Source organism: Muntiacus reevesi, chromosome X (assembly GCF_963930625.1).
Source record: "Muntiacus reevesi chromosome X, mMunRee1.1, whole genome shotgun sequence".
NCBI classification, from domain to species: domain Eukaryota; kingdom Metazoa; phylum Chordata; class Mammalia; order Artiodactyla; family Cervidae; genus Muntiacus; species Muntiacus reevesi.
In genome coordinates, this window is record NC_089271.1 from 11,675,095 (window position 1) to 11,963,452 (window position 288,358).

At 42.5% G+C, this 288,358-nt stretch overlaps 2 protein-coding genes across 6 annotated transcripts; both read right to left on the reverse strand.

The window, feature by feature from the left end:
- Positions 1 to 4,678: 4,678 nt before the first annotated feature.
- On the reverse strand, positions 4,679 to 160,102 carry GPM6B (glycoprotein M6B). Of its 5 annotated transcripts, none has more exons than XM_065915871.1 (8): positions 47,465 to 47,542; positions 38,795 to 38,914; positions 16,413 to 16,599; positions 14,593 to 14,749; positions 13,365 to 13,536; positions 10,199 to 10,272; positions 9,266 to 9,331; positions 4,679 to 6,737 (listed from the first exon to the last, which is right to left on the reverse strand). In XM_065915871.1, the coding sequence occupies exons 1-8, from the start codon at positions 47,523 to 47,525 to the stop codon at positions 6,588 to 6,590; spliced, it is 987 nt and encodes a 328-aa protein (XP_065771943.1). In that variant the 5' UTR covers positions 47,526 to 47,542; the 3' UTR covers positions 4,679 to 6,587. The 5 variants fall into 5 exon arrangements, with proteins under 5 accessions (XP_065771943.1, XP_065771942.1, XP_065771939.1 ...); XM_065915870.1 differs by lacking the exons at positions 4,679 to 6,737; positions 47,465 to 47,542 and adding exons at positions 7,143 to 8,270; positions 159,875 to 160,102; XM_065915867.1 differs by lacking the exon at positions 4,679 to 6,737 and adding an exon at positions 7,143 to 8,270.
- Positions 160,103 to 220,715: 60,613 nt separating this feature from the next.
- Positions 220,716 to 237,001, reverse strand: GEMIN8 (gem nuclear organelle associated protein 8). Its single transcript, XM_065915599.1, has 4 exons — positions 236,846 to 237,001; positions 230,263 to 230,308; positions 229,259 to 229,676; positions 220,716 to 221,262 (listed from the first exon to the last, which is right to left on the reverse strand). Exons 2-4 carry the CDS (start codon positions 230,272 to 230,274, stop codon positions 221,003 to 221,005), a joined length of 690 nt encoding a protein of 229 aa, XP_065771671.1. The 5' UTR covers positions 230,275 to 230,308; positions 236,846 to 237,001; the 3' UTR covers positions 220,716 to 221,002.
- Positions 237,002 to 288,358: the final 51,357 nt, after the last annotated feature.

The window sequence follows — 288,358 nt, forward strand, 5'->3', positions numbered from 1 at the left end:
TTCCTTTGGTTTTTCTTCTTGTTTTGTGATTTGATGGTTTTCTGTTATGTTATACATAGATTTATCTTTTGTGTATCTTCTATAGCTTTTCACTTTGCTGTTACCCTGGGGATTACATAAAACATATTTATAACAGTTTAACCTGATAACAACTTAATTTTGAACATATACAAAGGCTGTACATTTATAGACTTCTTGCCATTTCGTATTTGATGTCACAATTTATATCTTTTTACATCATGTATCCACTGACAAATTATAGTTATTTTCAATCCTTTTGTCTTTTAATTTTTATGCTAGAGTTTCAAGGGATTTACCTACCACCGTTACAACATTAGAGTATTTTGACTTTATATTTACCAGTGAGTTTTGTACTTTGATAGGTTTTCTGTCACTAATTAGCATCTTTTCATTTTAGCTTGAAGAACTTCTTTTAACATTTCTTGTAAGACTGCTCTGGTGGTGGTGAACTCTCTCTAGCTTTTGCTTGTTGGGAAATCTCTCTCAACTTTAGTTGTGAGGCACAGCTTAATTGGGTATAGTATCCTTGCTTGGAAGTTTTTCTCTTTGAACAGTTTGAATACATCATTTCAATATCCTCTGGCTTGCACAGTTTCTGCTGATAGTCTCCCAGGTATTCCCTTATATGTAACAAGTTGTTTTTCTCTTGGTGTTTTTCAGATTGTTTCCTAGTCTTTAGCTTTTGAAGATTCAAAATTAATGTATCTCAGGGACTTCTCTGGAAATTCAGAGGTTAAGACTTCACACTTCCACTGCAGGTTCAGTCCCTGGTCAGCCAAACAAACAAAATATTGTTTCAGTGTTTATCTCTTTGGATTCTTTTTTTTTTTGGAACTCTGTGGACTTTGTGGATCTGAATATTTCTTTCCCCATATTAGGGAAGTTTTCAGCCATTATTTGTTTCAGTAAGTTTTCTGCCCTTTTCTTGTCTCCTTCATTGACCTCTATAATGTGTATAGTTGGTTTACCTGATGATGTCCTTTAAGTCCCTTAAATTATCTTAATTCTTTTTCATTTTTTTTCTATTTGTTCCTCTAACTGGATAAATTCCAGTGACTGTCTTCAAATTTGCTTACCCATTTGTTTAGTCTGCTGTTGAACCCATCTGTTGACTTTTTCAGTTATTCTTCAACTATGTGATTTGTTTGGTGCTTTTAGATATATTATTTTAAATTCTCACTTTGTTCATGCATTGTTATCCTAATCTCGGTGAGCATCTGCATGACTGTTACTTTGAACTCTCAGGTGAGTCACTCATTTCCCTTTCATTAAAGTCTATTTCTGGGTTTTATTCATTTGGAATATAGTGTATTTCTTCTTCATTTTCCTTGTCTGTGTTGGTTTCTGTACTTTAGATAAAACAGCCACCTCTCCCAGTCTCAACAGAATGGTCTCTGTGGGAGATGAACTTTGTCATTCAGCCCAGCCCAAGCTTTTGGTTGCTTCTCAAACCTTCATGATAGTCCAAGCTAACCTTCTTTGTTCTTGGTGTTTCTTAGTAGTTGAGGGTGTTGTCAGGACTGGTCAGTGTTGCAGTGGGGAAGAGCACAGTCAGCACGTAGATGCAGGGTGATTGGGAAACTGACCCCTCAGATGGCAGGTGGGAAAGTGAGCAGTTAGGTCCGATCCTGGGAGCTAGTGGTTTTTGCCTGCTCCCTCTGCACTTGGCCTGGGTGCATAGCTGCGGGGGTACTTGTACTCCAGTGCCTGGTAAGAACTGCTGCTACGTCCTGTAGGCCTTGTGAATGCCAGTCCTGGTGGCTCTCAGAGCCAGATAGTCTTCAGATCTGCCCCCTGGGTGGCAGGTGCTGATGCTAGAACACAGATCAGTGTACCAGCTCCTCCCTGGAGACATGGGTGATTGGAGCAGGCAGAGCATGGATGCAGTGGCTTTCTTGGTCCCTGGGGAGGACGGCAGTTCCCTGTGTGCTAAATTAGAAGCCTGACTCTAGGCAGCCTTTTAATATATGTAAATAGACCCTTTTCAGGGAAAGACTTTGAGTTGGTGAGTCCTCTCGAGCTGGGTAAGAACTGGCTGTGAGAGTCTTGTGGGTTTCTTGGACACCACAAAACACCTTAAAACAAGGTGTTTGGGGCATGGTCTGTTCCGAAAGTGAAAATCATAAAAAGGGGAGGTGCTAGATGTGGGGTCTGAACCGTTTGCTCCTCAAAGTGAATTGTGGAGGTGGGAGTGTCCACCAGATTGTGTGGTGGTGTGCCAGAGTTAGGGTTCCTGGTAAGTCTTATGTCTGAGCCTTTCCTGTCCATTTCAATGTGGGTATTTTCTTGTCTGCTCAATGTGTGAGAGTAGCCCAGCTAGTTTTTTCTTTTAGAAAAACCTGCTCAGCGTGCAGTGGTCTGTGCCATATGTCCATGGGAGGAGGGGAAGTTCAGGAGCCTCCTATAGCATGGTCTTAGTCCTAAACCCTCAGATAACTTTTAACACTTCCTAGTATTACTTTTCCCCTCCTCTATCTTCAAAGCCCTTGTGTAAATCATTTATTGTGTTGTTTCAGTTTTCTAGCTTGGGGATTGTTAGCTTTTTTTTTTTTCCCCCTCTGTCAGTCAACTTAAGTTCTAAACAGTATTCTTATTACTCCAGATGAGGTTAGGGTCTGTTTCAAGAGCAGTCAGTCATCTGTTTATGCAGCACAGCAGGTGGTCACATCATCCGCCATGCATGTGAATACAGCCTGTGAAATGTGACGTGCTCCCTGCAGGCTGCCTGCTCCTGCCTCCCCAAGACCCCCCCAAATGGAGTCTGTTCAAATCCTCTCCAGGTGGGTAAGTATATCAGTATAGATAGCAAACAGGAAGATGGAGGGGTGGTTTAGAAAAAGTGTTTTTTTAACCAAACCTGACTGACCTCTCTTTGTATTTTTTTCCTCAAAATTTTCTGTTGTTTTACTCATCCTAACACTCACTTTGAAAAAGTTACCTTAAGTAAAATCTGTAATTTTTCACACACTGCCAAGAACAAAGTAACCCTGCACTGGCTAGCAGAAGCTGTCACCATTTAGGACAAGACAGTATTCACAAAGCATACTGCCTGGCAAAAACAACTACAATATTGTAAAGTAATTAGCCTCCAACTAATAAAAATAAATGAAAAAAAAAACTTGAAACAGGCAGACCTCCTTCTATTGTGCTCTGCTTTATTGCATGTCACAGATACTAAGATTTTTATGATTTTAAGGTCTGTGGCAACCCGAACAAATCTGTTGGTGCTGTTTTTCCAACAGCATTTGCCCAGCTTGTGTCTGTGTCACATTTTGGTAATTCTAACAGTATTTCAAACCATCTGCTAGCACAAAGATGACAGCTCACTGAAAGCTCAGATGATGGATAGTGTTTTCTGCAGTGAAGTACCCTTTAATTAAGGTATATATGTTGTTTATTTTTTAAGATGTAATGTTATTGCATATGTTAATAGACTGTGGTATAGAACACCTATATTCACTGGGAAGTCCAAAAATTCGTGTTAGTCTTTATTGTACCATTTGCTGTATCGCAGTGGTATGGAACCAAACCTGCAGTGTCTCTGAGGTCTGCCTGGATTAGGAAGTATTAGAAAGCCCTAAAAGGACTGTTTCAATGTAGAGTATTTTGCTTGTTGTTTATTAAATGAATAGGTGAGTCCCATATAATTTTGACTTGATTTTCATTCCTTAGAAGTTAATTTTCACAATGTGTAACTAGAAAAAGGGAAAACTCTCTTACTTCTAAACCTCTAGAGGTTCCTACATTTTGTGGCAGGATTTCTGTCAGTATTTTAGATAGTACCTGTGATCTGATGTAATTAAGAAATAACTGCACACAACACTCCATAAACAGAAAGTGTTAAGCTGTGTGACCAACAGCATGGTAATTGGACTGCTGGTGTTCTCCTGCTGTGCATGAGGAAAGGCTGATAATCGAGAGGCAGTGCTTCCTTTAGAAATAACAATAGGGCCAAAAGCCAGTCCTTACTCAGAAAGGTCAGATATAGACAATCCACATGTACAATCATGCTGACAGGTAAGTAGTTGAAAGAAATTATAAAATGAAGTCCTAAGTAAGAAACCTAGCTCTGCGGCTTAGTTTTGTAATTGAAATATAGTTGATTTACAGTATTGTGTTAGTGATGTATACAAAAGTGATTCAGTTATGCGTGTGTGTGTGTGTGTGTGTATATATATATATATACACACACACACACTTTTTCAGACTTTTTTTCCCCTTATAGTTTATTACAAAATAGTGATTATAGTTCCCTGTGCACTATACAATAGGACCCTGTTGAATAGACTGGTATCTTCAGTTGGTAAAACAGCCAGTGTTACGCGGACCTTTATGAAGGTTCCTCACTGTTCCCTCTGTCTCCAAACAGAAAGCTTTGTATTAATCCCATAAATTAGTACATAATTTTTCTGACTAGCTTCATACCTAAGTGTTAGTGGCAATTGATGTAACATACCGCCCAGTGTGTTACAGTGTTTTCTCAAATTGCTCTTGCTTTAAAAGAGGCTTCTGTCAGAAATGAAACACATGGCACTTGGAAACTTGATTTCCATACAAATGTAGAATCTTGATTATGCATACTGTTTAAAAATGACACCATACCGAGGACAGAGAAAGAGTATATATGTATGGTAAAAAGGCAAGTGAATGAAGCTATAATTTTTATTTCATTTCTCTTAATACATCCACAGCTATTTCCACCTAAATAGATCTTTAAAATAAGCATACACAGGTATTGACTATTATCTACAAATATTTATTGTAACACTTGAATAGAACTACAGGAAGCCCTTGGCACTGATAGAAAATATTGATTCACTGTTAGGTTACAAAAATTTATACATAGCAAAATTTAATGCTCTTTACATAAAAAATATTAGACTACTTAAACAAAACTTTCAAAAATTCCTGGTAAGAGCTACCAGAATTAGAAAAGTAAAATTAGGCTTTAGACACTGCCTCTTCTAGAACACTGGACTCAAACAGCACCTCCACTGCTGGAAAAAATATTTAGGTCTGTCATGCAACAGGAAAACGAAACACCAAGCTATTCTGGAACAACTGTTCTACACAGAAGAGATCGTCTCCCGATTTAGAAAAAGAAAAAATAGTCAAGATCCAAATAGGCATTTTTAGGCATTAACAACAACACCAACAAAAAGAATCCAAATGAAATATTATACTTGCTGTTCAATTTTAATAGCATCTGATAAAGGTATGCTTCCTTTCATTTTAACACATTTCTGCACGTGGATATGTTTAAAATCCAGGAAACAGCCAAACCACAAGTTAATTCTTAACATGAATATACATAGTTAACCCTATTATATTATGCAGCCCCCTTTAAAAGCACTGATGCACCCAACAGTTATATGTATCATTTCATAAAGAACAACACAAAGTTTACCATCACTAATATCCAATACCTATAGTCACTTAATGTTCTGAAACACAATGATTTAGAAGGCAAGTTTCTTTTGAAGATGGCTTAAACTCAAGCATTTGGGTTTTTTTTTTCCTTTTCCTGAACATTGAACTTTCTTATTCCAGGAAACTTAAGATTTAGATAAGAAAAAGTGAAATAAATATCAAACCTAATTGAAATTACTTCAGTATTCAAGTCTATAAAAGTAGGAGGTCTGTGGTCTGTTGGTAATTAGGTTTTGGATAGTTGGTATGAAACTGTAAACTTGCTATTCAGACCACATAAAAATGGTTTTGAGTGGTGGTCATTTTAATAAGGTAACACTTCTTCATTAAGAAAAACATCTGTGAAGCAAAATTCTTTGAAGGATTTGGGGTTGCCTATTGTAAGTTCTTAGAAATTGAAAACAAATACTCATTAAGGCAAAGCTGACATTTATTTAAAAGAAATCTATTACAAAATTGATTTTGGATAGCTTGTCAGTCTGAATCTAGCTTCATCCATGGTAGGTAATGCAGAATTATTATAGTGGGCTCAGTTTAGCATTCTTGAGGGAAAAAAAAAAAAACTATTTCTGATTGGACCAGGAAATTAGTATGTTCTGGACTTAGAGGGGTGGGGAGGTCAGCTTATATTTTTCTTACAAGGGTCAACTCTAAGAATCATTTTATCTTTGAGCCAAAGTTTCATACATGTCAGCTGTCAGAAATGGAATGTCACAGCAATTTCATTTTAGTTCCTATTTAGATGTGTTTGAGGACAGATGGCAGAAGTGAATGTGTGGTCATACTGCCTGATGCTGGTATGGCATGGTCCTTATCAAGGGGTATCATGTATTTTCACAGCCTGTCTTGGTAGGATTGTGAACATGCCAAAAATTTCAAAAGGATAAATATTCATTTTGTTGAAGTGTTGCCTTTTAAAATGGCTCCCATGAAACCTCCAATATCTGTTGTAAAGAAAGAGAGTTACCTACTGGAAGGTTTTCCTAGAAATACATCCCAGCAGCTTGAGACAGACAGTGAAGTGTTTGGACTTCTACGTGAGTTTGTTTGGTGGGGTACACATCTGTACTGCAGAGCAGCTGTCTGATGATTTGTCAGAGCTGTAAATTCGTTGGCTGAGACCCTCTGGCAAACATTTATGTGTAAGAATTGAGTTGTTCTTTTGACCGAGACTGGATATCTTGCAGTTCCTGTTCTTCCTTTGCTTTGATATCTTGGTAAGCCTGCATTTTGCTTGCATCCTTTAAGTAAGCCCAGTTAGAAGACAGTATCATGAGGAAGTGGATCTGGAAAAGAAGGGTGAGCATGATGGCTAGTGAGCATGTGAGAAGGCAAAGCGAGCTGTGAAGGCAGATTAGACACTGTGCTGTAAAAATGGAGAGGGTTATTCCGGATTAATACTCATTCTGCTATCAGGCATCGGAGACTGAGTGCAAGCTCTGCTAGGACGCTTCATATTAAAAGGGTGAAAAAAGTTAGTAAACAAACATAATGAACCAGGAGAAAATGGCCCAAGTTACTGTTAAGAAAAGGCAAAAATGTAATACGACAGGGTGCTTTTTACCATTTTAAGAGTCACTTTAAAAACAAAGGCAAAAGTTCAGAAACACACTGTATGGTTATTTTGGAATGAGTGTCGTGCAAAGATCTTTCCTATCTGTGGACAAAAATCAATTTCCCCAAAGGCCTGAAAGTGTGAACGGTGTTTATTTTGAGTAAATAATATAAAACTACATATTTAACATGGAAAAATTAAGTGAATGCCAAAACCAAAATTAAGAACTATCAGCAAAGCATGCAGACTCCGTGTTAACAAACTTTTAGTAGTGAAACTAGTTTTCGTGTATAACTGCCATGATTTCATTTCACAAAACGTCAAAATCGTTATGATCATTCTTTACAGTTTGATGTGGCAAGTGCTTCTTTCCCGCTTATTTTCCTCATCTTTCCTGCAAAATCTATATATCAAGTTCCTTATATTTCCTTCTCAACATATTGGAGACTTTCAGATCCAAGCACAATTACTTTCCCCATTAGAATCTTACGTGCAGTTTGAGAAGTGGCTATGAGGAATCAGTTACTACTCACCCCAATCCAACACTGTGAGGTTATCCATTCTGTGGGCTCTGAAACGACTGATGGTGTTGTGTAAAAATAAAACTACATATAAATATTTTTTGGGAGATAACAAGTGAGCTCTTCAAATTTTCGTCAGCTTGTTTGAGGGGCATTTATTTGGTAGTGAGCCCTAAAAATACTGTAATTAGATTTAAAATATATTTGTGAAATATTTTCCAGACAGAGTCTGAGAAGACCAAATCCAGATGAAAACGGTTCTCTTCCAATTCATCTTCAGCGCTTGTGTTCATTACTGAAATGGGTTATCAAGCAAGCAAAAATAATGGAAAACACAGGTATTCCAGTTTTAATACTTCACTTAGAGATACTGCTCAGAGTTTTAAGTTCAAAGAAATTGTTTTTCAGTGGCTGCTCACCAATGTCAGTAAATAACTGAATCCTTTCCACAAAGTGGAAATAGCCAGATCTCATCATCATTTCAGAGTTCATGTACGGTAAGTCATTTGATTAATCTACCATGCAAAATGAGTTGACTAAAGCGATTTACAAATTACTGTAACAAAACTGCAGAAGCCTAGGCTCTGCTTTAGTCTGGGGGTCAGTGATACTTCACGCTACGGAATATAGCTCTCTAAAGCTCCTTATTGGCCTTATGCAACTTAGAACTTAGTGCAGCAATCTTCCCGACTCTTAAACTTCAAAACCGCATAGTTATATGTAGTAGCCATCATGTAGATCAGCTGGTGGAAGAGAACAGAACAGGACAGTAAGATACAGGTAGTGCGGGCCGCTGCTCTGACACTTCTAAACTTGGCCGGGGATGGGAGCCAGCTCAGAGCCTAGGGTGTTTCTTTTTTGCCATTTGCAAGCCCATTATATCTCTCTCACTCAAGCTTCTGGAGTCACATATATGATATAAGTCATCAGCCCAGAGAACAGGTCCCCACCCTGAGGGAACAGAGGGTTGCCTCCATGTGGGGAGGGATGACATCAAGGTTAGACAAACTCTGAAGGACTCACTTCCTCATTTCTCAGCACTTGAGGCTCTCCCTCATTCTACCCACCTTAGATCTCTGGACACCACAAGCCATGCCCTCCCAAGTTTTCGGTCCACATGGATACACACAGACACACACTTGTGCGGTGGCATCTTCCGTATTTATGAATCTGTCGTTGTGCTAAAACTTCCCTAACTCTCCAGTCAGCACTCACGGCCATGCGGACACACAGAATGCCAGAAAGCCAACACACCCAAGGCAACACTCTGCCTTCCTGTGGCAGCTATAAACAAGTGTCCTTTTCATCATGTCTTTGGTGCCCTGGTTTCTGCAATTTTGTGACCTCACTCTTTCTGTGGTCCCTCATGAGAGTGCTAAAGGGTTGTCTAGAGTTCCTAAGTGCAGGGAGACTGTGAGGGGCCTGATGGAGAAAATACATGTGTTCAGCAAGCTCCAGTCAGGCCTGAGGCACACTGCTGCTGGCCGTGGGTACACTGTTCGTGAATCAGCAATATATACCCCACAAGATGCCTTTAAAAGGAGGCAAAAGGGTTCTTCCCACCAAATCTGAATCTCATCACCTACCATGAATGCCAAGACCAGCATCATCCTTCCTGCAAGCTAGACACGGGGTACGTTTACACAGGGGCACCTGAACCGAGGCCGAGTCCCAGGTGTGTTGGCTGGAAGGGAAATCTGTTAGGACAGTGCCTGCAGGGTACAGGGCCAGCACTCACCAGGGCAATGACGGTGGCGCCAGCTCCGGCACAGGCCACGATGAACAGGTGATAGGACATGTAGAACTAGGAGAGAACCGGGCACCGAGGTGAGCATTCTGCGGGGGAGTGATGGCCTCCTCTATTCTGGGTGCGCTCCCTTTGCCTCTGTGGGGCTGATTTCTGAAGACCGGGCACATGCTGGGCTTACCTGGGGAGCTTTCAGAACTTGGCAAGAGACTGTACCCCAGGCCAATTACATGGGAGTAGCTGGGGCTGCTCCCCACGAACAGGGTATTATCCTGCTCCTGCATGCCTGCCACCTGCGGCCCAGATCATGGATGTGCATGCCCAGCAGCCAGGTAGGTGGGCCCTGATTATTGTGGTTGCTCCTTACTTCCAAAACCATGTCAGGATCATCTTAAATGCAAGCTCCCACCAGTGCATTTGAGAATCTGCTTTTATATACAGTTATAAGCCAATGCCTGAAGACACTTCTAGGGCAGAGAGATCTTTCAACTATAGTGTGTCAGGATTTACTGCCAAGTAAGGATGAACAAGCAATAGTAGCAACCCAGTCTTTAGACAAAAGACTAAGTTGTCAATGTATAAAAATTCAGTTGTATACAAATTGAGGGCAGTCCTCTCTGGGAAAATTTACATTGGTCCTGTGACAAATGTTCTACTTTGAAAAATGATCTGAAGATGAAAGAGAAGACTCGAGATATATTCAGATTGGGCAGGATTGGGATCACTCGCCAAATATCGCCAAAAGAGAAAGCTGTCTGATGGCGCAGGACCATCACTCTGGATTCAGCCATGGGACAGGGCCGTTGTCTAGGTGGAAAATGGTGGCTCAGAGCCCTCTCGTGGTCATTCTCCCTAGGAGCACCCTCTGTCTCAGCCTGAAGTGCCCAGTGGTCGTCTAGGACCAGCTGAGGGGCTGGGGCCTACCTCGTTGGTGTTGCAGATGTTTTCCAGGGCCGAGCCACATATTCTTCCTGGGAAAGCATTCCAAGGGATGATTCCTAGAAAGTGAATCCCAGCAGGTTAGTGATTAGCACAAACGCCAGTGTCCCTGCTTGCACTGGGCCCCTCCACTTTCAGAGGCAGTTACAACACAATCACGTGCTATGCTCTTCATCAGCAGTTGATGTATCTGCCCTCTGTAGCAGAAACTTTCTGGAATAATAAAAAGTCCTATTTGGACAACAGGGCAAGAGCAAAGGCAACTAGTCCATAAGAGAATTAGACAAATTATACTTTGGTTAGTTGAGCTGATATTCATGAACTCGAGTTCAACAGCTGCAGGACAACCCCCCCCCCCACCGCCCTTATAAAGCATTTCCTCCTGAAGCCAAACACATCTCGCCCTGAACTTCATGGTCTGCGTCCTTGCACCTCAAGCTCTTTCACCATGGTTGGCCCTGACTCCGTTCTGAAAGGGAGAGGCTATGCTCAGAAAGGTTCGTAGCAATTTGACAGAGGAATTTGTTTATATTCTGTAATTCCATTTTTTATGTCTTTGCTTTTCTGTTCCTTTTTGTTGTGTTTTACAAGTATCTCAGAACTACTGGATTCAAAGTCCAATTGGAAGCTTGGAAAACCACTGTACTTCCCCAGAGAGTGAGGCCAGCTCAGCCTGTGGTGTCTTTGCTATATCCAACTCCCCTCTGTGGTCACCTCGTCCACATGGCAGCTGCTGCTTTTTCTGCCATTAATGCCTCGATGTGCCCTTAAATATGAAACACACCTCAAGTTCTCTTATCTCCCAGGAGGTCAGAAAGGAAGATACTTAAAAACTATTCCTTCTACCTTTGTTATGGACCAGTAGTAAGTCTTTGTTTCAGGAGAATGGGAAATGATGAAACCACTGATTTCAAGAACAGAAGATTTTTTAAAATGATTACTGATGACCAGACATTTGTAGTGGATGCTGAAGAATAGAGAAATGATACATGCACCTAGATATTCATTTACAAATATTTTAAAAATCAACTTGAGTCTCTGTTTTCCATCTATCCTAAAGAACAGTGTGGTTGAACCTTTGGCTCTATGAGAGGAGATGAGTGCAAGGGGCATTTTAGGTTAAATTTTGTATTATGGTTCAAGGTAAGATGCTGAGGATAAGCCAGACAGGAAGAAAGCTCTTCTAGAAAAGCTCTGAAAGAACAATTATTTCCTCTTCAATTCTAATGGAAAACTTTTCCCCCTAGTTGATCCTGCCAAGAACAGGATTTCCACCATCCTGGACAAAAGTACTACTGAAACTGCCTTTTCTCACTCACGAGGGATGTCTGGTTTACAGTGATGGACAGGAGGTGCCATGGCCCTTTCAGTGGCCTCTCAAGATGAACTGAACTTAGGTAAAGTGCCCACTCAGGAAGATAAGTTTGAATAGGTATCCAGCGCTCAGCTTTGTTAGAGTCCCTTTGGATGACTTTAAAATATGCCCGGATTTTAATAGCCAGGACATGGAAGCAACCTAGATGCCCATCAGCAGACGAATGGATAAGGAAGCTATGGTACATATACACCATGGAATATTACTCAGCCATTAAAAAGAATTCATTTGAATCAGTTCTAATGAGATGGATGAAACTGGAGCCCATTATACAGAGTGAAGTAAACCAGAAAGATAAAGACCAATACAGTATACTAACGCATATATATGGAATTTAGAAAGATGGTAATGATAACCCTATATGCAAAACAGGAAAAGAGACACAGATATACAGAACAGACTTTTGGACTCTGGGAGAAGGCGAGGGTGGGATGTTTCGAGAGAACAGCATCGAAACGTGTATGTTATCTGTGGTGAAACAGATCACCAGCCCAGGTTGGATGCATGAGACAAGTGCTTGGGCCTGGTGCACTGGGAAGACCCAGAGGGATCAGATAGAGAGGGAGGTGGGAGGGGGGATCGGGATGGGGAATACACGTAAATCCATGGCTGATTCATGTCAATGTATGACAAAAACCACTATAATATTGTAAAGTAATTAGCCTCCAACTAATAAATGGAAAAAAAAATATGCCCGAATTTTATGTTGTCATTGAGTCTCCAGAGCCACATCTCCTCTCCTGAATCTTCAAAGTCTCCACTCACATCCTGAGTCTCCAGAATCTCATCTCCTGAGTGCCCAGAGTCTTGTCTACAGTCTCCTCTCAAGACTAGCCTAGGTCTTCTCTCCTCCTGAGTCTTATCTCCAGAGTCTCCTGAGTGTTCAGGGTCTAACCTCCAGTCTCATCTCCTAAGTCTCCTCTCCCAAATCTCCTAACCCTCTTCTCCTCTCCTGAGTCTCCGTTCTCGATCTCCTGAGACACCAGGGTCTCATCTACTGAGTCTCGTCTGCTGAGTATCCTAGGTGTCCTTTCCTGAGTGTGCTATCCCGAGTCAATAGTGTATCCTGTCCAGGGTCTCGTCTCCCGAGTCTCCTGTCTCTCAGGCTCATGAGTAGCCTAAATCTCCTCTCATGAGTCTCCTCTTCACAGTCTCCTGTTCTGAGACCCCGGGCTCTTGTCTCCTGAATCACTTGGGTCTCGTCTCCTGAGTCTCCTCTCCACGGTCTCTCCTCCTGAGACTTCAGGATCTTGTCTCCTGAGTCTCCTGACTCTCTGCTCCTGAGTAGCTTAACTCTCACCTCTTCTCCTGAGTCTCCTAAGTCTCTTCTCCTGAGTCTGCTATCCAGGGTCTCGTCTTGACTGAGTCTCCAGAGTCTCATCTCCTGAGTCTGCACTGTGTTGTCTCCCAAGTCTCCTAACTGTCCTGTCCTCAGTAGCCTAAATCTCATCCCATCTCCTTAGTCTTCTAAGTCTCCTCTCCTGAGTCTACTGTCCAGTGTCTAATCTCCTGAGTCTCTGGGGTCTCATCTCCCGAGTCTCCTATCCCAAATCTCCAGAGTCTCCAGTCGTGGGTCTCATCTCCCAAGTCTCCTGAGTTCCTCTCCTGAGTCTCTGGGGTCTCATCCCTTGATCTCCAGAGTCTTGTTTCTTCAGTCTTCTCTGCTTTCCTCTGCTCTCCTCCATCCTAGTGATTATTAGGATTATTATTATTACAACCCTGTAATAATTTAGGCCCGCATACACACATAGAACACAAACGAATCACAGGAAGTACCATATTGCCGGATGTCCACACAGATCTGCTCCACTCCTGCTGTCCCGTTGGTTTGGGGGGACTTGATGACCTCACAAGTGGACCATATGTTGTAGAACATGAACACTGGCACCGCCGAGAAACCAAACACACCCAGCCAGGCCACTCCCAACACATAGGTGAGGAAGACAAACTAGGACAAGAAGGAGAAAGAATCTTCACCAACCAGTACAATCCCTGGGAGGAATAATAATATATTTCTCCTAATACTGAACTTGCTAGATGCAGTCACTGGACCACAGCAGATACAAAGGAAGTTTTGGAACTTTGCAGTTCCCTATTTAGTAAGGACGTGAGTAGCCAGGGCAGGCTGTCCCTTTTCCAAGGTCACTGAGCTATCTGGGACAGGGCCTCCTTCAGCTGTGCCTTGTAAATATCAGTTCCACACTTACCAAGGTGTGTGGATGTTCTCACAGGCCACTGCATTAGAACTCTGTTCCAAATTGCCTTTATTCTATGTAATAGATGGGCTGTGGAACAGCCATCACTATAGGAAGCTCTTTCTGGAAAAGAACCTGGGTAGTTTCATGATCCTGTGAAATTACTAAAAAGCATTAGATGCACCTTTACTACATTTACAATAGCCATGAACACAAGCTTTGTGCACAGTAAACCTGATCAAATGCTCATTTCCCTCTAGTCTTGCTTGGTTTTACATCTGTAAGAGTCCTCACCTCAGGACAGCAGAGAGCTCAGATGGTGTCCTCAGCCCTGCAGCCTGGGTGTTTATCTTCCTCCTCCCATGACTTTTGGCCTCCATGTGAGTGCATCTCTCTCAACTCCCCAGCTGTTTTCTTCACATCTGACCAGTTTTCAAATGCCAGACCCACACATCCAGCTGCTTGGCATAGGCCATTATAAACCCCACTTCAACGTGCCCCCAGCTCCAACTCCAAAAATGCCTCCTTCCCACCTCTCCCTCCACCCCTGAGTCTCCTTTTGTGATAGAACACTTCCTGACCCTGTCTCTTACCGAGCCCCTTTTAAGCTCTGTCCTCCACTAGGCCAGAGGTCAGCAAATAGTGCTCGTGAAAGGCCAGAGAAGGTCAGGCTCCACTGGGTTACAGATACGCCTCAGCTTTGCTGAGTGAATGCAATCACAGACCACATGTCAGCAAAGGGAAGTGGGTGCCAAAAACCATACCAGACAGAAAAAACTTGAATTTTGTATCATTTCATGCATACTCACCATCCCGCTGATGCACCGGCCACAGGCTGTTGTTTTAAACTCCCCATGCAGTTCTTTCACTGCACTTGTGGTGTAGAAGCCTTCTGCCAGCAGAATGATCCCATACAAGAAGAAAAAGGATGCAATTCCGTAGATGACATACTGCATCAGTTGAATTCTGTGAAAAGAAAAAGATCCCAAGTGGTTATGTTCGCAGCCTGGTGAACAGACGATTTTGGCCTCTGGAGGGAGGCTGTAAGGGTAGGTGACATCCTGTGACAGCCAGCCCACTGATGGCTTCGGTGGGGGTGCCGCAGACAGGCACCCCTGCCCAGACCACAGCACCCTGGGCCCTTCTTCCCAGGGGTGGGCAACTTCCCAGATGAGGGAGATGTTTCCTTTGGATGGGGCCCAATGGACTTTTAGTACTTACTAGATGATAACTCCTTTGCATGTAAGTAAATGCAGAGATTGACGAGTTACAGCCACTCATCCAGGACACACATACAGCCAGCATTTCAACTTGGGTCCAATGGATGGCCTGTTCCTTCCACCACATCAGAATGTCTCCCAATCAGGCTTTGTGCTTAATCGTTTTCTGCTAAAACCCCTAAGTAAGCATTCATGGCCTCTCTATGGAGTAACCTGGGCAAACGCTTTCTGCACAAGACACTTGTGATAATGTATCAGGTAGGTTTAAGATACAAAAAGTTAATTCACATCTAATTTTGTCCTATGAAAGACAACAGAAATGCAGATGACAACCTCTGGCTGCCCAGTGGAACCACCTGGTGAGTTAGAGACTATGGGTACCTGGGTCCTATCCCCAGAGATTATGACTCAATTAGTCTGGGGTGAAACACAGACCTGGGGATTTTTTTTAAAAACATTCTTCCAAGTTTGAAAGCCACTTATCAACATCACCAGCTAATTAAGCTACCATGCTTTCCCGAGGCTCAGTCACGGTAAATATTTATTGGTTGTTTTTGTACCCAGTTGGCACTCATTGAATCCCTTGACCTGCTTGATCCTCCTCACAGTCTCCCCAAATGCTGATTTCTTTGAATCACTTCACAAATAAATTTCCCAAGGGCTCTTCCAACATGCTTCCCTTATTATTTCATAAAAATTCATTCCTGCCTTTCTCAAAGGTCTGGTAGAAAAGTATCTCCCAATCACAAGGCACCTAAAGATTGTCAAACTTTGGGAGTAAGAAAGGAAAAAGCAAACAGTCAGAGGCAGGGGAAGATACACAAAGACATCAATACACTGCTGCCGGGCAGGCACGCTTATGAGAATCCATGCACAGGAGTTGGACACTCAAGAGGGCTCTAGGATAGCAGGGCTGAGGCCATACCCCTAAAAATCCCCCTTTTCTGAACTGGAGGATCCCCGGGGATTTTTCCTCTGCTTGAAGAATGAACGTCCAGGTCCTACTCCTGTAGACTTCGGGTGGGGCTGTCCTTGATAGGCTCCTACCAGGCCAGGGCTGGCCATTTTCTCTGACAGAATCAGAGGGCATCTGTTAATAGGGGACCGTGATAACTCTCTTGGTGAGAGGATGGGCAGTGTTGCCACCATCCCCCTTGGCCACCCGCGTGTTGTGTCTTATGTGTGCACCGTCCCATTCCCCAGGCGCGGTCCTATCCCAGGTCTCCAACACCCACTGCACTCCTGGCCGTTTCTTTTCCCTTCTTTCCTGGCCCTTTTCCTGTCTGCCCCTGGGGAGCGTGAATGAAAGGCCTCCATATTCTCCCAGGGGCACCCACGGCAGTCTTTCCGCAACCCTCCTGGGGCGGTGGCACTTTAAATCTACTTCTAAAAGGAAGGAGGCAACTTACACCTCACTCAGCAGGGCATGGTCGCTGGTGTTGGTGGAGAAGTGCTGCTCCAGGATCGCCACGGTGCCTGCCAGAGCCACGTGGCCACAGCCGCAGAACAGGGCGACCCCCGAGAAGCAGAGGATGGTGGCCACCAGCGAGGCGTAGGGAACTCCGCCCAGACACTTGATGCAGCATTCAAAGCAGCCTGGACCCAGGGGAGAGAAAACACGGCTGGTAAGGGTAAAACGCCTACAACTGACTTCATGAAGACAGCGCATTAACAGAAAAGGTCGACTCTTCCCTCTGCCCCGCATGCTCTTTGGGTAACAGCTCAACATCGCAGGGGCCAGGGGGAGCTGTCCTCATCTCATTCTGTGGGTGAGGACCTGGGGACTTCAAGGGGAAACACAGCTTAATTTGCTCGGGGTGTGTGGCAGAGCAGCTAAGTGACAAATGGTTATGGAGAAAGGCACAACTCTACCGCTTCCTGATTGACTGAGGATTGAGGTTAGGGGACCCCTGCACAAGCGACAATGAGAATCAATCACCCCACTAACAGTGCCAGAATTGCAGTGAGGCTGCAGTTCTATGAAGACAAGTGACCATCAAGTTCCCCCTAGCTTCACTCTTACGGGGTTTCAGGTAGCTATTTCTCTATTTTCGCAGCAGCCAATGGCTTTCCCTGGCCTCTGACCTCCTGGGCAACCAGAAGAGTCAAATACAGTAATTACACTATTGCTGTGATCAGAAAAATATCAAGGGAATCATTCTGGAAAGGGGGTGGGCATATGGGTCCCTAGAAGTACCAAGCCACCCAGATCCACTCAAATGGGCCCACTCAAGTTTCATTCATGTCAATATCAGAAATCAGCTCAGCTTTTAAATAAAAATGTTCCCCCAGAGTCAGGCAGCACAAGCAATTTAATCATACTTGTCCCCCGAACCCACCTCCTCAGCTTCCACCTGCCCCCACCCAACGCACATGTTGAGAGTAAGAACCCAGAACTGGTGGGTGACGTTTAAGTACTTGGAGAGGGAAAAGGAACAGGGTTGGGGTGGGAGGGGACAAAATGAGCATCCATGAAGTGAAATGAAGGAGAGAGTCACAGTTCACGCTTCATTCTTGAGAGAAATAAAACTCATTCATTTTTCAAATCAACTTTGACTTGAGATGTCCATAAAGACCTCCCCGGGGACTGAGTCAGGTGACATTTTCAGTTCGGAGACATTTTACGTTTCAGTGAAGCGGTGCAGGCCTCAGGATAATGTCGGTCCCTCTCCTGACCTCCCGTCCCTGTTTATACTATCCAGACCCTTAACTAAATGGCTTGTCAGGGAAATCGAACTCTGAATGCATTACGATGTTTAACAGCAATCAAGAGCAGTTCATGACTTCAGGGCAAGCACATTAAGGTGGCTAAATTTCTTTCCCCCAAACGGCCTTTACAGTAGACAGGGAATGACTACCCAGCATGAAGCACTGGGGCTAGGCCTTTCCATTTTGATGATCATTCCATGCTCAACTAGCGTGTGCTTAAACCTACCCTAGGAGATAACCCCATCTCTCTCTCCAGTTCACTGGAAAACAAAAATGCCAGGCCCTCATAAGAGAGTGTTCTTCCTTTCATTTCAAAAGATGACCAGCTATTTTCGAGACCAACCTCCCTGGAATGGATTGATGAAACCACCCAAAATGGGACCCAGTACACAATATAGTTCAAGTCCACTAGCAAGTCAGTACCTTAAAGAGATTTGGATATGTGATATTTGTGAACACAGATGATAGAGGTCAATCTCATTTTGTCCTATGACCTCCTAGCGGGCTGAAGTGAGGAAAGAGGAATGCAACTAAAAGTCCAAATCTCCAGGCTCCCAAACCAACAGCAACTAAAATTCCTGGCCTTGATGTATGTGTTGCATCATACGAGAGAGAAAATAGACCTCTTTTCTCTTGTGTTGTATCATCCCCACTTCTCCTATTCTCAGGCTCCACGATGAAGTTAGGCACAAGATGAATGCTTCCATGGCTAACAAAGTTATCTCTGGTCCTTATTGGTTAGAGATGTGTGGCCTTGAGACTGTGCTGGCCAAGATGGTGGCCACTGGGCACATGTGGCCATTTAAATTACTCAAAATCAAAGCTTCAGCTCTTCCTTTGCAGAAAGTCACATCTCACATGCTCAAGAGCCACATGGGCTGGTGGCTACCATCTTGGACAGAACAGATACAGGAGATTCTCTCGCTGGAGAACACTGCTGTTGTGGAAGATCAATTTTGACGTGCCACATACTCACTTTCTTGTGACATGAGTTAGGTTCTGAGTTTTACTTTGGATTTCATTCAGTCCTTTTTGAAGATCTAGGGGGTGATAAGCACTGTGGTTGGCACTGGAAATACAAACATAAAATAAGATGTCTTCCTTCCTTGCCTTCAAGGAGATCACTTAGATGAGTAACAATTTCTATGGCACACTGTGATGACTACCAAGACAGAGGCTGCTGGAGGACCAGTGGATGGTTGGGTGGAGGAGAAGGATACAGAAGGACAGGAGGAAATATAATTCAAACTGGAGAGGGATCCTGAAAGGCTTTCTACAGTAAAACCTAAGGCGCTGAATACGTGAACAGCTGACATGGGGACACTGATACATAGTCTGATAAAATTTGAAGAAATCTGCATATTACTGTTGTACATTATCTTACTAAGCCTACATCCTTTCTCATCATCTGGGGTTAGGGTTAGGTGTTATAGTGCAGTACACGCACCCTTTAACAAGAGAACTCAACCTTCCAAATCCATGGTTGCAACTTCAAAACAGTCTTTCCTCCAAATGGGCTAGAGCTGTTTGCTTCTTTCAAAGGAAATGCCACAACTGTTCCGTGGCTCGAAAAAGACAAGGGGGGTCAGAACGATGATGCTCTTCAGTCCCCAGTTTACCACTAGATCAAGGCTAACATTTTCCTCCAATTTGTCTCTCTCATGGACTCCACACATTCTCATGCTGTGGGTCTAGTTCTAGAACAGCAGGGGAAACCAGAGACTCAAAACTTTCGGGATCACTTCAATGAAGCATACTCACTCAGCAGAAGCCAATGCTCTTAGGGTTTTGGTGGGTTTTATTTACAAACATAGAACTCTGGCTCCTGTAGAAGTCTCCATATTGGTCAGGGTTGTTGCATGTGCACACCTAAAACTTTTACGAACCCTGCTGGCCACCAGGAGCCGAAGCCTGTGAAATACATCCTGGGGAAAAATTATAGGAAATAATAGAACTGGATACAGACCAATTACCCACCAGGCTAAAACTGCGTTTCTGGTGGATATCCAACCAGCTGTGAATGGATTGCTCCCCACTGTACATTTTCTGTCAGTCTAGAAGCCATCTCTCCCTATACTGTGTAACATATCTTTAAACACTGAGTAATTTGGTCATATGCCACACACTTATCCCAGAGGAACCAAGAGTGCTGCAAAAATCTGGCAAGAAAAAGCTAAATATGTTTCTAAAACATGATATCAATACTGTTAGTGTCCTCACATTAAGAGCATTTCTGACTTATGGGTACATGTGTGGCAGAGGTAGGGGGTGGAGGCCATGGTGATGCTGTGCGCTCAGGTTGGTCTCACAGGAGTACACCAGCACAGCCCCATGGGGTCCTGGGCTTACTATAATGCTCCGCTACTGCCATCTTGACATTCTTACTACTTTCTGCACAAGGGTGTCTGAATTTTCAATTTTGCACTTGGCCTACAAATTATGGAGCCAGTCCTGTGTGTACTTATGTGAGAGGAGACAGTAGGGGTTCTTCCTACTTTATATGCCCACTGTGGCATGCTTTTATTTCAGTGTCAGATAGAAACACAGCCTTGAAAGGCAGACGTCACCTTGCCTACCTATCACGTTGTCCTGAGCACAGCAACCGTCTCATGAGGTCAAATGCCCAGCATGTGGGAGAATTACTGGCTTCCCCTTTGCTCTGAGAGGGAGTAGGAATCACCCACTGTACTAACCCCAACAGAGCCAACGCTCCAGGTTCTGCTAAACCAGGGATCTGCAAACTAGAGCCTGTGGTTTTGTCAATAGAGTTTTATTGGAACACAGCTTACACCCCTTCATTGACAAATCACTGGCGGCTATTTCTACTCTACCAAGGCTATTTCTACTCTGGGTAGCTGTGACACAGAGTGTGTGGCTTACAAAGCCTGAAACAGTTACTTTTTCCAGGAAAAGTTTGCAGACCCCTATCTGGAGGCAGACATGCAGACTGTGGTCTGAAGACCAGGAGCACCAGCATCACCTGTGAACATGGGAAAGATGCAGAGTCTCGGGTCCCACCCTGGAACAACTGCATCAGAAAATCAGTGGTGCGGTGGGGTAGCCTGGCATCTGGGCTTTCAGACAAGTCCCACAGAGGCTCAAATCTGAGAACCACAGTCCTAACGAATTGCACCAGCTCTTCATGGTGGCAGCCTCACCAGCTTTCTTTTATTACCAGCCAAACTCCGTGATGATAAACACCAAACACCACGAAACGATTCCCGGTTTCTGGCCAAGCTGGAGTATCAGGGAGCTAGTTTATCCTCTGGCCTGAAACCACAACCAAACTGAACGAAACCTGCGCAATGATGGTCTTCAAGGTATTAGACAGCAGGCTGTGAAGGACCACCCCTGGCAAATGAGTCAATGATTAAGTTCTCAACAGAACCAAAGAATCCATGTGAAATGCCCTGGGACATATTTCAAAGACGCAGTTGGCATGGGGTCACCTGAAGGTGCAGCTCAGCTCTCACTGGAACAAGAGAAGCTCTTCCCCATAACCTTGCTGTTATCATCATCTCGGGTACTGGGGTTTCTTAAAGACCTTATTGAATGGAAGCTGTCAATTAGGCAGGGTAGTAACAGATATGGGTGTGGACAAGAGTACTGGGAGGGAGGGCACAGCTGTCCATTTATTCCATCTCATTCCATTAGCACGTTCAATGCTCACCCAAGTGTCTCTGAGGTCCCACGTACTGGGCTGGACACTGGGGACTCGACAGCGAGCTAAGATAGGCGAGCTACATGCTAATGCAATTTATAGCCCGGGGAAAAACAGACATTATCCAAATGGTGTGGGGCTCAGAAGTGCTAGGAAACAGCAGGGACTTACTCAGGCTTTTGGAGGGTGACCGGGGACAGCCTCCACAGCTTAGACATGAAGGGTGAGTTTGAGCTGAGGGATGGTTAGGAAGGGTGTTCCAGCAAACAGAAACTGCGTGAACAAAAGCCCTGGGGGGGAAAGGGAAGATGATGCCAGAACAGAGAGAGTACGGGAGGAGGGTGGGGCGAGGAAGGCAGGAGGGGTCTAGGGGAGCTGGATGCACTGGAGGCTTTCCAGGCCACTCAAAGGGATCTGGACTTTAGCCTCAGAATCACATGACACCACCAAACCTTTTTGATCCTGGGGAACAGACCGGGGCTGCGAAAGATTCTTCTGGCAGATGTGACAGAACAAAGTGGCCCTGGAGATGAATAGGAGCTCGCTGCAATGGTGCAGGCAAAAGAGGACAGGTGCTTGGACCAGGGCAAAGGCAGCAGAAGTGGAAGAAAGGGGTGCGTCGGAGAGACGTTTGAGATGGCAAATGGGCACAACTTGATGTGAACTCAAAGGAGGGGTTGGGGATGGGTGCTGAGTACCAACAGTGACTCCTCCATTTCTGCACATGGAACCCCATGGTGCTGTGCTGTTCCTTGAGCTGGGGTTGACTCAGGAGGGCTAGGCTTTGAGGACAAAGATGCCGAGTTTAACCCTCCTACACTGTTGGTGGGAAAGTAAATTAGTGCAGCCACTAGGGAGAACAGTGTGGTGGTTCCTCAAGAAACTAAACCATATGATCCAGCAATCCCACTCCTGGACATATACCCAAACAAAACTCTAATCTAGAAAGATAACATGCTTCTCTATGTTCATAGCAGCACTGTTTACAATAGCCAAGACATGGAAACAACCTTAATGTCCATCGACAGAGGAATGGACAAAGAAAATATGGTTCATGTATACAATGGAATACTACTCAGCCATGAAAAAGGATGAAATAATGCCATTTGAAGCAACATGAATGCAACTGGAACTTATCATACTAAGTGAAGTAAGTTTGAAAGAGAAAGACAAATACAATATTACTTATATGTGAAGCTAAAATATGGCACAAAATGAATCTGTCTATGAAACAGAAACAGACTCATGGACATAGATGTCAGACTTGTGGTTGCCAAGGGGAAGAGGCATCGGGGAGGGAAGGACTGGAAGTGAGAGACTAGCAGATGTAAACTAGTATGTATAGGATGGGTAAACAACACGGTTCTACTGTATAGCACAGGGAACTATATTCAATATCCTGTGATAAATCATAAAGAAAAAGAATCTTAAAAAAAGAATGTCTATATGTATATAACTGAGTCAGATTTGTAGTTAAATGGGCACAGATTTTCCTGCATGAAATATGGAAATCCATGAGATATGGATTCACTTACATGACTATCCAGTCTTCTTAATTATGTGTGCTTGCATGCTAAGTCGCTTCAGTCATTTCCGATTCTTTTGCAACCCCATGGACCGTAGCCCACCAGGCTCCTCTGTCCATGGGATTCTCCAGGCAAGAATACTGGAGTGGGTTGCCACGCCCTCCTCCAGGGGATCTTCCCGTCCCAGGGATCGAACCCGCATTTCTCATGTCTCCTGCATTAGCAGACAGGTTCTTTACCACTGCACCACCTGGGAAGTCCCTGTATTTCAATTTAAAAAATTGTTTTAAAAGATGTTGAGTTCAGTTTTAGACGTGCTGACTTAGAGGTGACCAGATGCCATCTGAAGGGAGAGATTCCAGGGGGTGATCAGACACATGGGTCTGTAGCTCAGAAGAGCTGATGCTGGATGCTGTCAGCTTCTGGATCGCAGTGAAAACTTTCAGAGGTCAAGGAAAGACATGGGAGCGTTGAGCAGTTCCAAGTGCTTTAGACCCTTTCTTTTGCCAGGCATGGTCCTCGGACAAGCAGCAAGAGCTTCAGCAGGGAGCTTGGGGGAAATGCAGTCTCGGGCCCCACCCCAGACCAGTCGAGTTGGTGGGATCTGCATGAGAACAAGCCCCCAGGAGTGCACGTGGAAGTCTGAGAAGCCCACTGCCAGTCACCAGTCCTATCTGTCCAGTCCCAGGTGTGGAGCCCCGAGTCTCTGTGAAGTACCCGCTTTTGTGTGCAGCCGTGTTTGGTGTTTTTTCCAAAGAGGAGGCCTGCTGGGCTTGGCCCTAACTCCAGTCACTTGCAAATCAAATGGCAAGTTCCAGGGGCCACAACGAAGAAAAACACAGTGTTCCAAGCTGTTCAGCCGCCTTGAAAAGAGTGCCACTAGAGTGTTTCTTCTGAGCCAAGCAAGCACTGTTAAGCTCAGATTTTTCACAACAAAGATGCTTTAGTGTCATACCACTGACAGGGTCTGAGAACACAGACCTATCCCCCCCACCTCCCCCGTTCAGACAAAGGACCTGGGCTTTGGGCTGTCCCCAGCAGGAGAAGTCACAGGCCAGGCTGATGTCTTTTTTTTTTTTTTTAAAGAGGGAGGTGGTGCCGAGTATCAGCAGAGCACCACGCCATGCAAAGTGGGTGCCAGCTAAGCAAGAGCAATGCTTTTCTTGGATATTCCCATAAATCCACATGCTGAGTTTTCCCAAGCTTCAAACTAGCAATGACAACGCTGGTGAACATGAACCAGAAAAGGGTAAAGAAAGCATTTTTTTGATGACTGTGAACAACTCGTGGAAAAAACAAATCACTGCTAGGCTTTCTAGCGCATTTTACTAGTAATTCTCAGTGCCTCTCACCTGGCACCCTGAACCTCCATTAGGTCAGTCAGGTCTTCAGCCTTCATTCAGCCAGTCTCTGCAGCTAAAGAGAATTTTCGGTTTTGATTCGCACAAAAACTCCAGTGTGCGTTAGTCTAAGATGGTTTAAATATAAACCGCACAGTAGGGAGAAAAAAAACAGGCCTCAATGCCTCTCCCTCTCAATGGCCATTTGTCTCCGGCATCTCTAGAACCTTTTGTGCAGAACAACAGAAGAAAACTGGCTTTGTCCTCGGGCTTGCGGATGCCCGTTGCCATGGCTGGGAGCTCACAACGGCCCAGTCATTTGCCCCAAGTTGTCTGTGATCCTGGCTGCAGCTCTCATGCTGGCTCCCAGGAGGGCCGGCAGCAACAAGGGCTCAGATTCTTCCCCAGGGAATGAATGTCACACACACACCCTCAACTCACGACCCTTCTTGCCACTTTACTAACTCCTAATAATCCATCAAATTAAAAAGAAAAGAAGTAACCAAGGTTTGCAACTTTCAAACAACCAGCAGGAAAATGGAAGCAGAGACAATCCTTAGTTAAGAGACATAAGATCGGATGGCAGGGCACCAAGGTCTCCCTGACTTAGTTCTCCACAGGGAGTGAGTGTGCCCACGTTGGGGACATGGGGTGACATCTGAAGATACCTGGGGTTGTCAGGACTGGTGGAGGGGATACTCCTGGCTCTAGTAGGTGGAAGCCGGGGATGCTGTTCAATATCTTACAGGGCACAGGAGAGCCCCGCCAACAATTACACAACCCTAATGTCTGCAGCACCAAGGAGGAAGAGTCCTGAGAGTGCGTGCACACACGTGCTCCACAATGTTCACATCCCTGGTTTTCACCCGGGGACGATTCTGCCCCCAGGGGAGGTGTGGAAACACTGCGTCATCACAGCTGGGCAGGCGCTACTGGCAGGTAGCCGGTAGAAGTCAGCAATGCTGCTCAGCACTCCACAGTGTATAGGATGGTCCCCACCCCAAACACAACAAAGAATGAGGTGACACCAAGGGTCAAGGATGAGAAACCCCGCTCTCAGGCTACCATATACCATCCTGGTCTGAGACACCAGCATGACCGCCAAATTCTACAATTAAAAAGAAGCAAAAGAGCTGAAAATAACCTTACTTTGTTTAAAAAATATTACAGAAAAGAAGTTCACAAATTTTGCTGCCCAAGAGAATTACCTGGAGCGCATGGGAAAGCCCTGATGTCCAGACTTTACCCCAGACCAAATTAAATTGCAATTTCTGCAGGTGGGATTTAGGAATTAGAGGTTTTGCTTCCCTCCCCCCCCCAGGTGACCTTAAGTTGGAGAACATGTGTTCTAGAGCAGACATCAGCCAACTGTGGCCTATGGGCTCAACTGGGTTCTCCACAGGGCCTGCGAACTCAGCATGCTTTTTTACATTTCGAAATGATTGTGAAAAAAACCCAAACTCAAAGAATAATCCTGCTTCGTGACACAAGTATATGGAATTCAAAGTTCTGTGTCCAGAAATAAAGTTTGACTGGAACACGGCCGAGCTCAATCCTTTCTGTACTGTATGTGGGTATTTTCAAGCTGCAAAGGCAGAGCTGAGTAGTTGCCAGATATTTACCATCTGGCCTTTTATAGGAAAAGTTTGCAGCTTGCCCTTCAAGAGCACTGGTTCTCCACCTTTCATGTACACATCAATTTCCGGGGGAAACTCCTTACAATGCAGGGTCTCTTTAGGCAAGTCTGGGCCATCGCTCCTCACTGAACCTCCTCACTGAACCACAAGGGCAGAAAAGATGGGCTCTCCAAGGGGGTGGGTGCAGCCTTGAGAGACCCCAAGACTCCGGAGGTGCAGGAGGCCCAAACTGTCTTCATGATAGCACTAGACAGTACCGACTTTTCCCCACTGTGTTGACATTTCCACAGGAAACTGCTGATGGCTATAGCACAAATCAGGCAGTGGCACCAAAGTGAAGGAATCAGCAGTTCATTCCTCACCACCACACACTCACAGGGAAAAAACAAGAGAGTTTCACTTTGATGTGGTTAAAAAAAATTTATCAACTGCAATAAATCTACATACCCTTTTGAAGATTCTGTATAATGAAATGAGGACACATCCAGGACTTCTGTAGCATGACAGAGCACGATGCCAAGTTCAAGTGCGACTGAGTTTCAAGCTGAACTAGCATCTTGTTTTCTGGCAGACAGCTGTTTTTTTCTTTAAAGAATGACTAACACACTATAGTTATTAAGACTTGGGAAGAAGACAGATGGCCAACAGGCATATGAAACAATGCTCAACATCACTCACTAAACATCAGGGAAATGCAAATTAAGACCACAATGAGATATCACCTCATACCTGTCAGAATACTATCCAAAAGACAACAAATAACAAGTATTGGCAAAGGTGTGGAGGAAAGGGAACCCCTGTGGGCCGTTGTTCTCCATAGTGGCTGCACCAATTTACATTCCCACCAACAGTGTTTTCATGTTCTCTGGATAAATACCCAAAAGTAAAACAGCTTTGGTTATATTGGTAATACTATTCTTAATTTCTGAGTAATCTCCACACTAATTTGAAAAGATATATGCACCTCTGTCCACTGCAACATTATTTATAATAGCCAAGACATGGAAACAATCTATGCCCACTGATGGATAAATGGATAAAGATGATATAAAAACTACCATGCATGCGTGCACGCTAAGTTACATCAGTTGTGTCCGACTCTTTGTGACCCTATGGACTGTAGCTCACCAGGTTCCTCTGTCCATGGGATTCTCCAGGCATGGATATTGGAGTGGGTTTCCATTTCCCCTGGTTTGATCCTGAACCCACATCTCTTATGTCTCCTGCCTTGGCAGGCAGGATTTTTACTACTAGCACCACCTGGGAAGCTCAAGAACTACCATATGATCCAGCAATCCCATGCCTGAGCATATATCCTGAGAAAACTGTAATTTGAAAAGACACATGCAACCCAATGTTCACTGCAGCACTATTTACAATAACCAAGGAAGGGAAGCAACTTCAATGCCCGTCAGCAGACGAATGGGTAAAGAAGATGTCGTCGTTCAGTTGCTAAGTCATGTCTGACTGTTTGCAACCCCACAGACTGCAGTACACCAGGCTTCCCTGTCCTTCACTATCTTGCAGAGTTTGCGCAAATTCATGTCCACTTAGTGGTACATATATACAATGGAATACTACTCAGCCATTAGAAAGAATGAAATAATGCCATCTGTAGCAACATGGATGGACCTAGACATTATCATACTGAGTTAAGTCAGACAGAGGAGGACAAACATTGTTTATCACTTATAAGCAGAACCTAATTTTAAAAAATGATACAAATGAACTTATTTACAATACAGAAACAGACTCACAGATTTCAAAAACAAACTTATGCTTACCAAAGGGGAAATACGTGGGGGAGGGATAAAATAGGAGCTTAGGGTTAACATATACACACTACTATATATAAAATGGAAAACTAATAATGACCTACTGCACAGCATAGGGAACTGTACTCAATATTCTGTAATAACCTATATGGGGGGAAAAATGTGAAAAAGAATGAGTATATGTATAACTGAATCACTCTGCTGTACACCAGAAACTAACACATTATAAACCAACTATACTTCAATAATTTTTTAAAAAAAGATGATATGATATATATCTTATGTGTATGTCTCACATACACACACAATGAAATACTACTCAGCTATAAAAAAGAACAAATTCTTGCCATTTGCAACAAACCTTGAGGGCATTACGCTATATAGGTTAAGTCAGGTGGAGAAAGACAAATAGCATATAATTTCACTCATATGTATAATCTTAAAAAAAAACAAAAAACAATTCACAGATACAGAGAACAGATTAGTAGTTACCAGAGAGGAAGGGGGTCGGGAGTTGGGTGAAATGCGTGAAGGGGGGGTCAACTGTTAGTCTGGTGATGGATGGTAACTAGATTTTGTGGTAGTGATCACTCTGCAGTGTACACAGATGTTGTATACAGATGCTGAATTACAATACTATACCTGAAACATGATACACACACAGACACACAGCCTTGGTTATCTGGCACAAATTTTCTTTAAAATGATGTAAATGACCTTGTCAACTTCACGACAGTATCTGTTGCCAATCAATTTTGGAAAACTTGCACCTGTGAAAGGCCCAGCTTCCCAGTACTTAGAAGACTTCTTAATGAAATCAGTGGTGATGTTAATGAAATGTGACTTTTGGGATATGGTATAATAAAATGTGTCAATACTTGGAAGATTTGTACCAGCCAGAGAACCGGTATTTTCTAAGTGACCATTGAAGGATGTTACAAAATCATTCTCCAATACAGACCAATCAGACTGCAAGGGAGAGCAATAGATTTTAATGGAATGGAGTAGAAAAAGTTCACTAAAACAGTTTCAGATTCCACATTATCAATAATCTTTAAGAAATCACCACTTGCTGGATTTTGGTGTATTATCAAGGAAGAGTTCCACAAATACATGAAAAGGCCATTAAAATATTCCTCCCTTCTCCAACCACCTATCTGTGACAGACTGAGTTTTCTTCATACACTTCAGCAGAAACTAGATGCTCCAAGATGCCTGTGAGTGAATGCAGAGGCAGATGTAAAGATAATAGCTGTTGAATATTAAGCCAGATATTACAGAGATTTGAGAAAATGTAAAACAGTGCTACCCTTCTCACTCAAGCTTTGCCTTGTTTGGGAAGAGTTATCTTTCTCAAACACTATTTTTGTTACCAGGTAATGGGTTTATTAGTAATATTTTAAATAAATAAGTTCATTATTTTTTAAAGGATAAAATGTAATCTATTTCTGAGGTCAAATACTAATAACCTATAAAAATAAATTATATAACTTTTAACTTCTATGATGAAAATATTACTTAAGTAATATCTTAGTTATAATTTCTAATACAAAAATACCTAGAGATATAACCCACATGAGCAAAAGCTTTCAGGGAGGGTCTTCAATTATTTTTATTTTTTTTTATTTATTATTTTTTTTTATTTTTAAGAGAGTAAAGGGACTTAGCAGCCCAAAGACTGTAAACCCCAAATGGTAAACTGGTATATACCATTAAGAAGGTATCATGAAAAAAAAAAAAAAAAAGAAGGTATCATGAAGTCAGTGGACATGGGAGCTTCCTGTTAAAGACCTAAGTAAGAAAACACCCACAAAGATAGGTTGCTTCCCAGTTCTTTTATGACCTTCTTAGAGTCATTGACATACAAGTCCAACTGTATAATGCCAAGAAAACTGAAACTATTTTTAATGATATAAAGAGAATTGTTTTTTGGGATATCCTTCTAAAATCTGGTCCTAAAATCTGTGAAATCAAAAATTTTCATTTTTGTGGCATGTTGTGAAACATCTCAAAATTGATGAGCCTCTCACATTTGCAATATGGCTTGGGCAGTAGAAGATAAGCAATCATAGAAAAGGAAAGCTATGTTCATACAGTGAGAGTAAATAAAATTAAGACACAGATGCTTGTTGGTCCTGTCCTTCACCTTCTGTGGGGACTGGCTTTGGTTTTCCTAAAGACCATGTGTGTGCTCTTAGCCTAGTTAAGTGGGGAGCAAAGAACCAAGGAAATCTAGGCAAGCTGGGGATGCGTGTGTGCTTGCTCAGTTGTGTCAGACTCTTTGGAAAGCTAGCTCTAAATCTAAATGACAGAGGTTTTAAAAGCACGGAGATCTGTAGGGTGTTCAGGAAATTTGAGGTGCCCCTGCAATACTAAGCTTTAGCAACACTCAACCTCCTCAACCATCTAGGTTACAGTGTCTACGTGTTGTTGGATTGCACTGAGTTCAGTGAGTGTCTATTGAATTGCTGCTATGTGCAAGGCACCGTGCTGGGAGCTGCAGGGGTTTGGTTTGCTTTGGAGTGGGGTGAGGGACACGAACACAGCAGAAATATTCAAGTAGAATGAAGAGCGAAGTGACTCAGGGACATGGGGAGGGAGGTAGAGACATCTCCTTGGCTTAGTGTGGGGAGCTTAGGAAGGGGCGTGTGGGTGGCAGTGGTGTAGACAGGCCTTTAAGAACAGAAGGATCCTGTGGTTAGGACAGACTGACAAGCATGAGTGAAGAACAGGATTGATGTGGTTAGGCGCCAGTAGGGAAAGTTGAGGGCGTGCGGTGGAGTTTGTCAAGGGCATTGGGACAGTGTCAGGAGACAAGCTGGAGAGGCAGGCAGGGCCCTCCTGCAGGGAGGCCTCTGAGCCAGCCTGCAGCCCTGGGTGCTTCATTTTGCAGGCTGTAAGGAGAGAGGGAAGGTTTGTGAACAGGCGAGTGACATGATCTGAGGTGTGCTTTTAAGAGACTAATCTGGTGCTAGCGTGTAGGCTGAATTGCAGTGGGTGCAAACTAAACTCTTCCACTGTGGGTGGTAGCAGAATGGGTCTTTTTGAGTTTTATTCAAAGGGTGCAGGGTGTATTCAGTGAAGGAAGGAAGGGTAAAAATCAGACAAAGTTTGGAGCTGTGAAGCAGTCAAAGTCACACAGCATTTTACAGGCATGGCTCTGTGAGAAAACACGAGAGAATATATGTGAACAAATTTTCTTAGGGGCCATTCCAGAAAATATCAACTCACCCAGAGACAAAGGACGTGTCAGTGGTTGTGTGGGAAGAAAGGGCTTACAGAGGGATCTGGGGGATTGGCAGACATGTCACCATCTTGCTTGTGATGCTCATTTCATGGGCACATACGAATGTCAGAGCTGATCCAACAGGTCACTTTACATGTATGCAGGTTGTGCATATCAACTGTAACTCAAAAAGTTTTTTAAAATTACCTTCTTTTTCTTTTCCTTTTCAAGATATGCTTTTTAAGTTCAATTTTTACAAAAGATGCTAGTAATGGTAAAAGGTTACAAGTCCCTTTTGGAAACTAAGGATTGGCAGCAAAAGTCAGGAGCCTTATCAACTATATCAACCTGGGTGGTATGGGCTGGAGGGGGCTGGGAAGATATCCTACAGCTACAGAACCTAAGGGCTAGTTGGTAACAGGAAAGTGTAGAGGCTACTGTCATTAAGGAAAGAAGCCAGTGCTTTAAGGAGACACATGATGCATTTCCATTTTGAAACGTTTATACAGCTTGCAACAGGTAGCCTTTTAAGACACCCCCGATGGTCCTCACCTCCTGATATTCATACGCTCCCCCAGAGTGTGGGCTAAACCTACTGACTAGCTTCCCTGTTAGGTTTCAAAAAACTGACTTCCATCTTCCTAGCACTCTCTATCTTGCTGGCACACTCCATCACCCACTCTGTCTGATGAAGTCAGCCGCCATGTCATGAGGGAGATATGGGAAAGTCTACATGGCAAAGAATCAAGGGAGGTCTCGGGCCAAGAGCTAGTGAGTAGCTGAGGCCCTCAGTTCCACAGCCTTTGAGGAACTGAGTTCTGACAACAACCACAAAAAATGATCTGGGAAGTGGATTCTTCCATGGTTGAGCCTTCAGATGAGACTACAGCCCTGGCCAATGCTTTCAGTCACAGCCTTGTTAGAGACTCACAGACAGCTAAGCAGAGTCCAGATTCCTGACCTACAGAAATTGAGATGATATACGTTGTTGTTCCTGACTATTGAGTGTAAGATTAATCTGTCATACAACAATAGATAACTAATACACAGCTTCAGCTCTGGTATATGCCTGCAGCTCTACAACAGAATCTTTAAAGCATTTTTTAAAAAATGCAATGACACAAAGATGCAATGACAATCTTAAAACATCAAGAGAAGTTTGCTTCAAATTCACTGTCTGCTAGGGATGAGGTGATTTGGCTTTGGGCATCTTGATAGAAAAATGTATATAAGTTGCCTTTCAATTTCAAGCTTATGCTGCCCTTCAGAAAGGTATTTTGACCTGAAACAATACTTTACCAAAGATGTTATCATGAGGAACTATTTTCTCCATTAAGATTTTGATCCTCCACATATACAGTAGTGGTGGTCAAACTTCAGTGTGGCTCTGAATTGCCTGGGGAGCTTATCAAAACATACCAAATTCCTGGAACCCACCCCGAAGGGGGAATCTGGGAATCTGAATGTTTAACCAGCATCCTTGGTGATTCTTTTACCTAACATAGAAAATAAAACTCGCTAAAGTACAACAAATGGAGTAATAGATGAAAACAGCCCATGGTATCTATTTAACAGGACTTGGTTTATTGTGGGAACACTCAGAAAAGGGCTTGTAAGAGGCCAAAGGGGCTGCGCTTCCAGAAAGAGCCCAGGGACCCTCTGAAGAAGGACTGATCTTTAGTCTAAAGCTTGTGAACAACTGGTACCCCAGGGAACAAGGATTCTGGAGCCTGGAGAGAAGAAGGTGAGGGGTCTTGGATGGAGATTTTAGGAAACTGAGTGACTAGCAAAATGTTTAGGTCTTGCCTACCATATGTGACTGGATTTATAACGAGTGCTAAGAATACAATTACTCTAAGTCAGGGGTTGGCTTCTTTTTTATGGAAAGGGCCAGATAGTAACTCTTTTTGGCTTTGCAGAGCATATGGCTAAAACCACTCAATTTTGCTGTTTTTGCAGGAAAGCAGCCACAGACAATCTGTAAATGAATGGCCATAGCTGGTGCTAATAAAACTTCATTCACCAAAACACAGTTGTGATTTTTATGTGGTGAAACACAGTTGTGATCAACAGCCTGGTCTAAGCCAAGTCCTCACAGTTGTCTTAAGACCACAGAAAAGACCTGTTTTGCTCCTACTGGCCTGACATTTCACCACTAGTTACTCCTTGGGGTGAAAGCACTGACTCTGGAAGTTCCTAGATAAAACGCAAGCTGCTCTCCAAAGTCTCATCCAACCTAGATGACTCAGACTTCCAGAGCTTTCTGCTTCCCAGTGCGCAAGTCATTTTACGAAAGCTTTTGATAGATCTAGAAACACATGGGTAGGGGTATATGTGTGACCTATTTGTGAGTGAACAGGACCCCCAAAAGGACACAGCTTGGGAAGGTAGGAAGACTAACCTCTAAAAGCAGACTTGAGCTGCTTCCCAATGTCTCCAGTTAGCTCTCTGTGGGGCAGGCAAAAGAGTTCAAGACAAAATTAATTTTAATTAACTCAAACTGAAAACATACAACACAGGGGGGTATTATAAAGGTAACGAAGATCAGATGTCACTGTTTCTAAGAGACTATAAATTGCTGCTTTGAATAATCCAAGTCAGTTTCTCTAAAACCAGATGCTGTACCTGACCAAAAGGCCCAGATAGAAACTCAGTTCTGGCTGATCTGCCTTTCATCTCTGCTTTCTTTGTCTGCTCTGAGCTAAGGAATAGACACAAGACCAAAAGGCAAAGGGAGTTCTGTATGTCACAGATACAGTGGCAGCCACCGCTACATAATTGAGTGCTAAGCATATACCAACAGTATAGCTGATAAAAAGTTGAACATTTGTAAATGAAAAACTCTATGTGGTGTTTGAAAAGAACAGCATGTATATTATCTATGGTGAAACAGATCACTAGCCCAGGTGAGATGCATGAGATGAGTGCTCGGGCCTGGTGTACTGGGAGGACCCTGAGGAGTCGGGTGGAGAGGGAGGTGGGAGGGGGGATCGGGATGGGGAATACGTGTAACTCAATGGCTGATTCATGTCAATGTATGACAAAACCCACTGAAATGTTGTGAAGTAATTAGCCTCCAACTAATAAAATAAAATTAAAAAAAAAAAAAGAAAAACTCTGTATATGACTGACATAATAGCCTTTGGTAAATAAGTTATAAAATAGTTACCTGCCCTATACTGGCACATTTTTGGGTGAAAACTGCAGGTAATATGAAAATGGAATAAATAATCCACAGCAGAAAACAAAATGCAAAGAACTCTTTAAAAACTCAGAAGTATTATGGCATGAACCTGGGCTAGAACATTGTTGTACTGTGTCCATTGTTCACCTGCATTTAACCTGAAACAACTTCAATCATAGGCAGCCATCAGACATACACACTGGGGGCTTCCCCTGGCCACAGCGTTACTAAACCGAGAATGCTTCTCCAGCCAGACTCCGGGGAACAGTTGCCCTGCCCAACAACCCATACAACACCATCAGATCCCGGGCTATAGTCCACAGACGACCAGCGACAGAGACCAAAGATGCACACAGAGAGATTATGGGTTCCCCACCTTGAAATACAGCTCAAGTGTTTTCAGAAAAGGCCTTAAAAGTACAGGTTAGGAAAGTGTGACAAGACAGTCTAACACCAAATCCAATAGCATTTTCCGGGACTCTCATATCCCAAGTGTCACTCTATAGAGTGGATCCACGACAGAGAAATCCCAGACTAGGGGGCCAGAGGGAGAAAGGCTGGGAATCTCAAGGGGCCTGCCTTCTCAGGTCACACCTGGGCAGATAGGAGGAGCCCAGCAGTGTGACCTGATGCACAGTACTGAGCAAGCAGGAATGTTGGTATTTAGCGAAGTGTTGAGCAGGAAGCCCCCGTGTTGGGATTTCCATGGCTGCTCAGTAATCTTGGCCATGGAAATCCCAACACGGGGGCTTCCTGCTCAACACTCGGCCAAATACCAACGTTGCTCATGCTCTCCCCACACCTTTGGTTCTAGTCCATATGTGACAGGGTGATCTCTTTGAACTTCTGGAATTATCTACAGCCATCTGAGTCCAAGCATCAGGGCCATTAGGATTTGTGAGCTGGCCAGAAGGGGCTTCCCTGCTGGCTCATTGGTAAAGAACCAGCCTGCCAATGCAGGAGACGTGGGTTCAATCCCTGGGTCGGGAAGATCCCCTGAAGGAGGGCATGGCAACCCACTCCAGTATTCTTGCCTGGGAAATCCCATGGACAGAGGAGCCTGGAGGGTTATAGTTCATAGGGTTGCAAAAGACTTGGACATGACTTAGTGACTCATCCATGACAATAACAGGAGGGGAACTGGTAACTGCTGAAGGGAGTGGCTTTTGTACCCCTTACCTGGTAGACTGAACACGGAACTACACAGATTTACCAGTGTCTGAATAGTCATTCTTGGTCTTTTAGCTTACAGCTGTATTAGGTGACAGCAACTTACATGTCACTGGATTATATTCAAGAAGATGACGAGGGGCATTTGAGAACTTCTCCCAACTCCTATCAACTGCTTTCTTCTCGCTTTCTCCAGAAGGAGACAAGCTGGTCCCATTTTCACTGCCCCATCCTCCACTCTCATTCACCACGATTTTAAACAAAGAAATAAGAGGAGGCACATTTTCAGACAAGTAGCTAAGAGAATCCAAGGTCACCGGCCTTTCAAACTCACCAGGACTCAGTGCATTAACGACTGGCAATTCTTACACCTACCTCCCCATAAAGAGAGACAGAAAGGAGAATGGACACTTGAAGCAATTCTCTTCCATCTTTTTGAAACACAGTGATTTCTCAAACTTTTGAGGGTAAATCCACGTCTTCAATTCCTTCCTCTGTCTTCTCCATTCTTGCTTTTGGACCTTGCTCTCAATTAGTGCTTCTCGAACTGCATTATGCCCAGGAATCATCTGGAAATTTCTGAAAATGCAGACTCAGATTCAGCAGGCCTCAGGTTGGACCTGAGACTGCATTTGTAACAAGCTTCCAGGGCATGCTGATCCTGCTGGCCCATGGACTGCACATGGAAGAGAGGATCTGAATTCTCTCTGATGACACTGACTGAAGCCCTTGTGACAACCTGTAGTCGCCTGAACCATGCCCTACACGCTAAGCACAATATTCCATCGAACACAACTGAAGCCCAAAGGGCTCCTCATTTCCCAAGTGCCACTGCCTCAGGCCTAGGTCCCCAAGGCAGTGTCACCTGAGGTGGCCCTTGTGGCCACCCACCCTTTGATTTCCTGGAGGCCCAAAGAAGATGTGAATGCCACCTGGTTAAAGAAGTTAAACAATTTAAAAGGAAGAAAGAAGTACAGATGGTGAAGGATTCACTAGCCAAGTGCTAAAAATGTAACTCCACAGAGAAGTTTCACCCAAAAAGGAAGATGGGAAATGACTGAGGCAAAGGAAACTGGAAGCACCTTGACGTCCCTCATGGGGAGTAAGCAGTTTGGGGAGAGGAGGTCTCTGCCACAATGCCTGCATTTTCCTTTGGCAAAGATCTACCCATTGGCGTGGACCAAAACCTCTTCCCACTGTCTGTCCCCCACTGGAAAGAAACTGAGAATTCTGCAAAGGGGGAAAATAAAAGACACAAGAGCCATATGGAATCGTCTATTTTTTCCCTCACACCATCTGGTTTGGGATCTAAGCACAGAATGACAACCGTGCCGATTGAGGAGACAGCAAAATCTCTGGGCCACTGGGAAGACGACACCATGGCTAGGTTCAGTCCCTCCCTCTGGAGATTTTCTTTCTCCCCCTCCGACAAGAACTTGCTTGATCCTGGAATTCTCACCTGAAACATCACCAGCAATGTGATTAACTATTAGCGTTCTACAGTTTCTCATCATACCACTCCAGAATCCCCAAACCTCTGAAAACTAAGGTTGGTTTCTTTTGGGGGGTGGGGTGGGGGTGGAGTTCATCTGGCAGCCAAACTTGTTCTGCTCTGAATTCCCTTGATATCCAAAACTGACCTTGAATGGCCCAGAGGCTGTTCGCAGATGTCATTGACCTGAGTCCAGCACTCCAGAAAGATCCATGTGTTGCACTTGAGGGGCACACCCGGACCTTGCTGGGGACATGGCAAGTGCACACAGTATGTGTGCCACATCACTTTTCAAAAGCCCCAGCTCTTCTGAATTCTTAACTAAATTAAGAATTTAGCCCCAACCGTTACAGACAACATGGAGAGCTTCTTGTCATGTTAACAAGTACTGCCCGTTCTCTTTCCCTCCCTGCCATTCAATTGTACATATTTTCCTTTTCAGGGCGGGGAGCAGGGGAGGCTTTTGAGCTAAGTTTACATAGAAAATTCACCTTTTTAAGTGTACGATCCAGTCTGGTTTTGAGTCAATTTACAGCGTGGTGTAACCATCACCACAATCTAATTTGAAAACAGCTCCATCACTCCATAAAGGATCCTTGTACCCTCAGCAGCCACTCCCCAATGGTGCCTCCCCCAGTCTCCAGCAAGCACTCAGCTATTTTCTGTCTCTCTGGATTTGCCAGTTCTGGACATTTCATGTCAGTGGAACCCTGCAGTATTTGCTCTCATGTGTCATCTTTGACTCAGCATCCTGTTTCTGAGACCCATCTGTGTCGCAGTGTGTAGTATGCACCCTTCATTCCTTCTCATCGCCACACAGTATTCCACTGTATGGATATATCATGCCTAAAGGCAATTTTTAAAAATCAAGCTTCTAGAACCTTCCATCCTTCAAAGGCTCCAAGAGAACAAATGTCTGGTTGCATTTCTTGCTCATCTCTTCAAGCCGGCACTACACAGGCACACAGAGCTGGTGCCTAGCGGCCAGAGATGGAGTGAAGGAATTTGTCACTCAAGGCAGAGAATTAAATCCAAAGACAGATTTCGTGTTAATTAACCTGAAGCCACAATTCAGGTTTTAAGGGAAAAAAGTTTTAATTATTAAGTGAATGACGGGTGCCATGACTTTGTAACTCAGTGTAGGTCTTACATTGTACCTCCAGATCGCTCTTTCTAGACTTTTCGGTTCTATGCTGTCATTTCTGATTTATTCTTGCAGAAGTTAAGACATTTTGGATGAATGACGCTATGGGTTCACACAGAATTCCAGCAATAACTTGAAGCCTGGTGTGTTTCTCTGACCCACCACCATCCATTTCTAGTCCCATTTTAAGTAACTTAAAACCACTGAGTCTTAGCTCTGTGTGGACTTCAGGGATGTGGAGGGTAGGTGTGCATATGGCTCAGGTTTCTCCCCTTCCAGGTCCCCAGAAGGGCTGATACACAGTTCACTCCGACTCAGCACTTAGATGTTTTGAGAGGCCAGTGTTCCTTTGAACAAGGAGGCTAGAGATTGGACCCCATGGACCTACCCAATGGGGTCAAGTACCCAAGTATATGATCCTCATTTCATGGGCTCTGAGTTTTCCTTCTCAAAGGTAACAGACTGATGTAAATCAGAGGGCTGAAGAGCCATGTGGCCAGAGAGATGTTTGGGGCCACTGACAGCACTCTCAGAGCCCAGGCTCCTCAAATGTCCCAGCTCAGTTCTTGGACCCATGATAGGCACGCGTGACTGCCCCACCCCATTGGTGGTTCAAATATTAGACATTTCATGCTTAACCCCAAGGTACATCTCATTGTACCTTGCTCCCTTTGAGAAGAAGAGATGAGGAGGAAAAGAAAACAGGGAGGAGGGAGAAGAAAGAGGGGAAAGATGGGGTGGAATGGAGAGGAAGAGAGAAAAAGATGATGAAAACAATTTTAAAGGGCCACTTCCACCCCAGCCCCTGTGAACAAATGAATGCATCAAGCAAAACAGAAAATAGCACCAAACCAAAAGAGCTATCACAAATCATATTAAAGATAACAGTTGAGTTGCTATGCGAATGCACCCCGAGGCTGTATTTACCTGGACTGCTCAAGGGGTTAGCCCTGTCCCCCAGGGTTGGCACGGGACGGTACTGGTGGTTCTTTGAGCCTGGGTACATCCAGTGGTACCTGCCAATTTCCATTTCAGCTCTGCTGTTCACTGCCAATTTCAGGTGGCAAAGAGTCAGTGTCTCTATCTCCAGCAAAGATTCTACATCAGCATTTTAATGTATTCTTTTACCATATAATTACAGGAAACGACGAATACACAAAATACGCTATTGAACTGCAACCTTTCAGTACCATCTTATCAACTCGGCATGATACGCTGAGAACATTAGCGTCTCCTCCTCCATTTTTGAATTTAAGTTGACAAAAAAAAAAATCACCAATATTTTCTTTCTCTATTTTCTCCATCTCCTCCCAATCCTCCTAACCCCTTCGAATGCTCATGTTGGGCAGACACCGTTGATAAGGAAAAGCTGGCTTCTCACCATTGTATTTTTTTTCTTTCTGTTCAGTTTACTTTCAGACCCACAGAGCACAATCACTCTTGTAGCTACATAAGTGAATGTGAATCCAGGCTTGCTGTAATGGTAGCTAGTTCCAGCCAATAACCCCATGGTCTGCTGAATCTTAGGTGACACTCCTGTCCTCCCAATGACATCGGCAGTATTCTCTGTCACCTCATCTAAGCTCAGGACTTCAGAGTCTAGAAAGTTCCACATTAAATCTTGTTCCAGTGATCTCCCAGTGTCTTGACAGAGAAAGGGCTGTGGGCATTGGGCTTGAAGCACTGCTTCCTCACACACAAGGTGACAAGTGGCCTCCTGGGGACTCAAGTAGGTCCCAACTGGTAATCTGACTATATCTCCTACTTCTTAGGGAAGTGGACAGAAAACTATCTACCAACTTGCCTGACACAGAATCAGATGCTGGTAACTGTTAGCTGAATTACAACCTTGAAATCTCAAGAGACCATAAGGTCACTACGGCCAGTTTCTAGCTGAGAATCCTATCAAACCTAATGATGGGTTACGGCTTCCGGGGTGCCACAAATATTTAAGGATTAAACAAATGGTGCTGACATTGATGTGGGGGAATTATTCCATCAGAAGAGCACATTATAATGCCCCATCGGGCATCTTAGACCACTGAGGATAAGGACTAAGTAAACCATCACATGGTAAGGCAAAAGAGCGAATGCCCTGAGCAGATCCACTGAACACCTCCCCAGCCATTATGAAACCCAACTTCGCTCTCCACAGTCTCTGAAAACTCTCGTGGTGTTTCCACTTGGGAAGTGGAGACCTATGTTTCTAGGTGGTGTTTTAGGGCAAATTTCTTTGGTTCTGTGATAAAGTAATGTTTTTTAGAGACATTTAAGGAGAGTTAAAGGCTTTTAAAGACATTTGAAAGGGGAAAAAGGATGTAAGGACAAGATCAGAACCGCATAATGGAAGTGCTGGGTACCACACAAAGCATGTTACACCTGTTTCCTCAGGAATTTTTTTTTTTAATGCAAAGTGTTAAAGTTTTTTTTTTTTTTAACTATGTGTAACACAGGCAAAACTACTTAAGTCAATACATTTTTAAGGAATGTCACATGCTCTGATTCTGCCAATCACTTTAGTCCTTCCAAGGTTTGAGTCGTAAGTTTCAAGACAGTCCTTTCAAAAAGAATTTATGCTCAGTCCATGATTGTTATTCCAGTCAGTACACAATTTCTTTAGTTGGGTTTCTTTGATCGCCAATAGAATATTGCACACACTTCAAAGTTTCCCACCTGGAATCATGGGGATCTGATTTCCTCAGGCAATTTATTTTAGGACCTTGTTTAGGGTCAGAGGAGATGGATCTGCCTTGGCTGTGAAATGTAGATGGCCTCTACACATGTATTAGGTTTAAATTAGATACCTTCCTAAGTGATTACAGCTTAGAACATTTGGGATATGCCAATACATAAGATAAAAACAGTCTGACTGTTACCATTACCTCAATCATTTAAGATCAAGGTATTTGTCACATCCATCCTAAGAAGGAGGTACTATTATTCCTCTAGCTTTACAAATGAAGAAGCTAGGGGCAACTGAGAGTTAAGTTATTTGCCCAAGATCACACAGCTGGAGGGGAGGAGCCTGTGCGTAAATGTGGGTGATGTGACTCCACAAGGTAGGTTATCCAACTGTGGCCTGTGCTGTCACTGTTTCTACTCTTTCGCTGAGGTCTGTCTGGAGGTAAGCTGTGCTTCTGTGCATCAAGATGTGTTTCAGATCCCAAGCTCCTGATGCTATTTCAGGGTTCTTAAAAGGTCTGAACTCTCAGCCTTTCCTGCATTTAGAGTTTTGGTTTACTCTTCAGGGGAGTTTCTCTCACACCATGGGTCGTGCTATATTCTCCAAAAGCAGGGGCCAGTGGAAAGAACCAGGAGATCAAGTCATACTCCTGTTTAAAGTGGCTATAAGCCCTCTATGTCAGCCTCAAGCATGAGGATTCCCAGTAGCTAGACCACTTCTATCTGAAAAGTTTTCATCCTCCTTTCAAAACATTTCTCTCTCCAAGTCCAACACACAGCAGGTGCCCAATCCATGTCTGCCAGATAAATAGCTGACTGAATGCAAGAGAATATCCTGGGACCCTGTGGCTCAAGCAATGGGTCTCTAGGTCCCCAACCCCACCCCCAACCACACTGACCTCACCCAAGGCAGGGTAGGCAATTCAGGAAATGTCTGTCAACAACTCATTCCTTCTCTGCTCTCATCTCCTCATGTGGGCAGTCAGGCACAGGCTGCTTGGCAATGACAATGAAAAACCATGCACTGCCCAACACCAATGTGTTTTCTGAGTAAAGCCTGGCGGCCATGCCCAAGACACTCAGTTCAGCATTCTTCCTCTTCCTGTAGGTGTGGAGATGGGGTCAGTTAAGTGGGTGACAAGGCCTCTGGACAACAATTCATCTTTCCACTTGAAAGGAAAGAAAACCCTCTATTTTGTATCTCTGAACCAAACTTAAAGACAGTAAGTATCAAATTATATAATTTCAAAGAACATAGGATATGTTTTGTTTAAAAGAACAGGGGCCCAAAACCTAAAAGGGAGTCACGTGATCATGAGGGGAAGCCTCAACTTGAGGAGTGTTTTAAAATGGCGTCCTTTCAGGACTGCCAGTTGTCAAGAAGTGGGGAAAACGTACAGATACAGGAAGATTTTGGCTTCTGCTCCTCAGTGGGAAGACTGCAAATGCTCCACGTAGAGAGCAGAAGGGAGACATGGGCAGGAGACCACTGGATATTCTCGAGAAAGCACAGAATACTATGACATCTCAGAAATGGTCTTGGTCAAGAAGTTTGATTGTGTTTTTCCATAAGAAGGAACTGAAAAATCCCAATGAACTTCTTGGCCAACTGCATGCTATTTATGGTTGAGACTGAGGTGAGACACAGAACTGAATGGTCATCACCAAAGATGGGCATGACACAAACGATAGGGGGGTTGACGAAAGGAAATAAAAATAATGCTGTGGACACTTTCTCCCCATTGACTCAGATGCTGTGATTTAGGGATGAGGCTGAATAACTAAGCTGCAGGCTGGTGTGCTTTCTGCCATCTAGGAAATTATCACTGGAAGCAACTAAATAACAAAGATTGAGCTTCCTAAAAAAAATAAAGAAATAAACCATACTCACTGGGCCAGGTCTCTGGAAGCTATATCTGTCATCCTCTATACTCAAGTAGGATTTAAAATATTAAAGAATGCTATAACAACACTATAGGATATAGTAGGGGTCAGCCAGTGATGGCCACCTGGTCTTGCAAATGAAGTTTTACTGCAACACAGCCACACCTATGCACTTATCCACTCTCTATGGCTGTTTCACGCTACCTGGAAGCGTTGAGGAATTACAACCCTGTGTGGCCCACTGGGCCTAAATATTTACTCTCAGGCCCATTAAAGATCAAGTGCACTGATCCCTGATCTCAAAGATAGTCAGTAAGGAGTGAACAGACAAAAAAAATTAATGCAATTCATCAAATGAGTCTACAAAATAGGAAAATATTTTATTTTCTCTATTATACTTTCTCTGGGCTGGCCAAGGATCAAAATTCTCCTCTTGGGCATCATCATCTGAGATTTAATCTGCCACCAGTCAGCAAGAGTATTGTTAAAAGCAAGATTATACTCTACAGAATGGTTCCCACGATGAGTTGGCACCTTCTGCTCCTATGACATGAGCTGACAGGGCAGAAGAAGGGTGATGCTTCAAAGGGGAACATTATTAAGTGGATAAAGAAACGAACCACAGAATGCACAACCAGGTGCATTTGTGAAGGTGGGAGCATAGCCTCCCTCTCTTAAAAGTCACCTTCTTCCTCCGCCCCACAGCCATCCTCATTCCTGGCCAACCATCTCACATGGATGAACACTGGGTCTCAAGGAGAAACAAGCAAGGGAGTATCTCAGAACAGGCCAATTTATCACCAGTCCCAGTGAGGGGAAACTTACGTCATGGCGCCACTGGTTACAACATGTGTTCTCAGATACAGCAAAGCTAACAAGTCACATTATGAAGACTGTTTACATTGGCGTGTACTCCCAAATAACAGAGAGAGATGATGTTTTTTAACATTACAATCGGAATTCAAGATTTCCGCTCATTTCCAAGGAAGATAAATCTCCATCTCCAGAAATGAGTTTGAATTATTTGTCTAATGAATGAGCAAGGCCAAATCTTTAAAAGGAAATGATCGTATCAAAGGAAGAGAGGTACCAACTGGCTTGTCGCAATCTTCTCCACATTTAAATTTTCTAAAAAAAAATAAATAAAAGCAAGCTGTATCATACCTACCACATATGGCCAGCACCATCTGGCCAGCCCTGTTTTTCTCTACAGTCTCAGCCCCAGATACCCTCTCTTCAAATATCCTCCTTGGCAGATCGTCATAGGAAGAAAACTGCACCTACAACTTTCTCCGTACCATATGTACGTAATCAAGTCAGAAAACGTTAATAAAAATCTCAACATCAAATAATTCCCAGATCACCAGGGTGAGTGTAACATGTTAAATGTGTCCCTCTGGGTTTTTAGCCTATGGGTCAGATATTCTAGAGGAGTGTTTTCTTTCCCAAACAAAAACAATACAAATAAAATTTTTTGGCCAAAAGTGCACATCTTTCACTCAATTTTTTTAAAAAATAAAAACCTAAGAAATTATATCTATTTGATTAAAAATTTAAATGGATGTGTTCATTTTATAATTATATCAACCATTCACATTCATTTCTTATGTTGACTACAGCCTGCAATTTATTTTAAATTACACATCATTCCTGATTTTCTACATTTTTCTTTTTATGTGCTTAGAAATTTGACACCTGGAGTTCTGAAATGTAGCTGAGCAATGATTCAGAGGAGCTTAACTAGCCTGACTACAATTGCTTCAGTAGACTCCAATTTCCTACATGTAATAAAAAATAATTTTCCTAACAGATACTTAGGGTTTTTTTTTTCCATCCAATAGAGCAAGTGATTCAATTGTTTTTCTGCCCCTAGATTACACCCTCCCAGTGAGTCTAGATGCATTAGTTTTTCACAAATGAATTGACATCAAGTAATACTCCACAGAAATAAATAGAAACCTCACTCTCATCTCTTTATTATTGAGTCTCATGATCTAGTAGCTTTTATTCTGTCTTATTCATTTCCTCCACTTATTTCATTTCAGTGAATCTGCGTACTGAATCCTCAACACTTTGATTTAATTTAATGCTTCCGATTTAAAAACTGTCATTGGTAATAATTTGGCTTTTTTTTTTACATCTTTCTGAGAAAACCTCTTGCTTTCTGTAAAAATTCCTGAGTAAAGGCTAAATTACTTCTTGTGAATTTCAAGCATCCAGTAGGTTTCTGTGACAAAAGTTTGGAGACTGTTTCAAAGCACATATGCTTTCTTTTTTTTTTTTAAGGACTTGGAATATGTTTGTTTACAATAGGAACAAAGTCATTCTGATTGAGTTTGAAGAAACAGCTTTCATTGTCCTGCTAAAACTCTGAGAAGTGACACTGTCTGGAAAAGCTGAGGTCAGTTTATAATAAATATTTAGTAAACATAATTAATAATTATCTGAAGCCATTAATCCACAAGCTACTGGGTTTTAGCCACTGGGCAATAATACTCCAAATTCAGAGATAAGTATCGCCCGTACCACCAACTATGAAAACAACTGGGGAAGGAATAGGAGGGGGAAGAAAACATGTGCATAAAACACTCTGTGGGAAGTGACAAAATGTAGAGGATTCAATTTACTAAAATAAATCCTTTGGTGGCAGGCTTAAAGGAAACCACCACCACCCCACCCCACCCCACCCCCCAGATCCACCTGCTCAAGAATTATATAATGCATTCTCTGTGTCAAACTTGTAAATGTTAATTTCAATCAAGTGAACACTGATTTTATAAATTTAAAATTCAATCTGAAGGAATCCTGGAGTGGCAAGCATGTCCAAACATGTTTATCATTTATGCCCCTGTGTGTGCCTTCGACGACAATGGGAGAGCAAACTGGGCACACTATAAAGACACACTCGTGGAAGCTCTGACCCTGCCTGGCTGGCAGATGAACTTGTTCATTTAAACCAAGCTCAGCAGGTAGGCTGCCATCCAGATCAACACTCCCAGTGGGTTAAGGGCAAGTGCGACCCCTGTTGCTGTGGTCAAAATCCAATCCCGGGCCCGTGTTCTTACTCGAGTATAAACTATACATGTGACCATATCTTGCAGTAACTTGGTACTTCTGGACTGCTCAACAGCTAGTGTTTATCCATTTTGGTAATTTTTAAAGTTCCTCCAGAAATTCTCTTTTGCTTCTAATTTTGTCTCTGAAACCCTTGCTAATGAGTTTTCATATACAGACTGCCAGGGATGGAGTAGCAGCTGTAGATTTTCGGTATTAAATAATAAATATTTAATGGTTATGAATTAATAGCACTCCAGAAGATAAACAATGGTGAGAACCAGAGTCTGGTAGTAAGGATTCTACACTGGTTTTATGCCCTGTTCTTGCTTCTGTGGAGACCAAAAGTGGTTCCAGCTGTATATTAATACAAAATGTGTTGTAAGTATCTATTTTTGGGGAAAATTGCTACAACTGTGATTGGCTTCTTCACAACAATGCTGTTATTGCATGATTACATCGCCCAAGCTTTCTCTCTAATTGTCATGGAAATCAATCTTTCAACTTTTATCTCAGTTCCTCAGCTTTACAAATATTCCCGCGAGTTTCCCTTACCGCTATTTGGCCATTCATATAAATGAACAAATGTATACATACAAGAAAAGGCAGGGGGATATAGGGGCTGGCTTTTGCTGTTGTTTGGGGTGGGGGGGCGGTAGGTTTGCCGCAGCGATTAAGCTCAACTATCAATTGTAGAAATCTAAATGCTATGTACTTAATTCCACCGAATTATCCATTTAAAAATGGTTCAAAAGGCACATTTTGTTCTCTGCATATTTTATCATACCTTGAAAAGCAATTAATTTTAAAAGTGAGATTGCTCAGTTTAGGGGAGAATGTTATTCAAGGACTGTTCTACCCAAGCATGCTAGCACAGTGAAATTCTTGAAATTGCTGTTTTTGCGGATGCAAAATGGTTGACTGTCAGGAATTTCAGACGGATCAACCTACATAGTCTTACGTAAAACATACCTGTACCTCTATCTGGGAGACTGACTACTGTTTAGTGACTATTAGTGGATGTCAGGGTCAGGAGAAATAACCCTAGCATGGGGAGCTTTTGCTATAAGAGCCACTGCGGGTACCGAACGTGTTCTGGTGCCTTTAGGACAGTAACTTTGGGTGAAGGAGGTAAATTACAATGCAGTGAGATGCTCTTCACCTCGCAGGGCCTGAGCTGCTTCTGTGAGGTAGTGAACCTGAACCAGTCATTATCTAGGAAAAGAGAGATTAATGTTAGCCTCTATTTTCTGCCATCTTCCTACCGCAAAACACTGACTTCTCCCCACAAAAGTCAAGATCAGGATGTGTTCTCAGACGCCCTTTGAAGAACAGGACCTGTGAAGCTTTTCCTGTTGGAGATCTCCAAGTCAGAAACAGCAAAACACCAACCCCCCCAACCTTCTTCCATCAGTACTAGCCCACAGAGCTGATGTTTTCTCTCTCAAGCTCCAACTGTAAATGGTTATTACACATCAGAGTTAGGGTCTGATACACAGAAATAGCAATCGTATTAAATACAAAAATTAGAGCATGTCCAAAATCACTACAGCATCAGCAGAACCAAAGCGTATTTTAATACGCGTGTCCCTCCAGCTTCCCCTCCGCATTACTAAAAGACAATGCATTCCATGTCCCCGGAATATAACTTGCAGAGCCTAGGATCTCACTTAGGGTTCATTATAGTAATTACAACAGACAGTTTCCCCAACCCAGCTTCCCAAGGTGACAGATTGTGGACCTCCTTCCGTGCAATACCACGTTTGGGAGAAAGATTTGGACTGAAAAGAGGCTGCTCTCTATTCATTTAACACCAGCCTCTAGGACAAAACCACCCCAAGAGCCAGACCAGGCCATCCGGATGGTTTCAGAGCTGATTTTTTTTTTACACCAGACACAAATCCGGCTACCCCCTAACCCCCACCGCCCACCCCCAGTGAAAAGCTTTAAACAGGCTCTTGTCAGAGCCCAGGGTACCTTTTCTTTCTTGGCTCTGTTCAGTATTTTCCTCCGCTGCAGTTTCCATGGCTGGCTTCATACCATCCACCAAAAATGCTTTGCCCGCTCCCCCCCGACACCCACGTCTCCCCCTCCTCTTCCTTTTCTTTTGCTCTCCCCTCCGGTTCTTATTTACACCCGGGTGATGGAGAGCTTCGGTTCTTCACTCCAGAAGATTACAGTCCCTTCCAAGATGCAAAAGTCTCCGGCGGCGTCAATCCCCCTCCGCCTACTGGTCCAGAAAGGCAGCTGCCAAGGGGCCGGCAGCCATACGTCACGGAGGATCCCGGTTATAACACCGCCACCCCTGCCCGCCGCTGCCCGAGTCCCCGATGCGGCTCCCGGGGTGGGGGGCCCCGAACCCCACAGACCGCGCTGCGCCTCTGGCTCGCCTGCCTACACGCGCGCTCCGGCTCCCTCCTTCCTCCTCGCCAACTGCACCCGATGAATGCTAATTAATTCTCCCAGGAAAGAATAGATTTGTGACATCAGAGCAGGGGCTGAGAGAGAGACGAGAGCCCCCTCCCACCACGTGACTCGGCACTCCGCCGGCCCCTGTGCGTTTCTGCAGAAAGCCGTTTCTTCCCACAAGGGAACTCTCGCCTTCCCCTGGGACCCCTGGACGCAGCATCAGTTTGTTTTATTTCCTTTACCCCTGACCCTAGACCCTAGGATCTAGTTAAAGGACTTGCCCGGGGTCTCCGTTTTTTCTTTCTTTAATATGTGTTTTTCCAGAAAAAGACAGAATGCCATATGACATCACTTATATGTGGAATGTAAAAAACAAACAAAAAAATGATACCAGTTAACATGTACAAAAGGAGACCCACGGGCGGACAGAAGAAAGCAAACTTACTGTTACCAAAGGCGAAAGGGGAGGGAAGGGGTAAATTAGGAGTTAGATTATACACACTACCATATAGGAAACAGATAAACAACAAGACCTTACTTGCTAGCACATGGAACTATACTCAATATCTTGGAAGAATCTCCAATGGAAAGGAATCAGAAAAAGAACAGATATGCAATATGAATATCTTCTGAATTCCTGTTCTATACACCTGAAACTATTAACAACACTGTAAATCAACCACACTTCAATTTTTTAAAATGTGTCTTTCACACAACCTCTAGCAAGCTAGCTAGATTGACTTGAACATATCAAAGAGGGGAGGAAAAGGACCGAAAGAGGAGGAGAGCCCAAACACCGATTTAACAACAGCAGTATAGCAATTCAGCCCCAGAATCCTTTTCCTGATCTATAGCTAACATATGAGATAGTAAGAGAAACTTCAGCTGAAACCTATTTCATAAAATAGTATCCATCTTTATTTTTAAAGGAGCATAACATGCTACAAGTATATCTGGCTGACAGTTTGCTGACTCCTTGGTTGAAAAATTAAACTAGAGGGGTTTTTCCTCTTGGATGTGGTTATTTCTGTATGGAGCCTTAGTCCTTAGAATCCCGCATTCAGAGTCAAAAGGCTGTTTTCAAGAGCGTTCTATTTGTTCAGCAGAAAGGCTATTTTAAAAACAATGATTGTGACTACTGCTCTCACAAGTTTCCTTGCATCCTCAGATACTATTGGACCAATGTTCTCAACCCATCTAAGCATATATATCAGAGTTATAAGCTATATGGTTCCAAACATCAGTAATTTCTGCACCATTTTTAACATTTGTTTGACCTGCTCACCTTGACTGCTCCTACTCAAAAGATTTAGAGAAATTCAGTGTAACACCCTTGAGGTCCATCCATGGACGTTAAGTGAAGTGAGTCAGACTGAGAAAGACAGATACTGTATCATCTGATTTCCCTTATATGTGGAATCCAACAAACAAACCAAACCAAATAAGCAAAATCCAGACTCACAGATACAGAGACAAGACTGGTGGCTTCCAGAGGGGAGAGGGGTGTGGAGAGGAGGGAGAAACGGGTAAAGGAGATTAAGATGTAAACATTTCCAGTTATAACAATGAGTGAATCATGGGGATGTAACGTACAGTATGGGAAATACAGTCAATAATTTTGTATTAACTTTGTAAGGTGACAGACAGCAACTAGACATATTATGGTGAGCATTTTGCCATGTATGCAAACATTGAATCACTATGCTGTACACCTAAAATTAACATAATATTGTATGTCAGTTGTACCTCATTTAAAAAAAATTTCTAGAAATTCCAGTCAAATACAGCCATGACCACTGATAAGTACAGGGTGAAGGGTTTCCTGATTCAGACAGTCTGCTAGTTGTTTGGGTGTGAACACATCTCAGAAGCAAACATAAAGACAAGTAGGAGGCCACCATCTCCTAAAAAATCCTCTCCCAAGTTTTGAAGGTCTGTTGCTCAACACTTAAAAAAAGGTATAAGATCCTGAATCAAAATCCTCTAACAACCTGAGCTTTTAATGCATTCATGTGAGATAATCCCTGAAGACTTCTACATTCAATGCCTCTGGCCCGGTTGAACCAGAAAAGATTTTAAAAACCAGTTTAGCTTGTTTCAACATTTTTCATTTTGTACATCTCATTTTCCACTTTCAGCCTTGTTTTCGGAGACCATGCCCACAATCAACTAGCCCCTTGAATTCTGGCCCCAGCCAACTTTATTGTCTCATGGTGGGGGGATTGAGAAGCATGGCAGCCTAAGATTTCAGACTCGCAAAAAGAAACACGGATGTGATATAACCTGACAATGTGTCCACATAGGATGGTCTGCAAACATTTTTAAAAGATGGCTTAGGTGTATTCAGAGGGGAAGATGCCAAATGTTCTTTCGTGACAGGCTTGTTCTCCCTCAGCAGTTCAAGAGAGAATTAATACCAAAACAAAATTCAATTCAGCACAAAAGGGCACAATTGTGATTAGCTACATTATTGGGTTTTATTAAAAAAGTGCAATCATTCAATCAAAAGCAAAATCAGTCAGTTATAGAAATGGCAGAATAGAATAATTTGGGGGAGAGTTATTACTTAAGAAGAGCATTTTAAAATGTTGGTGGAAGTGGGCAGGCAGAATATAAAAGACATTCTAAATTTAGGGGCCACTCTAGTTCTGTATCAGAGTCACAGAAATCATAACCATTGGACAAAATATTTACAAATTCTCTGGTTGATGGTCTGATCTCTTTTTTACCTTGAAAAACTACAAATAGACTATGCATCGCTTCTGCCTTATTCACAACTTTGTCATTTTCTTTTCATGAGACAATGAGTATGAAAATTCTAGAAGTTACCATTGCACCACTTTCTAAGCAGCCTCAAATCCTCACTGGTGTTTGTGACAAACCATGTGAATCAGAAGAAACATAACAGAAAAGTTGTTCATAGCCAAAAAGAAAGTGGAGTATACATTGAGAACTTTTCTGAGGTTCACATCCATTTTTGGCCAGAAAAAATGGACTATGTAGAATGAATAGGATGCAAAATATCTCCAAGAGCTGAAAATTATTCTGAGCCCCATGCTTTAAGGCATTCTGGTGGAAGGTACAAATATTTCTGAAAGCAAAGCCAAAACAGGAATAACAAGTATTGACAGCAACTGGATACAGTAGATTGAACCATACAAGCTTCCTGATATTGACTAAAAGAACAGGAGTTTCTCATGGTTCAACCAGGTACACTGTAGGCTAATGGAATACAGAGAACCCTTCTAATCCAGGGGAATCCAATCTGACACAAGTACTATGGTATCCCAGCAAAGGAGAGGAGGGCAAGGGGGGCGGGGAAGAGAGCGGGGAAAAGCTTCACAGAACAGAGTTGGCTACTGCAATAAGGTTAAAAACCTACAGAGTTGTTGTGTTAGTCAGTCAGTTGTGTCCGACTCTTTGCGACCCCATGGACTGTAACCCACCAGGCTCCTCTGTCCATGGAATTCTCCAGGCAAGAATAATGGAGTGGGTGGCCATCTCCTCCTCCAGGGTATCAACCCAACCCAGGGATCGAACCTGGGTCTCCTGTATTGCAGGCAGATTCTTTACCATTTGAGCCACCAGGAATTCCCAGCCTGCAAGGTAGGTGGGCAAAAGACCAAGAGCAGGGAAGGGTGGGGCAGGGATAGTTCAGTCCAGGAAACGGTGAAAAGCATACACAAGGAGCAAGGGTATTTTCAAAGTGTTGAGGAGATGATTTTCTTGACAGAGGGGCCAGCACATAGAGTGTGGTAGTGGGGAGGGAAATGAGGCAGCTGAACCAGCAGAGTGGGATCCAGGGAGATTGAACATCTGCTAATCCTGGAGGCAGTGGGTAGAGATGGAAGGCTTGAGAGTAGATCTAACCCATGAGTTCTGAAGGTCGCCCTGTTGGCAGTGGGAATGACAGCATGGCACAGGGCAAACCTAGAGGCTGCCAAACTCATTCGGAGTATCCTGATGGGGTACAGGTGAGAGAAGGGGAGTGTGAATGAGGGCATGAGGAGGAAGGCAAGGACCCTGCTGACACCTGATTGGATCAGGGGAGTGGAAACAGACAAGGTGGGAAGGGAAGTCTGGAGTCTCTAGCTTGGGGGAGTGAGAAGCTGGCCATGCTGTGAACCACATGGGGAAATGAAGGAGGAGGCAGAGGTTTGGCACGAGAGCTGAGTCTGTGTGGTTTCAGGGGTCCCCAGATGGCCTCCAGGAGGAAATCAGAAACGTGGCTCTGATGGACTGGGGGCTCCCAGAGACGAGGATCTAGGAGTCTGTGGTCTAGAGGGACTCTTGGGAATGGACAAAGTCCATCTGTGCTCAAATGTACCTTCACAGGGGACCCTCCCTGACTCTCTTGCCTAAAAGAGGAGCCCTGACAGACTCAGTCCCATAACCTTGGTTGTTCACTGTGACTTTAACCACAATCCACCACTGATCTAGCTATTCGCTCATCCATTTATTGCCTCTCTTCCTTTAGAATATAAACCCTTTGTGGACAGACATTTTTGTCTCTTTGTCCTCTGTTGTATTACCGGCTCCTAGAACAGTCCTCAACTGTAGGTCTTCAAAGAACATACTTTAAATGAACAGCAAACAAATGACTGGGGAGAGATTATAGGGTCCAGCGACACTGAGATTTGAATTTTAAGGAACACTGACTTTACCAAGTGTGAAACAGATCACCAGCCCAGGTTGGATGCATGAGACAAGTGCTCAGGGCTGGTGCACTGGGAAGACCCAGAGGGATGGGATGGGGAGGGAGGCGGGAGGGGGAATCGGGATGGGGAACACATGTAAATCCATGGCTGATTCATGTCAATGTATGGCAAAAACCACTACAATTTTGTAAAGTAATTAGCCTCCAACTAATAAAAATAAATAGAAAAAAAATAAAGTGACTAAATATAAAGGTTAAGGAAACACTTGAAAGGGAGGTCAAAGAGACCAAGAAGGAAAAAATCAGAAAAGCCAGGAAATAAGGCCAAAGTGGGCTGATGGGATGAGAAAAAGCTCCCATGAAGGGCATCAAGCTAACAGTGTCAGACAGAGTTGAATAGTACAGGAGGAGCAAGAAAGATGCCAAGGGGCAAGCAGAGTGCGCCCTTTACCACCACACAGCCAGGAAACTTCCATGAGAAGGGTTTTGGTGGGATGATGGCAATTCCCAGGTCTAAGCACAACTCTCACTCAAGATGCAAGGCTCCCGTGGTCCAGCTGAAATTGTAATCTCGTAATAGGACTGTGTGCCCAGGCTTGTTTCTCCAGGTCCAGTATTCCACTTGTCAAGCCCATTTTGATTTTTCTTCTATGATCTATTCCATTAAGAATGATCTTCCCTGGCTTACTTTGTCTCTAACCATTCTGGTCACGTGTGTGTGTAGAGATGGGGGTGGACTTCCCCACACCACCAAGGAGATTCACCTCAAGCATGACATGCATTGGAGAAGGAAATGGCAACCCACTCCAGTGTTCTTGCCTGGAGAATCCCAGGGACGGGGGAGCCTGGGGGGCTGCCGTCTATGGGGCCGCACAGAGTCGGACACCCAGGACCCAGCACCGAACCCCAGAGGTTAAGGGTTCAGCTCCCCCTGCCCACCCACTTTAGACAACAATCCCATGGAACGAAGAAGAGGAAGCAGGGGCAGCCAGCTCTCTGAAGAAACATGAGGGGAGGGTGAGAGAAAGATGCAGGCAGATGAAGGGGGAGAAACACCCTGAGGAAGAGAATCCCTGAAGGCTGAAAAGATAGGGGGTTGAACGAGACTTAAGGAGAATCAAGTGAAGGTGGAGAAACGACGGATGGAGGTCACAAGAGAGGCGGAGGAGGATGGAACACTGCTCCCTCTGACGTGGGAGTGAGCAAAGAGGAAGTGGAGGGAACAGTTTCTCTAAGACTGAGGGCACTTTGTCTTAGAAGAGGTGGTGGTGGTGATAGGGAGGTTACAAAGGCACCCCCGTTAGGCCCCGAGAAGGGCCCACTTGTTACGTGCTTTAGTTCACATCACAGCCTTAGGAGGGAGGGATCATTGGCCCCTTCTTCTAGGATGTCATCCATAACGATGGATGATGGGTTGATGAACAATGGATGATGAACGAAGGTATGATGGGTTTGGTCTCAGTCAGAGAAACATCATGCTCTGAGTGCAGATGGCTTGGGGTCCTGAATGGGGCTGAGACTTTAGGAGATCCACAGCCAGAAACTGAACTAGGAAGACAAACAATATTCTCTCTGGGGTTCTCATCATGCCGGAAAGAAAAGGACCCCAACACCGTGGAACCATGCTGAAAACCAAACCATACACAAGGACGAGATGATGGGCTTTTCAACCGGTTTCAATGAAAAAAGGGCAAGTTTCTCCTTTTTCCTGTGTACACAAGGCATACATGAGGAGACAAGGCAGCTGATCTCCTGACAATATGCTTCCTGATTAATTATCACATCCCGTGGGGAGCTGAGTCTCCTCATTAAGAGTGGCATACCATCAATGGGCTCTCCCTGGGAGGGCCCCCAATTAACTCGTCCGCCAAGCATGGACCAGCCAATATGAACAAGGGCAGGTCTCCCAAGCCCTTCTGGTAACTGCTGACCTGCAACTATTGAGATCACACTTGTGGGATCAATGGAGCTATTCCTTCTCTGTTAGCTAGAGACCCCTGGGGTGAGGGTGTCCTCTTTCCCAGCGGGAGGTGGTAGCTCAACCTCAAAGCTGGGTGGGTCGGGGGTGCTCTGAGGGGGATTTTTCTCTACATTATCTGCCAAAATCCCTCCCACGCTGCCTCCTCAGCTCTTCCCCTTTTCCTGGAAGGCACAGCTCAAAGCCCCCTCCTCCAGAAAGGCCTCCTGGGTTCAGTCTACCCACTTCCTCTTCCTCCCATTCTTCCCTCGAACCATCCCTCTCTCAGTTATAAATGCAGCCTCTCTGAAGGGCAGCAATTTCCACTGGAAAGACACATCACCTCCCTTTACCCACCTCCAACACCAGTGGGAAGGAAGCCGAACATTTCCAAATTCAAAATGAAATCTGAAAACACTGAAGCTTCTTCTCAACAGAAGAATTTGGCAAATTATGGGATGAGCCTGTCAGGGTAGGGAAAAAGCTGATGGGAACCCTTAAAACTTAAGAACTCTGGGAGCATGAAGGAAAACTTATTCTTGTCCAGTTGTTGTATACACTCCTCTGCAGTGATTAGCAAGTCATCATAAAAGACTGGAAGCACCAGTTACCAGGATCACTGGGCCAGTTCCCTTTAAAAGCTACAATGAAAGAGTTGGGTGGATGTGGAACCAAAGTAGCACCGTGCCCAGAAGGCCCACCATACCCCCCTTCTCCCGGAGATGTGATACCAGCTGAAAAGGGGTGGAAAGTGTCCAGAACTCAGGGATTGGGAAGTCTCCTCTGTACCAACATTGCTGCTGGAACTTGAACCCACGCTCTTTCATTCTGGACTTCATGATGGCATTGGGAGGCGGGCATAATTACTCCCCCTACCTGGACAGAGGGACCCAGATCAAAGGAAGCCAACAGGACTCAGTCAAGGTCACAGAGCTGGTCAGAGGCCGTGCTGGACACTGACTCAGGCCATTGGATGCCAAAGCTGGAAACTCAAGGGTCAGGCAGCCACGATGGTGACTAGGTGACCATCTGTGTCACCTTGGAGAATCCGGGTCACTGCCCAAGATGCACTCAGGATGCCCACCACCCCTTCAAGGCCAGCTCCACCAGGTACCAACCTTGGTGAAGCCATGTGACCTCAGCTTTGTCATCTGTTAAAAGGGCCAGTAGAGACCTGCCTTCCTCAGGCTACTGTGAGGGCGATGAAGCCCTGCCCTTAGAGACTCAGTACAAAGCGTCCTATGGGGTACTCACGAAAGGCTAGGGAGGGGGGATCAGGATGGGGAACACATGTAAACCCTTGGCTGATTCATGTCAATGTATGGCAAAAACCACTACAATATTGTAAAGTAATTAGCCTCCAACTAATAAATATATATATATAAAAAAAGAAAGGGTAGGATTTCTGTCTTCTGGGTTCTCATGCTCACACCACAATCATACAGGTTCAAGAAGAAGGGAGAGAGGAAGAGGAAGAGATAGTGATTCTGCAACCTTTCAGACCTTTCCCTTTCCCTGAGGGGTTCACTTCTGTGCCCATCTGGCCTGAATGAACTTCGAAGGGCACTCTGCATCCCCACACCCACCCCAGACCTCCCTGCAGAGGTACAGCTTGGATGCGACCTATGTGAATAAGCTATAAACGAATCAATGGATCTGAGATAAACAAGGCAACGGGATTAAAAAACAATATGCCTCCAAGGGCACTTGTTAGTACAGTGTCCAAATTGGTTTCTAGAATCTAGAAGATGTTGCTAATACCTGGGTGTGGGTGTGTGTGTGTTAGTCGCTCAGTCGTGTCCAACTCTTTGCAACCTCATGGACTGTAGCCCAGACTCCTCTGTTCATGCGATTTCCCAGGCAAGAATACTGGAGTGGGTTGCCACTCCCTTCTCCAGGGGATCTTCCCAAACCAGGATTGAACCTGGGTCTCCTGCATTGCAGGATTCCTTACCATCTGAGCCACCAGGGAAGCCCCAATACCTAGGTACTCAAGACCAAATTAGATTTGCCCCTGATGCTTGTTTAAAAAAAAAATCACATAGAGCCCACCATCAGAAGGGCCTCAAGATTGGTTTCATACACTGATGTTAATGTCTTGAAATTCTTAATAACTTATCTGTGAACTTTTGTTCTGCAAGTGAAATCTGATGGGACAATGGCGCATGCGTGTGAGCAGGGGACCCCTGGGCTTCTTGCCCCCTATTTGCATACAGCGCTCACAGTGCCCCATGCACAATAAGCCGGTGGGCCCACGAGGCAGGGAAAGAGTCGCTGACAGGACAAGGTGAGGATGTACTGTCTACCACTGAGTGCGCACTGGCTCCGTCCCATGCCAGTGATGGCAACTTGGGCAGTGCACACCCGAGCCTCCACTCCCTCATCTATAAGAAGACTGGACAAGATGCTTTGCAAAGCCAGTCCTGGCTCGAAGGTCCACTGAGCTTGAAATGACTGGTTTGGCAGCGTGGTTACAAAAAATAAAAGACATCAGATAAAAGGTTTTGCACCGCCCCCTGCCCCAACCTCCATCGCTGTTCCTGTGGACCTAAGTTGTCCTCTTCCTGTGAAAGTCATGTTTCACCTGCTCTAAGTGACGTGTCAACACCCTGCGATGGATTCTGCTGGGTTCCTGGCATTCTCTGGAACAAGATGACAACACCTCTTCCTTTGGAAGTATGTGGTGCAATTCAGTTTTTCTCAGCTTTGCCCTGACTGACCTGGAGCTTCTTGAAGCAGTTCTACTAAACTTACCTTCATGGGAGAAGGCGAGGGTGGGATGATCTGAGAGAATAGCATTGAAACATGTATATTATCAAGTGTGAAACAGATCACCAGTCCAGGTTGGATGCATGAGACAAGTGCTCAGGGCTGGTGCACTGGCATGACCCAAAGGGATGGGATGGGGAGGGAGGTGGGAGGGGGGTTCAGGATGGGGAACACATGTAAATCCATGGTTGATTCATGTCAATGTATGGCAAAAACCACTACAATATTGTAAAGTAATTAGCCTCCAACTAATAAAAATAATTGGGGAAAAAAACTTACCTTCATAGTGCTGACAGCACAAAGACAATGGACACCAACAGAACCATTACAAAAATTTTTCATAATGAAAATTCTAGACCTTGTTACCCACTTGGAAATATGTTTTTGAAGCAAAATGAATAAAACATGGTGCTTTCCAATAGAATATACCAACACTGAAGGTCATGTTCTAATGTTTGGGGGTTTTCCACACAGAAATCTGGTAGAAGGAAAGTTTTAGTTGAGGTTTGATTAAGATCTCTTCGTGGGTCAGGGATTTTAATTTTTAGTACAAATGAAATATACATTTGCTTACTTTTGACAATTAAAAACTAGGTTACTGAGAGGCTAAGATGGAATGACTACAGTATCTGTCGGCCCATGAACTCCCAGTGTGGACTGAGGTGGACTGGGCAAGCATGTGGCTGTCATCTGCTCCTACTGTCAACATGACCTTCCTGAAACCACCTACTCAGAGGAAGGATAATGAACAGTGCAGACAGTCAGTCTCACACGGAGTGATTCTGATAAACACACCAAGTCTAAAAACCACTGATTTACAGGAGAGCATGATTATCTAACATGTAGCTTGACAGAACATTTGCGCTTTACCAATACTTAGCTTGACAGAGTACATGACATCTCCTTTGGGCTGTTAGAGTGCCTATTCCTGCTAGTTCAGGGAAACACCCAGGATTCATAGATACATCATTCAAGTGCCCTCAGATGAAAGTCCACAGAGAAATCAGTCCCTTGGTGGATCAGCAGATGGATGGTCCAGGGCTGGTATAAAATATAAATTGCACAAAATTGTGAGCTATGTCATTTGGTCAACTGCTGTTAAGAACCTACACTAAAAGAGAACCCAAACGACATACTTCAAAATATACCACATTTATTCAAATGCAATCTTTTATTCACTTGCCTCTTCTGTTTCTTTTCTGGGATGGAAATGAGGAGAAGTAGGATGAAGTCATTTAAGGCCCTGTACTGCACTAAAATAATCTGTGGGCTTTTTGCTTTTGCAGGCGGCTCGACCCCTGGGTGGGAAGATCCCCTGGAGGAGAAAATGGCAACCCACTCTCGTATTCTTGCCTGGAGAATCCCATGGACAGAGGACCCTGGCAGGCTGCAGTCTATGGGGTCACAAAGAGTTGGACATGACTGAGTAACTAACACTTTCACTTTGCCTTTGCAAGTTGGAAACCACTGGGACAACTTGAAATAGCTGTCCCTGCCAGGTCAGACAGAAAATATCCTAGAGCACTGAAAAGGTGGCCAACACAGATTACATCTTAGCCATCGCACTGAAATCTATCAAACTATTTGATGTCATGAATTACTTCTGACGCAATTACTTCTCCTTGGGGAATCTAAAGATTCAGAGCATCTCAGAGGAAAAGGGAAAATGTGAGGAACAACCTCTCTGTATGGGTCCTGAAAGGTGGTGATTGCATAGCAGCTATAGAAAATCACCATGAAACCAGAGAAATGCTGGAAATTGAGGCAAAAATTGCCCTAAACTTCAAAAGCAGACAGAACAGAGTTCTCTCTGATCACTGGAAAAACTTGAGATTCTTCAACAGATGACTCAGGAATACTCCTAACAGGAAACTGTGATGTTCAGAAGGCGGCCCAGGTTTCCTGAGGTGCAAGTGATACCAAACTAACCTATGCTTTTTTGTAATTTGAATATTTAATTTTTGGATTTGACATGGTTAAATGCCAGTCACTGAGGAAAAAGCCTGCTGTCTCCCATGAACATTCTGTGAATCAATTTTAGTCAAATTCTGTTCTTACATCTTCAACATTATTCATTCACCTAATCAGCATCTTGGTCGCCAAGACAGCGCCAGCTGGAGTCACGGACCGGTTTCCCAGAGACTATTACCTCTGTTTCCTTCCAAGCTGACACCCAGCACTTCTGAAAAGTCTGGATACTGCTGAGATTTGCCCAGCAGACGACAAGCACTAACTGGCAGAATTCACCTCTTCAGATGGGTTAGTATTTATTCTAAATGGAGGCTTCACTATTTTTACACCAATGGCATTCTGTATTGCTAAAAGGAATCTTTGTTTGTTTGTTTGTTTTTAAAGAAAGACTAAGGCAGGTGACTGTCATCATCTACTCTGATCTCACAAGCCATTTGATAAAACCCTTCCTGGGTTTTGGGGGATAAGATGGTGGAAGGCTGGCAACACGCCAGTGCGCTTCAAAACACTGTGCTCGTCCTGCGCTTTTAATCAACATTTCAGGTCACTTAATCATACACTCAAGCAGAATCAGAATGGGCTAATGTGCTTTCAAAGTGGTTACTGAATGATGGATGTCAATTCACAGAGGAAGGTTTCCAGGGCTGTGTCACTGGGCTCTGTCCTTGGTCTGGGGTGGGGGACACAACAATGTCACTTTACCACCGAGGCCACTTAAGAGGACGCCCAGGAGTCAAACAACGAAACTACAATGAGAAGAGAAGTGTTCAACCCTTGCCTGATTTTCTGGCCCTGCTCAAAATAAACATTCCATGCACACAGAATTCTAAGCAGGAGGAAAATTTTAAAACCATCGCTCGCTTTTCCGGTGTGTAATCAGGAAAGACTGGACTAAAGACTCAGGTCTCTTGACTCTTAGCCAAACACGCTCTTGTTTTTGTGAGATGTGTAGTTATCAAAGTAAATATTCCATTAGGCCCAGACCCAAATGCCAGATCTGCAATGTGCACACTGGATGGAGGCAATTCCTAAAATATACATCATACCTTTACAAAAACACGTTTGTGTATTTTACAAAACACCTCTTAAGAGTAAATCGTATTGGGCCAAGACAGAGTATAAGGGAGGAGACAACATAAATCTTTGCAAATCAATGCTTGTTAATGTCAATTTATCTTTTTAATGAAAAGCCACGGATAAACCATGCCATTGGGTTAAGTATCTAATGCATGCTGTAGGGTTTGCACAAGAGCTGGGAGCACTCAATAAGAAGTAGCTGTTATGATGAATAGGCAGTTTATGCTTTCACGCGAAGGCAATAAAGCTCTAGGATGGTGTTTGTCAAGCAGCCCCAGCCCAAGTGTAATGGATGGATAACGGTCACCACCTTCCACCCACTCCCAGGGGGCCAACCTAGGATTCTGGGTAATTACCCACTCCCAACCTGAGATCCCACTTAGGAAAGGAGATCAAAGTGCGAGGGAGTGACGGCAGTATATGACAAGAAAAGACGATACATTTATAAAAAGAATAAGGCAATCAGTGCACATCCTCATGCTTGATCATTAGTAACAAATTAGAACTTCTCACCAATAATTGGAGCACATGAGTGTGACGTGTTCCCCAGCTGAGAATTTTCGGATGCTTCAAGGGAATATGAAATGCCTCTAAAGCACCTAAAACAAGCAAGCATTAAAAAGAATCCAAGCTCTTGCTGGTGTTACACTGCCAAAGAAGAAACGCCCACCAGTGTTTGCAGTAACAGAAAAATAAGCGCATTCTTGATTTGGGCAAATTCTATAAATCCCCAAAGGAAATATAAGTTTGCAGCTTTTTTTAAAGTGTCTGATCCCAGGGGTTGCTATATAAAGGATAAATTGAACATGGCACAGTGAAAGTCACATGTATTTAGAGAATTTAAACGTTTTTAGTTCTAAGTGGCCATCCTAATAATTAGCTTGCTTAAAATGTCAAAAATCTTTCTTGAGGGAGTGGCTGTGTGAATTTTTCTGCTGTTCTGTCAGTTTCAAGGCTAAAAGTGACAGGTAATTTGTCATGTTCATGCTAAATAGTTGATCAGTCGATATGTTAATTTTACTGTGTATTTACTCCTTTTAAAAAAGTAATTTGATTATTTTTCACTAATTACTGCTAACTCCAGTGGAAGTATTTAAAGGAAATGAGATATAGATTTCAAAGTCGTTAACCCCATGTTTATTTTCATATATTCAGTGGGGGCAAAGATAGGAAAAGTCTGTGAAAGTGCTGCATTCAATATGCCAGCAAATTTGGAAAACTCAGCAGTGGCCACAGGACTGGAAAAGGTCAGTATTCATTCCAATCCCAAAGAAAGACAATGCCAAAGAATGTTCAAACTACTGCACAATTGCACCCATCTCACACACTAGTAAAGTAATGCTCAAAATTCTCCAAGCCAGGCTTCAACAATATGTGAACCAGGAACTTCCAGATGTTCAAGCTGGTTTTAGAAAAGGCAGAGGAACCAGAGATCAAATTGCCAACATCTGCTGGATCATTAAAAAAGCAAGACAGTTCCAGAAAAACATCTATTTCTGCTTTATTGACTATGCCAAAGCCTTTGACTCTGTCGATCACAATAAATTGTGGGAAATTCTGAAAGAGATGGGAATACTAGACCACCTGACCTGTCTCTTAAGAAATCTGTATGCAGGTCAGGAAGCAACAGTTAGAACTGGACATGGAACAACAGACTGGTTCCAAATAGGAAAAGGAGTATGTCAAGGCTGTATATTGTCACCCAGCTTATTTAACTTATATGCAAAGTACATCATGATAAACACTGGGCTGGATGAAGCACAAGCTGGAATCAAGATTGCTGGGAGAAATATCAATAACCTCAGATATGCAGATGACACCACCCTTATGGAAGAAAGTGAAGAACTAAAGAACCTCTTGATGAAAGTGAAAGAGGAGAGTGAAAAAGTTGACTTAAAGCTTAACATTCAGAAAACAAAGATCATGGCATCTGGTCCTATCACTTCATGGGAAACAGATGGGGAAACAGTGGCTGACTTTATTTTTTTGGGCTCCAAAATCACTGCGGATGGTGACTGCAGCCATGAAATTAATAGATGCTTACTCCTTGGAAAGAAAGTTATGACCAACCTAGATAGCATATTAAAAAGCAGAGTCATTACTTTGCTAACTAAGGTCCATCTGGTCAAGGCTATGGTTTTTTCCAGTGGTCATGTATGGATGTGAGAGCTGGACTATAAAGAAAGCTGAGTGCCGAAGAATTGATACTTTTGAACTGTGGTGTTGGAGAAGACTCTTCAGAGTCCCTTGGACTGCAAGGAGATCCAACCAGTCCATCCTAAAGGAAATCAGTCTTGGGTTTTCATTGGTAGGACTGATGTTGAAGCTGAAACTCTTAATACTTTGGCCACCTGATGTGGAGAGCTGACTCATTTGAAAAGACCCTGACTCTGGGAAAGATTGAAGGTAGGAGGAGAAGGGGATGACAGAGGATGAGATGGTTGGATGGCATCACTGACTCAATGGACATGAGTTTGAGTAAACTCTGGGAGCTGGTGATGGACAGGGAGGCCTGGCGTGCTGTAGTCCATGGGGTCACAAAGAGTTGGACATGACTGAGCGACTGAACTGAACTAAAAGACAGGAATGATTTCAGAGCTTAAATTGTTATCATGAAAAATGATTATTTTTATATCATTGTGAATAAAAAGCAGTAAGCCTTTGCCTGAAGGAGTAACTTTTTAAATTTATTTTTTAATTGAAGGATAATTGCTTTACAGTGTCGGTTTGATTTCTGCCATACCTCAACATGAAGCAGCCATAGGTGTACATATGTCCCTTCCCTCTTGAACCTCCCTCCCACCTCCTACCCCATCCCATTCCTCTAGGTTGTTACAGAGCCCCAGTTTGAGTTCCCTGAGTCATACATCAAATTCCCACTATCTATTTTACATGAAGTGGTAACTTTTAAAGTTTGCAGCAGCCAGAACATTTCCATTCCCTTCTCTTTGCCCTCCTCTTCCTCGCTCATCAAAAATCCAGACATCTTGAGACATCTCACCGTTTTGATTAAAAATACATTAGGGCTCACAGCAGGAAATACACAGACAGCATCGACGGTCCATTCTTTCGTTTTTAAATACTTGCAATTTAGTGCTAACAACACTGAAAACCAGTTCTAAAACTTTTCACTCAGCGACTCATTTGTTCACTTAACACATGTATCATGTGCCTGGGATTGTGCCAGGCACTGTGGCTTCTCATTCCAGGAGTGACAGGGCTCTTGGGAACATAGGAACACATGGTCACTTCTGATTCAGCAAATATTGACCGCCTCCCCCACCACAACCCATCCAGTCATGTGGGAGCACTGTCATGGCAGCTGGAATCACAGGCTATCTGCCTGGGTCCACTTCTGATTCATTCCCTGGAGCAGGTCCACTGTCTGGTCCAGGGCAACTGATTTATGAATGCTGCTCACTGATCACCGGGTGGGATCTGGTACCTGGCTGCCCTGAACTCGCCTGGCCCAGAGCCCATGGGAGGACATGGGGGAACCACGAGCAGGAAAAGGCTGATTTCAGTGAGGTGGGAGCATGGGTGGCAAGGAAGGCTTCAGAGAAGAAGCCCCCATCTGATCGGGAACCCGAGGCGTAACGAGTAGGCGTTTTCTCTCTGCAATACTTTTAGTTGTGCCACAGTCCTAGAACCCACGGTGAAAACTAGGAGTTTAAGAATTTCTCCAGCTCAACATCGGGAGCAAGTTTACTCAACTCCTCTGGGTCTCAGATCCCCACCTGTAGAGCCGCCTTAAAAGGGACTGGGAAGATGAAAGAGAATGCGGCCAAGTGGTAAGACCAGCTCCTGGCTACAGTATTAAGTGTTAAATGGATGTCAGTGGAGGTCGAAGCTAATCATGTACACACACCTTTTTTAAAGCCGTGACCATATGACACTTCCTAGATCACAGCATTGTGATCTGCAGTCTGCCGGAGCCACTGAGAACTCCATGAGGGTTCCTCGCATCACTGAGTTTCAAATCAGAGGCAAAAAGTCAGGCGTTCATGGTTTGCTGAGCTCCTGCTTTCCTTCAACCTTTACATGTTTATGGTGAAACGCCTAAGTTCATGATCATTGCTAGAGGTGAAAAGCACTCTGCAAGACATATACTAGCTTCAGCTCCTAAGGAGGCGAACAGAGCCACGGCTCACAAGCGTGCTCAAGCTGAGTTAGAAGCACATGCAAAATGTTACTCAGAATAATGTGGCTCTTAAACACTGATTTTATGCCACCTGTTGAGGTTTAAAAAACGTACAAAGGAAGCACGGTAAACCATTTGTGATCTGAGAGCGTCTGAATTTATTGGACTAGTGACCCGTAAATCACTAAAATAGGTGGTTGATCTGTTTTTTCACTCTGAGATCCTTAGCCAGCTATGACTCGACTCAGAAAAAAAGATGAATGGAAGCTGTTTGTAGGCTGTGATTTTAATGGTAAAGCACACTCACCATACCAGCAGACAGAACCCACCAAAGGGAGGACTCCCGACCTTAATTTCAGGAAGAAGCAAACCTACAGTCTTCTTCATTTAATATGTGTGTGCATCCAGGTACATGAACTACTTCTTTGTAGGGATGAATGATGGAATTCCGACCCTAGTTTCCATCCAGTGAAGTTCCTCTGAGTAACTTCTCATTTTTACAGTGCAAAGATTTCTCATGTTTCAGTTTTTCAGAATTTATAAGGAAGAGAAACAAAGATTTTTTAAAAAAGAAATCCACCCCCCACCACCCCCCAACCCACACTGCACAGCGTGATGGATCTTACTTCTGCAACCAGGGATTGAACTCATGCCCCCTGCAGTAGAAGCACAGAGTCTTAACCACTGAACTGCCAGGAAGTCCCAACGCTTAACATTTTTTTTTTAAAGGTACATTTAGAAACCATTGCAATAAAGGCATCCTCTATTTTTGTTTCCCACATAAAGGATACAACCATCCATATCTACCAGTCACTCAACACAAACCTAGAATTCAATTAAGATTTGTTCTCTGACTTCAAAACATGGTATAAAAACCATAGAACTATATATATACAGGATACACTACAGGTATAAGTGACAAGTATATAAACTGCCTCCAATGAGTCGTGTGAAATTTCAATCTGGAAGCACTTTTGCAAGTCCTAATGGCTGTCTGGTAATGCCTGCGTTATTCTTCAGTTATAAACTTCACACGTTTAAAAAACTAACTGCGCTCAAATGTGTCCACAAGGAATTAAATCAGTGCACTTCCCTGCATAAAAATCAGCCAGTCAGAGCAGAAAGGAAGATGTGTTTTTCCTGTTGTGAAAGGAAACACTGCATATCCAAAACTGTCATCTCATTGTACAGAGACCCGGGCTCAATGTGCCACCTATAAATCAAAGTTCAAGGCCTCAGAATTGAGGTACACCTCAATTGATCCAAGAGGCAAGCCAAGTGTTTAGGGGAAGACACAACAGAAATCGACCTGACCCAAATGGTGGTAGGCTGTGATCAGACCAGCTTTGAAAGCGCCAAGTTATCTAGATCAACTCTTCAATCACGGCCTGGGCATAATCAAAGTTTTGCTGCCATTTCAAAATACCCATTCCTTTTTTTTTTTTTTTTCTTGGCTATGGTGTGTCTAAGGAGGTGGATGGTCCCCCCTCCTCCAGTTTCTTGCATTTCATAATTTTCAGCGTACAGCCTCCCTGTGGGGTACATCGTGGGGTTAGGAGGATCAAGGGCAAGCGGACCCAGTGGGACCCACTCACCCAGGGGGCGTCACGGGTGAGTGGAGTGGCCGCTGGTTCAGCCCCTTTCTCTGGGCACAATAAGAGCCCTCCCGCCTTCTCTTCTCTTTATCATCAGTCATATCTCAGCTATGACAGGCTCAAAAAAGACTCCAAGGGGAACTGTGCCTCAAATTAGCATATTTCTCCCCTCCACACAATAGAGTCTTTTAAGCTGCAGCTTTTTAAAAAGCAGGGGAGTGAGGAGGAGGGGAAAAGCCAGGCTGCTCTTAGCAACAGTGTCTGAATGTAGTCATGGCCCTCCCTCAAAGCGGCTGGCATGTTTTTCCATCTTCTTAAAGCCAGCCTCCTCTCCACGGGCCTCAAAACTTGTTAGAAAATACCTACTGGGCCACAGAGTAATCTGCATTTGCCCTCTTACTGAATTGCAATTCAACTCCTTGATTACAAAATAATAGTTTATCAACCCCCAAAACTCTTCTTGCAATGTGGCCACGGAGCATGGCATCTCCATTCCTCACAGAGAAACTAACAATGTGAAGAGATCGGGTTATTGGAAATACTTATGGAAGGGCGGGGGAATCCTCTGTGGGGACACCCTTGCCATGTGTATTTATACATTTCCAATCCCCATTAACATAAAGGAGGAAAAAAGACAGAAAGGCATCGCAGATGCTCCAACTGCCCTAGACTTGATGCTGTCCATTGCAGTCCCCATCACCTTTGTCTGGGCTAACAGGGACTCTCAAAGCTGCAACAGGCGCTGGCTGGCCAACCAGACTAGGACGTCTGAAAAGTCATAAAAGCATCAATCTAGTAAATTTCAAAGCAGCCACTAAAAAGTCATTCTCCAAAAGACAGAGTCTCAACTCAATTGGGAGAAATGAAGATTTCTCTGGCTCTGAATGAATTCTCTGCAAGGGCTCAGAGCGCTTTAACAGTAACCCAGCAGCATCAGGGATAACTTGAAAGGATGCCCTTCCTCCCGCAAGCTCCACTTCCTTCCCTATGGCCAAGTGGGTGGTTTTTCAAGGCCTCCCAAGGGGAGACTCGGAGCATTCGAGCTCTCCCCAGGGTCAGGATGGAGCCAGGCACCAGCTTGGGCTAAGCTGGCTCCAGAGGGCAGCCCTCCTGCCAAAAAACACGACATCAGGCCATCTGCTCTGCCTCCTAGCCACGCCCCACAGAGTTGCAGTCCTCTCCTGCCTTTCCAAGATGCCTCAACACGACTTCTGCCCCAAGCCCACGCCCCTCCCCACCGCCACGCAGGACCACAGTACACCCCCAGTCACTGATCCTGACAGCCTGTTTTCTCTTACTGACCCCCCAAACCCTCAACTCCCACCTCCATCTCACTGTCTCATCTTCAGCACAGGCCCCAGCCCCTTGTTCTCTGCTAACTGATGCTCCACTGGCCTAGGGGTTTCTCAGTTTGGCTCTTTCCTAGTACCAGGTCCCCAAACCCAATTTAAAACTCAGTGTTCAAAACAACAGCTTAATTCTCTGCAGTCCGAGCTATGGACCGAATGCAGTCGAGTCAAAATTCTGGCAAGCCTTTTGCTAGCTGTCAGTGAGCAAATGCTCGAGCTCTTACGGAAAGGCAAAGAAATGAGGACAGCCAAAATCATTCTGAAAACCAAGAACAGTCAGAGGACTTGCATTACCCAATTTCAAGACGTATTATAAAGCAACATCAATCAAGGCTGAGTGCTTTTGACAAAAGGGCAAACGCACAGCTCAATGGAACAGAATAGAGAGCCAGAGCCACACAAATATAGTCAACTGACTTTCGCCAAAGGTAACTTGATGAGAAAGGTTACTCTTTTCAACATATGGTGTGGGGAACAACTGGATGTCCAGAGGCCAAAGCATGAACGTAGACACATACCTCGAACAAAAAATGAACTCCAAATGGATCACAGGACAAAATGCAAAATTATAAAACTTGTAGAGGAAACTATAGGAGAAAATCTGCACAACTGGAGTTAGGGGGATGTGTGTTTAGAGATACGGGCTTCCCAGGTGGCGCTAGTGGTAAAGAACCCACCTGCTAATGCAGGAGATGTAAGAGACCTGGGTTCGATCCCTGGGTTGGGAAGATCCCTGGAGGAGGGCATGACAACCCACTCCAGTATTCTTGCCTGGAGAATCCCACGGACAGAGGAGCCTGGCGGGCTACAGTCCACAGAGTCACAAAGAGTCAGACATGACTGAAGTGACTTAGCATGCATGCGTGTTTAGGGACAGAACCCAAAAGCACGATCCATGAGTGAGACAGTGTCAAGGTAGACTTCAAAGAGAAATTAAGAAAGCAGGTTCTCCTTGGTTTAAACATTTTTAAAGACATTTGCTCCATCAGAGCGAACGAGTTTATGGGAAAGACTTCCTCCTGAAGGACACCACCCCAGGGCTGGAGTCCTGCCCACCGAGGGGAGTACATGGTTGAGCACCACACCACCCACCCCACAGACATGGCCGGGGCGTCCTCTGTGACTCTCCATAACGTGAGCTGCCTGAGTCTCTGAAGCCCTGGCACTTCCTCTTCCACTGTGAGCCACACTAATGCTGTCAGTGTGATCTCCCCACCCAGCCGAGAACTCCAGGGGTTGGGGCTACGTCTGAGGTTTCCTAGTGGCCCTCGTCCACCAGGGCCTCACTCGGTGCCTGGGACATACTAGGCACATAGTATTTTTTTAAAAACTCACAACACTGACAAACATTCAAACAACAGCCATTATGGAGAACAGTATGGAAGGTCCTTAAAAAACTAAAAATAGAGCTACCACATGATCCTGCAATCCCCCTCCTGGGCATATGTCCAGAGAAAACCATAATTCAAGGAGATACATGCACCCAATGTTCATAGCAGCACTACTCTTAAGAGCCAAGACATGGAAGCAATCTAAATGTCCCTCAACAGTGGAATGGATAAAGAAGTGGTACGCATATACAACGGAATATTACTCAGCCATCAAAAGGAATGAAATTATGCCACTTGCAGCAACACGAAGAGACATGGATGTGATCAAAGTCAGTGAGGTAAGTCAGATAGAGAGAGACATATCATATAAAACCATTAAGAGCTGGAGTTTACAATGATACCAATAGACTCATTTACAAAAGAGAAACAGACTCACAGCCTTAGAAAAGAAACTTAAGGTGATCAAAGGGGATGGGGGTGGGGGAGGATGGATAAATTAGGAGCTCTATATTAACATATACACACTAAGATATGTTATATATATATATATAAGACCTACTGTTTAGCACAGGTTGCTCTACTTCACACGCTGTAATAACCTACCTGGGAACAGAAACGAAAAGAGAATAAATATATGTATTTCTCTGTGTGTGTGTGATTCAACTCTTTCCTGACCCCTTTATCCAATCTCTCCTGACCTCAGACTTGGACAATAGTAATGGTTGTCCACCTGGTTATCAACCTCTATAATCTCCCATCTCAAGTCCCAGATCAAGGCTTCCATTCATAATGAACACTTTCACTGAGGTGTTCCCACAGTCTACAGTGGGACCCCTGCCTACTAGAATAGAGGTCTCAAGCACCCACATGGATCACCCTCCTCCAAGCCAAATCACCCATGCTCGCCCACCAGGTTCCACTTGGCTCCCCACATGTACCTTCTTGCCTCAGCTTCTTGGACCAGTTTCCTCTTCATGTTTCCCCCTCCTCATCCACTTGTTCTAACTCTACTCATCTTCAAGGTGTAACTCAAAGGCTCCAGTTTGTAGGGAACCCTCCTAATGGTTCAGTTCTCACCACGTCTCAGTGTCTGACCCCCCAATTGACCACATTATAACAATTATCTTCTCCAAAGTGTCCATCTGCTATTTTACAAAAAGGCTTTGACTGCTGATGGGAGAGAGATCACACAAGTTATTTCTCTAGTGCCTCGCCAAAGCAGAACTTAGGTTGAGAAAAATGCAGTCACATTCAATGAAAACCCACCGATTTTTCAAAGAATAATTTCTAGGATCCTGGCTATGCTTATGTCCAGTGGCTTTTAAAATAACAGTATAATTTTTCTGTCTTAAAGAAATAAAAATGGACCACAAAGGAACCCCACTTTTAAAAAATTAGTAAGTTAACAGCCCTTCACTGCCAGAGAGGGAATACTTGGCAAAGTATATTTTTAAGTGTAAATTTACATATCAAATATATCATATTGGTAGGGCTCAATCTCTAGAAACACCAAGCGGTTTTAATTTTCTGCCTCCAGTTTGTATGGCCCAGGGGCTCAGAATGACCTCGATGTTGAACGGGAGGCACATCCGTCTGCCAGCAGTAATTGTTTTATTGACCTGATTAAAGAACAACTATTTCCATGGTCAAAGAGATCTAGCCAAACACATCAGCCTGAGGCACACAATGGCAGTAATTAGAGATGTATATTTCTCTAATTAAAATATGAGTCAATGGGCAGAACATAAAATGATGGATTACTAACATTTACTCAACATATTTCTTTCACTGGTTAAAATGTATGATTAGGCCAAAATCCATGTTTAAAACAGGCAGCTTAATTGAGATATTATTGCCATACCATGTAATTCACCCACTTGAAAAGTACACAATTCAACAGATTTGTGATTCTCTCTCCCTTTCTACTTGCTTCAATTCTATGGCTACAACTGTCACCACGATCTAGTTTTGAAAATGTTGGTCACCCCTAAAATAAACTCTAATCACACTGGCAGTCAGTCCCCTTTCCTCCCAGCCTTACCCCATTCACCAACTCTGGCTCTAAGCAATCTCCAATGTACCTTTTCTATCTATAAATTTGCCTGTTCTGGACTTAGGGCATATGGTCCTTTGTAACTCGCTTCTTCCTTTCTTTTTATTGGAAGAAAGTAGATTTACAATGTTGTTGTTTCGGGTATACAGATTCAGGTGATTCAGATACATATATGTGTGTGTATACACACACACACACACACACACACACATACATATATTCTTTTTCAGATTATTTTCTCTTATAGATTATTACAAAATATTGAGTATAGTTCCCTGTGCTATACAGTAGGTCCTTGTTGGCTATCAATTTCATATATGTTTTTATGTTAATATGTGTTTATGTTAATCCATATGTGTTTATGTTAATCCTAAATGCTTAATTTATCCCTTCCTCACCTTTCCCTATCCTCACCTTTCCCCATGGTAACCATAAGTTTGTTTTCTATGTATGTGAGTCTGTTTCTGTTTCGTAAGTAAGTCCATTTGTATCATTTTTTAAGATTTCACATATAAGCAATATCATATGATATTTGTCTTTCTCTGACTCACTTCACTTAGTATGATAATCTCTAGGTCTATCTATGTTGCTGCAAATGGCATTATTTCATTCTTTTTTATGGCTGAGTAATATTCCGCTGTGTGTGTGTGTGTGTGTGTGTGTGTGTGTGTACACACCACGTTTTCTTTATCCACTCATCTGTCAATGGACATTTAGGTTGCTTCCATGTAATATTCCGCTCTGTGTGTGTGTGTGTGTGTGTGTGTGTGTGTGTGTGTGCACATCATGTTTTCTTTATCCACTCATCTGTCAATGGACATTTAGGTTGCTTCCATGTCTTGGCTACTGTGAATAGTGCTGCAACAAACATTGGGGTGCAAATATCATTTCAAATTATAGGGCATATATACAGAGAAAACCGTAGCTGGTTTCTTTTACTTAGCATAATGTTTTCAGGGGTCATCCATGTTGTAGTATGTATCAGTGTTTCATTATTTTAATTGATGAGTAATATTCAACAATATTATATATACATTTTGTTTATCCATTCATCAACTTATGAATATTTTGGTTGTTTCTACTTTTTGGCTATTATACCTACACTGCTATAAACATTCATGTACAAGTTTTTCTGTGGATATCAGTTTTCATTTCTCTGGGGTATAAACCTAAGCATGGAATTGCTGGGTCATATGGTAACTCTATGTTTAAGCATTTGAGGAACTGCAAGACTGTTTTCTGAAGCAGCAGCACCATTTTACATCTCTACCTACAAGGTATGACGGTTCCATTGTTTCCCTGCCCTCACCAATACTTGCTATTGTCTGTCTTTTTTTTCATTTCAGCCATCCTACTGGGTGTGAAGTGGTACCTCACTGTGGTTTCAATTTGCATTTCCACAATGGCTAATGATACTGAACATCTTCTCATGTGGGTATCATCTGTTTTATCTTTTTTTGGAGAAATAACTCTTTTTTTTTTTTTTTTAATTTTTTTATTTTTCAGTGGGTTTTGTCATACATTGATGTGAATCAGCCATAGAGTTACACGAATTCCCCATCCCGGTCTCCCATCCCACCTCCCTCTCCACCCGATTCCTCTGGATCTTCCCAGCCCAACAGGCCCGAGCACTTGACTCATGCCTCCCACCTGGGCTGGTGGTCTGTTTCACCACAGATAATATACATGCTTTTCTTTCGAAACATCCCACCCTCCCCTTCTCCCACAGAGTTCAAAAGTCTGTTCTGTACTTCTGCGTCTCTTCTTCTGCCCTGCATATAGTTGTTTCAGGCTCTCTTTTTATTATTGAGCTGTAAGACTTTAAAATATATATATATTCTGGACACAAGTCCCTTAGATACATGATTTTCCAATATTTTCTTCCATTCTGTCAGTTATCTTTTCATTTTTTTGATGGTATTCTTCACAGTACAAACGTTTTAAATTTTGGTAACATACAATTTATTTTTTTCTTTTATTACTCATACTTTTGGTGTTCCACCTAAGAAATCAAAGTCATTAAGATTTACTCCCACATTTTCTAGCTTTTCTGTTTTAGCTTTTATATTTAGCCTATGATCCATGTTGAGTTAGAGTTTGTGAATGATGTAGGGGTCAAACTTCACTTTTGCAAGTAGATATCTAGTTGTCCTAGTACCATGTTTCCACAGTTGTTTTAGTACCTTAGTCGATCTAGGCTGCCATAACAAACTACTATAAACTGGTTGGCTTAAATAACAAGCATTTATTTCTCACAGTTTCAGAGGCTAGGAAGTCCAACATCATGGTGTGAGCAGATTCCATGTCTGGTGAGGTTCCATTTCCTGGTTCATGAATGACCAACTCCTCCCTGTGTCCCCATAAGGTGGAAAGGGTGAGGGAGCTCTCTGGGGCTTCTTTTTCATAAGAGCACTAATTCCATTCATGGGGGCTCCACCCTTATGACGTAATCACCTTCCAAAGGCCCCACCTCCAAATAGCATCACTTTGGGGATTAGGCTGCAACATATGAATGGAAGGCAAGGCAAGCACAAACATTCAGCCTACAGCAATACCCTTGTCAAAAATAAATTGACCACAAGTGCAAGAATTACTTTTGGACTCTCAATTCTATTCTATTGATCTATATGTCTATTCTTATGCCAGTCTCACACTGCCTTGATTTAGCTGTGCAGTTTTGGCTATTTGCAGGTTCCAAAAAGCTAAAAATGTAAATAAATGCAAATGTTGGTTATATGAAAAGTGACTGGAAAGACTTCATCTCACATTTGGACTGATTGATGTTCATTAGATGGCAAAAACTTTTAGTGCCTTAATCTTCTGACAGTTAAAAGGTACTCTGATTACATATATATCCTAGGAAAGTCAAACACTCCATCCAACAATTTCATCAGCTTAGTATATCCAGAATTATTTGAGCAAACAGCATCAACATTATTATTCCAGCTGGATACTGTATGATGACTGCCAAACCTTGAACACAAAGAGACTCAGAGTCTGAGGAACTGGAGAATGTCATTCTCCAGGTCAATGCTGGAATCTGGAAGGAGTTTCAAACTTAGGTAAGACAAAATATTTCCTGGTGTGGTCCACAGCATTTTCCAGTTGTCTACAGCTCCAGGTGACTTCCCCCACCCCAAGAACCTACCAACAGACTCCAACATGGTATCTGAGCTCTCTAGGGCTTACAGCTCTCTAACCATTCTTTACCATTGACTATCCTCTGAACTAAAATCAGATAACAGGAGAGACAACTCATCATCTTTATCATAAAGTCAGACCAGGGAAGCTAGGCTGTATTTTGCCTTACTTATTCAGGTTATCTTCTAACATTGGCCAGAATGCCTTCTTTTCTACAGTGCAAATTTAAGCGGTTGAAAAGCTTCCAGCTTGTTCAGTGTTTATTTAGGATAGACTGCCATTTTCCCACTCACAGAATTTCTGTGCATTTGTATGAAATGGCCTTCAATCCCAGCTATTCCAACCACCTATTCCAAAAACAAAAGGCTTCTCTTATGTGTCTGCAAACATTCTTACACACACAGAGAAGATAGATTTGATTTTTTCCATGAGAGAGGAAACTGACAGTAAAAATCCTCTCTCCTGAAATACATGTTTTTTGTATTTATATTCAACTAAAAGTTAGCTTTCAGCTTACCACTAGTTCTGTATTTCTAAATCGAGGTTTAGGATTTTGCTTAAGTGGTGGAATGCATTCCTAATGCTTCAGCTTCTTAAGACTAAGGACCTAACTAGAGAAAAAAAAATTATGAGAGACATTTTTGGGAAAACTGATAAAATTTAATAAAGGTCTATAGACTAGATGATTAAAAAAGAGACTCAGGACCATCAGCAACTTGGCAAGGAAACTTTCTTTAGCATGTGTTGAATTTTCAGTTCCCTGTTCTGTAAGGGGGACACATCCACACAGAACCCAGGCAACCTTCACATCAACAGCTCTCAACACGGGTTTTCTTAGAAATATCCCCCTGTTCATGCAGGAGGTTGTATCCTTCTGAAGATTCCTTCCCAGCCATGAATGGGCACCATGTCTGAAGCGGTAGGTTCTTTGTCTTGGAGAGAATGGATGGGGAGTCCTACTCCCCAGAGAAGAACACCCAAAATCCTGCCCTCCACCCTCCACTCTTTCTCCCTTCCTCACTTTTCATCTTTCCCTTCCATCACCAGTTGCCTGCCTCCTCCTAGTATCTAAACCTCTGGGTTTTCCATCTGAGCCCCTTAGCTTTTCCACACTTGCATTTCCTCCACAGAATTCAGAATTTTCATGCATCTCTCTATGGCATCTCCCAATCACCCCAGTCTTTCTAACTTCATTCATCTGATTCTGATCTGTGTTCTGAGACATGACTCTCAGGAAACTTGAGCCAAAAAACACTCTTCCAATATCCACGACTTCCGAAGTCCGTCTTACACTGTGGAGGCTCATATTTCTGTTTTCTTATTCCACATAGTAAAAGGTAAAGAAACTGACTCTGACCAACCAGAGCAAATCCTGACTTCTTCCCTTTCCTCACCACCCTTTTTTCTTAAAAAGTTAATTTTTAAAATTGAAGTATAATTGATTTACAGTGTTGTGTTAGTTTCAGTTGTACAGCAAAGTGACTCAGTTTTTATATACACACACACACACATACATACACACACACACACACACACACACTTTTTCAGCTTCCTTTCAATTATAGGTTATTACAAGATATTGAGTATAGTTCCCTGGGCTGTACAGTAGGATCTTGTTGTTTATCTATTTTATATATATATTTGTGTATACATACTCCCAAATTCCTATTACTCCCAAATTCCTGGTTTATCCCTCTTATCTCTTTTAATAAACTAACTTTTTCTTCTTTAACCATCTTTCCTAGTACTGACTCACACTTTTTTAGGCAAATGTCAGTAATGTGGTGGGTCACCAAAGCACATAGTAATCATGTACAGTAAGGGTGAGCACTTGCTTGGAACTACACCTGTGAGATGACTCCTAATGGACAAAGACAGGCAGATGACCTTGGTGTTGTGTTAATACGTCTGTCTGCACCGAGTGTTTTCCCCCAGCATTTGTCATGTTTCCATATGTTAAATATATAAACATGGTACTTAAAGTCCTAAATCAGTAATAATATAAAAATGAGACTTATGAAATGATTTGAGCTGAGAGAAAAATACCGCCTTATGTGTCTGCAAACATTCTTACACACAACTTGCTGTCCAATTTCTGAGTGTTGAAAAGAGAAATTTGGCAGAAAATCAGTTAAGAGAGCAGTAAGGCAATTTTTTTTAAATGCAAACAATTTTTAATATAATTAAGTATTCAGAGGTCAAATTTTAACATTTACTAATGAGCTTCTCTCTCCAAGTCTACTTTAAACAAACAAGGATGCTTTTTTTTAAATGGATTCACTGTATTATTTCCAAAGGCATAAATATCTTATCTAAACTCCAACACAACATTAATCCCACTATCAATCCTAAACTTTTGCAGAGTTTGAATGCATGAAGTATGATTCTCTTCAGTCGTGTTTCTCACCATCACTCAGGCCCTCACAATATCCATTCCTTTATAGAAAATGAAAGCGTTTGCTAATCCATTAGCCACTCAGCTATAAGTGGATTAATACTGGTGCATTAGAAAATGGCTCCTATATATCACATCAAGTGAGTGATTCCAATATTGAACTTAATAATAAAGCCAAAAAGGCTCTCCAAATTACAGCTCTAATACTTGCTTAATAGAAAGGTTCTTTTTCAAGCAACTGTATGAATACTGTGATTTAAATACTGCTTTTTTAAATTTTCTGTTATTTCTTTAATCATATTTGTTTCAAGACATGGACAATGGTGAAGCAGAGGATAAACACCTACATTTTCTTTCTATATTCTAAGCCTGGAACCACATGAATATTCAATGGCCATTACAAAGATATTCAGGGGCCTACCAAAAGATGAACTAAGAGTTTCAAACACTTTTTTCCTGTTTACTCCGACAACTGCCCCATATCACAAATGTTTTCACCTGACAAAACTAAATGCAAGGATGAAATATCACTTCACTTCAATAAACTAGAATGGCCATACTCAAAATGATAATAACAAGTGTTGGTGAGGATAAGGAGAAACCGGAACCTTGATACATGGCCTGCTGGCAAGAATATAAATGGTTCAGCCACTCTGGGAAACAACACAAAAATCTCTCGACAAGTTAAACAGGGTTATTCACATGACAATCTCACTCCTAGGTATATGCCCAAGAAAAACTCATACATGAAAAAGCAGCATTAGTTATAATCGCCAAAAAGTAAAAACAATCCAAGTGTCCATTGACTGGTAAATAAACAAAATGTGGTCCATACAGGGATGAATACTACTTGGCAATAAAAACAAAGTAATGATACATTCTTCAGTGTGTATGAACCTCAAAAACATTATGTTCAGTGAAAAAGCCAGACATAAAAGAATTCATATTATTAAGCCCATTTATATAAAATGTTCAGAAAAGGGAAACAGAAAATTGATTAGTGGTTCCCCAGGGACCGGATATGGGAAAAGGGATGAATGGATTTTATGGGGTGATGGAAACGTTCTAAAACTGGGTTGTGGTGGTGGCTGTACCACTCAGCAAATTTACTACACTAAGAGTATTTAAATGTCTTTAAAACTGGTGAACTCGATGGTGTGTAAATTATGTAATCCGATTGTTTAAAAAAACAGATGTGGAAGAAATAGTCAGGAAGCAGGTACAGCAATTCAGGTCAGATATGATCATGGCCTGGACAAGCAGGAATGAAATTAAGAAGGTGGTGCCGGCTCATTAAAAGAATCTGAGAAGACAGAACTGTGGGGATCCCCATGATTCCTGTCCTTACCCTCTTTTGGCATTCTGTGGACTCATAAGATGCTCTCAGATAAGCTAACCAGCTAGCTGGAAACTCTCCAACTAGAGGCCAGAAGTGGATGTGGCTACTGGTGAAGTCTGGCTCAGAAGGGTGAGTTCTGATTGGTCGGCTGCTTGCCTTGAACCACTTCCCATGATTTGAACCCCAATGGAGCACTCCAGGCGCGGCTGCCAGAAAATGTGCCCGGCATGACAAAATCATCTCCTAACAAACTTACTATTTATGTCAAGCTGCTTCTTTGAGAAAATGACCCCATTCTTTCATTCTATAGAACTACAAAGAGCTAAAAAGGAACCGAGGGCTGGTGCTGGCTTCATAGATTTTCATGAAAGAAAGACTGTACTAGCTCAGGGAGCATGCACTCTATGGAATGAATTTCTTTTGGTTTACAACTGCTGAGATAGAAATAGACAGATTCCTTAACAGGAACTTTCTCTCTGTAGTAGGTATTTTCTAATCATTCTATGAAAGCACACATTTTCTAATGCAGGCTACCTATGCACCTTTAAAAGAAATCCCCAAACTAAATTCTTTACAGCTTAATAGTAGAAAGACTTCTAAGAGGTTGCCTGCTAAAGCTTCTAATCTTTACTATTATAAACAGTGCTGCAATGAACATTGGGAAAGTCAATCTTTAATTGAAATGTAATCTACACAAATAAAATGCACAAATGAGACACATACATCTCACTCCATTTTCACAAAATGGATATAACCGTGTAACCAGATGCCAGATTTTTAAAAATATCTCTATGAGCACCCAAGATCCCCTCCTTCCTGTGCCCCTCAAAGCTAGCCACAACCCCAACTTTTAACACCACTGATATGTTTGTTCAGCTTTGATTCTCATATAAATGGAACCACATGGAATGTTCTCTCCTAATTGGCTTCTTTCATTTAATAGCTTGCTTGTGAGATACATCTACACTGCTGTGCACTGTGGTATATAGTTAACTTACTCTCACTGCTGTATTGAAATTCACTGTGTGAATATGCTACAGTTTATTCATCCTGTCTACTGTTGAAGGACGTTTGGAGTGTTGGGGCTATTATGAAGAGCTCAGCATATTCATTTTCCAAAAGCTGATATTTTTTTAAAAAATTGATCAATAATAGGCATACACCAGGTACACAAATCCTAAGTATATAACTTAATGGATTTTACACACACACACAACCCAAGGGGAAGACATGGAATACTTTCATCAACCTCAAAGGCTGCCTGAGACTGCTTCAACTTGAAATCACTTCCAAGAGATAAGCTACCAGCCCTCTTTAAACCCACTGCACATGCTTCACTGAGGTAGTGCAGTGAATAAGATCAAGCCACGGGTTTGACTCAAGGCTCTGTCATTTGCCTGTGCCCCTACAAGTCACTCTCAGCTTCTGTTTCATCACCTGCAAATGAGGAGATGGAGCTAGTTGGGGCCCCAGGGCTCCACAAAGTTGCAAAAGTCTGCACATCAAATAAACCCACAGCCTTCCCTGCCTGTCCCTGGTTCCTGAACCCAAATTCTTTTTGCTCTTTTGTCTGAGAGTTGACTCCCTGAGGACAAGGAGCAGTTAATCACCGTTTCCCACTGATTAACTCTAGAGGTTCTTATGTATCATCATCAAACCATGCTTCAGCCTCCTTCTCCTTGTGTTGAGTAATTACAGCTCTTTGATTCTGCCCACACTGGCTCTTCTCCAAGTCTTTGTGGCTCTCCTTGGAACATTTTCTAATTCTCCACATGCCTCCAGAAACAAAAGTTCCCCAACAGGATACAATATTTTAGGAACGTGGACCAAATCGATGGAGGAGACCAAAGCCTGGATCATGAATCCACCCTCCAGAGCCTACCTCTTCAGCACAACCACATTTTCACCAGATACCAAGATGACCCAATGGATACTGAAGTGTGGAGAGGAAAGGGTGCTCTATTTAAAAGTAAATATTGAACAGACATGATTTACTTGCTCAAGTGTTCAGAGAATCACTCTTTGTGTCAAAGTTAGGCTGAGGATCACTCTAAATTTTAAATGGTTGTTTCAACTGATTTTTTTTAAACTTTTTAAGATTTATTTTTTCACTTTTTTTAAAATTTATTTTTTGGCTCTGCAGCATGCAGGATCTTAGTTCTCCAACCAGAGCTTGAACCCATGCCCCTAGCAGTGGAAGCATGAGTCCTAACTACTAGACCAGCGGGGAAGTTTCCCAATTGCTTTTTCTTTTTTAATTTCCAATTGCTTGTTAAGCATAAAAAGAAGGCAGTCTGTTAATATCAAGATGTATCTTCATAAAAGCAATAGAAGTTATGAATATTAGTTGACATGGTTCAAATAAAGACATCTTCACAGATATTCAAGAAAAGTATAGGTAACCCTTTCCTAAAAGGTCATAAAATTAATGTACATCCATGTTTACTAAATAATTAGCCTCTATTTTATAAACCATAGAAATCACAATTCTCAGATCAGTGTATCAGAACAAGAAGGCTTCTGAATTCTTGTAAGAGTACAAGAATCTGTATTTTGATTTAGAATCACACAGTGCAGTGTGAAAGACTTTATTTAGACTATTTATGACATAATATATGTTAATTAATAAAATTGAATGGTTTTTAACATAGTAAAAAAAAAAAAGTTAATCTTGAGAAGAGATGATTTACTGGTTTTTAACCCTGCTATAATACATGAGGAACAGATTGTTGGGCTTAAAACAAAATGAATTTCTTCTCTTATAGTTCTAGAGGCCAGAAGTTCAAAATCAGTTTTACCAGGTTAAGTCAAACTGTTGGAAGGGCTGCTTCCTTCTGAAGGCTCTAGGGAGAGAATTTCCTGATTTTCTTCAGCTTCCAGGGCCCATTTGTACTCTTTTGGGTGGTGGCTTCTTCATCTTCAATGTGAGGAATAGAACATCTTCCAGTCCTGTCCCTCTCATCTTGACTGCCATCCTCACATCTCCTCTTGAGTCTCTGGCCACAGACCAGAGATGGAATCACAAGGACTACTGTGATTCCATTGAGCCACCTGAGTAATCCCTCCATCCCAAGATTCTCAATTACATCTGCCTTCTCTTCTGTCATATAAGGCAATACATTCGCAGGTTCCAGGGATTACGACCTGGATGTGGGGAGCTGGGAGGGGGTGGGCATTATTCAGCATATCGCAAATGATGGGAAAGAGAAATGGGACAGAAAGAGGCAATGATTGTTAGCCAGCATCACTTATCAATGATCATTTATATGGGTAAAAGAATAAAAATGTCAAACAAAAACAGAGAAAGCTTCCTCGCACCATATAACTTTGTATCTCCAACATACAGCCATCAAGGACCCGCAGTTTTAAGCCCACAAAGTCTGAACTTTTCTCCCAAATAGAATCAGAGCACGTCAGACTTGGGAGAATCCTTGAGAGTAAAATGCTTCAACTTTGGTATAGTACAAAGAAAACCGAGGCGTTGGCCAACTAGTGCCCTCCAGCCAGAGACGATTATGGGAACCATGTTTTAAACAACCCAAAGCTATCTCTTTTTAATATTTTAAGAAAGGCTGGGCTGTTGTTGACCAGAACCTAAGTGATCTTTTGCTAACAGCATAGTATCTAAAATGGAAATTGCCTAAATTCACTAGTTTAATCAGCATAGAGGTAGGCTCTAGGATACACAAAAACTCAAAATTCCCAGCTCTTCCCAGAGCTCACACTAATGGGGAGACAAACAAGGAAGAGAGGTTTTATGTTGGAAGCATACAGTACTGGGGAACAATACTATGAGAAGGATTAGTTCATGATTTCATTCATCCACCACTCTGCCTGCCTTCCACAGGCCTGAAGCATGGAGGACCCAACTGGCACTGCACACGTTGACAGCTCCAGTGCTGTGCGCTATCTCAAAGCAGTTGTTGAATCAAGAGGGAGCCCCCTTCCTTGAAAGTCTGAAAGCACCCCATTTTGTGTCATAGGTGATGACATCTGTGCTGTGAAAACTCCTGCCACTGCTTCAGCTCTCCGGGAAACTACACAAAAATTACCCACCTTTTCCTCTTTCAGCTTAAGTATTTGTGACTTTCCATCCCCCTCAAGAGGAATTTCTTTTTTCTTTTTTGTTCTTTCAACACCTTCCTATCCACCTCTCGATTCTTCTGTTTGCTCCCCTCTCTCGAGTTCATGATTATTTAAGATTACCAACATCAGTTCAGTTCAGTAGCTCAGTTGTGTCCGACACTTTGCCACCCCATGGACTGCAGCATGCCAGGCTTCCCTGTCCATCACCAACTTCTGGAGCTTGCTCAAACTCATGTCCATCGAGTCAGTGATGCCATCCAACCATCTCATCCTCTGTCGTCCCCTTCTCCTCCCGCCTTCAATCTTTCCCAGCATCAGGGTCTTTTCCAATGAGTTAGTACTTCGCGTCAGGTGGCCAAAGTACTGGAGCTTCAGCCTCAGCATCAGTCCTTTCGATGAATATTCAGGACTGATTTGCTTTAGGATGGACTGGTTGGATCTCCACCATCAGTAGTGTACTATACACACAGACACTGGGGTATCACTGGGGGGGGGGAGACCCGGCCTGTATAGCATTTGTCCTTGTCCCTGGTGTAAATACATGGCCAACTGTAAGCTACCAATGTGATGTCACTGAACTTGGAGTTGAGGGGGGGCCACTCATACTCAGAGCAGGAACCAGTACTTGCCACTCTAGGCAGCCAGGCCACTGGGCAATCAGGAACCCTCACTGCTGGCTCCCCCACCCCCGTCCCCTGCATCATAGCTGTGAAGCTGACAGACCTCAGAGTCAGTCTGGGTCTTCCCAATATGCTCCAGTCTGGCCAGTTTCAAGTATATACTGTGACCTCCATACCGTTCTCCAAATTATTTCCAGCATAGTCTATCCAACCCTTTCAAGTCTTATCTCTGGCAGGGGGCTTCTGTGGCTACTGCTATCTCCACTAAACTGTCTCCCCTCTTGCTGATCCATCCCATTACTTATCTGCACTGCACACCTTGAATTCTTCTCGCTCATGGGATTTCTTGATGGTTTCATGGACATGAATTTTCTGGAACTTTCCTACCATTTCTGCAAAATAAAGACTAGCATCGGTTCCTTTGGTGGTATCCTGTGTCTCCTTCACAACAGACAGGTGTATGGTAAGCACCCAATGGCACCTGCTTTATTTCTCCTTGGAAATAATCTAAATAGTCCTCCAAACTGGATCTGTATTAAAAACCCATTCAGCCTGGTTCTAAAATATAAAACAATCTAGTATCATGTATGTGCGTGCTCAGTCATTCAGCTGTGTCCGACTCTTTGCAGCCCCATGGACTGTAGCCCACCAGGCTCCTCTCTCCATGGAATTCTCCAGGCAAGAGTACTGGAGTGGGTTGCCATTCCCTTCTCTAGAGGATGTTCCTGATCCAGGGATCGAACCCACATCTCCTACATGGCAGGTAGATTCTTTACCAACTGAGCCACCCCGGAAGTCCTATAATATCATCCAGTCTTACAATTTGCAGCTAGTGTGCTTTTTAGCTTTGAGGTATAACTTCCATATGTTAACTTCACCTATTTTTTTCCGTGTGCAGTCTGCTGAAATTTAGTAACTGTGGGCTGCTGCATAATGACCACAATCAAGACACAGAACAGCTGCTGCTTTGCAAAGTTTCCTGGTACCCTTCTGCAGCTGATCGTCTCTGACCACTGGCAACCATAGATATACCTTTTTTAACACCAACAACATTTTGTATTGGGTATAGCCAATTAACAATGTTGTGGTAGTTTCAGGTGAACAGCAAAGGGACTCAGCCATACATAAACATGCATCCATTCTCCCCCGAACTGCCCTCCCACCCATGCTGACACATAACATCAAGCAGAGTCACAGATGTACTTTTTATTGCTATAGTGTGGCTTTTCCAGAATGTCATGTCTATGAAATTATACAGTATGTTTGCATTTGTCTTTTTTCACTGGACATAATGCTCGAGACTCTTCCCTATTGCCGTGTTATATCCATATGGCTTCACAAGTGGCTCAGCGGTAAAGATCCCGCCTGCCAATCCAGGAGAATCAGACTGGATCCCTGGGTCGGGAAGATCCCCTAGAGCAGGAAACGGCAACCTACTCCAGTATTCTTGCCCAAAGAATCCCATGGACAGAGGAGCCTGGCGGATTACAGTCCACAGAGTCGCAAAGAGTTGGACACAACTGAGCATGCGCACATCCACATCCACAGGTCTGTCCTTTTTGTTGCTGAGTACTGTTCCATGGTATGGATACACCACAGTGTTGGTGTTTTTTTTTCTTAATCCAATTACCATTTGAAGGACATCTGAGTTGTTTCCAGTTTGGGGCTACTGTGAATAATGCCACTATGAACAGTCACTTGTATGTCTCTGTATCTTTTCATTGCTAATTTATTTACCTCATTTGAGTTTCTTACATATCAGGCATAATTATAGATGTATTATGGCTACCACCTCATTTAATGGTAATATCAACCCCAAGGGATGGGTACTTCAGGGTTCATTTAAAAAACAATTGTATAATATTAAAAAAAAAAAAAAAAACAATTGTAAAGTTGCACACGTGCAAACACAGCTAGGAAGTGGAGGAGTCAGAATTTGAACACTGCTATCCCATACAGTTTTCATAGAGCAATAATACATATAAAGTACTTAGAAGAGTAACCGTTCAATAACTGTTAGCTATCATAACTACTACACTCTGCCACATATGGCCCTACCACGCAGAGGAGTCATTAGTGTTTGAAACTAAAGCTATGCAGCTACTGAAATAAATGAACAATGCACCTCGCCAATGTATGCCCGTCAGTTGCATTGTCCCTGTTCTTGGCTCACCTCTCTTTTCTTCCCCATCCTCCATTTCGGTCCCAGATGTAAAAAGAAATCCATGTTTCATCACCTCAGCAACTGGTATCACATCACAGCAATAACTGAAACCTCATTCCATGCCAATGTGTGCTTAAGACAAATAATTCACAGTGAGTTGAAAGTAAAGCTCTGTTAGTGGGCCAGGTGACTTCTACATAGGAAGGAATTAGAAGACTAGGAAATCCTCACTAGAATTTTTTCTTACCTCACCCATCTCTTTCTTTTCCCTCCCCTAAGTTGTTTCAGTTTTATGGACTTTAAGAACAGAGTACAAAAATGTCACATAAAACTTTGGTGGGAAGAGTAAAATATGACTGCCATTTGAAATATACAAGAATCTTTTAACACTCTGGTATAGTGAAAGATTTACTATAAAAGATGGCTCCCGTGTGGAGTCCAACTAAGGCAAAGCACTTGTTACCATTCCAGAAGAAGCTTTTTAAATAAAAAACGATAGTCACATAAGCTAAGCTCTGGTGAAAACCCTGCAGGGAGCTTTCCCAGTATTTTTGCTCCTGATGTGGTAATTATCCACTCTCATCCTTTTGATGCTGTCAAGGAACCATTTTGGCAACTGCAAGATTTTTCCCATGTGAATATGAGACAATTAACACAGCCAAACCCTGAACATATTTATGTCTGCTTTCAAATAAGGAGCGTTTTTTCCCCATACTCTTTGTTTAAAAATAATTCAGATAAAAATTCAACTGTTGATCTTTTTTTTTTTGCTATTTTGGTTCTCATCACTTTTTTGGGGCAGTCGCATTGATATGTTTTGGTATTTAAAAAGTCAATAATGAACACTGGGCTTTCAAATCGATTCTCAGGACTCAATGCTGTACTTACATACGAAAAACCAGTTTTAGGCTCCTGGTTGTCCTGTTTGTTAACTGTAAAAGTGACCTCAACAGATTCAATTAACAAAATACATGTGGATGGTAACAAAATTCAAAACAAATAAGGGGATACAGGAAAAGTAAATCCTTCAGCATGGGCTTCATGGAAGCCATGAATTACTGCGAAACCATAGGCAAACACTACATTCATTTGTAGAGAAACTTGTGCTGTGTTTAGTCGCTCAGTCGTGTCCGACTCTTTGTGACCCCGTGGACTGTAGCCCGCCAGGCTCCTCTGTCCATGGGGATTCTCCAGGCAAGAATACTGGAGTGGGTTGTCATTCCCTTCTCCAAGAGAAACTTTTAAGGGAGAGGGAATTTATAAGTTTTCAACAGATTTTTATGTGGTCTACAACCCAGAAATGGTGAGAACCAAGAGACTGGCTCACCTTGCTTAGTACAGCTCAGTAGGGTCGAATTTGGGGGAGGGGTATGTGTACGTGTGTGTGTGTGTGTGTGTAGTAGGTCTCGGTCCTTGGAAGTGCCAAAAGGAAACTTTTGTTTGCCTTCGGCTGTGGCTCCCCCTTTCTAGGGAAAGGGTGGTCAAGATCCAGGTTGAAGGAAAAGGGAGATAATGGGGGAAACCCTGGCACTTGTCCCTCCTCCACTGAGGTCACATGACATCATGGGAGAGGCTACAGTAGGTCTCACAGGGCCCTCTGGAGTCAGTGAGTGTTTCTTCTGATGAAGACAGCAGAGGCCGCAGCAATCTTGGCCTCTGGGACTCCTTAGAAACCCTCCCCTGGTTTCTGCTTTCAGTCCCCAACACCATTTTCCTAACATTAAATGCTAACTGCAGCACAGCAGGCAATGGTTTAGTTGCTAAGTTGTATCTGACTCTCTGCGACCCCTGGACTGTAGCCTGCCAGGCTCCTCTATCCATGGGATTTTCCAGGCAAGAATACTGGCGTCGGTTGCTATTCCCTTCTCCAGGGGAGATTTCAGGAATCCAACCTGGGTCTCCTGCATTTGCAGGACGATTCTTTACCACTGAGCCAATAGCAGGCAGGTACAACACAAATAATATGAAGCAACAGTAATAAATAGAAGTACATTGTAGAGCTTTTGGAAAATACCCAATGAGCCAAGTATCAAGAATGTTATTTCAAAGAGCTTTCTCATGTCTGACTTCAATCATGAATGTCAAGTTTCAAAATTGGTATGACCACAGAAAGCCATCTAGCCTTGAAGCCATCTCCCCTCTCTCACACCCTCAAGCCCACCAATGTGTTGCATGTTGGATATGCAGCAAGCAGAAGCTTTACAAACAGCATCCTTGTCAGCTCTGCTGGGATGACAAGAAGATTGTGCACATTTTTAACCTATCGCATAAAGAGTTTCACCACACCATCCTCCAGGGGCAATCTTCTAAAAACGAACAGCAAAAGATTGAGAAAAGTTTACACCGTTTTACAACATCTCATTTCTGGATAAGAACAAATGTCCTGGCCCCATGCTACATCCATCTGAAATAAAAGTTTAGTGCACCCCACTCTGCTTGTTCATGTCACAGTAACTTCTTTCACCTCCTATGAAAGTGGTAGATTACAATCCCACAATGCATGGTGGTTTCAAAAAAAAAAAGACAGACTCAGTGGAAACTTTGCTTGAAGACACCAGGCATCAGCCCCAGAAAAAACCACAGAAGCTGTAGCACCGCAAGCAAAAATAGGCTTGTAGTAGTTACTCAGACGCCAAGCTGTCAATTGTGTGACCTCTTTCCACGCTGGCCGCTTCCCAGGGCTCATTATGAAGAAGGTTGTTCTTTCTCTTTCCCCAATGAATGCAGCTTTTGAACGGACTTTGCTAGTTACGTTTGGTCCCAGCACCGACGGATTATTTTAATCGTCATCTCCTAGTGGGAAACTTGCTCAGTTTTTTCCCAGAGAAAGAGCTGCCTTGTGATAATTACAGTGGTTTTCAAAATGCCAGGATGTGTGGTGTTTTGAAAAGGAATGAGAAGAGTCTTTGGCAGAACAACACAGAAATAATTTCCCTTTAGTCCATCCTTGTCCCACTTCATAAGTTTGTTGTGAAGTGGTGAGAGAAACCAGAAAGAAAGACTCAACGTTGCAGTTTTATCTTTAGGATCATATGTGGTAACCAAATCAGTAATTTTCCCCAAGCAATTCTTCCTGGGACTGCCTTTCATTATATGCAGATTTGATAACAAGTGACAGCAGCATGTGGCCCACTTATTTCTGGAAAGTGGGGTGAGGTTAGTGGAGGCAAGAGAAAAAGTTGCCAACACAGTATCAATAAAGTTATATTTAAAAGGTCATCTGTTGCCCGGCTCTCTACTCTTGACTTCATAGTACAAGGAACACAGCAAGTCAGCAAGAGGCTTGACAAATCTGAAAGAAATCAATGTTGACCCTTGACCTTCTGCCAGCTCTCCAAGGACATGCCGGGTAATGTAAACACATCACTGAACCAGATCTGCACAGCATCTTATTCAGCAAAAAAGCAGAGGAGCTGATAAATTCTAGATCACCTTCCTTAGCAACGCTGCTAATTTCCTCCTAGAGAAAGTCAACCAGGGGGCTGCTCTACTAGACTGATGCCAACCCCCTTGGGAACTAAGTGGGAATCTTGGGAGCTAAGAAGGGAATCTTGGGAGGATGGGGCTACACTTTCTCACAATTAGGGGGGCAGCCTAGGGGGCCCAGGGAAGGGAGAGGTTCCTGCCTTTTGGTTTTCCAAAGGTTCAGAAAATGGTCAATTTGACTCCAGAGTCCAGAGTTTTCAAAGGAAGACAGTTTTAGAGACAATCGCAGAAATTATATTCTGGTAATATACTCATCAACCAGCCCCAAAAGATGTGAAACAGGAACAAATGAGCTGAAATGGTTTATGGGAATCTCCCTCCCCAGGCTATGTCTATGAAACACAGAGAAGGGTCTGGATGAAAGAATGAACAAGGCCTTTGGAGGAGAAAGTCAGAAAGGTGAGCCTCAGAGCATTGAAGTACGGGTGATGAAACACAGCAAAGGCCATGTGGTGTACAGGCCAGGAGGTGCCTACTTTGCAATGAAGAGCAGAAAAGGGAAAAGTCACTCAACCCTACATGTCACCACATATAAGTTCAGTTCCATTTCCTCACAAGTGAATTCTAAGAAATTCCTCAGAATTCCTCAAAGGCAGCTAGTGAGGACTCCAGGTTACCAGGGATTGTAAAAATCAAATATGCACGAGGGCACCATGTAAACGATGAAGTGGGTCCTGACACCATGATAAAAAAGAGCAAAGAGGTCATGTGCTAAACTTGTGGGCCAATGTTTCAATTCCAACAGGTACAAGAAAAACCTGATTATCTCCTCAACTTCATTTTGCTTCTGATTTCTTGGCCAAGAACAATGACCTTCAGCCAGGAAAAGAGTAGGAGATACTCCTAGAGAGAGAGAACCGAGGACCCAAATCGATTAGAAGATTTTCTAAAGGAATTTAAGCATTATAGTGAAGACAAATCTCATGCCAGGTTCTTAAGAGACCTGAAGAAAAAAAAGCTAAACCCTCCTCTGTCACAGGGTTTCCCAGGTGACACTAGTGGTAAAGAACCTGCCTGCCAATGCAGGAGACATAAGAGATGTGGGTTCGATCTCTAGGTTGGGAAGATTCCCTGGAGAAAGGCATGTCAACCCATTCCAGTATTCTTGCCTGGAGAATTCCATGGACAGAGGAGCTTGGAGGACTACAGTCCACAGGGTCGCAGAGTCAGACACGTCTGAAGTAACATAGGACACACCTCTGTCATACCAATAGTTGAGGATACTGGTAACTTTCCAAAGAGAAAAAGAAGATGCATGGCTTTAAAACCATGGATTGCTGAATTTGATATACATCCTAGTCAAGAGTCTAGAATAGATTATTAAAGAAGGTCCTGAGTACACTTAAGAGAGGATGCAGGGATTATCAGATGTAAGGTTAGCCTGTTTTCCTGTTTTGTCTTTTTTTTCTGAGTTAATTAGATTATTAGAGAGGGAATTTTCCAGGCACAAAGTCACTGGATATGGTGAGGCACTTGGTAAAGGCCTTTCAGACTGCCAGTGTTCACAAGAAAGATCGATTCGGAAGAAGTGCTCTTTAGTGACGCTGATGTTTCAACAGACCTCAGGCTGTGCCTAGCCATGGGGATGAAGTACCAGCTGCCCGGCAGCCTCCACTGGTTGGCATGGTGTGGGGCTGACCCGTTTGCTACCAAAGCCTGCTCCTCCAAGGCTCAACAAACCTACTGACACCCACTGGGTAAGGTCAGTAGGTGACAGGAAATCAGGCAGTGAGGCCAACCCACACCCTTTTGTCACAATGACAAAAATCATCAGAAGCCAAAAGGAACTTGACAAAATGAGAATCTGAAAACGCTATGCTGTAGGGACAGATGTCATCTCCTAAATTTACGTCTTAGGAACCAAATCCATGATTTCAAGACATGGGTGAGAAGCGGTGGCCAGGGGTCAGGCTCATTCATCACCAACACATCAAAAGGGACTGAAGGGCTTTGGGGACATAAACGTCAACTTGAGCCCAATGCCATGTTCACCCAAAAAGGTCAATTAGCGCCTATGCTAAATGACCAAAATTATGACAGCAAAACAACATCTATTGCTTGGGGTCCAGTTCTGAATACTATACTTCTAGGGTAACTATAAGTAGTACAGTAAGTGGGTGGGTGGAAGGGCTGGTGGGAAGAACAGAAATTATGCTCCCAAGTAACAAGCACAGCACATCATTTTGAACTCTTAGATTCTATGAAATGTCTCCATTTCAAATCTAGGTATGAAATCAGACTACTAAGGAAGATTCAAGTTGGGCACAAAGTTTTCCAGAAAGTGAAAAGTTCTTCCGAGACACTGAAATTATATATATATATATATATATATATATATATATATATATATATATAGAGAGAGAGAGAGAGAGAGAGAGAGAGAGAGAGAGAGAGAGAGGGTACAGGTACCCCTAAAAAAGTTATTTAAATGATGGGAGGAAATGCTTTGTATTAAAAATAACTTTTAGAGAGCAACCCTTGACAACTGTTGGATTTCAAAAGTAAAAAAGTCAGTCGACACCTCGGCAAAGAGTAAGTTGACCGTTTACTCAGTTTCTGAGTTTGGAAGGTAATCTTCACAACTGAATTGAAATCGGATGCAAAACCAGTCTTGGGTTTTTCTTGCATTCCCTTTTTCACCCTAACTCTGGCTAATGGAACATGAATTAGATATGCAAATCAGCTCTCGCTAAAAGTGAAATACAGGATCTTAGTCATCTCTTCTTAGATAAAATTGTCTATTGTTGGTTATTAACCAGCCTACATATAAAAGAGTAACTTTTAAAATGAGATGGTTGCATAAGAGTTTTCCTTCACCCCTTGGGTCAAATGAGGGGAAATTCCATGGCACAGGAAAAAAATGTATGCTGTTTTCACAGAAAAGATTTTGTTTCCACAAAGTTTGGCAACAGCATTTTTGGACAACTAATATCTTTCTTTTCTCACACTTATTCAATAAAATGTTTCACAGCGAAGCTCCTTGAAGCGGTGACTGTTGATTTGGACATAACGTGACACACAGTTTTTTTTTCTTTTTGGGATCCTGGGTTCACTGCTTGCCTTAATTCAAAAGACGTTCTCAAGTGGTTAAGATAAGTAATCAACCCTGCATGGGACACTCTGGAGATGCTACAGACTCTTTATCCCAAGAGTTACCTCCTGGAGCAACAGATGCACAGAATGTAGAAGGATCTGGAGCAATTCTATAATTCTCTGGGATTTGACCAAAAGCCATCAGGGCAATCTCCAGACTATATTCAGTTCAGTTCAGTCACTCAGTCGTGTCCAACTCTGTGACCCCATGAATCACAGCACACCAGGCCTCCCTGTCCATCACAAACTCCCGGAGTTTACTCAAACTCATGTCCATCGAGTCGGTGATGCCATCCAGCCATCTCATCCTCTGTCGTCCCCTTCTCCTCCTGACCCCAATCCCTCCCAGCATCAGGGTCTTTTCCAATGAGTCAACTCTTCGCATGAGGTGGCCAAAGTATTGGAGTTTCAGCTTCAACATCAGTCCCTCCAATGAACACCCAGGACTGATCTCCTTTAGGATGGACTGGTTGGATCTCCATGCTCTCCAAGGGACTCTCAAGAGTCTTCTCCAATACCATAGTTCAAAAGCATCAATTTTTCGGCGCTCAGCTTTCTTCACAGTCCAACTCTCACATCCATACATGACTACTAGAAAGACCATAGCCTTGACTAGACAGGTCTTTGTTGGCAAAATGATGTCTCTGCTTTTTAATATGCTATCTAGGTTGGTCATAATTTTCCTTCCAAGGAGTAAGCATCTTTTAATTTCATGGCTGCAATCACCATCTGCAGTGATTTTGGAGCCCAAGAAAATAAAGTCTAACACTGTTTCCACTGTCTCCCCATCTATTTCCCATGAAGTAATGGGATCAGATGCCATGATCTTAGTTTTCTGAATGTTGAGCTTTAAGCCAACTTTTTCACTCTCCTCTTTCACTTTCATCAAGAGGCTTTTTAGTTCCTCTTCACTTTCTGCCATAAGGGTGGTGTCATCTGCATATCTGAGTTTATTGATATTTCTCCCAGCAATCTTGATTCCAGCTTGTGCTTCTTCCAGCCCAGCATTTCTCATGAGGTACTCTGCATGTAAGTTATATAAGCAGGGTGACAATATATAGCCTTGACATACTCCTTTTCCAGGGACGGCGGCTGAGAGGAGTAACCCCACCTCCAAGGAGCGGCTGCTGCGCAGGCACAGGAGGGCCGAGAGGAGCTACTCCACGTTCAAGGTCAGGAGGGGCGGCTGTGAGGAGATACCCCTCATCCAAGGTAAGGAGCAGTGGCTGCGGTTTGCTGGAGCAGCTATAAAGAGATACCCCACGTCCAAGGTAAGAGAAACCCAAGTAAGACGGTAGGTGTTGCAAGAGGGCATCAGAGGGCAGACACACTAAAACCAGACCATATTAGCAGTCCCATCAACTTATGAAAGGGTACACGAAATGTGATATATGTCCACACAACGGAATATTACTGGGCCATAAAAAGGAATGAAGTATTGATACAGGCTACAACACAGGTGAATCTCGAAAACATTATGCAAGTGAAAGAAGTGACACCCAAAGGATCACATATGATACCATTTAAAATAAATGTCCAGAGGCTTCCCTGGTGGCTCAGTGGTAAAGAATTCATCAGACAATGCAGGAGGCAGGTGTTTGACCTCTGGTCTGGGGAGATCCCACACGCCATGGAACAACCAAGCCCACAGCTACTGAGCCTTTGCTCGAGAGCCCAGGAACTGTGACTACTGAGCCCCTGAGCCCCAGTTACTGAAGCCCACTCGCTCAGATGACAGAGGATGAGGTGGTTGGATGGCATCACTGATGCAATGGACATGAGTTTGAGTAGGCTCCAGGAGTTGGTGATGGACAGGGAAGCCTGGCGTGCTGCAGTCCATGGGGTCGCAAAGAGTCGGACATGACTGAGCGACTGAACTGAACTTAACTCACTCTAGAGCCCGTGCTCTGCAATAAGAGAAGCCACCAGTGATAAGCCCATGCACCATAACTAGAGGAGCCCCCGCTCACTTCAATTAGAGAAAAGCCCAAGCAGCAAGAACCCAGCATAGCATAAAGAAAAATTCTAAAACAATTTAAAAAATGCCCAGAATAAGGCATGAACGGAAAATGACCTATAGGGAAAGAAATGATGAAAATGAGGGGCCATCCCTGTGTCATCTGTGATTATGCAGTTGGGTTTCTACGTTGAACTAATTTTCTCCCTTTGGGCTCCTTTACTCTCCTTCCAGAACGCCCTGTTCAACGACATTGCAATTATTTCCCATTCCTTTATTCGTAATTTCTTTTTAACCACTCTTTTTGGCAGGGGATTGGGATAACTTTAGGCCAAAATGCTGCAGGCAGGTTCCATGTATCCTTCATCCTTATGTTACTGGCTTACGTAACTACAGGACACTTATCAAAACTAAGAAAATGAAGCTCCATATAACGGGATGAACGAAAGTACAGAACTTTGGGGGATTCTGCTAGTCTTCTCGCCAAAGTTCTTTTTCTGTTCCACGATCCAACCCAGGATCTCCCACTGCATTTAGTTGTCACATCTCCATGGTCACCCTCCACCTGGGACAGCTCCTCAGTCTTTGTTTCGCATGCCCTTGACTGTTTTGGAGAGTATTGGTCACGTGTTTTGTAGACAGTCCCTCAGTTTGATTTGTCTGGTATTCCCTCAGGCTTTGGCTGAGGTTTAACATTACTGGGAAGGCAACCAGAGAAACCATGTCCTTTGCGATGCATCATATCAGGGGTGAGTGGTGTTGCCATGTACTGCTCAAGATATTAACCTTGATCCCTTGGCCAGGGTGGGTCTGCCAAGATTCTCCACTGACATTTTAAATTTCAAATTTATTTCCACAGGCTCAGAAAAATATTCCTTCACTGTCTGCATGTGCCAGGGAGAACGTGGGGCTCCAGAGCACTCCTGCCTGCAAAGCAAGATGGCCTGCGAGGCCTTCAACACACACACATTCCTGGGCTCAGCCTCTCGAGATTCAGAGCCCATGAGTCTGAGAGAGGAGACCATGGCAATGGCCCGGATGGAGAGGCAGAGAGAAAACAGGATGGTGGGCCTACCTTGGAGGAGCTCTCAGTCTAGAAGGAAGAAGAGGGCATAGACACGTCACAAAGCGATGATGGCCATCTTAATGAGGTCAAATCCGAGGGCCGTGTGAGCACAGAGGGACGGAGGCACTGTCAACACCAATTCCAAGACTGCAGGCACACACTGGGACTGTGCAGGTCAAGCGGGATTTATGGCCACTGAGGTTGAGGCTGGGAGAGAGGACAGGACTAGAGCTGCAGGCGGGAGCTTCACCACAGCACGCTGGAGGAACTCCGAGTGGATGGATGAGCCAGCTGGGTCTGCAGAGCCAGGAAAAGAGCCAAACAGAGACCACCAGCAGGAAGAGGGAGAGAGGAGCAAGAGCCCATTGGAGAGGGTTGAAATCAACAATCAGAAACAGGACCAAGCGTTCAGGAGGGAGGAGGAGCCCAGAAGCCAATAGAGGGAAGAAGTCCAAAGTGGAGGCAAGAAGAAGAGGCAGTAACAATTGAACATGATCTTGGAGAGGTGCAGGGCAAGGCCTGAATGAGAGGAGGCAACAGAGCCCTGCCGAAGGGCACACATGACCTCCAGAGGGAACACCACCTAATTTATTGCACCCTGGGTATCTCTCTTGCTTCACACCCTAGAGTCCCAGCACTGGTGAAGGAGATGCGTCACTCCTTCAGTGAAGGAGCACTGATGTTTAGAAACCTGGAGGTGGGGCAGCAAGAAACAGATACAGCGTGCTCTGCTCTGTGCAACTAGCATTCCAGAGATGGGTAGAAGAAAAAGCTCTGGCCCAATTCCTCAGGGGCATAGTGTAGGGAACACTGAGTAGTCGTGAGGGCTCAGCAACCAGCAGGCATCTCCCCTGAAGACCACAAAGTTAAAGAAGCTAAGTGCTTTGACCCCCCCCAGAAGTGAGGTGGCGCTCAGACACCAGCAGAGAGCTGCCCACAGTGGTACCAAGTGGCCTGAGTCCCAGTGCTCGGGTTCAAACATGGGTTCTGTCACTTACCAGTTGGGTAACCTTAGCATGGGGCTTCCCTGGTGGCTCAGGGGTCAAGAATCCGCCTGCCAATGCAGGAGACGTGGGTTTGATCCTTGCTCTGAGAAGATTCCCTGGAGAAGGAAATGGCTACCCACTCCAGTATTCTTGCCTGGAGAATCCCATGGACAGAGGAGCCTGGCAGGCTATAGTCTGTGGGGTCACAAAGAGTCAGACATGCCTTAGTGACTAAACCACCACCACCACCACCTTAGGACACAGGTTTATCTACTCCATGCCTCTGTTTCCTGATTCTTAAAAAGTGGATAACAGGGTTTCCCTTTGGGGCGATGAAAATGTTTTGGAACTAGATAGAGTTGGTGGTTTTTCAACACTATATTAAATGCATTAATGTCACCGAATGCTTCAATTTAAAATGGTTAATGTTATGTGAATCTCAACTCAATTTGTTTTAAGAGGGCTACCGACCTCATACAGTGGTCCTGGGATTAAATGGGTCAGGCAATCCACATTATGCAGTGAGAACGCAGTCTGACACACCGTAAGCTCCAATGAGACTGAGCACAATTAGGTCATCATTCAGCCGCTTCATTCCATGTAAGTGCCATGAAAGCATGCTTAAGGGATCTAGACCACTCAAGTGTCTCAATTTTTCTCTAATGAGTGATTAAAAACCAAACATTTATATTTAAAAATGCATTTCCTCTTAGAATGTGTCAAAGTATCCTGTCTTCTACAGTTTCCATCATCTAAATAGCAAGCTCCCATTTCATTCACTGCATTTTGTCTTTTGAAAATGAAATACAGCATTAAAAAAACACTGGGCTTCTTTAAATAAGAGAAAACACTGTGTCATCTTTTCTTACCCTGAGCAACACCACCAGAGAATATTTAATAGTACTTATTGTGCAAAAAGACACATTTCAAATTGAGCTGCCAGTGATTTACAATGGATATATTAATACCATTTTTATCCAAAAAGAATGGGATTAAGAAAGACATTATGAGGCAGTCAAAAGCTTTGTTTCAACAGTTTGTAAACAGATGCAAATAAAGATTGAAGCTCCCATCTAAGAATAAATCAGAAAATCTCACAAACAAAAGCCAACATTTTTCTGGGACTTGAGGGAAAAAAATTACTGAAAGAAAGAGAATGTATGTTAGGAAAAATTAATACAATCAGTGGCCTTTCCCTTAGTCATTAAATTCAACAGATATTCACTGAGCACCGAGTATAGAACTGGGGGGCAACTTGGAATGCTAAAGGTTCATGGGTAGTTCCTGCAAAGCTAGTATAGAAGTGATGGCAGCAGGCCAGCCTTGGAAATGAGAAGGTGCGGCAGAGGGCAAAACTAACTTGATACACTGTTGCAGGGTGAATTGTGATCCAACAAAAATATATGCTCAGGTCATAACATCCAATACCTCTGCATGTGACCTCACCCAGAAATACAGTCTTTGCAAATGAAATCAAGTCAAGATGAGGCCACAGTTGATTAGGGTGAGCCCAACCTGATGACTGCTATTCTTCTAAATAGTGGGAAATCTGGACACAGAGGAGAGACATGGGGAAAAGGTGAAGGTCGAGGCAGAGACTGGAATGCTGCTGCCACAAGCTGCTGCCACAAGCAACGCCAAGGATTGTGGGCAACACCCGAAGGCAGGAGACAGGCATGAAACATTCTCCCTCAGAGCCTTCAGTAGGAACCAGCCCTGCTGGGGTTTCAGACTTCTAGCCCATGGAACTGTGAGAGAATAAAGTTCTGTTGATTGAGCCATCCTGTTTGTGGTGCTTTGTTACGGCAACCCTAGGAAACAAATTGATGAGGCATGTTGGGCATGCCCTCTTCAAGGACCTGAGAAGGTGAATAGAAGACGAGTCAAAGGCACAGGCTCTATAGTCAGATATTTTGACATTGCCATGCAAAGCGCTAAGGCCTTTAGCCAGGGCTAAAAAAAAAAAAAATCTCTCTGTGCCTCAGTTTCCCTGTTTTCAAGTGTGGATTATAATAGGATCCACCTCATATGGTTGTCAGGAAGATTGAAAGTGAAAGTCGCTCAGTCATGTCCGGCTCTTTGCAACCCCATGGACTATACAGTCCATGGAACTCTCCAGGCCAGAATACTGGAGTGGGTAGCTATTCCAGGGATCGAACCCAGGTCTCCCACATTGCAGGCAGATTCTTTACCAGCTGACCCACCAGGGAAGCCCATCAGGAAGATTAAATGAGATCAAAGTCATGAAGGTGGCATGAATGCCATTATCATCATGCTGGAATTTAAGTTTTTTACCCTGCATGCATAACAACTCCCTTTCCCTCCTTGACCTACTTTTTAATCCTCTGACAGTTTAGTGTTTCAAACATGGTAGAATCTGTGATGCCTCTATTTCAATGAAAACCTGAGCTTCATGAACAGAATCAAATCTATTTTTGTCATCTCCAGTTGTTACTAGAATAGCCCAACAATAGAAAGGCAAAAATAGTACCAAGTGCCTTTGAGCACAGAGAACAAGTGTCAGTCTCCGTCGTGTGAGACTGCAGTTGGGTGCCAGGAGAGGGACACACATCCTTGAAGCCAAAAGAAACAGTGCAGGTGCGAATGAAGATACAAAGGGGCGAAAGTAAAGTTTCTCGAGGCAGTGCTGAATGAGGGGCACACACGAGTCAACAGAAGCTGCGGGGAGCCACCAGGCAAAGAAATCACAGTGGAGGCAAGTCCCAAAATGGATTTGAAAAAGAATGGACATACATGGTGGAGGAGGACTGGTATGCACAAAAGACCATGGGCAGTTCCTCAGTACGTTAAGCATCAAATTATTGTATGACCCAGGAACTCCACTCTAGGTAGACAGCCCTCCAAAAACAGGTGTTCAAACAAAAACTTGTACACACATGCTCAAGGCAGCACTCTTCACAATAGCCCAAAGGTGGAAATAACCCAAATACCTGTCCAGCAATTAATAAACAAAATGTACAAGAGAACAGCATTCAGCCATAAAAAGGAACAAAGTAGCTCATAATGCAACAAAGCACATGAACACTAAAAACACGCTAAATGAAAGAAGCCAGATACAAAAGGCCACATGTTGTGTGAGTCCATTTATATGAAATGTCCAAAACAGGCAAATTCAGAGAGACAGTAATCAGATTAGTGGTTGCCAGGAGCTGAGGGGAGAGGAAAATGGAGAGCAGGTAGAGAGGGGTTTTGGCAGGAGGGTCATGAAAATGTTCTAGAACTAGATAGTGGTGATGTTTGCACAACATTATGAATCTATTATTTGCCACTGAATCGTATACTTTAAAACTGCTAGATGGAAAAATGTGTTATACATACATATATATATATATATATCTATACACATAACCATAAAATAAAAATAAATTCAATGAAAGGGATGAAAAGAAGGAAAGATTTCAGACAAACAACTACAGAGAGCCACGGTGAATGTGACAGGGTGACATATTGCATAGAAATAAGAGAACTAATGGTAATTCATTTGTCACCAGGATGGGATGAACTTGGTACAGCGCCTAAGGCAATTCTTTTTTTATTCAACATCAAAAGGAAACCCCAAAGCAACATTCTTAAAGCTCTACATAGTTTGAACCTACTGGTTAGGCCCTACCCTACTTCCAGATCACTAATAAACATATTAACAAGTCTTTAGGTCACTGATAAATGGTTATTGATTGGTTATTCATCAAGGTGAATATATAAGGTGCCTTCATCTTTGTCTTCAAAATTTTACGTTGCACTTGTTCAAAATTTCTACCTGAGATGTTCTCTGATGAATGCCCATAGGGCCTGGATTCCCAGCATAACTGGCCACCCAGGAGTGGTACCCAAAACCCTAAGTAGATCATGGCAGGGAGCTTGAAGCTGTTTACCAGAAACATGAGGGAATGAGATACCAGTGGCCTGCAGGGCAGATGGTGGGACGGATGCAGCCAGCCGGTCAAGGGTGCTCTGGAACAATCTACCACTTGTGAAGATGGCCTGCTGCTGGCTACGGAGGCGTAAGGAACCTTCTGCAAGCCTGTGCAAGGCCCAGCACAGCACATACACACTGGGGATGGTGGACAAGAGAATGGCTGTTTCTCAGCGGAGCCCAGCCTCTGTTACAGAGTGCCGCGGGGCCAACTTGAGCGGGCCTGTTGTCCAGCAACATCTGAGATGAGGTCATGCACATACCATGATGCTGTGTCACCCCCGTCCAGTTGCTGAAATAATGGTCAAGCCACTGGGGTAATTTGCGATCACCACCTCAACTCCCAAGCTGGGGGCGGCGAGTCTGGGGTTCCCATGAGTCCAAAGGCAAGACCGTTTTCTGGGTCACACAATGCCCAGCTGCGTGTCTCAGGGTCACTGCAAGGCCTGGGTCATGAGGCAGCAGAAGACGCTTCCCTGTCCATATCCTCCCACCACGTGGCCCAGTGACATAGCTGAAGATCCACTGGCGACTGCATCCTGGCTAGGCCTGTGCGTGATTGTATCGGCTCTCTGTCCATCCAGAAAAGGATGTGTCCTTTAGAAGTTGAAGGGAGGATAGTGATATGGAACAGAACAAAGGTAACAAGACAGACATTCTTAAAAATGTAAATGAGGGGTCTTCCCTGGTGGTCCAGTGGTTAGTACTACAGATTCCCACTTTGGGGCCACAGGTTCAATCCCTGGTCGGGGAACTAAGATCCCACACCATGTGGCCAAAAAAGTTTTTTTAATTTTTAAAAGATGTAACTGACATCCCACCAAAGAGTAATCAGAACATGTAAACGTGACAGGGATGCTGAGGCAGAGCACTTCCTTCAGACTCCTGATAAAGCACAAGTTATAACAACAGACAAGAGTTTGTAAATGTGTGGGGGTGGGGGTTACTGGTAAAGCTCTGAGCATCCAACGGATTTCTCCTGTGTGGTACTAAGAAAAAGATCACTGTTTCAAAAACTAGATTTCTGGCCATTTGGGTCCTTTGATTCACTTGATTGTAGATAATATTTCAAAAATCATTTCAGCATATTGGTTTTATCTCTTTTTTTTAAAAAGAAGAATATAAAAAAATAAAAAATAAAAAGAAGAATATGCAACAATTCAGCTTAAAAAAAACTGAATATTTCAGTATGTACATCTCCCCAAAGCACATTTTCCAACATAACCACAGTAATACTATTATCACCCCTACACAAGTTAACAACAGCTGCTTAATATCATGCAAGACCCATGCACAGTGAAATTTTGCTAACTACCCCCTCCCAAATGTCATTCACAAGTTGATCTGACTGGACCAGGATTTGACAAGGACCTGGATATGAGACAGAAACATATCTAGAAAGCAGAGAAAGGAAAAAAAATCAAAATTATACCTTACTAAAGCTGATCTAAAAACAAATCAAATGAAGCACACACACTTTTGTGGACTTTTTTTCTAGTCAGGGTATACAGTAGGGGGGAAAACAGACACAGATTATCTGGACAGGAAGGGTTGTTCCCTCCCACCTTCCACTTGCAAATACTTTGATTATCTCTGAATCTCCCTAACAGCAGCGGGGGAGCAGCCCCTTAGGGGTGTCGAAGAATTGAGCAGAGGCAAAAACCAGAGCGATGAAATTTGGGGAAACTCCAGGAGATAGTGAAGGACAGGGAAGCCTGGGGTGCTGCAGTCCACGGGGTCAAAAAGAGTCTGATGTGACTTAGCAACTGAACAACAACAAATGGGTGGACCAGAAAGAAGCATTTAAGTAATTTGTAAAACACCAATGTAGAGATTTGGGGAGACCAAAAATAAACGTGCTGGGAATTTCAGATTCTCACAAAAGGCCACCAGCATTTCCTAGAGCAGCTCTGTGCCAGATATTTTCACATATATCCCATTTAATCTTCAAGGAGATTCACAAGGAATTTTTTTTTTTTTTTTACTATCCTCATTATATAGATAAAGAAACTGAAGTTGTAAAGAAGTTCCATGGCCTGCTGTGTAGGAATCATGGTTTTCCACCACCACCACCCAAGATGCCCCCATCCTAATCCTTTCCAAGGTAAAGCGGGATTAGGGTCACAGAATTAAGGTTGCCAAGCAGCTGACCTGAAAATAGGGAGAGTAGCTTAGATGATCCGGGTGGGATCCATGTAATCACAGGGTCCTTAAATGTGGAAGAGGGCGGCAGGAGAGGTCACTCCCAGATCCCAGTAAAGCCACTGCTGGCTTTGAAAATGGAAGATGGTCACAAGACAAGCAATGGGCCGGGGGCCGGGGGTTCTTCTAGCAAATGGAAAGGGCAAAGAAATGGGTTCCCCATCCCCGCTACTCCTGCCCCGAGAGCGTCTAGAAAGGAATACGGCCCTGCATAGCTACTGGGAAAAACAACAGCTTTGACGTTTGTAGGCAAAGTAATGTCTCTGCTTTTTAATACACTGTCTAGGTTTGTCATTGCTTTTCTTCCAAGGAGCAAGCGTCTCTCAATTTCATGGATGTAGTCACCGTCCACAGTGATTTTGGAGCCCAAGAAAACAAAGCCTGTCACTGTTTCCATTGTTTCCCCATCTATTTGCCATGAAGTGATGGGACCGGATGCCATGATCTTCGTTTTTTGAATGTGAATGAGATTAGTGCCCTCACAAAAGAGGCTACAGAGAGGTCCCTCCCCCTTCCACCATGCAAGGACACAGCAAGAAGACAGCCCTATACAAATCAAACCTTGATCTTGGACTTTCCGGAACTGTGAGAAATAAATTTCTGTCATCTGTAAGCTACCCAGACTATGGTATTCTGTAACAGATGCCCAAATGGACTGAGACAAGCAGATCATTTGTAACCAAGTAGAGGATTCATGTACAAACAAGTTGGCTGGTGGCATGAGCCACCCAAGCATTAAAAACTCAAGGGGCGGGGGGAGCTGCAGTGTAGACCGCCCACCTGCAGGCAATTGAGAATCTGGTTTTTAAATTCAAATACAATGCTGCTGGTTGTTCCCAATAGGAACTTTTTATCAGGACCGCCAGAGGCTTCTACCAATTTACACTGTTCAATTCAGCTCACAGAGGACGTAATTACATCAGTTCTACAACTCTGAAAATTCTGATAAGCAGCCAACCCAGAAACCTTGTAAATATTACCTCATACAGTAGCATCCGATAGGAAGAACCTGAATAAAACATGAATAACCTCAAACACAAAGAGCTGGATTCAAACCCTTGGTTCCAAAAGCTCCCCGATGCTCCAGATGGACTTTAAAAGATTACCCTGAAAGGAGTGGAGCCCTCTCCTCAGTTGCTCGGCGCTATTCACTCCAGGCAACCATTTCTATCAGCAAAAACCAGTGGTTCCCTCGACTGTGATGCGTGAGTCACCTAGTGTGTTATTCTTTAGTCGCCCAGTCGTCTCTGACTCTCTTGTGACCCCATGAATGCAGTCCGCCAGGCTCCTCTGCCCATGGGATTTCCCAGGCAAGAATACTGGAGTGGGTTGCCATTTCCTTCTCCAGGGGTCTTCCCAACCCAGGGATCGAACCTGGGTCTCCTGTACTGGCAGGCGGATTCCTTACCACTGTGCCACCTGGAGGGCTTGTTAAAACATTGCTGGGCCCTTCCAGAGTGTCTGACACACAGATCTGCTAGGATGGGGGCCTGCCTATTTGTTTCCACCAAGATTCCCGGTGATGATGAGGCTGTTGCTCCAGGCACCACACTTTGAAAACCACTAGTATAAATTCATCATCCGACTTTGGGGTAACTCAGAGGCAGCCTTCTGTTGACCAAGAACAGACCTCAGCTGTTTCAGTGGCTAGTGGCAATTTGCAGCTTCTGTGAGGGTTTCTTTTCCCTCCTTTGCAGAGCACACAAAAGACCTCTGCTGACACACCCACTGATCCTCCTAGAGACACCTGCCAGTGCACACCTAGTCACGTCTAAGTCTGAAGGGCAGACCACGTTAGGCTAAAGGCAGCACCACCCAGCTTCACAGACAGAAAATGACACTTTTCAAAACCCAGGACTGGCAGAGGAGATGGCGGCAGGGGAGCGGGCTATGCCTGAGCATAGTCGGAGATGGAAAGCTGGGCCCGACATCCAAGGTGCACTTGTTCATTTCCCTGTTGGCTTGCTTACCTCTCGTGTTCCTTCACGGAACTGCCCCACTCGAGAGCAGGCTTCGCCTTCGCCTCATTCACCACTATGCTCCTAGCAACACAACCTCTAACTGGAACGCAGAGAACACTCAGTCAAAAGTTAATGAATGAACAGGTAAGCCAGTCCAAAGTGAGACATGGGGCAACAGAACAACTTTTCAATGAGAAGGACGATCATTTAAGAGCTAATGCACATAATAACTAGTAAGACGTGGAACCAACCTAAATGTCCATTGCCAAAGAAACGGATAAAGACAATGTGGTACATACACACAATGGAACACCACATTCATACATGCTAAGTCACTTCAGTCATGTCCGACTCTTTGTGAGCCCACCAGGCTCTTCTGTCCACAGGATTCTCCAGGCAAGAATGCTGGAGTGGGTTGCCATGCCCTTCTCCAAATGGAATACTACTCGGCCATAAAAAAGAATGAAAGAATGCCATTTGCAGCAACATAGATTAGGGAAGTAAATCACAAAGAGAAAGATAAATACCATATGATATTGCTTATATGTGGAATCTCAAATATGACAGAAATGAACCTATCTATGAAACAGAAACAGATTCACAGACATGGAAAACAGATATATGGTTACCAAGGGGGAGTGGATGGGGGACAGATCGATTGGGAGTTTGGGATCAGCAGATGCAAACTATTTATAGAGAATGGATAAATTCTCTATACTCTACATGTCCTACTGTACAGCACAGAGAACAATTTCCCACATTCTGTGATAAACCATAATGGAAAAGAACATGAAAAAGAGTACATATATGTATAGCTGAATCACTTGGCTGTATAGGAGAAATCAACACAACATTGTAAATCAACTGTACATCAATAAAAAAATTTTTTGAAGATGAGCTAATGCTATGATACAATAGCTCACTGCTTAGTTATAATAAGTCCTTGGAGTCTGTTAGCTTATTTAATTCACAAAAACCTAGAAGCTGGCTACTTTTTACTAGCCTGAGCCTTCAGGTAAAGAAACCTAGGCCTGGAGAGGAATTTTCCCAAGATCACAAGACCAGCAAGTGGGATGCGAACTCAGGCACTGCAGCTATAGTGGTCATGCTCTAAACCCTGAAGTACAATCCATCTGCCTTCCAAGTCACCGGGATCTTTTTTTCACAAGTGCAAACTGAAAGAAGATGTCCTTCCAATTCACACAGAAACATTTTAAGATATTGGTTGTCTCCCACCATGGTCTTCAGATGGAAACCAAGACTGTTTAGTTCTTGCAAAGTGGTTTACTTCCTAAGGTCAACTGTTTCAGTTTTCTATCACATTTTTTTTTTTTCTCCAAGAGCTCCTTTTCTCAGTGTTCAAGTCATCCTTCTAAATCAGGGCCAGAATCCTGGTTAGTTCTCAACCTCTCACTATTTGGATTTAGGAATGCAGATGGATAACTGTGTTGTCCAATATAGTTGCCTCTGGCCGCATATCACCATTGAGAAGGGTTGAAAATTTAGACTGGACTTCAAAAAGACCTACTCTGAAAAATAATGCAAAATATCTCAACTTTTTATATTGGTTACACTCTGAAATGATATTTTGTATATATCAAATAAAATTGCTATTAATTACACCTGATTATCCTTTCAAATAATTTATAGCCTGTGAAAAATAACATGTGGTTCATATTATAATTCTCTTGGACAGTGCTGGTCTAGAATATTCTACAATAGTTCCTACTGGACAAAATATCTAGAATAGTTTTCCATGTTGGAAATACACATTTTCTTTTTTATATATAAACAGATGATTTTATATTACTGTGTTTTACTGACTCATGGGTAAAATTTTGGAGCCAAAGATACTATATCTATTTGCATTTGTCTGTATGATTATATATGTCTTTTCTTAGAATAGTTTTCCATGTTGGAAATGCATATTTTCTTAATCAGGCTTTTTCTAGAAACAAGTATCAGATTCCTCTAGGTTCAAAATGTCACATGGATTCATCAGGCTCCTACAATTCAGCCAAATGCAGAAAACTACTAATCTGACATTCTTCACTTTATTTTCCTATTTCAAAAGTAGTGAATTTAATGACCATAAAGCAATTCTGCCTCGTTTTGAAATAGAGGGAAATGTTTATAAGGACCTACCAAGCAGCAATGCAAAATTCCCTAAGGATTCTGCAGATCTCACTCTGTCTCTATCTACTCATGTTAGACGATTCTGGAAACATGGTGCAAGAAGAAATAACAAGCATTCCCCATTTTCTTGCCACAATTTTCCCTCGAGAGCTACAAAATTATGCAGCATGTCATTAAGTGGACTGAGTTTTCCCAGAGACATTAGCTAACTGAACCTGGGTTCTTGATCAAGGATCCAAATCAAAGAGACAAAGGCAGGCAAAGAAATGTGACAGAAGGAAATACACAACCTCTGGCCTGCACAAAGATTTAAAACAGCAGAGGAGGATCCATGTAGTGGATGGGCCCAGCAGAGGCCTCACCAGGGGATTTGTCCTGTCCCCAAATTTATATGCGGGGGAACAGGAACCCAAGGGAAGGGAAGGGCAGAGCTAGAAAAACATTTGTTGTGTATCTACATGTATTTTGCTTCAGGAGAAATCCAGTCACCTGTTAATACAGAAGTCTTGTTCCTAAACTCTGCATTCCCAGGTCAGGACATTTTTTAGTATTTTAAATAAAAAACCCATTTCAATCCATGTGAATCCATGAAACAAATCTTGTACACTCTAAGGAAAATAATGAACTGGATACATAAACAAACAAACACACCAAAAGAATGGACGTCCACTGAATTCTGTCCTTAAGGCCAATGAGAGAAGTTAGTCCTGTCCTCTCATCGGACTCATACAAATATCAAATTCTATCACAAAAACAATCATCTAAGAACATGATGGGAATATCTGCTCCTTCACTGATTGCTGCTCCTTGGCCAGTTTTGCTGCCATCTTTAATGTTTGGATAGGTGAGCAGTAGCTGCCTTAAGGTATTTTTTCAAACCCAATTTCCAACAATGAACAGTACAGTGGGAACGTTCCCTGTGGTTCTTTCTCACTAGTGAACTGACTGGGTCAGTTTATTTGAATACCCACCTGAGGAAACTAGAGGCCAGGGCTTTTTTTTTTTCCTTAAAAATTTTTGGAAGTCTTATTGAATTCATTACAAAATTGCTTCTGTTTTAAGTGCTGATTTGTCGGCCGCAAGGCATGTTGGATTTTACCTCCCTGACCAGGGACTGAACATGTACCCCCTACATTGTAAAGAAAAGTCTTAACCACTGGGCCACCAGGGAAGTCCCAAGGGCATTTTAAAAAAAACCATTCTGCACCCCTTTTCTGGTAAATGCTATAAATTGTGCATAAGTAAACTATAAGTACAGATACATAGAGGACAGGTTTATTATAAAGTATATAGGCATCATATGGAAAACAAACTGTCTCTGTGCCTTTATTTCATCCAAAACTAACATATTAACTAATACAAGCACTAAAGTGCCATCTTGCTTGCCCCCTAAGAGGAATTCTTAGCTGTTCAAGTGGATGTCCACTCAGGGGCAGCTAAGTACTCCCAAGTTTATTTGGGACTTATGTGTCCCAAGTAAGAATCACCCCAGCAAATAGAGGTCACCTCCAAAAATATCCCCTACAGTATTGCCAATAGTGGGGGCACCATTAAGCTTTGGTTGGGAAGTTCACAGGTAAGGACTCTAGAAGCAGACACCCTCACCCAAAGATCTTGTCCTTTGCTACTTTGGACCCCTCCTCAGCAGGATTTTCAGAGGCAGATTCAGGGATGAATGAATGAGGGCATCGTCAGCTCCCCTCCCCATGAAGTGCTTATAACCCTACATCTGTGTCAACAAACCCCAGTGCCAAGGTCAGTCACTGGAGCAGACCAGCACGATGGATGGAGCGGTCCAAGTGCAGGGCGGGAGTCATCTAATAGCAGTGAGTGAGCAGAGGAGGAGGACCAGGTTTGCCTTCTACGGGAACGCCATGGCATATTTTATGTCTGAATCTTGAGAAGTTTTTTGTTGTGCACCCCCATGGCTTCTACCTGTCATCATCAGGGCCCCAAGTGAAAAGTTGGCATCTCTTGGTGGTGCATATTTGCACTTCTTAAAAAAGAACAAATATCCGAAGAGCACAAAAACTTAGGCTCTATGCTTTGGGAACACACTGTTCATTTGTTCAATCAGCAACAGAAATGCAACTTTGACCCTGCTATCAACCCCCTTTCTGCCGAGTCTACAACTCGTAAGCATAAAACCCACTGCTATTCTGGTTATGTGTTGCAAAAGGATTTCACCAAATTAGTATTCTACTTGTGCACTGATGCAAATTTATTCAGATTTTAAGCTAATGAACTAGGAAGCAAAATCTCATCCAGAAGTTTCATGTTTAATCAATGATTAATTTAACCCAATGCCTTTAGGAACTCAAGAGCTATCTTTGTAGATGCCAGCACATTTTCCTCCAGTGAAGTCTTCAAACATTCCCCTCTACATACAGCATTCCTTCATCTTCACGTTTATAGTTCTTTCTGTATGGATCAGAACACTGCTTCACTTGAGCACGTGAAAAGTGCCTCTGCACATACAGTATTTATAAGTTCTCAGCACTGCTGATATTACAGAGCCTGGTATATAATCCAGGGCTCTGGACTCAGATCTTAGCCCACATGGAGAGAGGCCACTGCACCCTGAACAGCCACCCTTCTGCTGATGTCACGTTTCCAGCTCTCAAACATGATGGAACAGAACACCCGACAAGAGAGAATGCCGCTTTTGGGATCCCATGGCTCTCTATCTCAAACCACAGTTGAATCAGTAAAAAGTGTTAGTCACTCAGCCCTGTCTGATTCTGCGATGCCACAGACTGTAGCCTGCCAAGCTCCTCTGTCCATGGGATTCTCCAGGCAAGAATACCAGAGTGGAAGCCATTCCCTTCTCCAGGGCATCTTCCTGACCCAGGGATCAAACCCGGGTCTCCCGCATTGCAGGAAGATTCTTTACCATCTGAGCCATCAGGGAAGCCCAATCAGAGGTGATACCAAAACAGACTTTATCCTCCATGGTTGATGCATAAACTCAGGTACTGAGCCACACATACCCCCTCTAATGATGGCCTTCGTCTTCCAACTGCATGAACTGTGACCACTGACACCTGCTCTATGTCTCTACTTCTGGGAACAAACAGAGAGGTCAAGCTCAGAGGATAATGACTAAAGTGGAAAGAGTTGAGTTTATCATTTTGAGTTTCTCCTTCAGGAGCACGATGGGGCCATCCTGCGGGGAGACACAGGTAAGGGCACTGGAGTGAATGGTGTGAACTTCCCCACCCCAGTCTGAGTCCACCAGAATCCCTGGCAGGGCAGTCAGAGGGCTCAGAGGTCCTCTCATCAGTTTCCATCACAACTTCTGCTGCTGCTGCTAAGTCACTTTAGTCGTGTCCGACTCTGTGCGACCCCACAGACGGCAGCCCACCAGGCTCCGCAGTCCTGGGATTCTCCAGGCGAGGACACTGGAGTGGGTTGCCATTTCCTTCTCCAATGCATGAAAGTGAAAAGTGAAAGTGAAGTCGCTCAGTCGTGTCCGACTCTTAGCGACCCCATGGACTGCAGCCTACCAGGCTCCTCCGTCCATGGGATTTTCCAGGCAAGAGTACTGGAGCGGGGTGCCATTGCCTTCTCCGTTCCATCACAAAGCTGCCATCAACACAATAAGCCAGTCTTCCTGCCCTTCTTCTCGAAGCCCAGGGTAGAGAAAACAGAGATTTGCAACATGGGGAGAGAAGGACAATGGGCTGAGGCAGCGACGGCCACCTGGACTGCAGATCAGAATCACTGGGGAGATTTGCACGGTCTCCTCCCGTTCACCCCTGCCCCCACCTGCAACCCCTGAACAATCACAGCTGGATCCCTGACCAGAGAGCAGTACCTTATAAAGCTCCCAGGTGATTCCAGTGTACAGCAAAGTTTGACAACCACTGGTACCTGGGGCATATGAGAACTCGGGATTTTTTGGTTCCCAAACAAACATCATCTCCACCCTTAACATTTATGCATTACAGAGCCAATGCTCCTAACGGCATAGGTTTAGATTCTACAGGTGGGTTGGGGACAGAAAAACAGACTGAGATGTGCTGAATTTGATCATTTCTAAGGCTTCTTTCAGCAACCAAGGGCTCTTTTTCTATGATTCTAGTAGCATCTCACATCCTATAGGAAACAAGCCAATCACTAACAGAGAATGTCCCTGTATTGCAACATTTCTCCATGTGGCCTGGGTTACTCGGAACTCTGCTTTCCTGCACAAAGCCATTTGGTTACAAGCCTCATCCTGATATTAAAAAAAAAAAAAAGTTTTCTCAATCATTAACAGATCTTCCAAAGCACATACAAAACTCTTGAAGGTAAAATTCATTATCCTCAACTGTCTTTCAAGCCTCAAAAGCTAGAAACACACACACATTTCTGTCTCTTTTGCCCTGGTACACGCAATCAGCAGTTGCACTTGTCACATGGTTTCTAGTGGAGCCAACTCTCTGTTCTATATTCTTTGTTCAGCGGCCCTGCACACACTGAAGCATTATGTTCCGGCCCTCAGCTAGGGCAAACAGGAAACACATTCTTTTCTAAGAGAAAGATGGCACTTTCTGCCTTTTATTTTTCTTCAGCGTGGGGCAAGATGATTTGAAAAGTCTACCCATTTGGTTCCTCAATGGCCCCCTTCACCTCCTGTCCTTTTTTTTCCCCCTGTTTTGGTGGGGAGGGGGTGGCTTTTAAAAACCAAGACTAGAAATGAAGTAGGCTTTTGGCCTTTTGTTTCCCGAGCCAATTATTGACAAATAAAACCACAACTGGTGCTGGTGGTTAATGACACCTTTCTCTCCGTAAAATGTTTCTGCATTTTAGACCTCTCTCCACTGGCCTCCAAAACTACACAGCACTTTCCTGCACCCTGGAAACAACAGCCCTCCAGGCCAACTAGAACAATGGGACATAAGCAAGAAAAAAGGAACTTACAGCCCCGTTAGAAAACCTGCAGGTCTGGGCTGGGGCTTGAGGATCTGGAATTCCAACAGACTCCCAAGGGGCTGGTCTTGCTGGTGGTCTCAGGTCCACATTTTGAGAAGCAAAGACTTAGATGGTGGTTTTCAACCTCAGTGCGTGCTGGGGCACACCAGTGGAACCTAGGTCCACATTTTGAGAAGCAAAGACTTAGATGGTGGTTTTCCACCTCAGTGCATGCTGGGGCACACCAGTGGAACCTAAGCCCCTGGGGCGAGACTCAACATTGAGTTGAACCAGGGATTCTCTTCCAAGCCAATTTCTAGAGAAGACCATCATAAAAACAGTGCTCAGGCACAAATTCTCCATCTTACAACCTGTCCAGTAGCCGAGGCTAGAAGACAGAAGACACTAAGTCTGAACGTATGGATAATGGCCAATTCCCATTTCCAGGGAGGTGAACATATAAACCATAGTAAATCCATCCATCTAATGAATATCTGTGGTGGTGGTTGTTCAGTCACGCAGTCCTTTCCAACTCTTCATGACCCCATAGACTGCAACACGCCAGGTTTCCTGGTCATTCACTATCTCCCAGGCTTTGCTCAAACTCGTGTCCATTGAGTCAGTGATGCCATCCAACCATCTCATCCTCAGTTGCCCCCTTCACCTCCTGCCCTCAATCATTCCCAATATGTGCGGCATGCCTATAAATCCCAAGAAAACCCTGCTGGGCATTTGGGATACCTGGCAGAGCAAGACAGATGTGGTCCTTACACTCATCAAGCTGACCTTAGTGGGCAAAGGCATTACAGGAATAACCACACCAATCCTTGAGATTTTAAGCCACCATAAACACTAGGAAAAAAGTACTGAGGGTAATAAGAAGTGGAGCAGACTACTGGCTTCACATTGGAACCGAGCAAACATAGTTTGTTTACTGTCCAATCACTGATCATGGAATTTTAAACACTGTGGTAATATACACATAACACGAACTTTGTAATTCAGTGGCCTTAAATACATCCACAGGATTAAGTAACCATCACCAGCTCCATTCCCAGAACTTGCTCATCACCAGAAACAGAATCTCTGAAACCATTAAAACAACTGTACGATTTTTTTTTTTTTTTAACTGCAAGGGCTTTTGGAAGCTTGTACTTCTGCAGCCTGATTTTCTAGAGGAGGAAAACTGACTTTCCAGTTCAGAACATCTGCCACAGTTGCATGCTGTAAAACCAAACGAGACCCCAAAGAAAAGCTCTTAGCTACCTGCTCTGAGCTAATGGCTCCCAGTTGTCACTGGAGAGAGAAGGGCTGAACCTGCCAGTCTGTTGAAGATGGGAGTTAAGTAAGTTAGAGCAGTCCCCCCTCCACCACAGGGCACCGTAGCTATTTGGGCTGGATCACTCTTGGGTGGGTACTGTCCTGCACACTGGAGAGAGTGTAGCAAAGTCTCTGGCTTCTACCCGCCCCATGCTGATAGCACCCTCCCCAGCTGTGGTGAATAAACACATCTCCAGACAACACCAGATGTGTCTCCTGGAGCACCAGGGCCTGGTGGAGAACCAGTAAATTAGAAGGATTCTGTCTTCAAGTGCCACCTTTTCAAGGACTGAAGAACTGAGCTCAGTCTCACTTGGGACCCGAAAAGAAGACATATCCTCCCTTCCAAGAGGACAAACCCACTTCCTCCATGTGCAAGGCTGCAACAGCCCCACCACTGCACATATGAAAAGCCTCTTGGGAGAGTTTTCTTTCTTTTTTTTTAATTCCCAATGCCCAAGCTCAGATCAGTTATGCCAGAATATCTGGGGAGGGGCTTGGGCATAAGTAATTTTTTACTTTTGTTGAAGTATAGTTGATTTATTGGGTTGGTCAAAAAGCTTGTTTGAGTTTTTCCCTAAGGTGTTACAAAAAAACCTGAATGCACTTTTTCAGCCAACCCAGTACAATGTTGTGTTAATTTCCGCTGTACAGAGAACTGATTCAGTTACTATATATATATATATTCTTTTTCATATTCTTTTCCATTACAATTTACATAGCTCCCTGTGCTATACAGTAGGACCCTGTTGGTTTTATATTTAGTTTTAATTGAAGGATAATTGCTTTACAATATTGTGTTGGTTTTTGCCAAACCTCAACATGAACCAGCCATAGGTGCACATATGCCCCCTCCCTCTTGAACCTCACTCCCACCTCCCACTCCATCCCAACCATCTAGGTTGGTCACAGAGCCCTGGTTTGAATTCCATGAGTCACACAGCAAATTCCCACCAGCGATCTATTTTACATATGGTAATGTACATGTTTCCATGTTACTCTCTCCATACATCTCACCCTCTCCTTCCTCCCACCTGCCTCCGTGTCCATAAACTATTTTTAAAATTTATGTTCTTGACATAACTAGTTTTAAAAAGTCTCCAGAATGCGCCAACATGCATGCACCCAAGGTAGAGAACCACCAACCCAGCACCTGCTACTCGAGCGTGGTGGTGTGTGGATCACCAGCCTCAGCATCACCCAGGAGTCGTGAGAGATGAAGAGTCTCAGACTCCCGGCTGCTCTGTTGAATCTGAATCTACATTATCACTAGATCCCCTGGCAACCCAAATGCATGCTCAAGTTTGAGAAATGCTGCTCTGGACTTCATGAAACATAGCACCTCGCCTTGGGAGCAGTCACACGCATCTTTTTTCCCTAGCTGCACAGAGCAATTCAGATTAAAAAACAAACAAACAAACAAACAAACACGCCACTACCCAATCTTGCAAATGGTCATTTTGAAAGAGTTGCTTCTCAGGTTCCCTTCTCCAAGCCCAAGAGGCCACACTTTGGGGGCGGAGACGCCAAGGGAGAAGTGTGGCATGTTTGCCACTGTCTGAGCCTGCAGTCCCCCAGAGGGGGCTGGACACGCTGCTATGCGTTCCGTGGGTGCTTGATCAACATGGGCTGGCTGGCTGACCAGCCCAGATGTGAGAACAAAGTATGCCTCTCTCTGAGTTGGGGGAGATGGACCGACCGAAGCATTTCTTGCAATTTAGGGCGAGCAGTTCCAAATCGGCTTGACTCTAGGCTTTGGGAAGCAGGAGGGCTACAGGCGCAGAGTGGGAAGGAGCGGGGTGATTGGAACAGTAAGAGGCCAAGCGAGAGGCTGTGGGGGGCACAGAACGTATTTACTGCACTCAGGGCATGGAATAAACAGAGGAGAAGTATGCCAATCACTGCCTAATGAATTCATTTCTGGCTGCCAAAGTAGGAGCTGAAGAACAATGGACAATCCGAGCGGCTTCTGTTTCCACAATGCGGCCTTGTCAATGTCCATGGGCAGAAAATTCTGCCTACCATGCACGGGGGCATTTTTCTTTCTGGGTTGTGCTCTCGATCTGGGCAGTGAATTGTGTACCTAAGAAACATTTCATTCGGGGGCCAGGCAAATGAACATTTGAACTGTCTATCCTGCCGAGTCCTTGGGGACGAGAGGATTTCTTTTTCTGGAAACCATTTGCTGAAGTAGCAGCAAGGGCTCAAGACGGCAGCGGTGGTCTGGTTAGCTGGATATGGACACAGCAAAAGTGTTTTGAGAATCTCCTTGCCCACAAAACTGCCTTGTGGGCACAGCTTGGTCATCAACATTCTGCCTTTGGATCTTCAGTCATTATTTGTCAGTTACCCTGACGAGTCATGTCCATATCTCCCATAAATGGGTTCTGGCAAGTACTAAAGAAGACCATGGTAATACAAGTCACGCCATCCATTTCTGTGGATGATTAGGCACCAGGAGGCCTGCTTGAGTTGTCCCTAAACTAGTAGTTTGAGAAGTCCAGGAATACTGACTTATTTCAGACAAGGCTGCAAGGCTTTGATTCAAAATAAATGGTGTCATATGCTGTGCACAAGGGTTAGGAAGTAATCACATGGGCCCTTTAGTCAACAGTCTCCCTCATTAAAAAAAGTTTTTTTTTTACATAAAGAATTTATTCTTGTCTTTAGAATTAAGTTAGGCTAGCTTAATTACTCCTCCAAAAAAGTTAACAAGAATAAAGGAAGCATCACGTTTAATCTTATCACCCAGAGATAACTCTTGTTAACATACAGATAAACTTCTGTATCCAGTTTTTCTATTTAGCTCTATACATTTTAACAAGTCCTATCTGTTCTACCATCAAAATATCTGAGAGCTGACTACTTTTCACTTCCTCCCACTACCACCTTAGGTAAGCCCCCATTTTTTTTTTACAACAACTAGATTGTACCATGGAGAAGGCAATGGCAACCCACTCCAGTATTCTTGCCTGGAAAATCCGATGGACGGAGGAGCCTAGTAGGCTGCAGTTCATGGGGTTACTAAGAGTCGGACACGACTGAGCGACTTCACTTTCATGCATTGGAGAAGGCAATGGCAACCCACTCCAGTGTTCCTGCCTGGAGAATCTCAGGGACGGGGGAGCCTGGTGGGCTGCCGTCTATGGGGTCGCACAGAGTTGGACACGACTGAAGCGACTTAGCAGCAGCAGATTGTACCATAAATACCATTCTTTACTCTTTGAACAATATACATACATAAAAGCCAACATTTTGAATTCCACAACTTTTTCACTGCTATACTTCTACTACTTAAAAGTAAAAGCTCATATATTCCCAACACAGGTAAATTTAGGTTAAAGCACTAGATAGATAGTAAATACAAGGTTAATTTTGTTGTTTTTAAATAAATGCAGAGGGGTTGATATTTTCTTCCTGTGCCCAATGAAGCACCTTATATGTCCCTCTGTGATAAACACAGCTCTGTGCTCGCATGTTCTACTCAAGGGTATTCCACTGGGTAAAGATAATTTGAGACAATGAAAGAGAAATATGAATGTGCTATTTTCTGATTTGTGTCGTGACAATTTAGTTTTAACCTTAAATGCATTTCTGAGTTTCCTCTCTTTTATAAAATGTTCTGGTGTGGAATTCCAGTTCCATTTCCCTTATAGCACTTGTCTGTACTGAGTGGTAACTAATTATTAACCAAAGGTTAAGCATCTGGAGAAAACTAATTCGAAAAGATACACACACCCCAATGTTCACAGCAGTACTATTCTCAACAGCCAGGATATAGAAGCAACCTAAGTCTCCATCAACAGATGAATGGATAAAAAAGACAGTATTTTTCTGTGTGTATCATATCTTCTCTACCATATGCATATATGTATACAATGAAATATTACTAAGCCATAAAAAAGAAGAATGTCATTTGTAGCAATGTGGATGGACCTAGAGATGATCATACTCAGTGTAGTAAGTCAAAAACAAATATCATATGACATCACTCATATGTGGAATCTAAAATATGATACAAATGAACTTATTTACAAAACAGAAATACAGACATAGAAAACAAACTTATGGTCACCAAAGGATAAGGGGATAAAGGATTAGCACATACACACTACTGTACATAAAGAAGATAACAAGATCCTGCTGTATAGCAGAAGGAACTATATTCAGGGAACTATAATAACCTATAATGGAGAAGAATATGAAAAAGAATATATATATATATGTATAACTGAATCACTTTGCTGTATACCTGAAACTAACACAACACTGTAAATCAACTATTATTTCAATAAAAATAAGCAAATAAATAAAACTAAAGGGTGACATCACTTCATTTGGTCTCACTGCTAAAGCAGAAAGTCACAGATAGGCTTAAGGATAGAACTTCTGTGAGCTCAAAAAGATGCACTAATTTTTCTAATTATGGGGAAGGGAGTTCCAAGCAATGGTCTTTGACAAACAGAAAATATGTTTAGTCTTCCATCCTAAGTACAGAATGAAGTAATCAGGGAAGGTGCACGTGACCATGTGTCCATTAGACCAGGGTTTATTAAGCACCTTGTCATGTGTAAGTTTTGTTGTCAAATTTAACAAGTCACAATCATTGCCCTCAAAATGCTTACAAGATCATGAAGGAAACAGTCATGTAAACAAATCAATGTAATATCATGTGATCTGATGGTAAGAGAGACAGAACCTATACAGGACAATACCACAAAAGAGAGCAGACACACAGGGAAGTCTGCACAGGGAAGAAGAAAGGGGCTTTGAGAGGTACACTGAAGCAACAGTAGGGCTAGTTAGGCAGCCAAGGGGAGGAAGGGAGTAGGGACAGAACATGCAAAGGTGGAACACTATGAAAGACTTTGGCAAGTTTGGGGGGACATGAATGAATTGGCAGGATGGTGGTAAAAAGTATATATGGGAATAAGAAGGTTGAGCACTGAAGAATTGATGCTTTCGAGCTATGGTGCTGGAGAAGACTCTTGAGAGTCCCTTGGAGACCAAGATGATTAAACCAGTCAATCCTAAAGGAAATCAACCCTGAATATTTGTTGGAAGGACTGATGCTGAAGCTGAAGCTCCAATACTTTGGCCACCTAATGTGAAGATCTGACTCATTGGAAAAGACCCTCATGTTGGGAAAGACTGAGGGTAGGAGGAGAAGAGGATGACACAGGATGAGATGGTTGGATGTCATCAATGACTCAATGGACGAGTTTGAGCAAACTCCAGGAGATAACGAAAGACAGGGAAGCTTGGCGTGCTGCAGTTCATGGGATCGCAAAAAGTCAGACACCACTTAGCAACTGACAACAACAACGTTAGGAAATGTGGCCAGAAGGACTTAGCGACTGACAACAGCATTCCACATTAGGAAATGTGGCCAGAAATAAAGATATAAGCCAACAAAGATTTGTAAAAGATTTATCTTCTATTCTTTGTTATCAGTGATCAAATCCATTCTTGAGACCTTTAACAAAATTCCCAGGGTGGCCAGGGGAATGAAATAGTCCCCCAAATCACTAGTTAAAGGCTGAACACTGTAAGCCCCATAAGAGGAAACCAAGAGGCCTTGTGGGCTCAGACTAAGGGGGAGGGAACATTGCAGACATCATTTCTTCCTTTAGTGACCACAAGTTAAACTCTGGTGTGGTCTTCTGCTGGTGCGTGTGCGCATGTGTGCTCAGCTATGTCTGACCCCACGGACTGTAGCCCGCCAAGCTCCTCTGTCCACAGGAATTCCCAGGCAAGAATACTGGAGTGGGTTGCCATATCCCCCTCCAAGGGATCTTTCTGATCCAGGGATCGAACCCACATCTCCTGCATTGGCAGGCAGATTCTTTACCACTGCGCCATGGAGGGCTCCATGATCTCCCATTGCTAAACTCCTGACAGACACTGGGGGTGGGCAGAGAGGGCTTGCCTGGGATGCTTCCAAAGCTGAGGCACCATTTTGAGTCTCTCTTTTCATTAGCAGGTCTGGGCAAAATTTTTGCAGGGGAGGTAAGTGCAGCTGAGGCATGATGACTAATATGGGGTAACTGCAAGATTTTGCTTGTAGGACAGAGGCTTTGAACAACTCAAGGCTGGACACAATGATCATGCCCTCCCTGTAGTCCTGCTCTCGGTTGGCATTTAGCCAATTTATTCTCAGGGGTTGACCAGACCTCCACAAGCAATTTTAACTCTTGTGACTTCACTTGGAAGGTCCTCTAATGAAACTTCCAATGAGCATATTCTGGAGCATTTTGACCAAGGGTCAGTGAACTCTTTTTGGTAAAGAGCCAGACAGTAAATATTTTAGGCTTTGTGGGCCACATGCAGTCAGTTGCCATGACTCAGCTTTGCCATTGTAGTACAAAAACAGCCATGGATAATATGAAAAGGAAGGGGCATGGTCGTGTTACAATAAGCCTTTATTTATGGACACAAATTTGGAGTTCATGTAATTTGCACCTATCGTGAAATATTATTCTTTTTCTTTACACCATTTCAAACTACAAAAATCCTTCTTAATCTGTGAGCCACTGCAAAACCGGTGGCAGGCCAGATTTGGCCTGCGGGTGTCACTGGGGAAAGGGTTCTGTCTCCAGGACAGCTCAGGGAACACTCACTGTGTCGCTATAGTAAAACTAGACAGAACACTATGAAATCTGGCTAATCGGACAAACTAGATGGCAAAAGTTTATCACACAATTACCACCCAAATTTGATCTGTCTGTGTGAGTTTGTATAAGGCGAAACTTTCCATCCACAGATCTGAGAGTGCATTTCATTTGTCCTATGGTCAGAGGAATATTCCTAGGTAGCATACTCATATGGTAGAACCATATGCTGGGGGTGTTTCTTCTTTCAGTAACTCTGTTACAAACTAAATCATAGCTTCATACATTCATTTCCCCCAGTGATTATTCATGTTGAACAAAAATTCACACAACCACATGAGAGGAAATTATGCAGCAGATCAAAGAGTTGGTTGGGAATGCCATGTTGTGTTCTTTCCTGGATGTGAACTGGCTACAGGACCACTTTCCATTTTATAGGTTGCATCTGCAACAAAAGGGTCTGCTGCTTTCAATCTATTTGAAGGAAACAGCATATCAATTTGCTGAAACGTGGCACTTTTGATCAAAGGAGACCCAGAGCAGGCTCCCACATACTCCCTCCCTCTCTTATCCTCTCTGACATCCGCTCAGCTTCTAGGAGATACACATGACAATAATAAGTGAGTCCTGGTTACTGTTTTCCCTGAAATGTTACAACATCATTTTGGTGAGAAAAGCACTCTTCCTTACTTGCCATGCAAATATTTTCTTTGGGGGGGTTTTTCTCATAATGGGAGAGATCTTCATTTGAGAGTGTCTATTGGGGCATCTTGGCTGATGCTCTGCTTTCATTATAGCTTCTAAATATACCCACATAATCACAACAGCCCAGGGTGGGAGAGTCAATAAGCTCCTTAGTAGCTCCTTGCTATGATCCTGCCCCACAGTAAGGCCGTGACTTACCTGAAAGTGTAATTTCCACCGAACATAAAAATAATCTGTCCTTTTTTTTTTTTTTTAAGATTTCTCAACTTGTGTTGAAACACGCCGCTTTCATTTCCCTGGAGGGGAATAATATTCCTTTGGCAAAACTCTGAGGTCAAGCTCATGTGTATTTTGGAATGGACCAAAAGCTGGGAGGAAAAAAAGAACAGCTATCATCTGGAGGGGAAAATCATAGCCCACTAGGAACCAACCTTTCTGGAAAGGATTTCCCAGACTGTACGCTGAGGACTGCTAGTACCCTGGGATGTTATGAAGTGTTCCACAGTTAAATATCTGAAAAACAATTTATATATATCTCCATGGAAATTAGTCACAGAGTTCAGAAGATTAGCAACAAAGCAACCTTTTTTTAAAAAGCTCAGTGTTCCAGACATTTCTAGGACCTGAAAATCTCCATTTTCCCCTAAGGAACATCTATCAATATCTTGAAATACTGGTGTCTGGTTGATAGGATAGAAATGTTGGGATACAATGAGTGTTTTTTTCTTTTTTAAATCTTAAATATGGTGCATATGAACAAGAACTAAAGATAGATATAGCTAGAAGGTAGGTAGTTCATCATTTTAAAAATTAAGTAAGAAAAATGAGACCTCTGTATGGCTGGAAAAGGACAGAACCAATCACTGTAACTCATGTACTGTGAGGTTTCAGGTGCCAACCCCCATATGAAAGGTGTTACTGGTGTGAAACCATATCCTGTACAGAGACGAAAAGAACAAACAGAACTGACTAATCGGAAAATATAAAGCAGACCTAGGCATTACCCCTCACGCTTCTCAAAGCTTTTTTAATACCACAATTAAAATACATGGCTAAATAATAGATTTGAACCATAGGAAGTCACCAGTTTTGTAGGTAGGAAATGGTCCCATGTTGGCAATTTCATGTAGTTCACTCTAACAAAGGAATTACATGGAGAAAGGTAGAAGATAATAGTTGTCTAGCATTTTAAAAATTAAACCAGAGAAACTGTGATGATTCAGCTAATTAATCTGATTTCACCAGTGGGAACAAAAAATAAGGAACATTTATTCCAGATGATGGAGTCAACTGTTGAGCAGACATGCTTTTATTTGTAGGAAAAGTCTGGATTTTGTCTTAAGTGTATGTAACACACAGGCTCAATGATTTTTTACCAAAAGCTGAGCTCAGTCTACAAAAGTCTACTGGTCTTGGTATTTGTTAGAACTGTGTATTTTAGAATCTTCTCTCCTTCTGGGTCAACAAGGGTTAAAGTCATCTAAAATAACCCAACAAATCTTCTCTCCCTTCTGTGAGTGGATCAACATGCCTCAGTTGACATGAGGTGACTATCATGTTGTCTTCCAACAAAGACTGTAGTCAGTATAAATTTACAAATATCTCTCAGGAGCAAACTGCCTAATATTAAGATTCTTTTAACGTAAATGGAAAATTACACTTGACAGAAAAGAATTTTCAAACAACCCATCCTCTGAGGAGCTACTATTATCTCCTGCTGCTGTTGTTTTAAATGATTCAAATACAAATGGATGATATTAATACACTGAAAAATCCCAATGCTCCCACATGTACATTCCATGCAACAAGGCTGGTTTGCAAATCAGCATACCTAGACTTAACGCATCAATCTGTATTTATGATTCTCTTGAGGGAACAGTCATCCACAGTGAATTATTTTTATTGTTAAAAAGTATCTTCAATCTGTGGATCAGAACATTGCACCACTTTCCTACCCAGCTGCAAGTCATAGTCAAGAATCCAAAGGAATGTCCTAAGTTTGTTCCAAAAATGTCCAGATGGGCTCACTCGCATACCACGCCAAAAAACCCCGACGGCCAGGCGTGCACGGTCTGATCAGCCCACCCCATTCACACTCCATGAGGGGCAGGCATGCTCCTCCTTCCTCCAGCAGGGGCCCCTGCGACACATACATGCACAACTGCCGAAGATCTCAGGATTACAAAAGTCTTTTCCTTGCAGTCTATGTAACTGTGCTTCTTTATGTTCCCATGAATTAACTTTCCCACTGAAATTGATTAGCAGTATGTATTGCTGTCAACTGCAGAGCGTGGCCACTACAAACTAGTTGGTGCTACCGCAGTGGGTTAGAATCACTGCTGTCAAGGAGGAGAAGGAGCTACTTGTCTTAGTCTCTGCTGCCTTACAGGGGGCAAGTGTGCAATTTCCTTTAGACAAGGATTTCTAATTTTAGCACTAAGGACATGTGGGACTGGATCATCCTTTTGGGCACAGGCCTGTGCTCTGTAGGATGTTTAGCAGCATCCCTGGTCTCTACCCACTAGATGCCAGTAGTGCCAGCCGGATGGGCAACGATAAATGTCTGCAGACACTGACAATGGGCCCCTTGAGAGCAAATCACCCCCCAGAGAAGCACTGCTTCAGACTTTCTAAAATTCTGAGGATATTTGAGGATGCCCTTATAACTGCCTTTGTGTTCTCTTAGGAATTTGCAGCTCAAAGCGGTGCCCTTGGACCAGCAGCATCTGCAACATCTGGAAACCTGTTGGCAATGCAGACTCTCAGGCCCCACCCCCCACCTGCACTTTAACAAGACCCATGGGTGACGTGATGCACAGCAGAGTCTGAGAAAGCCCTACCCTTTAATATCTTAGGTTGGACTCTATCATTCAGTATCGTCAAAGAAGATGACTGGTTAACTAAAGGTGCTAAATATAGGCTGATGAGCCAGAATCACTTATTATTCAACAGCTGATTTCTTCCCTTTTGTTTTTGGCCCCATACGTGCTTTTTCAAAATTGTTCTCTATACAGAGACACCCAGAGTGGTGGGAATTGGGCACTTGCTCTTAAGCCCCACTTTCTCACAGGGACTGCGCTCTCTCAGTCAACCCAGTATACTTCCTGCCGGGCTCATTCAACGCAGCCCCAACAAGTTGTCAACCCCCACCAACTCAAGAATACTGTTCTCAGGTAGTCTGACAGTAATTTTAAAGGCACATGAGTTTAAGATAACTGACGATCCAGGATCTGCATTTTCAACAAGGGCAGTATCCCCCCCCCCCATACGATGAAAATGGGTTCTTGAGGGGCAAAAGGAAACCTTACTCTTCTTACATAAAAAGCACAAAAAGACACCCAGTCCATAAACATACAGACGGTGTATTTGAGGTATTAAGATTTCATAGGGAAGCAATTTGGAGAAAAAAAATCTAAAATGTCTTCTTTGGGGAGAAAATGTCTAAAAAGCAATAACAAAATAAGATGCTGAGAAACAATGATTGAAAAAAACAATAGTCTCTTGAAAGATAAAGTCGTCTAAGACCCCGATGCACCCTTGGGCAAAGCTCACGAGTCCTGTGTTTGTGCCAGCAGACAGAAACACACAAGCAGGCGTGGGAGAGAGGACTGTCCAGAGCTGAGTCCCAGCCTGGTCACCTCCTCACTACAGGAGGTCCCCTTCTCCCTCAAAGCCTCAATTCCTCACCACCATGTACCTTGTCATGAGGATGAGGTGCAGGGACTACTGAAGGCATTCAACGTGACCTTGCATAAGGTAACTTCAAGGACAAGGTGAACTTTCTCCTTTCCTCTTAAATATCCTCTCTAGCCGTATGATTTTGCAACTGCGTAAAAAATATAATTGATTTACAATGCTGTGTTCAGTTGCAGATACACCGCAAAGTGACTCGGTTAGGAGCCCTACTCTTTAATACCCCAGGTTGGAATCTATCGTCTAGTATTTTATATATACATATAATTATTATTTTCCATCATAGGCTATTACAAGATACTGAATATAATTCCACATGCTATACAGTAAAGCCTTGCTTGTTTTATGTGAGGACTTTCAAAATGTCATTAATCTTGAGGGTTTTTTGGCAAATGAATCTATTCCCGGTTTGGATTCTGAATAAATCATAAACAGGACTTTAGTACATCCTATTAGAGAGCATTTTCACTCCCCAAATACTGTATTCAACAGGGTGAAGTTAGATGTAAGGTTTAGTGCTATAATGCCACACAGGTGGTCCTAAAAGTATCCTTCTTTACAAAAATGCACAAAAAAAAGCGTATGTCTTATGGAGAAAAATGAGGTTCAGGACACGATACTCAAAAACTTCATCAGTGCCACACATAAAAAAGAAACCTAATAAAAATGGTAACATTTTATATAAGTGAAATTATTAAGAAATATATAACTATAAATATTTTCCTTCCCCTTGAAGGAAGACCTGAAGGGTGCTTTGGGGTGGTTGACAGGTACTACAGCTTATGAGTTACTGTGAAGAGGGTGACCTCAAACTGGGGGGGGGGGGCATTGCAGCCCAGGTTGGGGGGATGTACCTCCTAAAGTGGGTCAGCTCGGAGATGCAGGAGGTGTGAGAGCTGGTGTGTTCTGTGTGTTCTGACTCTGCTCAGCTCAGTTGGGTGTAGTGCTCTGCTTTCACCCAATGTTTCATGAGGAAACTGGCATGTAAGCAAATGTGAAATTCCCATTAAACTCATGCAGTTCCCTACTGTTATCAATTCCGTCGGAACACGTGTATGATTTCAAAATGGAGCTAGAACAGAACTGATTGTATTAAGCCAGACGGCTTCATTTTTTCATCTTGGGTGTTCGGCAAAAAAGAAACACTCCTTTTTCTGATGGATGTTTTAGTTCAGAATCAGATCCATCAGCTGTAGTCTTAAGTCTCTAGCCCATGCTGCCATACAACAACGCTTTCAAGGAACAGCATTTCATGCCATTCCCGAGTTGCCACAGAGTTCAAGAATTCACAAAAGTAAGACAACGTGATGAACATAGGAGGGAATTCGAGACTCACAGAGAGGGGTCTGCATGCAAACCCCTGTCTGCCTTGCAACGTCCCTTCACCTCTCTGAGCCCCAATACCAAATCTCTCAACTCAGGTTGCTCTGAGGATGAGATGAGATAATACATGTTGAAATTACCTGGGCCAGTGCTTGAAAAATATCAGCTGATTGTAAATCTGGATACGGATTGACTGATAATCATGAAGAAAGCTTAACTTTTTCCCTCTATGAAGTAAGGAGCACTGTATCAAAAACATTCTTTATTTTACTGCCTTGGCATAAAACAGTCATTGAAGTGGCTATAAAAATGCAGAGAAAATAGAAAATAAACATGTGAAAGACTAAGGCAGTTTACAGACACAGGAAGACATGGGGGAAAGCAGTCACCTCTACCAACCCAGAGAGAATTTCATTTCCTCCTTGAGGGTTTTATTAGCTTTTGTTTCCCTGGTCTCTTGTCTCACAGTCTGGAATGTCCCACTTCCTTGTCTAAAAAAGAAGGTTCAATCTCCTCAGTCTACAAAAATTACTCTTGCTCAATCCATTCCTCCTGTCGGAGTGTTGGAAGGAACTTCAGAGTCATGTGATGTGGTTTCATTCTTCCCCAAGACCTGCCAGGAACGAACAGCTCTTGTTCCCAAAGCCCAGTCAGTCAGACAAGGTCATGCTGCCAAATCCCAAGAGTTCTCTTGTTTGTTTTAGGGACTCCACATTCAAATCTACTTTGACAGAGAACACGCATGTGAACCTGAAGATGGACATAGACTGCAAGAATGGAGCTGTGAACTCGGTGAATTTTCCTTCCTGTTACTCTCTGTTCTTAATGCGTACATGCTCAGTTACATCTGACTCTTTGTGACCCCATGGACTGTAGCCCACCAGGTTTCTCTGTCCATGGGATTTTTCCAGACAAGAATACTGGATTGGGTTTCCTCCTCCAGGGGATCTTTCTGACCCAGGGATTGAACTCAAGTCTCCTGCATCGGCAGAACTCTACCATTGAGTCAAAGTTCCATACAGTCACAGCTATGGCTTCTCCAAGGGTCAAGTATAGATGTGAGAGCTGGGTCATAAAGAAGGCTGAGGACCAAAGAAAGGATGCTTTCAAATTGTGGTGCTGGAAAAGTTTCTTGAGAGTCCCTTGAACTGCAAGGAAGTCAAATCAGTCAATCCTAAAGGAAATCAACCCTGAACATTCATTGGAAGGACTGATGCTGAAGCTGAAGCTCCAATACTTTGCCCATCTGATGCAAAGAGCAAACTCATTGGAAAAGACCCTGATGCTGGGAAACAGTGAGGGCAAGAGGCGGAGGGGGCGACAGAGGATGAGTTGGTTGGATGGCATCATTGACTGAATGTACATGAATTTCAGCAAACTCCAGGAAACAGTGGAGGACATAGGAGCCTAGCGTGCCATAGTCCATGGGGTCACAGGGTCAGACATGAATTAGTGACTGAACAACAACAACAACTCTCTGCTCAACCTGGTCCTGAAACTTAGATCCCAGGAACTTTCCCAACAAAGAGAGAGATGCTTTGAAGGCTGAAATTGGCCTGCTGATTTTCTTTCTCATTACATATTAATTAAATTACCTCCAAAGTTAACTTTTATTTTTAAAGAAGAATTGCTTATCATCACATAGAAGGAAAGGTGACAATACAAGGTTACCCTAGAAATGTAAACTTCTAGTATCAAGACTCATCATTTGTTGGTCTGAATTCAGAATTCCTATACAATCTTTGGGCTACTAGTGGATAGAGAAAATTAGGAGACTGTTTAATGGGTATGGTTTCCATATTTGGTCCACCATCAGTGATGCAGAATCTCCTTTAATATCTCTGTGGCAGTAGAAATACAAATAGGATCCTGTTTGCTGAGGTCTTTATTCCTATCAGACAAGAGGTGCCCTCAAAAACAAGTGGGAAATACTACAGGCCCAAACACAGGAATGTTCCCTCTCTCTTAATTTGTTATTAAGGTGAACCCATAAAGGTGGATTAAATTTATTGGGCATTTGTGCTGATTATCTCACTTGATCATATCTCATTTGATCATGGACAATGGCTTGCCCGTAAAGTGATTTCTCTACACCATCCCATCTACTCCTTGGGGAGGGTATCACTCCATTTTCAACAAGGTCATGCAAGCACAAAGAGGTTAAGCAGTTTGGCCAAGTTCATGAGATAGACAGTGGAATTCATAGTGCTAACACCTACTCAGCCACAACAGCTCCCACCGAAGGAGCGGCCCAAAGGCCAGCAGAAAATCACTAAGGAGGAGGTCAGATCTCTGTCTCCCACCCCAATCAGGGCTAATGACTCACACTCACAACCAAATGCCAGTCCAATCACAGAGAAGCCTGTCTCTTCTTATCCCAATGGCCTGGACGACCCCAATGACAGTGACTGGTACCCTCCAAGCCCTTGAGCTGTGGTACCAAGGGATGAACTGCAGGAGGCCCACATGACCCGGTTCCAAAGAGAAGGTACTAAAGTTCAGGCTCCGTCAAGATGGCAGAGGGCTCAAGTAAGAGTACTCTGTTGGCTATGAAGGGCTACATCGATAGTCTAACTCCACCGAGAGATTGTAGAACCATCCCAGGGTTCTCTGGGGCTGGGCAGTAGATCCTAGAAATGACCACAACCAGACGAGGATGTCAGGGTCAAAGCTTTATATGTAATCATATAATATGCAACTATATATACATGTATTTATATGTATGTTCTTTATTAATGCTGCTGAGGATACAGTACACAATTTCAAAGTCATGACTAGTATAATGGTATTTGGAGATTCTTGAAACAACTGCAGTGAGAAATGGATACAGGCCAACCTTGGAGATACTGCAGATTTTGTTCCAGACCACAGCGATGAAACAACCACTGCCAGAAAGCATTACACAAAGTTTCTGGTTTTCCAGTGCATATAAAAGTTTTACATCATACCAGCCTATCAAGTGTGCAATAATAGCATTATGCCCTCCCCCAAAAGTACATACCTTCTTTACAAAAAAAACTGTTGTTGAAAAAAAATGGTACCAACAGACTTGCTTGACACAGGGCTCTCACAAGCCTTCATCTTGTCACAACCACAATACCTGGGAAGCACAACTGAATGAAGTGCAGTAAAAGACAGTGTGCAGGTCTATCCATGATGTCTCTTCATGGCAAAGTCACAGGCCTGCTAAAGCGCTGCCCCCACTCATTCGAGAGCAGGTGCTCAGTTTCTGTCGGAGGTTAGTGAATACAGGGGTGTATTTTTTTTTTCCTACCCCAGTGCCCCCTGAGTTCTCGCCCGCAGAGCCCTTGAGAAGCCCTTGCTCTAGATCGGAGCTCAGCAAGGTATGGCACGAAGGCCGAAGTTGACCTGCTGCCTGTTCATGTTAATACAGTTTTATTGGCACACAGCCACCCCCGCTGTAGCGGCACAGGTGGGTCAGTGTGACAGAGCCTGACTACCTGGCTCTTTACAAAAAGAGTTGGCTGAGCCCAGTGTTAGACTTGGCGAGTCTGGGGCCAGCCAGGGCTCAGGTCTGACGCTGGGAGTGACAGAGGGGGCAGTGGGTCCCAAGCAGATACTCACAGCTTGGCCAGGGGAGCGCCTGAGGCTGCACCCATCCTCCGGGCCACCTGAACTCTCTGAACCTCGAGGGGGCCAGAGCTCACTGCACAGGAAGTCTGTCTCTGGGCCTGAGAAAGAGAAAGGCCAGAGCAGGCTTCCTGCCAACCAGGTCTGCTTCTGCCTTTGAGAAAAGTCAGACTCTGTGATGATCCTCCGAGGACGTGCCATGGCCTTCATAGACCCCCTCGTCCTGCACCAATTGTGGCTCCATTCAGAGTTGTTTCTTTTCATCCTTTACCGTTTCTTAGACCAAGGAGCTACCATGAACTTCAGCTCCTTACTTCTTAAGTAATATGATGATAAAATCACCTTTCGAAGTGGGCCCCCGTGCAAAATGCAAGAACTCACTCATGGGACTGAGAAATGCAATGATAAATGTATTGCATATGCATAAGCCATCCGGAAAACATGGAAATGAGCATTTCCAGGAAAGAGTTTTCTAGGCCAGCTAGCCACTCTGCCTCTTTCATGTGGCTCTGGGTCATTACAATTTTGCACACCAGCCATATACACGTTTTGCGATAAGAAGAGCACCCCTATGAAATCGATCAAGGTGCTACCTTGCCACCTGCCTTCCCAGTTCTCACTGCTATATACCATGTGGACTTGTTCCTCTCCTGTCGTAATCTTCAAAACCTCTATGTGATCTCGGATAGAAGACTGGGCCTAAGACAGCCATGTCTTCCATTCGTCTAACAGTCAGAATATGACAGAACAACACAAATGTCCAAATTCATCTCAAGGTCGAATATTAAGTAATGGTTCAGAATTTTAAAACCAAGGGCTGTGTTGATTCAAGAGTCACTGGTCTCGTGCCAATTTCATTTCTGCACCAATCGACTAGCTTCCTGTACAGACTTCATTTCATTGCTTCTCAAATAAAGAAGAGTGATAAATACCTTCCAAACTTGAGAGCGCTCAAATGTAAAGCAAGGGCTTCCTCTTTTGATAATTGGAGCAGCTGCTGTGGCAGAATTGTTTTTCTTCACTCCCTTTCACTGGGGTTTCTCTCCAGCAGCTGCTTTTGTTTCTTGTTCATGGCCCCCTCCCTCCCACTTCCCCTCCCCTAACCAGTGACAAAGTAGGGGGCTGGGGGGAGATGCTGAAATACAAAGCAGCGCTTGTTAAAAATTTGAGTAAATCTGGGCTAATAGCCAAATTTAATTCTAAAGACCCATTTTGGAGGCTCAGGACTAAAATGGGACCTAGTATAGGTCTGGCTGTTTCTAGGACACCATGTTCCTATTGTGGGTGAGGGGGTGGGGGGGCAAGAGATTCATTTGATTCTATTGGCCACCATGTTTGGAAGATTTGATATGTATTAAAAAATAAACCATTTCTACTACATTTCTCCAAAGATGACATACAGATCACCAACAAACACATGAAAGGATGCTCAACATTGCTCATTATTAGAGAAATGCAAATCAAAACTACAATGAGGTATCATCTCACACCGGTCAGAATGGCCACCATCAAAAAGTCTACAAACAATAAATGCAGGAGAGGGTGTGGAGAAAAGGGAACCCTCTTACACTGTTGGTGGGAAAATAAATTGGTACAGGCACTATGGAGAACAGTGTGGAGGTTCCTTAAAAATCTAGGAACAGAACTACCATATGACCCAATAATCCCACTATTGGCCATACACCCTGAGGAAACCAGAATTGAAAGAGACACATGTACCCCAATGTTCATCGCAGCACTGTTTACAATAGCCAGGACATGGAAGCAACCTAGATGTCCACTGGTAGATGAATGGATAAGGAAGTTGTGGTACATATACACAAAGGAACATTACTCAGTTATAAAAAACAACACACTTGAGTCAGTCCTAATGAGGTGGACGAACCTAGATTCTACTGTACAGAGTGAAGTAAGTCAGAAAAACAAGTATCATATATTAACACACATATGAAATCTAGAAAAATGGTACTGATGAATCTATTGGCAGCGCAGCAATGGAGACACAGACACATAGTGAACAGATCTGTGGACACAGTGGGGGAAGGAGAAAGTGGGATGAGCACACTGAAACATATACATTACCATGTGTAAAACAGACAGCCAGTGGGAATTTGCTGTATGAGGGAGCTCAAATCAGGTGCTCTGTGACAACCTGGAGGGGAGAGATGGGGTAGGAAGTGGGAGGGAGGTTCAAGAGGGAGGGAACAGCACAAACCAGCACAACATCGTAAAGCAATTATCCTCCAATTAAGTTTTTTTGGTAAAAATTTGATGTCACTTCTGAAACAAAATAAACTATTTCTCATAGAGCTAAGCAATGAAGAGATTTTTAGTTTAACAATTTATGACTAAATAAAATTTTTTTAAAATTTACTGGAGTACATTTGTTTAACAATGTTATTTTCTGCTGTGCAGCAAAAGGAGTCAAACATATGTCAAACATATTCCCTCTTTTCGGGACTTCCTTCCCACTTAGATTACCACAGAGCACTGAGTAGAGTTCCCTGTGCTATACAGTAGGTTTGCATTAGCTATCTATTTTATACATAGTAGTGTAACATACGTCAATTCCGATCCCCTAATTCATCCCACCACCACCCCGCTTTTCCCCCTTGGTGTCCATACATTTGAGGAACAGATAAAGAAAACGTAGCACATATATACAATGGAAGATAACTCAGCCACAAAAAGGGACAAAATTATGCTATTTGCAGAGACGTAGATGGGCCTAGAGACTGTTGTACAGAGTGAAGTTAAGTCAGAAAGAGAAAACAAATACCATATATTAACGCGTATATGTGAAATCTAGAAAAATGGTACAGGTGAACCTATTTACAAAGCAGAAATAGAGACATAGACACAAATGAAATTTAAACTCAGGGGTTGTACACAGGATTCTGATACTTTCCACACTACACCTAACTAGATGTTACCTTCCTAGAAATTGAACAAATTTAGCATTTTTAAAGAAATGTCTGGCCTAAGTTCAGTTCAGTCGCTCAGTCATGTCTGACTCTTTGTGACCCCATGAACCACAGCACACCAGGCCTCCCTGTCCATCACCAACTCCCAGAGTTTACTCAACCTCATGTCCATTGAGTCAGTGATGCCATCCAACCATCTCATCCTCTGTCGTCCCCTTCTCCTCCTGCCCTCAATCTTTCCCAGCATCAGGGTCTTTTCAAATGAGTCAGCTCTTCGAATGAGGTGGCCAAAGTATTGGAGTTTCAGCTTCAACATCAGTCCTTCCAATGAACACCCAGGACTGATCTCCTTTAGGATGGACTAGTTGAATCTCCTTGCAGTCCAAGGGACTCTCAAGAGTCTTCTCCAACACCACAGTTAAGACCTTCCCATTTTAGGATCAAATCCACTCGAAATAGCTAGTACTCCAAAGAACAGAGTAACTACTGAGAAAGAAATTCACCACCCAAGTTCATCTACTCTTGTCAATGGTCAGATTACTCCCCAAACTGATTCCAGAGAACAATTTTAATAAGTTAATCTCAGGATATCATTCCTTTACTAGGAAGTAATGTGGTAATTACGGACAAAAGTGCTCTTTTGTGTTTTATAGCCATCCCCAGAAAGATTCTGGGAAAATGGTCATAAAAAGCAAGATCACTAACTTGAGAACAATCCAGCTGCACTTAAATTTGAGGGGATAAACGCACAAAAGAGGTTGTATGCTCTTTCTCCTTCTGTGTCTCCTATTCGTTCTACAACCCAATTGCAGATTAATTAGGACATAAAGCTAACTGTTTATCCTTTCGTGCTCTGTCAGCTCTTAAGAGGCCACATGAGCCCTGCATGGGATAAAATCACAGAAAGCAGCTGACGTTCATTGGCCGTTTATCATGTCCAGACGCGGTGCCTAGCACACCCTTTACATCTTTTCACTTCCTCTTCGCGACGAGCCAAAGGAGGCTTGATGGGAATGGAGACTGGGGCTTGTCTAACTTCCGAATGGACTGCCAAATATCGCACTTGATTGTTGAGAGCAGGAAAAACAAAAAAAAAAAAACAAAAAACTGCTTCAGACAACGCCTATTAAAGTTTACGTACTTGATTTCCAGAGGACTCTCCCAAGTCTCGATTTATAGCTTGTTCATTTTTACTTTACACACGCTTATAAAAGCTTGATTATCTGCTTTATCAATCGACTCTCAGGGCAGAACTCTACAAATGGTGAGAAGGCATCGTTCAGAGTACAAATGAGAGTAATAGGAGAACAGGATAAGACTTATACATAAGACGTTCAAAGCACAGCAGTTTGAAACCATTTAATGCTTGGCCATAATTCCTCTCATCTTATTCTTACACTGAAGCATGGCACAGGAATGGCATCTGTTATCAGAGCTACTTACAAAAATAGACCAATATCCACAGATGCCCTTAACCAAGTGATGAGGGTTAATATCACTAGGAATGAAACCTGATGACATTGCATATCCCCTGAAGCGATACCCTGACAATGTCAGATGTTCGGCGGCTCTCTTGCCCCAAACTCATAACCTCAATCTCATCATGAGATCAGACTGGTCCCAGTTGAGGGATATGTGACAAAATACCTGACCAGTACTCTTCATTAGAGCAGAAGAGAGGAGGAAAGACTGAATTGTCACAGATTGGAAGACATGAAGGAGATGTGACAACTAAATGCTGTGTGGGATCCTCCATTGCATCCCAGAACAGAAAAATGACATTAGAGGAGAAACAGATAAAACCCAAATAAAAGGTGTAATTTATGTAACAGTACTGCACCAAGGATCACTGCCTGGTTTTAAGTCATACTTAACCTTGGGGGAAGCCTAGGGAAGGATAGACATGAACTGTGTACTATTCTTACAACTGTATCTAAAATGAGGTCAAAATAAACGCAAAGTTTAAATTGACTGAATTTGGTTCTCCACACATATGGAAATAACTATCTTAGAAATCTCCACCCCAGAAATATTTACAATGAAAACATTTTGGTTCTTCCTGAACTGGGGCAACTTCCTGCTGACCGAACAGAGTTGGCACACAATATATGTTGAAAAATGAATAAATACCCCATGCCCACTTAACAGGGCAGTATTACCTTAGCAATACCTTGTTCTTTTTTTTTTTTCTCAAACTGATTTTATTCAAGTATAGTCGATTTATGATGTTGTGTTGAAGCCTTAACTTTTTAAACAAACATGTTCTTTTAGGACAGTATCAGAATTTGTTACAGCACTGCTTTTGTTTGATGTTTTGGTTTTCTGGCCATGAGGCCTGTGGGATCTTGGCTCCCTGCGTAGGGGGTCACACCTGCACCTGCTGCAGTGGAGGGCAAAGTCTCAAGCACTGGACTGCGGCTCCTCTATCTCACCAGGGAGAGGCGGGCTTGGTGGCTCACAACCCTGGGGGTATATTAAAATCACCCAAGCAGCACCCCTGACAATCACAGCAGAATCCTTGGGGTGGGGGGGGGGCGGCGCAGCCAGGTGTCAGCATTTTGAAAGCCCTTGGGTGACTGGAGCGTGGCTGCGGGGAGAACGGCTGGGATAGTGTTCATCTCCCATTTATCCGCAAGGAGACGGGATTACCACCTACTGGCCAAGGATGTGACTCCCTGTGGGCCATGGCAGCACCTTTCCTAAGAGAATACTGGCCCTTGTGATTAACTTCACTCCCCGATCTCTGGAGCTGTTTATCTGCTCTAGCATTGCTCGGCGTTGACATCACGTTCATTCATTTCTTTTGCAAAGAACCAATTATAGAGCTGAAACATCAAAGAACAAACCTTGAACCTGTCCCTGTAAGTTGTAAGTAATTTATTCCCCAGAGGGGCTTAAGTTATGCAGGACAACAGAAGCATTAAGAAGCTACAACATGCCACACTTATACTTGATACAGGACAGGGTGCAAAGAGGTTTAAAAATCAGAAAACGCCAGCAACCTGAAAATATGATTTGCAGCAGGACCTTTTGATAGCACCTTACACTCTGCAACAGATGAAATAAGTAAACATTGTAATAATAGTAGTGATAGCTTAAACATGGGCCAGATATATGTCTCTCTCTTTTTTTTTTTTTCACAGATGGGTTAAATATCCCACGTCCCAGGCCATCTCCAGAAAAGTCAATTCATACTCATTTATGTATCCCCCTCCTTCTAGCCTAACAATTCTGAGGGGGTCAAGAATTTCACAGCAGATGGGACACCTCCTGGGGGAGGGCAGAATACGAGCATACAAGGACCAGTTTCTTATCCTAAAAATCCCCTGGTGATCACTTGGTAATAATTTTCCCCGAGACGGCGTGGACACACCTCCTAAATGACCTTCACAAATTTCCTTCCTAAGCCCTAGCACGTTCGTCGACCTGTGCAGGCAGCAATCGCTGCCTATTCCAGGCTCCTGTGGGTCCCCGCTCCTTCTAGTCCCTTCCAGGGGGGTGATCAGGCCCCCTCTTCCACCCTACCGGGTGGGTTCCTCCTCACCCGAGCGCTCAGTTCCCCGGCTGCCGTCCACTACCCGCCAAAGTGAAGAAACCGGGCATTGAAAGGCTGAATTCTTCCAGAGGGGCAAGGCACCTTCCCCCCTCTAGAAGATTCAAGCTACAAAGCCTCGGGGTGGCCTCAAACGTGACCTGTCTCCTCAAAGTGAGGAGTTTCCCAGCCAATGCACCAAATGTTACAGCCACGCTTTCCGGGAAACAAACTCACTCAGAAGGACAATGCAGATAGTGGAGTGCGTTTATTACACCGGCGGGCCCAAGGCAGAGTCTCCCCTTAGCCAAGGACCCCGACCAGCATTTGTGAAAACCTTTCATACCCCATGTGTACGTGTCCGAACCCACCACCCCAAATTCCTTGAGACTTACCAGATATATGTCTCTTATATGTCTATGAAACCATTTACCACTCAATCATGCAAAGGAGGTGCTTCACTGTCCTCATTTTTGAGATTAGAAAACCAAGGCCCAGAGAAGCCTACCTATAGGTCATTGGTATTTCAATCCAGCAGCTTGACTCCATAGGCCACTCTCTAAACCATAAAACGGCACTATTACATCTGATTATCTATCTGTTCATGTTAGCATCATAACATACCAAAGCACACAAAGGCAGTGGTTGCAATACTGACCCGTCCACTGAGGCCTAGAATGTTTCAGAGATAAGATCACACAGCGTCTAAGGGCTCACCTTAGAACAGAATCAACTCTGGACTTCCATTCCAAGCCTCCTCCTTTCTATACCATAAAAAGTTCTTTCCTAGGTGTCTGTTTAAAGAGTAACAGTGCCTGAGGATATTCTACGATGATGGAGATATTCTAGATCTGTGTCACCTTTAGCCACATGTGGCTAAATGTGGAACATTTAAAATGTGGCTGATGTGGATTTAATTTCAGCTAATTGAAACTGAAATAGCTAGTGACTATCATATTGGACACAGCTAGACAGCCCATGAAAGGCCTATCATTGTCACCTTTTACAATTTCTTCTCAAATCAAATGCACTTCCAGGCTCTGTCTCCACGTTCATTTAACAGTTCACCAGTGCACTGCAAACTCTATTGAAATAAAAGACCACCAAGGGGTTTAAACAAGTGTGATCTCCATGACCTCACTGGGTATTTGCCTGGCAAAACCACCACAGCAGACTCGGCTATAAATTGGAACATGTGATTCACGAAATGGAGTAGAGTCAAGGAAAATATTTCCTGAAGAAATGCCGTTGTACATTTCTTTGCATGTTGAGGATGTTGTTTGTTTACAAAGGGCTGGAAAAACTTTCAAGATAAGGCAAATATGAACTCCACTGACTAGGAGTCAACTGCCTGGCCTGCCTGAAATAACGGCACAAACTGTGGCCTTGAAGACATTGTTACCCCAAGTCCTTCCCCAGACGCCAACCACCTAAGGTGTTATTTCCTCTATGCTCTCACCATTTTCTTTCCATAGCTTAGAAAACCGAGGCCAAGACGAAGATGAACAATCTTACCAAATAATCACAGGCTTAACTGAGAGTAAATCCAAGAATAAAAACCTAAAACACTGACTTCTTACTTCTGAAGTTGAATTCTGGAAAGCACTCCTTTCCTTTAGAGCAACCAGGACAATTTTTTCTGCAGTTTCTCTATTGCTATATGCTCTTCTGCTGAAAAATCCCTCTAGTTCAGACAGCAAAGTAGTGCTGAACCAATAAAAGATGTAACGGCTGTCACTGTGGAAAGCAGTTTGTACACAGAATGCTTTATGAGCACTTAAAATCCAATTGCAGAAACCTACTTGAATGTTTACATGAAGTTTGTGCAGAGAACAATTAAGTAAAAGACTAGGGACCAAGATGTTTCTGTTGCAATCTTTTGACAGACGCATTTGGAAGAAGGTCAGTATTATTTCAAATTTGGTAAAAAAGGAGAATGACCATCTAAACTTGGGGGGGGCACAGTTTGAAGGCAAAAGAAAAAACACAGAAGTAACCCAGTAAAAGAAATGGTTGGGGTATTTAGCTGAGGGAACTTAGCCAGAATTCCCACTTTTACTGGTGGAAAGATGTGTCACTGTTAACAAATGGTCACTTCAGGTTGTAAATGCCACTAAGATAATCATATACTTGACCCATATACTTCCTATACTTGACCCAGTTATGGCTATTTCAAAATGACTCCACATATGGTTACTTGAAGAGGAAAACGTTAAATTTCCAGTTTAATCTATCTGTTTCCACACCTTGGCCCGAAGAAAACTCCATATGGGATGGGGAAAAAAAAATCACTGCATCCATTTCATAATATTAGAGTGAGGAAAATTCAGTACAGTCGGCTCTCCATATCCTTCGCTTCCACATGTGAGGATTCAGCCACACTCATATTGAAAATACTCAGAAAAAAACGATTCTAGAAAGTTTCAAAAAGCAAAACTTGAATTAGCTGCCCATGAGCTATTATTTACACAGCATTTCCACTGTATTAGTTATTATAAGTAATCTGGAGACGATTTGAAAGTATATGGGAGGATATGCTTAGGTTGTATGCAAATACTGGCCTTTTTATATAAGGGCCTTGAAAGTCTACAGATTTTTTTGTATCCGTGGGGTGTCCTTGAAAGTGTTCCATGGATATAAGGGACAACTGTATATATCTTACTTTCTTTTCATTCATGTGAAAAGTACTAAATATTTAGAATAAAAAGCTTGCAGGGCTGAAAGACAGTCTCATCACATCCCAGATGTTTCCCTTTTTGTCAGACCACTACACCTGATGTAGAGGTAGGGTTCTGTCTCAGTATTGAATGTAACTTTCAATTACATTTGAAATTGTACATGATTGAAAATGTGAAAAGTAGGTAAATTCCTCAATTTACACCAGCCAAAACGTGACTGGAAAGAAAAGATGAGCCAATCCGTGAACCTATTATTCAAATGTTAATAAACACTTCAGCCATCTTCTTGTTCCATCTTATTTACAGTCTTCACTTGGGAACATTTTGCAAAGCAAGGGAATTTATATTTAAAATGAGTTAACACTATCAGCTACTTCAAAAACTTCCCTTTCTCCATCATAGATTTAGTAAAAGTAACACATAAGCTACACGGATCTTTAAAGTTTTACATTTGTAATGTTAATATAGAGTATGGGTTGCAAGCATTTCATTATTCTGAAAGAAAAATCAAATTATTTAACATGTGAGATTTTTTAAATCTGAAGGTTTACTTTTTATGTTTTCACCAATTTTATTTCTCTTTCTAAAATGACACTGCTTCCTTTTTTTCTAATATCTTTGCCCTCCTCTTCCACAGTAATAATACTTTTAGCTAGCTGCCCAGCTAAAGATTACATTTCCTAGAATCACTTGCAGTCAGGTGTGATTATGCCATAAGGTTCTGGCCATTGGGATGTGAGGAGTGACATGTGCAACTTTCACAGAATGGCCTTTAAGAGAAGGGCTTGCCTAAACTTTTCTTTTTCCTATTAGCAGGAATATGAAGGTGATGGCAGGAACTGCAGCAGCTGTCTTGAACCATGAAATGGAAGCCAGGTCATGAGTAGGACAGAATAAGACAGAGTCCTGGTCTCTGACTTTTGTTTTGGAGGAGAGTTACCATAACATTTGGCATTTTTACATCAGAAGGGTGGAAAATTTTGGCAAACCGAAGTTATTATTAACATTTTGGGGAGGGTCTATTATTGTAAACATATATCCCAGCTAATTAGTATGATGACAAAGTAATGAAATTATCTGTGCTTTGTTCTCTTAAGAAATAATTATTAGAGAGCCCAGAAATAAACCCATGCACTTATGGTCAATTAATCTATGACAGAGGAAGAAAGAATATACAATGGAACAAAGACAATCTCTTCAGTAAGTGGTGCTGGGAAAAGTGAATAGCTACACGTAAAAATGAAATGAGAACATCCTCTAACAGCATATACAAAAATAAACTCAAAATAGATTAAAGACCTAAATGTTAGACTAGAAACCATAAAACTCCCAGAGGAAAACATAGGCAGAGTACTCCTTGGCATAAATCTTAACAATGTTTTTTTGGTTCTGTCTCCTGAAACAAAGGAAATAAAAGCAAAAACAAACAAATAGGACCCAATGAAATTTAAAGGCTTTTGCACAGCAAAGGAAATCATTGACCAATAAAGGGGCAACCTACTGAATGGGAGAAAATATTTACAACTGATATGACCAATACAGGGTTAATATTCCAAAACATATAAACAGCTCATACAACTTAACATTAAGAAAACAAGACTGATTAAAAAATGGACAGAAGACCTGAATAGACATTTCTCCAAAGAGGACATGCAGAGGGCCAATAGGCACATGAAAAGACAAAGATGCTCAACGTCCCCAAGTATCAGGGAAGTGCAAATCACAGTCAAAAGCACAGAGAGCTATCACCCTGCACCTGTCAGAGAGAACACAAATAAATTTGGCGAGTATGTGGGGAAAAGTTTCTCAAAAATATAAAAATAGAACTACCATATGACCCAGCAATTCCACTGTTTTGATATATATATAAAAAAAAAAAACAGCATCATTTACAATTGCCAAGATATGAAAGCAACCTAAGTGTCCATCAATAGATGAATGAATTAAGATGTGGTATGTGTATGTACATACGTATATAAAATGCAATACTACTCAGCCATAAAAAAAGGGTCAAATTTTGCCATTTACAACAACATGGATGGACTTGGAGGGTATTATGCTGAATAAGTCAGAGAAGGACAAATACTGTGTATCACTTATATTTAGAATCTAAAGAACAGAACAAACTAGTGACTATAACAAAAAGGAAACAGGCTCACAGATGTAGAGAACAAACTAGTGGTTACCAGTTGGGAGAGGAAAGCAGGGAGGGGCAATATAGTGGAGGGGGATTAAGAGGTACAAAAAGCTATAAGGATACAACAGCCAATGTTTTATAGTAACTATAAATGGAGTATAACCAAAAATTGTGAATCAGTATATTATACATCTGTAACTTATATGATACTGTACATCATCTATACTACAATTAAAAAATAACTACAAAAGTGTACATAAAAAGAATGGTTCTTGTTAGAATGGAGAAAAGGGTCTTTGAGCTTTTGCCCACCTGCCATTCTGCCTTGTATCGCTTAACTCTTGTCCTGCATTCCCACATTTATGCCACCGCCAAACAACTTCTTGTCAAGCACACGTTGTACCCATGTCACCACAAGCAGGAAGCATCTCTTCAATGGTTCCAATTTTAATTGACACCTGAGTGCAGCTTTCTCTTTTATAAAACCCAGTGAACTCTTACTTGCATTTGGATGTGTGTGTGTGTATGTATGAGCTATTTGTTTTATCTTCAAATAAAGCCTTTCTTATTTGAAAAAAAAAAAAAAAAAGAATGGTTCTTCCAAGTCACCTGGCCCCTAATGGTGCTGAAGGATCTCCAGAGGGGATAAATAATTTACATCATTTTACTGGGTCCCTAAGTGGCAGTCATCAACTTGACCACTCCCCTTATTCATTGGATCTGGCCCAGTCAGCTGTGACCACTTCCCCAAAATCTAATCCACCTTCAGAAGTGTGCCACCGCTGAGACAGTTAAAACAAATGAGGTGGGAGGGGGGATCGGGATGGGGAATACATGTAACTCCATGGCTGATTCATGTCAATGTATGACAAAACCCACTGCAATGTTGTGAAGTAATTAGCCTCCAACTAATAAAAATAAATGAAAAAAAAAAAAAAACAAACCGAGCCTCAGGTTTCCCTCTCCCTTTCCTGTGCTGGCACAAGAACACAAGCAGGAGAAAGAGCATTCTCCACATCCCTCCACCTACGCCACCAGTTCAAAGCTCCCTGTGGTTATAAGCACCAACACCTGACAAACCAAGTTAACCACACCGTTAAACGATACCGACTGTACCACCTCCATCAGGAGGAGGTGAGGAACACAAAGACGAAGCCAGAGCTGCGTGGGTTCAAAACTGGCCTTGCCACTTCCTGGCTCTGTGACCTCAATGGTCACATCTGTGAAATGGAGAGAATTACACTGGTTGATGCACGTAAAGCACTTAGAGCACTGCCCACACACAGTCAGTACAGGTTTTGTATATGTATCACATATGCATGCACACAGGTTGGATCCCTGGGCTGGGAAGATCCCCTGGAGGAGGGCATGGCAACCCACTCCAGTATTCTTGCCTGGAGAATCCCATGGACAGAGGAGCCTGGTGGGCTGCAGTCCACGGGGTCACAAAGAGTTAGACACGACCGAGCGACTAAGCACACACAGCACACGTGTATGTGCAGGTACCACACATGCATCGATATATGTATATAATAGATATGTATGTTATACACAACATATATACACGTGTGTCACATACATGTATGTTATATTTAACATATATAATCATTATACATGTGTGCTTAGTCACTCAGTCATATCTGACTTTTTGTGACCCCATGGACTGTAGCCCGCCAGGTTCCTTTGTCCATGGGGATTTTCCAGGCAAGAATACTGGAGTGGGTTGCCATGCCCTCCTCCAGGGGATCTTCCCAACCTAGGGATCGAACCCAGGCCTCGCGCACTGCAGATGGATTCTTTACTATCTGAGTCACCAGGGAGTGTCTATATGTATTGTGTATCTGCGTATCTCCATTTCTTGACTGATAGACTATATTGTGATTTCTATATTGTGATTTCTTTGTAAACTAACTAGACTTTGTAAACGAAGTGCCCTTCTGTCCAGAGTCCAAAACCTTGTCAGAGCTTAAACTCCTGCATTTGTAGTATACCTAATAATTAAGTGCATCTGCCACTTACACGTCCTCTAAAGGGCTTGAAATGGCCCAGCGGGGTTTTCAACTGCTGTGGCCCAACCTCAGGGCGGCAGGAGGCTGTGGATACAGAGGGGCAAGGCATCCAAGGCAGCCATCTCTAGATTTGCCTCACAGGGCTCTGAACTATCATTTTATTTTCTCAGTGACCAAGGGCACTGATCTGAGCTGCCATCAGAGGGGAAAAAAAAGATGCTAATATAGAAAGATAAACGCACTCTGCCAAAGAAAGAGTTCTGGGACAGGCAGGAATGGACGAAAGAGATGCTCACAAGTGAAGCAGTACTCTTTCCCACACTGCATCCAAGGCTTGGGAGTGGATATTTACAAAAAGAAAAAAACAATACAAAGAACAATGACATGTTTATATACCCCATGTGGATATAGAATGCAACTTCGGCATGGATGCATCCATATCCACTGTTACTCCCCACTTATCCAGGACTTGAAATGTTCTGGAAGCAAAACATTTGCAAAACAGTCTAGTACAAAGACTCTGAGTGGTCAACAGCTGTCACAAAGCCCACTCCACAAAGAAGCCATGACGTTCCTGGGCACCCACTCTAGGCTATCGCCTGCAATACAATGCAGATTTCTGTGCTGTTTAAGCTAGTTTACAAAGAACATGTATTTGTTTATTCATTTGTGTGTGTGTGTGTTTTAAGGGGTTTCCATTTTCAAAAAACAAATAAAATCAGGCAGTCAATTGGCTCTCATGGGACCTCTATGACAGCAGAGGGGAGACAGCAATCAACTGGATTATTCCAATCTAGTGTCTTAGAGCCATGAGCAGAAAGTGGGCACATGGCCTCAACAATGGTGGCTGAGTGTAGACACCCTGTTTCTCACCCAAGTACAATTCACCCCTGAGTCCCTCTGGTCCCTTGACACGATCAGTTAAGGTTGTTTCACTCAGGGAAACATGAAAAGGACACATAGAAGCTATTTTGCAGTATTCAAAATTTTTAGTGGTGGAAATTGAAAATATTTTTAGTGCTTGAGAGTAATAACCTCTGGCATTTCTCACAGCAACTTCTGTGATCAAGTCGTTCGCTGAAATGCCAGTGAAATGGGAGTGTGGACATGAGCAAATTACTTGCGGAGATTTTTACAGCAATCACACAGTAGATATTTTTAAACCAAGTAAGCACAGCCTGCCATTTTAAGTACAGTCACCATGGCAACGATAACACAGACCCTGTCTCCTTTACCTCAAGATAAGTTTTCATAGGTAATAAAATTATAGAAATAATTAAATGACGCATTCAAGACTAAACTCTATAAGAGATTAGAATTCGTCAGGCATTCAAACAGCACCTTAATTAACGTTCAGTTCCTGTGATGGTGTCTCTGGGCTTCTAAAGAAAGAAACATCAAGTAATGATGATGTCTCATTATGCCATTATAGTTACTGACATCACTGATGGTTTATTTGGTGATGCAACCCGTGGTTTTGATCAGTTTTCTGACCAACCATCTATATTTTACTCCTAATTACATTAAACTATCGATGAGGATTTGCTACATTCACAAAATGCCCTTTGGCGAAGGTCTGAGTCTCCTCAACTGAGTGTGTTTCGGCCCGACGTCCACCTGCAAAAGCCGCAGCATTCAAATATAATGAACTCTAGCGTTTGTTCATACTGTCATTACAATAGCCAGCTACTTGGCGAAAGAACAGAGACTTGTCCCCTAGCTGGTACTATATGTGGTAGGCACGCAGAGCACACACACACATCATCAGAAGAAAATGCTGTTTTGAGCACATTATTTTCATCTTGTCATAATTTCTCTGCTCACAGGTACATCTCTCCCACCAGAATGCAGGCTCCTCCTCAAGGTCAAGGGCTCTCTGACTCACCACCATAGCTCTTGCATTTACAGTCACATTTGGGCGATGAAAGAGCACAGTGAAAACTGGGAAGCTGGCTGGTCAAAGAAGCCAAGTCTCCCAGGATGCCTCTGATGAGATCAACAAACAGCCACATCACAGCGAAGAACTACCATGGATGTTCAGAGCCTGTCCTTTCTTCCCAGGCCAGGTGGCAGCCGACTGTGACAATGACCAAACGGTAGCCCTTCTCTGTAATATTACAACACACTTCTTCCTGGGGATGGAAGCACAGACATCTCCCAGTTACCCGGGCACATGAATTACAGTGGGGCAAATCTCGCCTTCATGGTCACGTCCTTTCTTTAACTTCTCAACACCTTTGATTTACTTCTTTGGGGAAGCCCCCCAAACTTTCCTCAACTGGGGAAGGGTTGAGAGAAGCCAGACCTTTTATCACAGAGATCTCAAATGACAACAGTACACTAGTATGGTAGACAGTGCAAAGAGGGATCAGGCAAATGCGCTGAAGGCAGAGGTGGATCCATGGTTGCCAGTGGAGAACAACTGGAAGGACAGAGTTTTTTGATTGGGCCAACATGTGGCTCTAGGGGTTTTGTTGGATATTATTTTCAAGATAAAACACCTGCTTCCAAGCATCAGGGTAAGTGCTAAAATAAACAGGGTTCTGATGACTTGCTGTTTCATATCAGGATAAGTTCTTAATGCTAGGAAACTAAGATAGGGATTTCCCCAGTCTTCATTTCATCCTCAAAGAGCAATGTTATATTTATTTCATATAAGGGGGTGACGGAGGATGAGATGGTTGGATGGCATCACTCAATGGACATGAGTTTGAGCAAGGTCCGGGAGATGGTGGAGGACAGGGAACCCTGGCGTGCTACAGTCCATGGGGTCACAAAGAGTCAGACATGACTGAGCGACTGCACAACAACAACGATGTTCAGGAATGCTAAGCAGGGTAAAATTACAAGAGAATAAGACTTTCCAACAACCTGTGAAATTATATTGGATTTTTCTCACGAAGATGTCAAAGGTGCAGATTGCAAATTCACAGTAATATAGAGATATAAATACGTTTAGGAATAACTCAGCCGTATGGACGTAAGACCTTGACACTTACCTGGAAATGGCCACACTTTTATTAATTTCAACTAAAAATATGGAGGACAAACATTCCTACAAATATCAGCTATCATTAATTTTCTGCACCAAAATTAAACCACCAAGAAGCATTTGCTAAATTCAAGTGAAAAAAAAAAAAGACCAAACTTAAGAGCTTCCTACAAATCCTGCTTAACAATTACCCAGACAGGTGTATCACATACCTAAAGAGAATACAACACCCAAATCCACGTTTACACAGTAGATAAACTGGGGGACGATTCTTTGCTTTGCCAGAAAAGCTGCTGAAGGGCAGCATTCTTTGGTTTTTAAATATCTATGAGGGAAACCCCAGGTTTAGGGATGAGACACTTAAAAGTCAGAGTCCACTGAAGACACATCAGAATGAGGTTTTAGTTACATCTGCAAAGCTTCAGAGGAAAAAATGAATGGGCATTTCTTTTTTCTCATGGCAATTTCAGGCTGGAAAAGGCCCTAGGGAAGGGATATTTAGGCCACTACCTTCTTTGTAGCTGGCTGGGCAACTATACTGGATTAGACTGAACTATATGAAAATACCATATTGTATGCTCCCAAATGGCCAAATACTGTCTGCTTTACGTGCCTCAACTTAGTATCTTCACCAAGGTTGGGGAAAAAATGGAGAAAATAGGTACTTAACCCACCTACTGTACTATTCATTAGCAGCTCTTAGGAGAAAATAAAAAGGTTAAACCTATTGCTTGAAATGAAATGGTGAATGAAAAAATAATTGCTTCACTACAATATTCTGTGCTCTCTTCTTTTGTTACAGCACTATTGGCGACTTTCCTAGATAGAGGTTGAAATAATAAATGAAACTTCTCAGGCAAGAAGAATTTTCTGAAGCTGATTATGATTCGGTTTTTGATCATGCACACTATCATAGCTTTATTCTTTCTCATCATAAAGAAGGTCTTGTGCAAGGTAAGAGTTCAATGGATTGCAACTGCATTCAACAAGTAGATTCAGATCAGCACCAGTAACTAGTGACAACCAGTACTAGGTTTGCCAGCATCAGAGAGAGACTTGTCCTGAAGGCTCCCCTTCAGAAAGGCACCTTCCTAACTCAGCAGCTTCTTCTATGCCTGGATCCCTTTATCTGGTGTCTAGAATCCCTCGCTCTATTTCAGGTCAAATTCTAAACCTTACCACAGGTTCTGTGTTTTAAAGAATGGCAAAAACTGCCTTTCATGAGTTCAAAAGTTAAGTCTACAACTCAGTAACAACAACAACAAAACAAAGAACCCAATCGAAAAATGGGCAGAAGACCTAAAGACATTTCTCCAGAGAAGATATACAGATGGCCAAAAGGCACATGCAAAGATGCCCAACATCACTAGCTACTAGAGAAAAGCAAATCAAAACTACAATGAGGTATCACCTCACACTAGTCAGAACGGCCATCATCACAAAGTCTACAAATAATAAATGCCAGAGAGCATGTGGAGAAAAGGGAACCCTCCTGCACTATTGGTGGGAATATAAATTGATACAGCCACTATGGAGAACAGTATGGAGGTTCCTCAAAAAAAAAAAAAAAAAAAAAAGGAACTACCACATGATCCAGCAATCCCATTCTTGGGCATATATCTGGACAAAATTGCAATTCAAAAAGGTGTGTGCACCCTTATGTTCACAACAGCACTATTCACAATAGTCAAGACATGGAAACAACCTAAATGTCCAACAGATAAAGGGATAAAGAAGATGTGGTGCATATACACATTAGACTACTACTCAGCCAGAAAAGAGAATGAAATAATGCCATTGACACTAAGATGGATGCAACTAGAGGTTATCATACTGATTGAAGTCAGTCAGAAAGAGAAAGACAAATACCATAAGATAGGTGGAATCGAAAACCAGGCACAAATGAACTTAACCACAAGACAGAATCACAGACACAGAAAACAGACTGTGGTTGCCAAGAGGGTGAGGCGGGTGGGAGAGAAAAGGACTGGGAGTTTGGGATGAGAAGCAAACTATTACATATATATAGGATGGCTAAACAGCAGTTCTACTGTATAGCGCAGGGAACTATATTCAATATCGGGTGATAAACCATAAATGAAAACAAGAACGTACATATTTTGCATAACTGAACCACTCTGCTGCACAGGAGAAATTAACACCCACACACAAAGTTTAGTCTTAGTAGTGTTTCCTACCTTTGGCACACTCGAGGTGAGAACCATAAGACTGTGTTTGGGGAAGGGTGGGCTCTGGGTTCACAGGACATTTAGCAGCAGCCCTGCCCTCTAGCCACTGGATACCAGTAGCACCTTCCCTCTCACCCCAGCTAACAACCAAAAATGTCTCCAGACATTGCCAACCGTCCCCTGGGGGTACAAATCAATTCGAGTGGAAAATCAGTGGATCGACAAACTCTCTTTCAAACAAAAAGAACTCATGGTCACTTCTGATAGGATTGTGAGGCCACTGTGTCTCATGAGTCCTGGAAAGAAGCAGCGCCTGACTTTGCCAATATCACCAATGAGCACGTGGGCCAAGAGCCTGCCCAGGAGGCTCGTCCCACCTCTTAAGCCTCCAACCAAGCAGAAGTTTCCAGTCCACAATCCACGCTGTGACATAGCTATTTTGGTCAGTTTTCTTTTAAATGATATCTCACTCATCGTTGTATTAGGCTGAGGAAAAACAGAAATTGAATCACAAAGCAGAAATACCACCATTTTTGCTCAAATCTTCAAGGGCAAAAATAAGATGATAAGATGTAAACGGAACTTAACTCTCATATCTAAACTTAAGACTTCAATTCTTAAATAATTGTTTGAAGAATAGTTGACTTATGATAACCCTATATGCAAAACAGAAAAAGAGACACAGATGTACAGAACGGACTTTTGGACTCTGTGGGAGAAGGCGAGGGTGGGGGGAAAAATGTTGTGCTAATTTCTTCTGTACAGCAAGGTGATTCAATTATATACATATATACATATTCTTTTTTATAATATTCTTTTTCATTATGGTTTCTTACAGGATACCAAATATAGTTCTGTATGCCATACAGTAGGACTTGCTGTTTATTTACTTTATATGTAGTAATTAGTATCCCAAACTCCTAATTTATCCTTTCCTCACCCCATTTCCCTTTTCATAAGCACAAGTATGTTTTCTATTAGACTTCCATTTTAAATGAGTTTCTACAATGAGCAACCACTCCAAGACAAAGACATATAACAAAAAAAAAAGTGAATTTTAAGAATGGATCCTGATGACGGGCCTTTCCGGGTTATTCAAATCTAAATATATGGAAGTCCGTATGTTGGGGGGTGGGGGATGGTGTCCCAGGACAGCAGGCGTGTGTGGAAATTGTCCAGCAGTCCAGTTCCGTCCTAGCCAGCAGCAGCATCACCATCATCAGCAGTAAAGGGATAATCGTGCTCTATTAAAAACTGCATTTCCAAAGATGTGTTCTAGGAGATGTTACATGTGTGATTTCTGTTGCCATCAAATAAAGTCCGAGGCCATGTGGAGGACTAAGAATATTTCTGTGAAGTGATGGGTAACAGCCACACACGTAATCTCATTTGACAGCTGAATAAACCGCTTTCCAGAATAAATCAAGCTGACACTCCAGTCGGACACTGGCCTCCTCTCAGCAGGGTGAGCAGTATATAAAAACATCCCAGGTAAAGTTTTCCATTAAACCACTTTGGGAAACCAGGTAATGTTGAATCAACCAAGCAAAGGTCATTTTTATGAGTGACACAGCCAAACATGGAAGTAACACTCCCACCCAAGAGGCAGGTTTCTACTGCTCTAGACTTACCTTGGTTGCACGGCTGTGCACTCAGGCTGGAAGACTGGCTTCCTTTCTTTCCCTTTCAACAGAGTTTGCATCCTGAATGTAAACTTGGTCCCTGTGATGGAGCAAATATGGCCATATTTTTCTTTTCAAAGAAATCCACATTTTTAACATACTGAGGGTTACATTTTCTTATTTTATTAGAATATATCTAGGGTCGGTTGAAGTAAGAATACCTCACTTCACTTCTTATGACCAAGCTGGTAGGTGGTAACTCAAAATCGGCTTTCCCTACAGCCTGTGTATTAATCTGAACTTTTTGTACATTCAGCTGCAATTCGTCGCAGGTCTGTGGAAGGAAACCATGACATCCATGGAATTAGTTTTGACCCTGATGGATTTACTTCCTCACGCTATTGAGGGACCTTCACTAGATTTTTTTAAAGGTGTGCAAAAACAGTATTGGGGAATGAAAGAGAAGATCTGATTGTGTGAAAACATACACCATGGATATAAATGGAAGGTGCAATACAGCGAACACAGTGACTGTGGTGGAAATTATTCTATAAATTCACTGTAATCCCACTCAAAATCCTAACAAGGACATTGGTGGAACATCAAAAGCTGATTGCAAAAACAGCAAAAAAGCGAAGTGTACATCTTAGACATTTTGAAAGAACAATAAGAGGAGAACACTTCTAAGAGATATCCCGGCTTACTTTAAATATATACTAATTATGACAGTGCAGTCTTAGCAGACGGATGGCAAAATAGACCAAGAGAACCGAACCGAGGCCAGAGATGTATGCACAGGTACAGCAGAGAAATGTAATGCATGAGAGTATATAAAAATCAGTGGGGAAAGGAAGAATATTAAGAATGTAGTAGTTTCTGTATAGGAAATGTAAAATATAGATTTCTACCTCATGTTATACCCAAAAAACTAAAATCCTAATAAAGACTGAAAACTGAAAACCATACTTTCTTTTTATGAAACACAATTGTTTTTTAAATTAAAGTGTAGTTGATTTACAAAGTTATGTTAGTTTCAGTGATTCAGTTACGTGTTTGTGTATGTACTCTTTTTCAGATTCTCTTCCCTTACAGGTTATTATAAAATACTGAGTATATTATAGTTCCCTGTGCTTTTCAATAGGTCTTTGAAAAGCACATTTTAAAAGAGAATATTGAAGAACATCTGCATGACCTTGGAGATAGGAACAATTTTAGAACAAGGCTAAAATAAAAGGCACAAATCACAGAAGAATAAAAGAAAAGACTGATAATTAGGGCTTTATTAAAATAAAAAAATGTTCAGCATAACACAAGATGTGCTCAAAGTTAAAAGATAAGCCACAAAAAGGAAAATGATATTGACAATACATTTAATTAAGGGTTAGTATCCAGAATGTATAAAGAATTGCTACAAATCAATAAAACAAAATAAGTATATACATGAAAGAAAAAACCCAGATGGCCAATAACCTACCCCAAAGTTTCAACCTCTCTAGGGAAATTCAATATAAAAAAACAACGAAATACTTCATACCTATGAGATTCTTGAAAAAAATTTAAAGCAGTGAGAACACCAAATGCTGGAGAAGATTTGGAGAAACGAGAATGTTCTGACACTCCTGATGACAGTATAAATGGATACCATGACTTGGGGGGACAGTGGTGACATTATACAATTGAAAGGCAGCTTCATGTGATGACAAAGCATTCATTCTGCAGACTATGAAACCCAGGAGGACCCCGTGGGGCATTACCTGGACAGACCCCTTCCCCATATTCTCTGCTTTCGCTCCTCTCTGAAGTACTTAGATCACTGTATCTGATGCACATTTCCTAAGCTGTCTTACAGGCTCCTCCTGGAGCCTAAGGACTGATAATATTAACTCCTGTGACACCGCCCTGTTACCTCAACTAATCTGAGAACTGAGGACAAGCTGATCATACACTGTGGCATGCCCCCCCACCCCGCCCCGGCCTCTAAAAATGCCTTGCTGAAAGCCATCGGGGACTTTGGGTCTTGTGAGCACCAGTTGACCCAGATTCCTTGCTTGTCGCCAGCAATAAATGCCTTTTCCTTCACCACAACTTGGTATCAATAGATTGGCTTTACTGCATGCAAGCAAAGGGATCCAAGTTTGGTTTGGTAACAACTATACCATCACTTCAGTCAGTAAAATACCTCATTGAAGGAACGAAGGCAGCTTACTGTCTAAGTCCCAACACCGCAAGAAGAAAAGTTAATTTGGCAAAAACCATTTTACATCTAAGAATTTTCAGGAAGATAACCGGAAATCATCCCAGGCCTTCAATCTTTTTTCTAAACGTGCACATTACTTGGAACACCCATTTGGCCATCAGTTCACTAACTACTGTTAATTGAAACAATTCCTAAAATTCTATCTTCTTCAGGCAACTAATTGGGAGGAGGTCTTAACATCTGTTACATCCTTATACCCTGAAGCCAGAAAACATTCTGATTGTATCCTGAATACACAATATCAACAACTTCCTCTTTATTCTCAAATCTTCCTGACATATTTTTCCATTTCCAAGGTGGATAGTGAGGGTACCTTATCTTTATAATCCCTTCCACTGTATGCATGTTTTTCATGTACCCATCTCATATCCCACCAATGATTTTCAAAGTCCTTCGCACACCTGCTATGTCAATGTTTTCTACTTAAAACAGAGGGTAGGAACCAGTGGCTGATACAATCCTTAGCATAGCTCTACACATGAAGGCATTTAATAAATGCTTTTAACCATAATGATTTAGAAGCAGGCCTATTTCCAGACAGAAAATATTACTGAGTTTTAACATAATGTTATTCATGTTGATCAAAAGCTTCCAGACCTAAGAGTTCATCCTCTATGATTCCATTTATATAAAGTGCACAAACTGGCCAAACTATGTTGGCAGAAATTAGGAATGATTACCCTTGGTCAGGGCTGCCTAAAAGGGAGCTTGCAGGGGATTTCTGAGCGGCTGGTTAATATTCTGCTTCTTGATCTATATACTGGTTAAGTTAGCAAAAATTTATCGAGCTGTATGCTTAATATCTGCCCATTTTTTACATGTATGTTATACTTCAATATCAAATTTTAAAGTGATTGTATAATATTTTTGCCTCTCGCAAAACATCTAAAAATATCTGTGACAAAGTATCATTATATAATAGAGTTCAAAACAGTTTTTGGTAATCCAGGACAGTGGCTTTGCAACACGACAGTAATTCGTGGAATAAAAATTCATCTCTTTAATGTTTTGAATTCTGCTTTACTTAATCATGGTTATTGTCAGAATATGCCACAGGAGAAAACTAAAAGGAGAGTATAAAATAGAGGGTTGCATCAAATAAGGTCATCCTAAAGGTGTGAGTTTCTCTGTTAATTACATCTCCATTCTTTGCTCCTTGTGTGAAGGAACAGATGCCTGAATTGAAGCTGCCATTTGAAAATTCTCCATTTAAACAATCTTTTCAATGAGTTGTGAAACACTGCAGTCCTAAACCTAAAAGGGTGACCTGATACACACACAAAATGACAGATTTTACAGACTCCTTCTGACTTTCGCTTCCAAGGTTCCTGCTCTTTTTATATTAGAACTATTTTGCAAGTGTGCTCAGATCTCTTGGAGAACACCAATTTAAGCTCTCTATTGGAGGAAAGAAGTGAAGGATGGGGAATCAGCAGGGAGATCAATGGCTGTTCAAAAAGGATCTCTGTGAGCAGGAAGGGAGAATCAATCCCCTCTCTTACAACTTCTGCATTCCTCAAACCCACAGGGAAAATGTAATGAAGTCATTACTATGGACCCTAAGGATGAAACAGAGTATGCAGGAGGTTGCCTTTAAGGCTTAATCTGGGTATATTTGATTACAGCTAAGGAGATGAATTCTAAATTTGGAAAGGCCATCAAGGTAATTAAGGATGTTAAGAAATGGGACTAGATCCTTGAGGTCTCTCTACTTAATGAAGAGAACAAAGGACGATGAAAACAACTTTGGTAAGCAGAATGAACTTCATATAGATTCAGTTCTTTCAGAGATAAAGCATCCTGAACATCAGAACAATTTACCAAGGAAAGCCAGACACTCGGGGTTTGCTCTCATTGTTGAGATGGTTTAGGTACCATTTTACTCGAAACGAAAAATGAATTACGTGGTATGCAAGGCTCCCCACTATATCTCCAGGTTCTCCAATGATGCTGAAAAAAGGTTTAAAACTTTCTTTAGCTAGAAAAGTCAAGGATCCCTTTTGGAAGGATAACAGTTTTAACCAGAGATTTTACAATCCTGTAGGTGTGCTCAACCAAGTCTCCAATCGTGCCATTATTCAGATTTTATAATACTGGGAAACACAAAAGGCTCTCAATCCCTCTTACTCAAAAGCAGTGGTTCTCACTATGGGATTATTTTGTCTCCCAATAGTTCTTACTTGGCAATTTGTGGTTGTCACAAGTAGAGTAGTGTTATTGGCATGTAGAGGCCAGGGTTGTGGCTGAACAACCCACAGTGCACAGAACGGTCTCCACACAACCAAGAATCATCCAGCCCCAAATGCCAAAAAGTGCTGAGCTTGAGAAACCCTGATCTAAAAGTACACTTGAAAGGGAAGGAAAGACTTCTTTTGTTTCAGTGTCTGTCTCCAGTTGCTCTGAAGAGGAAAGCAGAATTCAACAGTCCTACAGAAAATGAATACACAAGCAGATACTAAGCAATAACTCTAATGCAAGATCATTTACAACAGATCTTGGCAAACCAAGTTCAAATACCCGAGTTATAGAGCCATTAAGAGTAAAATTCAAAAGATCAGGTTTAATACTTTTTCCTTTGGCAGATTCTTTTTCTAACCAAGTAAGCAACTTCTGTGCTATGCTTAGCTGCTCAGCTGTGTCTGACTCTTCTCGATCCAACAGACTGTAGACCACCAGCTCCTCTGTCCATGGGATTCTCCAGGCAAGAATACTGAAGTGGGTTGCCATGCCCTTCTCTCAGGGATCTTTCCAACCCAGGTTTGATCCTTCCTCATTTGCAGGCAGATTCTTTACTGTCTGAGCCATCAGGGAAGCAACTTCTACCTCTAGACATTAAAATTCTATTTTCTGATGACTAGAAAATGTACTCCTTTTTAATTAAGTGATCAGCTCATCTATCAGATGTAGTTATCAGATGTAAGCATCAACCTACTAAAATAAATTTTAAAATAAATGCCCAAGATTGATCAAGAAAAATAAACAGATATACTTAAATCACCTACATTACTAGGAATGAATGGGGGAACTTCACTACAGATCTTATAGACAACAGGATTACATAGATAATACAAAAACATTATGAACAACTTTATGTCAATAAAGTTAATAACTTAGATAAGATGAAAAAGTCCTTGAAAAACACAGCTTATCAAACCTGAAACAAAGAGAAACAGGAAATCTGAATAGTACTCTGTTAAAGAAATATAATTCATAATTTAAAATATTTCCACAAAGAGAACTCAAGACCCAAATAGCTTCACTGGTGAATTCTTGCAAATATGTAAGGAAGAAATAATGACACTTTCAAAATAATCAAATGTATAAATAGACAAGAACTGGGTTTCATTCGGATTCCTAACCCCTGTGGAGTCACACCAAAGAGATCCTTTCCTTCCCCCAAAAGGCTCACACTTACTTCCTTCTCCACTTTATCTTTGAAAGGGAGAAGGCAATAGACAAGATCAAAAATATTATTGCAAGATTCAGCTATGTGTGTCCATGTGTAATCACTTAAAGCAGGTTACTTTACATATACACTTTAGGTACAAGACGTCCCCGCCCCCCGCCACCAATGATTCCTGTCACCCTGCTCATCCTTCAAGAATCAGATCAAGGAAAACCGTCTCTCCAGGAAGTCCCCCTAAGAAATATCACTCCACCCTTTTTTCTCCCTGAGACCGAGGAAATTATTGGACAGGACCTTGCACTTCTATTATAACTATTTATCTGCATCTCTGAAGTAACTGTGGTGATCTGAGGACAGCACTGGGTCTTATTTATTTTTGCTTCAAGATTTAGCACAGTACCTGGCTCATCTGAACACAACTCTGAACGCTTGTCGAGTGAGCAGCTGTCTTACATTCCCTGAAAGCCTTCACGGTGATGGCCATGTAACCGGAACTCAAAGACTTAGAGACGGGCACGTGCCTGTTGCATGGCACTGCAGTAGGTATTCGTTTAACCCAGTTACACAAGTGGAGAGTGGAAGCTCAAGACCATTGTTACCTTTTACTGCTCAGGGCAATAATGAATTACACTGAAACAAACTGTTTCACTCCAAAAATTTTGTGCACTTCAAAAATCTGACAAGAAGGAAGTACTTTTCACCAGAGAGGAAAATATAACATCAAAAGAAAAGGCTAAAGGCAAAAACAAAAGTAATGAAATAAAATTCACACTGTTCTTTAAATTGTTTTTGTGTCTGTATATGCCTACAGCAATCAATTTACTTCTAAAGTGACTTCAAGCTCTGAAATTCTGTTATTCTGGGCAAATCTGTGCTCAATGTACTAATGTTATTAAAGAATAATAATTAGTGTCATTTGCCCTAGTTAATTTGTTCTAGTTTATCACAGTTTGTCGTATACAATTTTATATGCCTTGAAATCTATACTTTTATAATGCAGACAGATCTTAATAAAATCGATTTTATATGATAAAACCCTTATCCTTTTAACAAATATTTGTGGAGTAACCTATGTCAATTATTTGAATGAACATTGGGATAAAACAATGAGTAAAGCAATCTTTGTTCTTGAAAAGTTTGACATTTGAACAGAAAAGACATAAACACTAACAAGCCAGCTAATAGGAACCAGAAAAATCAAGTTAAAATGTTAAATGGATAATATTGGCTTAAGCATACAGCAGGAGCCCTCTTACCAATGTTCACCTAGTGGATCCACCCAATTACCCAATATTCTCATTCTTTTTGTAAATAATACTGGGCATTGCCCACAGAACTTGGTTTCTTGACTATTCTCCAAGACATCTATGGATACACTGCTTCTCCCACCAGTTGAATTGTGTACCTCAGAAGAGTCTGCTATATTCTCAAGTCTGTTTATGCCAGTTGCACTTGTTACTAGAATTATGACATTTAATTAGGTGTTACACAAGCTAATAAAATGAGTCCCCAAAATAGTTTTTATTTCTTTGAAAACCAAGTTGATTGGCTTTGAAAAGTCTTAAGAGATGAGTCACTTGGAAAAACAGTTGCCAGAGTAAGCAGAGGCTAGAAAATTTCTAAGGTTTAAGAGGAGTGGGATTGTTGATCTACAAGGAATCTGCACACAGATTGGTTCTCACTCTACTTTAAAAGGATCAAACTGGAAATCAAAAGCCATTGAATTCTGTCTGTGTTTTTATATACAAGAAAGTCTTCAAGGAATTTCAATCAGGGTTCACACTCAAAGACCTAGACTTTACAACAAAATACTGGTGAGTTCATGTTTAAACAAAATGCGTAAGATACATCTATGGTTACTGACAGTGATTCACCCCTTTGGCATTTTCAATAAACCATCAACTACTTGACCCCGGATGCAGCCAATAAGGATGTCCTCTAAGAACCCCTTAGAAGGGTCAAGTGGTTTGGGCTAGAGGTTTTGCTAGAGCAAAAAGATACTCGATAATTAATTACTTCCTGTTTGTCACAAACAGCACTCTGTGCTATTGGACTAGAGTTTTATGCAAAATTTTCCCAAGACTTGAAGGACACTCTCTCCCAGACCAGGGCGTAGACTGTTCCTAGGTCTTTAGACTCAGACAGGGGGAAGCGAACCATCCTGGGAATATTTCCTGCCCAGCTGATCTGCAGGGTAGCATTCTTCATCTCCAGCTGCATCTGAATTCCTGAGCAAGCTGCCAGAAGCAAACGTTATATGTGTGGGTCCTCAGCATGCATGCTTCCTTCTGACTCTGGCCTCTGACGGTGGCCTGAGCTCTGCATGTAGAATCAAGAAAGACTCTCTGGCGAGGCCAGCTCTAAAGACAAGAAGGCAGGAGAAGTTAAGTTGGAGGCCCTCAAGTGGGTGAACACTATGGCTTCCTCCACTAGTGTCCTTGGCACATGGCTGGGCATCCTGTTGGCAGGCACGTCAAGATCCCAGCATTCAATGCAGTGACCAATGATGCCTGTGCTGCTGGCTTCAAGGAAACACATGGTGCTTAAGCAATTAGGAAGCTATTCTGTCACGTCTGTTAAGCCTAACGTGACCCTCATTTCTTTTTTCTAACTTACATCCTTTGAGAGGGCAGTTTCGGGGAGAATGGATACATGTATATGTATACCTGAGTCCCTTTGCTACCCACCTGAAACTATAACAATATTGTTAATTGGCTATACTCCAACATAAAACAAAAAGTTTTAAAAACAGGAAAATAAGAAAGTACATCCTTTTAGATCTGTAAGGACCCAAAGAAATGATTTTATCAAATCCTTTTACTGTATAGTAAACTGAACTTAAGAAATGAAAATTATTTACCCAAGCTCACATGGCAAGTTTGTGGAATTCCTGAGGCAGGCACCCCAGCCTCAGACTTGCTCTGCTTTCTATTTGCTGGCCCTGGGGACTACCAGCTCCAGTACCACCAAGAGCTTGCTAGAAACACAAAAACTCAGACCCCACCCAGACCCAGAGAATCAGAATCAACATTTTGAACAAGATCACCAGATGAGTTGCATCCACATTAAAGAACAGCTCTCAACCTGTGTTTTTAATGCTGTTTAGTGAAATGACTGTGTTTAAATTCATAATCCTCATAAAAACTTCCTTATCACAAAAACAGATCCAAACAACTACTTCAGTGTTTCGCTATATCTGATCATTTCACATATAATTTTCATTTAAAATTACAGGCAACTAATGAAACAATGGCATCACTGGCATCACCGACTCAATGGACATAGGTTTGGGTGGATGCCGGGAGTTGGTGATGGACAGAGAGGCCTGGGATGCTGCGGTTCATGAGGTCGCAAAGAGTCGGACACGACTGAGCGACTGAACTGAACGAAACAAAATTGGCACTTTTCCTCGGATGTGTGCATGCTAAGTCACTTCAGTTGTGTCTGATTCTTTGCAACCCACCAGTCTCCTCGGTCCATGGGATTCTCCAGGCAAGAATACTGGAGTGAGTTGCCATTTTCTCCTCCCAGGGATCTTCCCGATGCAGGGATCGAACCCTCGTCTCCTCCATCGCAGGCAGATTCTTTATCACTAGCACCACCTGGGAGGCCCTCTCTCTGGATACAAGATCCATATTCACTTTGGGTGGATAGTCCACAAAAGCCTCGTAAGAGATTATTGTGGGGAATCCACTTAGTTGCTATGTCTTAGGGTCTGTAAAGAAAGTAACAGGTTCAAAATTCTGTTAGGCAACCTGAGTTCCTATCTGAGAAAATCAGAGTTACACAATGGCCAAATGTGGAACTCTTCAGCCAGTGAAATAATTTCAACTGACTCATTTAGGTGGTATACTACATACAAACAGTATATCATGACATCTTCCCATTGTGCAAAAGAATCCAAGGTACTGAATAGTCAAACACACGTCAAACATCAACTGGTTCAATGCATTTACATGAAATGTCCAGAAAAGGCATATCTATAAAGACAGAAAGTAGATCCTTGTTCGCTAGGAGCATGGGGAGGTACTTCTAATGGGTACAGGGTTTCTTTTGGGGGTGATGACAATGTTAGCTAGTGGTGGTGGTTGTGCAAATTTGAATATACTAAAACTCACTGATTTTGTGCACTTAAATGTGTGAATTACATGGTATGTGAATTCTATCAACAAAGCCATTAAAAAGTCAATTGGCTCAACAATTTTCGAAAAGCATGCTTTCTTTTTAAGATGCATTGAAAGATAAAGCTGTACGCACATTGCTCATTATTTTCTTTGTCAACGTAAAGAATTTTGAATACCTTAAAATCTGAGTTCAGAGGAACTTTTTTTTTTTTGCAGAGGAACTTTTATTTCCACAAACCTTACCCAGTTTACCAGTAAATGAACTGATACCACATTAAGGAAGTGACTTATATAAGAATCAAAGTTCCAGCCAATGGACAAATGGTCAGAGTTTTCCCAGCATTAAATCACTTCAATTAAAACATTCATTGGGGTACGTTCAGTAATTAAATACATCTGGAAAAATAAAACCAGTTCATGGCCTTGTGGTGTATTTACTAAGAATCTACTAAAGGAAATCAGTATGTTTCCTTTCTGGCCTGAGGGGGACTATTTTTTTCTTTTTTAATGTAAAAACTAAAAACTAAAACCAAGGAAACTGCCAGAACCAGTGAGGTATGCACAAATTAACATAAATTGGCAATTGAAGTGTAGAAGCAACAATTGTCCAAGACACAAAGTACTTCCTTGAGAACAGGCCTCTGGTTTGGGCATTTGCTTCATGAGAATCTCCGGGAACTTCCACACCTACCTAAAAGTAAAGCCCGCCCCCAATTAGGCCCTGGGCATTGTGAAAGCCATTCCCAAGAAGGTCCCCAGGTGGTAATTCGACGCTCAATTTCTAACCGGAACAAATCCGAATGCCTAGAGTCAAAAAAAAAAAAAAAAAAAAAAAAAAACACCAGAAATAACTTTATTTCAGGAAAATTAGTTAATGCCTTCCTCAAGCCAACACTTTTGTGCAACTTCAACGTCTTTGAGCCAAGCAATGCTGAAATATTGATAGTCACAGGACATGACTAGTAGGAACTTTTGATGTTGGGAAACATTGAGGGCAGGAGGAGAAGGGAACGACAGAGGATGAGATGGGTGGATGGCATCACCGACTCAGTGAACATGAGTTTGAGCCAACTCTGGCAGATGGTGAACTGGGACAGGGAAGCCTGGCGTGCTGCAGTCCATGGGGTCACAAAGAGTTGTACACGACTGAGCAACTGAACAAGTAGGAACGTGAGATACAGGTCATGCAATTCTGCCCTTTTGTAGAAGATCTTATCCTAGCTCACCCCTAACTTTTTGGCAAAAAATTGTCCTGGTGGATTCATGGACCTTATTTCCTTTCAGATTTATAAAACAAACCAAAAAAAGGAAAAAAAAAAAGGATTTAACTCTAAAATTCTTTGAGCTTCCTTTTAAACGCAAAATCATGTGCCCTCCTTACAAACCCTCGCCAAACGTTTGCTCGGTACAAAATTACCACCCACACCATCAACAGCACGGGGACTGCAGGACCGGGTTGGGGGCCGGGGCTGGGGCCCGGTAGGGAATGCCCAAGCTCTCCCCAGGGGCCGCAATGGTTAAACACACTGACTCCCTCATTGGAATGCGGATTCCGAGGGGCTCCGGTGAGTCTTTGTGGCTTTTGCGGCTGGAGCCTGTCTGCCACGAGAGAAGGATAACAGAGCAGGCAGGGGAAACCCTTTCCCAGGCACATTTTTCGGGGGTGCAGCGGAACAAGGTTGATTTCCACCGCACTCTTAAACGAGTTTTCCGAGAGATACAGCGTCCCCGTGTAAAACATGTTGCAGGATTTCGGAGATGTCAGGAGGTGAGAGACACAATCCTACAGCTTCCTGCTCTCCGCCCCCGGCCAGGTGGAAGATTTTGTCATCTCCAGAGCTCGGCTTTTTTTCACCCCGACTAGTCAATTCCCCAACTGCCTCGGACCCCGCGGGGCACATCGGCTCCACCTGCGCCCCAGGTTCGCCTTCCGATAGTGGCAACGGGGGACAAAGAGCCTCGCCCTCCGTCCCGTCCTGTCCCTCTCCCCTTCCACCTTCCTGGTTTCAAGGCTCACGGTTCCCAAAAAAGCTCACGGAGACCCCAGGCTTGGGGAACTGGGCGTTGATTTCAGGTGGCCTTAAGGCGAACAAGACCCCGGCAGGGTGGGACCGGATCAGACTCGGAGCCAGGAGCTCAGGCGACTGGAGAGCGTCCCGGGGAAAGGACCAGAAGCTACTGTCTCCCACCCCCTGAAAATTACAGCAGGAGCCCGCAGACCGGGACGCTCCGTCCGCCCCCTCGGCTCCCCTCCGGGGGGTCCCGCCCGTCCCCTCCGGCGAGTCGCACGCCGGGAGTGGGGGGGCCGCAGCGGAGTGGGGACGCCCCCGGGATGGGGCGGGGACGCGCACCTGGGCGTTCGGGACACCTGCGCCGCGCCCCTCCCACCTGCAGCCTCCCCCAAACCGGTTCGGGTCGGGGAGGTGCCCCCAGGAGGCCCCACCTGAGCGGGGGCGGGGGCGCGAGGCTGTGGCCGGGGCGAGGGGCCAGCGCGGCGGCTTACCCATGGCTGGAGACGGGCGGGAGGCGCGGGCTGCGGGCGCTCGGGCTCCCGGGGGACGGACACAGCCGGCGGCACAAGTTTGCAGGTCCGGCGGGCACGTGCGCGGGCGGGCGGGCGGCGTTGGGCTGCGGGGCTGGCGGCTGGTGATCACTCCCGGCCGGGGTGGGAGCGCGGCGCGGCTCCGCCTGCACTGGGGGCCGGCCGCGCCGAGAGGGGGCCCTGACGTCAGCGCCGGGGGCTTTGTACGCCCGCAGCCGGGGCCCCAGCCGGGCAGCGCGCGCGCCGGGGTGGCGGCGAAGCGCGCAGCGTCCTCTGGGACCCCCCGGGCGAGCTCCGAGGGGCGAGGAAACCGGAAAAGCCAGCGGGGGCGGGGGATGGGGGCCGAGGGGAGCGGGCTTAGAGGATCTCGGAGGCGCAGATCCGCGTCCCAGAAGAGAACTCTTCCAGCCGGAGGGGCCTTGGCAGTCCTAGCCGTCACCCATTGTGCAGATAAAGAAACTGAGGCCCGAGAGGCTGCTCAGGAGCGCCCCGGTGTTTGGCGGCCTCGCCCCAGCCCAGAGTTCTGGAACCTTTGGCTCACGTCGGGGCGGCGGGAGCTAGTTCGTCCCGTGGGTCTCCACCCTGATTGCACAGTAGAATCACCTGGCGAGCTTTTGAAACTCGATTTCTTCTGGGCCTCAGCGGATGGGACCGAGGCCTCCATGCCTCAAAATCTCCCCAGCTGGTTCCAATGTGCGGCCAAGGTTGCCACACTGACTTGTGGATAACAAATGACCTAGAAGGGCACAGACGGCACTCTCCCATCTGAGTGGTGACCGATTTGGGGGTGTCCATAAACCGCCCGATCCCTGGAAGCCCACCCTGGAAAGCTCCAGAAGGCTTTGCCCACCCTCCCCAGACATGGCCTCTCCTGGTGCTCAGGCCTCCTGCTTGAGCTTGTAAGGGAATTAATGGTTTAACAGTGTCCAGATCTTAAATTCCTTCTGTCTCCTTACAGAAGAATTCTCCTGTCTCCAAAGGTATTAGCAAAGCTCTGAGATCCCCGCAGGTTTCCCCTGGCTAATGCTTTGTGAGACATTTCTGAGCCTAACCATCCCCCCTGATAGTTTATGTTGTGTTTTTTCATTGTTTTGAAAATACATCGTGTTACTTGAACAGAGGGTTACATAAACAGTAACAGTAGATAGTCCACTTAAGGGACATTTAAGCCTGAAGAAAGAGGCTTTAGGACTGAGAAAGAGTGGAGGAAACAAACATTTCATCTATTGAATTTATTGGATTAGGAAAGATTTTTATCAGGGCAAAGCTCTAGAAAGCCTAATAATATTTTGCCCAAAAGGACAGAGATTTGTGCTAGGCAGATCACTGGCTCATTTTCACAGTCCCATGGGAACAGTCATGCCTAACCAATCTTCATGCAGTAATAAAATGGCAGGGAGCTCATAGGTTTAACTTTTTGTCCTGTTACAGGAAAGTAATCCATTTCAACCAGTCCTGAAAGCTCATGCATGTAGGAATCCAACTGCAGTTGACAATAACTGGGATCCCCTGCGAAGGGATAAGGGCAACAAGCAGTTGGTTTAAGACCTGATTTAGGGAAGAGCATTTGGCTTGGTTGGTTCCTACATCTTGGGAGGCTCCTAGGAGACAAGGAACACAACAGAACGGGACTTGGGCACACAGTCTGAAATAGTATTTTGGCAAGATATGACCTCATTCAGCCACTCTGGAAGCAAGAACTCTAAGGCTGTGTGCACTGAGATGAAAGTAAACCCTTTGGTTCACTTTCTGTCATTCCCTAGAAGTCTTAGATTTTTATTTTAACCAAAGAAAAGAAATAACAGCTGTCCAAATATTGGAGCCAGTCACAATGGGATGCTGTGATTAAAAACCAAGTTATAGCCATTGTGTACACAATGTCAAAGGAAAACCACATTTTAATAGAAACTTTTACTCACTTTGGAAATGTCATGGACTGATTTCAACAAGCAATTGTCCCTAAAACCCTTAAGAAAAACAAAACAGCAGCTGGGAAATTAGCAAGGCTGCTACTGACAGGGTGTACAAGATAGCTAATATGCACATTTGACTATTAGTCTAAGAAATGCTCTTTTAAAATAATAAACCATTTTTCTCATATAACCAAAACCTTTAAAAATAAAGCAAGACTGTGTTGCCAGTGGAAGAGTAAACTGGTAGATCCTTTCTGGAAAGATATTTGGCAGGATGTATCAAGAGAGTTAAAACTATTCATAGCCTCTGGCCTAATAATCTGCTGCTGGGACTCTCTCTCCTAAGTAACTCATGACTGTTTCAATCAAAATTAATGCAAAAAGATAGTTAGCACAGAGCAAGATGTAACAGCACATCAAACAATAAAAATAATAAAGGAAGCAACAACTGTTTGATAAAAGGGGCATGGTTGCATAAATTACTGTTGATCTAGCACCGTGGTTCTCAGCTGTGGATGACTTTGTCCCCCGAGACATCTGGCAACATGTGCAGACAGTTTTAGTTTGCCGTAGCTGGGGAGGGAGTGCTACTGGTATCTAGTGGATGGAGGCCAGGGAGGCTGCTAACATCCTACAGTGCTCAGGACAGGCCTCACCACGTGAAAGAAAGATCCAGCCCCAAATGTCAAAACATAGTGACATATACACAATACCGTGTACAAAATAGATAACTAATAAGAACCTACTGTGTAACACAGGGAACACTACTCAATAATCTGTAATGACCTATATGGGAAAAGAATCTAAAAAAGAGTGGATGTGTATATAACTGAATCACTGTGCTATACACCTGAAATTAACACAACATTGTAAATCAACTGTACTCCAATACAGATTTCCAAAAAATTAGTGCTGAGGTTGAGAAACCCTGCTCTATATGACTGGATAACACACAGCCATGTTTGCAAAGAATTAGGTGGGAAAGTGCTCAGAGACTTTTTTTGTTGTTGTTATTTTTAAAGCAGAATAAAAAGCTAAACGTACAATATAATCCTAGTCATACACATATATATGTACTGGGAAAGAAAGGCTGAGAGAAAATACACTATGGTAGAGACTATTATTCACCAAACATCTCTCGGCTACCTGGCCACACAGCTGAACCACATTTCCCAGACTTCTTAGCAGTTAGGTGGGACTACATGTTGAGTTCTAGCCAATGAGGTCAGAAGTGACGTCCACCACTTCCAGGCATCCCGGACACATTCTCCAGCACATCATGTGCTTCTTGGTGCTTTCCCCTCCTCTCAGCTGGAATGTGACATTGACACCCAGCATGCCTTATGAAACCACATGTTGAAGATGGAATTGCCCCTGCCAGCCTGGGTGACTGAATGACTCTGTGGAGCAGAGGCTAACTCCTACCCAACACACTGACAGCCTGGAACTGACTTTGATGTGAACCAGAAAGAAACTGCTGACCATTGTGTTGGGGGGCTTATTAGTTTTAGCAGTGGCCTTACCCTTACTAATATATCAATATATTAGTCCTGAATATTCATTGGAAGGACTGATGCTGAAGCTGAAACTCCAATACTTTGGCCACCTGATGCGAAGAACTGACTCATTTGAAAAGACCCTGATGCTGGCAAAGATTGAGGGCAGGAGGAGAAGGGAACAATAGAGGATGGGATGGTTGGATGGCATCACTGACTCAATGGACATGAGTTTGGGTGAACTCTGGGAGTTGGTGATGGACAGGGAGGCCTGGCGTGGGTGGTTCATGGGGTCGCAAAGAGTCAGACACGACTGAGTGACTGAACTGAACTGAACTGAATGTACACCAAAATATTGACAGGGTTTATCTCTAAGGATTAATAGAGTTTTTAGGTTTTTTTTTTTTAATACTCTTTTGTGTTTTCCCAGATTTCTACAAAGAGCAAGATTACTTTCATAATGGGGGTGGGGTGGGGAGGAGTATGTAGTTGTACCTTATTTCACAGTAGAGATACTCTCCTAATAATTTTAATTTTAGACCATTAATGAAATAGTATTTCCAATGGATTTTATACAATTTGAGATCTTACTGACCTTCATTGCCTCATCTAGGAGTACAACTAATTATAAACTATAAGGACACATTTTGTCAGCCCTGATCTTTTGGGGGGCATTTAACCACATGTGTGCATATCATTGCTTACTGTTCCATAATTACTCACGAGGCTTATCTCTCTAGCAAAAGTCTTAGTAGGCAAGAATCCTGCTTTATGTTTGATTCTTAAAATCTCCTCTCAGCTTCTTGCTTCTCTAGTTACTTTCTCAGCACATCAGGCATAATCTCTAGCCTGTATAACCTTTTATCCTGTCACTCAGAAAGATGACTGCTTTTTTGGGACTTCCCTGGCAGTCCAGTGGTTAGGACCCCATGCTTCCACTGCAGGGGGCACGGGTTCAATCCCTGATGGGGGAACTGGGATCCTGCATGCCGACTGATTTCTCAAACTAATGGGAAGCCCATGAATTGGTTTTCGATTTTTATAGTCACCTTATGACAGAGCAAAAAAAAGAAAAAAGACTTGAGTTCTGTTTGCAGAACTAAATGAAAATATTAGTAAACTTTGACAATGTTTGACTATGCCAATGAAAACAGCTGATACACAGGGGGACATGGGAGAATATGAATGAAAAAGCAGCACTGCTGATGTCCTCAGCTGCTCAAGCAGGAATCAGAAGACACAGTCAAACTTTGATGAAAAAACAAATAGAGATTTGTGAGGGCGGATGACGTAAGTAACGTAGAGGCTCATCATTCATGTCAAGGAATCAGCAGATATTGTCAAAAGTTGATAAATCAAGAAAGAGAGAATTAAACATATTATCAAGATCAGAGCCACTTGTTTCCAAGCCCATCAGATCTGATGTCACTTAGAAACAAACATTTATACTGTCCCTTTGGCACTCCATGAATGAAATCCAAATGAAACAAAATATCAATATAACACCTCAACTGCAATATAAAGAAGTAATTTAAAATGAATTGTATTTTCTCAATGTGTAAATATTCAGGCACTGGAAGATGCAACGAAGTCATCTGATGGGCAACTGAGCTGCAGAATCGCCATGACTGGGACAACTAAGACGCTAACCCTACTGAGATGTAGTGTGTTGGTCCTTCAAATACCAAGGGCGGTCCTGCCATCAGTGCCCTGATGTTCCAAAATGGTGAACAACTTGGTAAGGTTTTAAACGAGACAAAGCACATTTTCCCCTCAATTGACATGGCAATTGTAGTCCTGAAAAAAATCTATGTTTCTTAAAACCACCCCCAAATATCTTGTGTTTATATGTCACATGGACTTATTTCTTAGTTACTGATAATTAGAAGCACATTTTTAATCTACAGAAATGTCCAGAGGACATTAGCAAATCAACCAAGAAATGGGGACATGTCTTCATTGTCCAAGGCCCATCCTGGACCCTCTCAATGCCAATAGTGTCCCCTCCCCCTCATGGTGACAGCCCCAAGTGCCCACACCAATATCCAAGCTGTCTCACCTCCCTGTGTCTAGATTGTAGAAGCATCTCTCTAGCAACTCAAACAAGAAAGAATTAATAGAGATTGTCTCTTGGAGCAAGATGATGAGAGATGATGAAAGCAAGGTGACAGAGGACGAGATGGTTGGATGGCATCATCGACTCAACAGACATGAATCTGGGCAAACTCTGGGAAACAGTGAAGGACAGGGCAGGCTGGTGTGCTGCAGTCTGTGAGGTTGCAAAGAGCCGGACATGACTGAGCAACTGAACAACAACCTGGAGCAAGGCCATGCAATACTGTTTTTCATCAAGCCCTACTATTCAATTTAATTGTTGCCACATGTATGTTATATATTACTTATAGATAGATATATATTCAAGTAAAGCTGTTTCTTTACCTGTTTCCAGTGGGTATTTAGTTCTACACCTTCTGGGCTCCTAAGAACTTACTTCCAGACATACCCCATGTATATTGATAAAATGGGTATTATCATGGTCCCTACCTCATATAGTTGTTGTAGGGATTAAAGGAGGGAATATTAGTAAGACACTTAGCACTGGAGGCTCAATAAATGGTAGCTATTTGACACTGTTGTAGATGTCATCTTTGCTATCTCTACCTTTTCCCCAGAGAGGCTGAGGGGTCCCAGGAAGCAGCTTTAGGAAGAAGGCATTCCAAGATTTTTTGGTGCCAAAAGGGTTGGAAGTGTTGGTCCCAATGTCTTCCTTGTTGTTTTTAGGCAGGTAGGGGAGCCCTCATTTGGCTCTGCATCTGTACCAGAGGGTAGAGGGAGGTGATTAATTTCCAGTCTCCTATCACACTGTTTTATTTGGACATTTGTTTACTATTTGGTGAGGGATGGGGGTCAGGTGACCTTGAATAGTAAGAAAATATAGAATGTAACCCAATGTAGCAAGAAGCAACAGGAAATTAACAAAAAATAATGTTCCTATGTAGTTGGACAGTTCATCATTTAATTAGGAAAAAAAAATGAACTTAAATGCACATCCCTTAAGACTACAAATGCCCCCAAAGATTAAAGATCACTCAAAACCTTGAGTGTGACTCTAAATGGTCTTCTCAGTGCCTACACGTGATCAGCCATGCTGAGAGTCAGCAGGCTGAAAGGAAGAAGGGCAGATGGCAAGTCAGACGGGAACGAAAAGCATAGCACCCTAAAGGCAGGGGCCCTCAGGGTTAACCCTGGGGGCAACAGAGGTGGGGCTGGGGGACCTTTGGCAGCTCTCAAGGAAGACTCACAAGGAAGAGCTGCCGGGTCTTGGAAAGGCTGAGATAAAGATTAAAGCACCACCAAGATGTTCCACTTTGCCTCCTCCTCCTCCACCTTCCCAGGTTCAACTTGGGGATGGAAGAAAAGATATGATTTTTGCCCGCCAGATGTTTAAGGGGCTAATCACCCTCGGGGTAGGAGAAAACAGAGCCTCTGTGACTCTTTGAGTGGGTCTTCTGGTCACGTGCAAGTGACACAGGGAGGGGGTCCCAGCTCTCTGCACCCTTGGTCCTCTCCTGAGGTCCTCTTCCTGAGGGCCTGAGATGCCCTCTCACACTTTCCTGGTTCTCTATGGCCTCCTGACCTTTCCTCACGTTTCCTTTGGTGAAGAAATGGGGTCTGAAGACATATTAGGTCATGTGTCATAGGCGCACACTGAGTATATGGCAAATCTGTCCCCTCTACATTGTTACCGTCCATAGAAAATGTGCTTGGATTATCAGATTTCTGGTCTGGGCTACAAGGAACAAGTGCAAGACCCCAGCAAGGCTTCATTGTGGGGACTTCTTTCAGAATCAGTCTCCAGTTCAGCTGTGACTTAGAGATCAGGGGAAATGGCTATTCCTGCCATGTGCCTCATATGGAATTGCAGCTACAAGCGAGGAGAATGCAGGTAAGACGCAAAATAGCAGCCTGCCAGGGGGCCTTGGATTTCAAAGCTGGCTGAAAGCCAACCCTGCCTTTAAAACACAGGTCACTTCCTCCTATCTCTTTGCGAAGCACAGGGAAGGGCCAGTGGTTTTCCTTTGGTTTGTACTGAGCCTTTCAATCCAGAAACCTGGGTTATGTCCACCCCTGATGCTTCGGTCTTTCATGGGACACTCTGCCTTTGCACTGTAGCTGAGTTCCCTTCATATATGAATGCCCTGCTGAGTTCACAGGAGGGCATCAGTGAACGCCAGAGTATAGCTAATCTAATGGCATGTCCTTGCCTTCGCAGACAAAATTAAAAATGCAACAATGTACACAGCTCAAAGTTATTTAACAAGCCCATCACTTTCATTAGCTGCCAATGATTTCTCTTAATCATCCTACATTTCCCACTCGCCTGGCAACACCATTTGGAGTAGCCTCTTGGAAAATATAATACTGCTTTGGGCTAGAATTTTCCTCTCTCCTCCTGACTGATTCTTATAAATGTGTCATAGAATCTCTGAGTAAAAAGGAACATTATAAGTCAATCAGCCTAGACCTCCAGGTTCAGGAATCCCTTATGTCCTGTCCGTGGCTGTCAACCATTCAGGTACAACTGAATACATCTCAGGACAGGGAACTCACTACTATTACTTCTCAACAAATGTAACTGTTACAGTGTTTTTCATTCCAAGTTACTGTGTGCCTCTCAACCTCCATCAGCTGTCCCTGAGGGGGGCTCCTTTCATTCCAAGCTGAGTCCAGCTCCTTCAACCATTTTTCATTATGAAAGTTTGAAAAAATCTCTCAGCATCCTGGTTGTCTTATGGGTGACATTCTCAAATTTTGCAAAGTTCTTCTCTGAGGAGTGGGCACTGAGTAAGATGAAAGTGTCTAGCTGCTTGGAACTCTCTTCTCTTGAGTGGAAAACGTTCTAAGTAATAGGTATTATTTGTTTGTTTTTATTGAAGTAAAATACACATGACGTCAAATTAACCGTTTTAAAGTGGAGAACTCGATGGCATTTAGTACATTGACAACATATTGTAAATATCATCACTCTCTAGTACTAAAACACCTTCTCTAGCCCAAAGGAAAAGTGCACTCATTATGCAATCACTCCTCATCCCCCTAGGTAACCATTTGCCTACTTTCTGTCTCTATGGATCTATCTATTCCAGGCACTTCATTATAAATGGAATCATACAATAGGTGGTTTTTGTATCTTGGCTTCTTTCACTAAGCATGAGGCTATAGCACGTACCAGTACTTCATTCCTTTTTTAAATAGCTGATTAATCTTTCATTGGATGAATAGGATGTCCATTGCAGGAATGGAATATCCAAAAATATCCATCATCTGGATGGACCATAATTTGTTAATCATATTCATCCATCCATCACTGCAGTTGCTTCCACCTTTTGGCTATGGCGAATCACCTTGCTATCCACATCAGTGTACAGGAACCTGTTCTAGACCTTGCTTTAAATTCTTTTGGGTATATAGACTGATGAAGTTGCTGGGTCATGTGGGAATTCTATGCTTAACTTCTGAGGAACTGTGACAGTGTCTTCCATAGTGGCCGTTATCATTTGGCATTCCCAACAACAGCATTTGAGGGTTCCCATTTCTCTGCCTCCTTGCCAATATTTATTTTCCATTAAAAAAGATTTTTTAATTTAATTCTAAAACATTATAACTGTCCTATAGGAGTGAAGTGGTATCCTATGGAATCTATTTTTTAAAGAGTTCCTTGCCGTGGCCTCTGCAGCCCCATTCCCCGTGCTCCAGCCTGGCTGCACTCACAGGATCTCCCCCACTATATGTACAGTCTTTGCACAGGCAGTTCCTGCTGCCTCTTTGCTTGACTACAGCCCACTCATCATTCGCCTCAAACCCTGAGTATCACTTCCTCAAGGAAGCCTTCCAATCTCCCCATCCGGTCAAATGCCCCAGCTGACAGTCTCATGGTCTATTCACCTCCCCTTCCTAGGACCTACCACCGTGGCCATTTACTTCAGACGATGTGAATATATTTTTCTCCTCTGCTGGGCTATGACTACAGTGGGAGTAAATTAAATGTGCTGATTAATCAATGAAAAACTTTTTGAGGAGCCCTGTGAGAATTTGAACTTGTGGCCACCTCATTCTGAACATCTTTTGAACATCAAGTTTTCAAATTCATGTCCCATCTCCTCCTTCCCAGAACTCTACTCCAACAATAGGTCTTCCATTTCTCCTGCATCATCGGTATCTCCCTTTGACCCAGATCATTCCCACTGGTTCACACATGTGTTCTACCATGGCATTACTTCCTTGCTCCCCTTCTTAGCAAAATGTCTTGGGAGAATCATCCCTCCTGTCTGTGCTTTGTCACTTCTCCCTGTCTGAAGCCTGCTCTGAGAAGCTCTGTGTGCCCATCATCCTTGCCATGTGGCCACATGGGACTCTTGCAGTGGATGCCTCCATTCTTCTAGAAACATGCTCTTATCTCAGAATCCCTGAAGCCAGACATTTCTGGTCTTCTTTCTCCTTCACTAGATGCAACTTTTTGGTCTCCTTTAGAGTTGTCTTGTCATGACTATGTTCATTTCTTATTGTCAGTTTCACCCTGTAGACTGGATGCTCCAGGTGGCCAGGAACCTTGCTTATCTTGATCACCACTTAACCTCCATGCACAGAATGTATCAGATACTCAACTGTTTATTAAATGAATATCTTATCCATTGGAACTCATATCATTTTGATCCTGAGGTTCTTTAAAATTATTGTTTGTATAAAAAATATTAGGTCATTTTATACATATCGTTCTGAGTTTTGATTCTTCTATGTAACATATTAGCTACCCCAACAGTCTCTCAATTTTCATCCATCCTGAGGATAAAAATATTGATTCTGACATTCTTTCTTCCTTCAAGTTGACCTTGACTCATTGATCACCATTCTCTGGGTGTGATTGTTTTCAGCCAGCAGGGTGATCCTCAGTTGTGTTGACACCCAGCACGCATTGCTCAATGTTGCTGTCCACAAGGAAATGAGTTTTGCTGTGGAAAAAGGCCATCATCTGTTTTGCACACACAAAGTTCAAGGTTGATTCAGCTGTTCAGCTGGGGCAGACACCTGTTAATAGGGTGAGTTCCAAACTGCAATCAAGGCCCATTTAAATCCCAGAAAGAGAAGCAGATGTAGCAATTATGCAACCCCTGCATATTTCTTGGCCCAGAAGCTGCCTCGTGGGGAAGGAACCAGCTCTTGTGCCACACTGAAATCAAGGTCAAGGAGCAACTTCAGCCCGTGCCTTGGAAAGCGTCGCGGTTCCGGCGGCGTCCGGTGAGCTCTCGCTGGCCCTTGAAAATCCGGGGGAGAGGGTGTAAATCTCGCGCCGGGCCGTACCCATATCCGCAGCAGGTCTCCAAGGTGAACAGCCTCTGGCATGTTGGAACAATGTAGGTAAGGGAAGTCGGCAAGCCGGATCCGTAACTTCAGGATAAGGATTGGCTCTAAGGGCTGGGTCGGTCGGGCTGGGGCGCGAAGAAAAAAAAATAAATAAATTAAATAAAAAAGAAAAAAAAAAAAAAAAAAGGAGCAACTTCAGGGCAACCATATCTGCTCCTTTCCCAAGCCCATACAGCACACTTTCAGGGCTCTCCTTCTCTCCTTTCCTGGGAATGGCTAACCCTCTGCTTCAGCTCTTCCTGAAATCCAGAGATGGTGTGGAACATGACCCTGCTCTCCCATCTAGAAGCTTCATCCAGGAAAGCAATGAAGGTGGAAGTGGCAGGGGAAAGGGTGGGGGGACTGTTGTGCCTTAATATATGCTGGTTCCTTATGACCATTTCTTTCTTTTAAAAATGATCAGGGATCCTAATTGTAGAAATCAGAGAAAATATTTGCAAATGATGCAACCAGCAAGAGATTAATCTTCAAAATACACAAATAACTCATGCAGCTCAATATCAAAAAAACAAACAACCCGATCCAAAAATGGGGAGAAGATCTAGATGTTTCTCCAAAGAAGACATACAGATGGCCAAAAAGCACATGAAAAGATGGTCAACACCACTCATTATTAGAGAAATGCAAATCAAAACTACAATGACGTATCACCTCACACCAGTCAGAATAGTCATTATCAAAAAGTCTGCAAGCAACAAATGCTGGAGAGGGTATGGAGAAAAGGAAAACCTCCTACACTGCAGGTAGGACGTAAATTGGTGTAGCCACTATGAAGAACAGTATGGAGGTCCCTTAACAAGCTAAAAATAGAGCTGCCATATGATCCAGCAATCCCACTCCTGGGCATATATCCAGAGAAAATGCTAATTTGAAAAGATACATGCAGTCTAACATTCACTGCAGCATTATTTACAATAACCAAGACATGGATGCAACCTAAATGTACATCAACCCATGGACAAAGGAATGGATAAAGATGTTGTACATATATACGATGGAATATTACTCAGTCATAAAAAAGAACAAAACAATGCCATTTGCAGTGACAATGGATGGACTTAGAGATTATCATACTAAGTGCAACTCTACATTTGTAGATGCTCTGTCCATGTCACCAAGTATCTCCCCAGTGGATTCATGACACAGAGGTAGATAGGGTCAGCACTATCAAAATTTTGCAGAAGAGGTCATTGAGACTGGGGCTGCTGGGGCACCTCAGCCATGGTTCTAAGACTCATAGATGATGAGAACTAGAACTTGTTGACTGGAGCCCACCATGACTCTTTGGCAATTTCCTGTCCTACCCACCACTGTCAACATCCATGTAGAAACATGACACAGTGACTAGGCAACCTGCTGTTTTCTTTGGGATAAGTAACCTCACTCCTTTGAACCTGCTTCCTCATGCTTGATAGACAGATAGGAATACTACTGGCCCATGCTCCCTTGTGGGAACCTGAGGAGGTTTATCAGAGAGTATTTGAAAACACATGATTTAAGATAAAGCTTGCCTTTATCCAGGCTTAAATTTTTCTTGTTTTTGTCATGATTGGTCAAATCAATCTCTCTCTCACTTCTTTTATTCAAGATGGAGACCCCTGCTTCAATCCAGTTTCCTGGTGCATCTTCACCAAAGGGTCTCTGATCATGTCTACAAAGCCCTGAAGAGACCCGGGATGTAAACTGACAGGCTTGAAATGAAGACTCACGATAAAGGAATAGGAGATGCTCTGAAGACTAGCTGGACTCTTCTCCTGTTCTCCTCTGTGTCCTAAGCCCTTCACTGATGTTTGCTGAATGAATGAATGAATATAAAGAGCAGACAGACCTGAGATCAAACCTCACCTTGGGCCTTTATGAGCTGACCCTCAGGTTCCCAATCTGCAAACTGAAGACGATTCACTCCTTGGAGGGTTGGGAAGAGGATTTCAGTAACAGCTGCTTGGTATTTGTCTCTTTTCCACATTCAATTTACCCTCAGTTTCCCCTTCCATAACGGTATCTGCTTTACATTTCGTTCCTTCTTTTCAATTTTTTCTCCGTGTTAAAGGCAGAAGCAAATTAGGAGGTAGGTACTCTGAGTCAGATCTGCCCCAAACCAGACTTCTCTCCAGGCTTTGTCCATTCTTTGTCTAGTCATGAGTTGAAAAATACCCTTTTAGCTTTACGAGTCACAAATAAAAGCACAGCACACACCAGGCTAAAATATTAGTGAATTAGTCCACCTACATAATGTCCTTTTTTTAAAAACATGGCAATCAAAAACCTTCATTCGAATTCTAAAAACTGTTACATTTCTTTTGATTTCTTAAAATGCCATTGAATTGGAGATAAAGCATTAAAATCCTTTAAGAGAATTACATTGAAATCTCTCTTTATCTCCAAACAGGTCATATTTGGGGAGCAATTTCCCAATATGTAAAATGAATAATGATGGCTTTAGAATAATCATAATTACCTCCCCGAAAGGGAATTTTATCTCAGTTAATTTTTTTCTTTGTACAGTTGAACGACTGATTCTGAAGCAATTATAAAACACTGCATTATTTTTCACCACTGAATAGCACACCCATTACCCCTCGCAGTTCCCTGTGTTTGCCTGCCACGCTGGCATTTGAAAACAGTGGTTTTGTGATTTAAACTTATCAAGGAAAATGCCATTTAGGAGCCAATTTGCTAATCGACCTTTCAGTGTGTATGTCTTTGTGCCACAGCAAAGGGCCAGGAAAAAATATGTAGGCGTGCGGCTGTTGAGGTACCATTAATCCTCTCTCTGCGTTTGGTTTCCACTCTCTTAAGGATTCTTGTGTGGGTGGTGAGAGCAGATTGGCTGTCTTAAAAAGCCAGGCTCCTTTTCCTCTTCGCAGCAGCTATGCACAGGGTCTCCTCGCCTGCCCTAGGTCTGTCCTCTGGGCCAGTCCTTGGAGATGCCTCTCTCCACCTCTTCCTGGTGCCTGCTGCATTCTCACCTCTCCACTGGCCCAGGGAAACCTGGCCCACTCCTTGGAGAAGTTAAGTGCCACAGCCTAGTAAGAAGGGCAAGTGGCGAAGCGCCCAGCTGGGTGGCACTTTGTCTGCCCCAGCAAAGTCCACACAGCTGAGAGGTGAGAGCCAGGGATTCAGCTAACAGTGTGGGTTTGAAGTCAAATAGACTTGGATTCAAATCCAGTTGAGAGAGCTGCAGAGCTTGCAGAGGCATGACTTGACTGGCCTTGAGTGGCTTTCCTCTCCTGCAGAATGATGCCTTCCTAGAAGATGGGTTGTGAAGAGGCAGTAAGTTAACGCCCTCGGAGTGCAGCGCACAGGCTTGCTCTGGCTAAGTGGCTCCACAGACAGTGTCTACATTTCCACAGCAGCCGGAGTGGCCCTGGGTGGACCCGGGTGCTGGTGACTCCTACATCATTGCTCCTCATGCCCGGGGTCTTCCGAAGGCTTTGTGTATTAGTGCATTTTAGTGTGTGTGTGTGTGTGTGTGTGTGTGTGTGTGGGCGTGTTTGTGTGGCCCAAGAACACCAGCCTGCTGGATGGCACCCTCCCACTTCTGCTCCGTGTCCATGGAGATGCCGTAGGGCTGGGTATACGTGTATGTACCCACACGTATATCGACCTTGCTCCCCTTTTGTGTAATCACAAGGGTTCTTCTAAAAGGGAGGCAAGAAAGTGGGAGAGACCCACTGTCCTGAATCAGGTAACCCGAATGACCATCCGGTGGTGTTTCTCTTAGTTGCCTCATTTGTTTAAGCTCTTTATCCCAAGCAGCAGAGATTGAGTTCTAGGGTGAAGTTCTAAAGCCAGCATGAATTTCAATTTTCTTCTGGAGAGGTTCATCTCTCTTCCAGGTCAAGGCATCCAGAAGCTTCCGGCTGCTCATGGTGGGGGAAGGGAGGAAGCACGTCCTTGCATGGAGAAAGGGGCATCAGAGGTGGGGGCCGAGTGCCCTGGCACAACCCAGAAACTTTGACAGAAGCCCCTGGCTCCCCACGCCCACTGTGTCCTTGGCTCGGACCACGCGGCAGTTGTCAGCCTTGCTGCTCCCACATCTTACTCATTATCACTGACTGTTCTCAATCTGTCCTTTTCTGATTTTCCTTTTCTTATTCCTCCACCTCCTCAATTTTTTTTGGCTTGTTTCCATTTCCTCCTCCAATTCCCACTGGTCTCAGGCTGATGACACCCTTTGCTTGGCAGGTTTTCCCATCTCCTGCCCCACTCCCTCTATGCCGACCAGGCCGACACTGTAGACAGAGCAGGCAGCCCTCTCAGCCTAGCCGGCAGTGGCAGTTGTCACAAGTGCACTCTTTCCAGCTCTTTCTGCTTTTCTGGGGGATGGGTCCAGGTGATGGTGTGTGTCCATACTCTGTGAACATTTCGTCTGTGGAGCCAGTGGGCAAAGCTCCCTGGTGGTCCCAGCAACCAATCTGATGGTCATTCAGGTTACCCGATTCAGGACAGTGAGTCTCTCCCACCTTCTTGCCTCCCTTTTAGAAGAACCCTTGTGATTACACTGACCCCACCAGGACATGTGCATGCTAAGTTGCTTCAGTCATGTCCGACTCTGTGAGACCCCATGGACTGTAGCCCACCAGGCTCCTCTGTCCAGGGGATTCTCCAGGCAAGAATACTGGAGTGGGTTTCCATGCCCTCCTTGCCTACCAGGATAATTTACCAGCTCAAAACCTTTAATTTAATTGCATCTGCAAAGTTACTTTTGCCATATAAGGTAACATTCATAGCTTCCAAGGATTAGGACATGGACATATGGTTCAGTTCAGTTCAGTCGCTCAGTCGTGTCCAACTCTTTGCGACCCCATGAACCACAGCACACCAGGCCTCCCTGTCCATCACCAGCTCCCGGAGTCCACCCAAACCCATGTCCATTGAGTCAGTGATGCCATCCAACCATCTCATCCTCTGTCGTCCCCTTCTCCTCCTGCCCTCAATCTTTCCCAGCATCAGGGTCTTTTCCAATGAGTCAGCTCTTCACATCAGGTGGCCAAAGTATTAGAGTTTCAGCTTCAGCATCAGTCCTTCCAATGAATATTCAGGACTGATTTCCTTTAGGATGGACTGGTTGGATCTCCTTGCAGTACAAGGGACTCTGAAGAGTCTTCTCCAACACCAAGTTCAAAAGCATCAACTCTTTGGCACTCAGCTTTCTTTATACTCCAACTCTCACATCCATACATGACCACTGGAAAAACCATAGCCTTGACTAGATGGACTTTTTTTTGACAAAGTAATGTCTCTGCTTTTCATTATGCTGTCTAGGTTGGTCATAACTTCTTTCCTTCCAAGGAGTAAGTGTCTTTTAATTTCATGTCTACAATCACCATCTGCAGTGATTTTGAACATATGGGGTGGGTATTATTCAGCCTTCCACAGGCAGTATCTATCAAGGTCCTTGTCAATGTGTAACTGTTACCTGCAAGCCAGTGGGCCAGTGTTTATGGTTCTATCATGCTTATGCATCCTATTAACCCACATAGTTCCAAAGGCAAGTGAGGAGACTCACTGAGGGCCCCGCTAAATGAGCACTTCACTATTCTAGGCTCTTCACACAGACTGTCCTGTTGATTCCTCAGACAATCCTGTGAGCTGTAAGGGTTGATGAGGAAACCAGGGCCCTGGGCACACGAGTGGCTTGCCCATACTCACATAGCTGGCATGTGAGGAGAGACATGAGAGGCAGCCATGTTGACTAAAGCCACACAGGGGATGACTCTGCTGTCATCCATCAATGGATCCTTTTAATTCCAAGCAGAGCAGTGCTTGTCACATTGTAGTGTACATCAAATCACCTGGAGGGCTGCTTACAACATAGGCTTCTGCTTCAGGCATGAATCATTCAGCCATCTGGGGTGGGGCCATGAATCTGTATTCTCACAAGTTTGGGAGGTTGGGTGATGTTGCCTGTCTGTGGGCTAACGCTGCTGGTGACTCTGGATTACTCTGCCCGGGTATAAAATGCTTGCCCGGGGGACATCTCAGCTGAGGACTCAGGGAGCTGGGGCGTTTATCCACCAGTTACTCAGTAACTGGTTTTGGGCTGCTTCCGAGGGAGTGATGTTTCCTCAAATTCAGGTCTTTCTTGGCTTTGGAGAAAGGTCTCAGAGATGTGGATCCTGGCAGTTGGAAGCTGCCCAATAGACAGTGAAAAGATCAGACCTCAGGGACCTGGGTGAGGCACCCACAGTATCTGCTAGAGTGAGTCACTCCCCCTCGCTGAGACTTTCTTTTGTCATTCACAGACCAAGGAGTGAGAGGATGCAGAGTTGTGTATGTGAGTGAAATAGACAAAATTCTAAAAACGCCGCGCCCCCCCCCCCCCCCCGCCCCCGATATTCCACATCCCCTAGTCCCTGGACCTGTGAGTATGAGAAGCTGTCACTCTCATGACTGTGTTATGCCGTATGGCACAGCTGACTTGGAAAGGGCGCATTACCTGGGTAGTCCACTCTAACACAAGCCCGTGACAGCAGAGCTTTCTTAGCTATTGTAAATGCTGTTTCCAATAGCCAAGACATGGAAGCATCTTAAGTGTCCATCGACAGATGAAAGGATAAAGATATATGGCACATATATTCAATGGACTATTACTCAGCCATAAAAAGAATTGAATAATGCAATATGAATGTGCCAAGAGATTATCATACTAAGTGAAGTCAGACAGAGGAAACCCAAATATCATATGATATGCTTTATATGTGGAATCTAAAAAAAAAATGATACAAAACAACTTATATACAAAACAGAAACAGACTCACAGGCATAGAAAACAGACATATGGGACTTTCCTGGTGGTCCAGTGGTGAAGAATACACCTGCCAATGCAGGGGAACATGGGTTCGATCTCTGGTCCAGGAAATTTCCACGCGCCATGGGGCAACTAAGCCTGTGTACCACAACTACTGAGCCCATGGTCTTGAGCTGATGCTCCACAAAAAGAGAAGCCCACACACTGCAACCAAAAGCAGTCCCCACTGCCTGCAATTAGAGAAAGCCCACGCATAGCAATGAAGATCCAGTGTAGCCCAAAATAAAGAAATAAAAATTATTAAAACAAACAAACAAAAGGGAAATGAAAGTTACGGTTACCAAAGGGAAAAAGTGGGAGGAGAGATGAATACGCAGCTTGCGATTGACATGTAGATCCTATTATATATAAAATATCCATAGATAAACAACAAGGACTTACTGTATAGGCACAGGGAACTCTATTCAACATTCTTCAATAACCTATGCAGGAAAAGGATCCGAGAAAGAATCGATATATGTACACGTGTAACTGAATCAAGATACTTTACACATGAAACTAACACAATATTGTTCATCAACTTACTCCAATATAAAATACAATTTTTAAAACGGCAGGGCTTTCTTCAGCTTGAGAGAAAAGAGGAAGGCAGAGAGGGTGGAGGCCTGAGAAGGACTCACCTTGCTGTTGCTGGCTGGAAGATGGCGGGGACTGGGTGAAAATGAATGTGAGCTGCCTTACACACTCAGAAAAAGTCTCCTGGCTGGCAGTCAGTGAGGAATGGGGACCTCCGTCCTACAACCACAAAGAACTCAATTCAGCCAACAACCTCAATGAATAAGCTTGAAACCTCAGAACCTCTAAAAAGGAACGTAGGCCTGCCAATGATTTGATTTCAGCCTATGAGATCTTGGGCAGAGGACCCTAGACTCCTTTCCTATAGAAACTATAAGATAATACATTTGCATTGTTTTAAGCCACTAAGCTTGTGATCATTAGTTATGTAGCAATAGAAAACTGACATAGTATGCTTACAGGAACCAACAAAACACCACTCTCTTATTGATAACTTTGGCTAAGGCCAACTGTGGGTAACAATAAAGCTACTTAATAGAAAGAAAAAACCTCAACAAGGGGCAGGTAGCTATGGGCTGTGCATAGACCACTGTAATAACCTGAATAATGCCCCCCCAAAGATGTCCACAACCTCATTTCCAGAGCCTGTGACTATGTTGACAGGAGGGTTGGAGTCAGACAAAGGAGATGTGAAGACAGAAACAGGTGCAAGTGATGCTCCTAGACCAGAGAGGTACGATGTTCCCCTGAAGCCTTCAGAAGGAACCCAGTGCCTTGACTTTAGACTTCTGGCCCCCACAGTGTAACAGAATAAACTGGTATACTTTTAAGCCACTACATTTATGGTACTTTGCAATGGGAGTGACAAGAAACTAGTACAACTCCAATGTGAACAGTGTGGCAATCCCACATGCAGCATACAAAGGCCATGAGCAACCTGAGGGAAGCTGAGAAGAAAAGCTTCTCCACATTTTAGTTTTGGAGACAGCCTAGAGAAAGCTCAGGTGATGTGTTGCCTGATGAAAGCCCTTGGGAGAGAGGGAGGAAGTATTGTACATTTCACAGAAAAGGGCTCCTGACTCTCAATTGCTTCATTCTGCGGAAAGCAACAGCTAAGTGGCAATTTGTGGAAAGGGAAGGAATCACAGATTGCTTCCTGGGATATGTGAACTGAACTCAAGTCACTTAACAGGGACAAAACAATGACCTTTCTATTCACTCTAAGTAATCTCACCAGATTAGGAATGCAGTCTCAGCTCTGGGAGTTGGTGATGGACAGTGAAACCTGGTGTTCTGCAGTCCGTGGGATCCCAGAGAGTCAGATAAGACTGAGCAACTGAAAAACAAACAAATCTCACCAGAGTTTTCTTTTAATTTAAATGTGGTGAAATATGTAATAATATGGAAAACTGACATATTCTCAAGCTAATGTCCTTGAATAAAAGCATCTTTGGGGGAAAAGAAAACCCTAGGGGGAAGTTTGGCTCCCTGGCTGTCCATGGTACCAATTTACAGGAACCACTTCTTGAACCTAACAGTCTTCAATCAGTGTTTTTGTCTGACTTAGGTTTTGATTTTTAGCCAATTTCTCTCAAGAAACTCTTAGACCCTTTGCCACTCCAAGTGTTGTGCATGGACCAGCAGCATCAGCATCATGTGGGACCTTGTTAGAAATGCAGTCTCTGGCCCACCCCAGACCTGTTAGCTGAGATCCCATATTTAAACAAGATCTTGTGTAATTTGCATGCAACCAGAAGATATAGGCAACAGTTCAGACATATTTCTTTTCTATAAGGAAAAAGTGCCATTTAATTCTTACAAATTCTTATTATATTTAATATAAATCTTATTTTTGAGTTGTTTTCTCCTAAAAGTAATAAAAGGTCATTATGGAAAAATGGGGAGAAAGAAAAGGAAAAAGACCGCCTGCTCTCCCAATGCCCTAATGTCTCTGCTATTTTTATTTGTGTACATTTCCACACACCTACATTGTATCTCCATATCACACTCTTCATCCTTGGAAAAGGTTTTTTTCACTGAACATAGTCTGAAAACCACAATTTTAGCATCATCATTTCAATGGCTTTATGAGAGTAGAATGATTTATTTCACCATCCCCCAATTGGGGGCAATTTTTCACCAATCTAAGGAATACTGTGATAAACATCTGAATGGATTTTCAAAAGAGAAATTATTGGATCCTTGGTAATAAACACTCAAAAAAGCACATTTTAAGAAATCAGTGGTACATTGTTTGAGAGAGAGAGGGCATGCGTATGTGTGTGGGTAAATTGTGAACTTGTTTGGGGAGCACAGAAATCTAATCTTTTTCATCTAGATGATAGAGTGATGATGTCTCATCTCTGTTCTTGAACAACTCAGCCTGGCTTCAACCCATGAAAATGATTCTGTCTCAAGGAGATGCTCTTACTGAGTGAGGCACCACTCGCTCCCAACCTGGGACTCCTGTCTTCTAAGACAGGGTCCTTCGCTGACAGCGTTATTATTATTAGCCAACAAACTGTGTTATAAGGTGTGCTCACTCCATTGATCATTTATGCCAACAGGACTGGTTCGTGGAAATAAATGGGCACCATTTTTAACTGTTTTGATGGATATTAGAATATCAAAGTGGTTGAGTCATCGTCAATTGATTTTTGTCCCTTCATGTTCTTTCAATTGGAGTATCGTTGATAACCACAATGGTGTGACCACTCACCTAGAGCTGGACATCCTGGAGTGTGAAGTCAAGTGCACCTTAGGAAGCATTACTACAAACGAAGCAGGTGGAGGTGACAGAATTCCAGCTGAGCTATTTCAAAACCTAAAAGTTGATGTTGCTAAAGTGCTACACTCAATATGTCAGCAAATTTGGAAAACTCAGCAGTGGCCACAGGACTGAAAAAGGTCATTTTTCATTCCAATCGCAAATAAGGTCAATGCCAAAGAATGTTCAAGCTAGTGTACATTTGTGCTCATTTCACATGTTACCAAGGTTTTGCTCAAAATCCTTCAAGTAGTATGTGAACCAAGAACTTCCAGATGTACAAGTTGGGTTTTGAAGAGGCACAGAAACCAGAGGTCAAATTGTTAGCATTCATTTGATCGTGGAGAAAGCAAGGGAATTCCAGAAAAATGTCTACTTCTGCTTCATTGATTACACTAAACCTTTGATCATGTGGATCATAAAAAACTGTGGAAAATGCTTAAAGAGATGGGAGTACCAGACCTCCTTACCTGCCACCTGAGAAACCTGTATGCAGGTCAAGAAGCAACAGTTAGAATCAGACATGGAATGGACTGGTTCAAAATTGGGAATGGAGTACTCAAGGTTGTATATTGTCACCCTGCTTATTTAACTTATATGCAGAGTACATCATGTGAAATGCTGGACTGGAAGAAGCACAAGCTGGAATACCTCAAATATGCAGATGATACTACTCAAATGGCAGAAAGTGAAGAGGAACTAAAGAGCCTCTTGATGAAGGTGAAAGAGAAGAGTGAAACAGCTGGGTTAAAACTCAGCATTCAAAAACTAAGATCATGGGCATATGGCCCCATCACTTCATGGCAAATAGAAGAGGGAAAAGTGGAAGCAGTGACAGATTTAATTTTCTTGGGCTCCAAAATCACTGTGGATGGTGACTGCAGCCATGAAATTAAAAGATACTCACTCCTTGGAAGAAAAGCTATGACAAATCTAGGTAGCAGATGAAAAAGCTTTGCCAGTACATAGTGTACATAGTCAAAGTCCCTCATTCATGTCTGACCCTTTGTGCCCCCATGGACTATACAGTCAATGGAATTCTCCAGGCCAGAATACTGGAGTGGGTAGCCTTTCCCTTCCCCAGGGGATCTTCCCAACCCAGGGATTGAACCCAGGTCTCCCGCATTGCAGGCAGATTCTTTACCAGCTGAGCCACCAGGGAAGCCCAAGAATACTGGAGTGGGTAGCCTATCCCTTCTCCAGTGGATCTTCCTGACCCAGGAATCGAACCGGGGTCTCTTGCACTGCAGGCAGATTCTTTTTTTATTTATTTATTTTTATTTATTTATTTTTATTTTTCAGTGGGTTTTGTCATACATTGATATGAACCAGCCATAGAGTTACACGTATTCCCCATCCCGATCCCCCATCCCACCTCCCTCTCCACCCGATTCCTCTGGGTCTTCCCAGGCCACCAGGCCCGAGCACTTGACTCATGCATCCCACCTGGGCTGGCGGTCTGTTTCACCATAGATAATATACATGCTGTTCTTTCGAAACATCCCATCCTCACCTTCTCCCACAGAGTTCAAAAGTCTGTTCTGTACTTCTGTGTCTCTTTTTCTGATTTGCATATAGGGTTATCGTTACCATCTTTCTAAATTCCATATATATGTGTTAGTATGCTGTAATGTTCTTTATCTTTCTGGCTTACTTCACTCTGCAGGCAGATTCTTTACCAAACTGAGCTATCAGGGAAGCCCTCACTTTGCCAACAAAGGTCCATATATTCAAAGCTATGGTTTTTCCAGTAGTCATTATGGATATGAAAGTTGGACCATAATGAAGGCTGAGTGCCAAAGAATTGATGCTTTGAACTGTGGTGTTGGAGAAGACTCTTGAGAGTCCCTTGGACTGCAAGGAGATCCAACCAGTCAATCCTAAAGGATATCAACCTTGAATATTCATTGGAAGGACTGATGCTGAAGCTCCAATACTTTGGTCACCTGATGTGAAGAGCTGACTTACTGGAAAAGACCCTGATGCTTGGAAAGGTTGAAGGCAGGAGGAGAAGGGAATGACAGAGGATGAGGTGGTTGGTGGGCATTTAGGGTCTTTCCAGTTTTTGGCTATTATGAGCAATGCTGTTATGAACACCCCATGTCTAAGTTTCTGTGTAGACATATGTTTGCATTTCTCTTGGGTAGATACCTTGGAGTAGAACAGCTGGGTGGTATGGTAACTCTTTGGTTATCTTTTTGAGGAACTGCCAGACTGTTTTCCAAAGCAACTGCGCAATTTTCCATTCCCACTGGCAGTATGAGAGTCCCACTGTCTCCCCAACTTTACCAGCACTTGTTATTATCTATCTTTTATATTATAGCCATCCTAGCAGGTATGAACTGGTATCTGATTGTGGCTTTGATTTGAATTTCTCTCATGGTTAATGGTGCTAATCATCTTGCCTCATTTATTAGCCACTTGTCTATCTTCTTTGAAGAAATGTCTATTCACATCCTTGGCCCATTTTTTTAGTTGGGCTATTTATCTTTCTATTATTGAGTTATAAGAGTTCTATATAGCCTGGATCCAAGTCTCTTTATCAGATAAATTATTTGCAAATATATCCTCCTATTCTGTGGGTTGTCTTCACCGGTACAGCTTTTTTAGTCTACACATAAAAGAAGCTATAGCATTCTGCTTTTGGTTTTCTTTCAACCATAAATTTCTGGGATGTGTATCTGTGTGTGTGAGTGTGTTTTTGTGCATGTGTGTGTTAAATCCAGACATTAAGCAGCATTTTAAAATGGAGTCCCAGACCATTTGTTTGCCTGTCTGATTTGGAGGTTTGAGTCTTACAGTGAGTGAAATGCAGCCAATATCACAAATAAGAGTTTACTTTCTCTCTCTTGTGCCCCCTTAGCCTTCTGACTTAACCACAGCTCTCAGGGATGGAAGAGTGGCAAAGAGAAGTAATAAACCATCCACATTTTAGCAGGATCATCTTGCAAACAACAATGTAACACCCAAAACGGGAGGATGAGTCCATAGATGGAGGCTGCTGAAATCCACTGCAGAATAAGGTCTTCATGGGAAAAATAAATAAATAAAATGTGTCAGAAAATCAGCTGCACATTGACAGGAAAAAGGAATGTTCCACGTGTTGGACAAATAATCCTTTCTGAAAAAAGCACTGATTTTTTCACTAATGACACATATGAGCAGGTTGATTTCAAATGATAGCTGAGCACCTGAAGAAAAGTGTAGATGCTGTCCCCCAGAGGCCCCTGCCACATAACAGTGCAGTGTCAGGAGAAAGATGCATCTTAGAAGGCGTTTGCCCTTCTTCCCCGTCTGCACACAGCCCTGCTGCCCAACCCTCAAGGCTGACCAAGTCCCACCACAGGCCGGCATTCTCTCCAGACCCCTATCAGCCCACACACATCGCTGGGCTCTAACTCTCCCCCGCCACACAGCCCTCCCGCCCCCAAGGCATCCTGGACTCCCACACAACTGCACTTAACTCTCTGCTTCCTCGGATTGTTTTCTCTATTAACACTCATCTCCCCATCTCCCGGAAAGTTCCTAAGGCCTGAGGCTGTTGTTCCTTATATACAAAGAAGGGCGTTTGTTTGTTCGAGTGAGTTACATTATGGCCCGGAGGATGGGCGATGCCGCTGGGTCAGCTTACAGCATCTCATGTGGTTGCACGTTGCCACATTTGGCAGGGCTGCTGGCAAACGAGGGGAACAGCAGGCCCGGGGGCGCTGCTTCTGTCGCCTCACTACTTGGCTCTTCCTTTCTGCCTCTTCCCTTCCTGCGCCTCTGCTTTCCATTTGTGTCTTTTTTTTTTTTTTTTTTTTTAATCTATCCTTCCCACTTAATGATGAGAAGAAAAGTGACAGTCACAGAACTCAGACACTAGCAAAAGGGAAAAAGGCCCGAATTATTTGTTTGGTTCTTTTTCATCTTTACTTTCGTCTTTTCTTCTTCATTTTGTAAAATTTGGCCAAGTGAGGTCTGGAAATTTTGTATCTACTTAGAACTGAAGATGGTGGATTTTTGTGCATATGAGTACCTAGTTCATAATGAAGAAATATTATTATCACAATTAGCAATATCTGCAAATCCCTGGTGGCTCAGTGGTAAAGAATCTGCCTGCCAATGCAGGAGATATAGGTTTGATCCCTGAATTGGGAATATCCCCTGGAGAAGGAAATGGCAACCCACTCTAGTATGCTTGCCAGGAGAATCCCATGGACAGAGGAGCCTGGCGAGCTACAGTTCATGGGGTTGCAGAGAGTCAGACACAACTGAAGTGACTTAGCATGTGCACATGCTATTTAATCTAGGCCGATTCAGTAGTCTAAAATCTTGGAATTAAATTCAGTATCAGACAGAAGGAAACCAATGCACTGCTCTGACAGTTTTCCTAAAACTCATCAGGGCAGTTTGCTAAAATTCTACAGCCTCCTAACCTGCAAAAATGCTGCCTTCATTTCTGGCAGATGATGAAAAACAAAATCAACTCAAAAACAGAATTTGGGAGCCATAATACCAGTACGATATTAAATTCAGAAGTGAGTGTGGATGTCGAGAGCCTCCTCCACTGGTACTCTTGTGGTTCAGTCCTGGCCCATGGACCTGAGTCCTGGCTGGTCAATGTTAGTAACAGTCGTGTTATCTGTGTTATCTGGCAGGGCAACGGCACAACTCAAAATTAGCAAGAAATGACGCTATAGGAAAAAAGCTCCATCAAATGTATCTATTTCATGGAATTACACAAAATGTATCTGTGTGAGAGTTTGTTGATTTTAGGTAGGGCAGTTGGGGAAAGGAACATCATGGCCCTGAGACATCCGCATTATCTTGCAGTTGAGAACCCTCCGGTGAAAACAGAAATAGGGCTTCCTTCCATCAAAAGCCTTTCTCACTAGCTTTTTCCATTTTCATAGAGTGGAAAGAACATTCTCTTAAAACTTTTTTTCCTTAGCATAAAAATCTCGGTTATGCGATGTCACAACGATACAGGGTGGGGGAGGGAAGTGGACCCAAGACATGGAGATAAAAGGCAGGGCAGAATTTTTCTATTTGATATTTTCTGAAAAGTATCATGATGTGACCAGCTTTTTACTTCTTTTCATCCTAATGATGGTTGAGGCCCTGATTATGGCAATCAAAGTCGAGTGGAGTACCAGTTGAATCAGCTCCCAAGATAATGCAACTCCAGGAAAATTGTTGGGCTCAGACCTTTCAAACGAATATGCATGAGTCAGGCGGCCACTGCTGGTTGTCAGGGAGATGATCGGTGTGGGGGTGCTGGGGGCTAGCAGCCCAAGGTCTTCTGTGGCCTCCTGGATCATCAAGGTGCCCCAGTAGAGCAACATGGCACTAGGGAGGCATCCATGTTATTTCAGTCCTGTCCCTGGTGCTTCATATTTTACAGGTCTAAGCAGGTTGGTGGAAGAAACCTCAGGGCTTGTGTGTCTCTAGAGTAACCATTTCTGATGCTGCTCATCAGGCAATCATGGGATTTCAGTGGTTTATTGAAATATTGAGGAGCTGGAGGGCATGTCTTCTGTACTTACTGAGCACCAGCTGGATGGTCATCCCTCTGTGAGAGGCAGTGAGGGTTGAGAAATAGGAACTCAGCTGTCTGGGAATTTACAGAGGTTAACTTTTGAAGAAGTACCTCAACTGACTCACCCCATGCAAGGACGATCTTATGTAGAGAGTGCTTTTGTCTCACTGATACTGAGACACCTCAGTCCAAGAGGCATGGCTCCTTAGGCTCCTGAGACTTGTAATAAAAAAGCAGGAACTGCCTGGTTCGGAGCATCTGAGGATGCTTACTGGCTCTGCAGCATCTGGGAGTCAGATGGTATTGCAGTGGGTCCATAACCTGATTCTGAGAGTGAAACTGTATGAAGGTTTGGCAAATCCCAGTAAGGGAATGAATGTCTTCTCTAGGTTTCTTCTGTCCCCTCCCATTAATGAGGACACTTTATAACACAAGCTGAAGTAGGAAAGGGAACCCAGTGGCTTGTATTCGTCTTTCACAGTCCCTGATTTACCCCACGATTGCCTGGGTTTAAAGATCCCAGGATGCTTCGATGTGAACCATTGGGATCTGAGTTCTTACCAGACAGGCTGCAAAGCAGCAGAGTCACTCCAAAGCAATTTACTGGATACATAGAAGAAATCGCGAGAGAGCAAGGGAACAAGAGAGTGAGAGCGTGGGAGAGAGCAAGAGACTCTATGCAGATGTCCAGGAAGCCCAGTGTGTTCAGCCTTGAGGTTTAATTAGTCAGATCCGTCATCTCAACCCGAGGCACTTCAGAGCAGCGGTTCTCAGCCTGGCTGCACATTTGAATCCCCCAGGGAGCTTTTAAAAATGTACAGATGCCCAAGTCCCACCACAGAGGAATGAAATCTGAATCTCTGGGGCTGGTTCGCAGACAGCAGTACTTATTAGATTTCCCACTGCTACAGAATCACCAGACAACTGAAAACCACTGACTTCAATTTCTGGTAGAGGATTTCGGCAGACCAGATGGAAAGAGCCCCTGCTCTTCTGTATGTGTGTGTGTGTGCTCATGCACGCGCGTGTATATATGTGTGTGTGTGTGTGTGTGTGTGTTAGTTGCTCAGTTGTGTCTCTTTGCAACCCCCTGGACTGTAGCCCACCAGGCTCCTCTTTCCATGGAATTCTCCAAGCAAGAATACTGGAGTGGGTTGCCATGCCCTTCTCCATGGAATCTTCCTGACCCAGGGATCAAACCCAGGTCTCCTGCATTACAGGTGGATTCTTTACCGTCTGAGCCTCCAGGGAAGACTCCCTGCTCTAAAACCTTGGCATGATCAGTATCAGGCTCAACAAGCTCAACTTCTTGCACTTAACATTTTTGTGTTACCTAGAGAATACTGGTCCTATGTATGCGTGAATGCATTTAAGGAGGTGGTATATAGTCATGTATCTGTGCAGAGAGATTGGTTTATCACTACGCTTCTGGAGCCAAAGTACACAATGGTTTTATTTCTCTCTTCATTTCTATTCGCTTCCTTTTGTGACATGGGCCCTTGAAAACTCATCCTTTCCACTATTCAAAGATCTTGTGTTGAGCCTGTCCTGGGTGCTTCACTAGATCCACAGGAGATAAGTTGGCAGGGAAAGCCTGAGGAGCCTGGCCAGGCAGTGCGGGAGAAGGGCACAGTGGCATCCAATGAGACAGTGTTGTAACGAAGTGTCCTGGGTGCTAATGGACGACTGGGATTAGATGGTGGCATCAGAGAAAGTACTAGAAGGGATGACTTTCCTGAGACTTGAGGGCTGAGCAAGAGCTTGTCTGGCAGCTGAGGGTGAAGAATGAAGATGGGGGTGGAGTAGAATCAGAGGCAGGAAAGAAAGTGCTCTGTGGGCTTCATCTTGCCCTCGTCTCTCATATATTATTAATACCTTTAAGAACAAGCTCAGACAGGGATGTATAATCCTGTTTCCTCCTCACACAGTTTGGGGCACTTATTCACAAGAGTGAATGAGACACAGTCCTTGCCCTTCAGGAAATTTCAGTTTCATTGGGAGCTCAGAATGATGACCTGGACTACTATACTTCCTTTTTGAATGGATTTCCCCCAAAAGCAAATAATTGAATCTGCTATAATGGAATACAAGACAAATCCACCAAGAGGAATTAAAGTATCTCATTATATATGTTTCCAATGCAGAGTGCCTGAGACTTCAACATGGTAACAACACCCTACGGTTATATGTCACTTTGCCATTTATTAGCACAAAAGCTTTGTGAGGTAGACAAGACAGGCCATAGTATTCCCACTTGAAAGGGTCAAGTGATGGATCCGGAGTAAGGAAGTACTGAATTGTTCTAGAACCTACATCTTCCGACTCCTTATCTCATCTCTGCATATTTCTTTCCTTCTGGCTGAATACCAATTTGTCACAAATATCTCCATGTCATACCATTTAGAAAGAAGAGAAGGCTTGTCCTGGAATAACTCAATTTGAGGAGAATGTGTTAAATTTAATTCCTAGTCCCCAGTTTAGTATCTTAGCAACCACATATATTTAGTGATGACTACTTCTCTGCCTATAAAGCACACCCCACACGCATTTGGTTTCATATGTACTCGTCAAGCTGGATCATAATTTAACTGCAGCTTTGGTCTAAAAACTAATGATTCTTTCATACTCAGAATCTGATTTTTCACCCTCTCTGCTATGCATATGATGTGTGAAATTCTGACACTTTCTCATTTTAAAACTTACTTTTCTTTAAGAGGTCGATGCTAACGAAAGATTTTCTTCTTAAAGGTTTTCTATGGCTTTAGTAAACCTATGGGAATTTATATAGGCATAACCCCTTTTGAAGAATAGTTTGAAAATGAGTATCAAAAACCTAAAACACATTCTCTGTTTCACTTGTCAGTTCTGCCTCTTGAATCTGTCTTAGGGAAAGCAAATCTAAAATGCAGATAAAAATTTCTACATAAAAATCTTCATTGATGCATTATTTACTGGATTGATTGAGTTCAATTTTAGATGGCCATAAAATAGAATACTATTCTTCCATTAGAATACATAATTTTTCTAGTGGTTAAAATGCTTCTTATATTAGGTTAAAAAATCAAGTGGAATACCAATGCACATGCATATTATCAACTATCTACAAAAAACCATGAAGATGAGAGGGAAACATCCCGAAATGTCAATAGGAGTTGTACCTGGGAGATAGCATTAGTAAATTTTCTCTCCCATATATATTTTTGTTTTTCTCAACTATTCTGCAGTGAGTATATGTAATTCTTACATTACATTTAAGAATTGAGCTTTTACAGACTTTGTAAAAGAAATGAGCTTTTACAAACTCTGTTTCTATGCTGAATGTAAGTTCTTCACCAATATCTGAAGGAGTCTTTTAGGCCTAGAAAAGAGAACAACAGTCTCAAAGGCCCCTTGCTGAATCATCTAACTTCAGAGAAAACAAAACAGAATTTTAGTTCCACCTTGATGCTCCAGGCCGGTTGCATCTATCTGGGACTTATCAACTCCTGTCCAGAAACCTTTCACCCCCTACACCTTCCCAGAAGACTTATCGCCCCCTGTCTGGGAAGTTTGCACCCCCTACACCTGCCCAGAAGACTTATCGCCCTCTGCCCAACTACAAATGTCATCTCAACAAAAGAGTACTCAAAATATCCCACCTGATTAACGTTTCCCTTATCGCTTCCACAAACCTTCCTATAAGTATGAGGCCTCCCTGATCCCTCTTGGCGCTCAGCCTGGTCGTTAGGCCGACTGTCGCCCCTCCTTGTCTGAATAAAGGTAACCTACTTCTGTTGAGGTCGTTTTTCCTTTTCCGCCTCGCCAGAACTACACCCTACAAGATCTAGTTTGAATATCAGCTCTAACAATCCTTCCAGGAGTGAAATGAGAAGTAACAGAATCATTCTGGCCCTGGCCTTCTTGCTTCTGCTCTTGATTCTCTACAGCCTGTTCTCCACACAGCAGACAGAGGGATGCTCTTAAAATCGAAGAGCAAATTTCACTCCTTGACTCTATATCCTCCAGTGGTTTCCCATCTCATTAAGGCACCGTCTTTAGCAGAGCTCACAAAGCCCTGTGGCAACTGCTGCCTCCTCTGCACCACCCACGCTCCCTGTCTCCAGCCACACTGGCCTCCTCTCACTGAACTTTCAATAGGCCAGGAAAATTCATGCCTCAGGGCCTTTGCACTGGCTGTTCTCCTTGCTTGGAAGGCTCTTCCCTCGGACACCAGTTGCCTCCCCATCTTCACATCTTGCCCTAAATGTTACCTTCTCAGTGACCCTTCCTAACTACCCAATTCAGAACTGTACACTCAATTCTCATCTCAGATATCTACCCCACACTCCTGATCACTCTTACTACATATTAGTTTTTCTTTAAAAAAAAAAAAAATCAGGGACTTCCCTGTTGGTCCAGTGGCTAAGACTCCATGCTCCCAATGCAGGAGTCTCAGGTTCAATCCCTGGTCAGGGAGCTAGATCCCATATGGTGCAACTAAGATTCCACATGCCACAACTATGATCCAGCACAGCCAAATAAACAAACAAATAATTTTTTAAGAAATAAAAGGACACATCATCTTTTAACACACTACACAGCCCACTGATTCAACACAAGCCTTAATTTGTAATTGTCAGGACGGGAGATTGAACTCTCTAGCTCACCTGTATTGCAATAATGTGCAAATTGCCTTTTGTTCTTTATTGTTCTTCCAAAACACTTGGGGATGGGGGCAGAGAAATGATCACATAGTGTATCTGACCTAACATTTGTCTATTTGTATATTTTACAACTGGACATGTAAAGGTTCATCATACAGATCATTATATATGATTTCTGTCTCTACTGTTTGTCAATATCAAATACATTACCAAAATGGCCCTAACACAAAGATATATTTTGTTTCATTAAAATTTACAGTTGTTTTTTAATAGAACAGTATATTCACATGGCTCAATAGTCCAAAGATAGAAAATGGGATACAGAGAAAAATTTGATTTGTATCCCTGTCTTCCAATTATTTACTGTCCTCCCTAGTGACAACTACTGCTAGCAGTTTCTTATGTATTCTTGTAAAGGTATTTTATCACTAGCAAAGTAAATTCATACAAAATATATACTTCCCCTTTTACCCAAATGGTATCATACTATACACATCACTCCATACCTTGCTATTATTCTCAATATATCTAGGTGATCATTCTGAATCAGTACATAAAAATTCTCCTATTCTTTTCTGAGTAGCATATCATTCCATTGTGTACATGCATCAAAATGTACTTAGCCAGTCCCATACTGGTAGATAGCTGAATGTCTGCACTGTTTCCAGTCTTTTGCCATTGTAAACAATGCTTGTACATAAGCCAGTTTTGTGTATGCAATTATATCTGTTAGAGTACATTCCCAGAAGCACATCAATTTGTCACTCTGTGCATGTATAATATTGCCACATACATTATTCTTGGATATGAGGATGCAGGTTATAAAGACATTGTCCTCCATGAATTAATGTAATATTTCAAAAGGACCCCAACCAAAATACCTAGCGAATCAATTTTTGGAACTTGAAGGCAGTTCATGATGCCACTTTGCTTTATCTGCCCCGATGGCTCCCCACCTTGCTCACAGAAACAGCCCCAATTTTTTCATTTGCCCTCAAGGCCCTCCTTGAGCACTCCCTGTTACTCCTCTGGCCTCATCTCCTTCTCATTCTCTCATTCATTTTATTCCAGGCATACTGGCCTCCAACTTCAGGGCCTTTGCACATGTTACTCCTCCTCATCTGCATGGCTTGCTCCCTCACTTCAACTACCATGTTCTCGATGAGGCTTGCCCTGACCACCTGGTTTTGCACTCTCCCCACTTCCTATCTTACTTCGTCGTTTTGCCTTTCTGCACCTCATTTACCACCCTTTGACCCTGTTTGTAATGACTAATAGAGTTGGTCTCTCACACAGCTAGAATGGAAGTACCATGTGGGCAGAGATTTTCCCTCTTCTACTCACTGCTGCAACCCTAGTGCTTAGACCACAACCTGACACATAGTAAGCACTCATTCAACATTTATTAGTTTAAATAAACATGTGAGAGTGGCTAGAACTCTGGTAGGGGGAATGATTAATGAGTAAAAGGTTATTAGCTTTACCAAAGAGTAAAACATATTATAAAGCAACAATAATGAAAACAGTCTGGCTTCTGGATGAAAAATAGATTGAGCAGAGTTCAGAATAGAACAGAGTTCAGAAATACACCTAAAATCATATGAAAATTTAAAATATAATTAAAGTCACATATGCAATCAAAACAAGAAAAAAGAGAAGGACTACTCAAAAAATGGTTTTGAAGTACCTGTCTGGTCACTTGGAGAAAATAAGATGAAATCTGTATGTCTCTTACATCATATGGACTGAAGATATACATGTAAAAAATAAATCACAAAAAATCCAACACTAAAATTTAGGGGAATTAATTTTTAATCATGGGGACAGCCTTTCCATGTGGGACACAAAATTAAGAAGATAGGTAATATATTATATATAATAGATAATATAATTAATAATGAAATATATTAATAAGGATCAATATATTTCACTAAAAATAACAAGTCCCTGCAGGAAAACTGGCCATAAACAGAGTAAAAAGACAACACATGCTAGTGAAAATTTTGCAAGCTATATGACTTAAGAGTAATTTCCTAAAGTTATAAAAAGCTCTTATAAATCAATGAGAAAAGATAAAGAAACTAACAGAAAAATGAGACAGGGCATGAATCAGCAGTTCTCAGAGCAAGAAATCCCAATGGCCAATAAATACTGACAAAATGATTACTTTCATTTATAACTTTAAAAATGCAAATTCAAATGTCAAGAAAATATATTTTTACAATATCAGATGGGCAAAGATCCAACAATTTGTTAATAGTTGCTGCTGGCAAGGAAGGAAACCAGCGCTCTTGCCCACTGCTGGGGAGAGTAATTTCAAGTGAATTTGTCTTTGTAGAGCACTCTGGCAATTTCTGTGAAAATTAAAGCTGGACATACTCTTTGACTCAGCACTTTCACATACAGGAATTTGTACTATAGAGACAAGAAAAGAAAAGATGACTATTCAAGGATATTCATTGTAGCACTGTTGGCATTAAAAAATAAAAATCTGATTGCCCAATAATAAGAAAACACTGATTAAATAAACTATTCTTCAGCCATACAATGGAATACTCTATAGCCATTTAGAGATGGTTGGGATGGCATCACTGACCCAATGAATCTGAGTTTAAGCAAACTCCAGGAGATGGTGAAGGACAGGGAAGCCTGGCATGCTGTAGTCCATGGGGTCACAAAAACAGTCAGACACAACTGAGTGACTGAACAAGTAGCCCTTTAAGAAATGACTTGGGACCTTATATGTGATTATGTGATATAAGATATAATAAAAGCAAACACATGTGTAGTGATATGATAGTGTACTGTATCCATTTGTGATATTATTATATATGTATAAAAAACTTTCTGGAAAGATCCATAATGTCACTTCTGGATAGTGGGACTTGGGTCTATGTTGCAGGAGGGGAAACTTTGTTTCTCATTTTCTAGCCCTTTTCTGGTCTTCATTTCTTACAGAGTGCATGTGCTGCATGGAACAGAATACAGGAGTCATGTGGGTTTATTTCTAGGTTCTCTATTATGTTAATCTTTAACAAAGGAGGCAAGACTATATAATTGGGAAGAGAATCACTTCAACAAGGGGTATGGGGAAAGCTGAACAGACACAGGTAAATCAATGAAGTTAGAAGCACCCTCTTACCATATACAAAACTAAACTCAAACTGGCTTACACGCTTAAATATAAGACAGGACCCCATTAAACTCCTAGAAATGAACATAGGCAAAACATTCTCTGACATAAATTGTAGTAATGCTTTCTTAGATCAGACTCCTAAGGCAAAAGCAAAAATAAACAAATGGGATCTAATCAAACTTATAAGTTTTACACAGCAAAGAAAACCATAAAGAAAACAAGATGACAAAATATTTGCAATTTATGCAACCAACAAGGGCTTAATTTTCAAAATGTACACACATCCCATACAACTCAATATAAAAAAAAAAAATGCAACAACAAAGAACCCCATTGAAAAATGAGTAGAAGACCTAATAGACATTTCTTCAAAGAAGACATATAGATGGTCAATAGACACATGCAAAGATGCTGCTCATCACTAATTATCAGAAAAATGCAAATCACAACTATAAAGAGGTATCACCTCACACCAGTCAGAATGGCCATCATCAAAAAATCTATAGATAATAAATGTTGGAGAGTGTGTGAATAAACACGAACCCTTGCACACTGTTGGTAGGAATATAAGCTGGTATAGCCAATATGGTAAACAGTATGGAGGTTCCTTAAAAAACTAAAAATACTGCTTCCATAGGATCCAGCAATCCCACTCCTGGGCATGTATCTGGAAAAAACAAAAACTCCAATTTGAAAAGATACATGCACCCCAATGTTCATAGCTGCACTATTTACAACAGCCAAGACACGGATGCGACCCAAGTGTCAATCAACAGAGTAATGGATAAAGAAGCATATATCAATGCTTATATACATACATAATGGAATATTACTCAGCCATAGTAAAAAATGAAATATTGACATTTTCAGCAACGTGGATGGACCTAGACATTATCAGACTAACAGAAGTAATTCAGACCAATAAAGACAAACATATGGTATCATTTATATGTGGAATCTAAAAATAATACAAATGAAATTATTTATAGAACAGAAACAGACTCATAGAAAACTAATTTATGGTTACCAAAGGGGAAAAGGTGGGGAGGGATAAATTAGGAGTGTGGGATTAACAGATACCACTATTTCTAATACAGATAAACAAGGATTTATTGTATAGCACAGGGAAATAGCTCCCTGTTCTCCATCTCTCTCTCTCTCTCTACACACACACACACACATATGTAGGTAGGAATCACTTTGCTGTCCACCCGAAACTAACACAATCTAGTTAATCACCTATAGTTCAATTTAAAACACAGAGTATGTTATTGAGTCGACCAGTTATCATTGTGGATGACTGGGGTTTAATCCCACCAGAAAGTTCTGTGAAGCGGCACAGAATGTGTACCTCAGTTATCTATGTGATGGGCAAGGGAGCAAGGGTCATTAGTTTCCATCAGTCATTACCCATGGGCTGCTGCTTCCCTAGCTTTGGAGAAGTCCCTTGGGCAAAAAGAGAGCAATACTGGCAGTGGGAAGTCAGCCTTGAGTGGTGGTAAATCCTGATGGCTAGGGACGGAGTGGGAGCAGAGCCTGGTGCAGGATGTACAAGGACATGTGGACAGGTCCAGCTTCTCTCCATGCCCCCACCTCACTCATCACCTCTCCCCAGAGAAGTAGGAGTGGCACATCTACGTGGTGAATTTGGAAGAAAAAGAGGAACATGACTGGCTCAGGGTTTCCTGAGTTATTTCTCTTTCAGATTGGCTTGCCCATAGAAGGTCTAGAGAGTAGGTCTGTTTTCTACTATGAGAGGTGATCATGGGGTGGGTGCTGGCCCAGAAAGTGTAGAGCCCAGAGTCTAAGTCAGTGGGAATGTACTGGGAAGTCCATTTGCCCCTGAATTTAAGGCTTCAATCTTCTCATCAGTTGATATTTCCATCTACATCGGTTGGACTCCTAAATTTATGTCTCAACTGGTTCTGAACTTCAGTGGAAAGAGGGTTGCAATTGATCAGGCACTTAAATACCACAGATGATTATTATTTCTGTGAACTGACTTACTTCCTTAGGTTCTTAACACAACCTAACAAATTACTGTGAAAGACTCAAACAATGCCCCAATTTGTGGAATGGGTGTCTTGTGGCTATGTTTGTTCAGCCATTTGTTTCCTTATATGAAACAAGACTCAGTACAGAATATAGAATGGTGTATCAGAAATCTGTTTTTCTAATTAGTACACAAAACTGTTGGCTGGAAAGATGACAGAAAGGTCTATATGCTGGAAAACACTCGTGGTGGATTAATATTCTTCTTTTCATCACTTGGGCAACAATGGCCTTTTGTGACCCAAAGAGACATTTCATATTCAAAAAGAGAAAGAACAGATGTGCATGTTCACCATCAAAAGAGACTTGCACAGGGAGTGCCATTTACTCCAGGGAAAGCAGAAGGAAGCACAGACGAGAGAACAGTAATGCCTTTTCTGGTTTCTTTTTAGAAACCCGATTTTTATATGCCTTTGCTTTCCACTTCATGCATGGTTATAATGAGATTCTCTGCTACTTGTGCTGTTTCTATTTGGTAACTACTTCTATTTCTACTGTACTTAGAAAAAAGAAAACAGCTTGAAGCAGCGCATGAAATGGTCGTAACAGAAAATAGAAAGAAAAGTAACTGTGTAAGGAAATAGAAAAGTCAGACAAAGCAAGTTATTAGAACCGTGCTTAAGGTGGGCAGAGGACGTGAGCAGATGAGGGGAAGAAGTTACCATGGTTGCTCTGCATTTTGAACAGCCCAGATTCTGACTGTCCAGACATGGGCTTTCTCACTGTATGGCTGTGGGGTGCATGTATCAGAAAGGATTAGGTCTCACTGTAGATAGCCAAGACTCTAAATCATAATAGCTCAAGGAGATAGGAATGAGTTTTTCCTGACATAAAAGTCAGGACAGGGTGGTCCAGAGCTGGTGTGGCTGTTATGTTCCTCAAAGTCCTCAAGGAGCCAGACTCTTTTAATCTCACTGCTCCCCAAACCCCAGGATGTAACCTTCCACCTGGGGCTTCCCAGGTGGCGCTAGTGGTAAAGAACCCACCTGCCAATGCAGGAGACATAAGAGATGCGAGTTCGGGCCCTGGGTCAGGAAGATCCCCTGGAGGAGGGCATGGCAACTCACTCCAGTATTCTTGCCTAGAGAATCCCATGGACAGAGGAGCCTGGTGGGCTATGATCCATAGAGTTGCAAAGAGCTGGGCATGACTGAAGTATGCATGGTCTAGGTGAAGTTCAGCACACCAACCATCACATCAGAATTCTGGGCAGCAGGAGAGTGAAGGGATGAAGAAGAAAACTGCACAATGGCATGTGCCAGCTATCTTTTAAAGAAAATACATGTCAGCAACCATGGGACTTTATTAGCTAGGACAGAGTCACATGGCCACACCCAACTACAAGGGATGAGGGAAATGTAGTCTTTCCATGCATCCAGCTAAAAATCAGGATTTCTATTACTATGGAAGAAAGGACATTGGATATTGGGGCACATCCGGCCGTCTCTGCCACAGTGGGCCAGAAATTGATCAATGAAACGTGTCCTCCATGTGTTATTCCCAAATGCTCGTTCTTAGAACCAGTGCCAACCCACAACAAAGTATTCACTAGGCTCTGTGGAAATGTAAACAGATGTGGTGATTTAATAGTTTTTTTTTAAAAAGAAGGACTGTCCATGGGAACTTATGTGAAACTCCCTGAGATGCTTCTGTCCACTTCTGTCCCCCTCAGACATATGGGAACAGCCTGTTCCCCAGGTCAACGCCTGGCGGCCTGAGACCCCTGAGACAGGGGGCTGTATTTTCTCTGGGGTCTTGTTCCTGCCACAGGGTCCTACCCTGGAGGTAAGACACACACCCCCTCCAGGATCCCTGCATGGCACTGGTATTAATTAGAAGGCTTTTGGCTGCATGTCAAGGGGCTAAATTATGGACTGAATCATCTCACGTGAGGAGAAGGCTGGAAGTAGACAGGTAGATTTCTTGGCTTCCCTCTGCTCATCATAAAACATTTGCTGTGGCACCATCACATTCTCCCATGCCTGCATCCAAAGCAGGAAGGAGTAGTCCTCTGCTTTCTCTTGAGGAGGCAAAACCTCTCTAGAACCTGTTGCTGAATAACTCATTGGGCACAAATGGGTCACAGGGCACCCCTGAAACCACTGACTGGCAGAGAGAAGGATTACCTTGACTGGTTTAGAACCATCCTGATTCATTCTCTGGACCTCAGCACCTTGCCACCTAATATCTGGACAATATCAAAAGATGGTGTCTGCCACAGCTTCTGTCTGTCCTTTCCTGGCCCAGGCTCTTTAGAGGCAGGGGGTGTAAAACCCAGAACAGATCTCTGCACATATAACTGCTCCTCTGACAAGTGCCTCCATTCCAGGAATTCTCTAGTGGGGCAGAGTGGCTGAGAGAGGGTGACAAAGCATTGCTTTAATTTCTTTCACATTCTCCAGCATCAGTGGTATTTGCACATGTGAGTTCCATTTAACTCTTCTGAGTGTGAGGCTTTTGGAACTCAAAAGTCCAAAGGTGGCTCATTTTCTCTATTTCTGGTCTTCATCCTTTCCTGAGCTAATGGATTTCTGAGTAGAGAGGGTGACAGGGGAAAATACATTGTCGTCAGACTCATGTGTGTCCCCAGGATGGCCTGTGGCTTCTTAGAGGCTGAAGCTGGCTTTGTATCCGCGGTACCCAGCAGTCAGTAAGCACTCAAGCAATACAGGCCAAAAGGATAAAGGACCTCTCTCCTGGGGGCAGCAAAGGGAGCTGTCAAATCCGTCAATACACGGGAATACTAACCTGTGCATTCACCAGTTTAGTGAGATGACATTTTTAGGTCTCTCGAAGTTTCTGGTTTTCCTGAAAGACAACATTTAGGTCAGGAAGATGAAGTATGCAGCTTAAGCCAAGATAACCAGAGTATTATTTGAGTCACTACAGGATTAATAAGTCATGTCTGTCTCACAGGAAAGGCATGGAAGAAAGTGGTCAAGATGGGAGGGACTGTCTCCAGTGCTATGCCCAACAGCAAGATGGCATAACTGGGTTATAGAACCCCTGAAATTTGTCCCAGCTGTTAGACTCTTAACCATTAGAGTTAAGAGCAGCTTGAGAGGTAAAGCTTACTAAGAATATGCTCTTAACACAGAGGATCAGGAAGCTGTTGAATATATTCGGTAGAAACTTAGAAAAAACGCTGAGATGTTCAAAGACTGGAGTTATAGAGATTTAGTGTAAAGTTTCCCTCTCACTGTAGATAAGACCTTCTTTGTATTTGTAAGCATTTTTATAATAGCTTTATAGAGATACAATTCACATACTGTAGGATTCAGTCATCTAAAATGTACCATTTAATGATTTTAGTATATTCAGAGTTGTGTAACCAGTGCCCACAATTTTTGAACTTTTTCATCACCCCTCAAAAAAAACCCAAACTCCTAACATTCCCTTTCTCCACAATCTCCTCCATCCATGGCAAACACCGGCCTACTTTTTGTCTCCATGGACTTGCCTATTCTGGACATTGCATACAGCTGGATTATATAACAGTCAGATACTGTATGTGGTCATGAGTTTCTTTATCCTCTTAAGTAGTTAAACAGACTAGAGAGAGCCACATGTGTCACTAAATGGGCACAATCACATAATCAGGACATGACCCAGGCATATATGAAAACAGTTAGGACAACTACTAATTCCTTTTGTAGAATATTTGAGAATTAATAGTAATACGAGAAGATCATTTTTTTTTAACTTTTTATTTACTTATTTGGCCATGCCATGCAGCTTGTGGGATCTTAGTTCTTCAACCAGGGATTGAACCCAAGCCCTTGGCAGTGGAAGCGCAGTCTTAACCACTGGACCAACAAGGACTTCCCAAGATCATATTTTTTACTTGTAGTATTATTAGTGTTGCTTTTTAAAAGCTGCTGTTCTTGATATTTATTATCCTTTGGCCTTCCTGCCCATTTGTATATGCAAGCCCTGCCATTCCACCTGTTCTTATTGCCAAGGGAAGGCCCGAAATGCAGAAAGAAGAGTCATGAAGACCCTCCTGAGAGCCCTGTTCACAGTCCTGTTTCGTGGCACTCCTGAGGTCTGGTGTGCCCTGGCATGGGCCTGCACCCACCAGGAAGGAGGCGCGCTTTGGTCTTATTGGCACAAAGATGCCATATGGGCTGGCAGCAGTCTTTCCCTTAGCTAAGAATGGAAGGGGTTTAGGTTTAGGCAGTAGACAGGAGAATGCCTGGGTCAGAATCTGGTTTCACTAAAAGACCCCACACATTGACAGCCTCACAGAGGTGAAATCATCTCTTTCCCCCCTTTGAAAACATCTGTTTGCCTCCCCATGCATATGTTACAAATCTGCACTCATTTCCTCCAACAACGACTGCCAACCAATACTGTTCAACAGAACCTTGTGTGATGCTGGCAGGGTTCCACTCTGTGCTGTCCACGTGGCCGTGGAGCACCTGAGCTAGGGCTCGTGTCACCGAGGAGCTGCATTTTCAAGTTTAAGTAATTTAGATGCCATACATGGTTTATGGCTGTTGGACTGAACACTGCCAACACTGAACATTTCCACCATTCAAGAAAGTTCTATTAGACAGCATCGTTCCTTCAGAAACCAGCACTGAGACAGGGTTCGGCATTGATTTGGAAGAGTAGGGAAGTAGGAAGTTAGGGAGGAAAAGACGGCAGCCGGCAAAGAGCATATCCACACTCTGGGAGTCAGTGTAGTGAAAGTTTGAAAGTGTCTCAGTGGTTTCTGACTCTTTGTGACCCCATGGACTGAAGCCCACCAGGCTCCTCTGTCCAGGGCATTCTCCAGGCAAGAATACTGGAGTGGGTTGACATTCCCTTTTCCAGGGGATCTTCCTGACCCAGGAACTGAACCCAGGTCTCCTGCATTGCAGGTGGATTCTTTACCATCTGAGACACCAGGAAAGCCAGTGTGGAGCACACACCAATTTTCTCACAATCACCCCGCTCAAGAGGTAAAGTGCATGATGGGTGCTTAGTCACTCAGTTGTGTCCAATTCTTTGTGACTCCATGGACTGTAGTCCACCAGGCTCATCTGTGCAAGGAATGTTCCGGGCAAGAATACTGGAGTGGGTAGCCATTCCCTTCTCCAGGGGGTCAAACCTGCAGCTCCAGCACTGGCAGGTAGGTTCTTTACCACTGTGCCACCTGCAAAGCCCCAAGAGGTAAAGCAGTTGATGTATTTCTCCACCAGTTCCCATCGGTCACTGACTGAGGACTGAGGGGTGCTTATCCTTGAGCACTTCCAGCTGTCCAGAGTGTGGACTCAGAAGGCTCTGGAGCCAGAGGGAGCCTTCCGGCCAAGTCACAGAGGCCAATGGTTGGAGTTGGTGAGGCCTGAGAACTTTGGGGTACAGACACTGCCTGTCCCGTCCACTCCTGACCCCTGTCTGCTTTCCTGATACAACTCTAATATTTTACACATATCATTAAGGACATTTTTTTTGCATCTATAAATAGAAATACATAGAATGTATGTAAATATTCATCTTATTTATACAAATGGGACCATTCTATACATACTCTTCTGCACTTTGCCTTTTGCACTTAATAGTACAATATGTCTTGGAGATATTTCACTGTAGTCATTTCCTTAGTTTCCTCCACTTGGCTCTCTTGATCACGCACAAGTTCAGCCTTACAGAGAAAAAGAGCTGCAATGGCTTGGCTGAAACCATGCAAAGAGATTTGTGTTTAGCTTATGGATTTAGAAGGCAAGCTGTTTGTTGAGACTGCAGAGTTTGGTTCAAGGCATTTCGGGATGGCATGATTTTCCTGTTAAAAACAAATGGGAATTTGCCTGGTGATAAACTCAGGCAGTGTGTGGGCTGATGAGACAATAGAGGATGCAATCAATGGATTAACCTCCTGGGATGACTGCAGACAGCAGCAGCCAGCTGTCTCCAGCTCGGGCATCCACTGCCTGCCCTGCACAGAGGCACCAGGGTCCAGGCTCTGCCGTGTCATTGCTGAAGCCTCTGGACCTCTCAGAATCTCTGTTTTCACATCTATTAGGTGAACTTGCATGGCAAATAGGTGGAGGGAAAGTGGAAAGTGACAGACTGTATTTTCTTGGGCTCTGAAATCACTGCAAACAGTGACTGCAGCCACGAAATTAAAAGATGCTTGATCCTTAGAAGAAAAGCTATGACAAACCTAGACAGCATATTAAAAAGCAGAGACATCACTTTTCTGACAAAGGTCCGTGTAGTCAAAGCTACGGTTTTCCCAGTAGTCATGTATGGATATGAGAGCTGGCTGAGTGGCAAAGAATTGATGCTTTTGAACTGTGGTGCTGGAGAAGACCCTTTTGATAGTCCCTTGGATAGCAAGGAGATCAAACCAGTCAATCCTCAGGGAAATCAATCCTGAATATTCACTGGAAGGACTGATGCTGAAGCTTAAGCTCCAATGCTTTGGCTACCTGATGTGAAGAGCTGACTCACTGGAAAAGACCCTGATGTGGGGAAAGACTGAGGGCAGGAGGAGAAGGCAGTGACAGATGAGATGGTTGGATGGCATCATCGACACAATGGACATGTGTTTGAACAAACTCTGGGCAATAGTGAAGGACAAGGAAGCCTGGTGTGCTGCAGTTCACGGGGTCGCAAAGAGTCGGACACTACTTAACAACTGAACAACAACAAGGTGAACCTGGTCATGCCTACTCTACCCTCTCTCAATGGGTTTGATGCCTAGACCACCAGGGATCTAGTACCTTCAGGGGCTAGGTAGGCAAGTACCCAAGTCAAGCAAGTTTGCTGTTCACAAATAAGTAGGGAGCAGTGGACTATAGATAAGAAGGAAAAAAATCACACTCACACCCCATCTTCCAGGTTGAAACCCTTAAACTAATATCATGGCCAAACAAAGCATATTGGTGGTCTACTTGCAGCTCTTCACCAAGAGTGCGCATCCTGTAAATTTGACTTACGATTTCCAGGTAGAGGAGATGGCGCCGCTCTGTTTACTGGGCCTCATTCTATCGAAGCTTTTGGAAGCTTCATCTCCTCCTCCTCAGTGGTCCCTTCCCACACCAGTCAGGAGAAGTTAGGTTTGGCTTGGGCTGTGTGAATGACTCAAAGGTGTCATGGATTTAAAGAGCAAAGGTTTATTTCTGGCTCACACTGCATATCCCTTGTGGGCCTGCACTACCAAATGCAGAGCTGGAGGCTGACCACCACAGCCCCACCCCCGCGGACTGATGGGGCTCACCGTCCAAGGCCTCACGTCATCCACGCTTCGGCATCGCTGGCGCCCAGGAAAAAGGAACCGCTGTGCGCAGGCGCTGAAAAGCTTCTGCTGGCATTTCATTGGCCAAAGCAAGTCACGTGGCTTGGGGACCTTGCCGTCTTACAGCTGGCTGGAAGGAGGATTGGAAATACCTGGACACAGCTCTGATGAGGCGCACGTTCCTTCAGATGTTCAAACAACGGTGGGCACTCCTTTCTTCCATGTCTACAGTTCGATGGGTATGGACATCCTGCAGCCAGCAAAGCTCTTTATCTCAGCTTGGTAAGCATGAAGACTGATGTTCACTGAGCCTCCAGGCTGTTTCTCCTTCCTTGTTGCCAGGGCACTCACTGCCTGAGCTCATGATAGTTGGAGCAGTATCACAGTGGTGGAATTTTCCCTTTTGCAGGTTCTGCTGGTACCAGGGCTCCTTAGTTTGGTGTCCATTCTCTGGAAGTTTTACAAAAGACTTCGCTTTTTTAGGGGCTTCCTTTGTGGCTCAGCTGGTAAAGAATCCACCTGCAATGTGAGAGACCTGGGTTCGATCCCTGGGTTGGGAAGATCTTCTGGAGAAAGGGAGGGCTACCCACTCCCATATTCTGGCCTGAAGAATTCCATGAACTGTATAGTCCATGGGGTCGCAAAGAGTTGGACACCACTCAGCGACTTTCACTTCACTTTCAGTTAGCTTTTTTAGAGCAGTTTCAGGTTTGCAATAAAAGTGAGAGGAAGGTACAGAGATTTCCCACATACTCCCGGCCTCCACACATGCGTGGCCTCCCCTATTAGCAGCAGCCCACAGTAGAATGGCACCTTGTTACAAAGGATAAATCTACATTGACGTATACCATTGTCCAAAGTCCACAGTTTACGCCAGGGTTCACTTTTGGTGGTGTACATTCTGTGAGTTTGGACAAATGTATAATAACAGCTATCCATCACTGAAATATCACAGAGTATTTTCACTTCACTAAAACCCCTCTGTGCTCTATCTAGCCGTCATCCCCACCACTTCCAGCAGCAAACACTGATCTTTCTACTGTCTCCATAGTTTTGCCTTTTCCAAAATGTCATATCGTTGGAATCCCACAGTACGTGCCTTTTTAGATTGCCTTCTTTCACTTAGTAATATGCATTTGAATTTCCTCCATGTCTTTTCATGGTTTGATAGTTGATTTCCTTTTTAGCACCAAATGATATTCTACTTTTTGGATGTACCAAGTTTATTTACCCATTCACCTACTGAAGGACATCTTGGTTGCTTCCAATTTGGGGCAATTATTAATAAAGCTGCTACAAACAAACTACATGCAGTTTTTTTGTGTGTGGACATTAAGTTTTCAACATCTTTGGGTAAATATCAGTGTATTGCTAAACTATATGGTAAGGGAATATTGCATTTTGTTAGAAACTACCAAACTGTTTTTCGCTGGATGATTTTGCATCCCCAGTAGCAATGAATGAGGGTGCCTGTTGCTCTGCATCCTCATTAGCAGGTGGTCTTGTCAGTGGCCATTCTCTAACAGATGTGGAGTGGTATCTCATTACTGTTCTAAATTTGCATTTCTCTGATGTGCATATTTCTCTGATGACATGTGACGTGGAGCATCTTTTCATATGCTTATTCACCATCTGTATATCTTCTCTGTTGATGATTTTGGCATCTATGTTCATGAGAGACATTGGTCTGTATTTATCTTTTCTTGTAGGGTCTTTGTTTGGTTTGGGCCTTAGGATAATGCTGGCCTAATCACAAGATGAAAGTGAAAGTCACTCAGTCGTGTCTGACTCTTTGCTGTATAGTCTGTATAATCCATGGAATTCTCCAGGCTAGAATACTGCAGTGGGTAGCTTTTCCCTTCTCCAGGGGATCTTCCCAACCCAGCAATTGAACCTAGGCCTCCCGCATTGTGGGTGGATTCTTTACCAGCAGAGCCACAAGGGAAGCCCAAGAATACTGGAGTGGGTAGCCTATTCTTTCTCCAGCAGATCTTCCCAACCCAGGAATTGAACCGGAGTCTCCAGCATTGCAGGCGGATTCTTTATCAACTGAACTGTGAGGGAAGCCAGTTTTCCCTGTGCTTCTATCCTCGGAAAGAGATGGAAAGACTTGGTGTAATTTCTTCCTTGAATGTTTGATAGAGTTTACCAGTGAACCCATCTGGGTGTGGTGCTTTCTGTTTTGGAAGGTTATTAATTATTGATTCAATTTTTAAAGAGATGTAGGCCAATGCAGATCACCTATTTCTTCTTATGAGTTTTGGAAGATTGTGTCTTTCAAGGAATTGTTCCATTTTATCTAGATTATCATATTTGTGAGCAGAGTGTTGTGCCTTCTTTTGTTACTGATATGTGTAATTTGTGCCTCTTTCTTTTGCTTGGAGTTTTTATTCCTATTTTTACCTTCTACTCTCTTTTTCTGACTTTTGGGATTTTAATGAAAGCATTTTCTAGGATTCTAATTTGTTTCCTCTATCATATCAGCTATACCACTTTTCAATTTTTACTCTTTTTAGTGGTTTCCCTAGAGTTTACAATATTTTACAGCTACTCCAAATCCACTTTAAAATAACACTATACCACTTTACTGGAGAAGGAAATGGCAACCCACTCCAGTATTCTTGCCTGGAAAATCCCATGGATGAGGAGCCTGGTAGGTTATATATAGTCCATGGGGTTGCAAAGAGTCGGACATGACTGAGTGACTTCACTTTCACTTCACTTTATACCACTTTACAGGTAGTGTAAGGACCTTATAATAACAAAGAAATCCTAATTCCTCCCTTTCATTCCTTGTATCATTGCTCTCACTCATTTCACTGATACATGAACATATGTAAACATATACACATGCACACACACAGTTCAGTTCAGTCGCTCAGTTGTGTCTGACTCTTTGTGACCCCATGAACCACAGTACACCAGGCCTCCCTGTCCATCACCAACTCCCAGAGTTTACCCAAACTCATCTCCATTGAGTCGGTGATGCCATCCAACTATCTCATCCTCTGTCGTCCCCTTCTCCTCCTGCCCTCAATCTTTCCCAGCATCAGGGTCTTTTCCAATGAGTCAGCTCTTCACATCAGGTGGCCAAAGTATTGGAGTTTCAGCTTCATCAGTCCTTCCAATGAATACCCAGGACTAATCTCCTTTAGGATGGACTGGTTGGATCTCCTTGCAGTCCAAGGGACTCTCAAGAGTCTTCTCCAACACCACAGTTCGAAAGCATCAATTCTTCAGCACTCAGCTTTCTTTATAGTCCAACTCTCACATCCATACATGACGACTGGAAAAACCATAGCCTTGACTAGATGGACCTTTGTTGGTAAAGTAATGTTTCTGCTTTTTAATATGCTGTCTAGGTTGGTCATAACTTTCCTTCCAAGGAGTAAGCATCTTTTAATTTCATGGCTGCAATCACCATCTGCAGTGATTTTGGAGCCCCCCAAAATAAAGTCAGCCACTGTTTCCACTGTTTCCCCATCTATTTGCCATTAAGTGATGGGATCAGATGCCATGATCTTAGTTTTCTGAATGTTGAGCTTTAAGCCAACTTTTTCACTCTCCTCTTTCACTTTCATCAAGAGGCTCTTTAGTTCTTCTTCACTTTCTGCCAGCAATCTTGGCATACACACAAGATATATAAATACATATATGCAATCAAATACATAGGTGCTATTATTTTGAACTGTTATCTGTTAGATCAATTAAGAATAATAAAAATAAAAAGTAAAAGTAAAAAAATAAACTAAAAGGTAAAATCTTACACCATACCCAGAAACCAACTGAAAATGTATTCAAGACTTGGATGTAAAGTCTGAAACTATAAAACTTGTAGAAGAAAACATAGGGGGCAAGCTTCCTGACAGAGGTCTTGGCAATGATGTTTTTTGGATTTGATGACAAAATACAACAAAAGTAAAAATCAACAAGTGGACTACATCCAACTAGAAAGCTTCTGTATAGCAAGGGAAGCTAATGAAAATAGCAATAGCAATGAAATATGCAAAATAAAATAGCAATCTACTGAAAGGGAGAGAAAATACTTGCAAATCACGTCAAAGGGGCTAATACCCAAGATATATTAGGAACTCATATAACTCAGAAAACAATCTGATTTAAAAATGGGCGGAGGATCTGAATAGACATTTCTCCAAAGAACCTACAAATGGCAAGCAGGAACATGAAAAGGTGCTCCACATGACTAACCATCAGGGAAATGCAAATCAAAACCACAATGAGGTATCACCTCACGCTTGTAGGAATGACTATTATCAAAAAGACAAGAAATAATAAGTGTTGACAAGGATATGGAGAAAAGGAACCCTTGTGCACGTTTGATCAGAAGATCAATTCACACAACCACTATGGAAAACAGTGTGGCAGTTCCACCCCAAATTAAAGACAGAACTACCATATAATCTAACAATCTTATTTTGTGGGGGTAGATCCAAAGGAAATGCAATCATTATGTTGAAGAGATATGCACACTAATGTTCACTGCAGCATTATTTATAATAGCTTAAATGTGGAAACAAACTATGTGATGACAGATAAATGGATAAGAAAGTGTATAAATATAAAATGGGATCTTATTCAGCCATAAAAAGGAAATTCTGCCACTTTCGACAACATGGGTGGACCTTGAGGGCATTATGTTAAGTGAAATAAGTCAGATAGAGAAAGACAAATATCATATGATCTCACTTACATGTGAAATCTAAAAAACCTCATGAACTAATAGATACAGAGTACTGATTGGTGATTGCCAGAAGTAGGGAATGGAGGCTGGGCAAAATGGGTGAAGGGGGTCAAAAGGAGCAAACTTTCAGTTATAAGATAAATAAGTCCTGGGGATGTAATGTACAGCATGTAACTATGGTTAACAGTTGATTAATTATAATATTGATAATATTGTATATTTGAAATTTACTAAGACAGTAAATCTTAAATTTTCATCAGAAGAAAAAAAATGTAACTGTGAGGTGATGGACATTAACTACTTATTCTGGTCATCATTTTGCAATATATACATACATCAAATTATTATGTTGTATGCCAAAACCAAATGTTATATGTCGACTGTATCACAATTAAAAATTTTTAGAAATTTTAAGTAAAATGAAAAGTAAAAAGAAACTTTTAAGTTAGTTCCATGTTGGAATTCAGCTTCCAAAAGAGGCACCTGTATAGCTTAACAAGTGTGAAAGTACTCCTTGCTCAGTTGTGTCCAACTCTTTACTAGCCCACCAGGCTCCCCTGTCCATGGGATTCTTCAGGAAAGACTACTGGAGTGGATTGCCATTTCCTTCCCTAGGGGAATCTTCCCCACCCAGGGATGAAATCCCGGTCACCTGCATTGCAGGCAAATTCTTTACCATCTGAGCCCCCGGGGAAGCCCAGCTTAATAAGACATTGTTAAATAATGAGTTTTGTTTCCTCCTTTACATTTAGCTCAAGTTTTCCAATGATCACATTTCAGAATTATATTTTAGCCCATGATCAGGCTCGTCCTCTATGCCCTATACGTTTCACATGTGACCTGTTCACACAACTGTATTGCCATCCATTTTGGGGGGACATGCTGCACCATTTCCCAAAGACACTTCCCTGTGACCATGCAAAATGAACATACTCAGACATTCCGAATTTTTGCTTGAAGCAGAACAGGTCCCCCGTGAACTTAAATATACAAATATCTTAAAGCAAGAGTGGGAATGGGAAGCACAACCTGATTCTCTTTCTGATAGACATTTTATTTTATTTATAATGTATTTTGGTACTAGTTGGGGCTTCCCTGGTGGCTCAGATGGTAAAGAATCTGCCTGTGGTACAGGAGATGTGGGTTTGATCCCTGGGTTGAAAAGATCTCTTGGAGAAGGAAATGGCAACCCAGTCCAGTATTCTTGCCTGGGAAATCCCATGGACAGAGGAACCTGGTGGGCTACAGTCCATGGGGTCCCATAAAGTAGGACACAGCTGAGCGACTAACACACACACACTTGGTACTAGTTACAATCCTGCTTTTTGGCCATGTATTTGCATCTGACTAGGCAGGAGCTGGGGTGGCTCAGAGTCTACTAATTAAGAGAATTAGAAGTAGGTTGTAAAGCTTGCTCACTCCTCATTTTTCCCTGATCACCTCCATCAAGCTGCACCACCACCAGCTGGGAGAAAAGCAGTTTTCAGTACAGGTGGGATAAATGCTCTGAAAGGCTGTCCCCAGAAGAATGTGCAAATAGGCAAATATTTACAAAGTACTTGAAGGCTTAAAAAATGTTCCAGAAAAAAGTCTTATTAAGATATATATATATATATTTCAAAAACCAGCCAAAGAGTCATGTTTGAATTTGACAAAATCATATAAGACAGAGGCTGTTACATAGAGGCTCTTAGTTTTCTTCAGGACGAAAATGAACCAATTAGTATAGCCATACTTCCTTAAACAATGAAATTGCATCAAAATAACCCAGCTATGAAATGGAAAAATAAAGAGAAAAGTTTTTGTCTTACCATCACTTATTCCTTCTTTGATGTTCTTCCTTTCTTCATGTAGATCTGAGTTTCTGACCTGTATTTCCTTCTCTCCAAAAAACTTCTAACATTTCTTGCAAGGCAGGTCTCTTGGCAACGAATTCACTCAATTTTTGTTTGCCTGAGAATGTATTTCTCTGGGTATGGAACTGTAAGTTTTTGAGTTTCTCTCAATCTTTTAAATATTTCACTTCACTCTCTTCTTGTTTGCATGGTGTCTGCAGAGAATTTGGATGTAATTCTTTGTTCCTCTATAGGAAAGCAGTTTTTATCTTCTAGCTTCTTTCAGAATTTTTTAATCTTTGATTTTCTGTAATTTGAAGATGATATGCCAAGTTTTAGTTTTCCCAATTTCGTGTATGTTACACCTATGGACAGAGAAGCCTGGTGGGCTACAGTCCATAGATGTCGAAGAGTCAGAGACCTTGCATATTGTATTCTTGTTTTGTTTTTTTTTTTCAGTCTTCTCTTTGCTTTTTGGTGTTTGAGGACTCCATTGATCTCTCCTCCTTCTCAGAGCTGTTTTTCCTCAGCTGTGTCCAGTCTACTAATAAACCCATCAAAGCATTCTTCATTTCTGTTCCAGTGTTTTTTGATCTCTAGCATTTCTTTTTAGCATTACCATCTCTCTGCTTCTATTGCCCAGCTGTTCTTAAATGTTTTCTATTTTATTCATTAGAGCTCTTAGCATATGTATCAGAGTTGTTTTAAATTCCTGTGCTGATAATTCCAATGTTCCTGTTATGTCTGGTTCTGATGGTTGCTTTGTCTCTTCAAACTGTGCTTTTCGCCTTTTGATGTGCCTTGTAATTTTTCCCTGATTGTTGGACACGATGTACCTGGTAAAAGGAAATGCTGTAAGTGGACCTTCAGTCCTGTGGTGAGGAGTCGGGGGAGGGGAAGAATTCTCCCGTGATTATGCCTCAACCTCTTCATGAGCTTAGGTCACTGGACGGTGAACTTCACAAATGCTTCTCAGTTTTTTCCCTCCCTAAGGTGGACAGGATGGCTGGAGTAGGATATTTCCCATCCTCAGGTCAGTTAGACCCTGATAATAATATCCCCATAGGTTAGGTTCTGGTTAACTAATTTTCCCCAGGGCAGGCCTCATAAAAAAAAAAATGGGCCCCGGCTTATTTCAAAATGGCTCCTTTTAGCTGCTGAATAGCACAGGGAGCTCAGCTCAGTGGGCTGTGGTGATCTAGAGGGATGGGATGGAGTGGGTGGGAGGTTCAAACGGGAGGGATATATGTATACATACAGCTGAACATTGTAAGGCAATTATCTCCCCCCCCCCCCAAAAAAGGTTCCCTTTCTTTTCCCCCTGCAGGAAACCCAAGGAGATATTTCTCTGGTATTTACCGTGGGAATCTGGTCAAATTCCTGGCGAGAAATATCACCATGTAGTGTGGGGGCCCCCTTATCACTGGACCCCCTGGAGTTCTTAACCCTCAGACTTTTCCACACTGAGCTTCCGGCAATTTGTCAGTTACAGTTCGTGTTTTCCTACCCGACACTTGTTCCCCTGAGGTTTCCGCTCCGAGTCTCTGCCATGGTGGCTCTGAGTCGTGTATTCGCTCGTGTCTCCATTCCTGCGGGCGGGAGTTGCTCTGTGTCCTCCCCTCTGAAAGACCCAGGAAGAGTTGTTGATTTTTCAGTCTGCTCAGTTTTTGCTTGTTCCTGAGATGGAGCCCTGACTCCCAGCCTCCTTACATGTGGAATCAGACTCTGGCAGTTTTTAACCTCAACACACAAACAAAAGGTATATACGCACAGAGTTTTAAAGTCAAATAACTCTGCAAGACAGACTCAGTGAAGTCAGCGACCTAGCCCCTGTCATGCCACACCTGATTCCACTCTCTGGAGGCCACAATTTTCAGGTGGCGTAAGTGCTAGGGGGCGGGGGAAAAAAAGCATGGAGGGCTTAAGGAGTGCCTCCTGGTGGAGTCGGTTGCAACTTTAAATAGGACATTGAAAGGGTTTCATATCAATGGGAGGGAAGGATTCTTGTGATACTTACTGATCCTTACAGGGTAAGCCATCTGGGTAGAGGACTGACAAATAGACAGCAGTGTGTCAGGCTGTATTGGATCCTGCCTCCCACAGTGATGCATAGAATACCCCAGGGCTCTTGTAATAATTCAGATTTTGATTCAGTAGGCCTGAACAGGACCTGAGACTCTGCATTTCTCATGAGTTCTCACATGATGCTGAGCCTGTTGTTTCAGAGACCTCAGTTTGAGTTGCAAGGTCCTAGAAAGAGTTAGGAGATGAGAGGGTGGTCAAGGAAACCGAACCCAAGTCAGAAAGACGAAGTGAAGTGAAAGTCTCTCAGTTGTGTCTGACTCTTTGCGTCCCCATGGTCTATACAGTCCATGGAATTCTCCAGGCCAGAATACTGGAGTGGGTAGCCTTTCCCTTTTCCAGGGGATCTTCCCAACCCAGGGATCGAACCCAGGTCTCATGCACTGCAGGCAGATTCTTTACCAGCTGAGCCACCAGGGAAGCCCAAGAATATTGGAGTGGGTAGCCTATCCCTTCTCCAGCAGATCTTCCTGACCCAGGAATCAAACTGGGGTCTCCTACATTGCAGGTGGATTCCTTACCAACTGAGCTACCAGGGAAGCCCTCAGAAAGATGAGCGAGGACCAGATCTTACCGTGCCTTTGGGAAGTGCTGTGATCCGGCTTACGTTTTAGAGGCATCTCTGTAGGAAGTGTGTTAAGCACAGATTGTAGGAGGGTAAGGGTGATTAGGAAGCCACTGAGTGAACCCAGGTGAGAGGTGGTGGTGGCAGGACCTGGACCCCAGGGACAATGTGACAAGTGCCAACAGAATTGCTACTGGATTTGTTGGAGGAGTGAAAGAGAAGAGTCACTTGAGCACTTGGAAGGATGGAGTTGCCATTTATGCCTGTCTCTCACATCCATCTTCTGTCTCCAGTTCCACTGCCACTTCTCTAGGCAAGCCCCATTCATTCCCATTACTGTAATTGCCTTCAAACAGATACTGCAAACATCTTCTTGAGAAATGGCTTTGTTCAGTCCAGGCCTTTGTAAAGACCTTGTAGTTGTTTACAGAGTCCACAGTCTAGCAGGGAAGACCCTTCTTCCCTGGGTCATTACTCACCTTCGTGAACCCCTGACTCTCACCCAGGGATTCATGACTTCACCATCATGATGGACACACTATGAAGGATGAAAAGCTGTGGGATACTTGCGATCCCTGGCGTGACTGCCCTTAAGCCACCACACTGTCCCCCTTCCACTTGAATCTACTTTTGTTATATATCCTTGAAGAAAGCAAACTGTTTGCAGACTTTGCCTTTATTGTGTATCGACGTGCTTACATCACTGCCACTCAGCACCAGTGTCACTTGGGAACTTGGTACCAATGGAAGTTCATGGGCCCCACCCTAGACCACTAAGCCATACTCGGATGGCAGGACCCAGGAATCGGTTGTAATGAACTCACCAGGTGATTCCCACACATGCTAAGCTTGGATACAGAGTGGATAAGACTGCACCACAAACTGAATATCAGTAGGTTCTGACATCATATTTGGGAACAACTGATCTAGGCTAGAGGGCTCAACCCTGGCTGCATATCAGGACCACTGGGAGAGCTTTCAATCCAACAGCGGTGCCTGGGCCTCACTGCTGGTGATGCTCATTCAACTGGCTGGAATGGATCCAAGCAATCCCCATATACCACCAGGTCTGAGAACCTTAGGACTCTGATGGATAGATCTCCATTCTGTGTCCCATACACAGCCCAATTTTCTCCTTCTTGCCGCTGTAGGTTACTCTACCTGAAGTGTGTGCCATGCCATTTACATACTGTCTAATATACCCATTCCAGGAATAGACAGCCCCAGAACAGCTTCTCTTCAAATCCTCTATTTCCTGAAGCCATGTGGGTGGCTTCTATGGCACTCGTAGCCAAATAAGACCCCAAAATTGTCTCTTTGTTAAAATGAGGCCTCATTCAATGAAAAGGTGTTTCTCAAACCATGCTCTATGGACTAGTAATGTTCAGTCATATACTAATACTTATTTGTGGGACTGTTCTTTGGCAATAAAAAATGAAAATTGATAGTTACTACACACCACGTGAGTTCTACACATCACTCTCCAGGTGTTTTCACCATCCCCAGACCACAGCTTCTCAACCTTTTAAATAAGTATTGCACCTTTTTTCAAGGAGCTGAAATTCACATAAAAGTAACCATTTTCAAGTGAACAATGCAGTGGCATTTAGTACATTTGCAGTGTTGCATCATCACCATCTATTCCAAGTTCCAAAATAGTTCCCTCACCTCAAAAGCAAACCCTGCTCCCATTTGCAGTCACCCCTCACCATTTCCATTCAACCTCCCAACCATTAGGCATGTTACTACTTCTTAGTTTGAATCAATTTGCTCTTTAGAAAACTGGGGTTGCTGCTTTATCAGGTTGTTAGGAGAAACAAGGCAGGTAATGTGTATAAATTGCCCAGCGCTACACACCTCAGGTACCTAATAAAAAAGGTCGGGTCCTTCCTTCAACTTTGCTTTCGGCCTCGTCATTCTGGTGTCCTAATGCCAGATTCTACAGAACTCAGAAGTAAGGAAAGAGGCTTTGTAAATTCTTTCTTTAGAAAAACCTGTACTTAATTCCTATTTTTATTTTAGACCCCTTTTTATTTCAGAATTATTTTAGATTTATAGAAAAGTTGTAAAGATAATATGGTTCCCGTAAACTTTCACCCAGTTTCTTCCATAGTTAGGGTTAACCATGGGCCATTTGTCAAATGAACACTGGTGCATACTTGATGTGGATTTTACCATCTTCCCCACATAATGTCCTTTTTCTGCTCCAAGATCCAACCAGAATCCCATGATGCAATTCGTCCTCATGTCTCTTTGGTCTCCTCTGACAGTTTTCATCTTTCTTTGCTTTTCATGACCTTGAGGGTTTTGAAGAGGACTAGTTGGGTATTTTCTAGAATGTCCCTCAATTTCACCTTATCTGATGTTTTCTCATGGTGAGACTGGGGTTACAGGTTCTGAGACATCAGGTAGTAACACATGGTAACATGGTACCTGAAGAACTTACCACTAGCAGTGCCGACCTTGAGCATGGGCATAATGTGGTGTTGGTGAAGCTTTTCCACTGAAAGTTATTTCCCCTTTTCTCTTCCCTGTTTTTCGGGGAGGGAGAAGGTCAGGAAGGGGAGGGGAGGAAGAGTAAGGTCAGACCTCTAGAGGGGGCAGAATCTACAGCCATTATTTAGAATTCTTCTGGAAGATTTGTCTCTTTTCCTTTTTTATGCAATCACTTATCAGTATGGAGTTGTGTATATCTCTTTTATACTTTGGGTTATAATCCAATTCTCTGTTACAGATTTTGTTGTTTAAATTGTTCCACTTGGCCACTGGGAGATCTTTCACACTGGCTCCCATGTCCCTTTGATATGCTGCAGTCTCCCCCCACCCCCAAGATCTTAGCTTTTGACATAAACTTTGGTATTCTTCCCCACCTTTCCACTGAAATTGCTTTAAGGTCCTTTAGGTTACAGTGGTTTCTAGATTGTCAAGCCAAACTCTACTTGTCTCTTCTTAATTTACCAGAACTTTCTGTGACAATACTATTAATCTCTTTCCTTCAAATTCCATTTCATTTTCTAAAAATTTATTATGGAATTTTCAAACATAAAGCTACAGAAAAGAGCATTATGAATTTTCATGTATCCATCACCCTCCTTAAACAATTGTCAGCATTTTGCCCACTGTGTTCTCTCTCACATGCTCTGCCACTGGGACACATTCTTTAAAGGAAACCCCAGACATCATATGAGTTCAACTGTGGAGTTGTGTCTTCAACAGATCAGAACTTTAAAAATATTTTATTGACAGTTCCTCGTGCACCATGACCCCTTCTCCAACACACACTTTATAAAGGTTCATTTGCTGAAGAAACTGGGTTTTCTGTCTTATTAAATTTCCCAATTCTGGATTTGGTTCATTGTCTTCACAGAGTCTTATGCTAGTCTAGTCCTTGAACTTCCTATACATTGGAAATTAGATGTAGAGTCTTTATGAGATTGTTTTCATATTTGCAAAATATTTCCAATATGTTTGATATATAACTCAATTTATCTATCTATATTTATCTTAATTATATATGTACACATATATTTTAAAAACTGTTTCATTGGTGGGGAAGTCAACTTCCTAAAGCATTACAGTAGAAGCTGTATTGTCTAGGTGTTCCAATTGTAATTTCCTCTTTAGAGACACCTCTAGCTCCTGACTTTCTTTTTTTTTCCATTTATTTTTATTAGTTGGAGGCTAATTACTTTACAGTATTGTAGTGGTTTCTGTCATACATTGACATGAATCAGCCATGGATTTACATGTATTACCCATCCCTCTGGGTCTTCCCAGTGCACCAGGCCCAAGCACTTGTCTCATGCATCCAACCTGGGCTGGTGATCTGTTTCACTATAGATAATATACATGTTTCGATGCTGTTCTCTCGAAACATCCCACCCTCGCCTTCTCCCACAGAGTCCAAAAGTCTGTTTTGTACATCTGTGTCTCTTTTTCTGTTTTGCATATAGGGTTATCATTACCATCTTTCTAAATTCCATATATATGTGTTAGTATACTGTAATGGTCTTTATCTTTCTGGCTTATTTCACTTTGTATAATGGGCTCCAGTTTCATCCATCTCATTAGAACTGATTCAAATGAATTCTTTTTAATGGCTGAGTAATATTCCATGGTGTATATGTACCACAGCTTCCTTATCCATTCGTCTGCTGATGGGCATCTAGGTGGCTTCCATGTCCTGGCTATTATAAACAGTGCTGCGATGAACATTGGGGTGCACGTGTCTCTTTCAGATCTGGTTTCCTCGGTGTGTATGCCCAGAAGTGGGATTGCTGGGTCATATGGCAGTTCTGTTTCCAGTTTTTTAAGAAATCTCCACACTGTTCTCCATAGTGGCTGTACTAGTTTGCATTCCCAACCGTGTAAGAGGGTTCCCTTTTCTCCACACCCTCTCCAGCATTTATTGCTTGTAGACTTTTGGATAGCAGCCATTCTGACTGCCGTGTAATGGTACCTCATTGTGGTTTTGATTTGCATTTCTCTGATAATGAGTGATGTTGAGCATCTTTTCATGTGTTTGTTTAGCTCCTGACTTTCTTCCTTTTTGTCTTTGCCATTTCTCTCAGTTCCCTTCAAACTCTTCTGTATCTGGGGTTAAAATCATTGCCTTCAGGGTCCCACTGTCAGTGGTCTATCCCTAAGAGTCTATATGTGGTCTCCCTTTCCATATTCCTAAGGCTGAGGACTCAGAAGTCTGTATTGTTTTGAATATTAATGTTTTTTTAATTTTAATATGTATATTTTGGGGTTACACCAGCTCGTTGCAGTGCACAGGTTCTTTTGTTGCTGCACACAGGCTTTCTCTAGTTGTGGAGAGTAGGGGCTACTCTTCATTGTGGTGTGAGGACCTCTCATTGCCATGGCGTCTCTTGTTGTGGAGCATGGGTTCTAGGTGTGCAGAACCCATGGGATCTTACTTCCTGAACAGGGATCAAACCCATGTCCCCTGCATTGCAAGGCAGATTCTTAACCATGGACCCACCAGGGAAGTCCCAGAAGTTCATATTTTTGATGCCAACTCTCTCCACTGAGTTTGAAGCTCAAATATCTGGTGACCACCACCATGTCACTGGATGTCCTGTGAGCTCTTCAAACTCACTGTGGCCCCAAGTGGAGTTAATTATTTCTTCCTAAACCTGTTTCTCAATGTTTTCTTTAGCTCAGCGATGAGAACACCACCCAAGGCAGAAACCTGAACCATCCTAGAATTTTCCTCACCTGCCCCAAATCGCCAAGCCATAGAACATCTGTTTCCTTAATAGCTCAACTGTGTCCCCTCTTCTCGAGGTTACAGGCTCAATTCTAAAATTCAGATAAAGAACAAGTGCGTTACCAGTCACACATTCTCCAGCAGGACTAACCCTGTGCTTCAGCATGGAACATACTGGAATCTTGCTGAGCGTTGTAATCAGCTCCAGATTCTTCACCATGCTCTGGACATAGTGCTTTACACAGGTTGTGAATACGGCTGTCAAGGCTGAGTGCGGCAGGGTGAAGCACCTAAAAGTAGCGAGTTCAGGAGTCAGAATACTCAGGTTTGACCCTCTCTTCCCCAACTGAGGGTGAAGTTAAGTTGGTTAATTTTTCTGTGCTTCGGTTTCCTCATGTGCAAAATGGAAATAATATTTCACCACTTTCCTGAAATCTCTGAAGCTCTGGAACTGAAAGTCATGTTTCGTTGTTTTCAAATAATTTGTTTGGCAGCCAAACCTGACCTGACTATAAGGATATGAGGACAAAACCTGACGTGAATGGAACTGGGAATATTTATGGTGTTATTTCGCTTAGAATATTCTTCCATTTTACCGCAACAACTGACTTTGATGACAGGCTGCTGCCCTAGCCCAATGAGACCAGTTCCATAATATGCTGTTTGACTTTTCAAAAGTACCACAACGTCTGATTTCTGAGATACACCTGATTGAAGAGTTTTGGAAAACAGGTTATGTACCGGTGATAGCTACTTCACAGGTTTGTCATAGGTTGCTTGCTCAAGAAATTCATATTTGTAGAGCAATTAAAAGAGTACATGGCCCCTGGGAAGCCCTATATAAGAATTTGATAAAGATTTCATGTAATAGTTAATCCTAGAAATGAACTGAAAGAGAAATGATTTTGTCAGAAGTTTGCTGAATTTTGGGGGCTTCCATTGAAGCTGGGTTCTACCTTAACTTTTGTTATTAAGAAATGAAACCATGGCGGATTCATGTCAATGTATGGCAAAAACCACTACAATATTGTAAAGTAATTAGCCTCCAACTAATAAAAATAAATGGGGGAAAAAAAAGAAATGAAACATCAGAGACAGAGAAACCCCTCTGGATAGGGATTCCAATCCTCTCACTGCTCAGAACCAAACTCTTATTCTGAAGCCGGTGTGTGTGAATATTTCCCAGGAGTTTATCAATTTTAGTTCATAAATAGGCGTCCATGGTATGGATTCTTTTAGAAGAAAGAACGATCCAGTTCCAAGTGTTGACAGTGCTTAGGTTAAGAAACCCTGCCCTTACCTCCCTCCCCTGAGTTCTTGCAGCACTGCCCCCCGCCTTCGCTGCCCACCACCACGTCCCCAAGGAAAAGACCATGGTCCAGCTAACTGGGATGGAAAGGACTAAACATCTGCTGTGTGAATGAATGAACAAGTCGTGGGACCCTCCTATCACGTGATCACACAAGAGACATTGGTGTAGGACAGGTGGGGCTGAGGTGGCAGGAGCCAGTCCATCTGTTCCAACTGCCGACAGGGAGATAATGTCCCGTATCTGGAAGAAGTTCCACAGCCAGGACTTCTGTTGGCATTCTTTGGCAATTTTTAAAGATAGGGACTAGATAAGCATCAGCATTGATTGCATATATATCATGTGGCCAGTGGTGTGTGTTTTCCAGGCACCAACTCCAGGTGGTCCTCACAAGGACCCCCTGTGGGGGGTATCATGAAGACCTACGTCAGGAACAAGAAACACCAAGCCCTGGGAGGTGAAAGGTACTCATTGGCAAGGGTGGGACCAGCTTGGGGGTTTCTCTGGGGGAAGGTAGGAGTGTCTTTTGGGAGGATAAACACTTCACTCTTAAATGCCAAGAAAACTGCCACAATTAGAGGTTTCAGTTTGTATTTCTGCCTCAGTCACATTTATTTTCTATTTAGGTGTATGGGTTTCAAAGGAAAAAGAGAGAGAGAGAATTGGTAAAGATTTGAAATTTTGGTCATGTGTCACCACAGGGGAAGTTAATTCTGATTTTTGTCTGCAATACCCAAGCACAAACTGTAACTCCAGTAATAAAATGCGAGCTTGGAAAAATAAGCACCTGGGGCTGAAGAAAAGTAATGTATTTGTCTCAGGGCAGGGGCTGAATGTGCAGCTAAGTGTTTCGAGGGAGAAACATGTCAATACTCTATCTTTTCACCAACCTTTGATGGATGTGCTAATCTTCACAGGTCAGCACGGTTCACCCTGGCAATGCACCAAAATAACTTATTTAAAAGGCAGCTGGCTTTTATAAATGGACTGAGACATCCATTTTTAGGTTTTTGTTCCCTGAAATATATTCTCTTATCAAAACAGTATTCGCTATATGTAGTAAGAGTTCAATGACACCTTTTCTACCACTGAGGAGACTGCAGAGGTGAGCAGGTTTGGGAATCACTGTCCTCAGCTTTCAATTCTGGATGACTTCCAAGTTCTGTCGAGACAAGCAGGTAACCAGAAGGGCGTCAGACACGGATTCTCATTCCTTTAGAGCAGGAGCTGGCAAGCTACCACCCACAGGCCAAACTTGGCCTGTTTTCATCAATAAAGTTTTATTGGCATGCAGCCATGCCCAGGCCTTTAGTCACCATCTCTGGCTGTCTTCCTCCTGCAAGGGCAGAACTGAGGAGTCGGGACACAGACCATGCGGCCTGAAAGCCTGAACTAGGAACTCCAGCCCTTGACAGCACACACACTCTGATGAGCTCTGTGTTGCTGGGCCAGCAAGTTTGCATCGTTTGCATCGGGGCTAGAGGACTTGGGGTTGGGGGGGGGGGGACACGTGAGCCCCTGAAAACCTTTGCCTAGTTCACTTGGGTTAAAGAAAGAAGAAAAGAGAAACATAATGACTAGGCAGGATCTCCAAGTAAGAACTTTAATGAACTGGTCACTCTTATTAACATTCAAAACCAACGGGATGGATACGAAATTATCGTTTTATGTCAAAAGAAAACCTCACTTGCAACAGGATGCGTTCTGCCCACTCCCAGGTGGCTGGCCTTATCACTGCCCCCAGGGGACTTTGGTGAACGTGCTCAGTTGTCAGCATCGAGCCCCCTTTCCCTGAGAAGAGCCACGGGAGAGGGGGAGAAGGCGACCATGAAAGGCAACCAGAGGCAGAGGCAGGCGGGGGCCCCCCGGGAGGGGCTCAGAACTTGAGTGGGATGACAGGCCAGTACTTGGGCTGCTTGCGGTCGCAGTGCTTGTCAAAGCTGAGCTGCATGGCCGTCTCCATAGCCTGGATCTTGGCGGCACTGGCCCCGTACAGGCGCTGCATCTCAGCCTGGCGCCGCTCTCCAGGTCGCTCGGCTGGGGGCAGCGCGGAGCGGCCACGCTTGTCGCAGTACAGGCCGTGGTCAGCATTCACGTAGTCTTTCAGGCGCGCTGCGTCCAGCTGCTGCTGCCGCCCTGGGAAGCAAGCAACATGTTCCGTGAGCCGGGTCGTCTCAGCTGGCCCTCGCTTCTCTTTGCCTTCCGTTTCTAACTGCCAGGGCACCTGGCCCTAACCCACTGGCTGGGAGCTTCTCAGACTCTAAGGCATAACCCACGTGGGGTGACCACTATCTCCTTTAGGAAGCACATCTCTCACTCACTCAGCACCCCAAACTATCCACGTTCAGCAATGGGCCTGAAAAACAGAGGAGAAAAACGCAGCCCCTCGGGTCTCTCTGGGTCCACACGGCTGCCCACAAGCTGCCCCGTGAGGCGTAGCCAGCGGTACTCTCGTGGGTTCAAACACTGGATGGACCTGACCAGCTGGGAAAGGGAACACTCTCTGCCAAATCCAGGGCTGTAGGTAGTAGTAATTCCCACCACAAATAAGCTGCTGGGGGAAAAAGAATCACGTCTGTGGAAGAGGTGTGGGTTTGAGGTCATCTGGGAAAGGGTGAGCGCTAGCAGCTAGAGAATTCGAGGATGAGCGACGATCCCCGCACACCTCCTCAACACAAATCACACCACGTGAGGAAAGGTGAATGGGCTTCAAGGCTGGCCAAAGGTAGGACAGGGCCGAGAAAGCATGCTTCTTCAGACGGCAGGAAGGCCTCTGTGCTGCCTGCAGTAGCCCACCAGCTGCCTTCCTTAGGGATAGATGGGGCTTGTCCCTTCACTCTAGGTCAGCTTAAGCTCAAGTTCATGACAGTGGGTTAAACGCTCTGATCTCATCTAAATGGATTCTTGTAAAGCAACACATATTTACTCAGGTTATCCTCTCCTCTCTGTTTTTACCATAAGTCCTAGTAGCACAACTTTTATTCTTATGTAAACTAGAAACAACATAAAGATGTCAACAAAACCTAATTTTTAGCCCCAACTTAGAGATTTTTGTAAGTGACTGTCAAGAACAGAGAATGCACACCTTTGTAGCCACTGCTGCTACCAAGAGAAATGCTACTTAGTAAGGACTGAAGATGGCTTTAGGAAATAAAACAATGATATAAATCATTTTGTCCTTGGTTAAAAAAAAAAAGAAAGAATGAAAGCTCAGTATGGAAGGGAACACAAGAATGAGCACATCAAGTGAATGGCGAGATATTTATGTGCCTATGCTATTTATGTGGCTAGGTACAGACACTCACAAATCTCATTCATTTATAAATCACACCGTGGAGCTGGAGAGGAGTTTTATAAGCTTGGAAATGTTAAAAATGCATGTGGCCATTTCTGTCTTAGCATACCTACAGCTTATTTTTATATAAGGAGGTAGTATGTGGATAATCCAAATGACTGTCAAGCAGAAGAAATACAATATAACTGTTACCTTATCCATACAAAAGATAGAATTGACCTAGTGTAAAAGGCAGAACTAAACCAAAATATTGGCCTGATGTACAAATGAATGGGAGGTCGACAGGCATTTGTGTCTCGTTTCTGGTCTTTGTGGCAAATCTGAAACTTCAGGATTTAAGATGTTCAATTCTCATATGGGTATACTGGTGTTTCAATTCTAACCCCACCCCCACCCCCCCATCATGGCCAGGGACTTCTCTTCTGAAGGCTTGGCATCTCCACCCAAGCCAGGGATACCAGAGTCCCTCTGCTGCCTGTGACAGCCTACGACACTTTAATAGTCCTCAGGCCCTGAGAAAACAGTTTCACACAGTCCCTCAGAGCCTGTGCACATGGAGGGCAGTAGTTTCCAGACCCTGGGCCTTTCACTCTCAAGCCTGTCCTAAGACTACCATCATTCTCACCAATAGGTTTAGTGACACAACAGATGTTGAACTTCCTGTTGAAATCAGTCTCTGCATTTACAAGTTTTAAAAAACACTGGAACCTTCGTGGTCTTTAGTGTTGCTCTCTGCCGTCAGAAATGTGAATTTAACCTTTTAACTCCTGCATCTTTATTTGTTTTCCTTATAACTTACCATGACTATTATGATGCTTCTTCTGCTGCCCTTCTGACAAAAACTATCTCATGGACATCGTGAGTGCTAAGTCGCTTCAGTCATGGCTAACTCTGTGATCCTAGGGACTGTAACCCACCAGGCTCCTCTGTCCATGGGGTTCTCCAGGCAAGAATACTGGAGTGGGTTGCCATTTCCTTCTCCGGGCGATCTTCCTGAACCAGGGATTGAACCCACATCTCTTATGTCTCCTGCATTGGGAGGTGGATTCTTTACCACCAGTGTCACCTAGGAAGCCTGCACAGTGGGTAGTTGCCCTCAAACATAGAGCAGAGAGACAGGAAGCAGGTCCCCAGGCACCAGAGGCCTACCTGTGGGAGTCCACCCTGGGGAGGGCACTTTGGCCTTTACTCGCCCCATCTCCCCAGCCCTGGGGGAGGCTGCAATGCCTGACCCAAAGCAGGTGGTCAGAAATGGTTGTCAACAGAAAGCTCGGGCAAAGGTCATACATTATTCTTTGTAAACAACTGTTCCTTCTAGATGCTGTTGGAGAAAAATGACAACCCAGTGATAGAGAAACAGATGCTCAACTCTCAAAAGGCACTGGGCAGAGCCTCTCCCGGAGGGCCTCTGAATCTCCCTGGGGAGAGGCACTACTGAGTTGTAGTCTGATTTTGTTCCCTTACATTTGAGTTGCTTTACCTTTACTTACATACACACACCCAAGTTCTAACATTAGACTATTAATATAGACTTGAAACCTGGTCAGCTTAAAACCAAGCACGTTCAGACTGGCTGGACTGGAGGCTACAGGTGGCGCATGAAAGTATTTTAGTGCACACTGACCCAGGGATCCAAGCAAACTTCAGGATTCAATACTCATTTGAGGGCATCCACTTATTCTGGGTTCTATTTATTGCTTCCTCTGTTCCAGTGAAGGAAAGGATTGTCAATCACTGGCCATTTTTCTTTCTGTCAAAACAAGGTGAGGGCTCAGCCAACCAGATGGCTGACAAGCAGAGGACTTGAACATCACACTTCAGACATAACTGGCCCTTGTCACACAAAGGTCAGTCATTTTTCCTGAAAACAATTGTGGGACTCAGTGTTACTAAGCACCTTTTTTCGAGCAGGGCATTTGCCCAAGGCAACTTGCTTTAAAACAAACTGGAGTATCTTTCTTGAGTCCACCTTTAAAACAGCATTGTAGCGGGGTAAACAGCCTACAAATTTCCAGCTACCCAAAACCTCAGGGACTTTGGGGATGTAACTAAGGATTGAGATGATTTTGGATTAGGGTGGATCCCAAATCCAATGAGAGTATCCTTATGTGAGATAGAACGGGGCACATACAGACACAGGGGAAACCATGGAAAAATAGCAGCAGAGACGGCACCCTTGTTACCAGAAGCCACTGAAAGCCAGGAGCTGCCAGGAGCTGGAGGAGGCAGGCTGTGGAACCTTTGGAGGTGTGGCACTGGTGACACCTTGACTTTGTCCTTCTGGCCTCCAGAACTGTGAGAGAATAAACTCTGTAGTTTTAAATCACACAGTGTGTGTAATCTGTTACAACAGTACTAGGAAACTAATTCCAGAATTAATTTAACATGCACATAGAGCTAAAACAGGAAAAACAGTATCAGGGAGAAACTCTACTGGACTCCATCTGGGTTCAGGATATATAACCTTGATATTTTCACCTCAATCTACACATTCACATGATGCTACCAATGTAGACTTAAAGTCTATAAAGGAAAAAACTATCATGGGAGGTAACTTGGACTTCAGAGACTCTGACATAGCAGGAAAACATTTATTCAGTATTCCACAGATAATTAGCCCAAAGGCAGAACATTTTGGAGGACAAAGCACTAAGACAAATGAGTGTTAAAGAATGTGATTTTCCCCCATTTTTCTAGGATTAGCATGTCTGGTTATATTCTCTGCTGTGTTGCCAGGATTAATGACCTCAGCACAACTGAGCGAAAGCACAGACTTGATTTATATCACTAATGCCTTGTTTCTGGCTCGTCAGCAGCACACCCAGAACACAGGTACTTGCCAAGAGCTGAAGCCATTTCTGATGGGTCGTCTTCCCTCCTCAGCCTGCATCCCTGACTCCATGACAAATGTAATCCCGAAGTCCACGGGCAATCTCCATGTTTACTTTTAGAATAAGAGTCTCATGCTCTACCAAATGAGCTAGCTGGGCAGCTTAGTTTTAGAATGAAAGTGCACTTCCAGCCCTCCCTTCCATTTTCCTATGGCCATTCACACATGTCCTCTCACAGACTGGTTGATGCCCATCTGAACATCTGGACTAGATGAGACACACATGGTGTGTCAGCTTGCTCCTATACTTGAACTTCACTGGTGAAACCAGGATGGCTCACTAAACACTGGGCTGTTGACTTCGCTATATCCTCCAGGTTTTCCAGGGACAGTGGGCTGGGGTTCCAGCAGACTGACTGAAGGCTCACTAGGAAGCCTAGAGTCTACACCTTCATGCTCGGGGTAGTGGGTGAGGAGTGGGTGTAGGTACCCAAGAGCGGAGCAGACGCGCCCATCACACGTACACGAACCACATCTGGGCCCTTCGGTAAGAACAGCACTTAGAGTGCTGCACAGGCATGCACTTACCCCTTTCTCTCCCTCTCACTGCACACGGATCCAGTACCTCAAAGCCGAGTGCACACTCCGTTTCTCCACAATCACCTGGTGGAACTCCTCTGACAGCTGAGCCCACGGGCTCTTCCCCTCATTTGCAAAGCTACCCATGACCCGCAGCCCAGAGAGCTCTTCTACTATCCTTTTAAACTTGATTTTTGTCTTCTCTTCCCACACCAGTTTATGCTCTTTGAGACAATGTCCCTGTTTGCACCTGACATCTACCCCCAAAATATTGGACTGGTTTTCGGTGAGACAACAGTGGTGTTTGTTTTGGTGGGCTTCCTTCTCTAAGTATTAGGATGAGGACATCACAGTCTCAGCTCATGGTTATTTATGACTAAAAATGATGCCTTTATTAACCTAACAGTTATTTTTCCTAAGAAATATCTGACAACACAGTCAACCTTTTAAAACTTCACAACCATCTAATCTTCCCTAAGTAATATTACCAGTGAAGTTTTAAATAACAGAAATATCCATTAAGGAAATGTGATATATAACCATCAAAAGCATGCCTGTTACCCCTGCACAAGAGGAGTTCTTTATTTATCCTAGTTAATTTTTAAAAAAATTTTTATCATGGAAATATGTGAAATTAGAGATTCTCTGGAAGAACAGTAATCACAAACAAGAACACGCTGTCCATGCTAAAGGATTTTATCCCAAGAAAACATTAAATAAGACTCAGATGACACTAAACTATAAAATGTGTAAGTTCTTGTGGAGGTGAGTAATCCGGAAAAACCTAAATCTTTCAAATTTATGTACGTTTTCCCTTGCTAGTAATATTTGATACAATCTATGTTCTCTAAATGATTCATGTGCAGGGCTGGGTTTGCCCTGATTGAATAAATAGCTTCTAGTGGCTCGAAGAGCAAAACAACGTCAACCAAGTATTCACACGATGCAGGTCCCTCATTTCTTTATTCAAACATCTCCCAGCTGTGTGTCTAACTGAACCTCCGTGAGCATTTCTAGCAGAGGTAATGGATTGGAAAGCACTATGGGCATCCCAATTACTTACATCTGAGTGCCATCATTCATGACTGCTCCGAGGATCACATATTGATCCTGTACACCACTGAAAGAGCTGGTGGAAAACCTAGCGCTGGTGAAGTCATGCCCATTATTTTTGGAGGGGCAGCATCAGGCCCCGGCAGCTGCTTCTCAGAGAGACCATGTCTTTCGTGAGAAGATTCAATTCTGACACCAAAGCCTGTTCTCACCCTCACCAGACAACTCTCATGCCTCCCGGGGACCTGACAATGGTTCCAGGGCAGATGCTCTTGTCTTCTACGCTCATTCATAAACTTCTAACTCCTCACTTGGGTATAGATGATATTTCAGGTTTATTTTAAATTAGCAGGTCATTCAAAATGGCCTTTTAGATGGCTGGGTTTTGCTCCCATCCTTGATTACAATTTCTATCACAAAAGTAGCACTCTTTCTGGCAGGAAAAGCATGTTCTTCTGCCTTGGGTAAGGACAAGAGAAATAAGCACTGGCTTCCTCATATTTTCTTTTTCAAAAGCCTGTAACAGCATTCCAAACACAAGTGGACATGCTCCAGTGACGACCCTCCCTCATCCATTTATATACTTTTAAATTAGACTAATGGTTATTTCCAATGTATTTTGAAAAAAGTTAAAATTTATTTCTGAAGATCATGGAAAGACATGTATTCTGTGTGTAGTAGAAAGTAGTTTTAAAAAGACTTGTTTGGATGTACTTTCTGATATGCAAAAAGAAGTCAACAGTTTAATCAAAAGAAGGGAAGTAAAACAACTGAATGAATAGTTTAGTGAGAACCACAGGCAGACACTAAAAGCCATGAGGCTTTACACACAGCCCACTGCTCAGTTCCTTGCACTCAGGGGGCATCAGTAAATGCCCACCCATCATTAGGAAAATACAGAGCAATCAAGATGTAAATGAAAATCGCACATCCCCAGGTTTCTATGCCTCTGTTTACTAGAAAATTGTAAGTAAAATATATATGATTAGAATGCAATAAAAACAATATTGAGACTGCCTACTGGTTGTAATGGGCTTCCCTGGTGGTTCAGACGGTAAAGTATCACCATACAATGCAGGAGACCTGGGTTGGACCCCTGGGTCGGGAAGATCCCCCTGGAGGAGGGCATGGCAGCCCACTCCAGTATCCTTGCCTGGAGAATCCCCGTGGACAGAGGAGCCTGGGAGGCTAGAGTCCACGGGGACGCAGAGAGCAGGATACAACTGAGCGACAAAGCACACACACTGGTTGTAATAGGGAGAAAAGCATTTGTATGTCTGTTAGAGACACTTAAAATGTAAATGGGTTGGTGAATCTTAATAGTAAGCAAAGTACAAAGAGCAACTTTAGTTTTTTGTGGCAAGTTAGTAAGGAATTAAAAAAAGAAAATTCCTACTTTCCAACTGAAGATATAAGACCATTATCACAATTCTCTAACCCTAGGGACAGATAGCCACAGTGAAGGATCAAACAAGAGAGGTTAAGTACCAGGCATTTTGTTACTCTGTTTAGGTTCTCAGTGGTCTCCATTCTGAAGGGAGCTTGAGATTTAAGATTTGGTGGCTTTGCAGCACCAGGGCAGTCTCTCAGTTGTGTACCAGTGAGCTGGCAACAGTACTTTAGGAACCTAATGGTCTCAGGGACAAAATCTACTTCCTAAGCTTGTGCTAGATGAAAAAGCACAGGAATTGGACAGAATGTGGTTTGAATCCTAATGGCAAATTACTAGTTGGTATCATAGAAGAAGTCCAGAAACCTCCTGAGGTTTCACATGTGAGAAAAGTCCAGTTTCTTCATGTGTGAAATGGGTTTAAAGCCCTGAGGGACTGTTGTGTAGGTTAGGGAATGCACACATACACACACGCATGCAAATACTCCATCCAGTGTACTGCCTAAAATTCAGTAAGTGATAGAGGTACTATTAGGATAAGTTTTTGTTTTAGAATTTAAAAAGGGCTTCCCCAGTGGCTCAGTGGTCAAGAATCTGCCTGCTGACCCAAAAGACATCGCAGATGCAGGTTTGATCCCTGGGTGGGGAAGATCTCCTGGAGAAGGGAATGGCAACCCACTCCAGTATTCTTGCCTGTAGAATCCCATGGACAGAGGAGCCTGGCGGGCTACAGTCCATGGGCTTGCAGAGTCGGACATGACTGAGCCAGCCACTAAACAACCACCACCACTACCACAAGAATTTTTTTTAAAAAAAGTCCTATATTGAAACAACTCTGGAAAACTAATGTAAGTGAGGTACCACATCACGAGAGCTTTTCCAGACTTAGGATTGGGTTTGAATATTACCTGGACCCAAGCAAGGGGTTAGAAGTTCGTACATGAGGGCAGGAAGACAGGCCTGAGGTGGGGCGGGCTGTACTTACGGCGCTCCTCCCGGTGCCGCTCGGTCTGCGCGAAGTACTGGCGCAGCTCGTCTGTGATCACCATGTTGCTCAGGTCGCACACTATGCCGCCGTCGTCGGACTCGCTCTCGTTGTCCTCTGCGAACTGGGCTGGCTTTTCTGTGCTGCATCCTCGTAGTCCCGGCTTGCTGGGACGTGAACGCCCGCAGCAGGCGTCCCCAGAGGCCGAGGAAGGCTTGGAGCTTCCGCTACCCTTGGCGGCAGCACTCTGGGCAAGGTCAGTGGCTGGGTACCACGGCGAAGTGAGGACTGATTCCACCGCCTTCTGATAGGCACTCTGGTGGCTGTGCATCCACATCATGGCTTGATGGTAATGCTGCCAGTACCTTGCATAGACTGGATGAGAGGACCAAGACTCGGGATCTTCTGCGGATGCCGGCTACGAAAAACAGAGACTGCAGGCTAGACACCACATGGGTTCAGCCTCAAGAGAAACCTTCAAACAGTCAATCAACTAACCTTTTTACTGTGTATCTACTGAATACCTCCTCCTCATTAAGACGCCTGGGGGCCAAAGAGGATATAAGACAGGTCCACGCCCATGAGTGCACACAAGGTTGGCACTGAACAATTAGTCTGAGGTAACAGCCCACGATAAACTAGGGACAGAAGCTAAATAATCATTTTTAGATGACACGCAGGAAGCAATGAGGAGCCACTGCCTATCATCCTGGACCTTTCAACCTGCTGTAATGAACTGACTGATTCCAAGTTAGAAATGCCTGCCAAGAAGCACGGGGGTTACTGAGGATGATGTTCTCTGGTCCCTCCCTCTCTGGCCCCTAAACACCTGTGGGCCCTCAGTGCCTGGGACTGAAGCTGACTAGCCATGCACCCCATGGTGTTTTACTTATAGCTTTCTGATGTATCCCTTTGGTCCATTCCATCATGCAATTAGACACTAAGACTTCTAAAAGTGAAAATGTACCTTTTTCCCTCTCATGAGTTAAAAAGAAAAATCTTACCTTTGCCTCCATCTCTGACTGTGAACGTCCAAACAGAGCCCCGAAACTAGAAAAGAACAAGTCCAGGGCAGACATCTGGTCAGTCCAGTGGTGTGAGGTTTGTGGCTATTTCCCGAATATCTACCTCTTGTGATTTATTGATATGGCAGGAAACACCTCAAGGTAAAGTTTAATTTGCAGCTGCACCTTTTACAACCTATTTAAAACAGACTTAAAATTTCCCCCTCCTGTTCAAGGAAGGGTTCAGAGATTCTCAAAGTGCCAGCATACACCAGAATGTACCTAAGAAAAAAGTTAAACAAAAGCAATAGCCTATAATGCATGAGAATTTAAGCATCTATGAGACGAAACCCCTAACACAACGTGATGCTGAGCAAACAGGTACTTGGGTTTTGAAACTCTGGAAATCAGATACTGAAGGAGTCCTATTTCTCCTACTTCACTTAATTATAGAGTAGAACTTGAAAATCTCCAAGCCTTAAGAAGTAAACTCGATTTATTCTGTAATCTCCATTAGATGTTTTGCTATGGTTAATGTGGAAAACTGGTAAGTTAAATCGACCACATCTTTTAAGATTTAGCCTAAAGAGAATGATTCACGTTTTTTAAATATAATAAGCTTTCAAATAGAGTATTTCCAAGAGGGCTGACATGGTCTTCTGTAAATTTATCCTAAACACAGCCCACACTTCTTGTTACCTGTTCTAAATTCATACACACATAGTAAATGTAAACTGGGGGGAAGTGAACAAATGCAGTGAAAATACAAGTGTAAACTAATGTTCACATTAGTTTGAAACTACAAAGGCTTAAAACATGAGCAAGTATCTTAAAGTGTGGCAAACTGCTATGTGCTTTATAGGCTACTGAAGAAATATATGTGAAAACAGTCAATACAATTAAGGAGCTAACCACCTATAGAAGTAAAATGAACACAAGAGAAATTATAGTAGAAATCAGTGTATATTAATACTTGAGTGCTAAAGGGTAAGGTGTAGCCTTTAAGTGGCTAATTCACTCCCCTCGGGTTTTCTATCTCCACCACTGAAATCTGAACAGTTTTCTGAGTGCCTGAAGCACATAATGACATTACAGTGAACTCCATGTGATTCTTAATAAAATTTGTTTCAGAGATTAACAATTAGCATAGGAATTAAATTAGAAAAGCCTAGGAGACATCTGTGCATCTTGGGGAAATTAAGAGTTTTGAATCCAGACTTCTATACCTTAGAAAATACATACTCAGAACCAGATCAATGTAAACATTAATTATATCAAACTGGGAGATCTGACATCTTCCAATATGTAATAAATATTACTGTGATTGAACACTACTGCAGATCCTGGACAACCCTGTTTTTATTTATAATTGGGAAAGTCCAGTCTGGCTTTAGAAGCAGTAGTACCAATATTCTGCAAATACACAAGATGGCTTATGAGAGGCTCCCCTCTGCAGAGCCAGAAGTCAGGCATACATGACAGAGTAGACAACTGTTTAAGATGTTCGAGTGTAATTCATCATGTTTGCCAGGCAGTTCAAATGTCAATGGCTGTGATTAAGACGGGATGGGAGTGCTAATTTGAGAAGTGGTTACTTACGTATGCATTTGATTCAACAAATAATTTGACAGAAGGACTGCCATGTCCCACTACCTCAGAAATCATGAAAGGCACTCTGAGCACTTTTCTAAGAAAGCAGCTAGGACAAGGGGCGGGGATGAAGAAAGCCAGTTCCTGCAATTGGATCAGAAGCCACTCAGATTCAGCCCTGGGTACCGACTATCTATAAAGCATATCACTTCATCTGCCAAGAGGCTGGCCTCTTTTAAGACCCAGGCCATGAAGGAAAGATGAATTTACATCCATCAGGGAATACAGGCAACTTTGTCGATTTTACAGATTATGCTTTCCTCATTGTCTGGCCACTGGGACACTTATAGTCAAATCTGCTGCCATCTTCCAGCATGTTTAGAGTCCTCAGGCTCTACGTTCAATATGCTGCACATTCTGTCCTTGGCTTTATTATTTTCCCTTCTCATATTCCAAAACCTATGTGTCATATCCTTTTACATTTTAAGTATCTTTAAGATTCCTAAAATCCTATAGATACTCAATTAAAAAGAGTATCAATTACATGCGGAATTTAAAAAAATAATAATACAAATTAACTTATATACAAAACGGAAAGAGACCCACACAAGCTTATGGTTATCAAAGGGGAAATGAGGGGAGGGATAAATTACAAGTTTGGGATTAACATATACACATTACTATATATAAAACAGATAACCAACATGGACTTACTATATAGCACAGGGAACTCTACCCAATATTTTGTAATAGCCTATAAAGGAAATGAATCTGAAAAAGAATATATGACTGAATCACTGCTGAATACCTGAAAGTAACACAACATTGTAAATCAGCTATACTTCAATAAAAATAATAAATAAAAAAGTTTTCTTTAGGTTGAAAAAATAGTCCCTGAGAATGAATGACAAATTAATCAATTATCTCTCTCAAATCAAATATGATAAAGTATGGAAATACATGTCTAAAGAAAGAATAGCTTGCAGAGACCTTTATAACTATTGTTAGCTGGCTATTTCCAGTATTACTCTTGGTATTTTATACCAGCAAATTTTTAGACCAAATACTCTGGGCCTGTAGGCCATATATCCTGCTACACAACCTTCCCCACTTTTTTTTTTTAATTAAAAAGACCACCCTGTAACAATGTAAACAGCATTCTTAGTCATGGGCCATCACTTGCCCACCTCTGCCTAATGTTAATCCATTATGATGCTGTAGAGACCCTGCCTTCAGTATGCTGAGCATCCCACCTGTTCCTCGCTTTGCACTTAGAAATCAGTGGAAGAACTGAGATTCTCACACAGCTCAGAAGCTATCAGGCTCAGAATAAGACCAGTGCAAAAAAGAAAACTGCTTATGACCAATAGCAATCATGGTGACCAGTTCCTAATACTGGTGACAAAAGAACCCTGTCTGTAACTAAATAAGCAAATTGGACTATTTCTTAAAGAGCTACATAGACCTTAAAGACTTAATTAAGAACAAAACAAAACAAAATTCGAACTCCTGGAAAACAGGATCAATCAACAGGGCTTAGAAAGCATATGCAGTGCCCTGATTTCTGATGGAGATCCTACAAGTTGCTGGGCCTAGCAGGAACCCAACAAGGGATAGGAAGCAGGAAACAATTTTGAGTGTCTATTCCCTGGAAGAAGGAACCCATATCCTTCCCAGCTGACCGCATCTGTCGACACACAAAGGAAGGTGAGAACCTCCTTGAGTAACAGGCCCCATTAACTTTTTAAAACTGGGTACTCTTTCTACACAGAGAGCTTAAGGACCTAATAAAACTGCTGGGGCTTCTGAAAAGCCAACATTAAAATAATTCTTGATACTACCACAGCACTTTCACACATTACTACCATCTCAAAGAAAAGAAAGCTTATGGGAACAGCAGATGGGAGATGCCCTTTCAGTGGTCTTTAATTCGATCTTTCCCACCTTCCCAGGAGCGTCTCGTACTCTTTTATGGCGCCTGGCTTCGTGGATTGCGTGGCAACTCTTCTCCTAGTGGGAGGTGGAGTTGAAAGAAAAGAGAGGGTCGATGTCAGGGGAGGCTGGGACCCACAGCCCTACCAACTGGGCAGCCCTCCCCGGGGAGGACAATGGCACAATAGTTGCTGCCCAGCTGAGCCCAGGCGAGCACAGAGACCCAATTCATTGTCTGTCCTCAGCCAACAGAGGAAGGAAAAAAACAGCATTGAGGTCATTCACGAAACACTGCCGAGGCCCACAGGCGAAAGACAGTGCCTCTGAGTCTTGAATGATACATTTTCCCATATAGCCCTTCTTAAAAAATGCACTCATTCTTCAATGACTCTGCTTATCCTGAGAGATACATTTAAAAATGCCTAACTATACAGGAACAACAACAGACAAGAGCTTTTTGGTTTTCAATGAATAAATCGTGACTATTTCCATTGAGTTCTTGAAAATTTCCACCAAGTGGTTGCAAATTTCCACTGATAAGCAATGTGGCTTTGTTGAGAGGCAGTCACACTGTATACAATCTTTTAACTGCCTATTTAGATTCTTATAAATATAGGGTCTAGGACACATCATAGCAACCAGATAGATGAAACCAATTTGCCTTTGAAACGATAATGGATATTCTCTAACTGGATTTTCCTCTCTATCCTGCTTTCCCAACTAGAATTCTGAAAATTAAATACATGAAGACTTTACTTTGTGAGTTTTGCAAAGAAACACATTCAGTGTTGGTCATTAAATAAGTTATGCGAATTTCCTATAAGGCTCTCACTAATTTGGTTCTCGAGGCAACCACAGAATTTGGGGGATCTAATTAGGCCTTCAGTTTACATTGTTTCAAGGTTAAAAAAACCGGGTCTGCTGGAGACTGCTCAAAATGAATGATTGCATGGTAGAGAAATCTGAAATACAGACACTGAGTCACATGCAGTTGTATGGAGTCTCTGGATTAAGAGATAATAACCCTATCAAAGATGTCTCCCAATAACAAACATGCTGGTAGCAACTTCCTCAACTAATATAAATGAGAAAAGGAGGTTTTTTGGGAGCACAGCTTCTTGTTGTCACCCCTAGCTACAATCTGAGGCTGGCAAATTCATCTGGCTTGCTGCCCTCAGAGGCTCCCTCCTGCGGCTTGGCATGGTCGCTGCTCCGTGATTTGGACATCAGAGATGGCTCAAGTCTGAACAGCCTTTTCCCACCCTCAGCAGGCCAAGCTCCATTTCTGCCAGGAACAGGCCTCCTACAAGGCCACGAACTGGGGTTCAGAAGGCCTGCCCCTCTCTGCCTCTAACAGTTCAAACTGATGGGTGAAGGAGCCCCAAACCTGAGTTTGATTTCCTCTTCATTCCCTCCATCCCAAACCCCAGTTTACTCTTCTGGTTGTTGCAGAAAGAAGCAATATCACAAAGAAGGCACAGGTGGGGAAGCAGAAAGGCTGAAAGGATAGTTAACAATTCTTCTGTTTCATACAAATCATATTGCATCCACTGAATGGCACTGTTTCATTTGTCAGCAAGGGTGAGGGATTTGTGAGTGTATTTATTCCCAAGTTCACCAATCTCCATGTCACTAACTCACCAATTCCCTGTGTGAAATATGAGGACGCCCCCAAACAAAATTAACTCCTGACTCATGAACACAACAGGCAATGGGAAATTAACCAAAAATGTTCTAACCATGACTAGTTATTTGGAACCAGTCACTTGGAAATAGTTACTTAGAATGAAGTTCCAAGAGCTCTGCATCTATTTTGTGAATTTTCCAACCTCTACGCTATGCTTCTTTGTTCAATTTTTCTTCCTATCCTTCTCATCTCACCCTATCCTTAACTGTTGCACCCTAAAAAACAAAATAATCCTTTGCTATCTATAAAACACTTTTAGAATGAAAATTCTCTCTGGAGCTTTAGTTTATACACTTGCCCAGCACAGCAACGAATAATCAGAGATCTGTGAACTTAATTGTGAACTTGCCTTCAGTTATGCCAATCCAGAGTTACTAGCTAAGTCTGAAAATACACGATTTCTGTTCACAAAGCCATCCCAAAGGGACTGTTCCTCCTATAAACTATATTAGTATTAACTGTATTCGTAAAGGTTACACCCACCCCACAATTCATGGGAACTCTGAAAGTAATGCCAGAAATGTGATTTGTTATTAATCTTCAGTCTAGACTTTCAAGTAATGTTCTGACTTAAGGTGAAAAACAGCTGAATACAGAACCTATCCTGTGAAACAACTTTAAAAATCATTTCTGAAAAAAAAAATTGTTCAGAACCATCTGGTCTATACTAAGGAACTCTCAAGATTTCAGAGCTAAAACGTACTTTGTTGGCCACTGGTTTGACTTCACTTAATTACTGAGGAAGAAAAGAGGGAAAAGACGTTCTCCACCTCCACAGGTAAGGAGCAGAGAAGACTGTAGGTGCCAAATATTCTCCAGATAACTTCCATCAAAACCTCTGATCTCCCATAGAAGTCAACATGCGAGGGAAAAGAGAAAATCCCAATTTTTGAGTAGACGGGCCAATATCCTAGACATCCTTCTAAGAACGAGGCTGACCTGGGCTATCTTCTGTTCCAATACTGGGCTGGGTGGGCAAGGGGAGTTCACATTTCAGACCTAGCTTAAAGTGTTACCTGGCACATCAGAATCGCATGGGGGGGCTTTCATAAAAATAACCGATACCTGGGCCCCACCTCGAGAGATTTGAACTTAACTGGTCTGGGATGGAGGCCCGGGCATTTTAAAGCCATCCAGTGATTCTGATGCACGGCAGAGCTGAGAGGCTCTGGAACCCGTTCCCTCTCACTGATTTGGGGGGGGGGGGTCTCATGGGCCTCTGGCCCACCTTTTGCCGCGGAGTGGTGATAAATAAGACAATGTGATAGCGAAACTCTAAGCTCTCCTGGCCTCAGAGGAAGTCAGGCTCAGGGGCCTCCTTCACTTCCTTCACTCCCCAAATGAAACCCAACCGTCCCGGAGGGGACGCGTCACCTCGAGGGCTCGTAGCTTGCGAATCCTGGGCGGTGGGCGAGCTGGGACCTATTTCCGTTAAGAAACCGGCTGGGGCTAGTGGGAGCCCGTTGCCGTACTAACTAGAAGAAAGTTTCCGGCGCGGATCATGTGCTGCGGCGCGCCGGAACTCCCGCCCTCCCCTTGGTGACGTCACATCAGCGCCACGTTCCGCACCACGCAAGGGGCGTGGCGCGGAATGGGGCTCCTCCTCTTGAGGCGGAGCGTGGGGACGGCCATTAGAGTGACCGGATCGCGGCACTCGGGTAGGATCGGGCAGTGGGCGGGGTATGCTTGTCTCTGCGCGGGTCCCGTGTCCAGAACAATTTCTTGGCATTTAACTCTTTGCTCTTCTCTTTTTTGTTTTTATTTATTTTATTTATTTATATTAGTTGGAGGCTAATTACTTTACAATATTGTAGTAGCTTTTGCCATACACTGACATGAATCAGCCTTGGGTGTACATGTGTTCCCCATCCTGATCCCCCCTCCCGCCTCCCTCCCCACCCCATCCCTCTGGGTCATCCCAGTGCACCAGCCCTGAGCACTTGTCTCATGCATCCAACCTGGACTGGCGATATGTTTCACAATTGATAACAAACATGTTTTAATGCTATTCTCTCAGATCATCCCACCCTCGCCTTCTCCCACAGAGTCCAAAAGTCTGTTCTATGCATCTGTGTCTCTTTTTCTGTCTTGCACATAGGGTTATCGTTAACGTTCTCACCTTCGCTCCCTTGTGTTTAGTTAGTCTTTTCCTTTTTTTTTTTTTTTTTTTTTAATGGAGCGTGGTTGTGGCCCAGGAGGAAACACCCCGACTTTAAAATAGTCATCCAGAGATGCGTCTGAGTCCGATTCTAGTCTCCCTAAGCCTTGGGTTCTTGCCGCAAAAAAGTGACTAATACCAGTGCACAGTGCATGGTGTATGATAGCAGACAAAAATTAGTGCCTATTAATTAGCATTTTTATCATCACAATAATTAGCAATATCTCTACTGTTAGGGTCGCAAAGGATCAATAATAAACAAGCACAAATCACTGGAAATCTAAGTGGCATACCTTCCTGGGGTAATTTGGCAAAATGAAGCAAGAGCAGAGAGGGGGCATATTTTTGTACTAGAATGTTCACTTCTGAGAATTTATCCTAAAGAAAAACACACATAAACCAGATGCTCATTGCAGAATTATTTCAAAAACTGGAAATTGGAAACAAATACCTAATAAGAGTAGATGGCTAGTTCTATTAGGCTTTATCAATGGTGTGAACGTTATTACCATGTTATTTTTATACTCTAGAAGAATCAAATACTGTGGAATAAAAGTAACAAATCTGTATAGATGCCCACTATGGTAGTGTATAATTCCATATCTGCACAGTCTATTGCAGCCATTTGCCCTATGTGGCTGTTGAGAGCTTGAGATGTGGTCTGTATTGAGGTGGGCTTTAAGGGTAAATTAGACAGTGGTTATTGCAGAATTCGTTTGAGAAAAAGAATGGAAGATATCTCACTTTGAAATAGTGACAACATGTTAGGGAAGGACCATTTAGGTTAAATAAGATTAAATTAAATTTAATTTCACCTTTAATATTTTTACTTTATTAATGTGGTTACTAGAACATTCAGCATGCTATATGGGGCATGCATATTGCATATTACATATTACATATGTCTATGGGACAGTGTCAATCCATTTACTGGATATATGGTGGTAAACAAGACAGTTTTTTACCTCAAATAGTGAACATTCTGCTGAGCAGCGCACAGTCAATAAACAACATCATTGTACACAATGGTAAGTTCTATGCAGAAAATATAGCTGGGTAAGGACCAGAAAGTGTGTTTATATTGAGGGTGGTTTTTGAAGGACTGATGCTGAAGCTGAAACTCCAATACTTTGGCCACCTCATGTGAAGAGTTGGCTCATTGGAAAAAACCCTGATGCTGGGAGGGATTGGGGGCAGGAGGAGAAGGGGACGACAGAGGGTGAGATGGCTGGATGGCATCACCGACTCGATGGGCATGAGTTTGAGTGAACTCCGGGAGTTGGTGATGGACAGGGAGGCCTGGCATGCTGTGATTCATGGGGTTGCAAAGAGTCGGATGCGACTGAACTGAACTGATTTTAGACGAGATTTGTCCTCCAGAAGGAGGATGTGGGAGGAGTTAAGCTATCTAAGGATAGAAGGGTGAGGAGAGAGTAGGGATGTGGTGTCTTCTGGGAAAAGCCAGGTATGGATTGAGTCTGATAAATCAATTGGGTCCTGGTGGAATCTCTACCAGAGGGAAGAAACCACATCAGGGGAGGAAGGAAAGAGAGAAAGGTAAGGTACCAGGGAGAAAGAGCTCAGGGGGCCCACATAGGAAAAGCACAGCAAAGCGGACCTGGAGTGGGTGTGTTTCAGTCATGTAGTTACCGGAGTTCTGACTTATATACAATAGTACTGTGAATATGTGTATATACACACTCATATATAGTCTCTCTGTCTGGATGTAAGGTGTTCAGAATTGTAAGGGAGACAGGCCAGGGACTCAAATTCCACCTATCTTGTAGGTTCAGACTCCTTGGTTTGCTGCCTTGGCACACGTGGTCCAAGATGGTACACCATTGCATTTCTTCTAGCCAGTGGGAAGGGAGAAAGGTGAAGCCACTTCCATCTGAGGCAGGGGTCCTAACCTCCTTGATCTAATGACTGATGACCTGAGATGGAACTGATGCAATAATAATATAAATAAAGTGCACCATAAATGTAATGTGCTTGAATCATCCCCAAACCATCCCCACCCCGCCCAGGTGCATGGCAAAAATGTCCTCCACGAAACCAGTCCCTGGTACTAAAAATGTTGGGGACCAATGGTAAGGTATGGTTTCCCCACCTCAACATAATTCACATTTGAGGCTGGGTAATTCTGTATTCTGGGAGTTCTCTTGTGTGTCGCACCTTGATTAACAGCATCACTGGCTTCTACCCACTAGATGCCAGTACACACCTCCCCCCACCCCGCCAGTTTTGACAGTCAGAAAATGTCCCCGGACGTGCCAAATGTCCCCTGGGGGCAAAGTGACCACCTCTTCCAATTTGAGAGTCACTGCTTTAACTACTACTGTTTCCTACACTTCTACTCCAATCCCACTAATGGCCAGAACGTCATCACTCAGCCATCCTAAGGGTAAAGGAGTCTTGGAACTGTCTTCTGGCCAGGTAGCCAGCTAAAAGTGAGATCAAGAAGGTGAGAAGATAGCTTGAGTCTACCCCACACTGGTTGCTACAGGGAGTGGAAATTCCATAGCTGACTGAGGAGGTGGCCCTGTTTTTATCATCTTCCAGGCAGAGTTTTCATTATAATAATAATGAAATTGTCACTCACATGCATGAAAATATCCATGGTGAGGACAAAAAAGCATTTAAAAAGTAACAATCCCTTTTGGAAAGACGGTCATTGTTACTCCAGACATCTAACCTTGCAGAGAAACTGGCTTCTGAAGGTTGGATTTTTAAAAACTTGTCTTTTGGCGCCATCTGGTGGAAATAAATCCTACCATGCATCATGCTTGTGCCAGATATTTTTTGTCTTTTGGCGCCATCTGGTGGAAACAAATCCTACCATTCCTCACCCTCTTGCCTGATATTTTTACCTGTCTTTTGGCGCCGTCTGGTGGAAATAAATCCTACCATTCCTCACCCTCTTGCCTGATATTTTCTTTCATTAATCTCTGGCCTAAAACTCAAATTATAAATAAGCCTTAACTGGATTTTAGCAAAGCTTTAACGGGTTCCTTAAGAGGAGGGACTCATCAAATCAGGGTTTCTGACCCTTGGCACGATTGACCTCTGAGGCTCCTGGGCATTGTAGGACTTTTAGCAGCATTCTTGCCTCTATTCATTGCATGCCAGTAGCACCATTTGTCACAAGCAAAGGTTACCAAATTTCCCACACCCATGACGGGGAGGGTCAGATTTGCCCCCCAGTTGAGAACCATTCCTTGAAAGAGAGTCACTGACTTCCACGGTCCTTAAAGCCCTATGTCACGGCAGTCTCCTGTCAGTGAATCCTGGGAGGGATGGAAGTAGTTCAGAATAATCCTGGGCTGTGACACCCAGCTCCAGAGCCCCCCTCAGGGATGCGCAAGTAGGGAACATCCCGCCAGGTATGGGAAGTCAAAGCTAACCTTGTGGGCCTCTTTGGATCCCTCAGGCACCCCTCTGTCACCTGAGTGTTGTGCAGAAACTGGTTGGGAGCCAGTTCCCTTGCCTGGAAACATTCTCGAGTCCATTCCTCAAAGCCCGACCCCACCCCTTTTCCCCTTAGTTGTGATGACCAAAAATATCTGCAGACACTGCCAAATAACCCTGAGAGGGGGGCGCAAAATCACCGCCAGTTAAGAACCACTGGGGTAGAGAGAAGAGCTGAACTTGGATGTGGCCTAATAGCAGTCTTCATGGACCCCACAGACATCTCAGGAGCAAGACCTTCTGAATGGTCGGAAGTAGGGCCAAGATGGCCAGGCCTATATTTGCCCACACGGAGCAGTCAGTAGACTTGAGCCCCTGGAAAGGTGCATGGCACTGGATGAGGTGGCTCTTGGCCACAGGGACAAGTCCTTTATCAAAGGGAGATTTGGGCCATGCAGTGTTCGCGACACATGTGATTCTACAGTTGTACATTTACTTCTCAGCATCTTTCATTCAATGGGACAACACCCAAGAGCTGGGGCCTGGCCTCATTTGGTTCTGTGTCATTACAGCCTATCATACTACATGGGAATGAATACTGGTTACGTGCAAGGGAAAAATGAAATGGGACAGGGTTGGGGACAGATGGATTGGGCATTTGGGATTAGGAGATGCAAACTATTGTATTAATATATAGAAAGGGTAAACAATAAGGTCTTACTGTATAGCACAAGGAACTATACCCCATATCCTGTGATAAAAGATAATGGAAAAGAATATGAAAAAGAATATATATATATATATATATATATATGTATAACTGATTCACTTTGCTATACAGCAGAAATTTAACACAACAGTGTAAATCAACTATACTTCGGTAAAATTTTAAAAAAGAAATGAAATGCGACAATAATTGTGATTATTTGGATATCTGCAAACTTAAATAGGATGATGAAGGGTTTCTTACGAAATTTCTCGAGATGTGGAAAACAAGCAAAAGATTAATCCCTGTTTATATTATTATATTAAGCGATCAGTAATTTTTGAGAAGTAATGAGGGTTCTGGTCAACTGATCATACTAAACATTCTGAGATTTTTTTTTTTTTTGAGGAGGGAACTTTAGTTTTTTTTTCTGAGCTCATGTTTAATGGTTTTGAATTTTTGGTAGATGAAATTCTTTATCAGTAATTTGAAAAGATCATTAGGGGATTGGTGTGGGATAGAACCAACTAATTTATGAAAGGTTATCCAGGTTTCAAGTAATAAAAAATTTTGCTTAAATAGCTCTAATTATAAAGCACTGTTATGTCTATGGATTAAACCCACAAAACAGTACCCTCTTCATCCACCAGAGGGCACATGGTACATAGCTATTGATGGAGAAATGTAAAGTAAAGGGAAGTGCCTTATTCTTATGGCCCTAACACTAGAGTGACATATGTCATCACATTGAAATGAGTGTAACTGTACACCAAAAGTTCCATAATATTTTTTTTGCCAAGTGAATTTCCAATTCTCTTCTTTCACATTGTTTTTTAAAGTTATTCTATCTTCAACAACCTCAAGATTAGGTAAAAATTCATCTCTAAATGATGCCTTCTAACTGTGGTGCTGGAGAAGACTCTTTAGAGTTCCTTGGATTGCAAGGAGATCAAACCAGTCAATCCTAAAGGAAATCAGCCCTGAACATTCAATGGAAGGACTGATGCTGAAGCTCCAATATTTTGGCCACCTGGTGTGAAGAGTCAAATGATTGCAAAAGACCCTGATACTGGGAAAGGAGAGGGGGTGACAGAGGAAGAGATGGTTGAATGGCATCACTGACTCAACAGAACAAACTCTGGGAAACAGTGGAAAGGAAGCCTTGCATGCTGCAGTCCATGGGGTTGCAAATAGCCTGATAAGACTTAGCGACTGAACACCACCAATCTCTAAATAATATTGTTAACTTCACCTGGCTAAAATCACTGGTACCCAACAATGTGGCAGGGTTTCTGAGAGCTTCGTTTCACACATGGCATGTTTTCTGTTCTCACAAGATATCTTACAGGTCATGACACAGAAGTAAAGCACACCTACCTACAGATACTGTGCAGTATCCCTCATATGGATTAAGAGAAAATCAGATTCATAATGTTTCCCCCACTGTTTTCAGATTTTGCTTGGCATGGATAATTGTATTCATACACAAGAGCTCATGAAATGGACAAAGACTTATTCTAGGGGATGGAAGATCTGACTTTATCCCTTACTTGTTGCGTGACCTTGACCTAGTCATTACTTCTTTGAGCCTGTCTTCATCTGTTAATAGAGGAACAGTGATGCCCACCGGGTCCTCTTCACGGCTGTGCTCAATGTGTAACAGCCATAGCTCCTTAGATGCATGGATCTGAATTCAACAGCCACTGTCATGAAACGTCCACCAGATGGCAGCCAGAACCTGCAGTTTTCTATCTGTGGAGCGATTGACTGAATGAATCTCCAGGTTCTTGGGCAATTTAGGGCGGTGGGAGGAAGCAGGCTCCAGGAGAGGTTCAGATCGCTGCTAATCTGGGAAGAGGGCTTTGATAGGACTACGACTTTTCTTTTTTACCGCCACCTTGTAAAGTAGGTCACTCTTCAGATAATGTTTCTTTCTTCCTTTCTTTTGATTTCTCTATTTGGCTGCACCAGATCTAAGTTGTGGCACTCGAGATATTTGATCTTCAAGGGGCATGCAGAATCTTGAGTTGTGGCATGTGGGGGTCTAGTTCCCTGACCAGGGATCCAACCAGGGCCCCCTCGGAGTCTCAGCCATTGGACCACCAGGAAAGTTTCTCACTTTAGAGCTATTTCTAATGCCAGTTTGAGGAAATTTCTCTTTTGATAGTAATTCAAAACTATAAAAGGACATAATAGCTATATATGTGTAGATGTTTATTACAGTACTGTTTATGGGTAATTGGTGAAACTGGAAGCAATTTAGGAACATGGAATATTAGGCAGGCATCAGAATGAACATTATAAATATTCCATAAGTGCATGATCTGATGAATGATAATGATGACTTTCTTTAAAAGCAGAATGAGTTATGTGTCATAATTGAAATTGACAGCATATGTGGCTGTGAAAAGGCATGGTACTATCCCCTGCCATGGCAGAGAATTAGCAGTCTGTTTCTTTCTGTATTTCAGTCTGTGTGTGTGTCTCTCCTTCCTAAATCACATTATTGCTGTCATAGTCATATTTGCAGAACCTGACACTTTAAAAGAGATTTTCATGCTTTGTTCAAAATACAATAGTGCCTAATGAATCCAGTATGCTAGGAAAGAAGTGGCATATGTAAATGACTTATGGATCCGATTTTTTCCTGTGTACTGATTCTTATTCTACTTAACACAAAAACAATCACAAAACCATTTTGGCTAGAAATCTTTCTAAAACGTATTGCATACTCTTCTGCCTTCTTCTACAATTTCCTGAACATATTAGTTTCTTTCTGTCTCATGTTTACTGTAATAAATGTCAATTTCTTTCCCATGCTAGAATACAATGATGTTTTCATGTGTAGCTGAAGTATAGGGTTATTTGCCTCTACATGGAATGCAAATCTCTGCTGAGTTTTGACTTCCTTGATGTATTTTGACGGGTTTTCTTTTTTTGCTGTGCGGTCTTTTTCTCTTTTGCCGCCTGTCAGGTGTCATTTTTGCGGTTGCCGGCATCTCAGTCTTTGGCAGCCTTTCTGTCCTAATCTTCCACCACATTTGCTGCTTCTAATATGCCCTGTTAGAAAATCATACAATTAGGTTTGCTAGAATTATGTGCAGAGAGCTCCAAAGAGCTTTTGGCTTTGTGTGTTTGGACAGTGGAGACACAGGCACATCTATTTTAGTTGCTTAGAAGTTATTTTGACTTCCTTCTCAGCTCTCGGCTGTTTCCTGGAGACACGGAGGTCTCAGGGAAATGACCTACGCACAAGGGAGATACTGCTCCAGGGCAAATAAAATAGAGACTCAGAAACAAAGCACAGTCCTACTGCGGAGCTCAGGGAACTATATGCAAACTCCTGGGATAAACCATAATGGAAAAGAATATTAAAAAATGTAGATGTGTGTATAACCAAGTCACCCTGTTGTAGAGCAGAAATTAACACAACATTGTATATCGACTATACTTCACTAAAAAAAAAATTTAAAAAAGGAAACAAAGCACAATAGTAGTAAATCCAGTCAGTGCCAACAAATCAATGGAAACTGAAAGCAGAGTCATTCAATCAATAGTCATGAAAAGCCCACGCTTGCATCTGCTGCATTCTTTCCCTGTGCCACTTCATCCTTGCCATTCATAGGCTTCATCCTGGTACAAATTTACCTCCAGTTTACAAAGGAACAATGGAACATGGCAAAGCAGATACTGCACGAAACAAATCAGAGAATAATAAATGATGTGATTCAAGGATCTTTTCCCTCAGCCAACTACAAAATAGCAGAGATTTTGAATATATAAGGCATATTTTAACATACAAAGCAGTTTGCTAGATGCCATGGAGACTCAAAAGAACTATGCATTTATATTTCCTCCCTCCATTTTTTTTTGTAAAATAAAGAACTGTAGGAGTAGAGTGGACCATTTGTTCAATTAAAATGGAATTAAATGTAATCAACTAAATTAAATAACACTTGACTCTCAGTGAATATATGTGTTACATAAATTCGGTTATTTCTGCTACCCAGGGCCAGTGCTATTTTTGTTTTAGTTCTGGTGTCTAAAGTAAGACTTCAACTCAACGGTGGCCATATTGGGTGTGTAGACACCCTTCTGCAGAGAATTTCTATCATAATTTGTTGAATTCCACCCTACTCTTGAAGGTATTTATGAGCTTCCAGGGTCTGGGAAAACTGATTACACTTCCAAACTTTCTTTTCATAAAAAAAAATACACACAAAAATTGTCAATAGCCACACACACACACACACACACACAAAGCAAACCCACCCCCTATTCTTCAGAGTAGTGGTTGAAATATAAATTTTTGTTCACCATGGTTAGAAACGATCATTAGTACTGGAGAAATGACAGGAAGGTCTAACCTGCTTTATTGCTTACTCTGGGCAGGTGCAGACTGTCCAGGGAATGAAAGGCCATATATTTGGAGTGAATAGCACTGTTGTGTCTAGATTAGAAAACACTGTCTGATAGAAAGTTAGCTGAGTACATAGTTCTTTTTTCCATAGTTTGAAAGCTATATTAATGAAAATGACAATGTCCTTTTGTTATTTGAATAAATCACATTTTGGAAACTGAAACATCTATTGAATTCTGGATTGTTCATGATGGTAGGGACAAGGTTAAATTTTTAAAAAATATTTTCATCAAACATATTGGAATAATCCAAAAGAAACTATTTAGGGCCCTTAAACAATTCCAAACTACATTTTACCCAATAATTAAAAAATTCTTCCATCACATGTTTATAATGTTGTGAAAAATTATGAAATAATCAATATCCTTTTCATCTTTTTTGGCTCATTGTTCTACTGGAAATGTGACGGGGGAGAAGAAAAGGTTAGGAACTAGAGAATACTTTCCTTTCTGGTTATAGGATGCTATGAACATCTACAAATTTGATGATCAATCAGTAGCTTGATAATTGTTGAGAATAATGTATGTACTCAATTTATTAGCTAACCATTTGGTTTTCTTTTAAGCTAAACAAATGCAATCAATTTAACATGCATAATTAGTAAGACCCATAGGAATAAAGTACTAGCTGAATCATTTATTATAGCAGTGGTTCTTAGCTTTGGATTCACACTAGCAGTACTTGGAGAGCTTTTAAAAACTACCAACCCTGGCCACATTCCAGAACATTTAAATTACAATCTCTAGGGGCTGGGACTCAGATATCAGTATTTTTAAAGCTCTCAAGGTGATTTTAATACAAAGCGGAGCTTAGGAAACACTGCTTACTCTTAGTTAAGCTTAAGTAGGTTAGGGGCTCCTTCTTGAACAATTCTTAACAGTCTGTTTCTTTAATAGTCTTTAGGGACCACTCTGTTTGTTTTCCTTTAAATAAAAGCAAATCGTTCCCAAAGAATACTCTTATTTTCTGTTGTTCCTCCTGTCTTTTTCTCTGCTCTTGGTTTTCCTGCCATGCTGATCAATGTAGCATATGCCATTGCCGCTGCTGCTGCTAAGTCACTTCAGTCGTGTCTGACTCTGTGCGACCCCATAGACGGCAGCCCACCAGGCTCCCCCATCCCTGGGATTCTCCAGGCAAGAACACTGGAGTGGGTTGCCATTGCCTTCTCCAATGAGTGAAAGTGAAAAGTGAAAGTGAAGTCACTCAGTCGTGTCCGACTCTTAGCCACCCCATGGACTGCAGCCCACCAGGCTCCTCCCCCTCCGTCCATGGGAGTTTCCAGGCAAGAGGACTGGAGGGGGGTGCCATTGCCTTCTCCGAGCATATGCCATTAGGTCATCCTAAATTTTAATGCAGGTTGGACTGTTTACTAGTTATCACAGATTGGCACTTTATTTAATCTCTAAGTTAGGTTCGTTTGTTTGTTTTCTCCTCGGCTATAGCAGTGGTTCTCAATTGGAGGTAATTTTACCCCCAGGGAGACATTGGACAACATTGGAGTCATTTTTGATTGTTACTACCAGGTTGTTGCTTTTGACATCTACTGGGTAGAGGCCAGCAATGCTGCTAACTAATCACCCTACAATACACAGGACATGCTTCACAGCACAGTATTTTCTGGTGCCAGATGTCACTAGTGCCGAGGTGAAGGCCGAGTGAGGCAGTGGAGTCTGACTGCCTGTACCTGAAATCTCATTCTCTCACTTCCTAGCTGTGTAATCTTGAGCAACTTACTATGCCGGGCTGGATCCATCTGAATATATGAATGTTATTAGCACTTGCTTTGCAATTGATGCGAGGTTTAAATGGGCTAATGTGTGTGGAACATGAACACAGAGCAGGGAGCAAATTATCTCCAAAATATGTCTCCTTCTATTTTGAGGCATTTGTGGCTTCTTGTCAGCATCTTTGAGATGATTTGTTTGATCCTATTCTTGACAGTCTCAATTTTTTTTCAAATTTTTTACTTTATATTGGAGTACAGCTGATTAACAATGTTGTGAGTTTCAGATGGACAGCAAAGGGACTCGGTCATACATACACATGTATCCATTCTTCCCCCAATCCCCTCCCATCCAGGCTGCCATGTAACGTTGAGCGGAGTTCCCTGTGCTATACAGTAGGTCCTTGTTGGTTATCCATTTTAAATACAGCAGTGTGTACATGTCTGTCCCCAACTCCCTAATTATCTCTTCCTCCATCCTTCCCCCTGGTAACCATGAGTTTGTTCTCTAAGTCTGTGAGTCTATTTGTTTTTTTGTAAATAAGTTCATTTGAATCATGTCTTTTTAAATTTTGCATATAAGGGATGTCACACAATATTTCTCCTTCTCTGTCTGACTTACTTCACTCAGTATGACACTCTCTAGGTCCATCCATGTTGAGACAAATGGCATTATTTCATTCTTTTTAATGGCTGAGTAATATTGCATTGTATATATGTACCACATTTTTATCCAGTCATCTGTCCATGGACATTTAGATTGCTTATTTCCATGTCTTGGCTATTGTAAACAGTGCTGCAGTGGACAATGGGGTGCATGTATCCTTTCAGACCATGTTGCTCTCCAGATACATGCCCAGGAGTAGGATTGGAGGGTCATATGGTAACTCTATTTTTCATTTTCTAAGAAACCCCCATACTGTTTCCACCGTGGCTGTACCAGTTTACATTCCCACCGACAGTATAGGAAGGTTCTCTTCTCTCCACACCCTCTCCAGCATGTGTTTGTGGACAACCTCAATGTTAATATTTCCTGACTTGGTGACAGGAGTGAGAAAGGGGTTGCAGGGTGGGGTTGTCTTCCAAATGTATCTGTTTTGAATTCCAAATGGAAGACCATTCCCCCACCTTTCACGCTCCCCTCACATCTTACCACTAGCATGGCCCCTGTGTTGAGGGGGACTGTTCAAATAAAAACAAGTTTGCCTTTGGTCCAAAAAATGTCAAAGATATTCTTAGTATGCTGATTCTAAAAGAAGAGGGTTAATAGCAATGAATGCGGTTTATTAATAAGCTTTATTATTTACAAGAGGCAGATAGCTACAGGAGTCTGAAAGTCAGGAAAGAGTTTCATGCTGGAAACAGCCTTGGGATCATGACTTCAGAAGGAGTCAAAGTTACAGGAGAGAATGAAACTGCCAGGGAGAAGAGAGAAGGGGCTCAGATGTAACACGAGAAATTTCTGCTTGGCTAATATGAATGCAGACCTACTGTGTGCTTGCCAGTCACCTTCCTAATCTGTCTTCTACATTTGACTTTTAGGGAAAGTTTTCTCCTACTTTTTCAGTCCTCCTCTCCAGATGTTCTAAGTCTGGCTTGAAACTGATCAAATGAATCTTTACTGGAGACCATATGGAGTGCTCACAAAATTAACTTGGAAATTCCTGTGCTAATTGCTCTCCATTAATTGGGTTCATTAAAAACTTCTGTCATTATAATTATATAATCACGTTACAAAACATTTGAAAATTTCAATTTATTTTCTCTACACATGTACTTTTCTCTAGTTATACTGTGCATATAGCTAGGTGTGTTTTTAATAACAGCTTTCTTACTGAGATATAACTCACATAGCATCCAATTCACCCATTGAAAGTATACAGTTCAATGGTTTTTAGTATATTTACAGAGTTGTGTAACTGTTGCCACAATCAATTTGAGAACATTTTCATCACCGCCAAAAGACATCCTATACCCATTAGCTATCACTCCCTATTTCCCTTCAATCCTCCCTGCTCTAGAGATTTTCTGTCTCTATAGATCTGCCTATTCTGGGCATTTCATATAAATGGATTAATTCAATATGTGGTCTTTTGTGTCTGGCCTCTTTCACGTAGCATAAAGTTTTCAAGGTTATAGCATGTATCAGGACTTCACTCCTTTTTACGACTGTATAACATTTAGCATTATATCTGTTAAAGTTAACATTGTATGGAAATACCACATTTTGTTTATCCATTTATCAGATAATGGAGATTTGTTTTTTCCTACCTTTTGGCTCTTGTGAATGGGGCTGTTATGAATATTTGTGTACAACTATTTGAACACTTGTTTTCAATTCTTTTGGGTATATATCTAGGAGTGGAATTGCAGGGTCACATGGCACTTTTTGAGGAAGTGCCAGAATGCTTTCCAAAGTGGCTGTGTAATCAGCTATACAGGAGTGTTCAAATTTCTCCACATTCTCACCAACACTTGTTCAGTTCAGTTCAGTTCAGTTCAGTCACTCAGTCATATCTGATTCTCTGCGACCCCATGGACTGCAGCATGCCAGGCCTCCCTGTCCATCACCAACTCCTGGAGCTTACTCAAACTCCTGTCCATTGAGTCAGTGATGCCATTCAACCATCTCATTCTCTGTCATCGCCTTCTCCTCCCTCCTTCAATCTTTCCCAGCATCAGAGTCTTTTCCAATGAGTCAGTTCTTCACATCAGGTGGACAAAGTATTGGAGCTTCAGCTTCAGCATCAATCCTTCCAGTGAATATTCAGGACTGATCTCCTTTAGGATGGACTGATCGGATCTTCTTGCAATTCAAGGGACTCTCAAGAGTCTTCTCCAACACCACCACTCAAAAGCATCAATTCTTCGGCACTCAGTTTTCTTTATAGTCCAACTCTCACATCCATACATGACTACTGGAAAAACCATAGCTTTGACTAGATGGACTTTTGTTGGTAAAGTAATGTCTCTGCTTTTTAATATGCTGTCTAGGTTTGCCATAACTTTTCTACCAAGCAGTAAGCATCTTTTAATTTCATGTCTGCGGTCACCATCTGCAGTGATTTTGGAGTCCCCCAAAATAAAGACTCTCACTGTTTCCATTGTTTCCCCATCTATTTGCCATGAAGTGATGGGACCGGATGCCATGATCTTAGTTTTCTGAATCATGAGTTTTAAGCCAACTTTTTCACTCTCCTCTTTCACTTTCATCAAGAGGCTCTTTAGTTCTTCTTTGCTTTCTGCCATAAGTGTGGTGTCATCAGCATATCTGAGGTTATTGATATCCCGGCAATCTTGATTCCAGCTTGTGCTTCATCCAGTCCAGCATTTCTCATGATGTACTCTGCATATAAGTTAAATAAGCAGGGTGACAATATACAGCCTTGACGTACTCCTTTCCCAATTTGGAACCAGTCTGTTGTTCCATGTCCAATTCTAACTATTGCTTCTTGACCTGCATACAGATTTCTCAGGAGACAGGTCAGATGGTCTGGTATTCCCATCTCTTTAACACTTGTTATTACACATCTTTTTTATTTTAGTCATTCTAGTGGGTATGAAGTGGCATATCAGTGTGGTGTTGATGATATATTGTTTTTTAAAAATGTTATTTGATATGCATTTTCCAGATTGTTATTCTTCATAATCAATGTTTAAAATGGCTTCAAAATATTCTTTTAATTGCTACAGTATAATTTGCTAGGCCATCTTCTATCTGGGAACATTTGTTTCCAAATTTTTACCGTTACAGATAGATTTTCTGGTATACCAAATTTCAATGTTTGGATTATTTTCTTAAGCTGCTTTCAAGATCCATTTTGAAGTCTTTCTTTATCTACAAAGAATGAATAAAGGAATACACAACTGGAAAATTTTGTGTGATGGACAAAATATTCTATCATGGATTAATATTTATCATCAAAGCTTTAAACTTGAGGAATGCTCCCAATAAAGAGATGGATTCCAACCAAGTCACTAGTGAGCACTAGTTTGACCACTTAAGCCATCTTTCAATAGAAATGAAAAGTCCTAATTTACACTTGAATAAAAACAGAACACCCAACATTCCCTAAGCTGGTAGATGTAAATCTATTATAAACTAATAATAGATTTTTATTGTATGAGAAACAGGAAATATAAGCAAAAAGAAGGAAGGAAAGATCCCTCTCCTTGGAAATAACCATGGCCTTTTCAACAAGATCCCTGGATGAGCATCTCTGAATCATTACCAGTTCTGAGCTCTAAAACTTCCATGATTAAGCCTGAGAAAAACCACGGACAGGCAGTTCTGATAAATGCCAGGGACGCCCCCCTCCACCCTGAGCTCTAAAACTGCTAGGGGTTCTTCAAGGAAATCCCCTTGAAAAAAAAGTAACATTTGTTTCTATTTTCATGCGTCTTCTGGTTAGTTTATATGCATTTGAGAGCAAAATTCATCCAAATATGTGGAAGGCGGTTTCAGTGGGCTCTTGCACTTACTTCAGAGAATTTATTTAAAATTGGAATGCCATTAATTCCCAAAGCATTAATTAGACAACTTGCAGGGTCCATCTTCTGCTAACTAAAATGATTTCCCTAAGTTCTACTTTACCACTTTTTTAATGCAAAGATACGCCATCGAACTAATTTGATTGTTAGAAAAGGGACATTTTTTGACTGTCAAAAGTAGACCTTTAAAAATATCTTTGCATGTCAGATTATGAAAAGAAGACTCCTTCTACATATTAGTCACTCACATTCAAACACTCACCGAGTACCTCCTGTGTGTAAGGCAAGATGCTGGGGCCATGGACTCAATCACGAAATAGGCTGGGTGCTCGAGAGAAAGACTGACCTTGAGGCAGAAAAGTTGTATTCTGAATGGAACAGTGTTCACTGCCTAGGGATTCTCTGAGGATTCTCTAGATGCCAGCTGTATTCCCGTTTCCCTTTTAGAGAAGGCCTGTGCATCGGGGTTTTTCCAAGCTCCCAGGTGATTGCCCTGGGGAGTTGAGAACCACTGGCTTAAAGGTATTCAATCCCGATGAATCATCCCTCCTGCCGTCAAATGAAGAGATAGGGAGGGACAAGTTAAGGGTAGAAGATTAAGAGATATCAACTACTACATATAAAATAGATAAGTAACATGGATATATTGTACAGCACAGGGAATCCTAGCCATTGTTTTGTCATCATGTATGATGGGGTATAGCTATAAAATATGGAATCACTATGCTGGACACCTGTAACTAACATGATATTGTAAATTGAGTATGCTTCCATTTAAAAAAGTGAAAAAAAATGAAAAAGGCATATCTGATTATGTCACCCTCTTGATTAAGACTCACACACAAAGAGAGATATGGTGGCAGTTTGAGTAACAATCAGAGAATTCAAAAGAGTTGAGAGAAAACAGAAAGAATCCAGTGTGGACTGTCAGAGGGAGGGAGTAGGCACGTTTTAATCAAGGTGACACCATTAATAGCTCCTCCTCTCAGACTGCTCTGTGTGATCTTTTAAGGGGGTAGCAGGAGCAGGAAACGCATCTGCTCTTAAAGGACCTGCGCGCATGCTAGGTCGCTTCAGTCGTGTCTGACTCTGTGCAACGCCCTGGACTGTAACCCACCAGGCTCCCCTGTCCATGGGATTCTCCAAGCAAGAATACTGGACTAGGTTGATATGGCCTCCTCCAGGGGATCTTTCTGACCCAGGGATTGAACTGACGTCTCTTACGTCTCCTGCATTGGCAGGTGTGTTCCTTACCTCTAGTGTCCCCTGGGAAGTCCAAAAGACCTGTAAGGTTCATAAAGTGGCCAGTACCCTGATTATGAAGAGAAACTTTTGTTTAAGGAGGACAAGCAGTCTCAACAGTCTTCCAGGGCCAGCAGAAACGCTGGAGAGCGTGGTCTGGCAATTTCCTCACCTAAAGGTGGGCACCTGTGCAGAGTGAGAGGCGCCCTGCACACACTTGCCAGAGAAACAAGGCTGATTTTTTTCCCAAAGACTCCATACTTGTAACTCTGCACTGGCTTCTTGTCATTTCTAAATGGCACAGCAGATGGCAGTGCAACATCAAAAGATGCCACCATCTCCAATGGCGGCATCTGTGCAAGAGATGGCAGAGTCTGGGAAGTATATATAGCATCTGAGGAAGCACTGTCCCAGAGAACTTCCTGGGACGATGGAACTGTTCTGTATCTGGACTGTCCAGTACAAGAACCACCAGCCACACGAGCTCTTGAGTATTTGAAATGTGACTGGTGAGAGTGAGGAACTGACATCTTAATTCTATTTAATTTTAATTAAGTACCATTTGAAATTGAAATAGCAACATGAGGCTAGTGGCTTCTGTACTGGACAGTGCAACTCTAGAGAATGAATCTTTTTATTTTATTTTATTTTTATTTGCTTATTTATTTTTGGCTGTGCTGGGTCCTGGTTGCTGCACAGGCTTTTCTCCAGCTGTGGCGAGCGGGGGCTATTCTCTAGTAGCAGTGAGTGGGCTTCTCATTGGGTGGCTTCTCTTGTTGCAGAGCACAGGCTCTAGGGTGCATGGGCTTCAGCAGTTGTGGCTTCCAGGCTCTAGGGCTCAGGCTCAGTAGTAGTTGTGGCAGACAGGCTTAGTGGCTCTGTGACATGTGGGGTCTTCCAAGACCAGGGATCGAACCTGTGTCTCCTGCATTGGCAGGCGGATTCTTTACCACTGAGCTACCAGGGAAGCCCCTAGAGAATGAATCTTGATTCTGTCACTTACTGCCTGCTTAACTTGGGGCAAAATTTCTAAACTTCTTCCAGCCTTGATTCCCTTGTCTCTACTTCTCGTCAGCTGATACCAGAACTCCTCCTGGGGATAGAACTCTCCTTATTTGAGAAAATACCCTGATGGAACATTTGGCTATGAAAACATAGGCCTCAGAGGAGGGTCTGGAAAAGAAATGCAGGTGAGAAATTCATAGGGTATAGGCCACTTTAGTGGTCAGCAGAGAGATGTCTGATTTTCCTCATGGACAAAGGGGTAACTTAAAGTTGAAGATTCAAATGGAAGTGTTTTATTCCTCCATAAACAAAACCAAACCAAATGAGCGCCTCATCTTCAATTCAACTGTCTTACCTCTAAGTGGTCACGTGTTTGGTCCAAGCCACTCGTCAGCTCCCCAGGTGCGCTACTGATAAAGAACCCACCGGCCAATGCAGGAGACATAAGAGATGTGGGTTCAATCCCTGGGTCAGGAAGATCCCCTGGAGGAAGGCATGGCAACCCACTCCAGTATTCTTGCCTGGAGAATCCCACGGATAGAGGAGCCTGGTGGACTATAGTCCAGGGAGTCGCAAAGAGTCAGACATGACTTAGCATGCCTGCACTCATATGTGGCTAACTGAAAGTGTGTTGATCAAAATAAAGACAAACATGCCTTTTGTCCCTCAGAATATATACTTCTTTTAGGAACAGTTTAGTATAAGTAGGATGGCATAATTCATCAAATTTATTACCTGAATTTTTAACCAGTATTTCTATCTAAGAGACAGAGAACCATGGTGGGATGCTTGTAGATTCTGATGCTCAATATTTAATGATTTGAGACCTGGGGAATCTTGTATTTTCCAGTATGCTTGGATTTTGAATGCAAGGGCTCCGGTGGCCTGAGTAAAGACCACTGCAGCTCCACTTCTAAAACCCCAATAGCAGAATTATAATCCAGGAAAAGCAGTGTTCATTTCAGCAGTTTACTCTCCATGGTGAATAATAAACACAGACATAAACTGTACAGAGATATTTTCTTTTCCAGGAGACGAAATTGCCTAAGAAACTTTGGAATTTAAAAAATAAAACCTGAAAATAAATCTTGTCAGAGCTGATAACTAATGCTTGAAACTTTTATCTACTCTAAGTGCTGAAAGCTGCCAAAACTGTATTACGAGAAGCACCCCAGTTTGTCTCTGAATGATAGGATTTTATAAGTCAGTTTTAGGTATGACGAGTTCCCCACAGACAGTACATCCTGTCAAGCTCTCTTGTTTTACTGTGTTTATAAATCATGGAGTGTGTCTGAAATATAAAGTAATGGTGGGCTCTGATGTGTGGTAAAGGGTTGTCATTAGTGTCAATTTTTTTCTTCCTTACACCTTTTCCTAGAGCTCCCATGAGGAAAATACTGGTGGGGAAAGAGAGCACATGATGAGAAATGGAAAATATCTGAGAGGTGCAAGGAACATTTACTTTTTTTGGAGGAGGTTTCCATTTAGAGCCTGAGTCACAGTTTTTTTTAATATCCCTAAGGTTGGTTCATCACTCAGAAGACAGAAATCACCAACAAGTTATTTGAACTCTCAGCAGAATAGCTTGTGAAATTCTGGACTTCCGCAAAAGATTACTAATATTTTCTCACCATCTCCATGATGCCTCAAACCAGACTGGCATCATAATCTTATGAAGAAACTAAAGTTATATATTTTATCAGTTTCCATGGTTCAGATACAAATGCAGTGAGGTTCATTTGAAAAAAATATGCTTAAATCTGAAAAGCTACATTGTAGAAGAAAATTCTAACTGTAAGTGAAAATGTTCAAGCTAAATCGTTAAGTGAATAAAGCAAGTTATCGAACAGTATATTTAAAGGCGTTCCAGTTTTACTGATGACAGAGTAGCTTGGATTGGATTAACCCTCCTACATGTATAAATTGCAAACATTTGACAAAATGTTAACAAAGCAATTATTTGAGGATACTAGAAAGTGACAAAAAGGCTGTAGAAGTTGGGTTTGACTCTTGAAACAAGGGAACTGCACTGGGTAAGATCCAAGTTTATACAGATTTTCCTCGAAAGGCAATCTCTAGTCTATGCTAAAATTCAAACAGAAAGCTGACATCATATTGGCTAGAGTTGTCAGGAGACTAAATTAGGAGATACAAGACTGGCTGGAATTTGAGTGGCAAATTCTAGAAAGGAGGGAGTCACAGAGGTGGTTGCATGTAATTTCTCCTTAAATCCTGTAACTGCATCTCTCATATTCATGCAAATGTGTGTACAATCCCCTCTGACATCCTAGGCTGATTCCTGAATCAGGAGGGAGCACCCAAGGATACTGGTGGAAGGCAAAAACTGGAAAGGTCAAAAATGTGGTCAGAGATTTAAGTTCCAGCTCATAACCAGGGAGACAGTCTAGAGTGTGAGTCCTGCCAAGTTTTATAGGTTTGGCAAGTACATTGGATTTCTGCTGAAACTTCAGAAAGGCCATGCCCAGGGTGTTAAAATTGTCATAGGACTAAGAAATTAATCCTAAGACTAAGGACAAATCAAAACAGATCTACTCTTATGAAAGTGTAAAACCAAGCCTCCAGAAGTTCAAGGTTATCAGTCAGTAATTTAACTACCTGGTAAGACAAAAATCAACAATATTTCATAGGAGATAACAGAGTCTAGATTCTCTAACACATGTCATCTATAATGTCCGATATGTAATAAAAATTATAAGATATGAAAAAAAGCAGAAACGTGTGACCTATGGTCAGAAAAAGCAGCAGTGAATGAAACAGATGAAAATTTGCAGACAGGAACTTTGAAGGAGCTATTATAATCACATCCAAGAACTTCAATAAAAAATTATTATAATAATCGAGCAGCTGGGAAACTAAAGCAGAGAAATAAAACCTAAAGAAGAACCAAATGAAATTCTAAAACTGTAAAATACAATAATAGACATGAAAAATTCACTGATGGGCTTAATAGCAGCTTGGAATTGGCAAAAGAAAGGATAAATGTATTTTAAAGAGAAATCAATAGAAAGTATCAAATTGAAGAGTAAGGTGAAAAGAAGATTGAAAAAAAATGAGCCACCTTCAATGGCGGGTGGGATAATATCAAATGATCTTACATATGTATAATTGGTGTCTGAGAAGGCTTGGAGAGAAAGGAGCAAAAAAAAAATGTCTGAAGAAATAATAGCTGAAAAGTTTCCAATGGTGAAAACCATTACTTTATAGGTCTAAGAGGTTCAGTGGACATTAAGAAAGAAAACTAGACAGAAAACTACATCCATGCACATTACAGTCAAAATGAGAAGAACCAAAGGTAAAGAGAAAATCCTAAAAGCAGCATGGGGGAGGGAGACACATCAGAAAGCAATGGTATGAATTATGTCTGATTTCTCATCAGATATGAGAGAGAGACCATGGGATGACATTTTGAAAGAGCCTAAAGAAAAAAAAATTCGACTAAAATTCTATATTCAGTAAAAAAAAAAAAAAAAACAACAAAAAAAACCCAACACAAATCTATATCCAGAAAGTGTTTTTTAAAAATAAAAGGGAAAAATTAAAAATATAAGGGAAAAATTAAAAATATATTTTGAGAAGGACAAATGATGAAGGAATATGTTCGAAGCAGAAATGAAGTGCAGGAAATGAAAAAAGGAATTTCTTTAGGTCAAGGGAAATGGTGAAACTGAGCAAGACCTCGTGGGGCTCCTGGGCATGGAAACTTTTCTGTGAGCCCTGTTCCTTATGAGTAGGGAACAGACTCCAGCCTCCAAGATCTCCAAGTTCCAAAGGGCAGATTCTAACAGTTGCTAATCAGGGAAGGGAAGGGATGCAGAGACAATGGAGGAGCAGCCAAGAAGCCTTGGGGCAGAGGCCTGGTATACACATAACGGTATCTTTGAGCTCTTCTGTAAAGCTAAAGTGCTGTGTGCTCAGTCACTCAGTCGTGTCCGACTCTGTGACCCCATGGACTGTAGCCCACCAGGCTCCTCTGTCCTTGGGGATTCTCCAGGCAAGAATACTACAGTGGGTTGCTATGTCCTCCTCCAGGGGATCTTCCCGACCCAAGGATCAAACCTGTGTCTCTTATATCTTCTGCATTGGCAGGCAGGTTCCTTACTACTAGGGCCACTGGGAAACCCTCGCAGACTGAAAACCCCCAGCAAATGCAAGATGTAGCATTCTTCATTTCAGAGAAGACCACTTGAGGCCAGATAAAAGGAACCAAAGAATCTTATCCAGAGCCCACCAGATTAAGGAAGACCAGATTAAGGAAGGCCCTGCACATGCCCTAATCTTAACAATCGCATTCCTGAACCATTACTATAAAAGCTCTTCATCGAGTCCTTCTGGGTTGAAACATATGGTTTTCCAGGGCAGGAGTCCACTGTGTCCCCCTTTTCCTGGTAAAGTAGTAAAGCTATTCTTCCCTACTTCTCCCAAAACTCTGTCTTCAAGATTTCATTTGGAGCCAGTGCACAGAGGCTGAGTTTTCAGCGTCAATGGCATTAAAAGCTACCTCAAATACAAAAGAATAAAGAGAACTGGAAATGATCGATATTTGCATAAATGCAAAGGCTCTTTCTTTTTGTTTTTAATTTTAATTTCTTTAAAATACAACTAACTCTTTAAAGCAAAAGTAATATTTTTCTTTGGCATTAATAATATATATGAAAAGAATATATTAGAATTCGAGTGTTACAAAGTCTTATATTTTATGTGTAGTGGTATAATGTTAAATCTACATAGTTTTTGATAAGTTCAGGATGCATATAATAATGTTTAGAATAACTATAAAAATAATACAATTATATATAAAAAGTCAAAGAGGAATTAAAATGGAATAATAAAACAACATTTGACTAACACAGACAGCAAGAAAGAAAAAACAGGAACAACAAAAATTGCACAAATAAATAGTATTCTAAAATTTATCTAGAAGAATAAGCAGGTGGAGAATAACCAAGAAAATAATAAAAAAAAGAAAAACTTGATCTACCTGATATAAAAATGACCAATAAAACTATAGTGATGAAAACATGGCGATGTTATTGTGTGAAAAGACAGATCATTGGAAACAGGCCCATGAATATAGGGGAATTTGGTATTTAATAAAGATGGTATTTCAGCTTGCTGGTCATGGTAGGGGAACCTATAGCTAACATATTCACTGATGAAAGAGCAAATGCTTCTTCCAGAAACTGGAAAGAAGGCAAGTATATATGCTCTCACAACTTCTATTCCACATTGTATTTTTTTAAAAATTATTTTACTGAAGTATAGTTGATTTATAATATTGTGTTAACTTCTACTATACAGCAAAGTGACTCTTTTACACACACACACACACACACACACACACACACACACACACACACATTCTTTTTCATATTTTTTTCCATTATATATTCTTGTCTGGAGAGTCCCAGGGACAGAGGAGCCTGGTGGGCTGCCGTCTATTTGGTCACACAGAGTCAGACATGGCTAAAGCAACTTAGCAGCAGCAGTTTATCACAGGGTATTGGATATAGTTCGCTGTGCTATACAGTAGGTCCTTGTTTATCCATTCTCTATATAATAGTTTGCATCTAACATTGTATTGTTTTTATTTGCAGATGACATGATCATGTCAAGGTAATTCAATGAAGGCAAGGATAATCTTTTCAAAAAGTTCCTGGAACAGCTGGATATCCATATGGGAAAAACATTAGCCTCAGCCCCAAACTGATCCACAGACTCCACACCATTCCAATCCAAATGCCAGAAGGCTTTTTGGTAGAAATAGATAACCCTATTTTAAAATTTACATGTTAATGCAACAGACCTAGAATTATAAAAACAATCTTGAAAAAGAAGAACAAAATTGGAAGACTTTACCTCACCTCAAAACTTGCTCGTTGTGATTCGGATTCCACGAAGAAGCGGCTCTGAGACTGTGACATGTGCTTGTAGAAGCTTGACGGGAGAGAACTCAAAGGAACAAGACCCGTGAGTGGTGAAGAAGTGTAAATACGCAGAGGGAAAAGTTGAAGAGCTGCAATGGGCTGCTTCAATCGACCAGTCGGGGAATCTTGCAATGGAGAGAGAGCCCTTTAGAACCACCCTGCCTTGGGATAAAGGTGGCCTGGCTTTTATACCTCATTCTGACCACTCACTGGCTGCTAGCTTCTCCCAGGGAGGGACTAGAACCTTGGGTAGGTCAGCATTCTTCAGGAGAGGGTCAGCAGCCACTAGGACTTCTGGCAGTTGGTGAAATGAGTGCTTCAGTCCTTACAGGGAATCTTGCTGGTGCCTCAGAGCATCCATTCTTTGTGCCGCTCGGATGTCCTTGAATTTTATAATCACTTCTGGGAACGGCTTCTTTGCAAGTCTGGTTGATCTCCTTTCCTGCCAAAACCTTTGTGAGGAAAGTGAGTGAGGACTATAGCTTTCACCTCTGTGGCTGGATTGAGAACTTTCCAGTTCTCTCCTCTACAACCGAGTCTACACTCTACTTACCCTTGGCTATCGATATGAAACAGATGAAACAAAATGGGGTATACAATGGAATGCCACTATATTTATATGGTGGGAAATGGCTAAGTAATTTTTAAAAAGTTAACTGCTTATATATGCAGCAGTGTGAATGAATCTCAAGAGCATTTTGTTGTGGGATTCCATTTTTATGCAGTTTGCAGGCAAAACTACTCTACAGTTATGGCAGTCAGGTCAGTGTTTGCCTATGGAGGGTGGGACTGATTGGAAGGAACCTCAAGTGGCTTCCGGGGGGAAATGCAAATATTCTACCTCTGGATTCTGGTGGAAGTCACATGGGTGTATACATTAGTCATCCAGTTGTACATAAGACAGACTAAAATGTTAACCATGTTGGAAGTGAGTGATTTTTCTTATTTGCTATATCTGTGTGTTCCAAGTTTTCTCCAGTGAGTAACTATAATTTATTTTTAAGAAATAAATTGCTTTATTGTTTAAGCTCGTGAGCTTAATTTTTCTAATTTGGCCATTTGCAAATTTATGTTTATGCAAGGTCACATTTTCCCGAAATGTATTTAGTGCTATATCATTTGTATTAGCGTATTGCCTACAGAAGATTTCAAAGTTCCAACAAATCATAGAGTTTCGATGGCAGGAAAGTAACTTGAAAAATCAGCTGGTTCAGAAGACGAATGTCCGTAGCACTCAGGAGAGCTGGTTATTTATTTTCTCCTGGTATACATCGAGGTACAAAGAGCCCACTACTTCCTGCAGCCAGCCTCTTTCAATACTTTATCATCTTGATGGATCATTACTTAGAAGATCCTGTTGAGACAGGTGAATGCCAGATAGAATACTGTTATATTGAGGAAAAAGTGAGGTCACTGACTTCTAGAATGTTCTTACATCCACCTGATCTTATTTGATATTTATGCAGCTTTATTTTTACTTTTATTTATTTTTCTTTCCTAAAAAGTTTTTTATTTGTCATAGATTTTTATTTTTATTTATTTATTTTTTCAGTTTTATTTATTTACTTTTTTTTTTTTTTTTTTTTTTACTTTACAACATTGTATTGGTTTTGCTATACATTGACTTGAATCCGCCATGGGTGTACAGGTGTTCCCCATCCTGAACCCCCCTCCCCCCTCCCTCCCCATCCCATCCCTCTGGGTCATCCCAGTGCACCAGCCCTGAGCACCCTGTCTCATGCATCCAACCTGGGCTGGCGATTTGTTTCACATATAATTTACATGTTTCAATGATATTCTCCCATATCATCCTGCCCTCGCTCTCTCCCACAGAGTCCAAAAGACTGTTCTATACATCTGTGTCTCTTTTGCTGTCTCACATACAGGGTTATCATTACCATCTTTCTAAATTCCATATATATGCATTAGTATACTGTATTGGTGTTTTTCTTTCTGACTTACTTCACTTTATAATAGGTTCCAGTTTCATTCACCTCAGAACTGATTCAAATGTATTCTTTTTAATGGCTGAGTAATATTCCATTGTGTATATGTACCACGGCTTTCTTATCCATTTGTCTGCTGATGGGCATCTAGGTTGCTTCCATGTCCTGGCTATTATAAATAGCACTGCAATGAACATTGGTGTACACGTGTCTCTTTCAATTCTGGTTTCCTCAGTGTGTATGCCCAGGAGTGGGATTGCTGGGTCATATGGCAGTTCTATTTCCAGTTTTTTAAGGAATCTCCACACTGTTCTCCATAGCGGCTGTACTAGTTTGCGTTCCCACCAACAGTGTAAGAGGGTTCCCTTTTCTCCACACCCTCTCCAGCATTATTTGTAGACTTTTGGATAGCAGCCATTCTGACTGGCGTGAGATGGTACCTCATTATGGTTTTGATTTGCATTTCTCTGATAATGAGTGATGTTGAGCATCTTTTCATGTGTTTGTTAGCCATCTGTATGTCTTCTTTGGAGAAATGTCTGTTTAGTTCTTTGGCCCACTTTTTGATTGGGTCATTTATTTTTCTGGAATTGAATTGTAGGAGCTGCTTGTATATTTTTGAGATTAATTCTTTGTCTGTTGCTTCATTTGCTATTATTTTTTCCCATTCTGAAGGCTGTCTTTTCACCTTGCTTATAGTTTCCTTTGTTATGCAGAAACTTTTAATTTTAATTGGGTCCCATTTGTTTATTTTTGCTTTTATTTCCAATATTCTGGGAGATGGGTCATAGAGGATTTTATTTTTATTTTAATTGGAAGATAATTGCTTTAAAAAGTTCTGTTGGTGTCTGCCATACAGTAACGTGAATCACCCATAAGGACACATATGCCCCCTCCCTCTTGAACCTCCCTCCCACCCCCCACCCCTTCCCACCCCTCTAGGTTGTTACAGAGTTTGATTTTCAAATTATTTATGATGAAATTAAAGAGCTGTTTGTACATGTGAAGCTCACTTTTCTTTAAGGACAACTCCCTTTCATTATTGAAGAAATTTTAAGCATGGACGCGCCTCAGCTTCATAATAATGCTTTGCGTTTGCATACTAAGTTGCTTCAGTCGTGTCTGACTCTTTGCGACTACATAGACTGGAGCCCATCAGGCCTCTCTGTTCATGAGATTCTCCAGGCAAGAATACAGGAATGGGTTGCCATGCCCTCCTCCAGGGGATCTTCCTGATCCAGTGATTGAAACTGCTTGTCTTATTTCTCCTGCATTGGCAGGCGGCTTCTTTACCATTGAGCCACCTGAGAGTTCAGGATAAAGGCATACTACTTATCCCTGCCTTCAATCTAGTAGACCATCATTTACATATTAAGAGAAGGAACACCTCATCAAGAAACTTGTATAAATTATGTCAAATTTGTATGAGGACCAGGAGATATTCTTTCATTCCCTAATTCATTTCTTCTCCCCTTTATCTATTCCTTAAGCCTACCATGCTCTAGCATCTGAGATATCGACCTTCTGAAAGGAAATTCCGAAATGTTCAGGAATGCTAACTGAGATTTAGAACTCTTGGTCATATCAGAAGAGAATGAAAATATATGTTGGAATCCTTCGATGTGGACCCCACAGGACCCCTAATTTATCTTCCAAATCAGGACACTTTTGAGAGGAAATAGGACTAGTCCTCATTCAGCTAGCACAACAGCCTGAACTAGCTAGAACAAGTTCGTCTAAGCTGCCATTAACTAACCGGTGAGTGATGGCTATAGTAGCATGCATGATTGTGCACTGGAGTGAGGAAACAGTGTCTAAAGAGAGTAAGATTCCAGTTAAGGCAGGTTTTGTCATTGTGAATTCAGGTAGAGAGGGAAAGTAGTCTGTTTCTGCTGAAGTCTACAGCTGTCATGCATATTGTTACAAATACAGATTTCATTACATTCTTGTGGTTCATGGGGCTCTGAATACTGATGGGGATGTGGTTTGGTGAAAAGTTCTTTTATTTTGGGGGTGGTCTGTATTTTTTTTAACTGATTTTTCTGTATACAATCGCATCTCTGTTTGGAAGACCATCTGTTTGCCTATTCATGAGAGAACTTCCATGTGATTCAGTTTTTGGCCTGCTCAGCACTTCCTCGTGTTACTCTTTTGCTTTACACTAATCAAAATTGATAGCTATTGACCGACTCTGACACCATCCTGATATTACAAGTATTCTTGCATACAAACTGCTCCTTGGTTATGCCCATAATTGGTATAGTGGCTGCAGAATCGTTTTTTGATTTAATTGGTTATTCTTAACTTATCTCTAAGTAGTTTCTTGGGTGTAGAACAGCTCCTAAATATAGTCTGATGAGAACACCATTTGTCAGTTTAAAAGCATAGTCCTGTTCCTGGGTTTGCACTTACAAGGAAGAAGTTTCTTAAGGAAAAATTAGTGGACTCTAAAACTGACTCTCGATATTTGTTCATGTCTGGAAACAAATAAGTGCAATGCAAAGATGATGCCTTTCACTTAATTCAAACACCTGTTAGTTTGATTCTATCTAATTTGGTCAAAGCCCCATGAAGCCAAACCATTTGTAATAAGGGCAACACAACTCCTCCTCTTTTATTTTGATAGATGTTAATTACTGCAGGCAGGAGCTATGGGGTAATTCAATTACTGGCTATAATAACGTTGTCATTTAATTAATAATGCATGCCTTATATGTGAGTGAGAGAGAAGAGTGTGAAGGCTTTGGAGAATGATTACAACAACAAAAAATTGTAATTCAGATACAGGCGATTCAATTTCTAAGAATTTTGCTAGGGTAAAGATCTGCTGTAGCGTAGGAAATGGAAATGATGGGGCAAGTTTAGTTTCCTGATGAATAAAACTATCCCTTAGCAAAACAAGGTAGGAGGCATTTTAGGACAACTATTAATGGTGAGGTTACCAACCATTAAAAATGGAGATAGTAGTAACAACAATAATAGTAATAATAATAGCAAACACATATAGTGCCAATTACAGTCTGGCAATTTTCCAATTTATGGGTATTTGCTAAAGATGTCTTAGATTGGATTCCCTTAGAAGACTCTTGAGACAAGAATTCAGATGCAAATAGTTTATTTGGGGGGGAGGCGGTGAAGGAAACTGTAGTAAAGAATGGGGAAGTGAGCCAGGAATAAAGAAGCAGGCAATAAAGGGTCAACAAGCTATGTATCATGAATGGGAAGTGATGAGATTTTGGAAGCCAATGTAAAACCATATCTCAGAGTTACCTCAGCTCAGGAGCAAGGGACCTGAGGTATTTTTACTTACCACCTCCCTTCAGTCATTTGTTGAGAGCTGCTCCCAGAAGGGATTAATTCCCTGGCACTTCTAGTCTGCCAGTGGGTGGTCAGAGGAACTACAATGCCACAGAGAGCCTTCTGGGAAAGGAGATACAGGAGATGAAGTGGGAAGATGATGGGTTATAGGCATTGAAGTGCTAAGGACTAGAGGCCCTAATAGCATTTATGTGCGCTTCTCTGGTGGCTCAGATGGTAAGAAATCCACCTACAATGCAGGAGACCTAGGTTTGATTCCTGGGTCAGGAAGATCCCCTGGAGAAGGGAGTGGCAACCCACTCCAGATTCTTGCCTAGAGAATCCTGTGGACAGAGGAGCCTGGCAGGCTGTAGTCCATAGGGTCACAAAAAGTCAGACATGACTGAGCAACTAACACTTCACACAGTCCTTTATAATGCATAAAGTTTAAAAAGTAGGATGCAAAACAAGATGTATAGAATAACTCCATTTTTTGCAAGCCCACTCCACATACACACACACACACACACACACACACACACACACTTACAAATGCATAGGCCCTACCATTGTGTTGCAGTAGCTCTCTTCCCTCCAACCCTTGCACTTGAGCTCTGGACCCCATCCTCTTCTGCCTTTTTGGAGCACTTCACTCCTTCAGTCATCCTCCCCCCACCCTACTTCTCTCTCACATGTAAAAGTGACCTTCTTGTTCTATGAAAATATTCTCATCTACTACACAAATATTGTACAAGCTCTCATCTTTTCCCTTGAGGGAGATGTTTGTCCCAACCAGAGACTGAAAATATACCATGAAGCCTCCATTTCAACAGTTAAACTAAGATATGCCTACATGTGTTTTTGGCATTTATTCAGTTTGGAGTTCACTGAGCTTCTTGACTCTGTGGGTTGGCATCTTTCATTGGTTTAATCAGTATTGGAAAAATTCTTACCTGTTACCACTTTGCTTAGAACATTGGTTGTATTCCATTCTCTTTATTTCTTTTCTTTCTAGGAGTCCAGTTACACCTGAATTAGGCCTATTTTCAATGTTCTACATGGCTATTAAGCTCCTTTCTGTATTTTCTATTTTTTTTTTATATTCTGTGCATCAATTTATATGTATCTACTCATTTGTCCATATCGTCAAACCTATGGCTTTTCCAGTAGTCATATAAGAATGTGAGAGTTGGATCATAAAGAAGGCTGAACACCGAAAAATTGATGCTTTTGAACTGTGGTGTTGGAGAAGACTTTTGAGAATCCCTTGGAGAGCAAGGAGATTAAACCAGTCCATCCTGAAGATCAGTCCTGAATATTCATTGGAAGGACTGATGCTGAAGCTGAAACTCCAATACTTTGGCCACCTGATGCGAAGAGTCAACTCATTTGAAAAGACCCTGATGTTGGGAAGAATAGAAGGCAGAAGGAGAAGGGGACAACGGAGGATGAGATGGTTGGATGGCATCACCGACTCAAAGGGCATGAGTTTGAGGAAGCTCCAGGAGTTGGTGATGGATAGGAAAGCCTGGTGTGCTGCAGTCATGGGGTTGCAAAGAGTCGGACACGACTGAGTGACTGAACAACTACAACTCATTTATCATCCTCTGTCCAATTGTATCTAAACTAATATTAAACCCATCAGCTAAATCTTCATCTTTTTCATATTAATTATTTTAAGATTCTATTAATCTTAATTATTTTAAGATTTTAATATCATAAATCACCCATCATTCTGTTTAAATTGCTCATTTTATTTGTCTTGGATTTTGGTCATTGCTCCTGTTTTTTTACTTTTAGCATGGTCTGTAATTTTTTTGATGGATGCTGGATATTGTGGGCAACAAACTATAGAGGCTCTGAATGATATTCTCCTCTTCCAAAGAGGGTGAACTTTTCTGTTGGCAGGCAAATAAAATGCCAGTGGCTCACTCAGGTCTTATGAAGTCTCGGTTGTTAGGTGTTGTGAGGGATGGTCTATTTTAGTTTTTCCCTTAGTCCTAGAGCATATTTGCATGTGCTCACTCATAGCCTAGGAGTGTTTACCAGGGCGAGGTATTTCTAAAGGCCCCTTTACCTTGGTAGAGTTACAGCTGCCACTTACTTCTGTCTTTCTAGTACTGTGTGGCTGCCGCCACCTCTGCCTGCCTCCTTAGCCTGCCAATTGCTATTTTCTCTTTTTTTGGCTATACCTTAGTCCCCTCAGGGGACTGAACCTGGGCCCCAGGAGTGAAAACGCTGAATCCTAACCACTGGGCCTCCAGGAAATTGCCTCAGTTCCTGTTTGCTGATGGGTTTCCTAGAGTTTCACCCTGTGCGTAGACAGCTTAGAGATAGCCAGTCCCTTGAGGGGAAATTCTGTGCAGAGTTTGAGGCTCAAAGTCTCTCTGAAACTTTCCCCCTGTCAAGTTCCAGGCACTCCGGCAACTTCAGACTGTGACCTCCATCTCTCCTTCTCCATGACTCCATCTCTCAGCTCACTGGGGCCACGAATGTGAGATGCTCTCAGGGAAAAGCTGAGGTGAATGTGGAACTCACTTCCAGGGCTCCTCTTTTCTCAAAGCTTCCAGCCCTGCTTGTCTTAGATACCCTGTGGTGCCTTCAAATGGTTGTTTTCCATTCCACGTTCAACACTGCAAATTGTTTTCAGCACGAGCATTAGTCTGACATCAACTGGTAATTTTTTGGTGACCTTGAAATGTCAACTCCTCAAGAGATTTTCTCAGCTAGCACCTGCAAATGTTCTCTTTCTTTATATCTTCTTTGTTTCCTTTTTAGTTTGTGTGGTAATATATACTTTATTTGTTTGTTTGTGCCTGTTACCCCCCTGAATGAAAGTGTTGGAAGAATTCTACCCATGAACCTCTTACTCACGATCTATCTCTTCAGTTAATGGTAAGGTAAGGGAGTGTGTAGGAAATGGCAACCCACTCCAGTATTCTTGCCTGGAGAATCCTATGGACAGAGGGATTCTCTGGTGGGCTACAGTCCATAGGGTTGCAGAGTCGAAAAGGACTGGGTGACTAAGCAGCAGCATGGCAATGTGACAAGTTGGCAAGAAATGGAGAGACAGGGAAGAAGCTCCCTACTTAGCCAGAAGTGAGACTGGTGGGAGCAGCTGCTAGAACTTCCAGGGAGAGGACTTTAAGATGCTGGCGTGGTTGCCTACATGTGCTAAATCACTTCAGTCGTGTCCAACTCTTTGCAACCCTATGGACTGCAGCCTGCAGGCTCCTCTGTCCATGGGATTCTGCAGGTAAGAATACTGGAGTGTGTTGTCATTTCCTCCTCCAGGAGATTCAGGGATCAAACCCACATCTCTTATGTCTCCCGCATTGGCAGGCAGGTTCCTTACCACTAGCGCTACCTGGGAAGCCCCAGACGCTATGGGCTGACATGTCAGATCCTGACACAGTGTCCTACTGTGAACACACATCTTATCTCTACCCCTTCCAGGGACACGGAAGTAGACACCATTATCCCTCCTGCCTGAGGTAGGCACACTCAGAGATTGGATTGGAATCTAACCCAGATCTATTTGACTCCAGTGCTCTTTGGCTCATAACTTCAGGTCACACACACACAGTTCTGAGTCTCTAGGTCTAAGCTGGGCTGAGACATCTGCTTTTGGTGATTCAGATATTGGTTGTCCAGGGCTTGTCACTTTGGGAATCTTCTGTTGTGGTACTGAATTAAATTTGAGGTTCAAAGACTTATTAATTTATTTTGCTTGTGGATTTTTCTCTAATCGTGGCAAGGGGGGGCTACTCTCTAGTTGCAGTGTGCGGGCTTCTCATTGCGGTGGTTTCTCATGTGGAGCATGGGCTCTGGGGCCTCATGGCTCAACAGGTGTGGCTCTTGGGCTCCAGAGCACAGGCTCAGCAGCTGTGGTACACAGGCTTCGTTCCTCTGTGGCATGCGGTATCTTCCCGGATCAGGAATCGAACCTGTGTCTCCTACATTGGCCAGTGGACTCTTTACCACTGAGCCACCAGGGAAACCCTCAAAGACTTTATTGATAGCCTTTGATTAAAAAGACCATTATCATTAAGTGCAAAAAAGCAAGGGACATTCCATTGTATGATATGGATATAAAAAGAGAAGGAAAGAATGAATTCCCATTTGCTTGTGTGTACAGAGAAAACCTTTGGATGATACACAAGAAACTAATAACATGGGAGAAGAAATGGGTAGGTGAGGACATGGTGACTTTTTGCTGTGTATTCCTTTGTGACTTTGAACTTTGTACCTTGAAAATTTAATATGTATCCAAAAAACGAAGTTAAAAATATCTACGTAATACCTATGCAGATATAGACAGTGAACAAACATTTTTTTCTTGGACTACCTTCTGCACCCCTTATAACCCTTTTTCAGGATGCTATTGCATAGAAGTCAGATTTAGGGCATATCAAACAAACATTCCGGATGAATTATCCATATAAATACATGGAAATTGGTTAGAAATTATGATGACATTATATTCTATTTAGCTACTCAATAGATTAAATAGGCTTTTCAATTGTCTTGACCTTGTATCCTACTGTTTGTTTAGGATTATATGTTCCAAGTTTCCTAAAATACAGACTTATTAAATGAACATAACAGAACTTTTGTAAGTTGTCAGGATTTACATAAAATATACCTATGCCCAACTTTAAAAAACATTTTGTTCACCATTTTCACCTTCCTGTGAGTACAGTTGCTCACTTTTTGAATTGAAAAGGGAAAAAATCGCGCTTTCATTTTAAAGCAGAAAAATTACTTTCTGGACGATGACAGGAATGAAGAGCATTAGACATAATTCTCTAATTTAAGTAGACTCTTGGGGATCAAAGAGATTCTTTGATGATCCAATTGCCTACTTAAAAGAGAGGATTTTTTTTTCTCATCTGTTCTCTCTAGGATAACTGGTACTATTCATCTGAATAAAATGTGGCTTTTAAGACAAAGAAAGACTGCACTCTGCCTTCACACGTAGTGTATTTTTTCCAGTGGAGTTTCTTTCATTTACTCCATGAGAGTAAAATAAACGATTCTGCTTCTTGGTGTCACATATGGTCATGTCTAAGTGAGTCTGTGTGTTTATCTTAAGAATATTTTGGCTTAAAGGTAGCAAATAAAGTCTTCAGCTTCTTTAAATCCTAAGGAGCTCCGTTTGACTGCCTGAATAACACTGAAAACAGTACATTGATGACGGGGCAATTCTGTCTTGGGAGCCTTGCTAATTGAAGACGTGTCACCTTACTCCCTTAATTTAAGCGCTCCGTTCTGCAAAATGATGACTGCTCTTTCACATTTGTGCTTTTCTTTCCAAGCAAATCATCATTGCTTGCTCTGTTCCACACCAAGGCAGATACAGGATAAAACGTCCAGCACCATGCTTGGTACATGGCAGTCCTCAAAAATGATGTTATTATCTAAAAGCAGTAAAAGGAAGGTCTGTCGGAACTCATGTTCCCCAGAAGCAGACCCTGACACGAGAATCTGAGAGCAAGTGATTTCCTACGGAAGTGCTCCCAGGAGAGATGGGAAGGGAGGGTGCAGGATGAGAAAGTCCCGGCTTTGGCTTGATCCCTGCGAGCCCTGGAGGATGGAGGAAGCCTTGGAGCCAGTCGCGCCAAATGACATCTCCATCTTGGGGTGGGAGTGAGTGGCTGTCATCGCCCAGGGTAGGAGGGGAATGCGGGAGGAAGGGCACTTCCCCCACATGCCACGATCCGGGTTCTGAGTGTGTCCTGCTTGGAGCCTTTCACCCTTGGGGGCATGCCTGGCCACTGTGGATGTGGTGACAGTCCCCTGGGAAGGGGAGATGGACTGACTGCCCGCCTCCTGGCCTAGCCTGTCACATTGACCAGTGGAGGACTGGAGCAGGAACATGGTAGCCAATGCGTGGTGCACAAACATGTGTGATCACATCATTTACAAGGCCAGGGTCCCCCTTGTCTGGGAGGGCATGTACTCAATCATGAGTACCTCACAGATGCTGGAGGAATGCCCCGGGGGGAACCAGGCTTGGAATAGCAAATACCATGGCCACAGGGTGAGAGAGAACTGGTGAAGGAGAGAAAACTTCTTATATGTTAATGACTTTAAGAGCACTGGATCCTTTTCCCCCCACATTTTCATTTGGTACTGAGTCCTGCAAATTAGCTAGCCAGCCAGGATCAAGTCAAGATCATTTTTAACAGGGAGGTTCCTGTTGCAGGTCAGAACAGGTGGAAACACTGATGCTCATATCAGGAAAAGCGATAATTATAATACAATTCAAAATGAATTACCATATCGAGTCTTTCTATGCCATTCATTGTACAAATTGCCTTATTTATCTCTTTTAAGTGTAACAAGACCATGCAAGCCATAGGTGACAAAAGCCACTCTCAGAAAAGTGTGTCAGTTGCCCCAGTTCACACACCTAGTAAGTGGAAACTCAAACCAGGCTCTATTTGATTGTAGAACTGTTAACTTAAGCCAGCTCTCTCCAACAGAATTACAGTGTGAGCCACTTCTATAATGTTAAATATCCTAGTAGTCACATTAAAACATAAACAGGTGAAGCTAATTTTAATAATCTATTTCATTTAACCCAATATATTCAAGATATTATCATTTCCAAATGCAATCAATATAAAACTATCAATGAGAACACATATTCTTTTTTCATCTGAAATCTTCAAAATCCAGTGTCTTTTACACTCAAAGCACATCTCAATTTGGATGCTAAATTTTTATCTGACATCCTCACTTAGCATTTGGTTTTCATGAAAATGACAGTTGAAAAAAGTGGATTCACATACCCCAGATGTTCCAAGCATACTTAAACATTTTCCAGTAACTGAATTGAGCATTTCTTTTTATATTTAAATTAATTAGAATGATAGAAAATAAAAAATTCAGTTCCTCCAGAGCTTAAGGCATATTTCAAGTGCTCAGCAAACCCAATGCACCACCGAACTGGACAGCACAGGTTGAAGCTACATGGAAACAGTTAGAGGTCACTGGGGAGAGCTTCTCGGTAGGGTCTTGTGTCAGACTTGCCAAGAGTCAAGGGTTGGGAAGAGAGGAAGAGGAAGAGGGCACTGGCAAAGCATGTTACAGTCACTCTTTCCAAGAAATATTTAATGAGAACCAACTATACATTAGGTGCTATTCTAAGTACTGGACATACAGGACCTGTCTTCACCCTTGTTATCATGCTTGTGGTGGATGTGGCCAGGGTCTGGGTAGAAGATAGATTGTAAACATGTGGATTCTATTCGTGTGACTGCTAGAACAAAATACCACAAACTTGGTGGCTTAAAATGGTAGAAATCCAATCCCTCACAGTTCTAGAGGCTAGAAGTCCTAAATCACCAAGCAGGCAGGGCCACGGCCCTCAGGAAGGCTCTAGGGAAGAATCCTTCCTTCATTCTTCCAAGCTTCTTAGCCTCAGGCATTCCTGGCTTTAAGTGGCTTAACCCCAATCTCTGCCTCTGTCTTCACATGGCTGTGTTCTTTCTCTGTGTCTGTGTCCAAATTTCACCCTTCCTTATGGACCCCAGTCGTGTTGGATTTAGGGCCTACTGCATTCCAGTACTATCCACAGGTACCTGGGGTTAAGACTTCTATGTTTCTTTTGAGGGGACACAATTCAACCCCTAACAACATGGAAATCTGTTTTTTTTTAAATGCAACATTTTCAAAAAGTGCTTCAATGAAGAGAAAGTAAGACAGTTGGATAAAGATGGGTATAATAAGCAACCCAACTGCAAAATGGGCAGAAGGCCTAAATGACATTTCTCCAAAGAAGACATACAGATGGTCGACAGGCACATAAAAAGATGCTCAACATCACTAATTATTAGAGAAATGCAAATCAAAACTACAATGAAGTACCACCTCACATAGGTCAGAATGGCCATTATTAAAAACTCTACAAATAACAAATGCTGGAGAGCGTATGGAGAAAAGGGAACCCTCCTACACTGTTGGTGAATAGGTAGGTTGGTACAGCCACTATGGAAAACAGTATGGAGTTTCTTCAGAAAAGTAAAAACAGAATTACCACATGATCCAGCAATCCTACTCCTGAGCATATACCTGGACATAAGTGAAAGTGAAAGTCTAGGGTCTTTCCCAGACCCAACCAGGGTCTCCTGCATTGCAGGTGGATTCTTTACCAACTGAGCTATCAAGGAAGCCTATACCTGCACATAACTATAATTCAAAAAGATACATGCACCCATATGTTCATAGCAGCATTATTCACAATAGTCAAGACATGGAAACAACCTAAATGTCCATCAATAGGTTAAAAAGATGTGGTAAACACACACACACACACACACACACACACACAATGGAATACTACTCAGCCATAAAAAGAACAATATTATGCCATTTGCAGCAACATAGAAGGACCTAGAGTTTATCATCCTAAGTGAAATAAGTCAGAAAGAGAAAAACAAATACCATGTGATATTACTTGTATGTGGAATCTAAAATATGACACAAATGAACATATCTATGAAACAGAAACAGGCTCACAGACATAGAAAACAGATTTGTGGTTGCCAAGGGGGAGGGAGATGGAGGAGGGAAGAATTGGGAGTTTGGGGTTAGCAGATGCAAACTATTAGATAGAAAATAGATAAACAACAAGCTCCTACTACATAGCACAGGGAACTATATTTAATATCCTATGATAAGCCATAATGGAAAAGAATATATAAAAAAGAATGTGTGTGTGTGTGTATATATATATATATATATATTTATATATATATATATATATACACACATACATACATATGGACTTCCCTGGTGGCTCAGATATTAAAGAACCTGCCTGCAATGAGGGAGACTGGGGTTCAATACCTAGGTGGCGAAGATCCCCTGGAGAAGGAAATGGCAACCCACTCTGGTATTCTTGCCTGGAGAATCCCGTGGACAGAGGAGCCTGGTGGGCTATAGTCCATGGGGTCGCAAAGAGTTGGACACGACTGAGCGACTTTCACTTTCACATATGTGAAAGTGTTAATCACTCAGTCGTGTCCAACTCTTTGTGACCCCATGGACTATACAGTCCATGGAATTCTCTATGTCAGAATACTGGAGTGGGTAGTCTCTCCCGCCTCCAGGAGATCTTCCCAACCCAGGAATCGAACCCAGGCCTCCTGCATTGCAGGCAGATTCTTTACCAGCTGAGCCACAAGGGAAGTCCAAGTATACTGGAGTGGGTAGCCTATCCCTTCTCCAGGGGATATTCCTGACCCAGGATTCGAACTGGGGTCTCCTGCATTGCTGGCAGATTCTTTACCAAATGAGCTATCAGGGAACCCCATATATATATATAACTATCACCTTGCTATACAGCTGAAATTAACACAACATTGTAAATCAACTATATTTCACTAAAATACATGAAAAAAATAAAAAAAGATGGGCATGAAGTGGGCTGGAGCTAAATCTCACAGGAAGAGGCACAAGCTGAAGAGATAAAGGAGACACAAAGGCTCTGTCAGCCTGCCAGGCCAGATGTGTACAAGGACTGCAGGCAGTTTCGCTATTTCCTTCCATACCTTCCTAGTCTACATGGGGATTCCAGCCAGTGGTCCAAGGGAGTTGAAAGCTCTAAGAACTTGGGTGCTTCCTGAGGTCTCTGAGCATCCATCACCCTCATTCCATTGCTCCTTGTTGAAACTTGTGAATTAAGACTCACCATGGACAAGGATGAACTTGTTATCCAACATTTTATCTGCACTACATGTACCTTAATGCAAGAACAATTTTTATGGTGGCCCCAACAACTTGGTCCCAGATCCAAGTTCTATGAGACTTGGTCAAGTGGGCATAGATCTGGATTGTTGATAAGTGTTGATATGTTGATAAATGCCCATGTCATCATGGTGTCACCACTCAGGCATTTTTCCTTCCTATTTTTTGACTTGAGCTTCATTTTATTCACATCTATAGCTGTACACTCTTGTTCAAGTCCCCATTGGGCCAAGTCTGGCAACATAGAGATGTCCATGGAAAGGAAAGGGGTCATAATGTTAGGCCTTGAACATTACTCTTGAATCAATTCTATTGCAAATCTGCAGTTAAAACCATTCTCCATAGCAACATATGTGCAAAGATAATTGAAAAAAATAGAATAAAAATAACTCTCAAGAGGGAGGGGACATATGTACATCTATGGGTAGTTCATGTTAAAGTATGGCAGAAATCAAACCAATATTGTAAAGCAATCATTTTTCAATTAAAAGAAATAAAAAATATTTTTTTCAAAAAGGAAAAATTCACTCCCCTGAAAAGAAAACTGAATTTCAAAACCCAAACTAACCAACTAACCAAACAAAATGCAAAATTCTGAGATAATCTTATCTGCTGTCCTCCTCATTTCTAAAGGTAGAGCCCTAATTTTCCCCATAAATAAACATCAGTTCCAGGTGGACTAGGAAACAAGAAAAGCAAAACCTTTCTAGAAAAACAGGGAAATGAATTGACACCCAGTTCCAACATGTGTGTGTGTGTGCAGGTGGTTTCCTATACCACCAAGCAATTCTCAGACACCAGTTGGGTGTCCTACAATTCAACTCAATTGTGATCCTCTCGATCCTGAAGACAGGATTGGATCTCACAAATTAAGGCTCAGTCCCACAGGAATGCCCCCTCATTTCTTTCTCAGATACCAGTCCCAAGACCCAGCTGTCACCTAGGCTTCTGACTGACTGGCTACATGTCAGAGGTTCCAATCACTCCCTCCTTGGGTTCCATTAATGTACTAGAACTGCTCTGAGAACTCACTAGGTTGATTACAAAAGGTTGTAACTCAAGAACAACCAGATGGATGAGAGGCAGAGGGCAAGGGAAGGGGAAAGGGCCTGAAGTTTCCATGATCTCTCTGAGCACCCCACTCACCCAGCATCTCCACCTGCTCACCAACAGCCCAGAAGCTCTCTGCACCCTGACATTTTGGGTTTTCTTGGAGGCTTTCTTATCTAGATAGGGATGATTAAATCACTGGCTATTGGTGATTCAACTCAATCCTCGGCCCCTCTCCCACCCCTGGAAGTCAGGGGATGAACTTGAAAGTTCTAACCCTCTAGTCACATGGCTGTTTCTCTTGGCAACTAGCCCTCATCCCTAGGTGTAGTATAAAAGTCACCTCACTAACATGACAATTTGTTTTTCCCTGATGACTAATGATGTTGCACATCTTTTTATGTGCTTGTTGGCTGCTTGTGTATCTTCTTTAGAGAAATATCTGTTTAAGACCTTTGTCCCTTTTTCAGTTAAGGTTGTTAGTCTTTCTGTTGTTGTGTTGTAAGAGTTCTGTATCTATTCTGGATACATAATTACCTTTGAAAACAAAATGTGTCACTCATCCTTTGAGGAGTCAACTCAGATCCTCCAAAAAGCATAATGTCCTCAGCTAGAACTATATTTCTCCACAGTAAGGGAATATGCAACAAAGACTGTACATGGCCCACAAAGCCTAAAATATTTACTGACACCTGAACTATAAATTCCTCCAAGGGCAAGGATGGTTCTTGACAGAGCCATAAAGACTCCCAGTGATGGCCCTTGGTCACACAAAAAAATCTAGTGCTTTGCATTTAGTACAAAGTAAAGTAGTACATTTTGGAAAAAAAATTATTTTCAAACTAAAAGAATTCTGAACTCCACATTTATTTCTTTGGAAACTTTACCTATATAGAACACCTCATTTTCTGGTAAAATAGGATAAATGAAGTGTTCCTACAATTTTGTTCACCAAAGGTTGTGGCTGAGCTTGTAGGAAATGATTTGAATAACAATATACATGCTTCGGACTTGGAAGTCTGAGACAGGGTGTAAGCCCAGAACATTATCACCATCCACTCGATTTGCTCTTCTCATTCACTGCTATGGAAACACAAGATTATTGGTACAAAGTGTCACTCAGTTTATGGCTCAGGATGAACCTCTTGGGCTAGATAGAGTCAGCAATTACCTTGCAGATGGCAAAAGGCCTGTAAATGTCTCGGCTCTTACCTGGAGAGGTTTTAGATTGACAGAAGCAATGCACTTAAAAATAATGCATCTATTTTAGACATCCTGAAACTTGGATATTTTCTCACTGCTATTTTCACCTTTGACTAGGCTTCTCTTATACATCAGAAATAGCACAATGAAGAGGCACCTTGCCCTTTTTCTCCATTTCCATACCTTGATTTTTTTTTTCTTACTCCTAGCTTGAACACGTCTCAGACTTTGACAATCAGACTGAATTTCACTGCTGACTGCAGCCTAGTGGAGGGAAATTAAAAGTTGTGACTGCATTAGCCACTGGTCTTCTATGTGAATGGCTGAGGTCTGGATTTGATTATAATTAAAAGCAGATGGGAATTACTGGGGTGAAAGTAAAAGAGAAATAAGAGTCTGTCTCGACAATCAGTAAGGCGATTGTCTACTGAAGTAGATGTTCCACAGCACCATCAGCAAACTTTTTCTCTAAAGGGACAGAGAGTGAATATTTTCAGCTTTGCAGCCCACACAGTCTCTGTTGCCCCTCACTGTTCAACTCTGCCATCACATAGACTGTAAGAGAAAGAACTATCGGGGATCGGTTCTTAAAACTTTGTATGTACACAAAGAAGCTGTGGGCTAGATTTGGCCTGTGGGCCTTCGTTGTATACTACTAAGCTGAATTTTCAGTCAATTCAGTTCAGTTGCCCAGTCATGTCTGAGTCTTTGTGATCACATGGGCTGCAGCACTCCAGTCTTCCCTGTCCATCACCAACTCCCAGAGCTTGCTCAAACTCATGTCCATTGACTCGGTGATGCCATCAACCTTCTCATCCTCTGTTGACTCCCTCTCCTCCCGCCTTCAATTTTTCCCAGCATCAGGGTCTTTTCCAATGAGTTGGCTCTTTGCATCAGGTGGCCAAAGTATTGGAGCTTCAGCTTCAGCATCAGTCCTTCCAATGAATGTTCAGGATTGATTTCCCTCAGGATTGACTGGTTTGATCTCCTTGCAGTGCAAGGGACTCTGAAGAGTCTTCTCCAACACCACAACTCAAAGCATCAATTCTATGGTGCTCAGCCTTCTTTATGGTCCAACTCTCACATCCATACATGACGACTGGAAAAATCAAAACTTTTACTAGACGGACCTTTGTCGGCAAAGTAATGTCTCTGCTTTTTAATATGCTGTCTAGGTTGGTCATAGCTTTTCTTCCAAGGAGCAAGTGTTTTTTTAATTTCCTGGCTGCAATCACCAACTGCAATGATTTTGGAGTCCAAGAAAATAAAGTTTGTCATTGTTTCCATTGTTTCCCCATATGTTTGCCATGAAGTGATGGGACTGGATGCCATGATCTTCATTTTTTGAATGTTGAGTTTTAAGCCAACTTTTTCACTCTCCTCTTTCACTTTCATCAAGAGGCTCTTTAGTTCTTCTTCACTTTCTGCCATAAGGGTGGTGTCGTCTGCACATCTGAGGTTATGATATTTCTCCTGGCAATCTTGATTCCAGCTTGTGCTTCATCCAGCCTGGCATTTCGCACGATGTACTCTGCATATAAGTTAAATAAGCAGGGTGACAATATACAGCCTTGAAGTACTCCTTTCCCAATCTGGAACCAGTCTGTTGCTCCATCTCTGGTTCGAAGTGTTGCTTCTGGACCTGCATACAGATTTCTCAGGAGGCAGGTAAGGTGTTCTGGTATTCCCATCTCTTGAAGAATTTTCCACAGTTTGTTGTGATCCATACAGTCAAAGGCTTTGGTGTAATCAATGAAGCAGATGTTTTTTCTGGAATTCTTTTGCTTTTTAGATGATCCAACAGATGTTGGCAATTTGATCTCTGGTTCCTCTGCCTTTTCGAAACCCAGCTTGAACATCTGAAATTTCCTGGTTCATGTACTGTTGAAACCTAGCTTGGAGAAATTTGAACATTACTTCTCAAGCCTGTGAGATGAGTGCAATTGTGCGGTAGTTTGAGAATTCTTTGGCATTGCCTTTCTTTGGGATTGGAATGAAAACTGACCTTTTCCAGTTCTGTGGCCACTGCTGCGTTTTCCAAATTTGCTTGCATATTGAGTGCAGCACTTTCACAGCATCATCTTTTAGGATTTGAAATAGCTCAACTGGAATTCCATCACCTCCACTAGCTTTGTTTGTAGTGATGCTTCCTAAGGCCCATGTGACTTTGCACACCAGGATGTCTGGCTCCAGGTAAGTTATCTGAGCTCTATCTGCTGTGTTTCTTGCCCCTGTGAAAGCACTGAGGATCTCTGTGTTTACAACTTACCCAGGGAAGATGGTTAGAGATGGAAGTGAGAGGTGCTGTTTACACAAAGCACACTTTCTGTTCAGATTCTGCTAATGCATTGGGTTGGGGACAAGGCTAAAATTATGGCTAATAAGAGATTGATGATCCATGAGTTCTAGCCGCATTTTGGTAGCAGATTTAACCAGAAGAATTAAGAATTGGCTGAGCTTATTTATAGACCCAAAGGAAATGGAAAAACGATTTGTTCCAAGACAGGTGATTCTGTCATTATTACTTTCATATAAATTTTTTATTTTTGCATCTGGATCTTTTTGAAATTTGATGTTAAGTATCTATGTTTGGTTTCTGCTGAGATTATTCAGTGATATATTTGTATTGCCTCATATAAATACTCCTAAGATGCTCTTTAATTTCTTCTGAGAATAAAGAATTTGGAGTGGTATTTTATCATACATTTTAATACTAACAGATGCTCAAATGTCTGCTAAAATCACGATAGTGTTGAGCTGGTGTAAGAAAGAACAGCCAGATAAAAAGGATGGCTTAGAAATGCACCCCCAACTGCCATATTTAACCTTATATTACATTCTATTTTTAACCTTATTTAGACCACAGTATTTATACAAGAGAAAAGAATATTCACAAATACATGACAGAAGGGGTGGGTATGACAGTAGAAAAGTCAAAATCAGAAATAAAAAATTTGTAAAGAAAACAGTTTAGGACCTCATCTCACACTATACACTAAAAATAAGTATCAGATTACATGAAGAGTTATGAATGATATGATATGAAGACATGATAAGACATGAAAATATAAAATTCAGAAGAAAATTTCATTTCCAAGTAGAAATTTCTAAGTAGAACATGACTTTGATTCATAAAAGCAAAGAAAGAAACCAAAGTGGATAAATGACCAGTTATAAATCTATATCAATCTATAGTCAATCTATAATTAATCTATAAAATGTAAATTTATCTCCATAACAAAAACATCAAAATCAAAACAAAACCCCAACAAATTAGGAAAATATTTGCCAGGAATAAGAAGATAATATAAAGAATTCCTATGACTTTAACAAACAACCTCAACAGACAAAGAATACAAAGTAACAAATAAGATAAGGGTACACAGTAGATATGTCACAAATGAGGAAACACACACTGTCAGTGAACATGAAAAACTGTCTAGCCTCACTAGTGATCAAAGAAATGTATCATAAGACATGATACTAATTTTTATTTATCAAATTGCCAAAAGGTAAAAAATGATAATAGTAAAAACTAGCATGGTTATGATGAGACAAACACTTTTGAACCCTGCTGTTGAGCTCTGTACTTCTTTTCTATGGAACAACTTAGCAAAATGCTTTTGGAACCTGATATTCATATTCCCCAGCTTAGTTGTTTAGGTTTATGAATTTATTAGGAATCTATCCAGAGGAATTGATAAAAGTTCAGACAATGATTTATTTCTCCAAATACCTAGTATAGTATTTTTTTTAGGGAAAAAACATGGGTGGGCATACTATGGGCTATGGGCCAAATATGGCCTATCACCTGTTTTTGTGCAATTTGTGAGCTAAGAATATTTTTTGAATTTTTAATTTATTCTTTTTAATGTTGTGTTAGTTTCTTGTGTACAGCAAAGTGATTCAGTTATGCATATATATGTATATTCTTTTTAATATTTTCCATTATGGTTTATTACAGGATATTGAATATAGTTCCCTGTGCAATACAGTAGAAGCCTGTCATCTATTTTATATATAGTAGCTTGTATCTGCTAATCCCAAACTTCTAATCCATCCCTTTTTCACCCCCTTCCCTTTGGCAACCACAAGTCTGCCATTTTTAAATGGTTGACAAAAATTCAAAGAAGAGTAATATTCATGACATGAAAATTATATGAAAGTTTAGTTGGAACACAGCCCACCTGTTTGTGTGGGGTCTATGATGGTTTCATGCTTTAGTAGCAGATTTGAATCAGCAGACAGATGCCGGCAAGGCCTGAAAAGTCTCAAATATTTTCTATCTGACTTTTTTTTTTTTGGTAATTTTTTCATGACTGCTGGTATAATAAATAATAATATGCTCATATGATGTAATATTTGTAGCTGTTAAAATGATAGCTGCTGGATGCAACTGGAGATTATCAGACTAAGTGAAGTAAGCCAGAAAGAGAAGACAAATACCACATGATATCACTTATATATGAAATCTAAAATATGACACAAATGAACTTATGGCTGGGATCCCAGGTGGCGCTAGCGGTAGAGAACCCAGCTGCCAATGCAGGGGACATAAGAGACCCGGGTTCGATCCCTGGGTTGGGAAGATCCCCTGGACAAGGGCATGGCAACCCACTTCAGTATTCTCGCCTGGAGAATCCCATGGACAAAGGAGCCTGGAGAACTACAATCCATGGGGTTGCACAGAGTCAGACACGACTGAAGTGACTTAGCATACATGAAACAGACTCACAGACATAGAGAAAAGCCTTGTGGTTACCAAGTGGGAAGAGGTGGGGGAGAGATGGACTTCGGGTTTGGGATTGGTAGAAGCAAGCTATTACATTTATTAATAGAAAGGATAAACAGTAAGGTCCTACTATATAATAGCACAGGGAACTATATTCGATATCCTGGGATAAACCACAGTGGGAAAGAATATAAAAAAGAATGGACATGTATGTGTATAACTGAATCACTCTGCTGGATAGCAGAAATTAACACAATGTTGTAAATCAACTATACTTCAATAAAAATAAATTAAGAAACTTAAATATTTGCAATTCATTTTTAGTAACATGAGAAAATACTCCTAACATCTTGTTAAGTGAAAAAAACCTGGAACCAAACTATTTATACCAGAGCTTACCAAGGAGTATTCTGTGGGCTCTTTTTTTTTTTTCATTTATTTTTATTAGTTGGAGACTAATTACTTTACAATATTGTAGTGGTTTTTGTCATACATTGACATCAATCAGCCATGGATTTACATGTATTCCCCATCCCTATCCCCCTTCCCACCTCCCTCTCCACGCGATTCCTCTGGGTCTTCCCAGTGCACCAGGCCCAAGCACTTGTCTCATGCATCCAGCCTGGCTCTTAATAGAATTCATACATTGAGAATTCTGAGTTTACAAAGTTATGCAGGACTCCTCACAGTTTTCTCTATGCTACTTTGCAGAGTGATTCTCTCAGAGGGAGAAGGTGGTCTGCTGTGTTCCCCAATGTTTTGTTCATAGATCCCAATGTTCCATGGAACAAAATCTTGGAATTGCTGGTTTAAATACAATGGCTTCCATCAGTCTAAATATAGTTTATGTTCATATGCACACACAAGAGAGTGGTAAAATGAGGCAAAGTGCTGACCATGTTTACTTCTCAGTGATAGGATTATAGATACTTTTTTTGGGGAGGAGAGGATTGCATTTTTATGTATTTTCTAGAACAAGCATGAATTAATCTTGCAACCAGAAAAAAAAAAGAACATAGAGTAATGCCTGCTCAGTGAAGATTCTGGTATGAAAGTAGAATCTCTGAATAAACTAGAAATATGTAGACTACTGTGTACATGCCACAAAATTTTCAAGTTATTCTCATTTCTCCAGTCTTTTTTCTCCCCTGTCCCATTTCCTTTCTATATATGTACACATGTATGTATATATTTAGGTATATGTAACTTAAAATGATTGTCTAGGAAACATAGGATAGGTTTCCACATTTTAATATAGAAGCTAATTTTGTTATTTTTGCCTTCAAGTAAGAATCATTTCTTCCCAGTCAGTCAAACTAGACTAGTTTCATTTTTTACATACACTTATTTTGGAATAATTTTAGATTTACAAAAGAGTTGCAAAGCTAGTACAGAGGGTTCCTGCACAACCTTCACCCGGCTTCCCCTAATGTTAGCGTCCTACATTTGTCAAAACTGAGAAATTAACAGTGACATGTTACTATTAGCTAAACCCTAGAGCTTTTATGGGTTTCCACCAATTTCCCCACTACTCTTCTTTTTCTGTTCTAGGATTCAATCCAAGAAACCACACTGTGTTTAGTCAACCGGTTCCTTTGAATTCAGTGGAAATTTTTAAAGAACGGGCTCCATCTCAATTGTGTGATTTATAAAGCGCTCCATATAGGTGAGGTATTTGGCTATCCTTTATTAAATTCCTGGAAGAGGGCAGAAGGTATCCAGGAAACCCCCTGCTTGCGTTTCCAGACTCTCTGTGGCCTCTTTCAAATTTGCAAAGCATTTTTCTTTTTTTACGGATAACTCAATCCATCATCCCAAACAGCCCATGAAGGAGGCAAGACAAATGGCATTTTGTTTTTTTTCCCATTTCACTGATGAAAAAAAAAAGGAAACCTAGAGACAGTGAAACCCATGTGGTCACACAGGGTCTTATGTTTAGAAGGGTCTTGTGTTTGGTTTCATTCTTTGTTGCAACTTTTTTCAAAGCCTTAGGTTATGAATTGGGGGCCCTGCATTTTCACTTTGTACTGGACCCCAAAAGTGATGAAGGCAGTCCTGCTGGGAGTGCTTGCTTTGCTCACACACACAGGCAGATAGAATCGGTGCCTCTGAGGAAATTTGAGTGTTTTCTGATGTGGAATTTACTCTTCCTTCTTCTACATTTGCATCAAATTTGGGACCTATGACTTGAACCCAACCTCACGGTCTGTTCCCTTAATTTCCCCAAACTTTACTTTTCTGGCTCTGTATCAATGTCTCAGCATTTTTGCATGTAGGTTTTGCCTTGATGACTTTGGTTTCTGTTTTAAAAAACAAATCAATCAGAGAACTTGCTTACCTCTGAGTTAGACAAACTATGCTGCTAATTTATGTTCATAATAATTTGCTGGCAGTGGCTACTGCCTGAGTAGCTACGCATATCATTTTTATTAAACAGGTTTAAAATAAAATAAAAATGGCTCTATTTTGTTTCCAAGGTTGGTTAATTAGCTCATGCTGTTGTCAGGGCTGAACTGTGAATTATAACTCCCCTCCTGAAGGGGAGATATTAATTTTTCTACAGACAAGGAAACATTTGGCTAAGCAGCGTGATTTTAAAATCAGGGAGCACTGTTTGGTGGCCAAATAGTCAAAATACTGCTCAGTGGCCTGGAAGGCTGATCTACATTATATATATTGGCCCGGAAAGCACTTGATAAAATTGTTTGTGGTTTTTGAGAGAGATGAGGGCTTCACCAAGTGAGGACTTCACCCTGGCTTTATATCACTGAAGGAAATGCTGGTTTTGTCTGGGAGCAGAGGTATGGGTTGATCTGTTCTTCTTTAACTTTAGCCTCATAAAGGTCTGGGTATATGGGCACTGGTTGTCCATTAGAGTTGTGTCACAGTCATGCTTACATTCAGTTTGTAGAATCAACCACAAGAATGTAAGACAGAGGGAGACAGGGAGAGAAAGGCAAAGGAGACTTCAGGGATGTCAAGACAGGGTGAATGTGTTCTGCATGTGGGAAGGAGATGAATTTTGGGGAGCCAGAGGGTGGACTGTTATGATTTAATTGTGTCCCTCTTAAAGATATGCCCAAGTCCTAACTGCCCCCTGCTCCCAAATCTGTGCATGTAACCTTGTTTGGAAATAGGGTCTTTGCAGATGGAATCAAGTTAAGGTGAGGTCACAGAGTGGGCCCTAATCCTTTTCCACATATAGAAGTACTATGATCCCTTTATACATATAACATATTAGTATATATGCAATTCACACCTATTTTGTTTCACACATTATCTCCAAAAATAATGTCAAATTAAATACGCGGTTTTGAAAGATTTCTATTGAACTTAATATGCTAGTATGAGCATTGGCAATGTCATGGAATCTTCTTCTTGTGGTATAGTCACTAAGTCCTGTCTGGCTCTTTGTGACCCCATGGACTGTAGCCCACCAGGGTCTTCTGTCCATGGGATTTCCCAGGCAAAAATATTGCAGTGGGTTGCCCTTTCCTTCTCCATGGGATCTTCCTGACCCAGGGATTGAACCTACATCCCCTGCGTTGGCAGGCAGAGTCTTTACCACTGAGCCAACAAGGTGAAATGTTCTTAGAAATATATTTTATATAGACTGAATGAAATTCTTTTGTATAGATGTATCAGATGCCTCTATATGGATACACTCACTATAGCATATTTAACATAAAACTGTTAAGAAACATTTATATCTTTTTAGATATTTAGGTAAAATTCCTTTGGTCTGTTCTTTTTTAAATCAAGTTTTGACCAGGTTGATGATTTATCTCCCTATAGTAGATTCGGAAAAAAAAATGGCTTTATATTAGAAACACACACACACACACAAACACACACACACTCAGTCTTAATAGCTTCAAAAACCAACAGAGAAAAAACTCTTCAAATGTGAACATTCGCCATAGTCAGCTTAGGGCTTGTTAGCAAAATTTCAGGGGCTTCTGGAAAACGTCCCCACTCTTGCAGCAAAGAACTCTATCCAGGACAATACTCAGACCTGGATGATCTGGAAGTCTGGGGACATCAGGCCTAATGCACAGAGTCTGTGTTCATGCCTTGGCATTTTGTACTATTCTTCACCCAGTAATCCAACTGCACATAATATAACTCAGAGACAGGAGAGGTACTCCCTGGTACGTGACTGACCTGCTCTTCCTTCTGCATGGAGGGAACAGGCAACAAGATAGGTATAAAGCATCAGTTTCTAACTTGTAAGAAATGGATAACAAATTTCATTTACAATGCTACTTCGAAAAACTGTAAAATACCTAGGACTGTATCAGTAAGGATAAGGAACTTAACATTTTATTGAAGGACATGAAACAACATCTGAATAAATGGAGAAACATGCCATGTACTGTTTGAGAATGCTTAGTATTATACAAATGTCATTATTTCCCAAACATATAAACAAATGCAGAATAATTTCGATCAGAATCCAAAAGAAAGATATTTTTTATTCCAATTAGAACAATTGTTTTAAAAACTTAGGTGGAAGAAAAAAATGAGTGAGATTTGCTAACAAAATTTATGTTTCAGAAGGTGAATAATCCGGGGGAGGGATCTTGTATTACCATATAAAACTCATAATAAATCTATAGTAATAAAAACAGAATGTCAGTGGCATGATAAATATTAACCAGAAGAATGGAACCTAGTAAGACTCTCAACACATATGCAAGAATATAGGAGAAGTTAATACTGGAAAAGCTGGCACTACATTTCAGCAGAAAAAGGAAGATTATTCAATGTTGGTATTATTTTGCTATCCATTTGGAGGTAAGCTATTATAAACTCTAACCTGAAACCACTTATAAAATTATATGCCATGTGGATCAATAAATCTCAATGCAAAGTGAAATATTTATGAATATTAGGAAATATTAAGAAATATTAAGAAAATTTAGGAAAATATTTCTATAACCTTGTGGGTGAACACAGACCAGGAATCAAGAAAGGAATCTTAGAGAGAATCAAGAAAATAATCAAAAGTCACACATATTTTAAAAATATTTCTGAATGAACTGATTCAAATGAATTCTTTAAAAAATGTATACTAAAATCCCAAAAGACAAGAATTAGATTGAGTCAAATACACATAGTACATATGACAGGCAAAAACTCAATACCTCCAATTTTCAAAGAACTCCTAACAACACACTAGAAAAGAAAGTTCACACAGAAGCTAAAATGAAGAAACTAACAACAGGAGACAACCTTGTTAGCATTCAAGGGACTGTAGAGTTGAAGTACAATTTTTCCGTGTCCAACTGCCAAAAAGGAAAGGTTTGATAACATTCAGTACTGGTGGCGATTTGGGAAAACAGACATATGTGTATTGCTGTGGGAAGGTGAATGTAGAATCTTATGGAAAGTTATCTTTTAATGTACTAGTACTAGCAACTGGAAAAACTTTGATATTCCTCAGTAGAAAAACAGTTGATTTAATCATGCAAATTCTTACCATGAAGGAGTACTAGAAAAATGAATGACACACACACACACACACACACACACACACATATATATACTTAGAGACATGTAGTGATATTACTAAGGAAGAGTGGGGAAATAATCTTCAGGGTAAAATATAGGGTATGATGTAAGTTTAGTAGAGAAAAATAGACCCTACTGCTCATATGCATATGTTTACTTACCAACATGAGAGATGCAGCGAGGCATGTTTTTTTTTTATTATAAACCAATGTAAAATAGAATTTCCATTTTTTTAAGAGAGAAAAAATTGATTATGTCCATTTCTAATTGTCTCCCTGTGTCTATCTATCT

Bases quoted from the DNA above. Each gene is read 5' to 3' on its own strand.
- GPM6B (XM_065915871.1), bottom strand. From the start codon at position 47,525: ATGAAGCCAGCCATGGAAACTGCAGCGGAGGAAAATACTGAACAGAGC. The intron at 14,750-16,412 runs GTAAGTTGCCTC...TTCTTTTCACAG, and splicing joins CATGCCCTGCTGAGTGAGGT to AATTCAACTGATGCAGTATG. The intron at 13,537-14,592 runs GTGAGTATGCAT...TTCTTGTCCTAG, and splicing joins GCCGGTGCATCAGCGGGATG to TTTGTCTTCCTCACCTATGT.
- GEMIN8 (XM_065915599.1), bottom strand. The intron at 221,263-229,258 runs GTAAGTACAGCC...CTTGCTTCCCAG, and splicing joins GCGGCACCGGGAGGAGCGCC to GGCGGCAGCAGCAGCTGGAC.